The following is a 223,681-nucleotide window of genomic DNA, read 5'->3' as shown; positions in this document are numbered from 1 at the left end:
AATCTGCAATTCACATTGCGACAAATCCGGTGTTTCATGAGCGGACGAAGCACATAGAGAATGATTGTCATTTTGTACGTGATGAGGTGGTCACAAGGAATATTGTGTTACAACATGTTCAAACGACTTATCAATTGGCTGACATTTTTACAAAACCAATCGGTCGTGAGGGTTTTTGGCGGTTTCGTCACAAGCTAGGCATCCATAACTTGTATGCTCCAGCTTGAGGGGGGGTATTGGAGTTAAGTGTAGATTCTGGTTGGTAAAGTATATTCGTATCTTATTCGTATCTTCCTTATACGTATCTTTGTTGTTATACTAGATAGATTTTCCTAGATTTCAGAGTTCAGTTTGGCTCTCTCGCTATATATATGTACTTGCTCATTTGTTGGATCAATAGACGAATTTCTTGGCTTCTGTATCTTCTTTAGATATGGATCATAACATCAATATACACTTCTCTTCATGTTCTTGTACACACAAATGTACCTTTTTCAAGCGGTTTTAGATCCATACCTCTTGACCCTTTCGTCGATCCACTCTCTCATATCCTTCAACACAATCTCAACGTTCTCGTCAGGCTCTCCTTGAATCAGCGAATGGTACATCCCTTCATAGATCTTCAACGTTTTATCAGTGCTCGATGCCCTCTCATATAGTAGCTTCGACGATGTAGGACATGATACTCCATCCGCTGTCCCGTGCGCCGTAAATACCGGAATAGTAACTCGCCCGAAGTTCTCCTGAACGTACTCGGTCTTCCTCAGCAACTCTCTCATTGTTCCCACTCTAGGCTTCCCTGTGTATCTGCAAAGCAAAATCCATACTTTTCAAACTTCTTATTGATCAAAACTTTGTCAAAACATTGATAAAATGTAAAAGTCTCAAAGTTTTGAGTACTTGATGACACCTTGATTATATCACAAAACTACTAATAAAGTCACTGCTTGCTACCAAGAAACAGTACCTTTGCGGGTTAGATGCGATGATCTTAAGCTTTACCGGATCCTTAATAGCCTTCCCCACAATCTTATTATCCGGCATTGCCGCCCACGTATCAGCCAAACCAAAGAGAAGACCGTAAGCAAAAAGGTGAGGCTTGCTTGGTTTCATATCCTCAGGGATAACAAAGAGAGGAGCCGTAAAGATCAATCCAGTCCAAGTATCAGGTTCGGATTGAAAATACATTAGAAGCGTCACAAGACCTCCCATAGACTCACCAAAGAGAAAAGCAGGAAGATTCTTATACGGATCACTAAAACGCACATGCTTGAAGAAAGCTAATGATGTTGCTGCAACTTTCTCCATATCACCTAAAGAACCACAAACCCAAAACCAAAAAAAAAAAAATCCAATCTTTAATCACCAAGATTCATAAAAATGTCTTGAGTAACCCTAAAGATAGTAAATTTAACTTATCAATTACAAAAAAAAAAACCCTAATTTTTCTTCAAAATTTCAAGTAATCTCTCTGTTTTTGCCTAAACATTAACACATTCAACTCTTCTTCCTAATTCTCTAACTTTTACATGCAATCTCAATTTCAGATTTCAAGTAACACATCAGTGCTTCCTCCTTAAGTCTCTAACTTGTCTATTGCACTTTGAGTTCCCAAAGAAATAAGAAAAAAAGATTTCAAAACAGAGTAGATGCAAATCCCTAACTCTCTGTTTTTGCCTAAACGTTAACAAATTCAAGTCTTGCTCCTAAATCCCAACTTCTACATGCAATTTCATCAATGCTTCCTCCTAAAGTCTCTAACTTGTATATCACAATTTGAGTTCCCAAAGATTCCAAAACAGAGTAAATATATAGAGAGCGAACCCATGTAGCAGCGGATCCCATCGGAACGGCCGTGACCAAGAAGATCGGCGGCGAAAACAGCGTAACCCCAAGTAGAGAAACTGATACAGATCTTCTGAAACATCCAGCTAGAATCAGATCCGTAGCCGTGAGACATGTACACAGTCCCTTTGATCTCACCGTCTAACGGTAAAAAGCTCTGAGTGAAGAGCTTGCCGTTGGGCGTTTCGAAGTATGATTTGGTGTTACGCAATCCTTGTGAAGTGTAGTATTCTTCCTCCGGCATGTCTCCCCAAAAGTTCGGTGGTGGTGGCGGAGGAGACGCCGGAGCTGAAGTCGCTTCTGACGGCATTGTTTTGACTGAAGACAGCTACTGCAAATAATACAATTTTCCAGTCCCTTCTTGGACACTCAATAAAAAAATACAATTTACTTGAAACAAATATGGCAAGCTCCCTGCTTCAGATGACATCGTTTTGATTTATTTTGAATTTAACATTTATTAATTACTAGGAATCCTTGGGAAATTTTTGGTATTTTAATCAACCCAATCAGAATCAGTAATGGTGGCTGTAAATTGATTTTTAATAAAACATATTTACAAATATATAGATGGAGTTATTGTCTTGGATCACAATCTATAATTATATTGCGGTAAAGTGTTTATGAGTGTTGGAAAGTATAGTTCGTGGTGTATGTATTGAGAAAATCAAGTAAAAAAACGAACTCAAGTTAAGAATCTCAAAAAAAAAAAAAAAAAAACAATTGAATACAAAAAGAAAGAAGTATTATATAAGTATGTGAACATCTTTACAAAAACAAGTCAAAAACTCATGACAATTTCGAGTAACAACGCATGCAATGTTGCTTTTTAAGGACTGTAAAATATTTTAAAAGTTGGTCATAATCAGGAAGCTTAGGATGAACGTGTTGAGTAGCTAATCTTGGTTGTTCTTCATCTTTTGCCTTCACGGCCTTAATCTGATTTACCATCTGTTCTTCATCAGGAAGCCCTGGTTGAACTAGTAGTTCTTCCTCTTCTTTTGCCTTTACGGCCTTAATCTGATTTTTCATCTGGTCGTAATCAGGATGATGAACGTCTTGATTAGTTACTGCCTTTTGTCTATCCTCTTGTCCTTCCTTCTTTGATGACCTTCTTCTTTTTTGATGAGTCCTTTTTTGCGTCTTGTAATACGTTATACTCTCCATGTCACAAAGCTCTTTCATTGATAGTAAAGACGATGATGATGATGATGATCTTCTTCTTTCTTCACTTCTTTCTTTGAATCTGTATACTCTTTGATCTTTTCCCACTTGAGCCTCTTCTATATAATCATCCTCCATTGATCTCTCTTCCTTTTTTATCTCTTCCTTTCTTATCTCTTCTTCAAAATCCGTGAGGCTGAATTTATAAACTCCGTCAGGTGATTGCTTATCCAAGCAAGCATTCAAAGCCATTAATCTCTTCTCTTCCTCTTCTTCTTTATCCACCTAAACACACACACAAGTCAAAAAAAAAAATTATGAAAAAAAAAAAAAAAAAAATCTAGTGATCAATAAAGAAGAAATATAACATTACCTGTTTGTCAGGTGTATATTCAAACCTGAATGCTTCTAAACGGTGACTAAACTCCATAGCTATTTCATCCAATCGTGATGATGATGGTGCTCTTCTGTCTTCTTCATTACTCTCTCTGAGTATTCTCTGAGCTTTTCCCACTTGAGCCTCTTCTATATAATCATCCTCCAATAATTTCTCTTCGTGTGGTGATTGCTTATCCGAACAACAATTCAAGTCCGAATCCATTGCTTTCTTCTCTTCCTTTTTATTCACCTAAAATACACATGCACACACAAGTCCAACAAAATTGAGATTCCAAGAAAAAACAATATCTAGTGATTTTTGATTATTACACCAATAACAAGTTAAATTATATTACCTGTTTATCAATCTCAGGTGTATATTGATGCTTCAATGCTTTTAAACTGTGAACTATTTCATCCAATAGAGTCTTTGCACCTTCCGATACCGAAGGTATCGAAAATATTTCTTTCATCTGTATTTTAAGGTTTGTGAATTGTTATCATTAATGCGGACAAAAAAAAAAGAAAAATAATAAAAAGAAAAAAAGAATGTAAAAAAGTTTGAGAAGGTTGAAACCTGGAGGTTAACAAGATTCCCAGGGCGGAGCTGAAGAGCAGTTGTTACATAGCTTTGACCGTAACGTTGAGAAAACAGCTCTTTAATGCTAACCAGTTCACGTAGTTCTTGTCCACAACTCGCGGAGGCAAAGACAAGACTCGAAACTGCTTCGTTAATCTTGTCATTAGACAATTTTCTACACGTTTATTATCGAATAATATATTAGTGTTTTTGTATTTCAAGAAAAGTAGAACCAAGAGAGAAATCAATTAAAATACGTATATTATAGAATTATATTATATGTAACCTGTGTTTTTTCATGTAGGGGATGTGATGGATGATGAATTTAGTGAACCGAAGCAACAATTCGTATACGATAACCGAGTTTTTGACGAGGACGAGTTGTTCGGTTCGACGGAGAGCATGTTTGAAGTCATTGAATCGGATGAAGATAACGATGTCTGAACGTAGATCTCTTGATAATGCCTGCTTCTTGCTTATGAGTAGCTTAAGACGACATTGAAGCTGTTGCAACAACTGTTCGCATGTGGAAGCTGCTCGCCATCGACGAGAGAACATTGAATCAAACATGATGAATCTAAGTTTGTGTTGTACGTGGCAGCTACTGAAGGATGACGGGGATTTATAGAAACGATAAGAAAGTGGCCATGGCTGTTTTATTTCCCACTCCTTATTTAGTTAGGCTTTCATCACCGATTAGGACTAGAATTGATAATGTAATTAAAATTACAACTATATTTTTATTGTTTTTTTTAACAATAATTGATTCGATTTACAATAGAGAAAATCTGTAGATTTGTTTTAGCCAAATTATACATCTTTCTTTTGTATGTTACTAGATAAATTATACATCTTTCTTTTAATTTCAGGAAATATATGACTTGAAAAGAAAGGTAAATATAATTTGCTTGTTTTAGCCTGATTAAATTTCTGTTACCTAAATTGTAGGTTTGTAGATTTGTTTTAACCAAATTATACATCTTCCAGGAAATATATAATTTGATGTACTATAGCCTTATTATGGGCGGCGTTGACAATATCCATTCTATTATAGAAAAATGTATATAATTATAAAATAATTGTGATTATATTTTTTCTAAATAAATCTTTTATTTGGATAATTCAACCTGATCCTAAATCTAATATTATCTCTATGAAAGTAAAAAAAAAAAAAAAAAAATGGTTTCCTGTCCGTATCATCATTCCAAGAAAAATCTGGCTGACCACTTTAAATTTTAAAAACACATAAATAAATTAAACAAAAACAAAGCAAATAAAAGGCACAAGATTTAGATTTAGGATCAGGTTCAATTATCCAAATAAAATATTTAATTTAAAAAAATATAATCACAAGATTAAACAAAAACAAAAGCACAAGATTGAGCAAGAAAAATATAAGATTGAACAAAAACAAAGCAACCGCTTCCTATATTATCTGAAAACAATTCTTTTGTGCCTTGTGGAGTACTGTCATATCGATTTAATTTCTTGTTACCTAAGAAACCGCTTCCTTGATTCATAAAGAATTTGTTTTCAGTTCCAGATAACTAAACACTTCAATGGATTCTTTAAACATTAATCATTGAGTTCATAAGACTTCAAATTCAATAAGACATCATTGGGTTCATTGGATTACTCTCAATTTACCTCGGTCCAAGTGATACTCTAGAAGTAGGAAAGAAGCTTAATTCAATAGAATCTTTTGAATACATCTCTTGATTCCCTTGTTTCCTGCTGGCAATTTCAGAGTCCAAACACTCTTTTAGGTCCATCACAACATGTGTCATTATTGGTCGACGGTTTGAGGTAGGGTTTACACAAGCCAAAGCCAACTCCACAATCTTCCACACGCCGTTTGTATCGAATTCTCCCATCAGTTTCGAATCACTAATATTCCTTAATTATGTCCCCTTCCATGAGCATGAATCCAACCCATTCTGTAATATGCGCTTTCACCCGGTTTAAACCAATCACAGGCTGGTTTGTGATGATTTCTAATAAAACTACCCCAAAGCTATACACATCAGTCTTCTCACTTAGTAATTTTGCTCTATAGTACCTGAAAAAAAGATTAACTATAGATATTACATTTTATATTTTATTATAAGTAAGATAATTGATTGCCATGTATTCGTAAATCGAAGCCAAGTTATCTCCATCATCACAGTAACCCACAAGTCCCACCAAATTTCTGATTCACATGTTACCTCAGCTCTGAAATGTTTATAATCTTGATCAGCTGATGAATGAAAGAGAATTTTTACAGCTACTTAGTGTAACAAAAACACTCTTGGATTTTTACAACTATGCAACAAAAACACTCTTGGATATTCATATCAAAAAAAAAACAAAACCACTCTCTTGGATTTGGTTTTGAATTGTAATTAGCAATGACATTGAAACTCACTTCATATTGTCGACATATCAAACTTATGAGATGAAGAGCCTTCGACCTTATTTATTTCGTGACGAATCCATTCGACTTAGATAGTAACGATTTAGGTTATATGAGATTTGAGAACTCATAAGGTAGTAGTTTAGTTGGGCCTGTATTTGTTGATGTGAATGCATTGAGATTCTTTTTATTAGAAGTAGATATTCACATTTTCATTTAGGCTTTTTTATTTTATTTTTTATTTAATCTTCCATTTACGTTTTCTTTTTTGACATTATTGGGTGGCACACGTGTAAGTGATGATGAAATTCTTTTAACATTATTTTATTATACATTTTTCCAACATTATTATTTTCTTATACATTAACCACAACCAATAATTTAACAAAAGAAGTGTACCTCATATGTAGGTTAAATCCAGGATATAGGAAAAGAATGAATGATATAGATAAGATTTCTATAATCCATGATATAGATAAATTATCACATCACAAAAGTCATGCTTCTTGAACTTGGATTACAACACAAGACAACAAAACCAGTCGGATCGACGATATGGGATCATAACATCAATATACATATTTATCTTTCATGTTCTTGTAACACAATAATGAAACGGTTTGTTCAAGCGGTTTTTAATCCATACCTCTTAACCCTTTCATCAATCCATTCTCTCATATCTTTCAGCACAATCTCAGCGTTCTCGTCCGTCTCTCCTTGAATCAGCGAATGGTACATCCCTTCATAGATCTTCAATGTTTTATCAGCGCTCGATGCCTTTTCGTATAGTAGCTTCGACGATGTAGGACATGTTACTCCATCCGAGGTTCCGTGCGCCGTAAACACCGGAATAGTTACACGCCCGAAATTATCCTGAACGTACTCGGTCTTCCTCAGTAACTCTCTCATTGTTCCCACTCTAGGCGGCCCTGTGTATCTGCAAAAGCAAAACATTATATTATTGTAAAGCTAATGATAATCGTAAACGGTTGCTTCCAAGAAGTAGTTTTATAGTACCTTCGCGGGTTAGCTGCGATGATCTTAAGCTTTTCGGGGTCCTTGACAGACATCCCAACCATTTTCTTATCGGGCATTGCGGCCCACGTATCAGCTAACCCAAAGAGGAGACCGTAAGCGAAAAGGTGAGGCTTGCTTGGTTTCATATCCTCAGGGATAACAAAGAGAGGAGCCGAGAAGATCAAACCGGTCCAAGTACCAGGCTCCGACTGAAAATACATGAGAATTGTCACAAGACCTCCCATAGACTCACCAAAGAAGAAAGCCGGAAGATCCTTATACGGATCACTACAACGAACATGCTTAAAGAAAGCCAACGATGCTCCTGCAACTTTATCCATATCACCTAAAGAACCACAAAACAAACACAATACTTAAATCTACCAAAACAGATTGATCAAAATGATTTCAAAACAGAGTTGTATATAGCTAGAGCGAACCCATGTAGCAGCGGATGCCATCAGAACGGCCATGACCGAGAATATCTGCGGCGAAAGCAGCGTAACCCCAACTACAAAAACGCATGCATATCTTCTGGAACATCCAGCCCGTATCGGATCCGTAGCCGTGGGACATATACACAGTCCCTTTGATCTTACCATCCAACGGTAAAAAGCTCTGAGTGAAGAGCTTGCCGTTGGGTGTTTCGAAGTATGATTTGGTGTTACGTACCCCTTGTGATGTGTAGTACTCTTCCTCCGGCATGTCTCCCCAAAAGTTCGGTGGCGGTGGCGGAGGAGTTGCCGGAGCTGAATTCATCGTTTTTATCGTTTTTTTTTTTGGTTTTTGTTTTGTTTTTATTTTGAGTTTGGTTTGTGGAGATGAGCTACTCATGAGTTTTGTACTTTGTATATATACAGCCTATTGAACAAAATTAACTAAAAGAAAAATATAATTTATTTATTTAGATCTTTTTTTTCTTCTTTTGGGGATAAAGTGTATTTTAAATAATGCTTTAATAGTATAATATCAGTGATCAAGTTTATGTAAGTAGTGTATAGAACAATGTTCTAAACATTAGCCGTTCAGAGTTAAGACAACCAAAACCACTTATATTTAACATTATACTTTAATCTACATTAACTAAATATTAAAGAAACACAATTGCAATAAACAAATATACAATTGGCGAATATAATATATCTATATTTTTTTTTTTGTTAAAGGATCTATATATATTTTATATGGAAGAAAATCTTCACTCTCTATATTTACTTCTATATAAATAGTCATATTCAAACTTTCAATCTATTTTATAGGAATCCTTTTTCAGTATATCTAAGAATTCAACAACAAAATTTCATGCATGAATTTGAATTCGTTATCATAAAGAATTATTTATTTATTTTTTAGACAAACTTTTTTTTTTGTTATTTATTTCGCAGTGTTGTTGATTTTTTTTTAACATAATAATAATTGAATGACTATATTTGTTATTACAAAAGAAAATTGTTCATCGTTGCGTAGGTGTTATCATCTTGTCATTATGAACTAAAAATAGGATGTGATTTAGATAACCAAGATATAGAATTGATAAGGACGTAATCGTTTTTCTCGCTTTCATTCTTCACCAACCGCGATTTTTTGGGGTTGGTGGTGGGGTCGTTCAGAGTTGGTGCAAGAGTTGGTGGAATCATCCTATTCGGTTCATGACAGATTAAGTCACTTTTTCACCAACCCCGGTTCGGTTCGTTCGTTTTCTTACCTACCCCGTCGGTCCGGTATAATTTAGCTATCTTCCGTATCCAGTCTTATTGAAAGAAGTGATGAATGGGCATTGCTTAAAAAACTAGACGGCCTCATTGTTGATATCGGCCCATTCATATAACAAGTCTCTTCTTAGTCAAAAACGAATATATTCATAATCTTATGACCAAAAAAAATCCAAAATGCATATTGTACTAACTTACAATTATATTTGCAATAATTGAGAATTTAAAAGTGTTTTTAGTAAAATGCAGCGGAAGCTGCAGAACAATCAAAGAGGAGGAACACAAAATCATGATGATTGATAGAAAGATAAATTAATTTGATACGCGTAAGGATATGTATAATGTAATTTATAAGAAGGGATGACTCAAATATTATACATTATTATGTAGTATCCTCGTATTGTATTGTATTGTATTGACATGCGACATTTGAAAACGTACATGAATCGGTGTGTACCATTTTATTCCCATTGTTGCCGCAGTAACATGCATGGGAACACCATTATTATAATTATTGACTTATTATTCTATTAGTAATAGTATATATATATTTTTTGTTATAATAAGAATTTTCGTTTACTTTTTGATATATAAAGATTCTTGTAATTATCTAGTCATAAACAATATCTTGAATTTGCTCTGCCAGATCATTGTTTCATACTTATTGCATCTCAATTATCTGTACACAGGACACATCCATAGTTTCTAGCTTAAAAAAAAAAAAAGCTTTTTCGTGTCTTACACTTAAAAAATTACAATAAATTTTTTTTTTGATGTTTCTTGTTTCTAAAAAACAAAAAATAGAAAAAATAACATTCAAGATTTAATAAATTACGACATCCCTATTTGTTTTTTTTTTTTTTTGAAATAGTATAAGCGAATTAAATTGACCTAAGGGGGAAACAAAGACAGAAGAAAATGGCTGGAAGAATATGCGAGTAAACCTAACGTTCACATGCTTCTATGTGTCACTCTTCCTCCAACACACTTTATCATTTCTTTGTCTTTGCTGTCTTTTGGTCCATTAATCATTTAATATTTCCCCACTCATTTAATTACTTTATCTTATACAACTCATTACTATATTTTATGTTCCAATTTTTTTTGTTAATAATACATCAAACCGTTACAAGTTAAAAATCTATCTATACATATTTTCCTAAAAAGCTATAACGTTTTGTTTGAATTTGAAAAGAGAGAGAGAATGGTGGTCAAGTTGCATTGATTTAGCCACCGCCGGATTTGGTTTGAGAAAAGGTCGGCCGGGATCATATAAATGGCGGCGTGGAAGTCGTGGATTGTGGCGGAGAAAGCACGGAGATGTGTACGGACAGTGTTCTTTGTGGCAGCAATGATGGCGTCTCTGTTAGCTTCGTCTTTGCCGGTTCTGATCACGGTGGCTGATGTGGTTGTTCCTTGTCTCATCGTCTCTAGCATCACGTGCCTCACTTGCCACTCCACTGCAGAACAACTTCGTCTATATAGTTTCAAGAGCTCTCTCATTGATGTACCACTCATCTCCTTCCTTAGATCTCTCGTCATTATCTGTACGTATTACTCCAAACACAAATGTTTTGATATATATATATATATATATATATATATATATGTGGTTTCTTGATTTAATATTAAGCTTCCATATTGATGATGAAACAGGTCTGTATTGGGTTTGTGAAGACACAAGATTAGCTTATGGTATTTATCTTGAAACTGTGATGTTATCTTCCTTTGGAGGGATACTTCTTGTTTTGGTTAAAACTTGTGTTTTCACTGTAAATTCTCATCTTGAGGCTAAGGTCTACAACCTCAAGATCTCATGGGGAATGCCACTTTTGCTACTATCCTCTGCTGTTTTTGGTCTAGCTCATGTCGTGGTAGCTTATCGAACGAGCTGTGGAGCGAGAAGGAAGCTAATGTACCACAAAATTGACCAAGAAGCTGTAAAAATACTACTACTCTCTTGTTTTTTTCACTTGTTAGTTTGAGTTTTTTGTGGTTGGAGCTCAACTCTTTTCTCTATGGTGTATTTGCAGGTTCTCTCATGTAAATCTGGTTTCTCAGGTTACAAGAAGGCTCATCGTCAATCTTTCACTCGATCAAACTGCAAACTCTTAAACTATGCCGGTGAATTCAGACAAAACTCTTTCAGGGGAACATCTTTGGACAAAGAGGAGCTGCAACCAAGACTGCTTGCAAATGCAGACAGTTTATTCATCAAGATCCAAGGCTTAACTGTCCATTACAAGCAGTGTACTTCACAGTATATTCCTCCTCATACTCCCTCCGTTACCGTAAATGGTTCTGCAGTGGACATGAATGCGAGTAGGCTGAGAGTACTAGACAAGCAGATGTCAAACTTAACCTCCCATACTCAGAGCAGTCATTTGCATCGAAGCTACACTATTCAGCCTGATAGATCATCGTTATATGATCCTCTGTTAGCCAGTTACCAAACCACACCCATTAGCGTGTTTAATAAGGATGATATAAATCAAATGGATTCTATAGGTTTGGAGGGAAATGAAGATGTTGGTATAGTTCTAGTCCATGGATTTGGAGGTGGAGTCTTCTCATGGAGACATGTAATGGGAAATTTGTCTCATCAGCTTGGCTGCAGAGTTGTTGCATATGACCGGCCTGGTTGGGGATTGACCTCTAGGCTTATCCGGAAAGATTGGGAGAAGAGAAACCTAGCAAACCCTTATAACCTCGAAAGCCAGGTTGGTTTCTTTAAATATGTATAACAGTTGAATATGTTCTGTATACGTTGTGAAAGCTTCTTCATCTCCCATCTCTTTTGACATATTTGATTCACAGGTTGATCTACTACTTTCTTTTTGCTCCGAGATGGGATTTTCTTCGGTGGTACTCGTTGGCCACGACGATGGTGGGTTGCTTGCTCTCAAGGCCGCAGAAAAGATACAAGCATCTACCTTAAAATGCAATGTAAGAAACAGATCATTTAGAAGCTTATGACTTTGGTACGTTATTGCCCCTGACTATACCCTTGTTTGCTTACAGATCATAATCAAAGGGGTGGTTTTGATAAACGTTAGCTTATCAAGAGAAGTAGTTCCTGCTTTTGCAAGGATACTTCTTCATACTTCACTAAGGAAGAAGCACTTGGTCCGTCCTTTATTGCGAACCGAGATAACCCAATTGGTGAACCGACGTGCATGGTGTAACACCACCAAGCTAACCACTGATGTCACAATGCTCTACAAGGTAATAACTAAGTCTCACACTTTATAGCCATCCGTAAAGCTACCTTTACCTAATGCCTTTCTTGTGGGGTTAAACATTTCAGGCTCCTCTATGTTTAGAAGCTTGGGATGAAGCACTCAATGAGATAAGCAAGTTATCATATGAGATGATACTTTCACCTCAAAATGCATCAGCTCTGTTGAAATCCATGGGAGATCTTCCAATTCTAGTTGTTGCTGGGGCTGAAGATGCTCTTGTTCCTCTAAAATCCTCAAAAGCTTTGGCTTCGAAGCTCACCAATTCTGTAAGTTTAATATTCTCTCAACAAAGAATTTCATAACTTGGTTTTGCTATCCTGAATCTAAAGTCTTATCTATTTGTGTTTGTATGTGCGCACAGAGACTAGTAGAGATCTCTAGTTGCGGCCATCTGCCACATGAGGAGTGTCCTACAACACTTGTTTCCGCTCTCGGTTCCTTCATTTGCAGACTGATACCCAAACTACCAAACTCCTAAAACAACATAAAATAAAACCATACCAAGCCACAAAAAACCATCCCAAAGAAAAGAGTTTGATGAAACAACGTCTGCAAGATATCATCAATATCTCTCTACAGAAGAATATGACTTTTTCGTGGTTCATTCTTAAAGGATCAAAACTCCAACCAGAATTGCTACAAAGAACCTTACTTCGGATCCTTTTATCTGCACAAAAGTTGGAGCTATGGCATTCAACTAGGCCAAGTGTATATTATTATCAGCCCAACTTTCTCAAACACAACCTGTCTTTCTCTCATGAATAATGTATATATGATTCCTGTTCAGAGAAAATACAAATCCTTACCAATTAATCTGTCATGCCTTCTCTGGTGATGAACTGTTACTTTGATACAAACAAACCAGTCAGAAATGGTTTTTTAGAGAATCATTCGAATACATGTTTAAAGATAGATAAATCGACTCAAGAAGTCTCTAACACAAAAGGTACGCCGATTGAACAATAAAGCAAACCATCCTAAAAAGAGCTCTCTAGCGTCTTTATCAAACACGACTCTCGGAATTACTTAAGAAACAGAAAGGGGGAAAGCATGACAAATGCGGTAACTAAAAAAACATCATCTCTATTCCTTGGCGGATTTGTTGATGAGAGACTTGTGGATGTGAGGGATAACTCCACCACCAGCAATAGTTCCTTTGATGAGGGTATCAAGCTCTTCATCTCCACGAATCGCAAGCTGCAAGTGCCTTGGCGAGATACGTTTCACCTTGAGATCCTTGCTCGCGTTACCAGCCAACTCCAAAACCTCTGCAGTCAGATACTCCAGTATTGCTGCTGTGTAAACAGCTGCAGTTGCTCCAACCCTTCCATGAGCTGTTGACCTAGTCTTCAACAGACGATGCACCCTTCCCACCGGGAACTACACAAAGTAAACCAAAATTAGCCACAAAATGAGATTAAACTAAAATACTAACTGTAATGTCTATGAGAGCCACAAACATCAAACAGTATAATGAATTTACGAATGAGAAACCTCAAGAGCTTCAACAACAATACTGGTACAAGGAAACCACACATTGATGAACCAAATTAAGCTATTTGTTGCAGCTACGAGCTCAAAATGACCAAATCAGGGAGAATCAAAAGATCGGGGTCGATATCAACCACAAAAGCTCAACGAAGCAAATCTCCAACAGATTAGACAATAGAATACCAAATCTCGCATCTCAATGTCACTATTTCATAACTAAGGTATATCTAGCTCAGAGATTAATAGATTAATCGATCCAACACTTTCAAAACGCGATCTACTCATCGTTACCAGTTCGAATTCAAAGGAAACACACACTAATTACGGAGAAGAGAGAGTGATGGAATACCTGTAGACCAGCTCGAGAAGAACGAGTGATAGGTTTCTTCTTATCCTTATCCTTGTCGCTGCCGCTGGGTTTCCCCATAATCAAACCCTTAGCACCTTTCCCCGACATTTTCCCGCCAAAAGTCTCACAGTAAAAACGCTTCGCAGATAAGGAGATTTAGATCGCACCAGGATGAAGAAGAAGATGAAAGAGAGAGAGAGAGAGCTCGCGAAACAAAGTCGATTGATATTTCCCAAGAGAGAGAGAGAAAAAGAAGTCGGTTTATGTTGACCATTCTACCCTTCTCCCCCAAACCTAATTACACTCCACCACCGCGAAAACAAAAAGCCCAAGCCCAATGTAAAGTCAAGATGTATCGCAAATCACAGATTCGTCCCCATATTTTGCTTTATTTTTAAAAATAACCCCTGCAAAAAAACTAGATTCGATTCGATAGAGATAAGATTTTGTTTTTTTTCTCTGTATATTTTTTTCAAGTCTGATAAACAAAAACACAGCAAATCAAGAGACAAAGAGCTAAAGAAGACATATTATAAAGGCTTGTTTTTTATACGCTCTTAAGTATCAGATGGTTTCTCTGCGGTTTTCCCTTCTTTGTTGATGTGAAAGCCTTCAATCTTCTTTGAAACTTCATCCACGCTATGCTTCACTCTCCTCGAGCTTGTTTCGTTCTCTTCCGGGTTCGCAGGTGTTGTTTGCCAGATTCTGATGGTTCCGTCTTCAGATCCCGAAGCATAGGACACACCAGTGGGAGTAAACCTCACGCAATGTACTGGACCATGATGTCCCTTGTTGCATCCTATGTTTCAGAAAAAAGATGACAAAATCAGAAAAATGCCAAAACCAAGACCTCAAAGATCTATCAAGCTAACAGGATCAGAAACTCTAATCAAACTGAAGCTATCTGGAACTTAAACTTGGATGACGATTAACAAAGAAGCTACGACAAGATTATGGCCTACTTCTTAAACGCTAACTTTTTGAATATGATGGCATTAATGTTTTGAGAGTCACTCACCAATCTCCTCGCCAGTGTAGAAATCGAACACTCGGACCCACATATCCTCTCCACCAGCAACAAACTTTTCACCAGACTTTGGCTCCAGCGACGCAGATTCAATATTGCAGGGCATGTCATAGCTCTTCACCAGTCCAAAACTTGTGAAAATAAAAGAAGACAAAGATAAGAGTATGAGCAAAATGAAAAGGGTAATAAGCAAATATCTGATTCTTGTCTTCCTGGAATGATAACTTACTGATTTGCGTCCCAGAATTTAACTGTTGATCCATCAGCAGTAGTTATATACCGTCCATCTTGGCTCACTTCAGCACTGGTGACAGGAGACTTAGTTTCTAATGTCTGGACAATTTTCCCACTCCTCACATCCCATAACCTATATAAGATTACAATGAGAAGATAAGAGAAAGGAAACAAAAGATCTATCAAATTATGCCTTGTTTTATGCAGCAATGTGTTTGTGGCCATGTCTTGTTTGGTTCATACCTTACACCACCAATGTCAGTGCATGAACTTAGTATTGTTTGATCACTGTGAAGCCATGTGAGAGTTCTGATAGAACCAGGAGATTTGTCAACTTCTGTAGGAGGTGCATCCAACCGATTCATGTCAAAAACACGAAGAATTTTCTCAAATCCTCCTGTGAGCAACGATTTTGTATCCTAGTGAAAGAAAAATGTCGATCGATTAGTGACTAATGCATAAAAGCGGAACGATGAGGTGCCATCCACAAACAACAAATGTTTAATCTGGAATCAATTCCACTATCACATAATTAACCAAATCCTCAACGACTTCGACTTATATTCACTGCAGTAAATGCTAGACTAAGAGCTGTTACATAACAAGCCTGCCTAGAACCAATAATCGAAACCACAGAGATGTTATTAAGATGACTTGAAGTCGCATAATAGCAAGAAGGATTATAGTCAGTACATACATTCACCTAACTCCAATTCTTTATACCGTTAACATTTTACAAAACCTCAGTTAAGAAACTGAGAATAGCTACAGAGAGAGAGAGAGAGAGAGTAAATAAGTCAAACGAACCTCTGAAAAAGCGCATGCTCGAACAATATGCTTGTGCTCAAAAGAATGCAGCACATCCCCTGTTAAGGCATCCCAAAGTTTGCTGAAACAAAACAATATAACAAAAAAATTAGATGATTGGCCAACATATATATGTATGCTGTATATAGGAAAACAAATTAAGAAACGAAACACATACGCTGAAAAATCGGCTGAAGCAGATGCAGCACGTAATGCATTGTTATCCAGACAAGAACTCCAAACCGCACCTTTATGCCCTTCAAACGTACCAATCCAGTCTCCAGTTTCCCCATTCCTCAACATTGGATGTGAATCTAAACCATCAAACACACAAATATTATCACATACTCAAAACCCCATAAACCATCCTAGTAAGTTACTCAATTGGAATGAGTTTTTTTTCAACAATTCTCGTAAACTAAACTGACCCAAAATTAAAAAAAAAAATCCAATTTTTCAATTAAAAAAGGAGTATTACCTTTGCTGGCACTGATGAGGAAGAAACCATCAGGCGTAATAGGACTGTAGAACAAATCCACCACAGGTCTTGAATGGCCATGACAAACTTGTGGAATCGTCACCTTCTTCTTATCCATTTAATCCTAAACCCTAAATTGAGCGAACCCTTTTGAAATCAAAGTAAAGGTTTTTTTTCAATTCCGAGTAGCTGAAAACCTAAATTTTGTTTTTTGGGTAATTTCTACAAATATATTGGGAGAAAACAACAATCAGATCGATCTACACTTAATAGAAAATTTCTGAAGCTACAGTGTAGTAATGTTAATTCTGAAGATTCTACAGAACAAAAAAGAGAAAAAAAAGGAGGAAATTTGCAGAAGAAAGCGTAAGGATTGGGTGCTTTTTTTTTTTGATTTTGTACAAAGTAATGCAGAAAAAAAACAGTAGCCCAGTTTTAGGGATTTCTACATCGGGAAGGAGAAGACCAAAATAATAGTATATATAGATTTTTCTTTTAATTTAGGGTACTTTCCTGTATTTTTTTATGTTTTGCATAACCGCCCATGTATTTCTCTGCTTTACATATATGTCCTCTTTTTTTTTTTTCTTTTACAACATTTACATTTGTTCTCTTCATAGAAAAATTGCATTTTTTTTTTGTTTATTGTTAGAATCATTGGAGTTTAAAGTTACAAAAATATTAGAGTCAATCTGGTATTATGTATATATATATGGTAAGGGGCTGCTAACTGGAGAATAAAAGTTAGGTAATATTTTCGTAAATGTAAAATATGATGTCGTTGGATGAAATTATAAACTTTAAAATTACGCGGGAATAATTATACTACTTATTAAAAAATATTCTTTATTTATTTTGTTAATAAGAAACAAAGTATAATTATTTTGTGCTTTTTTATTTATTTATTGTAGAAACTTTTTTTTTGGTGATTTACATATGGACAAGATTACTAGCATTAAAGATTAAGACAAACAAAGAACATGCTAAAGAAATTACTACAATTAATTGAAAGTTGAAACATCAAGGCATTAGGACAAGATTACTAGCATTAAAGATTACAATTAGTGATTTATATATGGACAAGATTACTAGCATTAAACATTAAGACAAACAAAGAACATGCTAAAGAAATTACAATTAGTTGAAAGTTGAAACATCAAGGCATTAGGCATGTGGCTATATAATACTGCAAGTGAAGGGCTTGTTTGACAAACGATTGAAAGCTTAAAGGAGGAGTCTTTTATGTTGAAGAAGAGGGTACTAGCCTACTAGACCAACGTGAATAGTTTATATACAGTTTGGTACATGTAGAGTAGAGTGATAGACACCATGGGGGCATTTTAAGATCGATTTCTCTTGTATTCTCTAACTGATCTAGTGGATTCCAAGCAGAAGGTCCTTGACAAGACATATGTGGTGTCATATAGTAACAATAAACTTGATAAAATCATGTATGAGTGTGCATATCTTTCTCTCTTCTAACTTCATTTTCTCCGCTCTTTGTTTAAACACAAGTGTGTGGTAGCTTATACAAATTTAAATCTAAGTAACGGAAGTGGAAAATGTTCAAACTTTCGACAATCTGAAATTTAATACGTTGTTATGTGTAGAGTCATCCGTTGTAATCTTGTGTTCAATATAAAACTAAGATACAACCGGCTTAGCATGAAACCTTATGTTGTGGATATGATATGTTGTGGAGTATGAAATCACAAAATGTTGGCTTCTCCCACTTATTATACAAAATCATTTATTTTAATCTTCAACCCACACGAACTCACAAGTGGTTACAAACTTACAAAACATCATTTATTATACAAAATCAAAAGTTCATGCAAGTGGTTATGTCCCTAAAATAAAACAAGGCCAAATATTCAGTTTCTGAAGTACAATCAAAGATTCAAAGAGCTGATTAGTGACAATAAATGATGTCTAAACGAACAAGTGGGAGATCCAACGGTTGGCTACTAATAATCCAACGGTCAATGAGGAACCAGAATTTACAACAAACAACACATACTAACAAAGACCAAACACAATCCAACGGTTCTAATAAAAAAGGAGCACCGATAGAATATGGTCTGCATCCTATACGAAACACTGAGAATAAAATAAAACAAATAAAAGATTCCCATCTCCAGATCTGACCCGGATCCGTTTTTCAATCAATCTTCAACCCGGCCGGAGAGATCAGAAGCGAGACGAGATGCAATGGCGGAATGATACATAACATCGTGGAACGTGGAAGCTTCTGCTATTTTCCTCCTCAGCTGCTTAGCTTTCTCCTCCGTGAGACAACCGCGACGGAGCTTCTGAGTCTGACCCGACCCGGAGATATCTTTTTTATCCGGATTCGAATCCGAACTCACCGAAGAGCCTGAGCCGTCGATGTTGAGATATTCTGGATCGGGGGATAAACCGAAGAGAGGTGCCCACCAAGAAGCGGATTTCTTACGGTTCGAATCCGGGTTTTTTAAAGATCCGGATCCGGAACATGCTCGGATCGTGGTTAGAGCGGAGCAGGAGATAATCAAAGCCATGGAAAAGTGAAAAATGTAGTTTAGGGTTTCGAAATTTGTTTTCAAATTATACAAATTGGATTTGTTGCTACAATGAAGATGGAGGTGGTGGTACGTTTGAATTATAACGGAAAGACCAAGGGTATTATAGGAATTACAGAATTGTGCTTGTGCATGGAAGTTTACGGTGGACGTGTGAAGGACTAGATTGCGACCGTAATGAGATGGGATAAGTCTACACGCTTTGGAAATTGCAATATGTATTTTCTACGAAAGTAGAATTTTTATACTTCTTATTTTAAACGTGAAATTTCTACGACCGTTGATTATAGTTTATACAATTTTTGGATCTAAAAAAAATCTTTGGGTTTGAATGGTATTCAATATATATATCTACGGATGGATTTGTCCGCCCCAACCGCTACAACCATTCACAGTTTTATTTATATATACTGAGTTTCTGACAGTGATCGGTCGAGACAGACTACTGACAAAATCGTTTTGGGTTATTTTTTGTATATGATCTGCTAGAATGAGGTTTACACATGGCTATGGTACATTTGGCTATGTAGTATGTACAATACAAGTGTATAAACGGTCTAGCGAGAGATGTAATTGTGCACGGTGATAATATTATGGTGGACACGCGCGGATGCATTGGAATGTGACGAACCTTGGGGAATAGATAAGTCTAAACGCGTCGAGCGATTAATCTATCGGCCAACTTGCACAATGTCTTGTTCTGCACTTTTCTCAAGACAAATGTATTTATTTGTTTAAATGTCATAGAACCGTTTGTTTTATTAGTATTTCACAATACAATTTGGGTATTTTGAAATGGTGATAATGATAGCGGTCGGTCGCGGTTGGACGGATTAGTGTTCAACGGACAAAATAGTATTCCGCTAATAACATTTTCATTTAGGAGTTGCTCATAATATTTTGGTTTTTTACAAACATTCAAACAAGAAATTTAGGCCACGAGAAACTGTTATCCTGTCTCGAAAATAAGGTCTGGTGACGTTGGTCCATAAAATGTAAATGTTATTTACCATGTGAATCCTCACTAGTCGCAGAAAGAGAAGTTCCTCGTTATACGTAATACCGTAGGCACAAAGATTTGCTTTTGTATAACCACGTACTTGATCTTAAAAAATTAAGATTAGTCAGGAACATTTGGGATAATTTTTAATTACGATAAAGAGACGTACATACAGTCTCACAAATTATACAACGACTGGAACTAATTCAAACCCCTCTTTGATAATGCTAAGACTCTTAGCATGCCAAGAGGCCAAGCAAGCCAAACATTGGCTTGCAGCCGTGCATAATAAAATGGAAATTTCGGCCGTTTTCCACAAAAGTTTTACTTAGTCCAGTGGTTTAGTTGTATTAATATTGGCACTATTATTCAGGTTCAACTCCCATGAGTTGCAGTTAGGTTTTATTTTTTTCTTGGCTTTGGCTAAGAGCTCCGCCTTATGCGTAATACCGTAAGTACAACGATTAATTTGCCTTTGTAACCACATACTTGATCTAGGAAAACTTAAGACTAATCCGAAAATTTGGGAGATTTTGTTTTTACTACAAAGAGACGTATACAGTCTCACAAATTCACAATGCTCTCAATTTTGGTTACTTATTTACATCTTTAATGACATGCTACTGATATCAAACTATATCGCACTACTCAATAATATTTTTCTGAGATGTTATACTTGGCAAGAGTATTGAACAAGCACAATAAAAAGCTGCGTATACATTTTCATGACCTTATACATGGACCTATAGTTTTTTTTTTTTTTTTTCTTTTGGGCAACCATACATGGACCTATAGTTAAGGTCGATTATTACAACACATAACTTTAACCAGTAAGAAAGCATACACAATAAATATAGTACAATATTTTATTACATTCGAGGTTTGGAATATGGAATATATTTGTATCTATGGCTTCAATTATTTTGCAATGAACTTAGAGAACCATTTTCCCGAAGCTTTTTCTTTGCGATCAGCAGGATTAGTGAAGTTGACCCAATTCATACCAAACAGGAGAGTGTAACCATTTCCGAATTCGTAGTTATCCATCAATGACCATGCAAAATACCCTGCTACGTTGCATCCATCCCTATAATATATTTAAAAGAATAGTTTTGATGTATTAACATTTATAATTCTCTAAAGAAAGTATATATCATATTAAAGATGAATTATAACTTACTCCATGGCACATTTGAGACAAGAAAGATGGCTGCAATGGTTTTGAATTCGTCCATTATCGGCAAGCGCAGTTGCAAGCGTTACGTTTCCAAGATCAAGATCAGCAACTCCTGAAATTTAACATAAGATTAATCATAAATACATTATATAGATTTTTCACTAAAACCTATTTGAATGTATGAAGCATGAAATGGTATAAATGGTATGCTCATACCGTTTTCGGTGATGTAGGTAAGTGGATTTTTGTAGTTGTCTTTGATGTAGTTTAGAATCTGGCGGAACCCTGGAGGATAATAGACGAAGCTAGGAGCCTATAGAGAAAATATTCAAATCAACGTTGTAATCTTTTGAATATGAAAACGATTTTAATGTCAGATACTTACCACAACACCAATAGGGACTCCATTGCGATAAACTGAAACCAGTTAAACGAATAATGTGTTTAGATAATTAATCTAAAAAACAAAAAATAGGAAAAATTGTTTTACATACATCCAAGAGTAACTCGTGGATCGGTTATGGCGCTAGGTTCTGTCGAAGGAGGTGCGTCGGTTGCATATTGTGTAACGTAATAGTTCAACCCTAGAAAATCAAGTGATCCTTTAACTAAAGCTGATTCTTGAGGTGTGAATTCTGGCAATCTATCTCCTACCATCTCTCTCATTATCTTTGGATATTCACCGTACACCAATGGATCCATGAACCTTCATATATGTAAGAAAAAATTGATACAAAAACAAATTATAACCAAATTAACCTTTCAATATGTGCGTGTGAGAGAGTTTTAATTGGGAATCATTTAATTGAAAATATATTTACCATCCAACGAAAAAATGGAATGCTCGTTTTGCAGCAGCCTTGTCGAGATTGCTATTTTCGTTTAGTGGGGCAAACCATCTCCCGATCAAGGTTGTTCCTATCTTACCACCTTGAAATTTCTGCATAAATATGTTATAATTACGGACCACAAATACACCACATATAATTATAAAACCTACGCCTAAAATAAATTATATATAAGATGTTTACAATGTATATAAAAAACTGTACCTGATATCTTTTGCGGTATAAAGATACAGCTTCCGCATGAGCTAGAAGTTGGTTATGTGCAACTATATAAGGTTCAGTTCCTGAATCTCCTCCAAATTCACAGCCAGTGCACCGTCCCGGTGGATACGATCCATCTCCATAACCTTTGGTTGCCAGAGAGAAAGGCTGATTTAAAGTGATCCAAAATTTGACTCTGTCTCCGAATCTTTGGAATAGAAGCTCCGCGTAGTTTTTGTAGTCCTCCCTATTCATGTATCAAACATAATAAATATTAGTCATATATAGATCGAAGCGATGTTTAGAAATAACAAGTTTAGAATAAAAATCCGTTCATGCACTTACACTATACGTGGGCTTAAGAAGCCTCCATATTCGTCTTCCAAAGTCTGGGGAACATCCCAGTGAAATATAGTCACATATGGTTCTACGCCTGTATTCATATAAGTTATTTTTTTTTTAATATCCAAAAAATAATAAATTGATTAAAAATGTATAATTTAGTTACTTCACTAGTAAAAACAGAGCCTATAGCCATGGAATATTCCGTGAATAAGGTCATATTTTCGTGGCTATATGATCCAACAGACACGGCATGACATGAAAAAATATCGTGTCTATACGATCGTGGACTAAAATATTTCGTGGCTGTTCGTGACGTTATAGCCACGATTTTGGCACGCGTGTTTCGTGACAATATTTGCCACGGAATAGCCAGACAGATTTTCGTGGTTTATTAGCCACGATTTTGGCACGCTTATTTCGTGAGAGTAATTGCCACGAAATGGTCAGGCATATTTTCGTGGTCAGTTAGCCACGATTATGGTCATGTCTTTTCAATGACTAAAGTGGACACGAACCACTTGTGTCTAAACAGTGCCATTTCCTAACCACGAACCATCGTGACATTGCCATTGTGACAAAATTACTATGTCACAAATATTTATGTGACTAATCGTGAATTGCAGATTCAATAAAATATTGAAACATTTACCCTAAAATTTCTAAATCTGAAACGTGAAATAGAAATTATAAAAACTGAAAACGTGAAATATAAAATCTAAAATACAATATCATATATTTCCAAAGTTTTACAAAAAGATCCAAGAGATTCCAAAAAACTTACAAAAGCCGATTAAGTCTTACAAAAGTTGCAAATATTTTGCAAAGCTAAAAGATAAACAATCAAGCAAAGTTAGCTTGTTGAGCTTGAGTCAAAGGTGGAGTCGAGGTCGAGGCAGTATTAGGCATTGTGGCATTCAGGGCAGTGGGATTACTAGGTGTTACAGCAGGAACAGAAGGTTGAGTATGATTAACCTGTTGGACAGTAGCAGAATTCACCCCAAGAGCATGTAGAATCACATTTAGTGAAGCTCGTGTTGCAGCCATCTCGTCCTTGAACTCACTCTTCAAGGCAACCATATCATCTTTGAGTGTTGTCATGTCAGCCTTGAGCGTTTCAACATTAGTGTTGACAGTTTCAGAGTTCTTTTCCAAGCCAGAGATACGCAAGTCTATGTCGAGATTGCGTTGAAGAGAAGCTGGGACAGTCTCAGAAGGATCGAAATCCCGGTATTGAACACTGCCTATTCCATAAATGCGTCCTTTGCTTGACTTACCCTGCTGTGAATTGGCATATAAAACATCCTCTGTTTTGGTCGACTTTTTCCTTTTCCATTGTTTGGATGGTATCTATCTTTACCACAAAACCGACAGCATAGAAGTGATCGATCCTCCTTCCAGAAGAGCATGCAGTTATCCTCACAAACATCAATTTTTTCAACAGGCAGCCCAAGTGATCTTGTCAACTTTTTTGCCTCGTAATATGATGCAGGAGCTGTATTTGGTTTGGGCAAAACATCTTTGATAGTCTGTGATATCTCATCAACACATGCCTCTACCATATTGTAATCGCTTTTTGCCTTCATCATACGTGAAGCAAGATATAGTTGAGAAATTCCTTCAGCACACCCATCGTAAAGAGGTTGATTGGCTGCTTCAAAAGCTTGGAAAACGCTATCATGGTATGGTCCTTCGTTGGTTGTTTCCATCAGATTCTCTTGTACATGGGCTGATGACACGTCTTGCCCCTCATTAATATTTGCATATGGATAATTCTCATCATTACCAGTCGTGAAATTTGTGTGTTGTTCATCCCACATTGCTTCTTCACCGGAAAAATGATTTGCTCTCGAGGATTCACCAGCATCATAGTAACATTCTCCATGGCTTGACCAAACATAGTAGTTTCCCTTAAATCCAACTCGAAAAAGATGGCTAGATACAGTTTTTGCATCTCTCTGTTTTCGATTTTTACACCGTGCACAAGGACACAATATAGTGCCTGACTCTTTGTAAGATGCTTGACTACAAGCAAACGCAAGAAAAACATCAATTCCCTCTAAAAACTCTTCTGATACACGATTTCTTGTTGGATCAATATGTCGATCCATCCATTCTCTACTTTGAAAATAACGAGACATTTGATATAGTGAGGACGAAAGAGAAAATGAGACATAAAAAGAAAAAAGAAATAAGAGAAGAGAAGATGAACTGAAACAATTGTCTGAAACCAAAAAAAAAACAATTTAGTCTCTGAAGAAATCGACTTTTTATTTTAAAGGGACACTAATGTATCCATGAAAGAGCAACGATTTCTTCAGTGGCTAAATCACAGACATGAATATAGTCACACTCTTCTGCCCGTGGAAAAAAATCGAATATATTCTCTGCTCCACTACGGAAATCAGACTTCGACTACGACGGAGGCTCTGTTTTTCAATTATTTGATTTGACTACTCCCCTAGCCACGAAAATTGTGTGGATATACTGTGGCTAAGTTCAGGCCCGTCTTTAAAATTTTTTGGCCCTACAATACAAATTTGTAGGCCTTTCTAACACTAAATTTTTTGTTTTTGTGTTTTTTATGGCTTTTTCGTTTAAAAGTTTTAACAAAAAAAACATTTTGGACATTAAGCTTTTGTCCCACTTGCCACCCATAGAAACGGGCCTGCTTATATTGTTACCAATTTATCACATTTTTACTTTATGACTTTGTTGTCACGAATTTAACGTGAATTTGCGTGGCTATATTAGTGATAGTCACTGCCGTGACTATGTCGTGACTCTTCTAGCCACGATTATACCACGTCATAGTCACGTTTTTAATCTTTTTTCATTTTCGTGATTTTATGTGACTGTTTCGTCACTATTTTGAAAAATGCCACGGAGTGACCGTGACGTTGAAGTGGCTATGCGATACATTTTTACTAGTGTTAAATTTCGAAATTACCATTTGCTTTCAACTGGTTAATGAGATTGTTGTAGTATGTTATCCCATTCTCGTCAATTCCCCCAATCAGACGTCCCTCTAAGATTAGTAAATAATCACAAAGTTCATTCATTGAATGTTTTAAATAGATGAAAACATGATGAAAAGAAGATTTGTTATTATATTTTACTTGGTAAAACCCTTGACCACGCTATTGAGAGTCGGTATGCTTGAACATTCATTCTTTTCAGTAGTTTGACATCATCCTGTTCAAGATTATATGAAAGTTGTAAAACTAAATTGAAATTACAAAATTGCACAAATATAATATATGTACATTCGTCATTGATAGCCTCAAACCTTATAGAGATCATATGAATCACAAGCAAGATCTCCTGAACTACGATCTGGAACTTTTTCTGTATATATATATAGCAAACCAAAATATCATGAGCCTGATCGCTCTTTTATATATTTATACGTTTTACTATCATACATCGAGGTGCATGTTGATAAATAATACGGTAAGTGATGTTTGTGATCACCTGGATATCTATGAGTGAAATAGTCCCATCCATTAAGTGCTCTATGTGCAGCACCTTCAATCTGGTAGAGCCAATTATGTTTGATATTGTTAAAAAAAAAGGGTATGACAAATGCCATCATGGCGAAGAGATATATATATGTATACCTGGTATGCAGAAGTAGCGGCACCAAAAGTGAAATTTTTGGGAAATCCAGTACGGTTGAATGCAACAGTTTTGTCGCAGTTGAAGGGTTCTTTGGCCTTGCATTCTGGATTGCAGAGTTTTTGGCTACTCGAAACAACCAAGAGAACGGCAAGAATGGCTAAAGAGTAGTAAGCTTTTGGAATTGCCATTTCTATTTTCTTTCTTTGCTTTGTTGATGGACCTGGTTATGTTTGTTTTTGATGATGATTAAACGATTAACTTGGAGGGGTTTAAATAGAAGGGTTTGAGTGCATGGGAACTTGCATGGAGATTCAAGTAAACTGGTTACGTACATTTTTGCATTGAATTTGATCCTCCATGCATGTTCTCCACCTCGCTGTCTTGTTTTCTTAATAAATAAAATTAGTCACTTTGAGTTTTACGACACCCATATATTACATGTCTGCGTGAGAATATATGTTCCTTAACCATAATTTATATTCAATATATTAATTCAATCAGTGTTATAACATTCATTCAAAAAGAGTTTTTAGTTGTTGTGAGGTTTAAGTTCCGTATCCCTTCTCATTTAGCGTACATTATGGTTGTTTATATTACTTGTGAAAGGAACAACCTTCGTTCCATAAGCAAAACATGACCTGTCTCATTAATAAGTATCGAATATTAATTTACGTATTTCTAAAAACCACATCAACCTACAATAATAGAAAACCACCTGACACCTGGAAACAAATATACAATCAACCTCGAGTTACGTCAACTAAATAATATATATTACTCACGATAAATTGTTATAAAACATGAACTTCTGGTGCAGGGAAGAATAAAGATAATTTTAGATTTTGTGTCATAATAACAAATAATATGAAAAAGATTATGAAAAATTGTCTTAGTTTTCATAGTTGATATTTTGATTAAAAAGAGTAAATCTAGAAATATTTGTAAAATTTTGTGTGAGTAAATCCAAATTTACATAACAATGTTTTTGAAAACCTAAACATAACTCTTCTTAGATCTTGAAACAAATCATTTCTTTAAAATCCTATGGCACAAGAAGCGGCTTAAATATAAGGGCCAGTAGTTCGACCGCCAGGCACATAGAATTAGGAGCAAAAAGGCCAATATAATTTTTTATATAACCAAAATGTAAAGATAGTAAGGGTTTATTTTCTAAAGAATCGACCCTGTAAACAAGATTGTTCATCTTTCAGTAATGTTATATCTCTTCTCTATTGAACTATTTTCACTCCGACTTTATAAGATAGTAGATTTAGTTCGAGCTCTCTGCGTATGTGCATTTTTGGCTGATACTAGGAAGCATGCTTGAGCAAAAGTCCAATTTTTGTAAGTTCTTAAGTTTAGACTTTTAATATATGTTTACTAGTCATTCTCCTAATTAACCTTAAACTGTGAGAACAAATCTTTATATTACCTCTAATTTTACGTTACGTTTGATTTTTTCTTGATTTTACTACTCATTTATTGTGAGTTAGGTTCATTCTATATTTCGATTAAAACAGAAGAATGTTGTGGTTTTTACTTTTTACGATCAATCATGTACAATTGCATATATTGCATGCGTGTCCTTGTGTTTGATCAAAGAGCCTATATAGCCAACTCACTCTACTCTTCATTTTACTTAGCGCCGAGTGTTTAGTCCAATCACACAAAGTCACAAATTACGTAATAATGTTTTTACTTTGCATCTTAATATTTTAGGTTAAGTGAAGAGTCGTATTAGAGCATCTTGGTAAACGTAGCTTACCCACGTCTCAAAGGCAAACTTTCGCGATTTGGTCAGTGAACGGGGTACGTCCTGTTTTTACGATCACGCGATCGATATTCGAGGTTGCGCGCGTGGCCAGATGGACCTTGGAACGGATTTGATCCATTTTGGCGCTAGCCTTGTTCATATAATCGGTGAGGAATTGGGCGCTTATTGCGTCGTTCCTTGGCGGGCCTGAAAGACCGAAACTGCCAGTCATCGCGAAACGTGGCACCCAGCTTGCAAGTTTTTCAGTTGACGTCGGGTTTATCTCAACAAAGGTATTCTCGAGGGCATTGGGAGTTCCGACTCCAGGTACCGCCGAGCCGACGTACCCTGCCGACGGCGGGTCGGTAGGTCGCATACTCGTATTGTCGTTTAAACCCGATGAGCTTGGAGCTCGGGGATTTTCCGAGGGTGCGAACACGGATAATGTTCTGACCCCGGGTGGGGTAACGTGGACTGCTTCGAAGTCGAGGCGTGTCCGAAGCAGCGCTCTCTCCACCGAATCGATGAAGATCGTTTCTGGTGGGCACGTGGCGCCCCGATGGAGGTCGGGATTTGCGAGGGATGCGAGCTCCTGCTCGTGTTGCTCGATCCTGCTCTTGAGAGCTTGATTTGTTGCGTCCTGACTCTGAGTCTTATCGATTAGAATGGCAAGCATTCCTCGAATTTCGGAGAGATCAGCTCCGCCGGAAGTTCCTGAGGAGGAAAACAGCGTTGGCAGTTGCTTTGATAGGTTCGCTCTGTTGTTTTTGGAATGGATCCATACCCGGGATTGGTTCCTGTTTCCCGTAGGAATTATGGGGACCGAGGGCGTGATCCCGATGGGGACTCCTTGGCTTGAGTTGCCGGGATCCCGAACCGAGACGGGTCTCTGGCGGGTGAGATCTGAGCCACCCGAGGAACTCTTGTCCGATGTCTAGGTGTCGCCAAGCAGTGAGTCTGTCCTAGGTCTGGTCGTACTCGGGACCTCACGATCGGACTGGACTTGAATCTGCTCACTCTGAGAAGGGGCATCGTTAGGGACAAATCCCTGGTGTGTTACTGGCGATGCGGTGTTGCTGGTTTGGTCGCGACCGACGTGCAACGTCATGCTAACGTGTTTGTTAGTGGTTTCTGGCAGGGTTGTGTTGGTTGTGGATGGATCTATTTCGCCTAGATTTCTTCAGAGTAATCAAGTTTTGAGAATAGAAAGACCTAAGTCCCCACAGACGGCGCCAAATTGTTGATATTAGAAACAACAACTAAAAGAATTCGAACAAGAAATAAGATTTGGGCAGACTTTCGGTTGAAATCAATAAGAACAATGAAGAACGACGACTATTTAAACTAAACGAACTCGAACTTCTCATGAATCTCCTCCTACGATCTCACCTACGATCTCTCGACCTCATCTCCGGTTTGACTCAGCATCTTAATCGAATTCTCTTCCTGGGCCCGCGTTTGGCCCATTAACTGGTTTGGCATCCATTCTTTAACGGGCTTTTTTTTGGGCCTTTAACTCGTCGAAATCCAACACCAACAATATCAAAGATTTTTTGCTTTCTAAAATAAAACACTTTCTCGTACCTAACGTGAAGGCATTTTATCAGTAACATTAATATTCAAATCTGGATGAAATGATAAGGGTTATGAAGTGTTCGTGAAGCCCAACAACACACAAACCGGGTTATAATTCAAAGGACGTGGATCCTTGTCATAAACGGGTCGGGTAATATTGATGATTGATTTCTAACAAAATTACCTCTTTCAATTTCAATTCTCTTTCAATAAACACTCTCATTCATAACTAATTAAGTGGCAATTAAAGTTTTTGGTAATTTTTGATTTTGTATTTCTCTTTTAATTATATAGAGATATGATTTTAATTAGATGTGTGACGACACAAACTCATTCGAATCTCGTTAAGTCGATTGGCTTAATTTATTTTGTTTTCACGTATGGTAATAGTAATATCCCAAATCGTCTTAAGATATTGGAAAAAATCTCGAGATTTGATATAATAAAAAATAAACGTCCAAACAAAGTGTCCGTAGCATGGAGGGTACGGCTGGCCAGTTGGGACAGCCGGCAGCCCATGCTTTCGCATTTATCTCACCGAGTCATTTCTATCTACTTTCTCTTGCCACACTTTCAAAGCCATTAAATTAAGAGAGAAAAGTCGCATTGATATGAATATGACACGTAATAGAAGAATGATATAAAGTCAGTGGGGGATATGGTGGGTGGGTCATTCTGTACGAATGGACCCGTACGGCTTATTATCTCCTCCTCAAAAATTCGTTTCACGTGATTTACTAACTCCTACTCTTTAAAATACACATATCCGTATAATTCATTCGAATTATAACCCCATGCACAATAATATGTACTTATGTAGATGAGATGAATTACAGCTAGCAATTCCGAGGGAAAACGTCCTATTTCTCCCTCGGAACTATCATATCGTATTAGATCCACACCGAACTTTGACCTCGTTCTATAGCTCCTTCGAACTTAAGTCGTCCACCTATTTCTACCCGAATCCATAGTTCTATTGCTATTTTCTCTTCGGATTAAAACTTCTCATCTAATTCTCCATAAATTTGGTTAGAGGTAGTCCTGCTTATACTAGGCGTTTTAACTTCCCCATCATCTTTCTCCTTGCTTAGAACCAAAGTTCATCCATTTGCTCGTATCAAAGACTATATATAGCAAGTAAGTTTTCTGTACTAGATTACCGAACACATAGTTCCAGATATAACTTTCAACTCATGGTTTAAAAAAAAAAAAAAATCTTCAAAAAATAAATGAAAAGAAGCAGTGACAAATTGACAATGAGACACATCTGGAGTCACGGAATTACATTTGTACTACTGTCCCTACTTATAAATTTAACTCCAAATACGTTCCCCGCAGTTTACGCCTCTTTTTTTCCTAGTTTTTATATTTATTTGTATAACTATATTTTAGAAAAACTTTCAAACTGTAGTTTTGGATTTATCCTTATTTCTAATTTATCGATTTAACTATATTTTATATAACTTTCATACTATAGTTTTGGATTTATATACTTAAAAAAAACTATCCTATTGTCCACGGCAACTGCAGAGAGCTACGTCCGACCTCTTTCCCACGAAACCACGAAATATATTTATGATAGGACTTAATTATTTTCGTTTTGAATCGGACTTGTCTACTTCTTTAATTCACGTTAATAGAAAGATTTTTTAATAAGTGTACCTAGCAAGTACTACTCCTTTACCCTCGTCTCCCTATATAAGGAGGACCTTCTCACTCTCTTGGCTCTTGTAATTACATTACTGTCTACTCTGTCTTTGGGCGATGAAACAGCTAATCCGCCGTTTATCGCGGGTCGCTGACTCAACACAGTATAGCCTCCTCCGGTCTGATCAATCCCAGCGTGGCCGCACCAAGAAGGAGAAAAACAAATCTTGGGTTCCCGAGGGACACGTGCCAGTCTACGTAGGCCAAGATATGGAGCGGTTCGTGGTGAATGCGGAGCTGCTCAACCACCCCGTGTTCGTAGCGTTGCTGAAGCGGTCGGCTCAGGAGTATGGATACGAGCAGCAAGGAGTGCTTCGAATCCCTTGCCACGTGCTTGTGTTTGAACGTATATTGGAGTCTCTCCGTCTCGGACTCGCCGAGTCACATGAGCTTCACGATCTCTTTTGAGGAATATGATCGTTTCTACTGTCGTGTGTCTTGTGTTACGTACGTACTTAGGTTTAGGCGTAGATCTGAAGTTTTGGCTGTTCAGAAACAGAGTTATGTAAATACCTATCCTATATATATATATATAATGTTTATTTTGATGATGGGGTTCTATTCTATATGTGACAAAATCGAGATTTAAGGTTCTTTAATCGAGATATAAGGAATCACCGTAGTTAAGATGTCTCCCATAAGTAGTGGCAAGTCAACAGGTTCTTTAGCTGCTTCCCAAACTTGGAGGAATAGATCAACCTCACAAATTACAATATCAATTAGCCAATCTTTTTTTTTTTAATCGGATAATTATGTGGCAAGGAGTTATGTATGTTATGTATCTACTACCATGTTACTTCACCTACACAGCCACTTTCGTAAGTCACCCAATCGGATAATAATGTGGCAATTGATTAGCTTTCACAAACCTAGATATTACTATCATGATACATACTGTACATACTATAATAAATCATGATTAAAACCGTACGTAATAGAAAGATTCGAACATGGTTCTTCAACCATATGATGAATATTCGGAACACTAATTAGTTACCAAGAAGTAATATATTCAAACATAATTGATTAGTAGATTCTGCATTCTGGTGATACGTGTGCCTTCTTTGTTTATAAAAATCAAAAGTCGTATAGTCAATGTCACCACTCACCATGGTCAACACGGCAGCTCAAATCTACAATATAGAATTAGGGATACTTTTTTTTTTTTTTTTGTCAAACCACTTGCAATTTCATTACTCAAACGAGATAAAGATTCTACAAGCAATGTTTAAAGTACAATAAAGAAGGGCATTCCCCAATGCCAAAACAACAATAAGATAAAGCAAATATAGAATTAGTCGACAAGAGATTCTTGAGAGCTTTGAGCCAAATTCTTGAGGGAGCTTGGTATATGTGAGGTCAAGATTGCCAACAGGCTCTTCCTTGAACAAATCCGTGGAAGAGTAGATAGCCATAGTCATCAGACAATTAGGCGTTTTAAAAAGTGTCAAAGCTTGGCTTCGTACCGGTTGGACTATACGGAGAAGAAGCTTGACGATAGGTGGAGATTGGTTGGGAATTCTCTGGAGCTTGCAGGTAGATGCAAAAGTTGTCACCGGATGAATATTAGCCTTGAATGAAACAAAGCCGTAACCAAAGAGGCCACTAATCAGGATCCAAATGTCAGCCAGCAACCAGCAAGAGGGTTCAAACGACAATGCCAAACGATAAACAATTGCCATGATTCTTAGAGAATTAAGGCAAGGCCAAAGCAACAATGATGAATTACACCTCAAATGGGTTCCATAGAGTGTGTAATCTTGATCACACCATTGGCTACAATATGACTTCACCACATGGATCAAAGGATCGGATATGGACTTACAAGGATTTAAGTATGAGGCAGCAGTTGAGAGGAGGGTATTCCCGAGTCTAGTAGATTGGACATGATAGTGCTCGGTGATCACGGGACATGTGGGAAGGGAGTTGTGGAAGTGTCGGTAACCACCGTTTTCTTTGGTGTGGTTAGAGACTAGAGCCGGAGGTCCCGAAAGCTTTGAGCTTTGATGGACAGAATTCGTCTAGGACTTAATCCGGACCAGGGTTTGCAGTTGACAAAAGATGACCCAAGACATTGGTATCGATAGAAGATGTAATTTATGTCGAACATTCTTACATCCATATCTAAAGAACCTTGAAGTCGGGTTTAGTCGAAGTTCAGATTTTTCGTACCTGGGTTTATGGGTTATGGGCTTTGCGTTTGAAAAGTTTACCGGGCCGAAAGATGAAATAAGGCCCATCCGAGTAAACCCTAGTTTCACAAGCGGAGACCAGGGAGGAAGGTGATTGTGGCGGCTGACTGTACAGTGCAGGGAGCTTTGCGAAGCAAGGGACTCCTCCGTTGAGTGACAGATCGAAGGGGACAGCCGGTGGTCATGGTTTGATTCAAGGTTTGAATCTAGGTCCACTGGGGAAAATCCTAGATTCATAACCGTTTGCCAACAAGAAGATTGAAGAAGATGTCTACCCGAATCTGTCAGAGAGATTTGCGATGCATGGATCTTCTTCTGTGTTTGAGGGAGCAGCGGAGCTAGACAGTGGCCTTGAAATGAATCAATTTGAGTAACTAGGTCCACTGGGGAAAATCCTAGTTTCTCCATCAAACGCCAAGGTGAGGTAGGATTGAGGTGGAGCTTCTCCGGTGAAAGATAGATCAGCGGGAGCGAACACTGGTTGGGATTTGGGTCAGAGTTGTAGTTGAAAGAATTCAGATAAAGGTTAAGCAAAGATAAAAAATGGGAAAAAAACTTGTACAAGAGAACACTAAGATAGATAGATCGAATACGGTAGAGAGGTGAGCTGGTGGAATCCCGACGCCGGCGAGCAGCAGCTCCATCGGCGTCAGAAAGGTTGGTTAAAAGAAAGTCCTTGAGAATCGTGTCTGAGAGAGTTTTCTTAGTCTTTTTTTCAGATAACATAGAATTAGGGATACTTAAAATTGAAAATACAACACGGCTAGCATAAATTATGATTGTAATTAAAACATAGGGAGATAATAGCACTAATCAAAGTTCAAAAAGTGAATTTGCACTGAACTAAACTAAATACAATTCAACTTGGGAAAATTTCATTGTACCTTCTAGAAAAATTCTCAATCCAAAATCTGTGAGTCGTTGCGACTCAATTTCGCACGTGTCAATTATCCACACGTGTCAAGTCAACCACGATTGAACAATTCTCCCCAAGGGGCTGCGCCATTTCGCCGAAGAGAGAAGCGTTGAACTTGTTGAAGTGGTGACCTGAGATCACACAAACTACGCCCTTTCATCATCATCATCATCATCATTCCATCATGTGGAGAAGAATCGTCTCTTCTCATCTCAAAACCCTAGCAACAGCAGCCGATTCCGCCGCCGCCGCTGCTTCTTCTTCTTCCTCTCGCCGATTAGTCGTCGTCTCCAACCCCGTTGGTCTCCATCTCTCCACCACCCGATCATCCATTTCCGCTTCTTCATCTCTTTTCCCTCGCCATTTCAGCTCCGAATCAGGTACTATTAACTAGCCATTTTCTCTCTTGTAACGTTGTTCGTTCTCAGATCTTTGCGTTGATTGCTTTATATACGTGTCTGGTGGATTGTACAGTACAGTGAGATTAAGATTTTGAAAAATCTGAGATTTTGGTCCCAGAGATAGTTAATGCGAATGTCAACATCGATTCTGAATAACTAATGCTTGTTGTTCTCTGTTAAGTACTGAAGGAAAGACTTGTTATTATTACGTTTGTATTTTATGCAAGCAGAGACATCTGTGAAGAAGAAGAATGTACAGGATGTAATGCCTATCGCTACTGGACATGAGAGAGAGGAGCTTGAAGCTGAACTTGAGGTCATTTACTACTTTATGTTTCTGTATATATATGCAATTAAAGCTTTTGAGCAGACACTTAGTAGTTTTTGACTTTTTTTTTATTTTTATGGTTCTCTGTTTATAGGGAAGGAGGCTGCTTGACATCGACTTCCCTGAAGGTCCTTTTGGTACTAAGGTTAGTCGATTTGTAGATCATCAGGAATAAATGGTGTTACTTTTTTAGATACTCTGCCTATTCTTGATCTTCCAATGATCTCGGAACAACATGATCAGATCTCTTAGAACTTAATGTCTGGTCATTCTCTTTGAATTGGTTCTGGCTGTTTTTTTTTTTTGCACCTACTTGGATCAACTTGTATCTTCTGATCTTTAGAGAGTTTGGTTTTGAGTCTTGTTGTATACCTTTCTCAACTGACCTCCAACTAGTATTTAGTCTTTGCGGGGATTGAGAACTTCTCTAATTCTCTTACATGGTTTTTACCATTTAGCATTTTTCTGATAACCTGGTTCCCATTTTATATACTTTAGATAATTAATATTGTGGAAGAGTTGCTTTAAATTTAGTAACTTGATTTTGAACCATGTGCTGTGGTATTACTTTGATACTTGACTGCTGACCTGATGATATATATTCATTAGAAGTAACGTTGTTTCGAATGGGGTGATTTGGTTACCTAACCTTAGACCTCACTATTCATGACTGCTTTTCTTATATGATGATGACGAAAATTATAAAGTCAGTTATGTGCTTATATTTGGTGCAATCATCTAAATGATTTGTTAAGGTTGCATACTGTATTTTAACATATTCTCGATATATGTAATGTGCTATTATGACAGATTCTTGGTAATTTTTGGATGTTTGTTTAATTAGTACTTCAACAATATGTGACAAAATTCTGTATTCTTAACATAATCGTGATATATATTTTAGCATACTGTAATTTGGAGGTCACTGAGTTTACTATTATGACAAATTCTTGTTAACCTCTTGATTTCAAAATCTATAATTTTCCAGGAATCTCCCGCTGTCGTAAAGTCTTACTATGACAAGAGAATTGTCGGATGCCCTGGTGGTGAAGGCGGTAAGTTATCATTTTGATGGCATATTTCTAAGTAGTTTTGCTTAGTCATTTGGTCGCTGATGGTTGTTTGATCCATTTACCAATCATCTTCTTTTATCTCCTGAAACTGCAGAGGATGAACACGACGTAGTATGGTTCTGGCTAGAGAAAGGAAAGTCATTTGAATGTCCAGTGTGCTCTCAATACTTCGAGGTTGGCTTTCAACACTCTTTAAGACTTACAATGTTTTAATCCAAATTGCAAGAGATGAATTTTGTTGATGTTGTTTCGTTTGGCAGCTCGAAGTGGTTGGTCCAGGCGGACCACCAGATGGTCACGGTGACGATGAAGACCACCACCATTGATTCGAGTCTTTTTACTCAACCGCAAAATATTTTCTTCTATATTAGTGAGTGGAATAAATATATCTCGTTGGTGAAAACACTGGAATATGTTTTTTTGATCCTCGAGAGGACACCACCACTTCTATTTGCCTCTAGGCTCTCTAACCCTTTTTGCGTTAAAAAAAACTCTTGAGACTTTTGTTTTTATGAATGATTCTCCCGAGTCAGAATCATTCCTCTCTTTTTGAATTATAACATATAGTTTTTGGTGTTCACGGTGTGATAGTTTTTTGTGGTGAAAAATGCCTAGAGTATGTTCTTCACCCCCTAAATCCCTAATTGGCTTGTCGGTCCATGCCGACCTACCGATTGTCATATAACAGCCAATTAGCTAATACGGCTGTCGTTGATTCGGTTGACATTGTGGCCTTAAATTATTATCATTCCTTTTAGTGTAGGTCATTCTAATCATATTAACAACCAAGTCTTTTTTTTTTTTTTTTTTTTTTTTTTATTAAAAACCAAGTCTACATCCAAGAACTTTTAAGTGTTCTATATAATATTTGGTTTTTGATATGTATGATAGAAATTTACAAAAAAAAAAAAATGGAGTAAGAAACCGTCTCGAAAAAGGATATTCATACGTTTACAAAATATTATGTATCGTTCAAATTTTTGTGTTGTTTATGCACGTTCGAAAATTCTAACAATAAACACCTCTCTAGTATCGCGATGAAGATTCGGTGTTACAAATTTTTTCTTTTTTGGGAATAAGACAAGCGAACGAAGATGCCCGAACCAAACAAAAATAAAGAATATATAAAGGAAGAAACTCGATTTCCTTAATTGGTGAAGTACTTATTAAACAAACATCAAAAAAAAAAAAAAAAACTCTTACAATAAATAATACCCAAAAAAGGGAATATGAAAACAAGAACATACGACGTTAACATCAAAAAGCCGTTTTTATTCTCCAATACTACAAAGATGTATTCCTAAAGCTTCTTCTCGCCAGGGGCGGACCTACGGCAACCAAGGTGGTGGCAGCTGCCACCAGTAAAAAAAAAATATATATATAAGTTTTTATTGGTTTTTTTATAAATGTAAATAATTGCCACCACCAAAAACAAAAAAACTGCCCCCATCATTGAATTGTAAAATTAACTTTTGTCTCAATGGTCCAACCATCTTTTGTTTAAACCTTTTAGAAGGCCAAAAGCCCACATTATTAATATTTTAAAATAAATAAAAGCCTAATTTGTAAACTAAAACTAATTAGCTTTACAAATTAAAACCCTAAACTAATTTTTTGTCGTCTCTCTTTCACGTCCTAGCGTTTTGCAGAGGAAAAAACAGAAAACTGGTAAATTATTTTTTCTTTGCTCCTTTATAACTGTTTATCAACAGTTCGACACTTTTATTGTTTGGTTTATATTATTTCATCCGAATGAAAGAAACGAGATAAGACGCAGATATCTTGTTAGAGGTCCATGTCAACCTTATGATCATCCTTTTAAAAAAACAAAGATGAGTAATGCAATGAGGCGATTTAATCCAGCTTGGTTTGAGAAGTATGATACTTGGCTAGAGTATAGTGTATCAACAGAGAGAGCTTTTTGTTTGTGTTGCTACTTATTTAAAGATGATGTACGAAAGAAAGGTGGGAATGATGCATTTGTGAAAGAAGGGTTTTGTACTTGGAATAAGCCTGACAGGTTAGACACTCATATGGGTAAATCATCCAACAGTTCTCATTGTTGTGCTGCTGAAAAGTGTGATAACTTGATGAAGCAAGGTCAGTCTATTGTGCATGCCTTGTTTAAGCAAGACGATTTGGTGAATAAGGAGTATCGCATTCGTTTAAATGCTTCAATTGATGTTTCCAGATATTTGTTGCGACAAGGATTGTCTTTTCATGGTCACGATGAGTCAGAAGAATCTGCCAATAGAGGAAATTTCTTGCAACTCGTGAAATACACAGGAGAACAAAATGATGCTATAAGTAAGGTTATTTTGAATAATGCTCCAAAAAATAACCAGATGATTTCTCCAAAGATTCAGAAAGAGATCGTGAATTGTTTTGCAGAAGAAGTAGTGAAGTCAATTATTGAAGAAATTGATTATGGTGTGTTTGGTCTGTTAGTTGATGAGTCTGCAGATATATCTCACAAAGAACAAATGGCTGTTGTATTCCGATTTGTTGATAAGAGCGGAGCAGTGAAAGAAAGGTTTATTGGAGTTGTTCATGTAAAAGAAACGTCATCTGCATCTTTGAAGTCTGCTATTGATAATTTGTTTGCTAAATACGGGTTGAGCCTGAAAAGGCTACGAGGGCAAGGCTATGATGGAGCAAGCAACATGAAGGGGGAATTTAATGGCTTGAGAGCATTGGTTGTTAGAGAAAATAATGCTGCTTATTATGTTCATTGCTTTGCTCATCAACTCCAGTTGGTGGTGATTGCTATCGCTAAAAAACACTTTGAGGTTGGTGATTTTTTTGATATGATTTCTACATTATTGAATGTAGTTGGAGCTTCTTGCAAAAGGCAAGATATGATTCGAGAAAATTATCGAAGAAAAGTGCAGGAAGGAATTAGTAGAGGTGAGATTAACACTGGTACATGATTGAATCAAGAAATTTCGCTTCAAAGACCTGGAAATACTCAATGGGGTTCTCATCATAAAACATTGGAACGATTAGTTGAGTTGTTTTCTACTATCATTGAGGTTCTTGAGTATATCCAAAATGAAGGCGTTGAAGACTCCAAAAAACGTCAAGCCTATGGTCTTCTCAAGTACTTTCACACTTTTGATTGTGTGTTCTACATGCAACTAATGCTACTTATTTTGGGATTAACTGAGAATTTGTCAATGGCTTTGCAAAGGAAAGATCAAGATATTTTGAATGCCATGTCATTGGTGGAATCTACTAAGGGAGAATTGCAAAAGCTTAGGGATAATGGATGGGATTCACTTATGAATAAAGTTTCATCTTTTTGCGAGAAACATAATGCTGAAATGCTTGTCATGGAAGACGTCTTTGTTGATCCAAGGAAACCAAGAAGGAAAACCAATATAACCAACTTGCATCATTATAAGGTTAACTGCTTCTACACTATTCTAGACTTACAGCTTCAGGAGTTCAATGATCATTTTACGGAGGTAAACACTGATCTACTTATATGTATGGCTTCTTTAAGTCCTCTTGATTCATTTTGCGAGTTTGACAAGGAAAAGTTGGTGAAGTTGGTTAAGCTTTATCCAGATGACTTTAGTTATGGGGAGACTTTGTGTTTTGAGCAGCATCTTGATATCTACATTGACAATGTACGTAGAGATGAAAGATTTAAAAACTTGAAAAGTCTTGGAGATCTTTCTTGTTTAATGGTAAAAACCCAAAAGCATCTTGCACATCCTTTGGTTTACAGGCTTTTGAAAATGGTCTTAACTTTACCAGTTGCAACAGCAAGTGTTGAGAGATGTTTTTCGGCAATGAAATTGGTGAAGACGACTACACGCAATAGAATTGGAGACCAGTTTCTAAGTGATTGTCTTGTTTGCTATATTGAAAAAGAGTTACTTGATTCTGTCACAAATGAAAAAGTGATAGAAAGGTTTCAGATGTTGAATGAGCGTAGGGTAGTTTTATAAGATATTTGAGAGTTTTCATATGACAATTTTATATGTTATTTAAGATATTAATATTTAAATTTTTGTTATATATTTACCCCCAGCGAATAAATTTTCTAGGTCCGCCACTGTTCTTCGCTATATGTTGTTTTCTAAGGAAGGCTAGAAACAATTGAATCAAAGACATTTTTTTCGAGTTTCCGACTAATTGTGGGGTGAACAAATGTTTTCACAAAATATCCGGACCGAAACCAACGCAACCAAGTGACTCACGAATGAAATTTAACCCATAACCGTAACGAATTTTTGTCTTTGACCCTAAATCTAATACCAATGTGCCACCACACACACAACACAAGGGTTAATTTGGCCATATACAAAGATTTTGTTTAATTGCATGTATATAAATTTAATGATCATTTTTTCTATCTAACACGACTACACGAGTAACGTTCATTCGATCTTGAGTTATCTCAATAATTTCTCTACGCAAAATATGTTTTCTTCATGTAAGAAACTAAAATATATGTAAGAAAAATAAACAGTTTTGGTAAAAAGATTTTCATTTAAAACTTTTTTTTTGTCACCGTATGAACCCAAAACAAAACCTAACAAGAAATATAAAAATGTCATTGTAGAATTGATTCTACCAAATATTTAAACATGCTTAAAAAAAAAATCTAAAGAAAACGAACGTTGGAGTTTCTATTCCCTTTCTATTTCAGACAAATCCCCATACCTTTTAAAGTTCTGCACAGCTTGCCCTCATTATTAACTATCCTTTTCATACATGAACCTTTATTTATTTTGTTCATATGAATCTTTAGAAAGTTTTTACCCTAACTCGGTAATGTGTTGGTCTAATAGCATTGCTCCAAACACATCATATTTGTTGTTGTGTTTTCTGTGCTGTCTTTTTTTTTCTCTTTTTTTTTTTGTTAATCTACGTAGACAATTTTAAATTTTAGCGGTTGCTAGCGATTGGTACCAATCACACAAACTGTTACTTATCGCTTCTAACCGTTTAAAATCACTGAATTCCAACAGCTGCTTTTCGCAAGCGTTTGCGGTTGGATTTAAAAAAAAAAAAAAAACTTAAAACAAATCAATGATACTGAGATATTTTTTATATATATCTTCTACCTAACCATTTTATCCATTAAGAATGGACAAAAAATGAAGTATGGATACGATTGAGGAGATTAAAAAATAAACAGTTATACAAGAAAATAAGATTCTAGTTAACAATAACCCAAAAAAACCAGATGTAATTTTAATGGCACATATCACATAAGTTCAAAAAAATCTAAAAAAAATATAACATTTCATTAGAAATTTTAAAAAATAAGATTATTTATGAAAAATATTAAAACGAATCACCAATGACTCTTATCAACTCTCGCTTCAATATGAAATTTATTTGTTTTCTGAATAATTATTTTAGTATTTTTAATGAATTTTAATTATAAATCAAGTTTAATAAATTTTTTAGTGTTTTAAAACATTTATATAATTATATATTACATTTATTATGTTTTAACTGCTATTGCACCCGCTGGTCAATCAGTCATAAAACTCTCGCAAACATACACATTTTAAAACGCTAAAGCAGTTATTCAAAATGCTTAATAACGCTTGAAACCGTAACTACTCGCTTCCGCAATCTCTCGCAACCGCAACCGCAAACACTACGTCTGAACCAGTCAGGTCCTAAGTAATAAGACAAATATGCAGAAGAGTTAAATCACTTTAGATTAATATAGTTCTCCCGTGTGTGCTTAAATAATAACATTATTTATTTTGGATAAGTTTTTAAAATTGGTCTAAAAAACTAATTAAGCATAAACAATTGTAGGAACCCCAGCTACCTTATTTTGGTTCACTAAAGTCTACTCAATAAAGGCAATTAAGACATTGTAGCCGTAAGATGTAGATTAGCATAATAAAGGCAATTACTCTTACTTAATGTAAAATCACACAACTGCAGTTCTAAATCTATCATGTGTCTTAATTCGACACGCGCAACACCCATTTCTTAATCTATCATTTCAAATAAAATCTTAGTAATATGAGAAGTTTTGATACATATAGAGATACATAGTGTACGTCTTTAACTATATAAATAAGATAAGAGTTTCATCCTAATCAGCATAATTGAAACGCATAAACTTACGTACAATGGCCTTAATTAGCCCTTTAAACCTGCGAACAAGCAAACACTATACACCTTTAAGATACCATTAACGAGTTTAGAGCATTGTAGTGCGGAACGCATCTCTCATCTGTTATATCAAATTTAAAGCAATTCCAACATTTTTTTTTTAATTTTGTTAGAATATAAACTTAAATAAACGTTTAACTCAACTTTTCTTATTTCGGCTGATTCTACACCCCAACTGAAGTTATTTTTTTTTTCGTAAGATAATGGTGGGGGTATAAATAGAGTTGACTAATTAACGATAATACGAAAATAAAATGTTTTCACTGTACAAATATATTAAATTGCAAATTGTTTGACCTTTGTAAGAAATATTATTAATCTGATATACGACACCGCCATCTTTATGCAAAAAAGTTTAATGTCGTATTCCACTAGTGTTTGACTGTTTGTTCACTATAATTTTAGTCAACCAAGTCCATTTCTATAATTATTTTCAGAGCTGACGACTATCATATTTAGAACCATATGTTCAGATATAGTAATCATTCCGTAAATCTCTAAGAGATTTTTGCGACTAAAGAAATATAATAAAAGACCAAACAAGCACTTCCATTACAATTACAATTTCTGACCCACAAGCTTCAAATTTTTATCAATCTATAAAATTTGGGAAAATTGAAATGATGGGTGATTGGGCCATGAAGAGTGGATACTATAGGTGACACATGCATTGTGGTGCATGTGCTCAGACCCACTCACCTTTCCCATTATTCTCTTTTCAGGTCACCTCTACAAAAACTTCTCCTTTTCATATATTTTAATGATCAGTTATGTAGGAAATAAAAGATTATAAGTGTGTGTGATAGATGAATTCTTGGGAAAGTATAAGAAACTTTTATTAAGCTTTACTACGTATAAAAGAGTTTTTAAGGATTATAAAAAAACTAACTTTTTGATATTATCTCTATTGACAAGATGTAAATTACAGTTGTAATTTTATTGTAAAGTTAGAAATTATTTTTGTGAAAAAGAAAATTTAGAGCTTAAATATATGCTATTGCAAAATGTTTTGGGTTTATCATGTTGGGGTTAAAGTTTGGATTTCATAATTTTTAGAGCTTATAATATAAAATATAAATATTAAGACGAAGAAGATAAATAGAGTGTATACTGGATAGTCACCAGATCTTGTAAAAGCTTCGTAAAATTATAAACTTGTAAAAGAGTTAGTGATAAAATATATATACAAGGGTTTTAAAGAATGAGGGGAATACACGAGCTTCTTAAATCGGTTGATACAAGTGATGTTCAACATTGTTGGTGTTGGGTTTCCCGAGTTAGAGGCCCAATCGGTAAACCCGCTAATCAGCAAACCCCAATCCGGTAAGTGGGCCGCCGAAGGCCCAAGAAGAGGGCTCGAACTGGAGGACAAAGTCAACCAGAGATGAGGTCGGGATTTTGTTGTTAGGATCGGGGGCGAGACTGCAGGAGGAGATTAAGGAGGAACCTCGTTGAGGATTTAGTTTAAATAATCAGCTTTTGTAAAGTGTTCGAGACATGTAACTTTTAACAAAAAATACAGAGATTCAGTAGACAAAATCCAATTCGCTTGTTCTTCATAGTTCTTGTTGATTTGTACCGAAAGTCTGCCCATATCTTATTTCTTTAAATCAAACTTCTAGTTGTTGTTTCTGATATTAACAAACATGTTCAAGATGATTTGGAAAGACTTTTAAAGATCTATAATCTTATGAGATTGCCATTTACGACTGTTTTGCCATAACGGATATGAAATCATCAATATTTTTTTCATGGATAAAAGGTAAAGTAAGTTTTGACTTTTGTTATTCTATGTTTTTTTACTATGTACGAAATGTTCTCTATAACCGTTTTTAATGGTAGATGAATGTCCATGATTTTAAGAAAACAGTAGATTGTAGAAAAATCATGGGAGCTTTGAGACATCAAAAATATCATGGTAAGATTGATTATATAGTTGCTACAGAAATCTGGATGAAATCTAAAAAGAACAAATATCTTGTAGACGATGAGATTGTATATGATTACACATGGCAAAAATTTCAAATCGATAAAATATATATATATATATATATATATATATATATATATATATATATTACCAGCATATTTTTTAGTTATTATATACTAGTAAATACTACCAGCATATTTTTAAAAAATTATCTAAGAAAATATATGTTATAAATCAATTTTCGGAAGTTTTTAAAAGTTGTAAGTGTTCGAAAACTTATAAAGATTGCTACAAACTTTCAAATATTTGTAAACAGTTTCACAAATTAAATACTTGATAATTGCAGTACGCTTATGTTTTGCATTACTACTAATTTCTGTTTTAGAAATTGCTAGGCGCTAGTCAGGCGGTCGAGGTGGGTCTAACGCCTAACGAGAAAATCGAAGATTAAACGGAGATTAATCAGGGACTAGTTTTAGGGTTATTTTATTAATTTAACAATAAAATAAAAATATATTATACTAAATATATATATGTATAATTCTGTTTATATTATGAACTGTGCATACCTACTTTCAAATATTTGGTTGTCTTCAAAATCTGGTTTACATAAAGGATATAATTTATCTTAAAATATATTACATGCAATTAAAATAAATACATGATCCAATTATTCTTATTTTTTTGTTATTTTTTGTTCTCATACCTCTTTATTAATTATCATTAAAAAGTAAATTAAAATTATTGTTATCGATTGTGTATTCGATTCAAGCTTTGTATTAGAAATTCAATTCTCTTAAATGGTTTGTTCTTAAAATTTATTAACATAAATATTAAAAATCATAATACAAACTGATTTTTAAAAATATTTATATTAATAAATTTTTAGAAACGAACCATTTAAGAGAATTAACAAACTAATATTTTTTTGTGAATTATTTTAATACACTTGTGCGAAATGGGGCTCCTCAGTCCTTGACTCACCGGTACAGAGAAACCCAAAAGATTTGAATCTATTGGTGGGCACAGGGCAATAACCATTATCAATGACAAACAGAACATTACAATGAACAAAGCGTTGAAAATGATCAAAAAGATTTGTGTCTTTTTCTTCAATATCTTCTTCACCCCACCTGAAAAATCCAGGTTGGTCTCTTACATTTTTTTCAATACTTGCCATCATTTAGGTAGATCCAAATCTTTATTATATATCCAGTATCCTTAGATAAAACAAAACCCTTAATCAAAACTTAGTTTTTGTTTGCAAGATTTTCTTACAAAGTTTAGAATTTGGAGCTTTCTGGTTAATGGGTATCAATCAATCATCTAATTTTATTTTATTTTCATAAATAAATGATTGAACTATATATGAAGTTTGTCTTCTTTTACAATTCTGGATTATGCCTTAATGTTTCAGGTAAAAATGTGTATTGTTTATATATAGAATTAATATTCTTATAGGCGCGTGTTTTTTTTGTTTTTTTTCCTCCACCACTGCCCACAAGGCATTGATTCTCTCTCTGTTTCTTATTACCGCTAGCTCTCTGATGTGGTTTTAATTTTAATTTTTTTTCCCTATATTCCAAAAAGATTTATTTATTTTCTTGTTTATAAAGAATGCCTAATTTTAATTTCTTTAAACTTATATAAGCACTCCTTTCCCACGGATGCATCCTCTATACGTCTATGGTTTTCTTCTTTCATTCCTTTTCTAGTAGTTTTGGTTAGCTGTTGTACACATTGAAGCATCCTATTGTGAATGATTCAGATTCACTTCTTTTCTTTTATTCCACATTTCCACATCAACCCTTTAACTTGGTGTATAAATACCCGTTGCCTTCTCATATATTTAGCATCATCACTTGTTTGTATTTTGAAACTTGAAAGCTCTCTCAGAAGACAAACTACAAAACCTTTAGAGGAGTCGGTACACTTGAACAGCAAATGAGTTATTCTCATCAAAGCATGGGTTCTGGTTTGTTTATTTTTTTCTCTTCTTGATTGTTCATGTTAATATTAATATATTATCTTGAAATGTTAGTGATTCTTGTGAACAATTTTAACCATAAGATAGATTCCAGAGATTAATCTGGGATTTGGCTTGAAGTTTTCTCTTGTTATCTCTTTTAGAAAAACAAAGATATTCTTTTGCTTGAAACTTGTTTGTGACTCTGTATTTGGTAAAATCTTTGAAGGTAGTAGAAATGCAAGGGGGTACGAATTTGGAAGGACTTATGTTGTGAGGCCCAAAGGAAAGCATCAAGCCACTCTGGTCTGGCTTCACGGTCTTGGTGACAATGGGTCTAGGTAACACTCTTCACATGGCTTCTTTGTATATATTATGGTTCATTTTTTTTGTGTGTGTGTGTGTGTGTCATAGAAGAATTAATCTATCAAAGTAACCTCTTGAAGCTTTTTTTTTTTTTTTGAACAAACAGTAACCTCTTGAAGCTTAGACTCTTGCATGGTGCTTCAACTTTTTTTTTTTTTTTTTTCTCATAAGCTTCAACTTTTGGGTGTTTAAATGGAAGAAAAGAAAAAAGGTTTTCGAAAGTTATTTTTTGGCATGTTCTCTAATACCAATTTCCACCTACAAATTTTATATATGCTCATATTTTTTTTGCACTCTTTAAAGTTTGTATATAAATGTTGTGGCGCCTCAAATAAATAATTAACTAGGATATATCCCGTGCTTAAAGCACGGATCAACATTTTAAAAAAAATTTATAATATAATGAAAAAAAATTATTATTTTATTTATTTAAAAAAGTTATTTTGTTTGAGATAATATTTATTTTAAATTTTTGTGTAAATCTATATCTATTAGTCTATTTGAATACTAATTATTTTAGAATATTATAGTATTTTATTTTTGACGTATTACTACAGTTTTATATTGTTTGTTTGTTGTATTTGCATCATTATTTTATGAAATATAAAATAGTAATTTTAATATTATAATTGTGAGCAAATAAAAATTATTAATTTATTATTTATATAAATTTAGTTTTACCAAGCTGCCAATGTGGAAATTAAAACACATATTTTTTCATACAATGAGTAATATATTTTCGTTTTAAAAAATTCAAATCACAATATATGCAGAAAAATATGCATTTTAAATTATAAGTATTATATAAAAATTCCAAACAATTTGTAAATAAAATAAAATAAAGATGATAGGAGAATAATAATTTGAAAACTTAACAAAATCTTCGAATTTAGTTATTAAAAATAATTGTATTGTATATTTGGATATAGAATCTTAGTTTTTTAAATTTTGATTGGTTTATATATTTAAAAAAAAAATAATTAGTAATTTCGTCCATAATTTATTAGAGAAAGAAAATATTTTTTTAGATTTTTTTAGATTTTTTAATATTTGATCTGTGAGTGATTTTTATTTTTAATTAATTATATTTATTGAAATTAGTTAATTTTTTCTAATGGCAATTGAATGTAATTTTTTACACATTTTAAGGTTAGTTTCATATTTGTACTTCTCAATTAATATAGTAGGATATTTTCCTTATACCTTTCCTCTCAAATGTCTTCAGTTAAGTTACATTAAAGTTTGTAATCTGAAAAAAAAAAGTTGTATATACCTTATTCATGGCTTTGAGGGACCAGTAGCCTCACTTAGTTTCTAATGCTGGTTGAGAATTTTCTCGTCTCATCTCTCATACTGAAAAGGATATTCCACGTTTTGTGTATTAATCAGAACAAACTCTATTTGAAACATAAATATATGCGTTTCTCACCAATGTCTCTGTTTTTTGATACAGCTCATCTCAGCTAATGGAAAGCTTGCGTCTTCCAAATGTAAGAATCTGCTAAACATGTTCTGTTATAAATCTTTTTCGGTCACATTACATTATGTTGAAGTTTCTAATAAAAACATAATGCTGTTGCACAGGTAAAATGGATTTGTCCAACGGCTCCTTTGCGTCCTGTTTCAAGTCTTGGTGGATTTACCTGCACTGCTTGTAAGATCAGTTCATTCGCTTGAAAACTTCAACAATCATTCTTTGTTGTCTAGAAACTGGAAAAATTGAATTAACGGTAGTTACATAATCAGGGTTTGACGTTGGGGAAATTTCTGAAGACGGTCATGATGATTTGGAAGGTTTAGATGCCTCAGCTTCACATATTGCTAATCTTTTGTCCGCTGAACCAGCAGATGGTAAATAATCCAAATTCATCTAAACCTGATTTTTCAAAATGCATTAATTAAAGCTAAGCATTGACTTTCTCTTGTGATTTTTGACAGTTCAAGTGGGCATAGGCGGGTTTAGCATGGGAGCAGCGATATCTCTCTACTCCGCGACTTGTTATGCTCTTGGACGTTATGGAACTGGCCATGCTTATCCTATTAACCTACGAGCTGTTGTAGGGCTCAGCGGCTGGCTTCCTGGTTGGAAGTAATTACTCTTCAAGCCCTTTTGTTATACAAACTTTTTGTTCTTTAAATTTTACCTTAAATGCTGCATAGTCTTTATTTATTTTTGTTTTACTGATAGAAGCCTAACTTATTTTGTAGGAGCTTAAGGGGAAAAATTGAATGTTCATATGAGGCTGCAAGGCGTGCTGCATCGTTACCAATCATACTTACACATGGGACTTGTATGTGAAAAACAAGTCGCTTTGTAAAATATATATTTTTAGCTTTCCCGTTTAGTAATAATGTACGCGCTAACCTGACCTTTACCGATTTTTGTGTGTGTCACAGCCGATGATGTGGTTCCTTATAGGTTTGGAGAGAAATCTGCGCAGTCTCTTGGCATGGCTGGATTTCGACAAGCCATGTTTAAACCATACGAAGGGTAATTAAACATCAATGAACACATAAATATGATTTGATTTAATCATTTTTTTAGACATATTATAAGAAGTTTTGGGATTATATTTGCTAATGTACAGACTTGGTCACTATACTGTTCCCAAAGAAATGGATGAGGTTGTTCACTGGCTTACAACGAGGCTCGGGCTTGAGGGCTCACGCTAATATTTTACAAACTACGATGCATCTAGCTATATAGGTGATACGGTCGACCATAAGAACAAATAAAAACAGGGAGCACAAATGAATTGGTGGAGAGCATGAAAGAAATTAGTGTAGACTTGAGATACTAGTATGTATAATGGCTTGGTTTCTTGGGGATATATATATATATATATATATATGTTGTTCAGGGTTCGTTTTTTTTCCTTTGTGATTTCTTTTGTCCATGTTAGATTCTTGATCTTGAATAAAAGGGGGTTTTATGCTTTCCAAGTTATCTCAATGACTTCTTAATTGCTGTATTAAGATGCACCCACATTAGTCACATTGGTTGATTCCATTAAATAACTAATACAATATTTAGTTGATACCAAAAAAAGGAAAATTTGTTAGAATTTAGAAATACATCTTTTGAATGCCTCTTTGCAAAAATACCCATTTTTTGAATATTTTCATTTTTACCCTCTTATACACAATTATGTTAAATTAATTTTTAGATTTGAGTTCTCTATTTTACATTTAGGATATAGTTTTGAGGGTGTAGAGTTTAATATTTGGAGTTTAGTGCTTAGAATTTAGTTATTTTATACATAGAAATAGTATTTTTGAAAATAGACAACATAAAATGGTATTTTTGAAAATGACATAATAAAATGAATATTTTTAAAAATCCCCCCCCCCCCCCCCCCCAAAATAAAAAAGACAACTAATATAGTATTTACAATATTTTTTTCATGGCTGTTTTTCAGTTTTGAGATTAGATTTTTTCTAATTTTTTTATTCTAAATTTTTTCTTCTCTTATTCCCAGTTCTTGAATCATGTTCGTCTTAATACAATAAAAAAACAAATTGTTTCACATAGTTTACAATAATTTTGATTCACGTAGTTTCTTTTAATATTTTCCAATTGTGTGACTTTCTTTGTTTCTTTGTTTAAACCACTATTATAATATAAGGATGTTACAGTTTTGCGGAGATTAAGTGTAACCAGTCCCGCTTTGTCATTCTACAAGTGATGGGCTTTAATGGGTCACTGATGAGCTGCAACTTATTGGTAAACACGCCTAATTACCAATTATAAAATTAGAGATGTTATAATTCTTCCCCACTTAAAATAATCATCTTTTATACAAAGCTTTCCAAACTTCTTAATCATACAACATACAATCTCGCTTCCTTTAATTACTCGAATGACTATTTAGCAGGACTTCCAACTTAACCACCTTTGAACTTTAGTACAAACTATATTTTAATTTTCACTCACAGCGAATAGAACTCTAAAAGCAATCAATACAATCATCAAATTCAAACATGATCAATCAACTCACTTAACATAAGCACACAACATCAAATAATAATTATTTTTTTTACGAAAACGATATTTTTTAAATTCTGACCCAAAATGACTTTAATCTAGGTTTTAATACCAAAATTGTAACGAATCAATGTCCAAAATGCAATATATTGGCAAAAAAAAAAGCTAGAATGCCATATCACATTTATTTATTTATTTTTTTAATTTATTTAAATCAAAATATTTGGAAAATACCAAAAACCTTTTAACCTAATATTCATTTAATTTTTTTCCTTTCAGTTTTCTCTCTCTCGCCGAAATCTAAAAAAACAGAGAGATTTTTTTTTTTGAATATTCTTAGATTTCTCTTCTAATCGTTGGTGATGAAGAGAAAGTGAAATTGAAGAAGAGGATGATGATTTGCGGTGGATACAAGGATTTGCGGTGAAGGAGGAAGTGTAGAGGAACAACAAACATGGTGTAAAACGAGTTGGTGATGAAGAGGGAAGATCTGGGTGAGTAAATGGACGGTGGAGGAAGCCATGGAGAGGTTAAAATCGGGGGTTGATGGCGGAGGAAGTAATGAGGAAGGGTTTAGAATAATTAGTTGGTTTCATGACAGTTGTACCCACTGTATAGATCATTTTCACTAGTTGTACTTTTTATATATTAGTTGTACCAATTGTTCTATTCTCTATCAGTTGTACTCACTCTAATATTATATCTTAGTTGTACCAATTGTATTAATTGTCCTATTGTACCAGTTGTCCAATTTTCTCTCAGTTGTTCTAGTTGTATTTCGTCTCTGATTTCATTAAGGGTAATTTAGGAATATCACATTTTTGATGGCACTCAGATTAAACACTGGCATGCCAGATTTTTTTTTGTTTTATGGCATTTTGGCCTCTGTCCCAATTGTAACACCCGTCCCGTCTTGTCATAATGCTTTAATGGGTCACTAATGGGCTGCAACTTATCGGTAAACATGCCCAATAAGTTACCAATTAATAAAAAGCAGCGGGCGTGAGTCCATATTGGTTTTTATTGTTAAACATGCCCAATCTTAAAAACCCTTATTGTTGCCTAGTCTTTCTTTATTTTTGTTTTTACTGATAGAAGCCTAACTTATATTTGTAGGATCTTAGGGGAAAAAAATAGACTGTTCATATGAGGCTGCAAGGCACACTGCATCGTTACCAATCTTACTTACACATGGGAGTTGTATGTGAAAAACAAGTCTCTTTGTAAAATATATATTTTCAGTTTCTCGTTTAGTAAATGTCCGCGCTAAGCTGACCGTACCTTTACCGATTCTTGTGTGTGTCACAGCTGATGATGTGGTTTCTTATAGGTTTGGAGGGAAATATGCGCAGTCTCTTGGCATGGCTCGATTTCGAGAAGCCATGTTAAACCATACGAATGGTACTTAAACATCAATGAACACAAAAATGTGATTTGATTTAATCATTTTTTTAGACATATACTTATAAGGAGTTTTGGGATTATATGTGCTAATGTGCAGACTTGGTCAAAGAAATGGATGAGGGCCCGCGCTAAATTTTTACAAACTACGATGCATCTAGCTATATAGGAGGTTTGTTCGACCATAATAAGAACAAATAAAAACTGGGAATATATATATATTCAGGGATTGGATGATCAGCAACAAATAAAGAAATGGATGATCATCCACAAATTGTATCCTCTTAGGAGGCTCCATCTCAAAAGCACAACCTTCTATATCAGCAGTTGCAGCCGCAGCTCTAGCTCCTTCTTCATCGATCTCGACACAATAAGAAGTTGCAGCTGCTCCTTCTTCTATATCAGCAGTTGCAGCTTTATGGTACATTTTCATTGAAACCATTGTAAGCCACAATATATTGTCTTTCATAGCTTTTCATGAAAGGCACATCTACTTGTTTGCTACTGACAAGGTGGAAAGATTTGTGTATCGTCATTGACTTATCGAATTAATTTTCCCAGGCTCCCTTGAAGTACAATGCATTTTCATAAATCTTGATGGTCTGACTTCCAACAGATCAAGGAGGAAGAAGATCTTTGATGAGACCATTGGTGTGACGTAAATCCCACGAATTCACCTCTGTACGCACTTCTTCAGCCTTCAAAATAACAAAAAAAAAACTAGCTTTTTTGGCTACGGCTTCAGAATAAAGCTACATATATTTTTAATTTATTACTAATATAAAGATATGTTACTACCAAAGTTATAATTTTGGTAGCATGGCGTTTCATTAAGTAGTAAAAATATAATTACTACCAAAGTTATTATATTTTCAATTAAATTATGTATATCTCCCAAACTATTGATTCTAGATCCGCTATCATAATAAGATGATCTTAGGGGGTGGTATTGGTTTGAGATTTATGAAGATTTTTGAAGAGTTCAACAAAATCATAAAAAATGAATAAGTGAAAGATTGTTAAAGATTGCTAGAGAGTTTTGTTGATTAGTTTTCTAAAATCTTGTAAAGTCCTCCAAACAATCCCTGTATTTTTATGATACTTTCCATGACTTTATTTTGTAAAGAAATGGTCTAAAATTATGAACCAATAACATAATAATTGAACTCATTAACAATCCTAGATTTTTTTGTTTTAATTGAATAACACAAAACTTTTAATGACTTTATAAAAGTCTGAATCCAATAACCCATATTTGTTAAGATTTTAAATGACTTTTTATAAATCACAAACTAATAACACTAAACTTTAACAGAGTTTAACAAAATCTTGATCTAATAACAACAGATTTTACATAACATTTAAAATCTTTAAAACTCTATTCAAATCTTAAACCAATAACCCCCACTTAATCTTTAATAAACAATATTTTTTTTTTTTTTTTTTTTTTGACAACAAACAATATTTTTTTCATGCATCCAACTTTTAATGATAAGATTTTATATCTTAACACTCCTTGATAAAAATATACAATACCTTCCTCTTAAAATCTTCATCTCTAGCTAGTGCAATATAAAAGCTTTTGAAAGAAAGTGATTATTTGATCAACAACATGGCTTTTCGTATGTTTTTCCTTTTTCATTAATTGTTCAAATTTTTTTTTTTCTGTAGTTACTTCTCTGTTTGGAATTGATATATTAGAGTTTTACAATATGTACAGGTAGTACTGATTATGGAGACTGTGAAATTGTATGGCCAACAGAAGTTCACAAGGCCACTATACTCTGGCTTCACGACATCGCGCAGAATTGCAACGAGTAACACAATCACATGCTTTACTTTTTATTTTATATATATATATATATATATATGTTTCGTTTTTTTTCAAGTATCTAAATAACCTATTTTGTTCTAGCAAATTTTTAAAACCAGTGCCATCTTCTACTAATAGAGCAATTTATAAACATTTTTGGACAATTTTCAATTAAAAAGTATTTTTTAAAGTTGACTTTGACATGTTTTACAAATATTATGATTTGATTTGAAGTTTTATTTGTATATAACTTTTTTTTTCCTTTTAGTATTAAACTGTTAGTGACCTGACAAAAATAATTAATAACTTTTCTCTGACGTACTATTTCACATAAATTTCAGTTTTTATGTTCTCACTTCACTAAAGTTATATATACGTAAAATTGTGTTCTTTTCTGTACTTGAAGTGTATCTCTGATCACTCTATATATGTCTTTTCTTTCTGCATGCAGCTCAGCTAATTTTGTACGTCAATTGAATCTTCCAAATGTACGGATCCATGCAGATGTTAAATTTTTTCATATATCTGTTTTTTTTTTTACTTTTTGTCAAACAGAAACTTAATTGTTACTAATTAGAATTTATGATTTTTATGCATAGGTAAAATGGATTTGTCCGACTGCTCCAATACGTCCCATTACTTCCTTGGGTGGAGTAGAAACTACTGCTTGTAAGATATACTAGTTGGCTTCAAACTTCAGAAAGACACTAGTATTACTATTAATTAATGTCTTCTAAAATTTTAATTAAAAACTAATAACATTGTGTATAAAATTTTAGGGGCCGATGTTAACGAAATTTCTGAGAACATGGAAGAAGATATTGATTCTTTCAATTTAGTTTCTTTGTTTGTTATTAGTCTTCTACAACATGAACCAAACAATGGTAACCCATAATCATCAACATTCAACACATAGCATGCTTAGTTTTATAGTATGCATCAAATTTTTATATTAAATCTATTAATCCAATTAGTTTTGATAGTCATGATAGGACTAGGAGGTATCGGCTTGGGTGCAGCGGTAGCTCTCTATTATGCATCTCCTTATATCACAGGAATGCCAAATATAAACCTACGAATTATTGTTGGAATCAACGGCTGGCTTCCCGGTTGGAGGTAGGCTCGTTTTAAACCGTAATGTCAGCATTTGTAAGAAAACTTAAGCTACAAAATTTTTAGACCTAAATCTAAATCAATCTTGCAGAAACTTACTTCACAACATGCAAGTTGATTATGGGCGCCCAAGTCTTGCTCCATCGTTACCAATCTTACTTACACAAGGAAGTATGTGTATAGTGTCATCTACAAATCTACATTACAATTTAGATATCAATCGCGAGAGGATGCTGATTTTTTTTTTCTGTGTGTCACAGATGATAGTATAGTTCCCTTCCAATTTGCATACACATGTTCTGAGACTCTTCGCATGGCTGGATTTTCAGTTATGTTTATACCAAACGACGGGTCTCTACACATGAAATTAACTTCACTTTTTAATTTGATTTAACTTACTACTTGACATTATTTTCTGAATCTAATTTTGGGATTATGCCTTGTGCAGGGATCATTATTCAATCATTCCCCAAGTTCGTGTGTGGCTCACAATAAATCTCCAACTCTAAGGTCAATAAACTCACCACTCCATAGAGAAAGGAATTGGAGAACAAAACTATCATACAATATACTACATTCATTTTTAAGTTTCTCCTTTTTTGTTCATAATCAATAATATATATGAATATTATATTATATTAACCACATTCAAACAAAACTAATTACTATATAAGATCTAAGTTATATAATTACCTTGACATGCAACTTTGATGAAATGTCAATTTACCTAAAAAAGGTGTTCTTATCTTTTATTCATATGATGTTCTATAGATTATTGGATTGTGTTCCATCCAAATATGCTATTTTGATTTTTGACGCTTTATTTTGATATTGTAGACCAATCAAACAAATACTTTTTTTTTGGTCAACGTCAAAAAAATACTAACTAAACAAAATATTATTAACTACTTTAAATAGATTATGCCTCTAGTGAAACTTTGTTATGATATAAATTGTGTTCCACCTGGTTTAGTATAGGATTTTTGCCATCCATCCAACTTTTCTAAAAGGTGTGATTGGGTCAACTTTTTTTTTTAAGGTTTGATTTTGTCAACTTTTAATATCAAGATTTTTCTTTCATAAGGCTCCTTTCTTGATTAAAAAAAAAAAAACACTCATTTCTTTTATAAATACACAATATTCTTCCCTTTCCTTCTGTTCGCCCCTCAGGCGTTCATAAAGCCACTATTGTCTGGCTACACGACGTTGGTTTCACAAGCTACTAGTAACACTCTCGCATACTATAAATATCGTTTTATTTATAAACATGATTTAAAAGTACTTCAGCTTTGAACTCTTTTCTTGGGTCCTTAAGACCATATCCATTGCATAATTTGTCTTGGATATCTTAATATAAATTTAATTATAAAATAGCAATATTTTATTTATTAGTGTCTTAAAAACAATAACATGCTCAATAAAAATACTTTAGATATAGTGTCTCACATTCTCCCAAAAGATTATCTTACAATATTAATATATATTTTTAAAATTATATATTAAGACATTCTCCTCAGTATATCTAATGGAAATGGTCTAAGGTCCTTCTTTAGTCAAAAGTAGAATTTTGTCATGATTTGCAAAACCTAATTTTAACAGCTATTTTATTTTTGGAAAACTTTTTTATACATTCAAAATGTTTGTGGTGCGACAAAAATGATATAAAGTTTGTTTCATTAAATTTTTTTATTACATTGTTATTATTTTTTGTAAAACAAATGTACTTTATTTTCACTATATATATGTCTATTATATATGCAGATCACTTCAGGCTCTCCAAAATTTGAGGCATCTCAATGTATGGATCCATTAACATACATGTTTCGCCATGCAATGAACTTGATTTCCTTATAGGCAAAATAAAATTTAAATTTCATTTGAAGTTTCTAATCAAAATTAATGATTTTTCATAGATAAAATAGATTTCTCTTTAAACGACCGACCTTTTTTTTTAATAATAAATAATAATATAATAAAATAAACTACAACTAGTGGTCCCATACCCACTAGTCACCTAACGACAAACACATTCAACAGCGGAATTAACCAACCAATATTCAAAATAATAAAATATAACCATATTCCAACATAATCAATATCCAAAACAACAGGAATCATAGAACCATCAACCTAGCAATGTTCTAATGACCCAACTCTAGCAACCTAACAAAGCCAGACAACATAAAACCGAGTCCCTAGAACATCCTCCTCTTCATTGCCTGGATTCCACGATCACACTTTGCCTTTACCTGCACCACAAACACATATTGCAATGCATGAGTATTTTATAAACACTCAGTAAGGCAATCCTCCCATCTACTGGGCTATACACACAAGCAATAGAGTATCAATAACCAACACACAACAATCAACAAACGACAATAACAAACCAGGACTTAGCATCGACCGACACCACACATGCATCGACCGATGCCAAATGGGGAAGCATCGATCGACACAGAAGCTGCATCGACCGATGCAAGTGTAACTTGCATCGACTGATACCCAGTCTGCATCGACCGACGCATGCTCGACGTAACACGAAAACCCTAGAGTTTACGCACCGTCCTCGCACTTGCATCGACTGATGCAAGATATGCATCGATCGACGCAACGTCGAGCACCGTGATTTCCCCGAAGCTTCTCGCTGGATCTTCGTTCCTACAACCACAAAACTCGATCCCAAGCCACAAGAAAGCTTCCTAACGTCCATAGCAACATCCTAATACGTCTAACAACACAGAACATGAAGATTAATGAGTTTTCTAGGTTAGATAAGCCATGGTCATGCACTTACCTTTGCCATAGGAGAAACTAAACCTTAAACAATCAAGAACACGCTCCCAGGAAGCTCCTAAAACGATCCCAGCTACAGATCTCTACAGGAACGCCCCAAATCTCTAAGAATTCACCAAGAACTCTCAAGAACTTTCTCTCTCTTTTTCTTCTCTCCAAAAACGGCCACACCACGAAAATGAGACCAAAAGCATCGACCCTAAGGGTTTTCTTTTCTCTTTTGACCAAAACGCAGCGTTTGACTTAAGTCAAAACGTAGAGAATTACCCTTGCATCGACGGATGCACCTCTTGCATCGACCGATGCAATCCTCTAAACCGGGTTTTTGGTTCACGGATGTTACATCTCTGACTGCTGCCATACGTCATGTTACCTATTGAGTTATTATAGTTATATGTTTATCATAGTGTATTAGTATAACTAAGTCTCCTTTAGCTTAGTTTTCCTACTACACTTGTACAAACTATAAATATTCTTTGTATAGTTTTTGGTTCATTAATGAGAAAATATCTTTTCACCAAAGTTAACATGGTATCAGAGCAAAATTAATTTCTCATTCTTTTTCCGCATAACAAACTTTTTTCACACACCATTGATGACGATTCTGAGCTTCGTCTTCGTTCTCATCTTCAATTCGAGCTGTTTCTTTCTCGATTGAGTATTGTTTTTCGTCTCTTTTTCTCTCGAATCAATCTTCTATAACTCCGATTTGGTTCCCTTTGTTTTCCGATGAGTGCTTTGAATCTTCAGATCCTTTCATCGTTTGTTGCGAATCTTGTTGCGATTGTGTTGATTATGTGCTCTTCTTTGATTACCCAAGTCTTTTTGGGGTTAATCGCTTTTATCTTGGTTGATTGAGCTTGGGTTGTTGCCTCTTATCGCACAATCTTGTTTCAGATCTGAATCATGACTCCTCCGGTTACAAATTCAGTACCGACGAATCTGACGGATCAGTATGAAAGTCCGTTCTTTTTGCACAGATCAGATCATGCGGGGATGAGTATCATATCCGATCGTCTCACGTCTGGAGCTGATTTCTACTCTTGGCGAAGGTCAGTTTGTGTAACTCTCAATGTTAGGAATAAACTTGGTTTTATAGATGGAACAATCAAGAAACCGCCTGATGATCATCGTGACTTTGGTTCTTTGTCTCGTTGCAATGATATTGTATCCACATGGATTATTAACTCGGTTGATAAGAAAATTGGAGTAAGCTTCTTGTTCATCTCGACCAATCACGTGAAGCCACGACGAAAGAGAACTGGGCTTAAATCAGTTCTCATTCAAGATCAAAAAAATTGATCTAAGCCCACTATTCCTTATTTTTATTATTTTTTTGGCCTTAGAACACGAAGGGTGTTGTGCCGTTAATGATGGCCTTAGGAAAAATGATCTGATGTCGATAAACATTTTATTAACATTGTATTTATGATTAATTAGGGTGCGACATCACAAAAAAATTTGAGAACATGCGAGTTGATTTTGAATCTTTATATGAAGTAAACTCATATATTACCGAAAGTTTCTCTTCTGTACCCCGATAATGGTAATTTGGAATTAGCTGGACTTAATTAGCATGCAAAGTTAAGAGTATATATGTTACATATTTATATTAGTATTTTTGCAGCAGTTTTTCTCAAAAATACTTTTTGGAAAGTTTTTACATTTAATGCATTGATTTTAATATTAGTTACCAAAAATTCAAAATTAATTATAGGTAAGATTTTTAAAAATAAGGAAATATTTCTACCTTATTCAAACATAAATATATGATTCCCTTTCATTTTTATTTGAAGTTATATTTAAATTATCTTGAAATATTTTATGATACATTTAGTTAATAAAAATTGTGATTTTTCCTGTATATGATGTAATTCAAAATTTCAAAAACGGACATATATTACACAATAGATGAATAAAAAATACGGGTACAATATCCCACATCGTCAAAAAAATTGTGCAATAGTTTAGAGTCATACTTTAAAAGAGACCAAAACGATTCTGAATACAAATGAGTAGAAAACTTGATTTATCAGGCATTCAAACTTTAAAAACTTTTATTTGGTCTATTCCGATTCTTTTTTTTAAAGATTTTTAAAAGGTTTAATATGAAAAATATTTAAAACTTTTTAAAAGTTAAATATGATAAATATTATACTGTAGATACACAATAAATATTAAAAATTAAGATGATATAATGTGAGTTAAAATATCTCGAGACGGGGTTATATAGCGGGACGGGGTTAAATAGCCGGACGGGGTTTATCGATATTTATATAAATTAAAAAATATCATTAATTCGGTATTACACGGGTAAAACATCATTTCATTATTTTGTTAACACTGTCGATATCAGAAAATAGACATATCTAATTAAATTGATTAAATAAATATTATGTAAAAAAAATTATATTGCGGTATTATATGATTTATTTAACAATTATTATATAATTATAGCATATTTAACCAACAAATACAACTTATAATTTAAGTATTTTAGTTAAAATAATTTTGTCCCGCGGTGTACCGCGGGTCCTAATCTAGTATGTATATATAATTGATTAATTAATATGTTAATATTGGTTTTGGTAGTTATGAAAGGAGTAGGAGGAAAGATAGATTTGATGAGAGTAAAACATAATGAGAGTAAAACATATAATGTGTTAAAGGAAGAATTGTACCAGACTCTCATAATTGTAATTGTACAAGATACATTCTATTAAATAGATATGAGTTTTCTAAACTAAGATAAGGATAAATGTAAATTAAATATTATTTATACATTCTTGATAATACTAAACTTCCTAAATTAATATTAACATTTATCTAATATCTTCTAGAATAATATCTTCATGACTTCCATTTTCGGGTTTATCATCTCGACCGTAAATCTCGGTCAATCTCCGGTTCACCATCTCCAAATACCCTTCCCTCCCCCGGCAAGCTCATACGTGGTAACACAGGTGAGAATTGGACAAGTCTTCAAAATAACGGTTTTATACCCGGCCATCGGGTTATCATCGACGTTTATACCCGGTCGTAGGGTCAAAGAAGCTACAAAACCCAGCCGTTAGGTCATCGACGTTTAAACCCGGTCGTAAGGTCATCAACGGCATTTATACTCGACTGTAGAATCATCTTCGTGGCATTTATACTCAGCCATAGAGTCAATTCCTTAGGTTGTGCTCGATAAAACAATAAACTCTTAATTAGGATAAACTTGGTGAAACATCATCACCATCAATCTTCAACACCATGGATACACAGAACAAATCTTATAGATTCATGTTCAATATCCGATGTTTTGTTCTTCATAAAACTAGCACTTGTGCTAGCTAAACTCACATCAACTTGGCCAATCAATGGCCGAACCGATAAAACAAGCATCCAACATGCTTAAAAATTATTATCACCGAACGAACCGTCATGGTTTATATTCATATCCACCATCCACCAAAAGATAAAAAACGGCCTAACACCATCGTACGTAAACCAAATCATGGCCACGCATAAAAAAAACAACACACTCACGTGTGTGTCAAGACCAAATTCCAGAAGTTTTTTTTAAATAAAAATCAGAAGAAGCTTGCATAAGAAGCAAGCCACGAAAGATCAAAGAAATTAGAGAGAAACGACGGAAAACAGATAGAACATCATAAAAGCGGAAGCAAACAAAATCCTAATTCATAAGAATACAAATCTACAAGATCAACTGCTCTGATACCGTGATAGATTTGATGAGAGTAAAACACATAATGTATTAAAGGAAGAATTGTATCAGACTTTCATAATTGTAATTGTACAAGATACATTCTCTTATATAGAGATGAGTTTCCTAAACTAAGATAAGGATAAATGTAATCTAAATATTATTTATACATTCTTGATAATGCTAAACTTCCTAAATCAATATTAACATTTATCTAATATCTTCTAGAATAATATTTTAATGACTTCCATTTTTGGGTTTATCATCTCGACCGTAGATCTCGGTCGATCTCTGGTTCACCATCTCCCAATAAAGAATCAGCATGGGTGCATCACAAGCTCTCTATTATATGAGTTGTTATGCCTTTGGATGGGTTCCCATAGGCCCACAAATTGTTATTGGGATCAATGGGTATTAGAGAGCTTGTGATGGGTTCAAATTTTATTTAAAGTATTTCAAAATTTAATAAGGGCGAAACCCAATCTTGCGGGAAGTTAGAATACAATATGAGTAATACTAATTTTGGGACTGCGAATCTCTCTCGGGCACAAACATCGAGACAAACTTTTCAACAAAACTTTCCGACGTCAGCGAAATTTATGCTCGACAGTGTCGGGAGTCCAACCTCTCGATCTCTCTTCGTCATTGTTTTCTCTTCTTGTTTTTATCTCTTTGAAGTTTGAACCTTTTCCTCATTTTATTACTCTTTATACAAACTTCTCAAACCTTCTCGAACATTAATCGCCCTACAGATCTACCATCTTACTAGTGCAACATTAATCGTTTACCAAAAACAATCACATCCAAACTTACTAGTGAAATGACAAATTTTTGGTGGACTACTAATGGTCATTCAGGAAGTATGTACTGGTTAACTTGGGAGAAGCTCCACTGTAGTAAGCAGACGGGCGGCTTGGTTTTTAGGAATATCGATGGTTTTAATTTGGCTTTGTTGGCTAAATAATTATGGCGGCTGATTGAGGTTCCAGACTCATTGTTTGCCAAGGTTTTCAAAAGTAGGTATTACCGGAATTTAAATCCTGTGCAACCGATATGGTCATACATCCCCTCATATGGGTGGACAAGTATCGCTTCCGCTAGATCTTTGGTAAATAAAGGAGTTATTAAACGAGTTGGTTTTGGGGACTCTATTTTGATATGGACTAATCTCTGGTTATCGGCTCAATCTCCAAGACCAGCATTAGGTAAAGGTTTTTTTAAGGACCATCTCTTCTACTGACTCATTTAATTGATCTTCAGACAAATATGTGACATATGGATTTGCTCAATGAGCATTCTGATGTGGTTGTTGTCGCATTGATAGGGACGATGCCTTTATTTTCTAGATTGGTATTTTACAAAATCTGGCAAGGATACAATCAAGTGAGGGTATGATACGAAATTTATGGAAGTCCCACGAACTTTCGAGGTCCTTGGGTCTGGTCCAAAGATTACTCATCTCCTTGCCAGTGTCTAGCAGGTTCAATGGCCACCAAAAATTAAGCATTTTTATGTGGCAGGTTTTGACAAGGTGCATTTCGGTATCGGCTAATTTGCGGAGGCGGTGAATTGATTGTGATTGTGATTGCGGGGCCGAACTCTTTCCCGACGGAGTCTGTGTATGCTAATGTGGATCACTTCCTGATCATTAAAAATCTGGATTCCCAGGTAGCGGCTTTTCCTTGGCTCATGGGTATATTTGGAAAGCAAGAAATACTCGAATTTTTGAGAATCTGGATAAATGCCCCAGTGAGGATGTCCGGGTAGCAGAAAGGGAGGCGATGAACTGGCAGCACGCTCAGGTGGAAGCTGAGGATGAGGATATTCCATCACCCCTTTCTGTTTCATCTCTATGGTTTCAGAGAGCACACCTCCCCTCCCAACGATTTATTCAGGTTATTGGTGTTTTGTAGATAGATCTTAGAAAGCATTTGATCCTTTTGCTGGTACAAGATGGTATTTCACTTCCTTTCAAGGATCTTCACCAACTAAGGGAGCCTCTAATTTCTAGCGTAGTCTTCTCCATTACATGCAGATGCAGAAGTATAAGCTTTCATTTGGGTTATGCGATGCATGATTGACAATGATTTTTGAGATGTTATTTTTTTACAGATTGTTCAGATTTAGTGAGGATGATGTCTTCTTCTCTCGATTGGTCGACTTTTTCGATATACATAAACGACATCAAAATTAATAGAAAAAAGTTTTCTTATTTTTCTTTATCTCTAGTTTCTCTAATACAAATATAAGTACAAATTTGTTGTAAGTACAAATTTGTTGCATGTCAAACGCATATCTCTTTAAATCATGTTTTGTTTGTAAACTTTTTTCCACTTAATTAGTTCATATCAATATCAATTAGTTCATATCAACTGAGCTTTTGTTATAAAAAAATAATATTTAATAGACTATAAAGTATTTCTTAGCTTTCATTATTGTTTCTTTGATAATTTATCATAGAAACATTAATATTATATTTTCTATATTTTCAATAACTTTATTTCCGTTTTATAATGTGACTATATTTGCTACACTATATATATAAATATATATATTAGAATTTTTGTAATGTTATTTACATAGTAAAAAAACGAAAATAATTAATTTATTCACCGGCCTAAAACAGCAAGTCTCCAGTATAAGACCGTTACATAATAACACGTAAAAGTACAACTCAAACTCAATAAACAACAACAAGGATCAACATAATCTCACAAACACAACAAACAGTAATCAAAGAAAACAAACATGAAAACTCAAACACAAAACAAATCTTGATCATCTTCTTTACTTCCTCTGTGTCTCATGAGTAGTGGTTGCAGTAGTAGTACTTGGAGCTGAAGAAACATGCTCTTTGTTTCCTTCATCAGTGCCAAGCCCTAAAGTGTGCTTAACTGCATCAGTGGCTCCCATAGCCATCTGCTTCACCTGCTCACCAGTCTGGCCCAAGATCCCACTTGTCTTCTCCTTACCAACTTCTGCAGTCTCTTTGGTATATTCCGCTGCATCATGTGCCTTGTTCTTGATTGCTTCTCCGGTTTCGGACATGTGGCTTCCCGTTTTGTCCTTGGACTCTTGAGCTCTCTGTTGAGTTGTTTGTGCAGCTTGAGACGTCTTTTCTTTAGCAGACTGAGCCGTTTCATGAGCCTTTTGTTGGGCTGTTTGGGCTGTCTCTTGACTCTTGTCCTTGGCTGCCTGTGTTTTCTCTCCCATCATTCCCATAGCTTGCCCTGTTTTCTCCTGCAGTTCAAGATTTGATCATTAAAAAAATCAGTCAGATGACTTTAATTTCCTTTTTAATCAAATATCAAGGTACCTTTTTTTTTTTAACAACCAATCAACTAACACGATACATCATACAATTATAAATCCACAATCATTTTGTTTTTCTTTTCAACCTAAAAACAATATTTTTTTACTTTTTGCCAAAAAAATAAAATAATAGTACTGTCACAAATTAAGAAAGAACATATAAATCATTTAGTACCTGAGCCTTGCCTCTAGTTTCTCCAGCTTTGTAACTTTGTTCTTGATGCGACGTCATCTTAACTCCTCGAAAATTCGAAACGAAAACTTTTCTTGATATTTAAGCGCTTTTCTTTAGATTCTGTGGCTTTTGTGTTTGGAAAATGTGAGTTGTCTCCGACTCGTTCGTTAGAAGTATTTATAACAAGACTTGGTCGGCGTGAGAACAATAATGTGTAGCACATTCTCGACATGTGTATAGCTACGTGTCCTGGTTAGGTTGAAGTGACGAAGTTTCGAAACTTGGAGTTATGTGCGAGTGTTAGAGTTAGGTTTCTCGTTCTGATGACGGCCAGTGCTGGTATGCCACATCATGGTAAAACCTGAGTTACGGAAGATGCTAGACACGTGGTGACGCTCGTCACCAGGATACCGGATATTCATGTACTCAATAAGTAACCGTCATTGCGCACTAGATATGACTTTTTAAAAAAGAAACCAAATATATAAAATAGATATTACATGCACTCGAGTACTCGACGTTATTTTAAAAAGTTTCTTTTAACTGGATACGAAGAATAAAACTCTATAAATTCTTTAAATCGATCGGACCTTTCCAACTATTAAACTATTGGTGTTAGCATGTCTATACAGATTAATCAAATGAGCTGTTAATTTCTTTCAAAATTATGTTAAACGTGTTGGAATACAATCCAAGTCTCACATCTGAAATTTAAAGAGATTATCATTAATATATAAAGAGTTAGGGTCAATCTACTAATTGTCAATTAGTTTTTAGTTAGAAGTCCAAGATAAGCCTAAATTAACATGGTATCAGATCCCAAAGTTAAAATTTTGGTGGACCTAGAAAAGTGATACAGACATGCCTCTTGTTAACCCGAGTAATAGGAGCTCAAGAAGGGATTTATTATCGGTCCAAGTGGGATCGGTTCGAGATGGAGTTATCATCTCGAGGAGGCATGTTAATATCCCACATGTGGTCCTTAGTTTGAAGGGGAGATTGTTGGGACACAATCCAAGTCTCACATCTGAAGTTTAAAGAGATTATCATTAATATATAAAGAGTTAGGGTCAATCTACTAATTGCCAATTAGTTTTTAGTTAAAAGCCCAAGATAAGCCCAAATTAACAAATGTTGGCATAAGCTTGAAGATAGCTTGAGGTGCAAGCTATACTAATCCTACCGAGTTATGGAATTAGGATTAATTCTATTTAGGAGTTATCTAAATATGTTAGTTTACCGATTTAGAATAGGAAAGTTGTCAACTCTAGCGTTGAGCAATTGTTATAAATACCAAGAGAGGGTTTCATGAAGAGGTGCGCGTCTAGGGTATTCTCGAGAGATGCACACAAGGTGTGTGGCGTCACCCCACTATTGCTTGATATGATATACAATGTAATTACAATTGTAATCTTGTTATAGTGGATTTGTTCTGGACTAGGTCCCGGGGATGTAGGTTATCCGAACCCCGTTAACAAAGCTTGTGTCTTGTTTACTATTATGCTCTTCCATACACGCAGAAGAACATCTCGTACTTCAACATATATAGATCTAGCCACATATATGTGCTTTATTTGGTATCAGAGCCTATAGAGAATTGTTCTCGTTTCGTGTGTGATCCTGGATTTGTGGCTAGCGGAGAATGCATATGGGAAGGTAGAGAGTATTCATGAAGGGGCAGAATAAATCACAAACTCTCATAAAGGGTTTGTTCTATCGGAGTTGTATGAAGAGTGCAATTAGTTTGGTTGTTTCTATTACCGTCGTCGGGACACGATTGAGAAGAAAAGATGTTTACTGACATGGGCTTGAAAAGAAAGGTTAAGTGGATGAGAATTACAGTGTTCATGAACGTGTTTAAGAGGAGAATGAAATTGTGAACGTGACAGATAGGAACAGAGACTCATGGATTGTGTAATTTGAAACAGTAGAAATCATTCGTGTTCATGGGGTTTTTTGTTGTTAGTTTGTCTGCTCTAAGACTTAGAAGATACAAGAGATAGGTTTGTTATTACTGAACCAAGAGCTATGTTTATTAAGAGAAGAAGGTAGCATGGTTGTATGGGCTTGGATTTTTGGGTTTCAATGGCTACCAAGATATTAAAGCATCGATGGTGATTCACAATAAGGAAAATTAGAAACTTGTGTTAGAGCTGCTAGAAGAAATAAAGGGTTTAAGAAATTTTGTTTAGGAAGCTGGTGGACACGTGTGAATTTGGGAATTTGTAATAAATCAGCCATACATTAGTCTTCTTCTTTGTAGATCGAGTGTTTAGCTCACACGATTAGCAAAGTTTGTTTTTCCTTCTTTTGGTGTGTGGTTTCAATTGTGCTGAAGATGTTTGGTTGAGAGAAAGTGATGTTGGCATGTTTGATGTTGGGTTCATCGATTTGGACTCGTAAGTTCATGGATATGATAAGGAGAGTCACGACGAGTATAGACATGGTCGATTGGAAGAAGCTGGACACTATAGTTTCGTGCCGAAGATAGATTTAAGGGCGAGTATGGCTCTCTTCTTGGAATCTGAGATTTATCAAAGGGAGTGCTTGAGAATCTACTTCTACGATGAGATTGAGGAAGAAGCGAATACATAATTGGTAAAGTATGTGGTAGCCTTTATGTGAATCAGAGAGTTTTTAAGGTTTGTGTTTTGAGAGGCTGATGGGAAAATTGGTCAGAGAGTTGGAAATCCTTCTTCAAGTAATGTGCTTAAGATGTGAAGATTCAAAGGCTGGTTTTCTCAATCTCCGATAGAAGTGACGCAAGAAAGATTCAAAGGTTGAGAAGCACGCCAGTGAAAATGAGTACGAGTATGGTACTGAACATTCTAGATCAGAATGATCGGTCTCGTGTTGTGACTTCAGAAGTTCTTAGAATATATCGAAATGAAGCCTATGCAAGATTGAGAACCAAAAAGACAACAATGGTGAAACTTTTTGCGTTGATAAGAAGAAGTATTGAGGCCTTGTCTTATTTGATAAGCATTCTTGGATGTGTGTTGATGTATGTTGAAGCCAAGAGCTTTATAGAGGAGTTTCATAGAAAATTCAAAGCGAGAAGATGAAAAGAATTATGTTCGTAATCATGCAGTCACCAATGGTTCTTGTGTGGGGTGAAGTCAGCTACTGTTTTGTCTGACTTGTTATATGTGTGTCGTGGCTTGGATGTTTGCCTTATTGAGACACACAATCAATAAGAGGGAGAAGTGAATTACCTCTGTGTGGACTGTGGAGAGCATAGAGTCTCCATGAAGAAAAATGAGATGGTGAGGGTTTGACTAACCGGAAGAGACTGACGTGAAGCATCAGCTCTATTGAAGAGGGAAACAAGAGTTATTCCACTCTAAGCACCTGCAGAAGAAGAAAGAAGAAAGAAAAAAAAATTTGTGAAGACTGAAGCAATGAGGGAGTAAGGGAACTCACCAATGAGTTCTGCCAATGTCGTGAAAGAGATTCACGAACCAACCGAGAAGAAGTAGGTGTGGGATCAAATTTCTTTGTTTTTGGACTTTGGGAATTCAGCTAATGAATCAAGAGGGAGTGTTGGAAGTTGATTCATTGCTTAATCCTACAAAAGAGAAAAAAAAAAAAACAGAGTGAACAGATGCCAGAAGAAGAGGAGGAGTCGTAAGAATGATGAAAAGAAAAAGTTTTCGGGATTCAAGAACAGTTTTCTTTCTAGGGTTGGTACTTTCTTCATCGGTTACTATTGCTACAGACCTCGGATTTAAGCTACGAAAGGTGTTCTGAAAAATTGAGAGCGAGATCTTTCTAATGATATAAAGATCGTCGTCTGATTCCTTGTGGTCTAATGGGAAATTGCTTTTAAAGTTGGACTGCTTGCAGGCTGCATTATTCCGGATCTGTGCTGGGAAAGTGGCCGTAACTTTCAAACATAAATGAAAATCGTGATCTATTTTTTCATGTGTCTTCATATGACTGTTGTTGATATTCCCACAAAATTTCATAATTTTCTGGGTTGGTTTGCTACTCCATTGTGTTTTGCCTCGAAACTGATGAAAAATACAGAATTTTTTTTGTTGTTGTCTCAAAACAAGAAGTTGTGAAGAAATATATTGAAGATTAGGTTGGAGTGATAGACAAGGGATTCTGTAATATTCCCTTTCCTTGTATGTATTGATATTGCTTGGGCATCACCCTTATACACTTGTATATATTGTGCATAATCTAATGAGAACACCATCAAGGGTTTAACAAGTTACATGGTATCAGAGCCTATTTCTCTAACCTAAAAAAAAAAAAAAAAAAAAAAAAAAAAAACACGCCGCCCTCATTTTTTTTTCTTCTTCTTTCTCCATCGTCTTCTTCCTCTGTTTACCTCTGTTTTCTTTCTCCTCCTTCCATGGCTAACCAACCTCAACACCCCCTCCCTGCTCCTCACAAAGCTTTTGGGGTGACTCATATCAAATCTTACATTCCCATAACCCTCGATATGACAAAGATCAACTATGATGCTTGGCGTGAACTCTTCGAAACACATTGTTTCAGCTTTGGCGTGTCTGGCCATCTCGATGGCACCTCTCTACCTATGAATCCAGAAGACATATCTTGGAAAGAGCGTGATGGTCTCGTCAAGATGTGGATCTATGGAACCATTTCTTCCTCTCTTCTCGACACGGTGCTGAAAACTCGTTGCTCTGCCCGTGAACTCTGGCTCATCATAGAAAACCTCTTCCGTGACAACAAAGAAGCCCGTGCGATACTACTCGACAATGATCTCCACACCCTCACCATCGGAGATCTCACGGTCCACGACTATTGTCAAAAGCTCAAGACCCTTTCTGATCTCCTTGCCAATGTTGACTCTCCGGTCTCCGATCGCCTCGTCGTGACGTATATGTTGAACGGTCTCTCACTAAAGTTTGACAACTTCATCAACATCATCAAACATCGCCAACCGTTCCCCACCTTTGCTGTTGCCCGCTCCATGCTTGTTGAGGAGGAACAACGCTTAAACCGCCAGACCCACACCCGTGCCCCTGTTTCTCTTGACTCGACATCTCAGAGCGTGTTGTACACGACCTCTAGCGGACACAACAACCACACCGGCGGTCATCGCGACAACAACTACAACAAAGGCAACTCATATGGTGGACGAGGTCGCGGTCGTGGACGCAACAACAACAGAGGACGGGGCCGTCAGCAGTGGCAATGGACTCCCAACTAGCAAATGCCTCCACCGTGGTACCAGTCGCCACCGTCGTTTCCGCATTCGCACCAACGTTACTGGCCGCAACAACCGCACATGGCGAACCTCACCACTACACATCCAGCGAGCGGCCTCCTTGGTCCATCTCCTCTGGCATCACAACCAACACAGCTTCCGGCTGCCGCTTTTGGTACAATGACCATGCCGGATCCCAACGATGCAAGCTGGTACATGGACACCGGCGCTACATCTCACCTCACGGCACAACCAGGTACTCTCCATTCCCTCTTTAATCCGAGCTCTTTCCCATCGGTAGTTGTCGGTGACGGATCCTCTATTCCCACTAAAGCAATCGGTTATTTCTCTTTACCTTCTCACACACGTCCTCTCCATCTAAATAAAGTGCTTGTTTGTCCTTCTATTATCAAAAACCTTATCTCTGTTCGTCAATTTACTATAGATAATTGGGTTTCTGTGGAATTTGATCCTTTTGGCTTTTGTGTTAAGGACCTTCATACTCGGAACAAGCTCCTCCGATGTAACAGCTCCGGTCCTCTCTACTCAATCACTTCACCACCATCGGCCACTCAATCCTCTCATTCTCCACAAGCCATGATCTCAGCGGTTCCCAACTCTTTGTTGTGGCATCGTCGTCTCGGACACGTGGGAAACACAACTCTTCAATCTCTTATTTCTTCTGGTTTAATAAATTGTTCTAAAATTGACAGTTCTCTTTGTCATGCTTGTCAATTGGGGAAACACATTAGATTACCTTTTGATTCTATTATTTCTTCAGTTTCTACACCTTTTGAACTTGTTCACTCTGATGTTTGGACCTCCCCGGTTCCAAGCATCACTGGTTTCAAATATTATGTTATTTACCTTGATCACTTCACTCATTTTCTTTGGGTTTTTCCTTTACGACAAAAATCAGAAGTGTTTTCAACTTTCTTAAAATTCATGGCTTACGTCTCTAATCAATTTGGCCGCAGCATTAAAGCTTTACAATGCGACAATGGTGGTGAATATCAAAACAAATCTTTCCTTGATCATCTATCCTCTCATGGCATCCTCCCTCGTTTTTCTTGTCCACATACGTCACAACAAAATGGAAAAGCTGAACGCACTCTTCGCACCCTCAACAACAGTGTTCGGTCATTGCTTTTCCAAGCTTCAATGCCACCTTCTTATTGGGTTGAAGCTCTTATGATGGCAACTCACCTCTTCAATATAATCCCCTCCTCTTCCATCAACAATGACATCCCATTCACAAAACTTCTTCACAAAGCTCCTCAATACACTCATCTTCGGGTCTTCGGTTGTCTCTGTTATCCTAATTTACATCCTACATCCTCTCACAAACTTGCACCACGCTCCACTGCTTGTGTCTTCCTTGGATATCCAACAAATCATAAAGGATATCGTTGTCTTGACCTCTCCACCCGTAAGGTAATCATCTCTCGTCATGTCATCTTTGACGAAGCCGTCTTTCCTTTTTATTCTCCTGTTCAGGGTTCTCCCTCGTCTAGCCCTGAAAACGTCCTCCCCTTACCAGTCTCTCCCATTCTCCGACATGCAAATCCACCACAAGTGGATCCTGTCGCACCTCCCCAGCCACCAACACCTGCAGATCCTATTCCACCGCCGGCTCCCCAAGTGGCTGCTCCACCTCCACCTGCGGCTAGTCACTCAATGGTGACAAGAAGCAAACGAGGTATCATCAAACCAAAACAACATCTTTCCCTTCATACAGACACATTATCTCCTCTTCCTACTTCTCACATAAAAGCTTTAGAGGATCCTAACTGGAATCCCGCCATGCATGAGGAATATGACGCTCAAATTAAAAAGGGAACGTGGGATCTTGTACCGCCCCCCCCCCCCCCCCCAAAGAATACTAACATTGTGCGTTCCATGTGGCTCTTTAGACACAAGTTTGGTGCAGATGGGAAGCTCTCTCGGTACAAAGCCCGTCTAGTTGCTAATGGCAAATCTCAAGAGATAGGAGTTGATTGCGACGAGACATTCAGCCCTGTCGTGAAACCCGCTACCATTCGCCTCGTCCTCGACATCTCTCTATCTCGCAAATGGCCGATACGTCAACTGGACGTAAAAAATGCTTTCCTCCACGGCACACTTGACGAAAGCGTTTACATGCACCAGCCGCCCGGCTTCCGCGATCCTGACAAACCTGATCATGTGTGTTTACTAAGACGCTCTCTCTATGGTCTCAAACAAGTCCTGCGTGCTTGGAACCAACGTTTTGCTCAATATGCTCGTCGCATCGGCTTCACTCAAAGCAAAGGTGACTCCTCTCTCTTCCTCTATCATCACGCTCGCGGCACCGCCTATCTTCTCCTATACGTCGATGACATCGGTCTCACAGCCTCATCACCGTCGCTTCTCAACGATATCATTGCGTCTCTAAGCAAGGAATTTGAAATGTCGGATCTTGGCGAACTCCATTACTTTCTTGGCGTCTCCATCAAACGCAACTCCTCCGGCATGTTTTTAAATCAACGCAATTACGCGGCTGACATATTGCACCGAGCCAATATGACGAATTGCAACCCATGCTCAACGCCGGCTGATTCCCGCGCCAAACTTGCTGCCGATGACGGCCCCTCCGTCGTGAATCCTACCCTTTACCGCAGTCTCGCCGGTGCTCTCCAATACTTGACCTTCACGCGACCAGATATTTCGTTTGCCGTACAACAGGTTTGTTTGTTCATGCACGACCCACGGGAAGCTCACTTCAAGGCCCTCAAACGCATTCTCCGTTACGTCAAAGGTACTCTTGACTATGGCTTGCAACTATATCCCACAACTTCCTCCGGTTTAGTGGCCTACACCGATGCAGATTGGGCTGGCTGCCCCACCACAAGGCGATCTACCTCTGGCTATTGCATCTTCCATGGTGATAACTTGATCTCCTGGTCTGCCAACCGACAACACACCGTCTCCCGTTCGAGTGCTGAGGCGGAATATCGGGGCGTTGCCAACGTCGTCGCCGAAACTACATGGCTCCGCAACATTCTCTTGGAACTACATTGTCCATTATCCAAAGCTACACTAGTCTAATTGCGACAATGTAAGTGCTGTTTACCTCTCCACGAACCCCGTTCAACACCAACGAACGAAACACGTCGAGATTGATCTACATTTTGTTCGTGAATGCATTGCGCTTGGCACCGTACGTGTTCTCCATATACCTTCTTCTCATCAGTACGCAGACATTTTCACAAAGGGACTTCCTACACCATTGTTTACTGATTTTCGGAACAGTCTCAGCATCATCCCATACAATGCTACGACTGAGGGGGAGTGATAGACAAGGGATTCTGTAATATTCCCTTTCCTTGTATGTATTGATATTGCTTGGGCATCACCCTTATACACTTGTATATATTGTGCATAATCTAATGAGAACACCATCAAGGGTTTATCAAGTTACATGGAGAACATAATTTCAGAAGAGTGGATCATCTTATCAGCTTGTAAACAGGTATGTGTGATTAATAAAGTTCATAAAGAAGATTGTGTGGTTGAAGAGATTAAAAGAGATCACAAAAGAAAAGTAGAGTTGTTTGGGAAAAAAAAAAAGAAAGGGACAAGGAGATATGATCTGCATCATTAAGGTTGAAGTATTTGAAGATTTCTTTGGATGAAAAAAAGGAGAAGAGGTTCTTCTCAGTGATTATCATAAGTTCAGTCATAAGTTTTCAAAGGAAATTTGCAAGGAGATATCAAGCTCATTTGAAAAGAAAATCCTATGAGAAGCTGATTGGGATCAATCTAAGATGTGTTTGCTGCAGTCACAAAGACTAGAAATACTAAGGTGAAGTCTCTATCATTTATGTCTCTGTAAATTGAACATGATAGTTGTGGGTATTAAAGATGGTTCAGAAGTTGAACCTTGTTTGATATAAGCATGAGAGAATGAAGGTGATGAAGATAGTGGTTGACGACATCAAAAGGGGGATCAATCAAACATGAAATAAAATGAGATTTTGCAGAGATATAAGAAACTGTGTGGAGAATGGGTAAGTGGAAGTCGAGCATGTTCCCGGAAGTGAGGAAAAGGTAGATATCTTGACTAAAGCGCTTGGATGAAACGAGTTTAAAAAAATGAGGGATCTCATTGGTATGAGAGATTTGGAAGAAAAGGAGTTCAAGCTTAAGAGGGAGAATGTTGGTATAAGCTTGAAGATACCTTGAGGTGCAAGCTATACTAATCCTACCGGGTTATGGAATTAGGATTAATTCTATTTAGGAGTTATCTAAATATGTTAGTTTACCGATTTAGAATAGGAAAGCTGTCAACTCTAGGGTTGAGCAATTGTTATAAATACCAAGAGAGGGTTTCATGAAGAGGTGCGCGTCTAGGTATTCTCGAGAGATGCACACAAGGTGTGTGGCGTCGCCCCACTATTGCTTGATATGATATACAATGTAATTGCAATTGTAATCTTGTTATAGTGGATTTGTTCTGGACTAGGTCCTGGGGATGTAGGTTATCCGAATCCCGTTAACAAAGCTTGTGTCTTGTTTACTATTATGCTCTTCCATACACGCCGAAGAACATCTCGTACTTCAACATATATAGATCTAGCCACATATATGTGCTTTAAAACGAATACGTGTATAAATGTTATTCGTGTAGAAAATACAAGCGCAGACAGGAAAATGAAATAAACTGAGTGCTAAAAATAATACAGAAGAATATAATTTACTCTTTGAATTTCATATGTTTATCCGTGTTAATTATAACTGCAAGATTAATTAGTGAATATAATAATATTTTTATTCATTAAAAAAAGTGCTTTGTAGCTTTGTTTCTTTGTTTAGTTACGATGGATACATGAATAAAATGTCTTTTTGACAACAATAGAAGAAAAAAATGTTGCGACCGGAAAAAAAGGTTTGAGATCTCCCTTTTGCCGGTCTTCCTCCTTCCAAGCAACGTTAGGGTAATACGTCCTAAAAACTTTCACTTCCACAAAAAAATTAGCCACCTCAATCGTCGATAGTTTTATTTTCCACGTGTTAGTATAATCCTTAGATTTAGGATTTTACTAAAATATACGACTTTCGAGTCGTATAAATACCATCAAGTATTCTACAAACTTACAATCGTAACAGATTAAGAAATTCACCGATCAACCAAGAAAATGTCGTCGAGCCAGCAATTGAGCCACGAAGCCGGAGAAGTCACGGGTCAGGTTCAGGTACAAAATAAACATCATTCATTAGATTACTGTAAATACAGACGCTAATGCTTTAACATACGCTGTTTATTTATGAAATTTTGACTCAATATCTTATTTTTGTGATGAACAATACATCAATAATAATAATATTTTTTTTGTTTATAGCTGAAGAAGGAAGAGTACTTGAACAACGTATCACATGCCATGAACCAAAATGCTGATCACCATACTCACTCACAGCTACACGCATCATCAGAACATGATCAGAACAACCCTTCCCTAATTTCCCAGGCTTCTAGTGTCATCCAACAGGTTTTTTTTCTCTTTCTTTTTTCTCATTTTTAATAATTAAAGAGACATTTATAATACGCATTAACATATTTTTTTATTGATTTTGGTGTGTAGACTGGTGGGCAAGTGAAGAACATGGCACAGGGAGCAGCCGACGCTGTGAAGAACACTCTCGGGATGAGTCCGACCACAAACAGCCCTAGCAGCCCGGCTGGTTCGAACCGCCTGGACAAACCCGGCTCCAAGAATATTTGAAAGGAAAATATATTTACGAATAAATGGACTGATCAAAGATCCTTTTCGACACCAAGAACAAAAGATATTGTTTTATGATTGCTTGTTTTGTTCAAATTTCTAAATTTTGGGTATATTATTGTAAGTTTGAGACATGTTTACATGTCTTATCCCCCCTAGAGTGAGGGTGTTTATGTTATAAATTAGTAACTCTATAATAATATTATTGATTTATTATTTATATATAACCCTGGGCATTTTACCCGGACCTGAATCCCAAACCCGAACCCGACCCGAAGTAGATGGTTCGGTTCGGGTTCGGGTGTATTAAACCCGATCGGGTTCAATGCCTCTGAAGTTCGGATACCCGAACCCGAATGCCCACCCGACCTAACCCGAAATAAATGTAAAAATATGCATCATAGGGGATTTGATCCACAATCTTGCACATTTAAGAGTGCATCTTTAACCATTTTGCCATCTTAATATCTCTGTCTTATGATGAAATATTAAATATTTATATATATACAAGTTTTCAAAAATTTATATAAAAATAAAAATTAGTTTTTTTTTTGTTCATGGTTTGATTGAGTTTGGGTATACCCGAATTACCCGAACCCGAACGGATAATATCCGAACCCGAACCCGAAAATATTAAAAACCCGAACGGGTTCTATATGTCTAAACCCAAAAACCCGAAAACCCGAACCCGAATGCCCAGACCTATTTATATATAAGAAGAAAAATCTCTCATCTCAATGGGTAGTGATCTACTTCTTTAGTCGGAAGTCATCAATTAAGTGTGATAAATTGCCAAGATTTTATTCTTTTTTACGCCTTTCAGTAGATATTTTGTAACAATAGATGAAATACTACAGATTTTATTTTGGAAATTGTATAAATCATTGGAATATTCATATAGTAGATTGACCAATTAATCTATAACATTTTTCTGTAACTAACCTATATTTAATCTATAACCTATTTTGTAACCAACTTATAAAAATTATATAGTGTACAAAAAAAAGTTGTGTACTTCCGTTTTATTATATAGAAGATACCAAACATCGTTTTATATTTTGAACATACAATAATAGTGTCTTTTTTATATAACTAAACTTGATTAATAAAAAATCACATATAACAGTTGATTTTCAATTAATGAAGACTAAGATAATGTTTAAAAAACTTTAATACCATATTAAAAATAGAATATCTTGTAAATGTCATCGGTCTTTGAATTAAGAATATAATAGATTTGTTTAAAAATAATAGATAAAATTTATAGCAACGTAACAATTTCAAATTCAATTTTTTTTCTTTCAGAATAAGAAAAAAAAAACAAATAAATAAATAAAGATACAATTCGATCGAAACACCAAACGAAACTGAAAATATATCAAACCATTCATAATATATACAGTTTTTCAGACATAGTATTTATTGGGACATCAATTTGTTTTAAAAGGTGTAAGAATGGGCTTTTTGGACTAGCATAATGGGCCTAAATACCCAAAAAACCAAATCCAGTTTACCTTCCTTCTTTCTTCGCTTCACTCTGTTTGTATCGAACAAGCGAAACCACCACCACCATTGTCATCTTCCTTCTTCGGATTCCTCAAATTTGATCTTCAAATCCGTCTTCCTCGTTCGTATCGTTTACTCTGCTTTTATTTTTTTCCCCATCTTCTTCACCACATCACATCTGCTGCATTATTATATATCTCCTCTTTCCTCCGATGAATTCCTGTAAGTTTTGATGTTCACATTCGATCCTCAAGTTTCAGTTTTTTATATTCTTTTGTAAAATTGATCCTAAATAATTTCATTGTTTTCCATTTACGTGAAATCGTTATTTTAATTGGGTCAACTTGCAATTCGGAATTACTTTTTGTAGTTTTTAGCAATGTGATTGATTGGTGTATTATTAGAGAGGGGAAAAAAAAAATTGAGTCTTGATTCTATCATCTTGATCTTAGGGGTTGTTGATGCGTCTTCGTTTCAAGATAATAATGCATTTAAAGCTTGTTCCTTTATATAATGCTATTGTTCCTCTACTCGTTTCAAGACTATATGTATATGATAATAATGCATTTAAAGTTTGTGGAGTTTACTTAAGATCAATGCTGTATTGAGGAGTATTGATAAGGTTTTTGATTCTATTTCAGGTAGTTTAGGAGCTCCAAAAGTTAGAATTGCTGCAGCAAATTTCAGTAGATTAAGATGTGGAAACTTGCTGATACCCAACAATCAAAGACTTTTTATTGACCAAAGCCAAAGCCAAAGCCCCATCAAGTATCCGAGTCTGAGGACAACTCTGCGAGCTGTGAAAGCTGTCCAATTGTCTACTGTCCCACCTGCAGATATAGCAGGTATATATTGACAATGCTTAAAGTTTTGGCTTATGGAGTGACATTTAAATCTTGAAATATACTGTAGCTGTTGCAGACGTAGAGGATTCTCAAGAGACCGAATCAACTGTTGTGAATACTCAGCTCATTCCCAAGTCCTCTGAGGTTGGTCTTACCTTCGTTCTAAATCTCTTATATCCACGACTAAGTATGATGCAAAACTTTTATAACCTTTGGAATTACTTTTTATGTAATCACAAAGTTATATTTCTGCCATATACTTAATTTCAATGTATTGTTGTTACTGCTGTGCTTATTATGATATTCCTAGAGAAGGAAGGATGTGTGTCCTCGTTGAGCCAGCGTGGACATCAGTTATATGTGAATTGAGCCATTATTTTTCTCTTTTCCATTTTCTAGGTGGAAGCACTTATCAAAGAAATCACAGATTCCTCATCGATTGCAGAGTTTGAACTGAAAGTAAGTAAGCCCCTCTTCTGATTTCTGAACTCGTAACTATGTTATTTGTTATAGGCTTGTAGCTCAGTTCATTAGATTACTAAGATTTCTAAGTTTTCTATAAGATTGTGTCTAATACTTTTGCTTTCTCCCATTTTGCATATTTCTAATAGCTGGGAGGTTTCCGCCTATATGTAGCAAGGAAATTAGCTGACCAAAGTAGTCCACCGCCTCAGCAAATTCCACCTGTGGTTGCTGCAAGCTCAGCCCCTGAGGGGGTTCATACTAATGGCTCAGCCACTTCCTCGTCATTGGCTATCACAAAATCAGCATCTCCATCAGACAGACCACAAACACTCGCTAACAAAGCTGCTGATCAGGGTTTAGTGATTCTCCAATCTCCAACGGTTAGAATCCAGATTAAACTTTGAGGCTCAACGCTAGCTAATTTTCTTGAAACTGACATTGGCATCACTAAAATTTGGGATCCCTGGATTGGATGGATTTTTGTTGTTGCAGGTTGGTTATTTCAGGAGATCCAAGACCATAAAAGGCAAACGCACTCCTACAATCTGTAAAGAGGTACCTCTTCTCTTATGTTTTAAACAAGTCTTTGAAAATTTTTCATCTTCATGGAGTTTTTGGAATCTCTCAATTGATTATGTATTTGCTTTTGGTTACTCATCAGAAAGACATAGTGAAAGAAGGTCAAGTTCTATGCTACATTGAACAACTCGGTGGCCAGATCCCAGTTGAGGTAATAACAGTAAATCCTATTCGGTTTCTTTGTGTTTTTTTTTCCTCTTCCTTATCTCTTCTTATTTTCATTTTTCTTCTTCCAGTCTGATGTTTCCGGTGAGATTGTCAAAATACTCCGGGAAGATGGCGGTAAGACCTTTTTACTTAATGTTGTTGAATCTTTCCTCATACCAACATGATATTTATCTTCTGACTTTGGTATTTTTCGATCTGCAGAGCCTGTAGGATACAACGATGCTCTCATTACCGTTCTTCCTTCATTTCCTGGCATCAAGAAGCTTTAGTAAGAACTGATTTTGGTTTAATTATGTGTTTCTGTTTTGTGTATCCTTCTTTGTTTTTTTTTCCCCCACATAGACAAATAAGCTCCACTCAAAAACGTACTTGCCCGTTGGAACCTCTTTTTTCTCTTTACTAAATTGAATTGTAACCTCTTTTTTACCGTTTGGTATAAAACATTCATTTTTTTTTTTTTTTGTCATAAACATTCATTTTTATATATGATCAATGAGACAATTACAAAGCAAAGTACATAATAAGAAAAATCAAACAAATTTTTCAAAAGCAACCTATCCAATAAATTCAAAACAATACATCAATGTTTTCCAATTAAAATACCACATCTGGGCTTCACCTAGTTCCTGTCCAGTAACTTGAGAACTGTTACAAAACAAAAAATAAGTTTAAAGGATAATCAGTAAGAAACCAAAGGATATGATGAGACGTATACTGGATAAAATAGTTGATGGGAAGCCTAAGAATTTGACCTGAGAAATTAGGAGGAGAGTTACTCAAGATGTACAAAGCGTCACGCCATTCTTGAGGAGTTTTCTTAGAGGCCATGGCTCGGCCAATGGTGACCAAAGCCAGAGGAAGACCGTCACATCTGGCTGCAACCTCCTGAGCCACCTTGGCTATATCCGGGTGGCTCTTCACTGTATCTTCTCCAACATTCTTCTTAAACAAGTCCCAAGCTCGTTCCCATGCCAATTTCTCCACTTTGATCTTCGTCTGTGCACTCATCTCCTTACAAACTTCTTCGCTACACGTCGTGAACACTATCTTTGACCGGTTCTGCGCATCGGGTGGCGGAACTCCAGCTTTCACTGTACAAGAAAAAAAAAAAACAGATAACTTATACGACAAGTAATAAACACTACTGCTTGCATCATAAGTAATCCATTTTATAAAAAACCCTTACCGAGATCAACCTTTTCCCAAACATCATCAAGAAACAAAGCGAAACGTCTCTTACTCAAGATCTCAAAAATCTTGGCAGCCTTCTCTTCTTCGGTTTTACTCATCCACGTCCTATCCAAAAACCCAATCTTCTCCCTAATCGTGTCTTGAATCTTCTCAAGATTCAGATTCTTGGACACAAACACCCACAAAACGAAGTCAAACCCATTCGCTTTCTGTTGAAGCAACCTGTTATTAACCTGAGTCAAAACCGTCGTCTTACCAACACCTTCCACACCGTATAAGCCAATAATCCCAGTGTTCTCCATCGTTAAACACCTCCAAACCAAACCCGAAACCGCCTCTAACCCAATCGTCTGCTCATCACTATCCTTAACCGTCGATCCAACTCCTCCTCCTCCTCCAATGCCTCCAATACTCTCTGCAACAACCTCAAACATTCCTCTGCTCTTAATCTCTTGAACCTCTTTCAGCTTCTTGCAAACCTTCTTCTCCATCTTGTGGCTCGAAGATATCAAGCCGGAAGTAGAAGACGAAGAAGACATCAAGAAAAACTCCTCAGCTTCTTTAATAACAGTGTCGGCTTGTCTAAGCCATGACTGGACTTTGTCTAGCCGCTTCATCTGTTGCTGCTCCTCACAGATCTTGACTCTTTTCATCACGCTGTTCCCAAGATCTTTGAGTTCTTCGGTTGCTATTTTCAGCTTCTTTGCATTATCGTTGATTTTCCCAACGTATATGCATCTAGTAACCAAACTCTTAAAGTCTTTCCCCATCTTTAATTCCCCCAACGTAGATTATTCAAAGTTGTTTCTGTGAGTGTGTGTTTATATATATGGAAGTGTTTGATAATTAGACTTTTTATATGGACTGACTTGCACGTTGTGAGTTTTTGCCAATGTCTAGTGATGGTTGTTGGAGAATTTAAGGTTTATAAATTAAAGTAAAACCTAGTTTAAACTGATTTATTCGGTGTACGAATGTCACGTTTATGGAAGTGGTTAATACATGTTCTGATGAAACTCTGCACTACTTTGCCATTTAGCAAATAACTAAGCAGAAAACGACTTTTAGTATGTTATCGTATCGTATGATGTTTCAGAATTATATCCTTTCTTATCAAATATTTTCAAATTTCTCATTTGAGATATTTAATATGTTGGTTGGTCACCCTTTGTGGTTATCATGTCTCTCTGAACCTCGAATGTCATATCATCTAACCAATATAACTGAATTTTATCATATGTAACTTTAAGTCCGTCTGATCTGTCTTTTATTATTTTTGTTCATTAGTCAACTCGTGTGTTGTGATTAGATATCCCTGTCGGGGACGATGGATACGAATTTGGGTCTTAAAAAATAAATTGAGAGCCAAATAGAAAAATGCAATCGGTTCATCCTTTCAGCTTACAATATTTTGTAGTTTAATCAAAAATTTATATCTAAATCAACCTTCCTTTGAATGGAAATGGCTTTTAAGTACGTTTGGGTTATTGCTTCTCCCACCGGAATATAACCACTTAAAAGTTTAGCTTTAAAAATTCAAACTAAAGCAACAAACTAATCAAAACAAATTAGTAAGAATAGAAACATACATCAAACGCCGATTTATGTCTACTTTTTATACCAAACTCTTTTAAAATATCATAAAGTATCTAACATCATTTTTGAATTATAGTTTAATATTTTTTTTTTATACGAAGATATGCGAGTTTGAAATATGGTCTGATTTAAGTACATCATTTCGTTTTTTACAATTTTCTAATACTGTTTCATTAAATCCATCCTATATGAACTCAACGAAAATAATTAATTTACGAGGAAAAAAAGTTATGTAAAAAATTGTTAACTGCCATGTTTGGTCATAAATTTGACTTTATTCTCATGGTTGTGAATTGTGATCTTCAAATACAAATTTGAACATAATGTCAATTATTTTGAGATATATTTTTGGTTTTTTTTTCTAATTTAAACCGTCAATTGTAGATTGTTACACTATTTAGACATTAAATTAAATTTCAACACCAAAAGCCTCTTAATATCTCTACAACTAGTTTGGATCAGAGGATACCAATCAATACTTTTTGAAGGAGACCGTGAAGTGTTAATCAAACTAGTGAATGGTCAATAGTCAAATGCTTCATTAAGAAATCTCTTGCAAGATATTACATTGTGGACTTCACGTTTACGCCAAGTTTCATTTACTTTTACAAAGAGGGAATGTAATAGTGTAGCAAATGCATTAGCAAAGTATGGTTGTATTGATAAATTGTATTATGCTAATTCCGTATTAAAGCCAATTTAGCTACTGAAAACTCTGTGTAATGACATTTGCTAAATCAATATATTTTACTTTGGAGAAAAAAAAAAAAAAAATTTCAACACCAAAAGCAATGTCATAGATTTAAGCTGGTGTCATAAATTTATTAAATGAAAAGGTACTTCTTGTGGAAAAAGATCCCACATCTGATAGATGTAAAGGGACTTGAGTAATATATAAATGGCTAGGGTCTCTCCATTCATTGCCAATTGGTTTTGAGTTGGAAGCCCACAATCTAACATGGTATCAGAGCCTACGCTGTCCAGTTAACTAATCCGGCCCAGACAGAGGCCCGATCATCCCATTAATTGATGGCCCAAAGGAAGGCTCAATTCCATCGAGATAGCTAGGCGTGATGGATTGTCAAGATTAATGGCTAGAAGAGCCATTATCTAGCCATTATCTCGAGGGGGCGTGTGGAAAAAAGATCCCACATCTGATAGATATAAAGGGACTTGAGTAATATATAAATGGCTAGGGTCTCTCCATTCATAGCCAATTGGTTTTGAGTTGGAAGCCCACAATCTAACACTTCTCTTTGCTTCCTTCCCGAATCGTCTTCTTTTTGTTTTGCCTGCCGAATCAATGCATCTCTTTGTACAAACCTGTTCAATTGCCTCTTTTCATATCTTTCTATTTGGGATTCGTTCAAAGTTTTTACAGTTTTTTTTGTTCCCTTTTCTTCTTTCTTCCTCTAATTTATCTATATCTTATACTGGCGTCGAGTTACTGAAAGGATAAAAGGATCATGTACCAGGTGCTTTTATTTTCTCTTCTCATCGGAAAACTGACCAAGTTGTTTAGTGGAGATATGAGTCATTCGTTGGTGTATTTTTTATACATGTATTACAGAATAAAGTCGATGTTACTGAAATTCATAAAATTTTAGTATTGTAAACTTTTAGTCTCTTTAAATTTTCTAGGATATCCGGTTTTCCTGTTTTCCGTTGAATATGTAGGCGTGCCATATGTTTTGTGTGGCTAATGTTTTCAATTCTCAATGTGTAGTCTTTATTTTTTATTTTTATTTTTTTTCTTCTGAATGTTCGATTAGATGTTGAAACTAAACCGGTGATGTTGTTTTTCCGCATCGCTTATGTTACGTTCTTAAAAAGTGTTGTATCGATTTTCAGAGAATCTCCGAATTACAATCGTTTCAAAGAAAAGAAAAAAAAACAACGACTTTTATTATTATAAATTTACTAAGCACAATGATACGTCGCATTCAAAAGACGTTCTTCTCCACACCAAGGGTTTCTTGATCTTTCACTACTCAAAAAAAAGAATGTTACTTGATCTTCAATTCAATGATACTGAAAGACCCGTACGTGGCACGTATAGCTACCGACCCATTATTCACCATATTCGTTATGTGATTTGCTGATAATGTATGCACCCACTCTTCAAGATTTATGGGTATCTTTGACACTTATAAATTTTTGTATCTTCTCTTCAGTCTCCAGACAGAGATTTGTCATATACCCGAGTACTTCATTTTCATTTGCTCTGCTTACTTCGGTAAAGGTTGATAGATATTACTTGAGATATGAAATCATTAATTAGTAGAGCAATCAAAATGAACAGCAGTGGCTTACACTTGGAAGATGTTGAACCAAATTGTGAATTTCTGTGGTGGTGGGAATGTTAGTTGGAGACGGGTTGAAAAAAGCAATCATGCTTTAGATTGTTTGGTTTGATTAGAGAAGTTATCGGTCATGCCTCTGTCTGATGAAGGGGAAATTTTTCTGTTTCCAGACTTGTAGATTTTCGCTTGAAGGAGGAGGAGGCTGAGGACTACTCGAAAACATCTTCAGAAAAGTGAGGAAAATTGTTATTAGAGGAAGAGATGCTAGAAGGATTTTAAACTTGGGGGTCGCGACGATAATTGGGAAGTTATCTCGCAACCCGCATCACCAAAACTATCACTAACTTACCACCTCCTGAGTCATAATTTTGATTTCTTTATTATCCGATTGTATTTCTATATGAAATTAGAACATCTCTGATTATTTAATCTACGTGCAACCCGTGGAAGTCCAATCCTATTTCTTAGTAACACATTATTTTGTCGTAGAAGGTATGCAGCGGTGGAACTAAAAATTATATTTACAGTGGTCAAAGATAATAATCATGATTATGTAAACTTTGGTTAATGGGGTCGATATAAGAGTTTTTAGCAATTTTATCTATTTCTGTTGTAACTATAGAAGAATAAATGATTCTTTCTTATCATTCTTATGGGTGTGATTTAACTCTTCTACCCTTCATGTAGAACCGCCACTGGGTGCATGCCGCTGATGATTTTATCATGGATGGAGAGTTAGAACATGCATGTATTTGGATCGGTGTTCAAACGATTGACCGTCTCTGGTCCATTACAAATGACTACTATATGTTTTTTTTTTTTTTTTTTTAAATGTTGAATTTCAATGAATCAGAAGAAGTAACAACAAAGCTGTGAAAGGAACATTTTACAGGCCAACAAAAACTTTGCAAACATCTTTCATGAGGTTCATAATTCACATTAATCAACGAATGCTGCTGTAAATTAAAAAAAAAAAAACATATTTAGTAAATATTTTAACATATATGAACATATATATATATATATATAATTATAAAAATTGATTTTATTATATATTTCAAGAAAATACTACTTTTTGTGTAGCACTAGATAAAACCAAAAATAAAATATGAAAAAAACGTAAGTATTATATATATACTAGATTAGGACCGCCCGATGTGTGGATTTAGTGATGTTCATATATTTTTACCCTGTTTTCCCTTAGTATATTCACATCTTTTGCTATCCATTTTAACCATTATTGCATAACTTTAGGACTATTCATGCATTAGAGTATAGTTGCATTGCATTTGCATCTTTTCATGCATAAATAGGTGATTTTGGAGCTTAAGGAGCATGGAAGCAATGCTGAGGAGAAGTGAAGCAATGCTGAGGAGAAGTGAAGCAAACAAAGAGGAGAAAGCAATGGAGTTAAGGCTGAAGAAACAAGGTCCGGAGCCCCACTCGACTGCCCACTCGACCAGACACTCGACCGTGTGCGGAGAGGGACTCGACCGAGTGAAAGGAGAAGAAGAAAAGCCAACTCGACCGAGCACCGGGTCGAGTTGGTCGAGTCGCCGGGCTATTTTGTCTTTTAACATTTTTAGGGCTTCCACTCCTTTTCTTATTTAAAGACCTTGTACTCTGCAGCCACCAACAGTCCAACTTTTTAGATATTCTCAAACCTAGTATTTACCCTTTTGGGAATTATTACTTTTTGCACTTTATTTTTCTTAGATCTTGTACCTTCTTTTGAAGGAGAAAACATTAGATTCTTCATATTTGTTGGTTCCATAACTTTCAAAATATTGAGAATTCGAGTTTGATTCCTTCTTCAATATTGTAGATCTTTGCTTTATCTTTCTAGTGATGCAAGTTTTGTTATTTTCTGGGTTTATAACTCATCATGTGTGATTGTGAGTAGTTGTTTAGGATCTTGAGGATGAGTTAGGCTGGATTGTGTTTGTGGTTTTTTGATTTGGTCAAGCTTGATTGTTGTAGATCTCTTCTACGGTAGATATTCTTAATGCTGATCCTATAACCGAGAGGGTAGGGTTTGATCTCAAGCCTCTTAGCATCACACCAATGTTTAAGGAGTATATATAAGGCTAGATCTAGAGTTTATCATTAGGCTTGATATGTTAATCTTACGTACTCATATCTTATATATTACTATAACAGTCTTTTTGAATAAATTATTTCATTGGTGAAAAAATATGAGACGATCTATTTTTTTTTACTTCAATAATCTTTTTTTTATGTAAAGGTGAGTATTTACATTTTTTTAGAAACAGTAATTAATTGTATAATCTTCACAGTTGTTTTTTATCTTATATAAAAAGTAATCATTTTTCTTGTAAAGTAAGCAACTTAAAACTAAAATAAGTAAACAATAGTAATTTTGAGTATTTTTATTTTTTAAATTTTAATAAATTTAGAATTGACATGTGTCAACATCTGAATGATACAATTGACATGTGTGACGATCTTGTTAATGAGTAACTTTGACATCAAGCTTTATATAATAAGAAATAAAATTAAATTTAACAAAGAATATATATTTAATTATTTTCGTAAGTAAAAACAATGTATAAAAGTAAAGAGATAAACTTTTAGTTATAGAAAAAATATATATTTTTTTTTGCTATAATACACTAATGTATAATAGTTTTTTTTATGTAAAGGTGAGTATTTACATTTTTTAGAAACAGTAATTAATTGTATAATTTTCACAATTTTTTTATCTTATATAAAAAGTAATCATTTTTCTTGTAAAGTAAAGCAACGTAAAACTAAAATAAGTAAACAATAATAATTTCAAATTTAATGATATATATATATATAATTTCCTTATAATATTTTTATTTTTAAAATTTTAATAAATTTAGAATTGACATGTGTTAACATCTGAATGATACCATTGACATGTGTCATGGTCTTGTTAATGAGTAACTTTGACATAAAGCTTTATATAATAAAATATTAAATAATGTAACTCTAAACTGAAATGAAATAGGGATTTTTTTGTTTACTAATTATTTTGGGAAAAACTCAAAAAATACGTCATCTATTTTTCATTTTTGGACGTTTAATGTATGTAGTTATTAAATTGGAAGAGAAATACTCGGTTTATTTTTTGTTGTCTTAAAAAACTTCGTTTAATTAACAATGGTAAATCCATACTTACGACTTAACAGTCGTTAACACATATGACGGAATCGTTAGCCATGGTTAAAAGATAACCCCACGTGGTTAATTAGTCATAAATAAAGACACTGTTGCCCTTTCTCTTTCGCCTCAACTCGATCTGGGATCTAAGAACCCTGAATCAAATTTTATCATTACACAACTAAAGAGAATGATGGGCCAAAGTTCAGGGTCTGATCCAAATTCGAACTGGAACTGGGGTCCTCTTTGCAAGACTTGTGGTAGAGTTACGATTGTTGCGAAGTCATGGACCAATAAAAATCCGGGTAGAAGATTCTACAAATGTGTTGTTCATGGATTCTTCATTTGGGCAGATGAAAAGAAACCATACAGTTGGCAGAAGGTGAGCTTACTAGAGGCGAGAGATGAAATCAAAAAGCTCAAAAAATCTCTTAGGGCGATAAAAGAACAAATGGTGAGTGGGTCCAACACTGATTTGCTGAAGATACACGATGAAGAGAAGAAGAATTTTGAAAAATTCAGTTATGGCAGCTAATGAGAGGGAAAACATGCTTCGACAGTTCATCTTATTGTCTTGGGGCAGTTCATTGTTGTAATCGGGATTATTCTTGCAATGGGGAAGTAGGTTATGTTGGGAACTTTCATTGTTGTTGTTTTCAGTTGTTTACCTATGTATGTATTTAACTATTATCTTATCAATGAAATCCAAAAAACTTGAAAATAAAAAAATTCAAATCCAAATACCTTATTTTTTATTTGAATATCCGAAATTATATTTAAATCCTCAATTTTTATCTAAAAAGCGGGTTTTTTTACCCAAAATCCAGGTCTTTATCTATAACCCCGTAATTTTTTCCAAAAATTTACGGGTATCCGGATATTTTTGTACACAAAATATAGTTTTTAGCAATTCTAAAAATTTATAGCCGATCCAAACCCGATAGTACCCGAACCTAAACCGAATTAATTTTTAACATTTATTCTATTAGATTCTAAACTCCTCCATCCAAAAGATCCAAACTGGAACGGTTTCTACCCAAACCTAACCCGTATACCCAAAATTCCAGCCCTAATTGGAACAAACGAGGCAACAAAACAAATACACTTGAGGTCTTGGCGATACATCGTAGATACAATATATGAACTTTTATCAAGTTTTCAATCCAGCAAAGTTTAGTTAACGCTCAAATTTTCCTTAAGTTGAAAGATTGGAGATGTGAAAGTTAATTAGAGTTTTTTTTCTTTTCTTTTTTGCCTGTTATAGATATCCACTTCCTTGCATTGGACAATGGTTTTATCGAGCAGCTACAGAGTTAATAAGTCTTTAACCGTGGAGTTCTTTCAGGCTCATGGGTCCACCAATATCCGACGGTTGGTTTTAAAGACTTATTTACCTACAATAAAAATTACCACATGATATTTTTCTGTGTTTTGTTCTCACTTGCACAGTTCTGACAATCATTTTCCAGAAGGTCACCCATCCAAAACTACTCCAGCATAACCACGTGTAACTGTGAAGTTCTCTCAGAACATTTGACCGAAAATAAGTATACTTTGGTGATATAGATAGTTAAAATCAATTTTTTTAAACCTTTCAGCAACCCGAGATGTCACATCACTTGATTTTCATAACATGCATATAAAAAATTATTACATGTTAAATTAAATAGCAGCTTAGGGTTGATTTTACAGTTTCAATTCGAATTATATATTTAGAGAGGTTAAATAGAAGGCAGTGCAACATATTGAGTAATTCTTGATGGTCCTTCTAGAGCTTAATACCTCTAAAAACTTATTAATGGGCTACAAACTTACTAGTTACAAACATTCAAGATTAAATTAAGCTATTATTTGCATCAAATAAAATAAAGTTACCCAAAATTGGTTCAACTTTAACGGATACTATTAGAAAAAGCTAAAGATTATATGCCTTTTCGGTGCGAAGTAACTTTATTATATCAACCTCTACTTACCCCATTCTCAGCATTACAACCTTTACTTTTTAACTCTTCATAAACCAACACAAACTTATAATTTCTCTACGAAACAACATAAACGTTTTAAAAATTAATAATCATACACATTCAATCGAGACTGAGATTTACGATTACTAAACCATATTAAACCAGAAAAATCGCGATTATTGTTTCACGTTTGCCTTCACCATACGACGTTGATTAAATATTCCGTGACGGTAACAGCGTAAATTTATCAAAAAAAAATTGATTTGGGGATTCTGGGTTCTCCAAAACTCGATATCTCCAAAAAAAAAAAATCATGAGCTACTTTTCGGTGTCTCCGTTTAGCTAATCGAGAAGCTCCTCATGGTGTTCCGACGAGTTGTTGGTGTGGAGAACCCTTAGCCGAGATTCTGGAGATGCTTAAATGCAATGAAGGTACATTCATTTTTTCATTTAAATTCTTGATTGAACTGATATATTGAATGGATTGTATGTGTATTAGAAGAAGAAAGAGGAACATTTGTTCATTTTGGTGGATGATGCTTTGTTAAACGAAATAAAGGTGGTTGATGAGAAGTGTAAGAAAGTTGCAGAGGATGTCAGTGAGTGGAAGACAAATTTGGAGCTTCAGAAAGAAATCCTTGAGAAGAATTTTGACAGAAAAGTCATGATTGCAAATGAGGAATTAGGTGATAGTTATGATAGCTTTGAAGACAATAGGTGTTGCCATTGTAATTGTGAGCTCTATTGTATGGCTATGGGGAAGATTGTAGGTGTTACTAGTATGGCTCTCTTGTATGGCTATGTGTAAGAGTCTGTATGTGTTGATCAATTTGGATTGAATGTGGTTTAAGAGACAAGTGGTTTAAAGATAATAGCATAACAAAAGGCAAAACAAAAACCTGCAACATTCTGAAGAAAAATATAGCCTGCAACACATTCGGAAAAAAACAGAGCCTGCAACATATTCTAAAACAAAAAAAACCTGCAACACATTATGAAAAAAAACAGAGCCTGCAACATATTCTAAAAAAAAAAAAAAATCTGCAACACATTCTGAAAAAAAAAAAAGTCTTATAATTCAAGACATTGTGGTGTATTTTACATTCAAGACTTGTCTTATAATTTTTTCTCCGGTAAGATTCCTTCCGATCTACGGAACTTGTCTCAGATCACTGTATTGTACCTTCAAAACAACTCTTTTGATGGTCCCATTGATTCTCTTGACCATCTCCCGAGTGTAAAAGTTGTAAATTTGAGCTATAACAACTTGAGTGGACCAATCCCTGAGCATCTCAAGGGCTCGCCGGAAAATTCTTTCATTGGGAACTCATTACTATGTGGTCCACCTCTGAGCCCATGCTCAGGAGAAGCCATGTCTCCATCTTCAAACATTCCAAGATCATTGTTAGAGAATCTTCATCCTGTCAGGAAGAGGCAGAGTAAAGCTTATATAATCGCCATTATAGTCGGATGCTCTGTAGCCATTCTTCTCCTTGCAACAGTTTTCTTGGTTTGTCTGTTGAAGAAGACGAAGTTAGAAGAAGGCGGCGAAGGAGGGAGAACGCAGATGAGTGGAGTGAATAGCAAAAAATCGCAGGATTTTGGGAGCGAAGTTCAAGATCCAGAGAAGAACACGCTCTTCTTCTTTGAAAGATGCAATCACAATTTCGACCTTGAGGATCTTTTGAAAGCTTCTGCTGAAGTTCTTGGTAAAGGGAGTTTCAGAACGGCCTACAAGGCCGTGCTTGAGGATACAACTGCGGTTGTGGTGAAACGTTTAAGAGAAGTCGTGGCAAGCAAGAAAGAGTTTGAACAGCAGATGGAAGTTGTTTGGGAAGATTAAAAAAAAGAACCTGCAACATATTCTAAAACAAAAAAAAAAAAACCTGCAACACATTCGGAAAAAAACAGAGTCTGCAACATATTTTAAAACAAAAAAAAACCTGCAACACATTATAAAAAAACAGAGCCTGCAACATATTCTAAAAAAAAAAAAAAATCTGCAACACATTCTGAAAAAAAAGAAAGTCTACAACATATTCTGAAACAAAGAAAAACTGCAACACCTTCTGAGAAACAAAAAACCTGCAACAGGTCTGAAAATTAAAAAAACCTGCAACCCATTCTAAAAACAAAACCAAAAACCTGCAACTACTTCCAATAAAACTCCTTTACTCCTTTTCTTCCTTCCTAGACCTTACTTGAGTACCTAGATATTGCTTCCTTGTGTGAGTGTTTCTGGTCCCTGTGAGAGTGTGACTACCTCTGCGGCTTGCAATGTAGAAGAACCAGCCTCATCAAGTTCTTTCTTCTTACACTTCTTACTTATCACACTCTTCTTACATGTTTCAGTTTTTTCAATTTTATTACATGTTTCAGTCTTCTTACTCTTTTTTTCTTTTGGAAATTTAGGACATCCAGCTGAATTGTGTCCAGCTTCACTACACTTACGACAATGCATGATTCTTCCTTGTCTTCCGAGTTTAACTGTCCCATGTTCATCTTCATCGTCCTTTCCTTGATGCTTCTTTGGTGCCTTTTTCTTCTTCTTCTTAGGTGACTCATTCTTCCCTTTGATCCGATCAAAACTATTCTTCTGCCCTTTCTTTCTCCCTGGAAGATTTGGTTCTGGAGGTTTGGTTATCAAAACGTAGTTATTGGTCATCCAATATCTTGGACCTCTAACAGGACTAGGACCTGTGTCATACACTTCTTTCCATATCTCAGTACTAAAGAATGGAGACACAAAATCATTAACATCCTTATCAATATCTAAGATTGCCCCATAAGCATGTTCACATGGAATCCCTGTAATTTGCCACTTGCAGCAAGAACACTCCCTTTTACCGGTTGTCAAGTTCACAAAGTGTGAGTTCCCATCCAAAAATACATCAAATCGCCCATGTGTTCCTTTTGTGATTTCACAGAGCATAGCATGTTCTTTCTCTTCCTCCAGAATCTCTGTTGCATATTCAGACAACCTCTTTTTCCATTTGGTTATTTTCAGATTTCTCTTAGTAATCCTTCTCATTGCCTGCCTTCTTATAGTTTCCAACATTGGAACTAATGCCTTTGCCCTTGCTTTGACAATTGTGGAGTTAAAAGACTCTGTTACATTGTTGTCCACATCCTCACAACTGCTTCCTACCCTGTAGTAGGCTCTTGACCAGCTCTTTGGATCCTCCTTCATCACATCATCATACAAAGATAAATCATATGCTCTAAGCTTGTTCAAATTTGCTTGAAATTGTGCATGGCTGTAACTCCAAGCTAATTGCCACACACGTTCTTTAAGCAAGTCTTTCTTACCATGCTTAGTCTTTAGGTTATCCACCATGTGCTTCACACACATTCTGTGTTCAGCATTTGGTAACTCACTCTTCATAGAACTTATGATTCCCTACATAAGTACAGAAAATAAGCATTAGCAAAGAACAATGATACAAGACAAATTAAAGAATCAGGGGAACTAACATGAAAACTTACTTTAGAACGATCTGATATAATGACATAATCCTTCCCATCCTTTAGATTCAAATCATCTTTTAGTAGTTTCAGAAACCACATCCAGTTGTCAGCATTTTCAGTTTGTACAGCTGCCCACGCAATTGGGTATATCTGATTGTTAGCATCATGAGCAATAGCAGTCAATAGACAACCTTTGACGGCTTGTTTAAGAAAAGTTCCATCAATCCCAATGATAGGCCGACAATAGTAGAAACCTTTTTTCATTGCTCCAAGACACACATAAAACCGGTTAAAAACATCTTTAACCACTTCACCATCAGCAACTGGAATTGTATCAACTATGGCTGTGGATCCTGGATTTGAATCAATGATTTCAGCCGCATAACCTCTAAGGTGAGCAAAATGCTGAGCATATTCATCTTGCAGCCACTTCAAAGCTAGAAGTCTTCCTCTCTGCACTTGTCCAATAGAACTCAGTATGTTCCATTGCTCTTTAATGTGTCTTTGAATATCAAGAGGCATGTATTTAGGTTGCATCCTCAGTTTATCCATGAAAAGCTTCCCAATCACAGGACTCTTCAATAACTTGCATTTCCCATTAGGGGTGCATCTATGATAGCCACATTTAGTTCTCAAAACCCACAGTTGCCGATTCTTGTTGAATGCGCAGTAGACTTTCCAATCACATGCCTTATCCTGAGCACATCTAAAACCGATTTTGTCCTTCCCCCATCTATCTTGTCTAATATTTTCTCTCGACCTCAAAGCATGATGTAACACAACCTCTTTGAACTCAAACCCTGTGAAGAATGTTTTTCCAATGGCTAACTTATCATTAGTTCCCATCCTAATTTTCCTATCTCTAATCACAACAGGGTCTTCCTCTTCATCTGAACTCTCTGGGATGGTATTCCGATTAATCCTAAACTCATCAAACCAGTTTGCTACAGAATCCTCTATTTCAAACTCAAACCTGTCCACTATGTCGTCTTTATCTTCAACCTTCTCTTTCTTCTGCTTCACCTTCCTCTGCCTTTTGTCCTCATTGTCTTTTTCATTTTTAGACTCATCTCTCTTTCGTTTTGCCTTGCTTCGCCTTGCCTCATTCCTGGCTTCACGATCTTCGTCGTCATCACCAGCCTCATTCATGGCTTCAACATCTTTGTCGTCATCACCAGTCTCATTCATGGCTTTAACATCTCCGTCGTCATCACCAGCCTCATCGCTACCACTATCTCTTTTGTCTCCACCATCACCACTTCTATCTCCATCATCTCCATCTTCCCCGCTACTATCCTCATCGACTTCTTCGAGACCATCGGGATCTCCATTGTAATCAGGATCATCTGGATCACTTTGATATAAACCCAATGTTGTGACCGTCATCTCTTCTCTCACTTCCTGCGAGGAACCCTAATTTTTACTCAAAATTGTGATAACTCTGAACTAATGTTGTGACCGTCACGGAATATTTAATCAACGTTGTATGGTGAAGGCAAACGTGAAACAGTAATCGCGATTTTTCTGGTTTAATATGGTTTAGTAATCGTAAATCTTAGTCTCGATTGAATGTGTATGATTATTAATTTTTAAAAAGTTTATGTTGTTTTGTACAGAAATTATAAGTTTGTGTTGTAATGCTGAGAATGGGGTAAGTAGAGGTTGATATATAACGCCACCCCTAATATTATTCTTATTATTGTTATACTTTTAAAGACAACATATCCATAATTCAATATCTTAATAACATTATATTCAATAGCAAGCACATGTTTTTTCAGGATCATCAGCCACCCGATAACATCTTCCGTGATGCAAGTTTACCTTAATGCATTTTTGGATGCACTCTTGAGTTGTCTTGCAAGAACCTATCACATAATCTGTTTGTGGTGTATCGTCCGCCCCCGCAAATTCTATAATATATAATAAAACAAACTTTAAAAACATAGTATACATAATATAAATAAGCAAATCATGTAGGTTTAAACTAAAAATATAGATTTCTTTTGTTGCATACTTGGGATCAAGAGAACAACCAAACACAAGAATAGTAAAAAGAAAGATTTGTATGATAAAGCCATTTTTTTGATTATTTGTTTTGTGAATGAAACATAATCAAAACACTAAGAGTTATATATATAGAGATGTGATCCCTCCATAAAATACATTTCCTAATATCCTTTTTAGAATTATTATATTGAAAACTTTTTTTAACTTCAATTTCTATATATTGTAGGATATGATGGTTGATTAAATAATTTCTACCATATTTAGATACATATTAATAGCATAAGATATGATATTTTTTGTATGGTACTAAGGATTGGAAAAAGATTGGTTTAAAAAATCTCCTAAGTATAATAATAAATTCACCTATATTGAATATTTGGTCAACCTTTTATTTATGTTATAGATCTATCTATACTATTAAAGAGGAGTGTATATTAATAGGTTTTACATTTGTAAGTATCTCTATCAAATGTCATTGGTCATCAGACTATTTTAAAATTTCTTATTAAGGATAAAAATATACATTAAATTTTAAAATATTTAAAACTGTTAAATAATTATTAGTTTCCTAAACAAATTTCACTTTCTCTTTCTCATTTAATATTGAAAAATTTACTAATTATTTAAAAAAAAAAAAAAATATTAACTAGTCAATCAAACTTAAAAAAAAACTAAGATTTGATACTATAAGGGGGTGTATTCAAAACATAATTTGGGAAGATTGTGATTTTTTTAAAAATCCTCTGTTATTCAACTAGTGATTTAAAATCACATCTCAAATCCACTGTTATTGAATATGAAATTTGTTAATAATCATTCAAAATCACTCACAATCCACTGTTATTCAATCACCAATTCACAAAAATCATAACAAATCCACTGTTATTCAAAACCAAATTTTCTTTTTTTTAGAAAAACATAATAGTGACTGTGAGAGACTTTGGGTACATTTTTGTAAGGGAAATCCTATTTAAAAAATCTCACCTTCCAGAGGGTGTTTTTGAAGGATTGATTTAAAAAAAAAAAAAAATTACGAATTGCAAAATTCTGGGCTCTCTCTCTACCTTTCTCTGTTCTCTTCTCCTCTCTCGTTTCTGGACTCTCACTCTTCTCCTTTCTCTGTTTTTCTTGTGTGTTAATTATGGGCTTCACGTCTTGTTTTATTTTATTTTATTAGGGTTAGTTGTTAGGTATATATACTCTTGAGATTAGGGTAAAGGTTTCATGATGCAAATTACGGTGGTGTGGATCAAATTGCCAAAAAACCAAAAACCAACCTCTATACATATGAATATGTTCAACGTATTCTTTGTGTTATGCTATATGAACACCTCTCGTTTGGACTTGAGAATCTCTTAAAAACCAACTTAAGTCTCACCAAATCTCATCAAATCTCATTAAATCACAAACTATTTTTTTTCAGAAATAGAAAATAATAATAAATCCATCAAACTAACTTAAAAACTCACTCTAAATCTCCTAAAATCCAGAATATCATAAATCCTCCAAAATCCTTCCAAATTCTGTTTTGAATACACCCCCCTTAGGTTCACCCCTAGGGGTGAACCTTTCCGTTCACCTCCTCCTTTTCAACCAATCATAATCTTCTATACATTATTTCATTAAAAAAATAAATCAAAATTAAATTAAAAAGCAAAACAAATTCTGTATAATTTTAATTAAGGAAAGTTAAATATTGACTTGGTTTAGATTTTACATTTGACTTGGTTTAGATTTTACAATTAGAACAAAATTATGTGTTGGTTTGGGTTTACAAAGGTGATTAGAGTTTAGATTACAATTAAATCGAAATTATATGTCGGTTTGGGTTTACAAATAAAGTGGCTAGGGTTTAAATTTTACAATTAAAATGAAATTATATATCAGTTTGGGTTTACAAATGAGATGTTAGGGTTTAGATTTTACAATTAGAACGAAATTATATATCGGCTTGGGTTTACAAATGAGATGGTTAGGGTTTAGATTTTACAATTAAAACAAAATTATATGTCGGTTTGGATTTACAAATGAGTTGGTTAGGGTTTACATTTTTTACAATTACAATGAAATTATATATCGGTTTGGGTTTATAAAAGAGCGGTTTAAGTATTTAGTTTTATAATAATGTATACAGATTTTATTTCCTTATTTTATAAGGAGGTGAATGAAAAGGTTCACCCCTAGGGGTGAACCCAAGTATTGTTCTTTTTTAATTCTTATATTGAAAAGATTTTGATTTAAAATTACGATTCTTCTAGCATATTTCTTTGATTTTAGTTACAAATTATTTTGAATTATTATATAATGCATATGATAAATAATTATGTAGATTTTGTTGTTGTATATGTTGTGATTTTTCTTTTTTATAGATGAAGGTGCATTATGTAGTCTATGAATAAAATGTGGGTTGGTAAAACTAATATTTTGCGCGTTGATAAATTTATAAGTTTTATTTGCTCACAATTATAATAATATAATTACTATTTTAGAATAGCTTTACAATAAATTGGTCTTTCGTAATGACTTGAGGATCCAGTTGAAAGTGAGAGGCTATGAGAGCAGAGTTAGTGGAATTTGCAGCTGGTTTGACTTGAGGTAAAAAATTGTAGTGATTAATCTTTCATTACAGACGAGGCCGGCTCAGTTGTAGCCTGATTCTGTTTCTAGCAAAGACGGCAAACATGCAAAGGGGTAGAAGCGAAACTTCGATGTTATGATACTACTAGTCTATACCCGGTGCATTTGCACCGAAAAGGCCTATAATCTTTAGCTTTTTCTAATAGTATCCGTTAAAGTTGAACCAATTTTTATTAATTTACCGTTTGATGTATAAATTTATTCTATTGCGGTAAAACCAAAATTCCCTTTATAAAAAAGAACATAATTGTGCGAAAAAATGTAAAAAATTTTGTTGTGATCGATCATCACTGTTACGACCAATAGAACAACATTCAGAAGTGACCAAAAATTTAAGTAATTATAATAAAAGTAAAATTTGAGTTTTTAGTTGTATTCATACCTGAGGGTTGAGTATTTTAATTTGCAAGAAATAATCTACATAGCATGTCTTATGTTCATAGCTCTCTTAATACATGTTGTTAACAATTTCATTGCTGTATGCTTTAAAGCCTTTTCTTGTTAGATTTATGAAGCAATAAAATGTAATTGTACTTAAGATATTAAGAAATTAGAGCGTGAGAACCTTTTTATTGATGATCACAAAGTACTACAGGTAATACTTCTTAGAATTTAAATAAACTACAATGTAAACTCTAATAATATTTTTTCTTAAGAAAACATTGTTAAACAAACCAAAATCTCTAAATCCTTCTGCACATAAAAAAGATAACTTGCTTTGCACATATATCATTAACCAAACATTTCCTCTTCATCAGGTGACATTCCACCTAAAACCATGAGATTTAGATTTCTGTATTTTTAACTAAACAAATCCTCTCAAATCCTCCAGAATCCCTAAAACTTATTAAAATTCAAATCTACTAACTGTTTTGAATAACAGTGGATTTTAAAGTAGATTTTTAAATTATCAGTTCAATAACAATGGATTTCAGAAGACTTTTTAAAATTCATGATTGAATAACATAGGATTTGTAACTTTTACACAAATCAATTAAAATGTCAAGTTGAATACAACCCCTTTACAATATACAAATAATCCCTTCGGCTATGTTTCAAAAGTTTCAGATTAGCTCTGTCTCTGTTTTAAGTATTGCACACATCAATGGCGATTCGAACATTTTCTTCTCTTATTCGAGCTCTTCACCAAACCCCAAAACCTCAATCCTTTCGTTTCTTCTCTACCCTTCTACACGATCCACCATCACCAGATCTTGTAAACGAGATCTCCCGTGTTCTCAGCGATCACCGGAACCCTAAAGACGACCTCGAACACACTCTCGTCGCTTACTCTCCTCGAGTTTCGTCGAATCTGGTCGAGCAAGTATTGAAACGCTGCAAAAATCTCGGCTTTACTGCTCACAGATTCTTTCTATGGGCAAGAAGAATCCCAGATTTCGAACATAGCTTGGAAAGTTATCACATTTTAGTTGAGATTTTGGGTAGTAGCAAACAGTTCGCTCTGCTTTGGGACTTTTTAATCGAAGCTAGAGAGTATAATTACTTTGAGATAAGTCCCAAAGTGTTTTGGATTGTGTTTAGAGCTTACAGTAGAGCTAATTTACCCAGTGAAGCTAGTAGAGCTTTTAGTAGAATGATCGAGTTTGGGATTAAGCCTTGTGTTGATGATCTTGATCAGCTTCTGCATTCGCTTTGCGATAGAAAACATGTGAATCACGCTCAGGAGTTTCTCGATAAAGCTAAAGTGTTGGGGATTGTACCCACCGCGAAGACGTATAGCATTTTGGTCAGAGGTTGGGCGAGAATCAGAGATGCATCCGGTGCACGCAAGGTGTTCGATGAAATGCTTGAGAACAATTGTGTTGTTGATTTGCTTGCTTACAATGCTCTTTTAGACGCTTTGTGTAAATCCGGTGATGTTGATGGAGCTTATAAGATGCTTCAAGAAATGGGTAGCCTTGGACTTAAACCAGACGCGTATAGTTACGCCATATTCATTCACGCGTACTGTGATGCGGGAGATGTTCACAATGCTTATAAGGTTCTTGATCGGATGAAAAGGTACGAGCTTGTACCCAATGTGTACACGTATAACCATATCATCAAAACACTTTGCAAGATGGAGAAGGTCGATGATGCTTATTTACTCTTAGATGAGATGATTCAAAACGGGGCTGATCCGGATACTTGGACTTACAATTCGATGATGGCTTACCACTGCGATCACTGCGAGGTGAATAGAGCAACAAAGCTGTTATCGAGGATGGATAAAACCAAGTGTTTACCTGACAGACACACTTACAATATGGTTCTCAAGTTGCTGATAAGAATAGGGAGATTTGATCGTGCTACAGAGATATGGGAAGGAATGAGTGAGAGAAAGTTTTATCCGACGGTTGCGACGTATACTGTGATGATTCATGGGTTAGTAAGGAAGAAAGGGAAGTTAGAGGAAGCTTGTAGATACTTTGAGATGATGATCGATGAAGGGATTCCACCGTATTCGACTACGGTTGAGATGTTGAGGAATCGGTTAGTTGGTTGGGGACAGATGGATGTTGTTGATGTTTTGGCAGGGAAGATGGAGAGAAGCAGTTCTTGTTCGGTTAGAGATATGGCTGTTGAGATGAGAGGAAGGAGAAGGAGATCGGAACGTAGAAGTGAAGGAAGTGAAGATGATGATGATTTCGAGATTGCAAGAGTTATACGAGAAGATACATTTTAACATATGAGAACAATTTTGAAATTATATGTGAAATTGAAATTGGAAATCTATAATCGAACCGGTTTGGTTTAATAAAGCTTCTAAACGAACCAGAAGGTTTTAAGGTTTATATTTTTTTCTCCTTTTTCCTCTGTGGTTTCTTCTTCTACGATGAAACAGAGTTAATTTTGCCACCGACGACGGTTGTGAGTGTGGAGCTTTATATAGATAGATCTGAGACGATTCGATCTGAAGTTGCAATTTCAAAAAACCTAATGAAATGATTGGATCTTCGGTGAAACCACTGTTCGTCTTCGTTTTAACTTTTTCGCTTCTCCTCGTCGTTATAGTTCTATCTCCGTCGCCACATGTACTGCAGATTCCGTTTCCTTCCGGTTCATCAGTGTAAGTATTCATCTTTACAATTTCTAATTACTGACTCGATTGTTGGGTTTGTCGTATCACACGGTTACTGTATTGGGAAGTATTTAGATGTTTAATCGAATGGAATCTTACTTGAAGTAAAATTGAATTGTGTCCTCTGCTTCAGGGGTTCTGATATATGGAGTGTCAAGAGGATAATGGAATGGAGACCTTGCAAATGGTGGTTACAAGGACACCTCACTCGTATGCACTCTTCTCCTAACTTTTATTAGTTAAAGGTTTCACCTTTTTGTTGTTCTGTTGAAAGATTCTGTGATGGATTACAATCTGATGTGGGGTTATTATATTGCTTGAGATGAGGTGAAGTTGGTGTAAATCAGTAGTTAGTTCTAAAATGTTTAGCTACTTTGAATCTGATTTAATCAATTCCACTAAGAAAATCTTGGCTTTGATCTGAAAAGAGAAGACATTGTAGTTGGGTGGAAGGCTAGATTGCTTGTAGTGAGTTTTACTTCTCTGAACTTTTTGATCGGTCTTTTCATTGCAGACAACTGCTTTGGTTTTTTGTTCAAATCCTGCAGCTCTACCCGCTAAAACTAATGGATATATTCGCGTTGATTGCTATGGTGGCCTGAATCAGATGAGACGCGATGTAAGTTTTACAGAGGATCGACCATCTTATGAATCAGTGCACATGTTTATCCACAAAGACTTCAACTTGCATTATATCTGCCTTAGGAAATAAATCATCTGATGATGTGATGCTGCTTGCAGTTGTGTGACGGAGTTGGGATTGCCCGTTTGTTGAATGCTACACTTGTTCTGCCAAAGTTTGAAGTAGCTGCATACTGGAATGAGTCAAGGTACTCCCGGTTTTTTTTTTAGATCAAAGCTTATTAGATAGCAATTTCAATGGTTCATTGATCAAGAAAGAGAATTAATATGCTATTGCTATTTACTGGTGCAGTGGATTTGCAGATGTGTTTGATGTAGACTACTTTGTTCAAAAGATGAGTGGTTATATCGAAGTTGTAAAAGAATTGCCAAAAGATATTGCATCAAAAGAACCATTCAAAGTAGACTGTAGCAAGAGGAAGGGTCAATTTGATTACATTGAAAGTGTTCTTCCATCTTTGTTGGAACATCATTACATTTCTTTTACACCAGCAATGAGCCAGCGCAGGGACAGGTACCTTTTTTTTTTATAGTCTATATTGTCTTTGTACTTGCTATTTCTAAACATTTCAAGATTCTTAACTATTCTACTTTGATACAACTGCATTTTCAGGTATCCTGAATATGCAAGAGCCACTCTATGTCAAGCATGTTATTCGGCTATACGCCTCACTAGTTCCTTAGAGAAGAAGGCCATCGAGCTTTTAGATGCTATTCCCAAACCCTTCTTATCGCTTCACCTCAGATTTGAACCGGACATGGTGGCATACAGCCAATGTGAATACCCAAACCTCTCTCCTTCATCTATCGCTGCCATTGAAGCTGCTCGTGTTGATAGGAAGCCATGGACTGGAGAGCTAGCTCAGATATGGAGAAAGCGAGGCAAATGCCCTCTGACTCCTAATGAAACAGTTTTGATGCTTCAGTCACTGAACATCCCAACAAGCACAAACATTTACTTAGCAGCTGGAGACGGTCTAATGGAGATGGAAGGATTCACATCTGTTTATACCAATGTGTTCACAAAATCTGTTTTACTTAACCAAGAGGATTTCACCAGAATGCATGGAAACACAAAAGCTGCACTGGATTATTATGTGTCCATCAACAGTGACGCATACGTGGCAACTTACTTTGGAAACATGGATAAAATAGTAGCAGCTATGCGAACATATAAACGTATGCATAATACTCTGTTCCTGAGTAGAAAAGCATTTGCTGAGCTCACTTCTCAGGGTCTTGAAGGTGTGGCGTTGAAGAAAGCTCTCTGGGAAGTTCATAAAAACGATTTCGCCATTGGCAGAGGTTTTGCTTTGCCGGACTGCTTCTGTGAATTTGAGCTGTAACGATGTTTCTTTTCTTACATTCTTGAGCTGTCCCAACATTTGTAATGACAACAATTTGTTCATGTACTATGCACTTTGAGAGCCGATGAGACCCCCTGTCTCCAAATACAAGAAAGTAGTATACAATCTAAAATCAGTTTCTTGTCTTCTTTCAACAGCTAACCGTCTTTATGTTACCGAGATTCTACAGTTCTGAGGTCTTTGGTGTCATTCTTTACAACCATTGCATGCAAAATTGTTGAAGCCTCAGATGTCACTCTTTGAGGTAAGTGTTTCTCTAAAACTCGCGAGTACCTAACAGCTACTTCAAGACCTTTTTCATCCAGATGACAAAAGTCCATGTTCCACCATTGATTTGAGTTCCCAACCACGCAAAAACCATGCAAAATAGCAGCAAATGAAACAGAATCAGGAGAGAAGCCTTTTTTCACCATCCTATCCTGAAACCAGCAAGCAGTCTTCACCATTCCATGCACACAGAGACAAACAAGGACAGAATTGTAAGCAGCAGCGTGGTCCGACCACCCATCTAATTTCATTCTATGGAAAAACTCAAAAAACAGAGAACTTTGTCCCTGATCATTTGGTTCAGCAAGAACATGTTCAGATGTTTTTTTCACAAATCCCTGAAGTAGACAATTGAAGGTAACTTCATTAGGTACACAGTTTTTTGTCAACATAAGCTCCCAATAGAAAACTGCTTTTCCAAGGGTACTACTCTCTTTAGCAAAACTTCTTATAAGTGTTGTGTAGGTGACAACATTAGGCACCACGCCACAAGATTGCATCTCTTTGAAAGTATCCTCAGCCAATTTGAAATCCCCTTGGCAACAAAAACCGTTGATAAGGGAGGTGTACGTTACCACATTTGGCTTACATTTACTCTTCTCCATGCATCGGAAAATCTTTAAGGCAGTAGCCATATCCTGTTGCTTCACACCTTTTTCAATGGAGAGAGTGAAAACCTTCCTTGCCTCATCAAAATCACCACTCCTGATAAATCCATCTATCAACGTGGCATATACATAAGCATCTGGTATAATATTCCGGTCTAGCATCTCAGAGAAGAGGAGTTTGGCAGGAAAAAATCTACCGGTCTTGCACAATCCACTCATCAACATATTGTAGATGGCAGCATCCGGTGAAACTCCTCTATCTATCAATTTAACCTTCATGTTAATAGCATCATCCATATTCCCTGAAACAACAAGACCATGAATAATGATTCCATATGTAACAATATCTGGTTTGCATCCTCTTTCAGCCATCTGTGGAAGCAACTTAGAAGCAATATCATACTCTTTGCTTTTAAAATAGGCTTGTATTAGAGGGGCATAGCTTAAATTGTTCAGAATCAACCCTTTCTTCCATGCTTCATCCAAAACCCCAACAGCATCCTCCTTTTTCCCTTCTTTACACAAACGATTCACCAAAATGTTATATGTTGTCATATCAGGCTTGCAATCATTAGCTACTATCCATCGTATACTCTCAACTGGATCAACCTTAGAACCGTGCCTACACTTAGCATCAATAATGTTATTAAGAAACCAAACACTAACCCTTAAACCCCTTTCTTTTACTTCCTTTAAAAGTCGATCAGTCGCCACAAAATCCCCTTTCTTGCAAAACCCATTTATCATCGTTCCAAAAGTTTCCAAAGTCGGCATAAACCCTTTCAATTTCAACTCCTTGAAAACTAGATTCGCACTTTCGATATCGCCCAGCTTACAATATCCACCAATGATGGTGTTGTAAAACACAATATTCGGAACACAACCTTTACCCCATCGATCTTCAATCATCTTTCTACCTTCTTCTACCTTCCCTTCACTACACATACCTTTGACCAGTATACAAGTACTGTAATTATCAACACAACCACCTCTCTCACACATTTCGTCATACATCTTCCGTGCATCTCCAAGTCTCCGACTTTTCACAAGTAAACTCAACAACGAGTTGCAAGCAATAACATCAGGCACAGATTCATATACCTCAACTACATAATTATAAATCTCTACTGCTTTACTCAAACAACCCGATTCAGCATACGCGTGAAGAACATGGCTCAATGCTTCATGTGTAAGCTTCACATTTTCTTTCCTGAGATTACGCAACACTTCTTCAATCTCATCGAAGATCCTATGCCTCGCTAAGAGCTTCAGAAACGAAGAACAAGCAAACCCATTTGAAAAGATTTCATCTTTCTTCTCGCTCGATAGCCAATCAAACAGCTTCACGCCGATTACAGGATCCTGGATTCGATCGAATACGAAAGGTGAGATATCGACGAAGCGTACTTCTTCTTCTTCATCAGCGAAGCAATCGTCGAGAATTTGAGACCAGTTTCGCTGGGTTCTGAGGATGGATACAGTGTCGCTTACTAGTTTCTTGATGCGAGGAGTTATCGGAAAATGAGATCGAGGAGGATTGGTAAGAGGTTTGATGCGAGAGAGAAGGGTTTTAGACATTACAGAGAACTGTGAAATGGTTTTAATCGTCAACGGCGTTTTGATTCATAAGCAGAGACAATTTAAGGGTACGGAAGAAGAGAGATAACCAAACCATACCGAGATTGAACCACTCTCAGTTTACATGATTTGGCAATGTTATCTGGTTCTTTAGATTCATTTATGCTAAAGCAAGATTGTTGTATTTACTATTTAATGTGTTTTATGTAATGAGTACTTGTCATACATACACATGACATAGCCACTACATCTTTGTTTCCAATCTTGACATGAGTTTTACTGAGCAAGACTGTTCATAGGATAACAAATCTTGATTTTTGGGGGTAAACTCATTTCTCCACGAGTAAAAATTAGCTTCTGATTTCTACTGTTTAAAATTGTCTAAACCAAAAAAACGAGTCTTTAAAGTCTTTTTTTCTTTCCCACTGAAATAACAAAGACTTTAATGATGATAAAACAAGGGTTTTTGCAAAGTTCACTCTTCCAAAAGACTTAATCCTTGGATGTTATAACGAGCAAACCCAATGCACCTATGAGAATATACTGCAAAAAGAAAGAATGTGGTGGTGAGAAAACAGAGAGAAAAGAAAAAAGAGAGGTACAAATTTGGATTGGATTATAGGAATGAGAATGTACCTTTATGATAGGCTTTTCTGTCATAATGATAGTAACCCATCCAACATAAGGCAAGAACCTATATCATCAGACAAAAGGTAAACCGATTATGAGTCAGGAAAGAGCTTTCAGTTAGAAATAAAACAGGCATCGAGAGCTTTTGTGGTTGAAGTATATTAATTACCCGACAGCACGGCCCATAATATGATGTCTATTTAGCCAAAGCTGACCTTCAGCATAGAGAAGTCTGTCATCTCCATAGTTATTGTCACCTGGAAAACATAGATTGTAATGTAAATGTGTGTCGGAATAAGGAACACTACGTAAACAAATGACAATCGATTTTAAATCTATAAAAAGCCCTACCTTTTGTCAAAACATCAACTTCTCCTGTATTTTCTCTCTCGTGAACCTATGATGGTGATGAACCCCAAGAGTCAGCAAGGTTTTCAATAAAGCTTTTACAATATTTAAGTACTGCGAGATGGTATTGAGAAAGTCTAGAAATGCGTTACCTTAATGACACGATGGACAATGGGAATATCACGACCCTGAGGAGAAACATGAAGCCAAAAAAACCGATAAGGAGAAAGACCCCCGAATTTTATCAATGGGAGCGCAAATGAGACAAAAAGAATAGGGGAACTTACATCAACATTGAAAACAACAATTTCGCCTGCTCGAATCGGGTCCTTACTCATGTGCAAGAACAATATATCCCCCTAAAAAATATCACATTCATTACAATTTTGAGTTGACAAACAGACCTGTGCTGACCCTCATATAGACTATTAGTGACTTATTCATCCACATAGAGAGAACAAAGCTAAGTCAAATTACCCTCTTAAAGCCAGGTTCCATGCTTCCAGAAAGAACAACCACCACAGGGGATTCACTTCCAGTGACACACATCAAAGCTTTCCATATGATCAAAGCAGATGTAACAATCATCCCTACAAGTTTTCAACACGGAGAGAACAATTTATCATTTACTTATGCCACATATTTTTCATATACTGAAAACAACTAATTCAACCATCAGACGTCTAATCATGTTAGCTCAGAGAAACTTTTAACAATAACAGCTACCACATTTCCCCTCAACACAGTACATACTTCATAATTCGCATGTAACACCCTATTAAGAATCATACCTCAATCTCAAAGTAAACGATCTAATGAAACACCATCAACTTCACCAACTCTTAATAAACCAAAAAGGTCTCCAATTTTCTCTAAAGATTTCAACTTTATTCAGATATATATGTTCATACATTGACGAACCCTAAAAGCCATTCACATAAAACCAAATCGAGTTCAATGAGACAAAACACACAAGAAGGAAGAAACGAACCAAGACTGATCGCTTGAGTGAAAAGCTGACGGATCTGAATTGATTTGATAGAATCTACAGTTTCCCCGATCCAACCCATCTTCAAATCTCTGATTTTTTTACCAATTCACGCCGAAGTGTAATTCAGATCGAGGTTACAAACGTTCTTGTCTGAAAACGTTGCAGTGGAGAAGAAGGGTCTCTGTCTCTCAGGGTCAAGCTTTAAGGCACGATTTACTCCAAAGAGCGTTTTCTCAAGATCGGTATACCAAATTAAGAAACCGGTTTACAAATTTAAAACCGGTTTAAAATTCCCTTGAGTGGCTACGTTTTAATGACGTGGTTTAAACCTTTGGTTGGTTACATTTAATGACGTGGCTGGCTACGTTTCGATGACGTGGTAATATTGTACCCCTAAGATTAGTTCTTATTTACCAGAGTGCCATTTACTCAAGGAAATAAATTAAAAAAAAGGTAAGCCGAATTAATTTTAGTGGCTCACCGGAGAAGTTTACCGTTTCTGAGTTATCCGGCGAGAAGTTTTTAAATGGCGATCGTGTTTCCGGCGAGTTTGGGGCGATTCACCGTTCCGTCGCGTGCGCAAGTTAGACTGAGAGTTTCTGCCTCTGCTAACCAGAGCACGTTTCGTCGCGATTCAGTGGATTGGGTTAAGGAAACTTCAAGTTTTTTCGAAGAAGACAAGAGGCCGATCATGTTGTTCGACGGTACTCACGTTTCTCCAATCTTTGAATTCAGATGAAATCGAATTCAATTTATAATGTTTTTTTAGTTTTTGATTTTTTTTATTCCCAAAATTTTCACTTAGGTTATATACAGTTTTATACACATCTCAACGGATATAATTATATAAGTTTTATAACATATTTCACTTTTCTGGAATTCTGGTTCAAAGTAGTAAAGGTGATGTTTATTTGAATCTTAGAACTTTCTTGTGTTCTATTATGATAGGTGTTTGCAATCTTTGTAATGGAGGTGTGAAGTTTGTTAAAGACCATGATCGAAACAGGTTAGTGTTTGATTTTGATTCATTAATGTCGAATTCGAAGTTTCAGTCGTAAATGAAAGGAGAAAACTTATGGTATTGTTTTGCAGGAGCATAAGGTTTGAAGCGTTACAGAGCGAAACGGGGAAGAAACTGTTGATGCGATCAGGAAGAGCTCCTGATGATATATCGAGTGTTGTACTTGTGGAGAAAGATAGGTACATTTTGTGTTTCGATATGAACCGGGAAACCAAAAAAAAAAAGAATTTTATAGGCCATCAAGTGAGTGGTATGTGTTTATATTCTTCTCTTCAGGTCTTACATCAAGTCAGAAGCTGTGTTGAAGATCATGAACTACATTGACTTACCATTTCCACAGCTTGCATTCTTCATTCAGTTTGCTCCTCTGTAAGTTCTCGATTAGCGCAAAAGTGTAGACGCCTATCGAGTGAATTGATCTTAATAAAACAATGTTCTTTTGATATGTTGCAGGTTTGTGAGGGACTTTTTGTATGAAAATGTTGCAAACAACCGTTATGCAATGTTTGGTCGATCTGATTCATGTGAGATCTAAGAATACATTATCGAATTGTGTTCCTACTTTGCCATAATAGTAAAAAAAAAATGTTTCCTACAGTTTAATATATGCTTTTATACAGATGTGTAGTTTACAACAGCCATTGAACAACAGATACATATGTAGTACTTTTCGAACCATGTACTCTTTAAATGTATAACCTTTCTGATGTTGATATTTGTGTTATATATGGAAAAAACCTTGGGATTGTGTGAATTAGCCTTTTTTCTTTGGAGAATATGTCACTGGTCTGCTGGCTACAAGCTGCTAATTGAATTCTCTGATTGGCGTGCTCTGTATGGTATGTTCTCTGAGAAGCTTACTATATGCCCCAATAAATCTGCAGAAATTTCAAAGAAAAATTCAATCATTTACCGGTAAGGGATGACATATTTTAACAAAATTGGGGGTTTTGTTTAAGTGTTGATGGAGAATGCGACTTCTTTGTCATTCACCTGCAGGGATTCATTGAATCTTTTGTGAACTTACCCTGCAAGAAGGATGGCTAGAGATGTAAACCTCAAGATGTGTTGGTAACACTTGTGTTTTGATTTCTTGTGTTTCATGTCATAACCAGCGGGAATGTATTTGGGGTTCACGTATCCGTACTGCGGACGGAGAAGAAGGACGAACCCGAGGAAGAAACCAGCTAGGAATCCTCCAAAATGAGCAGAATTGTCCACACGTGGTAAGAACCCGACGCTTAGATTCAGTACAATGATCAGGATTAATGTCATAAGTGCAGTACACTACAACATAAAAAGATTAAGATTCAATAATACACCATAAAGCTTTCATTTTTACTCAGAAATCTAAGAAAATGAAAACATCTTTATACCTTATTTTCGTAGATTGTCCAGTTTGTGATAAGCTCTGAGAGCATTGCACCAAGTAATCCGAACAAAGCACCAGATGCTCCAACTGATACCCGTTCTCCTTGGGAATCTGTTAAGCAAGACATCAAGCTTCCTCCAAGCCCGCAGATCACATACAAAGCTCCGATTCTCACTGTTTATTTCACCAAACTCTTAAATCAGATGAGATCAAAGCAATCTTGATGATGGACAACAGAAGGGTTTAAAGGGTCTTACAGAATCCAAATTCTTGTTCAAGGCGCATTCCGATACACATTAAGCTGATCATGTTAGCCAACAAGTGAAGGAAACCACCGTGAAGCCATATGCAAGATATGAGACGCCATTTCTCACCTTCCTCCACAAGTCTCCTTTCAAGAGCTCCGAGTTTTCTCAGCCTAAATTTCAACAAGAAAGATTTCAGAAACATGAACAGAAAACGAAAACACATTGTGGAATCAACAAGTCCTTCCTTACGTGGGAATAGAAGGACCGAGAAGCATGTTCTCTTTAATAGGTTGAAACGAAAGCCTTCCAAGGACATCAAACAAGATACACTCATCTGATCTTGCGGGGCAATCGTTCAAATACATGGTGGTAGCGAATGTGATGAAGTTGGCTGCTAAAATGAGAGGCACGAGCCATGCAACCCATGGCACGGGAATAGGCGGGCGAAACTGTGGTCGCGCTGGTGGTGGTGGTGGTCCGCGTTCGATATCTGGTGGAATCGGCGGTCTCTTCCCCATTTCTGGAAAAGAGTATCACGCGCGTTTCCTCGTTGGCTTTTTGGCTGAGGTTTGAGGATTTGATTGAACCCCTAAATTGGTGGAAAATGTGAAGCTGGGAGAGAGATCCGGACAATCTTGTGGCCAAAGTAAGAATATTTACTTTTTAGTCTCTCTCTGTTTTTTATTTATTTAATTACATTAGGCAGTTATGTTCGGTAAATTTGTTTGGTGTTTGGTCCAAACCAAACGGAATCCAATCATAACCAGATTGGAAATTAAAATAAAAAAAACGAACTGATTAAGACTGAATCATTCTTTGAAAAGAACTACCACATAAAATTCATACAATATACATTGACCTGGAAATGTAATTTCTTATGTGTTTGTTGTGTAAATTCTGCAATAATTAAGATTCATGTCTTGGCATTAATCTATTTTTGGCTAACTTGTTTTTAGTAACCGATTTATAATCAGTAGAGCATTTTTGAGAGCGAGTTTAGTATCGTTAATTAATCTGCATTTGGACACGTAGTAGGCGTCAACGTTTTAAACTCACAGCCAGTGTTTTTAGTATTACTAAATTAGTTAATTTGTAAAACTCGTTTCATCTTCTATTAATATCACAGAAACATTCAGCAGGCTCCTCCACACACAAAGCAGCTTCCTTCTCGGATCAAATACTGAATTGTTTTAAACGACCTTCTCCCATCTCTCTCAATCTCTGAGAATTTTGCAGGTAGTTTCTTTTTCTTTTTCCTCCTCTTCTCTGCAAATCTTGTTTCTTACGTTTATCTTGGGGATCACATATCAGTATATCACATATCAGGTTTCTGGTATTCTTGTTTTGAGTCAAGTAGGAGCAGTTATAGAATGTTTAGGAAACTCAGATATGCTTTGATTGCACTCTACCATTGTCGTTCATAATGTGGAATTTTGATTACCCTCTGAAACTGGTTATCTGATATGATTTTTGTTTTGATCGCTGAGATTCAGGATTTCATCTGTTCTGGTTACGGTTAATGACTTTTACTAGAAGATGCCTCTCTGCACACATAAATTTGCTTCTAATGTATGACTTTTAGTAATATGTTATATTGTTATATGATGTTACAGGTGGAAGAAAATGGAAGAGTTTTTGTTACATGGAAGATTGCACGCGACAATCTATGAAGTTGATCGTCTCAATGCTGAAGGAGGTAGATCAGGTTTCTTAGGATCGGTATGTCTTTTTTTGTCTCTCATTTATAAGTTGATTAAGATACTACTAAAAGGTTCCTTCATCTCTTCAGTGTTCTGTTTTTTAATCTTTTCAGATTCTAGCAAATGTAGAAGAAACAATCGGTGTTGGCAAAGGAGAAACTCAGCTTTACGCTACAATCGATCTAGAGAAAGCAAGAGTTGGAAGAACTAGGAAGATATCAAAGGAACCAAAAAACCCAAAGTGGTACGAATCTTTTCATATTTACTGTGGTCACATGGCTAAACATGTTATATTCACAGTTAAAGACGCTAATCCGATTGGTGCGACGTTGATCGGAAGAGGCTATGTTCCTGTGGAAGATATTTTGCATGGTGAAGAAGTTGACAGATGGGTTGAGATCTTAGATAATGAGAAAAAACCCATTGCTGGAGGATCAAAGATCCATGTCAAAATCCAATATTTTGGTGTTGAAAAGGATAAAAATTGGAACCGAGGTATCAAAAGTGCAAAGTTTCCAGGTGTTCCTTACACATTCTTCTCTCAGAGAAGGGGCTGCAAAGTTTCCCTGTATCAAGATGCTCATATTCCTGGAAACTTTGTCCCGAAGATCCCTCTCGCGGGTGGGAAGAACTACGAGGCAAGTCGATGTTGGGAGGATATTTTCGATGCCATAACTAATGCGAAACACTTGATTTACATTACTGGTTGGTCTGTTTACACTGAGATTTCTTTGGTGAGGGACTCGAGGAGACCTAAACAAGGAGGAGATGTGACTGTTGGTGAGCTTCTCAAGAAGAAAGCTAGTGAAGGTGTTAAGGTTATTTTGCTTGTTTGGGATGACAGAACATCTGTTGATGTGCTGAAAAAAGATGGACTTATGGCCACTCATGATGAAGAAACTGAGAATTTTTTCAGAGGAACTGACGTGAACTGTATTTTGTGTCCACGTAACCCTGATGATGGTGGAAGCATTGTCCAAAACTTGCAAATCTCAACTATGTTCACTCATCACCAAAAGATTGTTGTTGTAGACAGTGAAATGCCAAGTGGAGGATCAAGAACTAGAAGAATTGTGAGTTTTGTTGGTGGTCTTGATCTTTGTGATGGAAGATACGACACTCCATTCCACTCCTTGTTTAGAACGTTGGACACTGCACATCACGATGACTTCCATCAACCGAACTTCACTGGCGCTGCGATAACCAAAGGTGGTCCTAGAGAGCCGTGGCATGACATTCACTGTCGCCTTGAAGGACCTATTGCTTGGGATGTCTTGTATAATTTTGAGCAGAGATGGAATAGACAAGGCGGTAAAGATATCTTGGTCAAAATGAGAGAACTTGGCGATGTTATCATTCCGCCTTCTCCTGTTCTGTTCGCAGAGGATCACGATGTGTGGAATGTTCAGTTGTTTAGATCCATTGATGGTGGAGCAGCTGCTGGATTTCCTGACTCCCCTGAAGCTGCAGCTGAAGCAGGTCTTGTGAGTGGAAAAGATAATATCATCGACAGGAGCATCCAAGATGCTTACATTCACGCCATAAGACGAGCTAAAGACTTCATCTATATCGAAAACCAGTACTTCCTTGGAAGCTCTTTTGCTTGGAGCGCTGATGGAATCAAACCTGAAGAAATCAATGCTCTGCATTTGATTCCAAAGGAGCTATCTTTGAAGATTGTTAGCAAGATCAAAGCTGGAGAGAAGTTTAAGGTTTATGTTGTTGTTCCAATGTGGCCTGAAGGCATTCCTGAGAGTGGATCAGTCCAAGCTATACTAGATTGGCAGAAAAGAACAATGGAGATGATGTACAAAGATGTGATCAAGGCACTTAGAGAAAAGGGACTTCAGGGTGAGGATCCGCGAGATTATCTAACATTCTTCTGCCTTGGTAACCGAGAAGTTAAGAAAGATGGAGAGTATGTGCCTACAGAGAAACCTGAACCAGACACTGACTATATCAGAGCACAAGAAGCACGCCGCTTCATGATCTATGTTCACACTAAAATGATGATAGGTAAAAGAGTATTAACACTTTCAGAAATTATGATTTTTTTTTTTATATATCAACCAAATGATTCAACCTCTTAACTTTTGCAGTTGACGATGAGTACATTATAATCGGATCAGCAAATATCAACCAGAGGTCAATGGATGGTGCAAGAGACTCAGAGATAGCAATGGGAGGCTATCAGCCATATCATCTCTCAACAAGACAGCCAGCTCGAGGTCAAATCCATGGATTCCGCATGTCCTTGTGGTATGAACATTTAGGAATGCTCGATGAAACCTTCCTCGAACCATCGAGCCAAGAATGTATCCAGAAAGTTAACCGTGTTGCTGATAAGTATTGGGATCTTTACGCAAGTGAGTCACTTGAACATGATCTTCCTGGTCATCTACTTCGTTACCCGATCGGTATTGCTAGTGAAGGGAACATCACTGAGCTTCCCGGATGTGAGTTCTTTCCCGACACAAAAGCACGTATCCTTGGTGTTAAATCTGATTACATGCCTCCTATTCTTACAACCTAAGCTCAGTGGCAGTATCTATATAGGTAATAAATAACACTTTCTTCTCGTTTCATTTGCTGAATAAGAGCTATAAAACAATAGTAGTTGCTTTGTTGGTCTGTTTTGATACTTGTTTTGTTGCTAATTGCTGTTGAACTTATGAATTTTATCTATTATCACTTTTGATATTATTGAATATAAGTTATATTATTAAACTGTGACGTGATCATCATTATAAGAACAAAGAGAAAAAAACAACACCAACATTGTTTGTTGAGATCAACATCATGTATGAGTGAAACTTGGTAAGAACTAATGAGCTCTAGAGAATTGAATTGGAGAATTATCAAATAATGTGTCCAGAGGCCGCTCTGTCTCCTGTGTCTCGAGATTGAAGATAAAGATATTATCACTAGTATTCTTTCCATGAGTCGTCTTGAAATAGATGGAATCTCTAATGAATCCGTCAGTGTTATTGGCGAGCACAGTGATGCCTTGATCGAAAAGCATTAACTCGTCTCCCAATGAATGAATCCGTTCTGGATTCTTGATGAACCCTGACCCTGATGAATAAACCTTGAAAACACGAAAGGGCCAGGATCTATCCCTAGCTCTCCACCATTTTTCAACCTTGAGAACATCTCCAGTTACGGTGACTACAAGTTCTGTGGCACAAATGCTCCATGAATTACTTGGTGGACGAAGTTGTCTACCTATCTGAAAGAGTTCCACACGAACACAAGATTGATATGTTTGTTCTACAACCTCTCCAGAAAAATCGAAGATTTTAAAACTACCATAAAAGTAGCTTAAGAAGTAAAGCTTGTGGTCCTTGTAAACCATGTGGAAACAATCTGGAGTTTGTGGGATTTGGTTCCACGAGGTATCTCCTTTCTTGAAATAAACTACAAACCAATCTCTAAGTCCCCAAACAACTACATAATCTTTGGTTTTCTCGTCAACACGAAACACAGGGGAACGTAAACTAATACCTCTGTACCTCATTCTTTTCTCACTTGCAATGCTTAATTCATAATCTTTCCACAATAACTCTACAGGAGGTAGATCCATCCTCTCGTGGGTAAAGAGGTTCAAAATGTAGATATAATAAAGAGGATCTCGCCGAGGATCACGCATTAGGAGCCAACTTCCATTGGTTGCCATACAAACACTCTTTGCAAATTCCACACCAAGATCTTCCGTTTTGTAAAGTTTGTGCTTTTCCTCGGGGTTGAATAACGTGCATGACAAGTTATTGTTGTTTTTTTATCGTCGTCTACGGGGAAGAGAATTAGCCACGGTGTCTGATCTTGGGGCGCGGATTGTCTCGAAGCTGAGTACCAAGATGAACACACGGATTTAGCTCCTTGGAAATTAGCAAAGCTTAGGCGTTCGAACACCGAAATTAAAAGATCTCTGGAGGGAGATCGGACCAGGTTTTGTGTCTGAGACGCTCATGATCATCATAAGTAGGGTTATGCTTCTCCTCTATCATAATTAGGGTTAGACTGAAACTAGGAATCATGTCACTATTTTGTCAGGTTTTATGTGACTTAACATTGATACCAAAGAAATTCAGGAAAACAAAAAAAACAAATGTCAGGTTTTATTTTTATGTGAGCTATAGCTAAATCGGCCCGGTCTATATGACCCACCGGTTAACCAGTGTACTCCTGTTTTCTTTACAGTTTTTTTTTGTCTTCGGGAAAAAGGAAAAACAATTCAAGTTAGTTACAACAAATAAAATGTATATATAATGCTCAATGTGTGTTTATTTTGGCCTGTTTAATTATGAGCGTTGAGCTGCTAAAATTATTTGGGGTTGCGGTGGGGTTTTTTTTTCTTTCTTTTCTTTAAAAGCGCCTGGATTCTCTCTTTCTCCTTCATAACTTGTTCAATATATTATCGAGTTATCTCATCTTTAGTAATTATAACATAAATATAAATTAAAAATAAATCGTTTTGAAGATACTATTTTTATTCAAACGAAACTTTAACAACATCACTTAAAAACAAGTAATTAGCTTTAAAACACTAGCCAACACTATAAACCTAGTTCACACTAAAACCTCATAGGCAAAGATGAGAATAGTCACATCAGGAAGTGCAAAAGTGGTTGAGAGGTGTTGGCGGTTTAGAAAATATGTTACTGACGAGCTTTATGCCTTGGTTGCAATAACCTTTACCACAAATGAAGTAATAAGGTTTAAAGAGTTGGATACATCTCATCCTCCTCGTGTCACGTTGAATATGAAATTGGTGGATATGCATTGCTCGTAGCTACACTTGTTTGCTTCAAAGACGTTGTGAATATGATTGGTTGGATCGAACCCAAAATTTGTCGATTTTAGATGATAAATTTTATATATATATATAAATTAGATTTTATATTTAAAAAAAATTAAAAAGTAAGTTTTAAAAAATATTATTTTTGAGTTTAAGAAAATGAAAATATTGTTACTAAAAAAACCATTCTCATAGTAGATGTGTTCATGGATGACCCAATCTAAAATGTTAATATTGGGGCTCCAAGTAAATCTTCGGTCACTACTATGGGAATTGTAGTATTTGATTACATCCCAACTATCATATACTGTTACAAATAACTTTACCAAAACAATTTTGGTCGAAAAGGTTTTCATCTTAACATACCACATTTTTATCTTAAAAATATTGTATAAGGATTTATTCTGAATTTATTAATGGATGGCTTTTAATTCATACAAAAATCAAGAAATATAAGCAAGGCAAAGGGTGTCTAGGCACCAGATTTTAGGTGAACAAAATTTGCTCTATATAGATGTACATACAACCTCTATAAATTAGTAATAATGAGACCATGAAAATCTATTCATTAATGAAATTTTCGATTCGATAAATTAATAATTATTTTTCTAATTTGGTGATTTAAAAAAATAAAAATAAGATTAATCTTTATAAATATTAAATAATATAGAATGTTAGAAAGAAAATAATAATTATTATGTTTTGAAGAGAATACTATATTGTTTTGATATTGTAAAAATATTAGGAATGAAATCTAACAAAAATTAATGTATGTACGTATAGTTTGATAATTCTATATAATTGTTAATTTATATTATTAATGTAACGGTATATATACGAAAAATTTTCAAAAAAAATATTATCTTATTATATTATCGAATTGTATCCAAAATGACACTAAACCAGTTTTGGAGTGGAAAATATATTAATTTATAACTATTATTAATTTATCTATTATTAATTTATAGAGATTTTACTGTATGTTATGAAAATTAGATTAATTTTCGAATTATCTTGATAATGTTGTTATTACCGAGTTGGTCGTGGGTTTAAATACATATATCAACAAGTTCGAATTTCAATAATGTCAATTAATTTGTTTTTTGTTGCAATGGTATTGTGATGTAAATCATGTACATGTGTTTACATTCTTGGTTATTTTTATAAATATACTTTCGGATCAATATTACTAGGATAGACTATAGGGGACTATAGTAATAAGAAAAGAAAAATTCAAAGTTTTTAATATAAATTAATTGAACATAAAAGGTAAACAAATAATATATTATGATTTTTGTTAAAACATTAGAATATTATAACAAAATATAACCGCTAAGGCAAAGATAATGTTGGCTTTCACTTTCATTACAATCATGGCTGTGTATTCCTAGATTGCATGTTGTGACCAGGAGTTTGCCCGGTCTCATTTTGATACAATCGGTTCTACTAGGGCTGCGACTTCGGTTAGTTCGGTCGGTTCGGTTTCGGTTTTTCGGTGTTCGGTTTTTTCTGAAATCTGAAACCTATTCCGAATAGAACCGACTAAGCTACCGGTTCGTAAACGGTTAATTCGGTTCCTGCTATTCGGTTATTTCGGATTTGCAAACATAAATCACCAATCAAAACAACAACATAAAGTTACAAAATAGACTTGCAATGAAGGTTTAACATCATACAAACAACAAACAAAGTTCCAAAATACAGTTGCAATGAAGGTCTAACCTCATACAGACAGAGACATTAAGTTCCAAAATACATTAGTTCATATCCCTTGAGATAGAATTTGTTCAAAAAACATAAGACAAATGACAAGTTACCAATGATCCATTCACTAAAGTTCTTAAGACATGCATTTGGTATGCTGTCATTGTCGAGGCCAAAAAATAGTTAGATATAAACGTTTGTCGTTCAAAAAATATAGAGAGAAAGAGACAAGCCTTCATGCCCTGTTTTCCATTTCCAACTTAAGATTTCACAAATGGTTGTCCATGAACCTGTGAAGCTGCATAACAAAAAATGAAATGCAATTAGAAATAAGTCTAAAGAAAAATGAACAGCTTAGATAAATGAATTACCTAATGACTCGTGGAACTCCATTTCTTCGAACATTTGAATTAAATTTGCTAGTTTCTCCTCATGAATGGTATTCATCAGCCATTGTTGAGTGCAAATTAAGGATTCTACCATGTGTGGTGACAAGCAACTTCGATAAGGGTCCAAAATACGACAACTTGTGCTGAATGCAGACTCAGATGCCACAGATGACACTTGGATGGCAAGCACATCTCTTGCTAACTCTGCCAAGATTGGGAATTTAGAACTGTTCCTCCTCCACCATGATAAAACATCGTAATCCCAATCCCAAATGATATTGGGTTCTCGGCACAGGTTTCTCCAGCAAGTACATGTCAAGCTCACTACTTGATTCTTCATATGCGGTATCAGAAACCATCTCAGAGTATAATGAATCCATCCTTTCATAACCATCATCATCTCACAAATCAAACATGGCACTTACATCTACTGATTCTCCATTATCACTTCTGGCAGCACTACTGCTCTCACCTTGAGAAGGGGTGGGGCTAAGCTTCGAGGCATACTCCTCGTATAGCTTCTTCATCACACTCTTAATTGATGATCTGAGATGAGTAGCTTCGACACTATCTTTTCCATAAAGCTTGTCGAAGCAAATAGTAGCAAATTGCATTTTGTTCCTTGGATCAAACACACTTGCAATGATTACTAGTGGATTCATGTTGATAAGACCATCCCAATACTTCTCAAACTTGGACCTCATCACCATTGCTTCCGTCTTTAAGAGAGAATCACTATGGCAGCTTAGACTGATCAAGTTTCTCTCGATAACGACGATCTCATTGTAGGCAATAGAAGATGTCACTGATTTTGTTGCAGAGAAGGCTAATGTGCAATTGAAAAAGATTTTCAGAAATTTAACAAACCTTTGCACTTCATCCCAATTAGCAAATGTTGGAGGACCAACACGTTTCTCTGCTTCAGCTCCATCCTCTCCACTATCTTCTTTCTCCATGAAATACTCATTGTACAACTTATCCTCAACCAACAGCTTCTCAAACGCAACTCTGAACTTGATTGCGGCAGTGAGCATAAGATAGGTGGAGTTCCACCTAGTGCTAACATCAAGACACAAGCTTCCTCTACTCACATTTCCAGTCTCAACCCTCAACAGAAAAGATTTGAATCTATCACCTGATGACCTCACATACTTGATTGCATTCCGAATTGCCATGATACTCTGATTTGCTTTAGCTAAACCATCTTTGACAATCAAATTTAAAATGTGAGCACAACACCTCATGTGAAGATAATCACCACATCTAACTAATGCATCAGGTCCTTTCATTATCAAAGCATTTGTGAACGCCCCTAGAGCTTTATCATTCGCTTTTGCATTATCAACTGTCACCGTGAATACTTTCTCGATTCCCCATTCTTCGAGACAGCCAATCAAGTGTGATGAAATTGTATCTCCTTTGTGATCAATAACAGGTTTGAAGCTAATGATCCTCTTCTGCAATTTCCAATCTCTATCAATCCAGTGGGCTGTGACCACCATGTAACTACAAGAAGTGGTTGGAGCGACCCAAATGTCGGTTGTCATCGACACTCTCTGTTTTTTCTGACCAAACAACTCTTTCAAAGCAGCTTTCTCACTCAAAAACATCCCATAAATATCAGAAGTGGATGTCTTCCTGCAATGAACTGTGTACATGGGAAGATTGTTGCTGCAGAATCTCCTAAACCCTTCTGATTCCACAAATGCAAAAGGTAGCTCATTAAGCACTATCATCTCATTCACAGATCTCCTAAACAGACCTTTATCATACTTGACTGCTGTCATAACTCCACTGCCCTCACTAGCCAACACTTTCTGACTACCACTCTCCTCATGCTTCTTAAACAACTTACACCTACTAAGGTGACCCTTCATGGCACTTGTTCCATTTCTTACACTATCACACCCTATCTCTTGGCCACATTAGAGACAGTTGCTTAGTGGAACATCCGGATCCTTCTGAACAAAATGTTGCCACACAAATGACCTGTGAGCTGGATTTTTTCTTGCTCTGACAGGCAAAGTGGAACTTGGTCTTGTTCGTTTCCCTCCAACTGACGAGACTGGTGGACCATCGTCTCCTTCAATCTCTTCACCCAAATAATCATTGTTGTCTTCAGTCAATTCTGAACCCATCTACAAATGGCAATACAACTTGAATCAAACACTTATCTACAAGTTTAGTAACCATCAGCAACAAAAACACATGTTTTCTTACAAAACATCAACAAAAACACATAATAAACAAAAGACCAACACTGTTTTAAAAAACCCTAATTCTATGTTTCAAGGACGAAATGTGAATCTATGACTTATACAGAAGTGAACGATACTTAAGTTTTAGTGTTCCTAAAACTAGAATAAATATCCATTTGCCTATTATGGTTTCTAATTTCTATTTCTCTATGCGACAAAGCTTCGAGACAAAAGAACTTACAGTGAAGAACGATGATGAAGACTAGCACTCTAGCAGAGAAGAGAAGATTTGAACACCCAAGAACGAAAAATCCAGGTGAGTTGATGATCGCAACTTCGAACAGAGTAATCGCTCTGCCGCTTCTGAGGGAACAAGAAGATTAGGTTTAGTTGTTAATGGGTATCCATTTAGCTTATATACTTAGGGTTAATAGTCGGTTAACCGTCAGTTTACTCCCTCCGAACCGAACTGAAGGTAAAACCGACCTAAATTTATTTCTATTCTGATCGGTTAACCCTAATCAGCCGAACCAAACCGTTTAACCTGAATATCGGTTCGGTTCGGATCGGAATCGCAGGCCTAGGTTCTACAACTGTTTTACAATATTTAGAGACGGTCAAATCTCGTAAATTTAATTATTACTAGGTGTTGGCCCACGCAACGCGTGGGTTGTGGTGTAGTGTTATTTCGTCTGATTATGTAATATATGGTTTTGAGATTAGGAAATGATGGAGCGAAGTATGGAGGTTAAATTTAAGTAATATAATTTCATATGTATATATATTATATAAATGTGACTATAAGTTTAGCTGACTACACTATTATATAATATTTAAATATAACCTTCTTTTAAAAAAAAAATACATAATTATGTGGGAGGAATTATTGAATAAGACTTATATTTGTGTTAAATGAGGGTTTTATGCTTTTTAAAGTGAGTTAATTATTATTTACTTATTATATTTGTCTTGGCTTTTTAGAAAGGTATTTCAAAAGTTGTCTTCTAAATTTGAACTGACATAGTGTTTTTTTTTGTTATTATTAACTCAACATGTAGCCATAATATTTCAAATACAAAATATTAATTTTGATGTGTCTGGCAAATTTTATTTTCTTATATTATTTTATGTACTTCTGTTGGATGATTTTTCATAGTAATTAGTACACTCACTTTGATTGAATTATAAAATTTGTAAAATATTTTATTTTGATTAATCATCTTTTCTTAAAATATTAAATTAGTATGTTTTTGTTCCTACTAAATTGTAACTGAAATTACATAAATTATAAATTGACTTTTTTCATTCGTTTTCACTCAAACACACTATAAATTATAATTGTAACTCGTCTAATTAAATTATTTTAGAAATGTAACTTCCATCCATGAAATTCTATAAATAACTATTCTCACATCATAATCCACCATATCACAAATTCTAAATATTTTCTTTATTTTTTTTATGTTCTTGCATGAATTCAAAACTCATGGTAAGAGTGTGATTATATATTTTGCTGGATTTGTCTTATATTTTGTTGTCTCCTCTTGGTCAGCTACGAAGGGAAGCTAGGTGTGATCCATTTGAGATGGGGAGAAGGATCCAATATATGGGTTTTGTAGAAGAGTTTTGTAACATTGTGGGTAAGATTGGAAGATGTGAAAATCAAAGCGTTAGAGGATGATATCTCCAATGCACAACCTATATGGTTCCCAAGTAATGACACCATATCAAGGGCAAGGGCGACCAGTGTAAGCTCGGTCTCTACAACATGAGTAACGAAAAATATCGTTTTTTGTATAAGATGCAAAATTTCTACCATTACCTCTCGCCGGCAAATAAATATTTTTTCCCTTTCTACTCAAACTTCGAGAGAGTTTGTTTGAATAAAGATGACGTTGAATAAAAAGGGAGGGCATTACATACTTATAGCTGATCGAAAATACTAATTTCAATCAAAGCGCAATGAGAGAATCAAGCTAAAGAAATCATTTTCATACATGTATATATATTTTATTCAACGCATATGTATATATATGCGCGGGTTGTTATATATACATGTGTGAAAATGATTTCTTTAGCTTGATTCCCTCATTGCGCTTTGATTGAAATTAATATTTTTGATCAGCTATAAGTATGTCATGCCCTCCCTTTTTTATTCAACGTCATCTTTATTCAAACAAACTCTCTCGAAGTTTGAGTAGAAAGGGAAAAAATATTTATTTGCCGGCAAGAGGTAATGGTAGAAATCTTGCATCTTATACAAAAAACGATATTTTCGTTACTCATGTTGTAGAGACCGAGCTTACACTGGTCGCCCTTGCCCTTGATATGGTGTCATTACTTGGGAACCATATAGGTTGTGCATTGGTGATATCATCCTCTAACGCTTTGATTTTCACATCTTCCAATCTTACCCACGATGTTACAAAACTCTTCTACAAAACCCATATATTGGATCCTTCTCCCCATCTCGAATGGATCACACCTAGCTTCCCTTCGTAGCTGACTAAGAGGAGACATCAAAATATAAGATAAATCCAGCAAAATATATAATCACACGCTCTTACCATGAGTTTTGAATTCATGCAAGAACATAAAGAAAACAAAGAAAATATTTAGAATTTGTGATATGATGGATGATGATGTGAGAATAGTTATTTATAGAATTTCATGGATGGAAGTTACATTTCTAAAATAATTTAATTTGAGGAGTTACAATTATAATTTATAGTGTGTTTGAGTGAAAACGAATGGAAAAAGTCAATTCATCTTAAATTAGTAAGATGTTAGAAATAAAATAAAAATTGAAAACAATGTTAAATATATATAATAATTTCTAAAATAAAATACAATCAAACTCTTACAATATTTTTTATTTGATATTTAACCCATATAACAACATTTAGAAAAAGTTGTTTAAAAATTGAGATTTGAGATATGGTGGAAGAGGAGAAAATAATAATTACTTATATGATGATAGCCTAATGGAGATGATTTTTTTTAAAACAAAAATGTTAAATTATTACAATGATATTTCATCTGGTTTTGTAACCCATACAACAACAACAACAATAAAATATAAAAAAAAAAATACAAAAGAAAAGATTTGAGGAATAGTGGAAGTTATGAGAGAATGTGAGAGCGGAATAGTGAGAAAATACCAATATGAGAGAATGATTATTTATATGATAAGAATTGATGGTAATTACATCATATATAGAATTATGGGAGTTACATTTATAATTTATTTTGATTGAATAAAATTGCAATAAAATTCATCTCACATGGCATATTATTCTATATTTATTATTACTTCATACTTAAACTTATAAATAATAAAATTAATTATGTTAATATATTTAATATCCAACAATAACATATATGTATATATATATACATATATTGCTAACAATAACATATATTACATACAAAATAAAAAGTACAAGAAAGAAAAAATTAAATACACTTTTTTTTTGTCAACAAAAGAAATTAGCTCAAACGAGCCAATTTAGGGAAAAATTGTTTACAAATAAAACATGATGCGGGGACACATGCACCTGGCGTGCTAAAGAGTCCGCGCGTACATTAGCTTGGCGTGGAACATAAAGCAAAGAGAAGGAAGAAAACTCCTCCCTGTCCATCTGAATGTCGTCGAGGTATGTTGCAAAGGCTGGCAAATCAGTAGGAGAAGACACCATCTTCACCAAGTCTGAGCAGTCGGTAAGGAAAACCACATCCCGGAAGTCGTGGCCAATCATACAGCGTATCGCCCAGAGGAAAGATTCAACCTCAGCATGCAGCGGGGATAAGCTTTGCCGGAAATTGGTCGCACCAAGCACCGGGGGCGTGTTTTGTGACAAGATACAGCACCATCCTGCACCTGCAAAAACATCTGTTTCCTTCCAGGAGCCATCCACATAACATCGATAGCCCATAAAATCCCGAGGGAGTGATATACCGAGACGAGGTCCCGATGACGGACGTGAAGGGATGGAGATGACCTCGTCGCCCTCAATATCCACCTGAGCCTCCTGCCAAGTAACCGCCTCACTCTCCGCCACCCGGACAACCACATCCGGGCGTTCATCCAAATTCTCGAAAACACGTGCATTTCAAGCTTTCCAAATATACCACATCAGCCAAGGAAAAGCCGTGATGTGTGAACCCGGGCCGTTTGGATCTAGAAAATGATCTAAATTAGTATAGACCGACTCCATCGGGAAATGCTGAGGTCCCACAGGGACATTGGCCAAAGCCCAGACCTGTCGAGCCGGCGGACACAAAAATATAGCATGATTGATATCCTCCGCCTCAAACCCGCACCGCATGCAAACAACATCGCAATTCACCCCTCGATGGCGTAAATTAGTCGATATCGATATGCAGCCCGATAAAACTTGCCACAGAAAATGTTGTAATTTCGGTGGACAAGGCACCTTCCAAACCCTTGCAAGAAGGGGGATAATTTCTGGCCCAGAACCCAAGGCCCGAAAAGGACCCTGGATATCCATACGTGCCGTCTCATATCCAAATTTCACTGTGTATTTCCCTGTTTTGGTAAAATGCCACCCTAAATAATCATCCTTGGTATCACTACCAAGAGGGATAGCCTCAATCAGTGCAACATCCAAAGGATCAAAATGTTGGGTGAGCAGATCCTTCTGCCATGATCTTGTACGACGATCAATCAAATGAGGTAACCGGAGATTTGGGTCCTTAAAAGGACCGTTACTTAAGGCTGGTCTCCGGAATTGGGCTGGGACCCAGGGATCGCTCCATATAGAAATGGAGGACCCCGAGCCAACCCGTGTAATAAGGCCTTTGTTCACCAGAGAGCGAGCAGAAACGATGCTCCTCCACCCGTACGAGGGTGAATAAGATCGTATTGGATCCAAAGGATCTGAGTTCCGATAATATCTACTTTTAAAAACCCGGGCAAATAGGAAGTCTGGGTACTCTAATAGTCTCCACAATTGCTTAGCCAACAGAGCCGTATTAAAATCATCAACGCTCTTAAAACCCAAACCTCCTAACTGTTTGCTACAACAGAGCCGTTCCCATGCAATCCAGTGCATACCCCCGGACTGGCCATTTGTACTCCACCAGAAATTTGCCACGGCACTGGTCAGTTTAGATGTGATTGTCTTTGGGAGGCGATAACAAGACATCACAAAGGTCGGGACCGCCGTTGCGACCGACTTGACCATAACCTCTTTCCCCCCTTTCGAAAGTAACCTCACCGACCACCCCGTCGTTCGGCTTTGCAAACGATCTCTAACATAAGAGAAAACCTTAGTCTTTGACCCTCCCAGACTCTCATGGATATTCAAACAAGAACCCATTCCCCCCAGATTCGTGATCCCTAGCACTCCCTGTATTTCCGCCTGGACTCCCGCATCAACCGTGTGACCAAATTGTATCGAAGACTTTGCCAGATTAATCTGTTGACCCGAGACCCCTTCATACTGCCGTAAAATCCCCAAAATCGCCATGCATTGATCCTTATCAAATTAAATACACATATAAGTAAATATAAAACAGAAATAATTAATTTAAACAATTTTCTTGGTGAAAACATTACTTACTATGATATGGAGGGAGAATAAGACCCTCTTTCATTATTCTATATCTAAATTTATAAATTTAGCAGAAGAAGAATATATATTCAATATGTGGACATTCATATCTTAAAAGAAATTTCAGTATAGAGTTTGGAGATAGAGAATTTGTAAATAATATAGAAATATGAAAGCAAAAGTAACAAATTAGCTCTTCACAAAAAAAAAAAAAAAAATTATCTTTACCAAAAAAAGGCTAGAGTATACTGCATATATTTTCTGTGGATTAGGACAGCTATAGAAGCAACTATTTATAACAAATAAGATTTCTGTGGGTTATGAATTTATTTTTAAAAAATTCATATGTTATTGTAGTAATTGCACAGTATGTAACTGTAAATTGAAAGTTGACAGAATCAATTAGCATCATAATGGTGATAAGTGGGTGATTAATATGATTTCAAAATGAATTATATGGGCATTTAATAGTAGCTAGTAATATTGTAATTATGAATTTACAATTATGATATAAAAAGAAAAATAAAAAATATTAAATGAAAATCATCGATAAGAAGAGAGTAAAATCTTACTAGTCTTGTTAATCACTAAATGCCAAAAAAAAAAATGAAAAACATGTGTAGTGGGTTCGGTCCGACTTGGCCCGTTTACCGTTTCTGGCAAGATTGGTCCAAAAACCTTAAAAGCTCAAATACATCGACAAAACTGGATTACGGAAGTCCTCAAATGTTTCGACTTACCAGTTACCAGAAACATCAGTAATCGGGGATAAGTGTAAAGGAAGAAATTTAGTTAACGTGTGTGGTTGACGTTATTTAGGACATCGAAGTCAAGCAAACCATGTGACAGTCTCTCTCGTCTTTACGTTCTCTCATAACTTTTAAGACCTTAACTTCTTGTGATGTCTCTCTCTTTAGTTAGTATCCTAAACACAACTAGCCGTACCATGATAGGTGCTTGAATCTTATCTCTTGATATATAATTAGTATAGGATTTGTGATACACAAACACATTAATGTGGAAATTACAAACTTTTTTTATTAAACGGAGGAACCAAAACAAAATTAATCCTCTAAACTTGCGAAACATTGGTGTTTTACAAGTTAACCGTCAATAGTTAATCATGATTGAAATTACAGTGGGATTAACACTAACGTCCTCTAATCCTAGTCAAATCCTTCAACCATTCCATTGGTTGGTTTTGAAGCTACAATTGCTCCCTACAGTTACAATGTAACTATTTTGATTCAGTCTAATGAGTTCCAACATTAGGTCCACAAAGTTTCTTATAATAATAATTCATGTTAATATATATACATTAGTTATTATAAACAGATAAAGAAGAATCTTTTTTTTTTTTGGGCAAAGAAAGAGAAAGAGAAGTTGGTCTAGTCTTCTATATCACAATCGGAAAGATACAAGAAGTTTCCAAAGAGTTTACATGTTGGCTTCTATAATTGGCTAGTTCTCGGCTCTTTATCAAAAATCTCATGCAAAACATGTTTGTACCGTATTTTGATTAGGTTTTTAACGTACAAAACGCGGCAAGAATTATGTTTTGAAGCAGGACACTTGGCAAGAGCCTATGTTCACGTAAACACCAGTGTCTGTCTTCTTCATGTTTAAAATGATAGAGATAGGATCAAACTGAGTGGAAGAGATTCATTGAACTCTTTAGAATCTCATCTCTCTCACTCACTCAATGCCTTGTCCTTCTAAGATTTCTCTTCATCACAATTTTTATACATCTCCCTGATTTTTATTGTTTATTTTAAAACACACAAAATAAATATATATTATTTATCATTATTCGCATATATTTTTTTATTCAGCTGCGTTTGCCATATTTCTAATTTTTTATTTGATAAAATATACACACCACGTATAGTTCATTTTTAATGAGAAAAAAAAAAATCAGGAAGAGAAGTTGGCGAGAGATATAATTGAATAAAGTATTACAAGAAATTATTGAATATAGTAAAAATTAAACCACGTGCATAAATTTTTAATTTAATACAATCGTATAAAGTTCTTAATATATAACGTCTAGTTAAAGTTATTCCATAGGCTTAAAATGATATGCACCAAAATGTAGTATATAATCAAGAAAATATAAATATTTAAAACTAATCATAAATATAGTAGACTAAAAAAGAAAATCATAAATATAGTAATAGTAAAGAAATTCGACCACTAACTTATACAATACACACACAAATGTGTATATATATATAAATACAGTGAAGATTTTTTTTAACTTTCCACAAAGTTAAATTATTAAGGTGAGAATATTTGTTGACAAAGTTATAAATTTAGAATTTTATCTTTACATGTATACAAAATAACTCAATGCATTGCATCTAGTTATAAATATGGTGTGAGACTAAAGACAATGAAGAATTAATTATGATAGAAGATTTTTCCCATTTCCAACTTGATTTTTCTTTCTTTTTTTACTTTTTTGGAGTCTCTGAGTCTGTGACTAAACCAAACCCCAATCGTTCACACACTTTCTCTACTTTTTCCAACAGAAGATAATAAAGAGAGAAGACAGCACACACACACAGACACACACAAATAACTTCACCTTTTGATTTATTGTCAGAAGACCTTTTTCACTAATTTCTTTCAAACTCAAAATTCTCAAAGAAAACTTTTATTTAAACCAAAAGAGAGCAGAGAGATCTCTCACCGTTGAACTTCAAACAGTACTTGACTTTGTTGTTGGTGGTACTAACAATCTCTCTGCAACACAACACAACACATGCTCTCTTTACACATTCATTGATCACCAACTCCCTCTACTCTCCTTCTCTCTCTCTCTCTCTTCTCTGTTCTGAATCTTTGGCTAAAGAATCTCCCAAGAAAGCAACACACACACACACACACACCAACCATGACTTGTATACTAAGTTGTTCTCATGGCGTAGTGATCGCAACCGCCATGGTTTTCTCAAGCACTGCTCTGTTTCTTGCTATTTCCCGCCAATTCTCGTCAGGTACTCAGACATCAGATCAACAAATCCTCCTCCGTTCTTGTCTTTCTTCAGGTAACCTTTTTCACCGATCTTTCTTCTCCGATCATCCTCCTCCGGCTACAAATTGTTCTAACTTTTTCTTTGATGCAGAAGAGAAGAAGAAACAGAGGAAACAGAGGAAGAGGAAGAAGAAAGTGAAATTTGCAGAGAATGTGAGAGAGCCGAAAGGTAACGGTGAAGAGTATCGTAAGAAGATGGAACAACATCTTAAGAGAATTGTACCGGAACAGATGATTGAACCGGAGAAGACCGTTTCGGTTTGTAGAAACGACATGCCTGCTAATCGGATGGCTTTGTACAATGGGATTCTTAGGGACAGAGCTCATCGTGTTCAGTGCTCCTATTGAGCCCCCTTTAAAAAAAAACTTTGTTATCCCAAAAAAAAAGAAAAAAAAAATGTGAACTGATTATAATTTTGTAGATAATTATTAGCTTTTCGGATGATTCTTGTATGTAAATTTTCTAGTAGAAAAAATCAGCCATGTAATGATTTAGGTGATTTATATTTTAAATAGAGTTTTTAACGACAAAGGAGAGGGTGAAAAAACATTCGATTATTTACCAATATCAAACAAAAATCCAGATTTAGATATGTTGAAAGAGTCAAAAGTAAATGGATATATCATATATGTTATTGATCAACTGGTTTTAAGGATTAAGAAAAAATATTTTATTAATCAACTGGTTTTAAGAGTTAAGAAAATTTGGAAGAAATTCAAGTATTTTTTTTAGGTAATAGTAATAAAGAACAGTTGACTTTAAGAAATATAATGACATACTATCAATTTCGAATTATAGAAAATTGTTAATCACTAATTTACTTTTATATTCTAATATATTTTCTTAATATGTGTGAAAATACTAAAGTTTAGATTAGTTAGGGAGAAAAAATGGTGTATGTTAGAAAAAAATTTGAATTGTTAGTAGTTCGACCGGTCAAATAAATGTTGGTTTGATGCTGTCAGATTTGAATTATTGTGTTGGAGACAGATGATTTTATGTTTGTGGAACCATCATAAATATTTAAAAATTCTAGTTTAGAATCCAAATATATATATATGTAGAACGTCCAAAACTTCATGATTAAGTGTGTATCTTTTAGTCTTACCAATTTATCTGAAACAGAAATAGCAACAACTGTTTCTTTTTTTGTCGTGAAAATGTTTTAAAACATAGATTAATTCAATAAAGTGTTTACATTATTAGTATGTTAGTTTATCTCTCAAATCTTTTGCATAAAGTGAAGAACAGTGTAACTGTAAGCATGATTGTGTATATTCCGAATATTCGACCGACGACTCATAAGTAATATATATGATATAACTTTAGTCTTCAAAAGATAACACACATGAGACATGTGAATGATCGATGGTTAGTATTCTTTTCAAAATATGACGGTTTCTTAAAAATATCAGGAAGAAACAAGTACAAGACTACATATCATCAGTTGTTAACTTTATACACACTTGTAAAATTAATTTACCCATGATCAAGTAGCCAAATTTTGACCAAAATCGATTTCTAACAACAGTCTCCACATGTCAGTGTTTGGTGAACCGGAACAAAACCATAATGGGACACTGTATTCTGTAAACGAAAACAAACCGGCGGTCCAAATTGCTAACCGCCAAAACCTCGTGACGTTTCACCAAAACTGATATGACGACCGCCTTTATTCATGGTTTAGTGTGGTTCTGATTCAAGAAACAAAATTACTATAAACTCTCTATGTATAAAAAATTGGATCTCTGTTTTTTTTTCTTTCTAAAGTTTATAAGACTGACAATAAAAATCATTCACAAGGACAATCTTGTTTAAAACTAATTTAACGTTAACGGGAGAAAAAGAAAAAATACTACTAATAGTCCATTTCTTTTTTTTTCTCACCAGAAGCTTACCCACTAACTGTAACCTAACTTACCATTAGTATTTGATATGTTTAATGAATTGTAAAGGAGAAGAAACAAAGAAACACTGAGGCCACTATAATAAGCCAACAACGGTCCAAAGATGGATAAGGTCGGTCCAAAAGCTAAATAATTCGACAATGCTCTGGACACATGGCTTTTTATGTCGTAAACGGTCCCATTTTTGATTTTTAGAAAATATTATAAACGGTTTTTTTTTTTTTAAGTAGAAAAACAAAGTAGATTCTAGTTGCAAAACCTTAAGCATGGTTCATGCCTTTGCACTATTATTTTTCATTTCATCATGTTGTTATATAATAGCTTTTTTTATCAATATGACAGCAAGCTTTTACCATTATCAAACGGGTTATTTTATTTCTCGTTTCTGAGGGTATTAAAAATTTCGAGGATCAAAACCAGTTATATCTACGTATGACTTATGAGTGTAATAATAGGTAAATAGGTTAGACAACTTGTAAAACGAGAGATTTGACGTCAAAGTTGCCTTAGAAAGAACATTTTTTTGATAAATCAAACTGAAAAACAATTGAATTTTGATAATCTAATATTTGTTCCAGTGCACCGTTTACAACTATGAACTATGTATTGAATGTCTGACAATAAAGTGGCCACAGTTGTTTGGACATTCAAATTTTATACACGGTGACAAAAGTCTCTAGCTAGTTTATACGTTGTAATTCGATTAAAAAGATGAAAAATTAAAGAAGAATTTCAAGAATAAAACGAAAATGATTTTTTATCTTAATTTCTAAGAATTTGCTAGCTCAAGGTGGTTTGATCTTGTGTCACGATTATTCATCATCTTTATTTATAAATTCAATTTAAAAAAAAAAACAAAATATTGAAAAGAAAAGCATCTTGTGATTATCCAGAAAAATGTTGTAGAACTAGAAGAAACAAGAACCTACGCGGGTTTAGGTTCCATAGTGAAATAATAAACCCAGAAACTCTTCGAAACTTCTAGCACCTCTCAGAAACTATTACTATAAACCCTAATCCCATTCTTATAAATCCAACAATTATTGGCTTTTTCTTTCAAACTCAAACATAACAAGAAAACAAAAAAATCAAGAAATTTATCGACTTGCAAATTAACAATGGCTCTAGCTCGTCTAGCTTTGAGAAACCTTCAGCAAAAATTGTCTCCTAGTCTGATTGGTCAATCTTGTGAAAGGGGTATGGTCAGTAATCGACATAATCCAATGAAGCTAAACAGATACATGGCTACTTCGACTACTGGTGAACAACAAGAGGAAAAGAAGAACACACAAGTGAGTGTGTCCGAGAAGAAATCTCCTCAACGCAATTCCCCACGGAGACGTGGCCGCAAAAGTCTCTGGCGTAACACTGACGATCATGGCTACTTCGCTCCTGCCCTAAATGGTACGTTTGTATTTCTATGCTCAATATAAGGATCAGAAACATGAATATTTTCATTTTTGTTTATTACATTTTTAGCAAAATTATCACTACTTTTACTTTTGCTCTGTTTTGGGATTTAATATCAAAATTATAAAATTATAAAAGTACTCATTAAATTGCAAATAAATTCTGAAAAAGAGGTACCGTAGCAAATCTAAAGTGTCTGAATTTTTAAATTTTAGGACATTTTAGATATTCGTTAAAACGATCTATGAGTTTTTTTTTTTAATAAATTAAATTAACAGAAAATTTTGGTTTATTTTACATTTTCGTTTCGTAAATCACATCGACTTAATTAACTTCTCTCTTTTTGCTTGAAAACAGAGTTTTTTACTCCCAGTCTAGGAAACGCCCTGATGCAAGCAACAGAGAACATAAACAGAATTTTCGACAACTTCAACATTAGACCATCTCAACTAATGGGTCAAGTGAAAGAGCAAAACGACTGTTACAAACTCAGATACGATGTTCCAGGGTTAACCAAAGATGACGTGAAGATCACGGTAGATGATGGAGTCTTGGTGATTAAAGGAGAACACAAGGCGGAAGAAGAAAAAGGCTCACCTGAAGAAGACGAGTACTGGTCTTCAAAGAGTTATGGTTACTACAACACGAGCTTGTCTTTGCCTGATGATGCTAAGGTTGAGGAGATCAAAGCAGAGCTCAAGAATGGTGTGCTTAATGTTGTGATTCCTAGGACGGAGAAGCCAAAGAAGAATGTTCAGGAGATATCTGTTGAGTAAGAGGTCCGAGTGTTGTTTTTGATCCTTTTGGTGGAATAAGTCAAGATTGTTGTACTCGTTTTATGTTTGTAATGCGAATGGAATAAATTGCTATTTACAGTAATTGACTTGCGCAAAAGAAAGAAGCCAAAAGTGATGATACAATATGATAGACCAAATGAACAAGCAAAGAATGTTGTATTGTTTGGGTGTTTGCTTTGCTATTTGTATGCTAATTTCGTAATTACTGTACGCAAAATATAGCCTAAAATATAAACACAAGAAGTCCATATCTGTAATGCACAGTATGTTAGTGATTTGTTTTTTTTGCTCATTTTGTATGCTATACATGTAGTCATGTTGTACATATTCCATATTCCATTTTGTTACGCATTAAATTATTTGTTATTAATAAATACAGTATTTTAGTGTATTGTTCAGTTTATTTTTTAAAAAATATAATATTATTTGAAATAAACGATATAATATTTGAATATTTAAAGGAAAATAGTAGAAAATATTGCTTTGTGTCAAATAACATATTTTACAAAATTTTGTAATGTTAATGATTTTGTTTTTGGTGTTTTATGCATGTATCCATTTTTATCAAATTATTAATGTGTAAATTCAAAAAAAAAAACATTATTGACAAGAAAGAAGGAAAAAAAAAACATTTGATTATCAATTATTATTAATTTTTAAAAATAATAAAAATGAATAAAATAAAATAAAGAGAAAACGAACATCAAGGTCCAAAAATATCTTGTGAAAAAAAATGGCGACTGCGTTTTCCAACACAAGTCCAAGCTCCAACCTTTACCTTCATCGCTTCCGTCAAAGCCTCTCTCTTCCATCTCAGTCGTGCTTCTCACCGTCTCCGTTGTCTCGGCTTCATCCTCAGACCCAGACCCTTTTCTTCGTCGCTACTCCCGTCCGCGTAAGACGCATCGCCGTCGCTCCTCTCGGCCCTCCAACGCCGCCTAGTCCCGACCCACCTCCGCCTAAAAACACGACCGAGCCCACAAGTTTGTGTTTCCCTTCTTACCCATAAGACCTAGTTACTATGTTTCAGCTCTGAGTTCTTGATTTTGTTTACTGCTAATTCTTGTTTTCACTCATTCGAATTCGATGAAATTGCATTACGGAATTCGAATTGGGAATAATTTGTTGCTGGTACTGATTCTTAGTTACAGAGATAATCGAATTACTCAAGATCGATTAGGGTTTATGGCTTTATGCCTAAAGTTTTAATCTTTGTGACCGTTTATGTTAAAGCATTACAACTTGTGAATGTTTGGTCTTTGATAAAGTCATAACAATTGAGTTTGGTTTCACATCTTGTTTTATTGACTTTAAAAAGTCTTTTTCTTTTATTGCTTTGTGTAGGTCTTATGGGAGTAGCGTCGATGATACAAGATCGTGTAAAGATCTTTACTGCAGTACTAATTTGGATCTCACTCTTCTTCTGGGCTTCAGCATTACAAGGAAGAGATAGAGGAAATGGTAAAGGGAAGAAGGGTTCGAGATTCAAGTAGTATTAGATAGTTTGGTGTGGTGATGATTGATGATTAATGAAGACTCACTACACTACACATGTGTGTGTGTATATATATATACTACCAAGTATGATTCTTTCTTGTAACAAACATTACAGTTTATACTAGAAACTAGATTTTGCTCTTCTTCCTTCACATGCAAAGGAAACAAATTCTTTTGGGATATCTCTAGGTCGGAGGAGCTATAGAGATTGCTTTACATTTGTTATCATGCTGGTGATGAAACTAAAGTACTTTGTATTGAGATCAAATTGCTCTTGGATCATTGTTTTCTTCAGTGTAGATGGCTAGATGCCTAGATGCCTAGATGACTAGATGTATTGGGTTTGTGCTTGATTCAGCCAAATGGTAAAACGGCACCGGTTCTTATGTTTGAATTATGTTGCATTAAATGGGCCAGTAAACTTGGTTGGGCTTAAGCATACCCTTTTTGATTGGCTTCTCTATCCAAAATTTCCCAAAATTATTCAATTCTTGTAGATAGATATATATTTAAAATAGTGGTTGTAATTATTCATGATATGAAAATGAAATAACTGGATTTAGGTAAAATCTTATTCAAAACTGGGTTAATGAATCAACCAGCACATGATTAGTTGGACCTCTTTTGGTTAAAGGCTGGTAGAAAGTTAGAAATGGCATTTTATGATATAAAGCTAACATTTTATTTCTGACCACACTGAATATTTAACAATCTAACCAAATAAAGATTTTTGGTGAACAAAACATTAAATATAAAAACATATGAGATTTTTTTCTATATTTGATTAATTTTTATCTGTTTATTTTTTTTTAATTTATTTCCCCATAGAGATCTTCACACACCATGAAAAAACTAATATTTTTTTTTTGTCAAAATGAAAAAACTAATATTTATGAAAATTTTCTATAAGAAGTTGCAAGAGTTTTGTAATTTTGATTTGTAATTTTGTATTATTCATCAAGATTCAAAATTAAGAAATTTTGATTAGTTGTCATGAGTCATCAACAGGACATGAAAAGGAAAGATTAAAAAATTCAAAAAAAAAACAATACATAGAATAATACCTTTTAAATTAATTTATTACTATATAAATACTATATGTGTGGATATGCACAATCATTCCCACTAATATTATAATGTGATTCTTTATAAAGTGTATAAATTTTCAAATTAAAACAGCTAAACAAACACACAACTCACATTCAAAAAGTGGCTAAGCAAAGAAGAAGAATATTCTAAGCAAAATTTGTTTCTCTTCTTCAAGAAGTAAAATCGAATTCTCTCTCTCTCTCATTAAGCACCAAAGAGGTTTCTGTTTTTTTTTTTTGCTTTGCTGTTACATTCTCCAGGATTGAAAAAAAGGCGTTACCTTTACTCTTCTCTTCTCTGTCCCTCTTTGCAGTTAACGAAGAAGAGTGTAGAAACGAAAAAGATCACTTTTTTTTTTTGCTTGTGGGTTGTTCAAAGATGCAATTGTTTAGTTGCTTTTGCTGTGGAAAGGGATTTGATCGGTACGTATTAGTTTTTCTCTTGATTTCAACTTTGATTTGGTTTTATGGGTTTTATCTAATTGTTGTGTTCTTCGAAAAAACTGTTCTTGGTTTTATCCGTTTTGGCTGTTCTTCTTAATTAGGGTTTTGTGATTTTTATCTATTCATGTTCAAAATTTGGTCTTTGGTGTAAAGTTTGGATTTTTCGAACTATAATCTACTGTTGGATAAGCTAAAGATTCGGATTTGATAGACCTGAGAAGAAACTAAGGTGTGTTTTGTTTCGATGTCACAAATTACACAGGAAGAAGAAGGTGAAAACAGAGCCATCATGGAGGATTTTTTCGCTCAAGGAGCTTCACGCAGCCACAAACAGTTTTAATTACGATAACAAGCTTGGTGAAGGTCGATTTGGCAGTGTATATTGGGGTCAGCTATGGGATGGATCTCAAGTAATGATACATCGATGATTACTTGATATATTGAAATCTGTTATGTTCCGGGTCAGCATTGTATCGAATTAGTTTGTGTTACTGTTTTGAGTTAGTAGAATCACAATGTGTTTTGGTCTCTTTGATATTCATATTGTAATGAGTTTTTGTTGTTGTTGTTTGTAGATTGCAGTCAAGAGATTGAAGGCATGGAGTAGTAGAGAAGAGATAACTTTTGCTGTAGAAGTCGAGATTCTTGCCCGTATCCGCCACAAGAATCTATTGAGTGTAAGAGGTTACTGTGCTGAAGGACAAGAGCGACTCATTGTGTATGACTACATGCCAAATTTGAGCCTGGTCTCTCATCTTCATGGTCAGCATTCATCTGATTCGCTTCTTGATTGGACCAGGCGGATGAATATTGCTGTAACCTCTGCTCAGGCAATTGCGTAAGTCTTCACTCTTCAGGATCAAAATAGTTCATATAGATTGGAAGTATCTACTGTTGACTGATCTTTTGCTTTTTGTATTTGTACAGCTACTTGCACCATTTTGCTACACCTCGAATAGTCCATGGAGATGTGAGAGCAAGTAATGTGCTGCTAGATTCTGAGTTTGAAGCTCGGGTTACAGATTTTGGATATGGCAAGATGATGCCAGATGATGCAGGAGATGGAGGTAACAAAATCACCAAGGGTAATAACATTGGGTATCTCTCACCAGAATGTATCGAATCAGGAAAAGAATCAGACATGGAAGATGTGTATAGTTTTGGTGTTGTTTTGCTGGAGCTTGTGACTGGTAAGAGACCTATTGAAAGGGCAAGCTTAACAACAAAACAGGGTATCACCGAATGGGTTTTACCTTTGGTTTACGAAAGAAAGTTTGGTGAAATTGTGGATCATAGGCTGAATGGGAAGTATGTAGAAGACGAGCTGAAAAGGGTAGTTTTGATTGGGCTTATTTGTGCTCAGAAGGAGCCAGAGAAGAGACCAACAATGTCTGAAGTTGTGGAGATGCTGATGAATGAATCAAAGGAGAAAATGTCTCAGCTTGAAGCTAATCCACTCTTCAATGGAAACAATGTAGGGGAAGTTATAGATGAAAGCTCAGAGATCATTGCAGAAGAGAGAGATCATCAGTAACAAGAACAAGAATAGATTTGATTTTACATATTCTTTTTTTTTATATATCTTGTGAGAATTTGTTTTTGGTTGTGTTTGCTTTTTAGAGTGGGTTGTGCTTGTTTTTAGAAGAGCTAAGTTGTTTTTTTAAATGTGTTTTTCAGTTTAAGATTTTGAGTTTGATCATTGATGCTTGAGAGCTTGTAAGAGAGTGTAGTGGTACATATATGGTCTTAATGAGAAAAAGTATTTCTGATAAAAACATATGATCATATTATGAGCCCTGAGTTAACCTTGATGAAGAAGATTCAGTTGGACCCTGGATCCAGCACAGGTAGACGGCAATGCAAACTGATTGATTTATCGGTTTGACGGGTTCCAGGAACCAAGAACTGGAAGATCACTGTCAAGCAAGCACCTTGAGGAGCAATCCCATAGAAAGCAGAATCTGGTTTGGTTAAGTGACACTGAAGACTCTTTGAGAAGTGCTTAACACTCACTTGCACAGACTGAGCATCTCCTCTAGCAATAGCTCTCTCTGAACGAGCCTGAGCACTTAAGTTCCTATCCTCAACAGGAGCTTGAGATTTCTCGCCAATAACCGAAAGCCTCTGGAACTCAGTACCAAGCCTAATCAAAGTCGTCGAGATTTGCACTTGCAGATCACCGTGCTTGCTTATCGTGACGTTAAGAACATCCCCAACATGTCTCATATGATCAACAAAGTTCTGCAGCTGATTCGAGTCTTGTACTTGAACAAGAGTAGGAGGCAAGTCTTGAGCCGAGTCAAGCGCAGTCTGAAGCTCGATAACTTGAGACCGAGACAACGGTTTCGAAATCGGAACATCTTGAATAACAGCAGACTTGTACCCTTTAGTCTCAAACGTCAGAAACGGCATCGGCTGTGTACAGTTAGGAGGAAGCTTCTTCACCAATTTGATCTGCAATCTATTAGAAGCTAACCCACCACTGAACTCAGTACAGATACTAACACTGCTCTTCACAGCTCGGTACAGAAGAGCAACATCCAAGGAGAAAGCAATACGGTCCTCGTTCTGACTCGAGATACGGTAATCATCAAAGAGAACATCTTTGCGAAACTGAGCAATGCATTGGACTCCATCACCATTGAGAAGGTTATGAAGGAAGAACAAGTGTTCTTTAGTGAGAAGAAGATGACAGGTCTTCCCCATTTTGTCAAATGCTGGAAGAAACCTCTTCTCTAAGAGACTCACACCATTCTCAGTCATAAACGCCTTAAACTTCATTTCACTGTCACAGAGCAACAATACGATTTAGCGAATCTTATAAGAAATTACTCTGTGAACTCACAAACGCAATAGAATCAGGAACCTAAAGCGATTCTTCAAAACTAAAAGCCCAGATTCAATCAAACACATACGAGATTATCCAAATTTAGGTTAAACTAAATTGTAATCGGAGTTTCCCCAAACCTGGAGAGTTGTATTGTATCGATGCGGTCGCCTGGATGAAGGAAACTATAAGCTGCAGTGAAGAATTAAACAATCTGTATCACTAATTCATGAACATTAGTTGTGAAATATGACAGATTCAGAGAAATTTAGGAACTACGAACTCACCGGCGACGGTAAAATTTCTGATTTTTGCGCCAAAACAAACTCTGAAAGATCAAGGAGAAAGAGGGAATCGTCAGATTTTTTTTTTGTGTGGATATTTTTGGGTATGCAAAGCCCATTATGGTCATATTAAGCATACAATACTCAAAGGCCCCATAGGGATAAAATGGGAATTCACAATTTGTTTGTACATACAGGGTGGTATTGGAGGCGAGAATGTGAAAGAATTTATTAGAAAAGAATTAGTGACACAATTCATAGATTTTCTTGTAATGTAAAAGATTTTCAAATCTTTCTTTGTGATTCTAACTACTATAATTTGTATCATTTTATTAGATTTGAACAGAATTTTAATAGAATTGAAAATGGATAAATTCTTCTAGTTTCCATCTAACGTAGAAAATAGTAGACAAGATTCAAACAACAGAAACAAATTGAAAATAGATAAATTCGCTCCTTCATCCTCTATCCACGAAGGCTAGGATTTAAAAATTCAACAGAAACAAACACTACAATAGTTTATTAGATGTAGCAATTTTATTAAATGCAAAACTTGAAAATTAAAATCTATCTATCAATAAACTTTTACATAGTAGCATCTTTCCACATGTCTTCGGCAGTCTTCGACAGACATGCTCACAAATACGTCTTTCATTTTCAACGTATGGATCCTGGTTACTGCATCATAGCGGACATGATCTTCCAAATCAGGGATCTCTTTGACAGCATCCCAAACATTATTCTTTTTTTTCTGAGTTTCTCTAAGCTCAACTTCTCTTTGTTGTCTTTCTTCCCTTTGTTGAATCAGACTTACCATCTGAGTGCTAACTCCAACCATTTCAGTTAATACCTTCTCTGAAGACTCACCATGATTAGTTGAATCTGATGGATCTCCATTACGAGCTCTTTTCCTAGTAGGTAACTTTGGTTTAACAGAGACTTCATCCACCTCGTCGTCATCCCCCAAATCATCTCTTGCTTGAAGATCATCATCTTCGTCTTCAAAAGTTTCAGCATTTGAATCACTACCAAGTCCAAACGTGTTGATTCCCTTTGCTATAACAGTTTCAAAAATCAATTGTAAATCCTCAAAATCTTCAAAAGTGCTGGTCCTCAGTTTTTCATGCCTTGGATGCCCCTGAAAAAACATCATACATTAATTATTATTTATCAATTGTGATTAAAATATATTTAAATTTGGGAAAGTTAACCAAAGAGAATTACCAACAAGTAGGCTGCCCACACATCATCTGGAGCTGTAAATTGTTTTCTGATGGGATCCCATCCAAAACCAGAGCTAAAGCGTAAGAGTTCAGAATACACATTATATTCCCTTCTTAAAGTCTTCATTCGACTTAAGTAATTCGTGTAAGTCTTATTGCATTTAAGCTTTTTATTTAGCATTGGTAGTATCTTTGTCTCTACCTTAGCTTTACTTATCGAACCGTTTTTGTCACGCCACCCCCGTTTGATAGCTTCAACTAATGTAGCCTGCAACTCTTGACACTCTTCATATGTCCAAGCATTATATGAATTTTTCTTGGTTTTTGTTTCTGTGTGCGACCCTTCTCCGGTATCCATTCTAAAGAGAAAAAAACAAAAAAAAAACATAAAGAAATGAATAAACATGGGAGTATAAGTAACTATATAAAATTAAAACAGAGAACTTACGAAGGATGACTTCAAATTGTTTTCGTGAGATGGTTTGTTTTGCTTTTGAGAAGTGAAAGGATCTCCAATATTATATAGGAGAAGTAAGTGTAACAAATACTACTTTTTAGGGATTTTATGATATATGATTGATAAGAGTGTATGGTAATTTAAAATTTGAAAATGTAGAATATCCATAAAGAATATTTAGTCAATAACACTTTTACCAAATCACAATCTGAATTAAAACAAACACTAATAACGTCTCTCATTTAACAATAATAGTCTTATTTTCAATATCTCGATGTTTAAAAGATGTATATGTCCAAGGATGGAGGATGGAGGTAAAGTGGTAAGTTGGACGGTGAAGTTTTCGGGACCATCCGAAGGATGAAGGTAAAGTGGTGAGAGAGATGCTTCTTCCGTCGTACGAGCACTTGGTGTTGTCGTCATCATCTCTTAGTTGTCTTGTCTTTCTTCTTCTTTTCCTTCTTCCTCTGTTTTTTTTTAATGTTTCTACTCTGATACCATGTCAAAGGTTCTGCAGAGAATTGTATATCTTCCTCATTCATCACCAAACAATATATATACTACAAAAGATAGAGAGAGAGCCTTCAAACCAGAGCGAGCATGTGTTTTCTGTTCAATAAAGAAGCTTTGGTTCATGCTCTATTGTCTTGTCTAAGAGGGTGCCTAAGCTTACTTATGCCTGTTGTTGGTTCTGATGGATCCAGTTTCAGTGTCCGGTCTCAGGTCTTGAATTCAATGGAGAAAGTACAAGTTTTTCGCTTTGGGGACATGTGATGAGTTCCAAGGCGTTGATGGAAGTGAAGTCTACTTCTTCGTGTTTGGTGTGTCACGCGGATGTCAAAGAGTCTGATAAGATTGTGATCAACGGTACAGAAGAGGAAGTGAGCTCGTTGAGGGAGAAGTTGGAGAAGGAGAAAGCAAAGCTGAGAGAGATGAAAGGTGTCTCAAATAAGAGCGGTACTGCTGTGGTGGCTGATACAGGAGCAAAGGTCGCAAAGATGGCTGATACAGGAGAGCAAAGGTTGCAAAGAGACAGATGGTTGATGGGAATGTCAATGGCAATTATGGTATTACTGTGAAGAAATTCAAAGCGGCCGGTTAATGCTACCAAGGAAGTCTACGCTTCTCTCTTTACTCTTGAAGAAGTCTGTTTTCTGGCCATTTTTTATTTTACTTGCAGAGTACTATCCAAATCCTACGTTAAAATGTCAGACATTTTTCTTCACAATTTGCACTAACAATTCTTTAACATTCTAGTTAAATCAAGTTGCTATTATAAAATACATAACATCCAATAACACCAGAATTTAATAGTAATGAAAAGTTAAGGACTTGAATAACAGTGGAATTCAAATGAATTTAAAAGACTGCTTAAAAGTACTTAATCCAATAACAGATGAATTTAAAAGACTTGATAAAATGTTTAATCCAATAACACTGGAATTCAAATGTCTAATAAATTCTTTCTCATTCTCCTGTCCAATACCCCCTCCTTAGAATTTTACTTTTTTTCACTAGTGTATTTGCGGTTGAACAACATAGTGAAAAAGTAAAAAAATATATAAATAAGATTTTTGTTTTTGTTTTATATACAGATATTTAGTTTTACAAATCCTTGTATAAACACTAAAAGGCTACTATTGTTTGTACTCTACACTATGAACTTTGTCCAAAGACTGTTGAAGAGCTTGCATTGCTACTTTATAATGATCCAAAGAAACTGATCCTTCTTCAACTACCTGAAGAGCGTTTTTATACAACTGATCAAACCATTGAACACGGTCTGTGCCTTCGACAAAACCGGTCAAGGCATTACCGGCGAAGTGGATTCTTTTGTAGTCTTTTCTCCACCGTGGTAGAATATAACGCAAAGGTATTTCTTCAACGCCATTGAAGTTGAGAACACAGAGAGCATGTCTGCATAAGTATCCGTAGAAGTTGAAGCAGCTACATATGCACCGCACTTCACCAACAGATCTGTTGTACAGAACCTCGAAATCTCTGATTTCTCTTCTGTTGGATTCGCCTACGACACGTTCTTTCACAAGGAAGATAAGCAAAGGCCCATCCACGTGAAGCGGTGTTGTGCTGAAACATGAGTACATTTCTTCTACCTCTACTTGGAATTTCTTGAACATGTTTCTCGTGTAGATTCTTGAGAGCTGACTCTCGAAGGAACACTTTGTTTTAAGCTCGGCTGTGTTTGAGTTGAGAGACTCCATGTCGCTGAGAGTTTCTTCCTTGTGCTTCTTCTGCAGAGCTAGCTCGTACTTATCAAGAAACTCTTTCAACGGTGTTTGCTTGTGAACATACCTCTCGAAAAATGGATTCAGGGTTTCTCCAGGATGAGCAGCGGCGATTCCTGCGAAAAACGTGTCTTTGAGATAAACCGGAGCCCATTTAACTCGCTCTTCATACAAGGAACGGAGCCATTCGTTGTCGACAATCCCAAAATTGTGAACCAAGAACCCCCAAGCTGCTTCAAACTCAACAACTTTTAAGGTTTCGTAAACTGCTTTCGTTAATGCCTTCCTCACGCCATCATAGTTATGTAACCCTCCTAGTTTCTCGGGGATTTTCCTCATTATATGTGTCAGACTGAATCGGTGATGAGATCCTGGAAACACTTGAGAGATCGCAGCCTCTAAAGGCTTGCATCTGTCTGTGACAATGGTTTGAGGAGAACACTTCATGACACTGAGCCATACTTTGAGCAACCAATGGTAAGATTCCATTTTCTCTCCAGCAAGAAGACCACAACTAAGCAATGTAGTTTTCCCATGGTGATTCACTCCTGTAAATGTCACCAGTGGAACCTCGAACTTTCCGGATATATAAGAATTGTCTATGAAGATGACATCACCAAAGTAACTGCAAGAAACTTTAGAGAAAGCATCTGCCCAAAACACATTCCTTAGTTGACCTTCATCATTTACATCCATCAAGTAAAAAAAAGTAGGATTTGTCAACTGCATACGGCAAAAGTAGTTGTAGATTGCTGCAGAGTCTCCTTTCTTAAGGTTCAGCACATCGGGTGAACCAGCTGAGTTCTGAAACTGTTTCTTAAGAGTCAAACTTGGGTTCACGTTGTCCACAGTATCCATCACACGTGTCCGGTAAAGCTTAACCGTCTTAGCATCTGAGACAGGGCTAGATACACACTTCCTCTTGGTCCCATTCCTTTTAACAGATTTACACAACTTGGAACCGAGCAAATGGTTATGATCAAGTGTTACTTCAATTACCCGCCACCTCTTAGAATCCACCTGCCTCATTCTAATCATTGCAGGGCAACCAGTTCGAGTTTCTTTTCTAACACGATTCACATCGTTAATCCTCTTGAAACCTTGACTACTACAACAAAGCACAGCACCATACTTCTCTTTACTACGCCGCTTAAACCACGAGTTCTTCACTCTTACTCTAAATCCAACTTCAGTAGCGTAACAGTTATAGTAGTTATAAGCATCATCATAAGAGTCAAACTCCATCCCAACCGCAGGGGCTTCGAATTCTTTTCCCTCAACAAGTAAACCGCTCTGTTCATCAAACTCTCCCGTAGCCGCATCATCCTCGCTCCTCCGATCTTGGTTTTGACAAAATCCAACATCAATCTCATGATCACTACTACAAACTAAAGCTTCATCATCATCACCTATCCGTAAAGTACATCCACCATCTGACATTGGATCATCTCTTTCAAGAATCTCGTCGTTCTGTAAATACTCAGATGCCTGCACCTGTAACAATACATCATCTAATGAATGACTAAACACAAACTCTTCAACCCCAAAATGTGAATAAAGCTATCAACTTTATCATCACCACTGCAACACAAATATACTCAACCCTAGTGAAATCAAATGCAAGATCATCACAAACCCCAAAAATTCTAAAAACTTGAGCTTGAGAGCGAAATCACATACATCTTCATCGACGGATTCACTTCTCTCCATTGGTGATTTGGTTCCTCTTTCTACCTCAATTTCTTTTGGAAAAGCACTTGGCTTTATTCAACTGCCGGAGCAGAGCCGTGAAATTGATCGGTACGGGACGGATCCGGATCGGGTTGTGAACGGAAGATCCGACCCGGGATGGTGATTTTTTTGCGCGGGTATTGACCTTTTTATAATCGGTTTAGCTTCTTCTTGTGACGGTGAAGGTCTTTTGAGGGCTCGACTGGTGACTCTAGCATTTTCACCAACATTGGTACACCTTAGGGTTTTCACAGATTCAAAGCACGTGCTACTAAACGCTGTCGTTTCTTAGTACTTACACATCAAACCCTCTATTTTTGTTAAATATCAAAAAAGATCCAAACTTTGAAAATTGTCAGTCTACCCTAAGCACGAATCAAACATTGTCGTTTTATCACCTGAGTTTATATTTGCCGTTCGTGGGATGCTGCTATGTACCTTTTCACCTTTTCACCACAGTCAAGAACTATGGCAGTGAGTGGTGACATGAAAAAGCGGAATTGGGAAGGCATAAATATTAAATATGCACTTTGTTACCAATCACCAAAAAATAGAAGCAAAATGTGGTTTTAGGAAAAAAGAGAAACGTAAGTTTTGCGGTTTTTTTATGCTCTATAATACAAGTGGACCGCAGTTCAGATAACAACCCTCCATTATCCAACGGTTTTGTGCAAATACGCCTATGTCCAATGTATAATTTTATTTTATTTTATTTTGACTTTTTTTTTTAACTTACCAGCATTTATTAAATATATAATATGTAAGTATTGTTTGGTTTTAGAATGAAACTTTTACAACAACTTAACACTAGATTTCATCATATATTTTAATATTATTTTATTTTATTTCATTTTTTTATGATTGTATTTTCTAATTCATTTAGTAATATGTATTTTTTATAATAATTTAGGTATCTAAAGTTCATAATTGTATGAAAGTGTTTCTTCATTAAAACAAAACAAAAAATAAGTTATATCTATACTAATTATTAATATATTTTCTAACATTTTTATTAATAGTAATCTGCATGGTTTATGTAATTTAAATTCAGTATTAATAAAAATGAAAATATATAATTATATTAGTTATTAATAAATAATATTAAGTCCGTACCGCAAATTTTTTTTCACCAATCAAACATTATTTTGTACCGCTTATTTTGAAGTAACCGCACTTGTCCCGCATGTGCCGCAGTTAAACCGTACCGTACTATCAATTTTTTTGTCCCGCACTATAAAATACGAAGTTACCATTCGGACCCTATATAAGTATATATCACTTTAAACCGGATTGATTATTACTACGGCTAATATTTGTTCAAAACCAAATTATAACTCTCCCCATAATGAGTTTTTTCCTACACATACACACATGCCTTTCTCTACCCGGTGTAGAGCGTTTCTTGAGGTTCTTGGTCTCATCCTTAAACAATATAAAGCATGGACTTCTCCACAAGCTAAATTAAACCATATTGCCATATCTCTTAGGAACCTGCGAAAATCATCAACATAAAACATGGACTTCCTTAGCTTGGGCTCTTTCTTTGTGAACCTCTTGAAAGTTGAAACAGTTGAATTCAACTCTACTCCCTAACAACCTTCGTTCACTGACAGTAATCTAGAGAAAATCATGCTCTAACTGGTCTAATGCTTCATATTGTACTTCGCTCCATATATACCCTCTCACTAGATGTGTGATTTTCACGTAGTTACTAAACTGCAAGATCCTTTCTAACTTCCACTAAACTGGTTGACCTTATACATTTTTCCAGGATCAATCCACCATAGAAGTATTTTGTGCCAGTCCCTAATTAATGATCCTCTTAAAAACTAAAAAATTATCACACATATCATTATCTTGTAACTTTATCATACCTATCATCAAACATCATCAGTCATCACTCATCCCGTCATCAAGTATCGTTATTAAGCATAAACTCAACAATCTTCAGACCATGTATATCATCACATTATCATGTCTTAAATAATCAAACCTAAGAATGGCAATGAGCGGTGACTCTGGTGGTGGCTCCGGTGGTTAAGACCTTCTTAGGTTCATTCTTCCCTCGGTGATCTCTTTCTCCTAATTAATTAGCTCACGGATCCGAGAACAACAACGTACCGGCAACGGCGGCTCACGAACTCAACAACAGTGGAGACTGGAGAGTGACAACGACACATAATAATGTACCCTTTTTATAAAATAATTAATTAAAGGGCTCATTTGGGCTTTAACGTACGAAGTCCATCATGAGTTCGGCCTATCGAACCGAGATGTTATAAATAGACGCGTTGACGAAAGAGCGAAAGCATAAAAGAATAATAACCCTAAACCCTATTTATTTCTCAGTTCCCAAAAGCTCTCTCTCTTCAATTTTTCTCCATTGCGTTGTAGTATTTGCTAAATATGAGTCATGAGAAGGTATGTTGTTTGTTTTGTCTGTCTTGAGAGTTACTGCGTATGTTGTTGGCTTCTTTCTTTTGCTACCTTAAGGTTTGATTCTCAATGTCTCGAACAATATTGTTGATTGCATTGAGCTAACCAAAGAATATATATACATATATTATAGGTGATTTACTGATTTAATTAGTTTTATGGTGTTATTTGTCTTTTTGTGTTTGATCGAGTTTTTCAATATTGTCGTAACTCGTAAGTCATGTTTATTTATATAGGCCAAGATGTACTATGTACATATCCGAGACACTTGATGATATCCTTTTTTTTTTTGTTTGTTTCATGCATGGCAGATATTTTTGTTTGGATCCTTTACAGAAGATCAAACAAGGAATGTTCTTGAGAGGTATCATGAAGAAAAGTGTGTGCGAAGTATAATAAGATTCGGTACACTGACTCTTGCTGAGTCTGCCGAGTTGATGGATCCTGCGAGAGATAGGATATCGGATGCTTGCTGCTTCTGTCGACCCCCTAGGTCTGATACTTTTAGACCTTGTAGCTCTGATAAGGTCAGTGGCAACCCTAAACTAAACCCTATTTATTTCTCAGTTCCCAAAAGCTCTCTCTCTTCAATTTTTTCTCCGTTGCGTTGTAGTATTTGCTAAATATGAGTCATGAGAAGGTATGTTATTTGTTTTGTCTGTCTTGAGAGCAGTACCGTGCCTAGGGATCTAGAGACCTAAGGCAAATATTGAAGATTGTGGACATTTTTTTTTCGTATAAGAAAAAAACAGAAAAAAATGCATCTAAGCTTAAAATTTGAAAAAACAAACTTTAAAAAGCATTGTAAATAGAAAAAACGTCTAATAAATGTATAAGTAATAGTATATTTGTAGAATGTAGCTTTGGAATATTGACCACTCACAAGGTAAAACAGTGTGAAATATTAAGATAGTTTCTATAAATTTGTTATATTTTAGTGTGGCCTGAGGCACTTGCCTTTTTTCTATAAGGGTAGGCACGGCCCTGCTTGAGAGTTACTGCGTATGTTGTTGGCTTCTTTCTTTTGCTACCTTAAGGTTTGATTCTCAATGTCTCGAACAATATTGTTGTTGCATTGAGCTAACCAAAGAATATATATATATATATATATATATATATATTATAGGTGATTTACCGATTTAATTAGTTTTATGGTGTTATTTGTCTTTTATTAAGTGTTTGATCGAGTTTTTCGATATTGTCGTAGTCATGTTTATTTATATAGGCAATACGTACTATGTACATATCCGAGACACTTGATGATATCCTTCTTTTTTTTTTTTTTCATGCAGATAATTTTGTTTGGATCCTTTACAGAAGATCAAACAAGGAATGTTCTTGAGAGGTATCATGAAGAAAAGTGTGTGCGAAGTATGATAAGATTCGGTACACTGACTCTTGCTGAGTCTGCCGAGTTGATGGATCCTGCGAGAGATAGGATATCGGATGCTTGCTGCTTCTGTCGACCCCCTAGGTCTGATGCTTTTAGACCTTGTAGCTCTGATAAGGTCAGTGGCAACCCTAAACCCACACCGAACCCGGAAGACCAAGTCCCCAAAAAGCCGTAAACCGTCTTTTACTCATCATTTAACCTGTAGTGTTTTTTTTTTTTCTTTTTTTCTTTTGCTAATTGGATTTTGGTGTTCAATATAATTTGCTAAAACTAAGTTTCTATATGCTGCATCATTATTATGTACAATTTGAGACCGATTTTGTAAAGTAAGCTAAAAATTCAAATTATTTAGACAATCTACTGCACTCAACTAATTAGAACCCGAAATCAAATGTTTTCTATTTAATAATTTGCAATTTTTTCCAACCAATTCACTAACATAAATCATCGGAAACTAAACACCTGTATTATATCACAAAGTAAATGGCCAAAAGACTCAATCTGTCAACAGTATATGCAAACATTACCTATGTTGCATGGAAGTTCTTTTTGAGGTGCGTTTCCCGTTTTCGAAACGTTTCGAAAACAGAAACTCATGGAAAATCGGAAACAAGCCACAGAAACACGTTTCCTAAAAATTCCAGTTTGGAAACACGATAGAAACTCCATTTCTGTTTTGGAAACACGATGGAAACGCGGCGGAAACTCTTTTTTTATAATTTTGAAATTTAATAAATAAATAATTTAATTTATAAGAATTCATAAGTCATAATTAGTCGAACCCTAAAAAGCAAAAGCTATAACAGTTTTATTTTTAATTAAACTATTTAATATTTATGTTTTGAATTTGTGTTGTTTCAGAATTTTTTTTTATTACGGTTTTCATGTTTAGGGATTTATTAATATATATATATATATACACGTTTTCTATACATTTCCATTACATATTTTTCAAAAAAACCCGTTTCCCGTTTCCAAAACGTTTCATTTCCGCGTTTCCGTTTCTGTTTCCATGCAACATAAAACATTATAGTAGTATGTTTTTTTTTACGTATAATTCGTCTTTGAATATTATAATCGATCTAACTTGATTATATGATTTTACCCTCAATTGTGATTACATCACAAGTAAAAATTACGTTTATTCCTTTTTTTGGGCGGATATATAAATAGAGGAAACTTAACGCTTTTTTTACTTTGGACCAATCGAAAAAGCAAAAAAAAAAAATGTCTCTGCTCTCTCCTCTTCCTCTGCTCCACACATTCTCCTTCTCCTCCTCCACCGTCGCCACAAAACCCACCGCTTCTAGAATCACTGCTACTACTACGCCTTCGAAACTCCGCTTCTCCGTCGTTAACGCGACGCCGGATAATGGAAACAGCGGTGGTCGTGATGACGAGGATCCGTCTTTCAACCCGTTTGGTTTCGTTACTGACAACCCGTCTAGCCGGAGCGCAATTCAGTTACCGGAGTCTCCGGCAGAAGACGGTAACGTCGGTCAAATGCTCTACGTGAGTTTCACAGAATCTTGAACTGTAATATTGAGTTCTTGAAATTCAAATTATGATTCTTGTTTTTTGATACATTTAAGTTGTTTTGATGTGGGTTTTAAGAGGACTGAAGATAAAGGAAAGGAGTATGGTTCAACTATCAGATCTGGGAAGCTTAGATGGTTTGTGAGAGAGACTGGTAAAATAAAAACATTAGTTACTGTGTTTTCCCATCTTTGCTTCATCAAGTATGTTGAATGATCACTGATTAGTCATTCTTCTTTTTTTTTGTTTACGGTAGGATCAAAGGAGAGTCGTCGAGGAACCGTTGTCTTTCTTCATGGAGCTCCAACTCAGTCTTTTAGTTACCGGACTGTCATGTCTGAGGTGCTACACTTGAACATGTGTCTATATATGGTTTTAAGTTTGTTTTTGAATCTTTTATGGATCTTTCTCTGTGTGTAATAGATGTCAGATGCTGGATTTCATTGCTATGCACCTGACTGGATAGGATTCGGATTCAGTGACAAGCCGCAGCCAGGATATGGTTTTAATTACACAGGTTTGTTGATTTGTGAATTACGGAATCAGTCAGTATATAATGTAGTGGTTCTTTTTGTTTCTAATAAGCTTTCAATCTTATCAGAGAAAGAGTACCATGAGGCGTTTGATAAACTGCTGGAAGTGCTTGAGGTCAAGTCTCCTTTCTTTCTTGTTGTTCAGGTTCGGATGTTTGTACTGATGATCCCATTATTTCTGAATAATATGTTAACAGTTTTCATCAAGACTGAACATATATCTTATGTCTGAATTTGTTGTGGCCTCCCAAGGGGTTTCTTGTAGGTTCATATGGTTTAACATGGGCATTGAAAAACTTTAGCAAGGTTGACAAAATTGCGATTCTTAATAGTCCACTGACTGTTTCATCCCCAGTTCCTGGATTATTTAAGCAGCTGAGGTGCAAACTCTTTTGCCATATTTGACCACTCTAATTGCTTGTAAACCTTTTGTGGAAGCATCAGCCTCGTGCCTTGCTTACCTGTTCATATCTCTTGGCTTATCTCATGGTTCATACAAGGCATCCACAACTCACAACATACTTGTGTGTCATTTTTTTTTCTTTCTGATGCAGGATTCCCCTCTTTGGTGAATTCACTTGCCAAAATGCTATCTTGGCTGAGCGGTTCATTGAAGGAGGTAGCCCGTATGTATCAAATTAACTTATACTCATGTGGAATTTATATATTTATATAATTCTTCCGAGTCTAGAGAAAAAGATATGGATACTGGCTATTGTCTTATCTCAGCTTCAAAATGATATTGATAGAGGCTTTGACCGGACAATTTTCTTATTACCCTATATATCTGTTTTGATAGGTACGTCCTGAAGAATGAGAAAGCTGATGTCTATCGTCTACCATATTTGTCAAGCGGAGGACCTGGGTTTGGTACGTCTCTAAACTAAGTTTAATGAATGGAGCATGATACACGTTACTCTAGTTTCTTATTATGATGGTTCCTTTGCAGCCTTGCTCGAGACGGCGAAAAAGATCAACTTTGGAGACACCTTGAGTCAAATTGCAAATGGGTTTTCATCAGGCAGGTATGTGCATTTTAACCTTTTTCCAAATTCCCACGGCTACAGATAGGCTTGGTACTTTTGCTGAGATTTGGTTCCTTTGCAGCTGGAATAAACCCATTCTTGTGGCTTGGGGGATAGCTGATAAATACCTGCCTCAGTCTATAGCAGAGGAATTTGAGAAACAGAATCCCGAAAATGTCAAGCTTCGGCTCATTGAAGGTGCTGGACATTTACCTCAAGAAGACTGGTATGAGAATACACAATACTGTTCTGCTCTGCTCTGCTTTGGTTTATCTGAATCTTTCTGAATTTTTAACTTTGTATACAGGCCAGAGAAAGTAGTTGCTGCCCTCCGAGCATTTTTCTGACTTTTAAATCCAGCAAACAAGGAAAAAGGTTATCACAAAGCCTTGTAACAGCCAAATACAACTAGCAATAGGAGCATCACAAAGCCTTATAGGCATCCCACATTACCAACATACTTTCTTACAAAAAGATCGGGAAAAGTGTTAGCTGCCCACACCAAAAAACATCTTGGAGCCGGTCGGTTCTCTCAACTTTTTCTTCCCTTTGGCTTCTTACCAACTTGGCTAGTAGGTTTCTCTTCAGGTTTCCTCTTCACCGCAGGCTTTCTACCACGACCTCTCGTTTTCACAACTTTCTCTTCAGCCTCGCTATCATCTCCACCATCAGCATCAGCATCATCGTCCTCCTCGTCACTCTCTTCTGTTTTCGTCTTTGGTGCAGGCTTCTTACCACGACCATCCCTTGGTTTCTGTCCTTTCTTCGGTTTAGCACTTTCATCTTCTTTTTCAGATTCTTGTTCATCTACTTCTCCACCTCCATCGTCTTCTTTGGATTTCACACCTCGTTTACCCGGTCTAACCTTGGCTGCTTTCTCTGCGTCTTTCCCAGAAAGTTTCTGCAGCTCTGGAACATAAGCTGTTGTCTACAAAAGAAAAGAACCAAACACAAAAAAAGTTCTTCAGTTCACTACACAAATCAATCACACACAAAGAACAACACCTAACAACGCATAGATATACTTACCCTTCCACCAGCAGTGATGAAATCAATCTTCTTCCCTGCATAACATAACCAAAAAAGACTTTATTACCAACTATATAAACCAAACAAATGACAATTCACTCTCATAACATTTAAGCCATTATCATTGGGATTATCAACTGCAGTTGGAGGTTGAAGATCAACATATCAGAAATCTTTATGAACTGTTGCAGGTGGACAAAAGAGTTTTGAGTGTGAAATCGGGGATTCAAACCATCAACAAAGGCCTTTCCTGGCTTCTTTTCCCTATCATGAAAAATCCAGTTACTAGGAAACTGACTACTGTCTGCATCAACTTCCACAGCTTTTTCTATCACCTGCAAAAACCCATTTTTTTCCTTCATTAAATTAATAGAAAGATGGGTCGGAAAAGCTTACCATTAACTTTCCCTGGTTTTTTCCCCCACCGAAAATGAAATAACCATTCAACAGGAAACTCTTTGCTATCAGCACTGACTTGAACCGCATGTTGAATGACCTACAAATGCGGATTTTTTTCTTTCTTTCTAAATCCCCCAATACGCAATGCCTCATGCATAATAACAGAGCCTTTGTCAACCCCATGTTTTGTAGGTAATGTTTTAAGAGTTACCTCTTTGATGGATGTGTGCAAAGCTTCACATTGCTCTTTGGAGAGGCTAGAAGCAGTCTGCAAGGGGTGGATTCTGGCCTGCGAAAAACCAAGACTAGTAGAATTAATCGCACAGCATGTAAACCGGTTTCTTCAGTCATCAAATGTACAGAGTTGAGATCAAAAGTGGATACTTTGTAAATCAAATGTGTGGTTACATAGATGCTTTACTTCATTTCAAGTGTAAGAGTGTAAAGCTTACTTACTTGGTACAGCACTTCATCAGCGATCCAATTCCCAATACCTGAAATAAAACTCTGCAAAAGGGAAGCGATACATAATCATCTAAATGCGACTTTTGTATAAAAGAGAGGAAACTTTGCAATATAAGAGAAGATCATTTCAAGTTACTGCAGGCTTTAAAATGTCATAATAGCCCATTTCTAATCGTTGTGTTAAGTGTGACAATAAAGAGCTGACAGATGCATAAAAGTGAAAACTGAATTTAAACTCCGAACCTGATCAAGTAGAAGAGGCTTTATGGTTATTTTCTTTTTAGCTAAGTTCTCAGCAAATTCCTCAACTGTCATAGGCTCCAACAATGCATCAGGACCAAGTTCTGATATCGGACGCACAGAAGTTGGCTGCAATAGCATACATCAATTAAACAATCACTAAGTATCTGCAGTGAAGCTTATACTAAAGCAAAATAACTCAAGATCTAAGCATTTATACATTTGCTAGAAGTCGAACTTTGGCAAATCTCCTCTTATCAGTAAATGAAACCTCCAGACCATCATCAAGCTGTACACAAAATCATAATCAATTGTGATTAAAACACATTTTTCAGGTTCTTGATCAGTTGAAAGAAGACTATAAATCATTCAACCTCGACGAAGAACTTTGAGTACTTAGATGGCCACTCCTCTGAGTCCTTTACAGCAGACCTAAACAAACATTGTAATACATATCAATCTCATCCAATGAATCTTTTACTTAACAAAGCAAATGTAATAAAGACTCCATAAACCTCACCTCTTATACTTAGTAACTGCAACGCCTTTGATATAAATAGCACCAGCCATACCTGGAAGAACACACAAATAAACAAAATCAAAACCAAATGTACGTTTTAAGAAACAATAAAGCCAAACACTTTCACTTCTTTTTAAAGAATCAAAGCCAAAAGGTTTAGCATTGAAACTCTAAACAATCCTGAATTTTAACAAATGTCCGATTTTGATACCTAAAGAACACTCACAGAACCAAAACCAATCTAAGTTCTAAATTTCCCTTTTTTATATGAATCAAAGCAAAAAGGGTAAAACCCTAAATTGGTAATTACCAAATTGGAAAGAAGGGAATGGCGGGGAATCTAACTCGAGCCAGAGGTTTTTGCCCTTTCGGCGAGCAGAGACGATGGTTTTGCCGAGGACTGAGTTTTGGAAATCGGACGGCGAGATTCCATCGATCACTTTGGTGTCGTCGGCGATGATGACTCGCTTTATCTTCTTTCCAAGACAATTTTCCTCTATTGCTCTCCTCGCCGCCTCTACCTCCGGTAGCTCCGGCATGGTATCTTCTCGTCGGCGAAATTAGGGTTTTTGTTCTCTTTTTCTCCCCTTGGCGCGCTTTTATTTCTAAGACCTTTTTTTTTTTTTTTTTTCTCTTAGTTATTATTACTTGGTCCAGTTGGTGAGTAAATTATCTAAATTATTTCGGTTTTAAAAATCCTCAAAGCTCGAATAAGGACGGCATGAATTTGATATTCTTTTGATATTCCTAACAAAATCTGAATCGTATGAATTATGATTCAGTTCAGGAATTCTCAGAGCAATTTTTGTTAGGAATTGAGAATTGTTTCTCTTAACCCTTTTTATTACAAAAAATGTGATAAATATTATCCAGCTGTATTACCTATCGTGATGTATTGTATAATCTTTTCATGAATTATCCTTCTTCTAAACACGGCATAATCTTATTAAGTGGGGGTTATTAGTTTAAAATTTGAATAGAGTTTTAAAGATTTTAAATATTATGTAGAATATGTTGTTATTAGATTAAGATTTTGTTAAATTCTGTTAAAGTTTAGTGTTATTAGTTTATGATTTATAAAAAGTCATTTAAAATCTTAATAAATCTGGGTTATTGGATTCGGGCTTTTATAAATTCATTAAAAGTTTTGTGTTATTCAATTAAAACAAAATAATCTAGGATTGTTAATGAGTTCAATTATTATGTTATTGGTTCATGATTTTAGACACTTTCTTTACAAAATAAAGTCATGGAAAATATCATAAAAATACAGGGATTGCTTGGAGGACTTTACAAGATTTTAGAAAACTAATCAACAAAATTCTCTAGCAATCTTTAACAATCTTTCACTTATTCATTTTAAAATAATTTTGTTGAACTCTTCAAAAATCTTCATAAATCTCAAACCAATACCACCCCCTAAATTTTCTATTTTTTCCTTTACTTGAAAGTTAAATCCCTAATAAAGTCTTTTTGTGTAGATAGGCTCATGGATTTAAAGTGTGCAAAAGGCTTGGTGGGTGGGCTCTATTGCCTTAAAATTGCGATAGATAATAGTCATAAATGTATATTTTTATGCAAATGTGAAAAAATGAAATGGTAAATAACATGTTGTTGATGTACAGTAAAAAGAAGCTTGATATATAATATTGTGTTATGCTTTAATGATCAACAGGTCAACTAAAACCTAATGTGCACTCAACCACGATCTAGTGGTGTCGTCGTAACACTTCAGGATCGAATCCACAGACCAAACAATGCACTATGAAATTATATAGATCAAATATAGCTAAGGCAAAGAGAAAGATTGTGTTTCAAGTAACCAATTTAAAACGAAAATAAAACAAGGGTTTTGAAATCAAAGAGAAAGCATTGGGCGTAGGGAATCAATTATAGGTTACAACCACAAATTTAAATCATGGATTGGGAAAGCATTAGACACTGTTCTTGAACTCAAATCACAATTATAAAACTAACCTACTTCCGCAGCGCTAGCTTACTATGCAAGGTAAAAACTAGACCCTAAACTCCCGTTTGAATCCAGTAAAACAAGCAAGCATTAGGGTTCAAATTTGATTTGTTCACAAGGTGCCTCAACTACAACTTCCGTTGGCTAAGGTCCACCTTGCTCACCTAAGTTCTTTCAAGTAACTCAACAACACTTTTGGTGCCTCGATGAATTGAACCTAGGGTCTTAATCTAGGTGATCATTCTAGCTTAAGCATTAAGAGCAACAATAGATGAAGAATAATAAGATCAATCCCAAATCTAACAACCTAAATTTAGAGAATCATAAACCCCCTTTGAAACCCGAAACCCAATAGTAAAACTACTCAGACATAGAAATAAAACAACAGCAAATCAAAGATGAAGAAAACATAATTGAATTGCAAAGAGAAATAAAAGGGATTCAGAATTCTTCTCCAAGTGTTAAAAAGATTAGAGATCTTCTCCCAAAGCTTACAAGTACTCAAAAGCTGCGTAGAATAAAACTTGTCTTTTTAGAGGTCGAGCCTCTTGCTTAAATAGTAAAATAAAACCCTAAAAGTCGGTTTAAAACATAAAAGGAAAAGTTGCTTTGGGTACGGGACTGGTCGATCTCAAATGAGGATCAGCCGATCTCGGATGCTTTTCTGCATTTGCTCCATCTGCTTGCCGGCAGATCAGTCTTCAACCAATTTAGCTCCAAAAGCATGCTTTCATCCCAAAAACACTCAGTTTCCTTACAAGGTAGCCTAGAACCTGTACAGACTCTCAAAAGACTAAAAAGACTCTAAAAGCACACTTGGACCTAACAAAAGACTCAAAACAAGTGTAAAAACTATGGTTAAAATCCTATAAAATGCAGACACATCAATTCTCCAGGACTTGAATCTTTGCTTGTCCTCAAGCAAGAACAGACAAAAACTCAGGAACAGAGAAAATGTTTGAAAGTGGAAACTCACATATTCTTGGGAACTTCTTCTTTGCACTCTTCATCAAATCAATTCAAGAATTACTTTTTGTACTCTGCCCATGATCAGGATCAACACTTACTACTCTGAACTCCACAACCTTAAAGAACCTTCAACATCCCCATTGTTGTCTCTCTACATCAAATTAGTAAAAATGTGGGGTCTCACTGAGGGAATATCGATCACCGAACGTTTTTACTACTTCAACCTTTTATTGCCCAAGACTTCCTTCATATGTTCCCTTTCCTCTCTCTTTTCTCACTTCCAAATGATTAATTTCTCCCTAATTTTCTAGGGTATCATTGTATTTTTTTTTTATCAATCCTTCACTCTTTTCTTGCGGACAGGTTTCAGTGAGTTCACTTCTTTATTACCTATATCTTCTTCTTCTTCTTTCTTTCTTTTTTACTTTTCCTTCTTTTTTTTATTATTGAGTAATAAAGGGAAGAGAGAGGGGAAGCATAGTTTGTGAGGAGATGTATGTCTTGTAAGGCTTAAGGGAGGAGTCTTGTTCGATGTATACCAAGTCCCAAGGCAAGAAGTTAAATCCGGTTAAGTCCTTTCAAAGCTAGAGACAACATCATATCAGCTTAATGTTATCTTCGGTGAGGGTCTTTTGGGGCATGTTGAGACTGCTCATGTTCATTCCAAGCTTCATTCAAAAATCAAAAGTACTAAAGCAATCATAAGAGTGTTAGTTCAAAGCAAAAGATTCCTAGAAATGATCATAGTTTCCCAACATTTTTGACTCAATAAAATAAGAAAATGGTTCAAATAAAAGAAAAATTCAAAGAAAACAACCAAAGAAAACGACACCAGTAACTTGGAGACATCCCTTCCCCGGACTTACTTCACACCGTCCCGGTGTGAAAGTAAATCAAGAAAAAGGTATCTCCGACATCAAAACATAATTGAATTGCAAAGAGAAATAAAAGGGATTCAGAATTCTTTTCCAAGTGTTAAAAAGATTAGAAATCTTCTCCCAAAGCTTACAAGTACTCAAAAGCTGCGTAGAATAAAACTTGTTTTTTTTAGAGGTCGAGCCTCGTGCTTAAATAGTAAAATAAAACTCTAAAAGTCGGTTTAAAACATAAAAGGAAAAGTTGCTTCGGGTACGAGACTGGTCGATCTCAAATGAGGATCAGCCGATCTCGGATGCTTTTCTGCATTTGCTCCATTTGCTTGCCGGTCAGATCAGTCTTCAACCAATTTAGCTCCAAACGCATGCTTTCATCCCAAAAACACTCAGTTTCCTTCCAAGGTAGCCTATAACCTGTTCAGACTCTCAAAAGACTAAAATGACTCTAAAAGCATATTTGGACCTAAAAAAAACTCAAAACAAGTGTAAAAACTATGGTTAAAATCCTATAAAATGCAGACACATTATCTAACTTGGTCGTATGTATTGTGTTCTCTCTTTTACTTTTTACCCGTTTTGATAAATTAATGGGATCAAAACAATTAATCGTGTTAAACAATTAAAAAACGAAATTGAAGCTAATAGTGTTATAATTAAGGATATGTTTGAATTTTGATTCCGACTATCAACTAGAAAGCCTCTGTTTCCCCAACTTTGAATGTAGAGCGTTTCTACTTGTCTAATTTACAAGATCAAATAACTCTTTTTCCCTCATAGAAAACGATTTCAAAATTATTGTGTGTTTTAATGAAGGATAATTAGGAGTTTTTCTTTCAACATTCAACCAGAGGTCTCTTGTGCCCCAACTTTCAGTATATCGAAAATCTAGTTCTCAAATACTTTATGGCCCAACATATTTATTTCTAAATATTTCATATTGCATATTCTATTTTAACTTCAATTACCAAACACAATTAAATATTCTAAAAACTTTCCATAAGCAATTATTTCAAAAGTTCTAAGCCTAACCGATCGGAATATTTGGTGTACAGTAGTATAATGAAAATTGTAAATTCGGTATTTCATATGTAGATTATGATTATTGTGTATATTTGATTTAGTCTATACTAGTAGAGTTTAATGTGTAAATATAAATTTTAATTATAATGTGAATATTATTGTGAAGTTACAAATGTGTTTAGAAAAAATAGTATAAGAATCTATATAAGATTTTGAGTTTTTCTTTATATCTATATACTAGATTAGGATCCGTGCTAGAACACGGGTTGAAATTCTTTTTATTTATATTATAATTTTAAAATAAAATATAATTTATATGACGTTTTTGCATTGTAAACTGAGAAGCAATTGTCATTTTTTTGTATGAATATGAGAGATGTATTTCGGTGAATGGAGATCTGAATGATTTATATTAAAAATTTGGAAGGGTGTTAGGTAAGATTTTATTTTCAACTTCATAATAAAATCTAGGAAATCACGATTAAGTGTGTGATTAATTGCCAAGATTTTATTCCTTTTTACGTTTAACCGTATATTTCTATGTCTAACAATATATATGGTGTAACAATATATGGAATCAAAAAGATTTTTGACGAAAAAAAAAAATAATCAAATTTTTTTTTTTTGGAATTTGTATAAATCATTGGAATCTTTTCTTTAAGAGATTCTTTGTGCTATTCTTAAGTGTATTCATAATTTCATATAGCCCACGGATTGACTAATTAATCTATAACCTTTTTTTTGTAACCAACCTATATTTAATCTATAACCTATTTTGTAACCAAGTTATAAAAATTATATAGTCTACAAAAAAAAGTTGTGTACTTCTATTTTATTATATGGGAGATTTTAATAATCTGTTTTGAAAGTCAAAAACTAATTTATTTTTAATGTCATAAGCTAAAAATAAATAATAACATGTTACATAGACAGATACTAATAACAATTAAATAATGAGTTACACCTAATTATAACGTGATAAAACTAAATATATTATATTTATATAAGAAATACCCTAGGATAACACTATTTTAGGTTTTTCTTTCAAAGTTAGCACACAATCTCAAATTTCCAAAACTAGCATTTTTATATATTCAAATTATTATTTATTTTTATATAACAAAATAAATTATTGATTTTGTGTGATATCAAATCCATTAACTGCGTCAACATGCTCCGACATCTTTTCTGGCGAGATGAGGTGGCTCCATCTAGTTGTGATGTCGTATCTGTCTTCTTATAGCATCGTCTTCCTCCAACAATCGTCATCTCCAGGATCGTCTTCCTCCAGCAATCGTCATCCCAATTTTGAAAGGTATTGAATGAAATGAAACACAGCTCAACACTTTCTTAACCAGACCCAGCGGCGGAGGCCGGCGTGTAATCGAAATCAGATCGAGACTAAGGTAAGGGAAGAGAACGAGATAGAAGAATCCCAAAGGCATGAAAAAGAGCAGACCGATAAACTAGTTCTGCTGCCAAAATGGATATTCATGACTCGGTTTCCTCGCCGGAGGAGCTCTAACAGCCGAAGCTGGTGGTGAAGGAGGAGATGATGATAGTGGCTTTCTTATGGAGAGAGCGTGTTGTTTCCTGTACGTTGACGCCACCGTGAAGGATCAGACTGAGATCTCGTCGACAAAATCTGTCACTCTAATTATCGAAATTAAGAGCACAACAAATCTGATTTAATTAGGTGATTATTCATGATTTGATGGGTATTAAATTCACAGAGGTCGATGTATTGATCCAGGTGAGGTGAATCAAACTGTTCGGTCTGATTCTAGATTATCTCTTAATCATTTTTGTTTTGATTTTGTTTCTGTGACGTCTGCAATACAAGCACTTGCATTTGATTTTTCTATAGAGACTAATGTTCATCCTTAATTTTAAGCATGCTAATTTACGTTGATCATGGGTCTCCTAAGGTTATTGTTTCTGTGATTTTTCATGTATTTAATCCCATCTCTCTTATGAGAAGATAAAATAAGAGAGATGGGATCCCAAAGTCATGCGTGAATGGTTTTTGTGTGTCCATCCGACGAAGCTATGGAGCCAAATTTACTCAGAAGAAACAATAGAAGCTTCTCTTCTCTTCTCTTCTTGCCAAAGTTATTGTATACCAAGTGTTTGATATAATGTCATTGTGAACAAAACAATTGGTAAGAGTAAATAAGTTTGTGTGTGTAAAGATCTATACAAAAATAAGTTATAGAAACAGTTGGTGAGAGTAAACGGTTCGTCACCATTTCTGAGATTTCTGAACATTCAGGAAATCCTTCCTAAAATTCAAGTATGATTTCCTAGATATTATGAAATCCTTCCTAATTTAAAGAAATGAATTTTTAATCTTCTGTTCTTTTGTGGTGCCTTAATGTATCACATATTACTCCAATATGATTAATTTTTATGCATTATAATTATCATCATACATTATGAGGTTTATACAGGAACCATCTTTAAATATGTAATCTCATACTCCCTCCGTTTTTTATTACTTGTCATTCTAGAGATAAATTTTTGTTTCACAATACTTGTCGTTTTAGATTTCCAATGCAAATATTTGGTAAAAATTTCAATTCTATCCAACTTTATTAATGTTTTGACCAATAAAAAAATTAGAAAATATATTAAAAATGGATAAAACAGAAAATTTAATGGTTTTCTAAATCTATGTGAAACAACCTTAAACGACAAGTAATAAAAAACGGAGGAAGTATGATATTTCAACTATTTTTTTATGAAAACGATCCTGAATTGCAATGAGTCATTCCTGAATATTATTGTATCCTTCCTAAATTTTAAATAAATGTGTTTCTTAATTATTATTTTTTGTTTTGCCTCAATGTGTCAAATATTAGTAGATTACTCAATTAGTAAGTGGTAATGATTTTTATTTTTATGCACATCTTGATGTTAGAAAATCCAAAAAAAATTATGAAGATCATCTTGAAAGTTCAAGTAAGCCTTCTTGAATTTCATAGATTCCTTCCCGAATTTCATAGAATTAGTCATGAATTTCATAGAATCATTTATGTAGTTCAATCACCGTCAAAACTAAGTGCTAACACAGAAACATATGACACTGTCATGGCGCAAAAACATCACACAAGTACAAAAACAATCCAAAAATGTTTCACAAGCATCATACATGTCAAAAAACAGATAAAGTAAAACTGGATAAAGGAATATAGACCTATGAAATGTCAACACACTCTTTAACTATATCCAAATAATACTTGCATCTTGTGTCGTATGTAGATACATCACATAGCTTGGAGAAATCTTCAATCCCATTTTTTGGGATAAAAATTGAAATCTGGAAATATGTTTGAGGAAAGTCTTCCTGAATTCTCAACAATGCTTCATGAATTTTCAAAATACAACTACAAAATAACAAGATTCGGAGGAAGAAGAAGAATTTCAGAGAAATAGTGGACAATGATCAAATTTGAGAGAGAGAGAGAGTAGATTCCATGGGAACTACTTGAACGAGTTGAACAACTACTTAGCAAAGCTTCCATGAAGTTTAGGAAGGTTTTCCTGAGACATCAGACCGGGTATACTATCAATTTCCTGAGACATCAAATGCAAAAGAATATGAAACCACACAGTAGTTAGAGCTCAGCATATATAGCAAGACCAAGAACTAAATTGAAATTGCTTTCATCCATTAATATCTCCTTGGCTTTCTCACATAATGCTCTAACGTAAAGAAAATAAGACAATATTTCATATAACATTCGTTACTTCAACTTACTAAGTAGATTCCCAGTAATTCACTATAAAAAAACATGATTTGAAAACCAACTTCACACATGCAACAACCATGACTTTTTATATCTCTCACACCATCCTTTGACATTTTCCTACTGATCAAAAAGCAAGTAATGAAAAAAGAAAAAGATCAATCTTTACCATCTACATCATATCACATTATCAGGCACATAAAAACATGAGCTTACATGTGGTTAATCACTCTATGTTAAGAATCTGATGCAACTAATATTCATCATCAAAGCATATAAGCAATCAAAGCCAATAGTAAAGGGGTAACCCTTTTAATTCTTCTTCTTTTATCAAAACGTGGTCGTTTTAAATTTAGGGTTTTCAAAACAAGTTTTTCTAAGAGGGTCGCCGCACCTGCCTCTGAACCTCAACGCCTTCTCCTTTGAACTCACCTAAGCTGCATGGAACCGGGAGCGGGTACGCGGAAGTGGAAGCGTTTGGAAGCGTGGAATCGAGTTTTTTGAAAAAATTAAGAAGTGGGTGCGTGTAAGAAGCGTATATACAAATATACATATATATATATATATATATTAATACATTACCAAATATTAAATCATATTATAAATAGTTATATTTTGAGTCAAATATTACAATCCTCATAAATAATACTAAAATACATGATTTAAAACGGAAAAAAGCTTAAAAATACCTCATCTATTTTTTATTTGGAAGTTTAATACCTTGTCTTTTTTGGTTATTAGTTTGAGTATTAAATCACACGTTTTAATTAAATGAGGTATTTTTCTTCTAACCAAAAAAGACGAGGTATTAAACTTCCAAATAAAAAATAGATGAGATATTTTTAAGCTTTTTTCCCGATTTAAAACTAAACATAAAACCTAAATTTAGACATTATATAAGGTTATAAACTTATAGTTGAGTACATTGCCAAAGTTAGTCGTAGTCTAGTGGCGATAAGGTTGCAAAGGTATAGAGAATTAGAGGTTGCAGGTTCGAATCCAGCATCTTACAAAATAAAATTTTACTGAAAACAGGGGCAAATTAGTAATTTCCGCAAAATGTCTTCTTCTTCTTCCTTTAACCTAATCGCCGCTCTGCATTTTTTTTTTCCCAGATTTTTTTTTTCGAACATTGACGCTTCCAATATACTCTTCCACGCTTCCCACTCGGAATCTAAGCTTCCAACACGCTTCTAAAAGACTCAGTTTAGGAATCGCGATTCCAAGTCGATTCCAAACGATTCCCGGCGATTCCGCTCCCGTTTCCGATTCCGGAGCGAGAATCGACACCTCGCCAGCGATTCTGCGTCTGCCTCCGAGCCTCTTTGCCTCTTACACCTTCACCTTCCCCTCTATGCGTTGCCGTTTTGATTCTTTTGAAAAGAAGGAGAAAAACAGAGGTCATGCAAAAAAGAAACGAAGAAAGATTGGCAGGTAGCCAACTATCTCTGGATCTGATTGTTGAGATCCTCAAGAAACTCCCATCAAAGTCACTTGTAAGGTTTCGGTGCGTCTCGAAGGAATGGTCAACCATTATCAGCAGCCGTAGAGACTTTATCGAGGCGATCGTGGCTCGATCTTTATTAGCTCAGCAGCAGCAGCAGCAGCAGCCTCCCCTGTTCGTCTTCCACCATTGTGTGCCTGAACCTTTCTTCACACTCTCGTCTACTTTCTCTGAGAGCATCAAAGAGGCGGTATCAGTCTTTGCATCACCCGGACCCGGCTGCACTTTGTTCGAGTATCAGTACGTCAGAGGCTTGATCTGTTGTTATTCGACTTCTTATCAGTTGTTTACGATATACAACCCTACCACGAGACAATCCCTTCGTCTACCCCTGATCGAAGACTCGGTGACAGAGTTCCGGCGATATATCTGTCACTTTGGATACGACGCTGTCATGGATCAATACAAAGTTATGTCCATAGTTTTTGATGTCCGAGAGTTTTCGCAGACATTTCATGTTTTCACATTGGGACGGAGTCAACAATCTTGGAGGAGAATCAAAGGCATTGATGATGAGAAACTCCTTCCAAGCGTTGACGCGGTTTGCATCCACGGGACTATCTATTACGGAGCAACTAGGATTACGAAAAAGGCCAACTGTGCTGAAACTGATGACAGTCGGAGGACTTTCGACCGTGGTGAAACTGTATTGCTCAGTTTCGACATCAGGTCCGAAAGATTCTATCATGTCTCGACTCCAGAGCCAATGTTAAAAGCATCGTCGTGTACCATTGCAAGTAGTCGAACTCTTTTAAACCACAAAGGGAAGTTAGGATGCATTTATTCCGGCAGATACGAGACATGTATGTGGGTTATGGAGAGTGCTCGGAAACAAGAATGGTCCAAGATTACTTTCGACTTGCCAGAACACCCATTGGGTTGTTTAAAAGGTGCTTTCTCTGGATTCTCAGGTGTCACCCCTGCTGGTGAGATCTTCGCGACTCAAAATACGTACTTCTTTCGTGAGCCCTTGTATGTTTACTACTATGACATGAATCGAAACTCCTTTAGAAGAGTTGAAATCCAAGGTACTAGGCCGGAGAAAGTAACCAGGAAAAATCGTTATGCTGTTACCGTACTTGCGATTCATGATCATGTCGAGAACACAATGTTGTTGTTGTTGTAGGATTCATGTGTATTAATATTAAAAAGTCTTTTTAATATCCTTATTTCTTTACTATATGGACAATGGTTTAATTGCAAGGTTAATTCACAAAGCTTTTTTAGGTTGTATATTTTTTTCCAATTTTTCTTTGTGTGACTCTGTGAGTGTGCTTATAGCCATATAAATCTAGCTGCAACCACCGTGAGTCTCTCTTTCTTTTAAGAGTAATTATGTTTGCGAGTGAAGTTTTTGATCCAAAGGGTTAAACTGCCAGTATCATTTATACAATTTTGACAATTTAATTCTCTTTTTATACAAGACTTCAAAACGTGTCTCATATAACTAAGATGACAATCCGCACTGTATTAAAAATAAACTCAAACAGCAAAAGCATATAGACTGTCATACAACGTGTGGACGTTTCTCTTTTAACCAACTTGTGACCAGAAATTCATACAACCTGTGGAAGTTTCTTTCTTAACAATCTTGTGACCGGAGATTCAGTATCCTCATTTACATAGCAGTCCCTGCAAAGACAAAATCAGGAAAACACAATCTCACACCACGAAAATACAAGCTACTGTACTATTCTATTTATATGAAAAGTCAAACACATTCTATTTATACCATGCCAAGTCTTCTAAAACTGTATCTAAATATCCTGCATTGACAAGGGAGGCCCGATATTCAACAGTTCTCTGTTTTGAGTAATCTGTGACACAAAAATGAAATTAGAGATGGATTCTTGAAGCATTTTAGAAAAGAAATACAGAAAAGAAACAGTTATAAATTACTAAGCAAAGGCTTTGCAAGTAAGATGGACGGTGTTGCAGCACGAGCTGCTCCATCAGTAGTACTGATGATGTCAAACAACTCCTCCTTAGAAGTAAGGTTTTAGTACAACTATAACTTTGAGTACAACTACAATTAATAGTTAATACTATTTTCATTTCAAAATAGATGACTACCGTACCTCTGACTCTCAGAAGAAGGTATATGATAGATCCCTATTGCCATCGCCAGCTTAATGTCGTAAAATCGGAGCACACTTCTCGTGGCAAAGTAGAGAGCCAATTTTGAACCGACGCTTACCCCACCTACTTCTTTTATAACTGTACGAAAACCCATGAATATTATTATATTAATTAATACTACAGTAAAACCTCTATAACTTAATAAGATTTGGATAATGAATTTTTATTAATTTATAAAGGTTTTAAGTTATTGATATGTCTATACTTTGCATTTCCTTAGCCTGTATTTGTCATGCATTTAGTTAGGACAACTAGTCGTTTTACATCATTTTAGAACCTCTTTCGTACACTTTGCATGTTTAGGAAGTTTCTGCATCATCCTTGCATACATTGTGTATTGCAGAGTTTTTCAGGTGTCTAGGAGACGTTGGAAGCGCAGAGGATCGAGCCATGCTCAACCTCCGCAATCGAGCCACGCTCAACTTCTGCAACCGAGTCATGCTCAACCTCCGCAATCGAGCCACTCTCAACCTCCGCAATCGAGCCACTCCCAGCTGCATCAATCGAGCCATCCTCAATCTCATCAATCGAGCCATCCTCACTTCCACAATCGAGCCATCCTCACTTCCACAATCGAGCCATCCTCAACCGCCTCAATCGAGCCATCACTCGAGCCATCGGTCTAGGGATTCAGCTTTTGACGTCTTCATCAAAGTTGTAGAAAATTGAGTCATCGTTTCAATGCCGTTTATTTCAAGCCAATCGGAGATGTGGTTCAAGAGTTATCATCGTTTTAGTGGATGCGTATATACCAAGATCTAGCCACTTTCACCGACCATGCTCAAGCCATTTTCACTCACACCACTCGAGCCACTCCTACTCACACCACTCGAGCCACTGGACGCACACGGACAAACTCGCGTATGCCAGGAAGACGCTCCGTCTGGCATGCTTCAGGAGATTCCCAAACCGACGCTCTATCTTGTCGTTTTAAGTTTTAGGGATTCACGCGTTTTTACTATATATACATTTTGTTAAGTCTTGTTTTGGGACATCTTAGCTTTTATCTCGTTTATTTTGTAAGGTTTACCTAGCCACCAAAAACGTACTCTGATCTTGCAATCCAGATACCTTTGATTTTATTGAGTTTTTGCATTGAATTTCTTCTACAAAGTTGTTCTTCTCATTTCTATCTATCTACTATGCTTTGTTCAATATTTTCTATGTTTGTATCTTTGGTGATGATTTCCGGATCTGAGTAGTGTGGTAGTTCTTGAGGATGGGATAGATTAGGTGGAGGATCTTAGGATGTAGGGTGTTTAAGCTTGATTTGTATGATCCCCTTCTGGACTAGAGTTAGAATTACTAGTTTCGCTCTGATCAATTGGAACTAGGTTTGAGACATTTCCACACCCAAAAGGTGTTTGATGAAATGTCTGACCAACTAGTGCTAGAGACTTACGTTCCTAGCCTAAGAGATTAGTTGTCTAGGATGTTTGTTGACGTGAATAAACTTGTTTGTCATGCCTACTCGACCACGTTTCTCTAGCGAGAGCTCGGTATGGAAGTGGTTGAGTCTGAGTAGCTTTTGCCAAGAGATTGGATTAGCTAAGTTGTGATGTTCATTGTTTAGGGATAGTTTGGTTGTGGTATGTTAAACACTCTGTAGACGAGGATACTCCACCGACATCAATTACCCCATCCTTAGGACTTCTTTCTTTCTGATTTTTATTACATTCCTGGAACTGTTTCGTTTCTTGCTTTTTTAGTTCATGCTTAGACTCGTTTATGTTATTATTCATTTTCGCTTCTTGTCATGCATTCTCGTTTCTAGTTCTGTGACTCATTTCAGTTTTGCATTTTGATCATTCTAGGATTGTTAGAAAAACACTATTTGAATTGGCTTAACTTGTGACTTCTCGATTGCATCTTGAGTGATAGTGAACTTTCCCAACTGGATTGACACCTTAAGTATTACAACGCATAAGGTTAATTGAGACCTGCTAGGACATACAAAAATCCTAGTATCAATTTGGCACCGTTGCCATTTGGGATTCATTTGCTACATTTAAGATTTCAAGTTTTGCAAGATTAAGTTCTGTTACACTTATCATTCTGGGTACTGAATTGTTTTGGTTGTCTGCTTGTTTGTCTTGCACCTCAGGTACTTGTTGATTGCAACCTTGCATGCACACCAGATCAAGAGGGCATCAGAATCTCCTTCCTGTCATCAACGAAATCAATCGGTTGCAACGACCACGACAAGCTCGTCAACTCACTGATCATTCCGCACTAGTTACTATGGAACAACAGAATGCACCACATCTGGGACCTCGGAACATTGGTGCTGGGGATGCACCGAACACTCATACTCAGCGTGCTGGAATCGTCCCTCCCGCCGTGCAGAACAACAACTTCGAAATCAAAAGTGGTCTGATCTCCATGATCCAAGGCAACAAGTTCCACGGGTTGCCTATGGAGGATCCACTTGACCACTTGGACGAGTTCGACCGTCTGTGCAGTCTTACCAAGATCAACGGCGTGAGTGAGGATGGTTACAAGTTGCGCCTTTTCCCATTCTCCCTAGGAGACAAAGCTCATCAATGGGAGAAAAACCTTCCCAAGGGATCAATCACCACTTGGGATGGTTGCAAGAAAGCATTCTTGGCCAAGTTCTTCTCCAACTCCAGAAGAGCACGTCTAAGGAATGATATTTCTAGCTTTACACAGAAGAGCTCATAATCATTCTGTGAAGCATGGGAGCGTTTCAAGGGTTACCATAGCCAGTGTCCACATCATGGTTTCAGCAACGAGTCACTGCTGAGCACTCTCTACCGTGGTGTACTACCAAAGATACGTATGCTGCTTGACACTGCTTCTAAATGGTAATTTCCTGAACAAAGACGTTGAGGAAGGATGGCAACTGGTAGAGAATCTCGCTCAGTCTGACGGAAACTACAATGAGGACTATGACCGCACAGTTTGCAGCGATGCTGGGTCTGAGGAGAAGTACAAGAAAGACCTCAAGAATGTCAATGAGAAGCTTGACCGAATCTTGCTAAGCCAGCAGAGGAGCGTCCACTTTGTATCTGAGGATGACCCTTTCCAAGTTCCAGATGGGGAGGGTGAGCAGTCTGAAGCAATCAACTACGTCCAAAATCAAGGTGGATACAACAAGGGTTATATCCCCTACAAGACGAACCCCAATTTGTCTTACCGGAGCACAAATGTTGCAAATCCACAAGATCAGGTGTACCCTCCTCAGCAGCAACACCAAGGTCCGCAAAAACCTTTTGTTCATTATAATCAAGGATTCGTGCCTAAGCAACAGTTCCAGCAAAGTTCTCACACTCCTTCCGGACCACCACCAGGATTTTCACCTCAACAAGTTCAACCTACTCAAGCTCCAGATCAAGAAATGAAGCACATGCTGCAACAACTTCTTCAATGTCAAGCTAGTGGTTCTCTGGATACTGCTAAGAAGTTTGCTGAACTCAGTCAGCGGATGGAATGTTCTTACAATGATTTGAATGTAAAGTTTGAAGCTCTTAACTTCAAGATGAAGTATATGGAAGGCAAGAATGTTTCTACTTCTACCCCAACAACTGGTCAACTACCTGGAAAAGCAGTTCAAAACCCCAAGGACTATGCTACTATGCATGCCATCACCACCCAAGCTGTAGATGTACGGCTCACTGAGGACACTGAGAGTTTAGATGGGGAGGAATTTCTTCAATATGAAGTTCAGATACATGATCCTCTCGAGGTGCTCAAGGATCCAATTAAGTCAGCCAAGCAATCTGATCCTGAAGCTACTAAAGAACCCACTGCTCCCAAGGATAAACCTGTGAGATTCATTCCTCCACCATACAAGCCACTTCTACTATTTCCAGTGAGGTTTAAGAAGCAGCTTACTGAGAAGTATAAAGCTCTGTTCGAAAACCAAGTCAAGGAGATTGAACTTAGGATGCCTTTGCTTGATGCATTTACACTTGTGCCTCAATATCAAAAGTTTTTAACTGATTTGGTAACAGAAAAGACCAAAGAGAATGAGGAGATAGCTAAAGGAGCTCAAGCTAAGGTTTTGGAAGATGAGAGGGTAGTGCATGACATAGGTGGGGTTATTCATGAATGCAAAGCTGTTATTCAGAAGATGATTATCCTAAAGAAGCTAGAGGACCCTGGTTCTTTCACTTTGCCTTGTTCTCTAGGTCCATTGACCTTTAAAAAGTGTCTATGTGACCTTAGTGCTTTAGTAAGCCTCATGCCACTTTCTATAGCTCAGAGGCTAGGATTCAACGAATACAAGTCATGTAACCTCCGCTTAATGTTGGCTGATAGGACTACTAGATTGCCTCATGGTCTACTAGAGAACTTGCCCATCAAAATTGGACAAGCTGAGATTCCTACTGATTTTGTGGTGCTTGGAATGGATGAAGAGCCTAAAGATCCACTAATCTTGGGAAGACCTTTCTTAGCTACAACTGGAGCAGTCATTGATGTCAAGAAAGGGATGATTAATCTCAATCTGGGTAAAAAACTTCAAGATGAAGTTTGACATCAAGGATTCTAAGAAAAAACCAACTATTGATGGGCATACCTTCGTGATTGAAGAGAAAGATCATAAAGCTGGGTTTGACATCTTTGAGAGTGTGAATGAGGCAGAAACTAAGGTTTTGGTAACCAAAGAGAAAACACAAAGTGTCATTCGACCATTCTCCAACTCGAGTGCAGTCGTTACCCTCCCTAACCGTCAAGACCTGCTTCCTAAACCTCACCAACCGCAAGAGTCAAGTCCTCCCGCGCTTGACAGTTTGTATGAACTCCAAAATACTCAGATTCTAAGGGATTCAGTGAAAGAGTTAACAGCTAAGGTGAAGAAGATGAGTGGGGAAATCAAGAAGCTCCAAGGTACAATGAGAAGTTCTCCTCCAAGGAAATTAAGGAAGAGGTTTGGGATAATGAAGAAGAGGTGTTGCAGAGTTCAACCACCACCGTGCGTTCTCTCAACCATCGTTGACTCGAGCAAGGTTCAACCGACGGTGTGGAATCAGACTCGACCCATCCTGAGAGGTTCATCACTCTGCACTCGTTCGAGCCCCGCCTCTGTTGTCACGCTCGAGCCAATCTCACTCCGCACACGCTCCAACTACCATGATCGAGCCACTCAAGCCAACACCCGATTGAGCCCCTCTCTCGAGCCACACACGAAGTCTCCATCGAGCCAACTCGTCAAAGAACACTCTCTCCGGTTCCTTCCCCAGCACATCAATCTTCATATGTGTCACGGGAGCGTCCGCCTTCACCCACTCCTTCACGCCACTCATCACATGAGTCCAGGGAGAGAAGGAGACGTGGTTTGCGAGGTTCCAGAGCCTCTTCTAGTCATAGATCTACGCGTCGTTCTGCAGCTCGAGATGAGCATGAGGTTGAGGTTGAGCAGCAAGTTGAACATCAGGGTGATTATCAGCCTACCAAGATTGTTGTGTTGGTCTCGGACCATGGCGAATCCAGAGTCGATGACACGCAGTGTGACGAGCAGCCGAACATGTATCATAACACGCAAGCGGTTGAGCAGCAAGTCGACTAACCAGCTGAGGTCACTCCTGCGAATCCCGAACAAGGTAAAAGACAAAGTCAATATAACGCTCCTCCCTGGGCGAGCTCCGACTCCTTCTTTTACTATTGAGGTACTCCTACCTTCCCTTTGTATATACCATTTCATTCATCCATTGTTTGTGTTGTGATTCTTCAATCCTCCTGCAAATTTTTCTTACACAAGAGACTGTGTAATTTAAGTTTGGGGGAGGGTTCGAGATGATGTATCTGATGTCATGTTTTGTGATTCTTATTTCAAATTTTTGCATCATATCATGTTTGAGTTTGCATCGAAAAAAAAATCTAAAATTTCCACAAAAACAGAGTCTTCATGTAATTTGCACTTGCATATTAGGATTGAGTCTAGGTTTATTCATATTGGGTTGTTGCATTTAGCATAGGGGTTGATGATGATTGTAACCTTGTTAGCATGCTGGATTCAATAAGATAGGATCAAGGCCCTTGTTATTAGTTCTTTGATGCTTGTTGATTGAACTTGAAAATGTAATATTGAAGCATGTTTTGAATTGATATCACTCCCTATCTACCTGAACCTAATCCTGACTTGCAATTATCATGTGATGTATTGAAGTTGAACTCATGGATACCATACACATACTTGGATTGTCTTTCACATTTTTACCACCCTTGTCAATCCAAGTAGCTGATTCCCATCTTTGGAACAGTTCCCGCACCCTTAACCAACCGTTCTTTCAAGCCAATTGTATTATTGAGTGTCAGGCCTTTTCCGAGTTGAGCTTGTTAAAAAGTGTTAGCTTCTAACCGACAAGAGTAGGATCCTGTGTAGTTCTAGTTTGCGTTATCCGGACTAGTAGGACTAGGTGAGAACTCGATTTTGGGTATTGGGTATGGATTTGTGCAGAAAAGTAAAGAGGTAGAAAGTCTTTAGGTGGGAGATGTGTTTACATAGTTTACAAGTCTAGTAAAGGATTTGGGTTGAGCAAAGTGAAAAGAGTTATTGGTTCTCAGCATAAAATAAAAAGGTTAGACAAAGAAAAAAAAATGCTTAAGTTGTCTAGAGTCCCTAGAAGAAAAGAAAACAAACCATAGTGATAATAAAGATTTTCCAATCCGCTAGAATGAAAAGAAGTGAACTCCTCCTAAGACTAAGTGTAAAAAGTTTGAGATGAAGTTTCTGATGAAGGGTAGAGATAGGACCAACTTCAGTTTGGAGTGTTCTTTGGGTAGACAGGGCGCTGCTCTTGTATGTATCAGTTGGTTTCAACCTTTAGCCTTCTCTTAAGCTCAACTCCTTTTCGTGAGAGAACCTTGTTTTGTATTGATAAAACCATTTGATGATGAGACCATATATGTCTCTAACCTTTACCCTAGCAAAATGAGTTCAATGACATTGCTTAGCTTGATTCACGGTTCTCTGTTAATGAATGTTAAAGGGGATGATTGATAGAATTGCATGTGTAGATTTAAAATAAGGTTCCTTCACCATGCATCATAGAACTAATAACAAGGACCTTGATTCTAACAACTCTATTCAGCATGTTTTAGGTTCTGAGACCTCATCTTCACACCTCTCTTCCATACTTTGTTCTTGATAGTTTGCTTGAGGGCAAACGAAGAATAAGTTTGGAGGAGTTGATATGTCTATATTTTGCATCTCCTTAGCCTGTATTTGTCATGCATTTAGCTAGGACAACTAGTCGTTTTGCATCATTTTAGAACCTCTTTCGTACACTTTGCATGTTTAGGAAGTTTCTGCATCATCCTTGCATACATTGTGCATTTCGGAGTTTTTCAGGTGTCTAGGATACGTTGGAAGCGCAGAGGATCGAGCCATGCTCAACCTCCGCAATCGAGCCACGCTCAACCTCCGCAATTGAGTCATGCTCAACCTCCGCAATCGAGCCACTCTCAACCTCCGCAATCGAGCCACTCCCAGCTGCATCAATTGAGCAATCCTCAATCTCATCAATTGAGCCATCCTCACTTCCACAATCGAGCCATCCTCACTTCCATAATCGAGCCATCCTCAACCGCCTCAATCGAGCCATCACTCGAGCCATCGTTCTAGGGATTCATCTTTTGATGTCTTCATCAAAGTTGTAGAAATTGAGTCGTCGTTCCAATGCCGTTTATTTCAAGCCAATCGGAGATGTGGTTCAAGAGTTATCATTGTTTTAGTGGATGCGTATACACCCAGATCGAGCCACTTTCACCGACCATGCTCGAGCCATTTTCACTCACACCACTCGAGCCACTCCTACTCACACCACTCGAGCCACTCCTACTCACACCACTCGAGCCACTGGATGCACACGGACAAACTCGCGTATGCCAGGAAGACGCTCCGTCTGACATGCTTCAGGAGATTCCCAAACCGACGCTCTATCTTGTCGTTTTAAGTTTTAGGGATTCACGCGTTTTTACTATATATACATTTTGTTAAGTCTTGCTTTGGGACATCTTAGTTTTTATTTTGTTTATTTTGTAAGGTTTACCTAGCCACCAAAAACATACTCTGATCTTGTAATCTAGATACCTTTGATTTTATTAAGTTTTTGCATTGGATTTCTTCTACAAAGTTGTTCTTCTCATTTCTATCTATCTACTATGCTTTGTTCAATATTTTCTATGTTTGTATCTTTGGTGATGATTTCCGGATCTGAGTAGTGTGGTAGTTCTTGAGGATGGGATAGATTAGGTGGAGGATCTTAGGATGTAGGGTGTTTAAGCTTGATTTGTATGATCCCCTTCTGGACTAGAGTTAGAATTACTAGTTTCGCTCTGATCAATTGGAACTAGGTTCGAGACATTTCCACACCCAAAAGGTGTTTGATGAAATGTCTGACCAACTAGTGCCAGAGACTTACGTTCCTAGCCTAAGAGATTAGTTGTCTAGGATGTTTGTTGACGTGAATGAATATGTTTGTCATGCCTGCTCGACCACGTTTCTCTAGCGAGAGCTAGGTATGGAAGTGGTTGAGTCTGAGTAGCTTCTGCCAAGAGATTGGATTAGCTAAGTTGTGATGTTCATTGTTTAGGGATAGTTTGTTTGTGGTATGTTAAACACTCTGTAGACTAGGATACTCCACCGACATCAATTACCCCATCCTTAGGACTTCTTTCTTTCTGATTTTTATTACATTCCTGGAACTGTTTCGTTTCTTGCTTTTTTAGTTCATGCTTAGACTCGTTTATGTTTTTATTCATTTTCGCTTCTTGTCATGCATTCTCGTTTCTAGTTCTGTGACTTATTTCAGTTTTGCATTTTGATCATTCTAGGATTGTTAGAAAAACACTCTTTGAATTGGCTTAACTTGTGACTTCTTGATTGCATCTTGAGTGATAGTGAACTTTCCCAACTGGATTGACACCTTAAGTATTACAACGCATAAGATTAATTGAGACCTGCTAGGACATACAAAAATCCTAGTATCAGTTATCGACAAATAGATAAAATATTAATTTATAAAGAGATTTTTTTCATGGTTTTGAGAAATTTCTTTTTAAAAATGATAAAAATATTAGAGATGAGTTCCAACAATAACATTTCTTTTTATTAATATAATTTCTCTACAATTTTTGTATGCGATTTGAGAAGACAACATCATAAGTTTTTGATGAAATAAAAATAATTAGAGTTGAACTCGAACAAAAATGCAAATCAAGAATAGTCAAACAACAATAGTATTCTATTTCACTAAATTTTCTTAGATATAATATATATATATATATATATATATATATATATTAGTTTATATCATTATTAATTTATGGTATTAATGGAACCATATGTTTATATAGGATTTGCAATAAAATTATTATTTTATTATTTTATCAAATTATATATATTTTTTACATTGACCAAACTTGGAATTAAAAATATTTATTTATTTATAAAAAATAATTTAAAATGTATTAATTTATGGAGGTTATACCGTACTTAGGTTGCACAATAAAAGTAAAATAATTAATTAATAGACTACTATTTTACCGTGTTCTGGTTCAGCTTTTAGAAGCTCTGCCACATGTGCTTCTGAGTCCTCTAAACCTGTGTGTTACTGGTCATATTTCTCGAACCTGTTTCAAAAACGAATTATATTAACCATTGGCAGAAATAATTTAAAGGAGTAAAATAAAATCTCAACCAATCTTACATTGGTTAAGAGCACCACGGCTGCGGCGGTTGGACAGATCCATTTCACATGTGGAAACTTCAATGATTCTATAAACATGCATGACGTAGCACCGTTGGAGTTACTATCATGCAGCCAAACCAGCGTGGCCTGATGCGAAAGTCGAGGGTGTACAACAAACGTCTGTCTCCTGTGACACACTCCTTAGTCTGCTGAATCTCCATCTTCATACGCTCTTCCTCGAGACAGATATTCTGACGATGCCTCTCATCATCACGACGCTTCTCTTTTTCAGGCTGTCACCACAAGTTAGATCAGATTACGCCAATGCACCCTTATTCCTTAATCTATGTTTTATTTTTACTCAAATAGAAACAGAGAAAGTACCGACGCTCGATTCCGAAATCTATTATTTTAGCAAAGGTTGGATTTTGAGCCGGCTCTTCTCTCCAGCAGCTGTCAATAAGCGGTACCAGTTTTTTAACTATGTACATTTCATTTTACTCAACTAGTCTGTTTGAAATCACCAGTCGAAACTAAAGAACAAGTTAATTTAAGTTTGTTGGTGCAGGAATTGGCACCCACGATATATCGACCTAAACCACGGACAAACCATATATTTTAAAGTCCGATTAAACTGGGAATCACGGTTAGAGCTAGTTAGATGGGCTTAAGAGCAAGGGCCCGAAGAGAATTCCGGACTGACCTCCAAAACCGCCTCCGAAGCCGATCACATGGGTCGAAGAAAAAATTTCACAAAGATTTGATCCTAGATTTAAGGAAACTTGATTTATCTTGTAATCTACCTATTGCTACAAGCTCAGAATTCTGTGACGCTTGATCGCCAGCCTCCTCCTCATAAGACTACTGCTAGTAAGAAGGTTGTGCCCCAGCCTGTGCAACCTGCACTCAAGGCTGATTCAGCTGCATATTGTAAAGCCATGCGTCTGACCATTAAGATCTTGCAGAACGCTTTAGTGGTAGGTAAGTCTGTTTCTTCTTGCTGTGTCTTCGGTTTTCTCTGTTGTATGTTTTTGACTCATTTGTGCCAAACAAGTCGGGGGAGATGCTGACTCGAACTCTGATGAGTGAAGGGGAGCTTTAGATTGTGGTGGGAGCTTATGTTTTTGCACCATTATGTTTTATCTTTTTTTTTTTGTGTTCACAGAACTCTGTTTTTTCTTCTTCTTTTGGCTCTGTAATATGTTTGAACCTGGTACTTTGAAATGACTCAGTTGTGGTTGTTGTGTTAGTTTTTGGTTTTTGTCTTGTGGTTCGTCTTTTGGTCTTGTGGTTTTCAGGATGAGTTGCATGGAGTGTTTGTTTATCAAATTGAGTTAAAAAAGGGGGAGATTGAACATGCATTCGTTGTAGCAGATCATTGTGCGGAGTAAGGAGCTGCGAGGAAACAGGACTATGCATCAGACCATAGACATATGTTGTTCAACAAGGAAGCAGAGCTGACGTGTCACGGTTGGATTGGTTAAGATGATGTGATGTGACCCGGAGACGCGGTTGCGGAACGACGGAGGGTTGCGTCTTCGGCCAAATCGTGACCAGTGAGAGTTTCCTCGGTCAAGCTTTGGAGGTTCGAATCTAGGGAAGATTCAAACGACATAAACGGAAAATAAGGAGATTCCAACGAGTCGTTTGTGAGGACGATCGTGAAGCCTTCTCGGATCGTACGGATGCGGCTGGATGGATAGGATGCGGCTATCGGAGGATGCGGTGGGAAGCGATGGTGGAAACGAATCGAGAGGAAACGATGAAGGACTCGAGGACTTGTGGAAAAGGACTCGAGGTTGCGGTGGTGGAACGATGGAAATGAAGCGAGGGGGAGACGATGGGTGGATCGAGTGACGACACAAGAGGTTTGGCTCTCCTCTTGATACGGTCACTAACAAGGTCGAACCCGGTTTGAGGCTTGTTAGGGTTTTCTCGATGTTTAATCTCAGATTGAAGAAAGAGAAGAGTGAGACAAGTTTCAAGAATCTCTCTTGAGGAAAAGTTTTATTTTCATACAAGTTTAAGGAGCAACAATTGCTAAGAGAGAGTTTAAATACATTAGGTCAAGTGAGGGCTTAGGGACACGCGAATTCTTTATGATCCGCACAATCGTCTTTAGACGTGTTTCCCTTGTAAATGGAACACGTCGCCTCTATTGACTTTCAATGCAAGGCTCCCAACGTTCAAAAGCAAAAGGATCAAAAGAGGAATATTTCCAAAGTTCAAATTTAAACCAAAGATAAGAGGGAAGAGAGATAACTGCCTTGGCCTTGCGCGGGAAGCAACTTAGCTTTAGGCGTTGTGCACCAAGCTCCATGCCTTGTTAATACCTTCTCCGGTAAACCCAATGGGAAAAACCCGGAGTAAGGAAAAAGAGTACACTTCCTTGCTTTGGCGACTTTGATGTGTTCACTCTTGGGTAAGAGTGAAGACCTTTCGGACCGAGCCTTCAGGATCTTCATGGGTCAGTGGTCGTGGGACGAATGATCGGACGAGGAGCTGTTCCGTTGCTTGGATGTTTTTGTTGAGTTCCTTGACCGTGTGGTGGCTCCCGGGGGGGGGGGGGGGGTATAGTGTTTTGGCCGCATCGTTGACTTTCATCCTGGCTTCCTCTAATGCGTCGAGCTTTGGTCAGGGTTGGCGTCTCTAAGTCGTCTTGGCCGTCTTGGTCGGAGCTCCTTGAGCTCGCTATGATTCCGGGGAAAGCTATTGATGCCTTGGCCGCGTTCGAGGTAGGCGATTTGTCCGTGTCCGGTGCTTCCTGGTCCGGCGTCTTTGGGCTGCCTCGTGCGTCTCGATGGTCTTGGCCAGGCTCCGTTCCCGCGATCACATCATTCCCTCCCCCTTGAGAAGGTTTTGTCCTCAAAACCGTTTCGCCAACGCCTGCACCGATCAAGACGAGATCAGTAGTGTTGAAATGAGTAAGTGTGTTATGCTTACCTAGGGGTTCAGATTGGTAAACGTGATCATTGATCTCCTTGATGGCTTGGCGTGGATCGTCTCCACTTGGGTTGGGATGGCCTTCTCTCCTTGGTTTGAACCACTCCGGCCTTAGGTGTAACTCCAACCAGTTGCTTGACTTGGGGAACAAGATCGCCAGTTGCGCGGCGCCATGGTTCTCATCGCATGGTGTAGCGTGCGCCATCATCGAAAGCCAGTCTACCACATCTCTCCAACTGCCCTGGAAACATCTAATAACTTTGCAGGTCAGCTCCGAAATTGCTTCCATGGTGCCTTTAAACCTTTCAACCAAAACATCTTGAAAATCCGTTAGTTAGACTTGGTGAAAGTCCTTAAGGGACGTTCTAGCAATATAGGGTCAAATTAAGAGGTTCGTTTTACAGCCCGAATCCTTAGATAGTGTTGATTGCATCTCATAAACTTGCGTGGGACTCAAGGGTTTCAAACAAATGCGCTTATTATCATGGACAAAGAAATATTGGTTGGTGTGGCCACAGTGAGTGGTCCTCTTATCATACTGCCAAGGACGCCCCAATAGGAGGTGGCCAGCCTGCATAGGAATCACGTCACATAGGACTTGGTCCTTGTATGGTCCGACACTAAATGGGACCGTGACCTGTTCCTTAACATGGATCACGGCCTTATCATTCAACCATTTCAAGCGATAAGGACGAGGGTGGTTTGTTGTCTCTAGAGACAATTTCTTGACAAGACTGGAACTTGTAACATTTGTGCAAAATCCTCCGTCTATGATCAAGCCACACACTTTACCACTTACAGTGCACCTAGTGTGGAAGATGTTATCGCGCTGATTGGTGTCATCAACGGCCGCCATGTTGGTGTTGAGGACGCATCTTATCATCAAGAGTTCCCCAACGTCTGGCTCAGCTATGGCTTCTTCAAGCTCTCCCTCGACTCGGTCCTTAACCGCAGCCTCCTCTCCTTTGGATTCAAGCTCGCCCAACTCGGTAAGGATCATGGTGCGTGCATTCGGGCACTCTCGAGCATAATGGCCTCTCCCGTGTCACTTGAAGCAAGTGATATCGCGGCTTCAGACGTCAGTGATGTCACGTCACGGATCTTGTCGTTCAATGGTGGACGGCTCCCTTGGTTTAAATCTCGAGTCTGCAGTGTGCGCCTTTGGCCTCTCTGGTGGGTGATTCGAAGACGATGCATTAGGAGACCAAGTCGGGGTTCCTTGAGATCAGGCGCGAGTCGCGGAGGCGCTCTTCCTCTTGATTTGGTTCTCAATCTGCAGCGAGAGGTGTAGTAACTCCTCAAAGACCTGGTAGGGCTGTCGTTTGACCTTGCGCGCGATACGTTCTTGTAGACCGTCCAAGAATTGCGCCATGAGTGACTCCTCGGAGTCTTTGATTTGTAAACGGTTGCACAGGTGCTCGAACTCTTCATAATACTCCTCCACCGAGCGTGTGCCTTGCGTGAGCCTCCTAAACTTCTTATGTAGCTCACGGTGATAGAATGGAGGCACGAAGCATCGACGCATCTCAACCTTGAGAACCTCCCAATTGGTTATAGGTCGGTCTCGGTTGCGACGCTGCTCGGATTCAAGGCGATCCTATTAAGTAAGGGCGTGATCGGTGAACTGAGTCACAACATATTGAACCTTGTGTAGGTCCGGGTAGACATGACACGAGTACAAGTACTCCATGCGGCTCTCCCAGTCGAGGTAAGCTTCCGGATTGGATTTACCCACGAACGTTGGTGCAGTCATCTTGTGGGCCGGTTCATGGTGCCTTGGGGCTTCGTCGCCCTGGTCTTCGTGGCGATGCCGTCGCCTAGGCTTTGGTTCGAAGTCTTCGTCAGACTGGTTGCTCGCCGGCTCTTGTCGTGGTTTCCTTGCGGGCATTGGGTCTTCACGGGGAGGGTTTAGCAGTTCGATCCTCGTTAAACGCTCCGCTAGCTGCTCTAGACCGGTGCACAACGCGGCAAGAGTGATGCCTATCTCCGGTGGTGCTGGAGTTGCTTCGTTGGCCATCGTACGGATTGGTCAAACGGTGACGTGTCTTGGCTTCGCGGCTGCGGTTTAAATTTAAACCTTGCAAGACAAAAGCAAATATGCAAACGCGTGAGTATCAATTGTTCGCAAGGACCACAAAGATATTTATCTCGTCACTCACAAGTTGGTGACAGCTAAATCAATTCAATCCTAAGACTAAACAAAAGCAATAAAGTAAAAGTGCAAAAAGACAAAAACTGCTTTATGATCAAGATCAAGAACGCGGAAACAAAAGTGAGTCTCTAGCCTTTTCGATCTAAAAGTAACCAAGCAAGAACAAGGATGAACACAGGTATGAACACGATGAACAAAAACGGAAGCTAACACCCTAGACAAAAGATTTACAACCGTAAACATGCACCAAATGAACAAAACGGAACCTAAGGAACGATATGATGCAAACTAAGCTACCAAATAACCAAGATTGAAACTTTATACAAACGAGATGAGTTTAGGAGCAACACAACCTGACAGGAGCTTTTTAAGATCTGATACCAAGCTGATGTGACTCGGAGACGCGGCTGTGGAACGACGGAGGGTTGCGTCTTCGGCCAAATCGAGACCGGTGAGAGTTTCCTCGGTCAAAATTTGGAGGTTCGAATCTAGGAAAGATTCAAACGATAGAAACGGAAAATGAGGAGATTCCAACGAGTTGTTTGTGAGAACGGTCGTGAAGCCTTCTCGGATCGTACAGATGCGGCTGGATGGATCGGATGCGGCTATCGGAGGATGCGGTGGGAAGCGATGGTTGAAACGAATCGAGAGGAAACGATGAAGGACTCGAGGACTTGTGGAAAAGGACTAGAGGTTGCGGTGGTGGAACAATGGAAATGAAGCGAGGGGGAGACGATGGGTGGATCGAGTGACGACACAAGAGGTTTGGCTCTCCTCTTGATACAGTCACTAACAAGGTCGAACCCGGTTCGAGGCTTGTTAGGGTTTTCTCGATGTTTAATCCCGGATTGAAGAAAGAAAAGAGTGAGACATGTTTCAAGAATGTTTCAAGAATCTCTCTTGAGGAAAAGTTTTATTTTCATACAAGTCTGAAGAGGAACAAATGCTAAGAGAGAGTTTAAATACATTAGGTCAAGTGAGGGCTTAGGGACACGCGGATTCTTTATGATCCCGGGGGGGGGGGGGGTCGATAGTGTTTTGGCCGCATCGTTGACTTTCATCCTGGCTTCCTCTAATGCGTCTTGATCTCGAGCTTTGGTCAGGGTTGGCGTCTCTAAGTCGTCTTGGCCGTCATGGTCAGGGCTCTTTGAGCTCCCTATGATTCCGGGGAAAGCTATTGATGCCTTGGCCGCGTTCGAGGTAGGCGATTTGTCCGTGTCCGGTGCTTCCTGGTCTGGTGTCTTTGGGCTGCCTCGTGCGTCTCGATGGTCTTGGCCAGGCTCCGTTCCCGCGATCACATCATGATGTGTCGTTAAAGTTCTGTGAGTTAAACATGAAGATAAAGCCAAATTGGGAGAAAATATATTTGGAGAATATTCATCTCGACGTTTAAAGAATGATAAGGCTTGGAGCACAAGCGATTACCATAAGAAGAAGATACCAATATATTATTGTTAGGGTTTAGAGAAATAGCTTAGGGGGAGCCGCAGAATGTTTTTAACACTTAGAAACTATTGTGTGAGATTGTAAAACTTCAAGGCTAGCAAAAAGAACTGAGAAGGTGAGTGTTAGGTTTCTTGTCTTAGATCTACATTAGGGTGTGCTTAGATAGAAAAGATGAGAGTGCTTAGATTTAGTCTTATATTCAATAACTTGGTTTAATAAAATTGAGTAGAAAAGCGTGTGTTTGACGTATTTCCAAGCATAACTCAGTGTTGCGATCTCTCTATCCCTTTCACTTGTAATAAAACTATTTTTAGTAAACAGTTAGTTAAAATCATTTGAGTAGGTATAGAAAAGTTTGATAAATATTTTTTTTATTTTATCTTAAACTTTTATAACTTGTTAGCATATTGTAGGATATGATTGTACCAATTCATATCTCTTAGCTTGGGAATGGAGAAGAAATCTTAATCACTAAATATGTGATTTGATCGCATATATTTGGGAAGATTTACATCTATCGTTTAAGGATATATATTTATGTATATATAGAGCCTTATGGCTATTGATAATAAACAAGAAAAAACCTTTTCCAAATTATGTTTTCTTGACATGGTATCAGAGCAGGTCAATCCTTGTGGATCGATTATGATGACCATCAAAGGCAAAGATGGTGATGAAGATGACGACAACGAAGACGATGGCATCGGCGTAGTGCCGCGACAGAGAACTCTTGAGCCACTCTCACTCAATTTCAATCCAATGGTGCCCCAGATCTGATAATGAAAAAAATGACAGTGGAGTCCAAGAAGATGGACATGAAGAAGGTATCGAATGAACCCAACAAACAAGAACACGACTTGAAGGAATCCAACACGACTTGAAGGAATCCTTGTGTCACACACAATTCTTGTGTTGTGACATCGACAAACCAGATTACGACAAGAAAAGTCGAGATGACTCAACAGTGGAATATAACACCGTGATAAATACCGAAACCGGGATGTGAAGATGAGGACATGATCAAGTTCAAGTTGGACATTTGCAAGTGGCATGCTCCAACTTGAGGGAGGGTGTTAGCATATTGTAGAATATGATTGTACCAATTGATATCTCTTAGCTTGGGAATCAAAGATAAATCTTAATCATTTAATATTTGATTTAATTGCACATATTTAAAAAGATTTACATCTATCGTTTAAGGATATATATTTATGTATATATAGAGCCTTATGGTTATTGATAATAAAAAAGAAAACTTTTTTTAAATTATGTTTTCTTGACATAACTTAAGCAAAACTGCAAGTTGTCTGAGTTCTTAGACCACGAGCTCGTGTTCTTACAATTTAAGCATTATCAAGATTGTGTTTTCAAATGTAGAAAACAACAAAATTAAATAGTTCTTTCTCTTTTACAAAAAAAAAAATCATAAAAAAAAAATCCACAAACTATACTATCGGGATTATAATCACATTCATGCTCATTCTAAGTCAATCTTTAGGTGTCAGGTTAATGGTAATGGAAAATAAAAGGGAATGTAACTAATAAGGGAGAGAACTGTGGAATATTTATACACCAAATTAAAAAGGTAACTAGATTAAGACCCGTGCCAGAGCACGGGGTTGAAATTTTTTAATTTATATTGTAATTTCTATATAAATTATAATTTATATTGTAATTTCATTGTGAAACCATAGTCATTTTTTTTAGGTATATGAATATGAGCGAATATGAGCGAGGTATTTTTTTTGAGAGGTGAATTGTATTATTTATATTGGCAGTTTTGAAGATTCTTCCGTGATTACAGTAACTTTCGTAGATTAAGATATTAGGAATCACGATTAATAAGGGAATATTCTGTTTATTGTTTTTGGAAATCAATTCTGTTTGTTGTTTTTGGAAATATATTCCGAAAATGAACAGTTTACATGGATTACACCTAACATACATCTTGTAGCAAATTAATATCAAATTTTTTATAACCCATTTGTAATCTACTATTAAAATTATATAGTCTTCAAATTTGAAGTTGTGTACTTCCCTTTTATTAAATAGGAGATGTGGAATAGACACATTTATATATCTTTTTCTCTAGCTCGATCACAAGGCCAAGATGTTTGGTTGGTCACTACTCACTAATAATTAATGAAGGAACATATGTGTTTTTGAGTGCAAGAACTCGATTATCAATATGTGTTAACCATATATCTAATGTCGTCTTTCTTTTTCTCTTTTATTATAAAATGGTAAGTTGATTGACGCAAACTTTACATAGGACAAGGGAATAATTGAACAATAATTTTTTTTTAAAGTATACATAATTAATTACATTTTCTCGTTATCAAATTGGTGTTTCTAATTTACGTTCCATCTTTTGCTTCCTATATTATTACTCTTATATTTTACGTTAATCTTGGTCTACTTACGAAATGGATGGCTTGTAAAGTAATAATTATTTATTTATATAAAAAAAAGTTACCACAGTTTGGTAGTAGTACCATCAGAAAAGTGAAGAAACGAAACTATGTAGATAACTTATTCATGAGCCACGCTAGTGTACTCATTATTATGAAAGGATCATATCTTCATTCATAAGACAAGGGTACAATATATATAGACTTAGTACATAGGGTTTTGACAAGTACTAATTACAAATATAGTCTTATACTACATTTCTCCTTTACACACCCCCTCAAGATGGAGGCAGAGGTTTGACTCCAATCTTGTTACCCAATATATGAAACCGTAGACGTGAGAGGGGCTTGGTTAGAGCATCAACTAACTGATCATGTGTCGAAATATAAGAAACGCGCAGTGCACCGGACTGAATATATCCACGGACAAAATGATAATCAAGAGCAATGTGCTTCATCCGAGAGTGAAACACAGGATTAGAGCACAAATACGTAGCGCCCATGTTATCACAATATATCACGGGAGCAACAGGTAAGACAATACCCAGTTCAGTAAGGAGCGAGCTAATCCACTGCAGTTCTGATGCCGCATTTGCCACGGCACGGTACTCAGCCTCCGTCGAAGATCGAGCCACACTTTTCTGTTTCTTTGAGGACCAAGAGATAGGACTACCTCCAAAGTACACAATGTATGCATTAGTCGAAATACAGTCACCTTTGTCACCGCCCAGTCTGCATCAGAAAATGCATGAACCGTTAAAGGACAATCAGAACGGAGGAAAATGACATGTGATCTTGTTCCAGCAAGATAGCACAAGACTCTCTTGGCAGCCTGCCAATGGTCATTTGTTGGGCGATGCATATATTGAGACAATCGGTTAACCGCAAACGCAATATCAGGTCTTGTAAAAGACAAGTATTGAAGACTCCCAATGACCATGCGGTATTGTTTGGGATCAGCAAGTGGTGTTCCTGAATCCAGCGTGAGCTTCTTGGTTTCAGACATGGGTGTTGCAACTGGTTTCGCCTCTTGCATATTGGTGCGAGCCAGGAGATCAGTTATATACTTCCGCTGCATCAAATGTAACCCTTGCCGTGTTCGCGTTGCTTCGATACCCAGGAAGTAACTGAGAGGACCTAGATCTTTGAGTGAAAACCGAGAAGCAATAGACTCATGAAATGGCTTGACAAGAGTCGAAGGTCCAGCAATGATTATATCATCGACATATACCAAAACGTAGAGATACTCATTGTTATGCTTGTAAGTGAATAGTGAGGCATCTGAGATTGAATTCTTGAAGCCAGCCTGAAGCAAGAAGGTGCGGAGTTCCTGATACCAGGCGCGAGGCGCTTGTTTCAGGCCATAAAGAGCCTTACGAAGGCGGCAAACATGGTCTGGTCGATCACGGTCAACAAATCCCGGTGGTTGCGAGACATATACTTCTTCAGTAAGAGTTCCCTGAAGAAATGCATTGTTGATGTCAACCTGATGGATACTCCAATTACGTTTGACCGCAACCTCAAGCACAAGCCGAACAGTAGTGGACTTTATCACGGGACTAAATGTTTAAGAATAATCCAATCCATACTGTTGATTGAATCCACGAGCCACCAGCCTTGCCTTATACCTTTCAATTGAGCCATCAGGTCTATATTTAAGAGTAAAGATCCACTTACAGGGGATTACAAGTTTCGGTGTTGTGGGTTTTTCCAAGTCCCATGTTCGATACCGCAGCTGTGCATCAATCTCCACCGCCATGGCATTCCTCCAATTTGGATCCTTAAGCGCCTGAGCCACTGTCGTTGGTATCACCGGCGCCGTCACGGCCATAAGGTTAAGTTTTTGTGTGGGTTTGGTAATTCGATTTTTGGCTCGAGTACGCATAGGGTGAAGGTTTTCTGGTGGTGGTGGTAAAGGATCTGGTACAGGTGACAGATTGGGAGATGGTGTGTGTTGTTGGGACAATGTCGTAGTCGGGGAAGATGGCGGAGAAGAGGAAGAATGCGATAGGGAAGGAGATGATGGATTTGTTATTGTTGGTGGGCTTCGTGGGTTTGGTGGTAATGGGCCTGTATTTTGAGAATTTGTTGGGCTTGATATTTGGGTGTCTGACGACGTACCAGAATCCAATTGTGGAGTAAGTGACGAGGACTGCGGCACAGGAGATGGAGGATTAGGAGGACTAACCTGTGATGGTGGTGACGAAGACAGAGGCGACGGTGGGACATTAGGGGCCACCGGAGGTGACGACGGCGGAGAGGAAGCCGTAGGGTGAGGATTCAAACACGGAGGCGACGAGGAATGAGTGAGTGGCGATGGAAGGAAACTGACGGAGGCTGTGTGTTGATGGTTGTCGTCACACTGGTCATGGGAGGTAGAAGACGGTGAGGGTGATCTGAAGGGGAAACTGTCTTCCATAAACTGAACATGTCTTGATGTATAGACACGACCAGTCGAAACCTCCAAGCACAAATACGCACTCTGCGTGAGTGAATAACCAATAAACACACACATTGTGGATCTTGCTTCAAGCTTTGTCTTGGTGTAGGGACGAAGCCATGGATAACAAACACAGCCGAACACTCTCAACTTCAAGTAGTTCGGTGATTGCTGAAATAGCTTGACATACGGAGACTCACCATGTAACACCGCTGTTGGCCGTTGAAAAAGCGTATGGCCAATATGTGTTGGGAACGGACGCATGATTGAGAAGAGCCAAACCAGTCTCAACAATGTGCCTATGCTTACGCTCAGAGAGGCCATTGTGTTCTGGTGTGTGTGGCGGTGATGTAAGATGCGAGATACCATGTTGTGCTAAGAAAGACCGCAACACAAGGAATTCTCCCCCATTATCCGAGTACAAGGTACGGATACGGCACTGAAAGCGGTTCTCCACCAATGCCTTGTAGGCGATAAAAACGTCTTTGACTTGAGACTTTTGTTTCAATGGATACAACCAGGTATATCGCGTAAAATGATCAACGATAACCAGATAGTATTTGAAGTGATCGGTAGACAAAAGGGGGGATGTCCACACATCGGTATAAAGATACTCAAGTGGTTGAGAAGAGACTATTGTGTTTGAATAAAATGGCAATTTATGGCTCTTATTGATAAAACAATCCGAACACGACAATTTTGTGTGGGAAGAATTTGAAAGTGGTAAAGAAAAATGAGAAACAATAGTCTTTAAGGTGGATAAGTTTGGATGACCAAGTCTGTAGTGCCAAGATGAGAGGTCGGTTTTTGGTGATGGAGAAGCAGCGAATGTGGAGATGGTGTTTCCAGAAACCGGCCACTCATATAACTCATTCCTAGTCCTGCCTTGGAGTAACCGGACCCCCGTGCTGAGATCCTTCACCTGAAAAGAGGCAGGAGAGAAAGCCACAGTGACTTTGTTATCATTGCATAAACGATACACCGAGATAATATTTTTGCGAACATCAGGAACATATAAAATATCTTGTAACTTAAGAGAGCGAGTTGGTGTAGGAAGTAAACCAGAACCCGTGTTGGCTATTTGGAGACCAGACCCATCCGCAAGCTTAACCTCTTCGCCGCCATTGTATGGCTGGTGAAGAGCCAAATTGTTAAGATCAGAGGTCAAGTGGTGTGTCGCACCGGTATCAAAGATCCAAGGGTCCCCATTGTTCGATGGCATTGCCGCAAAATTAGCTTGTGGCTGCCATGGTGGCATTGAGGACGTCGAGTAGCCTCCACCCGATGGTTGATAGCCGCGACCAGAGGACTATAACTGAGAACACCACCTTGCACTGTGACCATGAACACCACAGATTTGACAACGGCCCTGATAACCACGGCCATGAGAACCACGCGAGACAGACCGAGGAGTGAATTGACGTTGTTGTTGGCTGTTATGATTTGACCGAGACTGAGATTGGTTGCGGTTGTTGTTGCCTTTGTGCGAAACAAAGTTAGCCGAGGCCGGAAGAGATGATGACGAAGCAGTAAGCAGCGTCTGAATCTTCAGTTCTTGATTGATGAGCTTCTCATGAAGAACCATCAGCGACGGTGGTGTGTCACGGCCAGCAATCTGATCAACGACCTGTTTGTAATCCTCAGGAAGGCCATTAAGGATATAGTCAAGCTGATCCTCATGTGGGATGGGGCTATCGAGCAAAGCCAATTTATCAAATCGTGTCATGAAACCAAGATAGTATTCTTCAATAGATTTTGTACCTTTCTTCCATTGTTTCAGTTGTTCCCGAAGTTGAAGTATGTGACCACGACTCGGCTGAGCATATGTGGTTGTGAGAGTGGTCCAGATCTCGGCACAAGTGTTAGCCTTGGAGAGTAAAGGCTGGACCGAGAGAGAGATAGCACCAAGAAGACTGGAGAGAAGGAGTTGATCCTGTCGCTGCCAGTGCTTGTAAGCTGGATTGGCGGAAGAGACGCCATCAGTGGTGAGAGTTGCCTCCGGCGCAGCGGTGGAACCATCAAGATATCCGGCCAGATCATAGCCATTGCATAAGGCATGAACCTGGCGTTTCCACATCAGGAAATTAGTGGATGTGAGTTTGGTAACGTTAGACATATTAACGTTAACAAGGGATGTTGCATCAGCAGGAGCAACGATCTCGGAAGTAGCAGACATGGTCGGTGAAAGAGAGAATAAGAAAAAGAAAAGGAGGCGGCGACCAAAAAAAAAAAAAATTTAGGTTTTTAAACTCTTTGCTGCTCTGATACCATATTATGAAAGGATCATATCTTCATTCAGAAGACAAGGGTACAATATATATAGACTTAGTACATAGGGTTTTGACAAGTACTAATTACAAATATAGCCTTATACTACATCTCTCCTTTACACTCATCATAATTAACAACGATAACAAATCACTATAGATAATCCACAGTTTTTATTTATGGTAGATATTTAGTTTTGATGATTGCGATAGCTTCAGTTCCAGCCAGAATTTGACCTCGTCGGTTACGTTACGGTAGGAGCGACTTCATGAATATTTCTCCAAGGCTACACATTGGCATAACCTAAGAAAAAAACTAAAACCACAACTTGATAACACCAACAGAAAAGGTGAAATAGCAGGAAGGAAGTCAGTAAAAAAAAATCCAAGAAAAATAGATCAATCTGCAACCAGTTATAAAACTAGAGAGAGTTTATGGAAATCTCTTGTTCTTATTAATGATCAAACTCGAGGTTACAACATATATATAGAGTCCCGTAGGAACAAAGTACAAAACCGACTAAGACAAGGACATGGCCGAATGGGCCTTAACATATATAGCCGATGGGCCTAACTCTAATGGACCGTAACAAGAACTGATAGGTGGTCGGTCAGGTCGAGTCCACCAAGTGTTTTACAACACTCCCCCTTGGACGAGATGACCGTACCTATGCAAGGATGGGATCGCTGCAATGTGCTGAGGGGATGCTGCCTCATTAAAACCTTACATGGAAAACCCATTGGGACAAAACCTTAGTGAAGGAAAAATAGTACAGCACACATTGCTCCCCCTGTTCCAAGCATCACTCTAAGTCCTTGAGCCTCCGCATTCCAATCTGGTGCGTGAGCTTCCGGAACGTCGTTGTCGGTAATGCCTTGGTAAAGAGATCGGCTGAGTTGTCGCATGACTGAACTTGCACCACTTGAACTTCTCCGGCCTTTTGTAGTTCATGTGTGTGAAAGAACTTTGGCAGTATGTGCTTCGTCCGATCTCCCTTGATGTAACCATCCTTGAGTTGTGCGATGCAGGCTGTATTGTCTTCATAGATGACTGTCGCCTCCATGTTGTCTTCTAGACCGCTATCCGTCCGTATGTGTTGAGTCATAGACCGCAACCAAACACACTCACGGCCGGCTTCGTGTATGGCTAGGATCTCCGCGTGATTTGAGGATGTGGCTACCAAAGTCTGCTTCATGGAACGCCAATAGATCGCCGTACCGCCGTGCGTAAACACATAACCTGTTTGTGACTTACCATTGTGTGGATCGGATAGATAACCTGCATCGGCAAAACCAACTAAACCATCTTTGTTATAGTTAGTATAGTAAAGACCAAGGTTTGTCGTTCCTTGAAGGTAACGCAGAACATGTTTGATACCATTCCAGTGCCTCTTGATCAGACAAGAACTATATCTTGCTAGGAGGTTCACGGCAAAGCTGATATCTGGTCTAGTGTGACTAGCCAAGAACATTAACGCTCCTATAGCACTGAGGTAAGGCACTTCAGGTCCGAGAATTTCTTCATCGGCCTTCTTAGGAGCAAATGGATCTTTATCTACTTCCTTACTTCTCACAACCATTGGGCTAGTCAATGAGTGAGCCTGCTCCATATTAAATCTCTTGAGTACCTTTTCTGTATATGCCTTTTGGTGCACAAGGATCCCATTGTTTATGTACTCAAGCTGTAATCCCAAACAAAATCTTGTCTTGCCTAGGTCTTTCATCTCGAATTCTCTCTTACGATATTCGACTGTTTGGGCGATTTCCCCAGAGGTTCCAAGGATGTTTAAATCATCCACATAAACTGCTATTATAACAAATCCTTTGTTTGCAAACTTTCTTATGAATATACATGGACTGATTGGGTCATTCTTATATCCTTCTTTGGTCAAATAGTCACTAAGTCTATTATACCACATTCGACCACTCTGCTTCAGTCCATAAAGCGATTTGTCTAGCCTTATGCAGTATTGGTCTCGAGAACCACTCTTATTGTGTTCTATACCCTCTGGTAATCTCATATAAATTTCATTATCCAGTGGACCATACAAATATGCAGTTACAACATCCATTAACCGCAAATCTAAATTTTCTCTTACGGCCAGACTTATTAGATACCTAAAAGTCGTTGCGTCCATCACAGGGGAGTATGTCTCCTCATAATCTATGCCTGGTCTTTGAGAGAATCCTTGTGCTACAAGCCGTGCTTTGTATCTTACAATTTCATTCTTCTCATTTCTCTTTCTTACAAAGACCCACTTATGTCCAACTGGTTTAATTTCAGGTGTTGTCCTCAAGATCGGACCAAACACACTTCTCTTCCTTAAAGAGTTTAACTCCACATCAATGGCTTCTTTCCATTTAGGCCAATCTTTGCTTTGTGTACACTCTAGTATAGATGTGGGTTCTAGATCCTCATTTATTTCAAGTGCTACCTTGTATGCAAATATATCATCAATGTCGACATCCTTTCGGTTCCATTGTATTCCAGACATTATATAGTTGATTGATATCTCATTATTATCAATCCCATTTATCCCTTCAGGTTCTTGAGGTTCAGCGTCCTGAACATCACCTGGTACTATAGGGGTTTCCGCGGTAATGTCTGCTTGTTCTATAATTCCCATAGCCTCGGTCTGATTTTTACCTCTTTTACTTTTCCGAGGATTCTTATCTTTGGAACCTAGCGGTCTACCTCGTTTCAAACGTGGTTTAGACTCTGTAGCAACTTGATTATTGTGTTCCTTGTGAACATCAATACGTACTGGTGCATTGCAAGCTGGTATGTACGATTTTGTTACTCTCTTTGGGTCAGCAAAGGAATCTGGCAATTGATTAGCTAGCTGCTGTAAATGAATTATCTTCTGAACCTCAGCATCACATGCTTGAGTTCGAGGATCTTGCCAATTTAAGGATGTTTGATTCCATGTTAATTCCTTGACCAGCTTGTCAGTCTCTCCCCCTAATGTCGGGAACTCGGACTCAATGAACTGACAGTCCGCGTATCTAGCCTTAAATAAATCTCCTGTGAGTGGCTCGAGATACTTTATAATTGTGGGAGAGTCATATCCAACATATATTCCCATCCTCCTCTGAGGTCCCATCTTAGTTCTCTATGGTGGAGCAATAGGTATGTATACGGCACAACCAAATGTTTTGAGATGGGACAAGTCTGGCTCTTGACCCGATAATAGTTGGGATGGTGAATATTTGTGTTCACTAGATGGCCTGATGCGTATGAGCTCTGATGCGTGTAAGACCGCGTGTCCCCAAGCTGACATGGGAAGCTTCGATCGCATTAACAATGGTCGAGCTATCATTTGTATACGTTTAATGAAGGATTCAGCTAATCCGTTTTGTGTATGGACATGTGCCACAGGATGTTCCACACTCACCCCCATGGACATACAGTAATCATTAAACGCTTGGGATGTAAATTCACCAGCATTATCTAGACGTATAGTCTTAAGTGGAAAGTCCGGAAAATGTGCTCTTAATCGAATGATTTGAGCTAAGAGCTTAGCAAATGCTAAGTTTCTCGTGGATAACAAGCATACATGGGACCATCTGGTTGATGCATCTATCATCACCATGAAATATCTGAATGTCCCACTCGGTGGGTGTATTGGCCCACATATGTCACCTTGTATCCTTTCCAGAAAGTGTAAAGTTTCTCTTGTGACTTTTACTGGTGAAGGTCTTACAACAAGTTTCCCTTGAGCACATGCTACACAAGTTGCATTTTTAGGGAAAACTTTCCTTTCTTTAAGGTTGTGCCCTTTCGAACTCATTATTAATTTACGCATCATGTTCGAACCCGGGTGGCCAAGCCGGTCATGCCATAGAGTGAATTGTTCATTGTACATCTTGTGCTTTGCTAAGTTAGCTTCTATCATATTTATTCTAGCATGGTATAAACTAGTGTCTAGTGCAGGTATAGCTTCTAGGATCTTCTTTTGTCCATTTACATTTTCTGTAATGTATAGGAACTCTTTAGATCCTTCACCCTTGGTTTCAACATGAAAACCATTTAGTCTTATATCTTTAAAGCTCAATAAGTTTCTCTTAGAGCTGGGTGAGTATAGGGCATCACTTATCTTAATATGTGTACCCTTAGGTAACAAGATGTGAGCCTGGCCGTAGCCTTCTATCAAATTTGCTATACCAGCAATTGTATTAACATTAGCACTTTTCATTTTAAGATTTATGAAATATCTTTTGTCTCTTAGTATAGTGTGGCTGGAACCACTGTCCACCATTAATTCACTCAAGTCCTCGGCCATTTCTATAAAGAGGACAATAATTTTGGATTTTAACAAGACAATTTTTTTTTTTTTATAAAATAAAATCCATTGAAATTAAATCAAAGCAATTATCCATTACATAGGAATTAAATCATAAAAGCATAGAGATTAAACCAAAATAAAAATGAAATTCAATCAATGTCTCTTGAGGCAGTCGGAAGTCTCATGCTTGGCTCTGAATTCTACCTTGAGACTCTTCGATATGTCCCAAGGAGATGAGTAGGTGTTCGGCAATACTTAGCCCAATGGTTAGGCATACCACATCTCTCGCAAGCCGACCTTGCTTTGGACCATGGCTTAAAAGGCCTGCGGCCCTTATTCCCATGGTCACGGCCTCCCCGGCCGTAAGCATCGGTGCGGATCCATTGGTAATGTCCGCGACCACTATATCCTCTGCCACCATGGCCATGACGACCATAGTGTCTTCCTCTGTGGATTTAGTTGGCCTCATTGGGTTCTTTAGGTAAATCAACCTTGGGTGCCTCTGGGGCTGTTTTCATTTTCAGCCTTTTACCTTCTTCAGCTATTAGTAGACACGGGATGAGAGCTCCATAGGTCCTAAACCCTCTCGCACGATACACTTGCTGAAGTACCATATTGTCAGCGTGGAAAGTGGAGAAGGTCTTCTCTAGGAGTTCATTCTCGGTCACCACAGTACCACACAACCTCAGGATAGAGACAATCCTAAAAAGCTCTGAGTTATACTCATCCACGGTTTTGAAATCCTGGAACCTGAGGTTTTCCCATTCCACTCGAACCTTTGGTAGGAGCACTAAACTCTGGTGTCCGTATCTGCTTCTCAGCTCTGTCCAAAGGTCGAGTGGGTTTTCTATCGTGAGGTACTGGTTTTTAAGGCTCTCCTCAAGGTGGTGTCGTATATGGCCAAAAGCCCTATACCTTGCCGTGATTGAACACTCGTTATCCGGCTGGATGCACTCGTGCAAGCCCTTCGCTTTTAGGAGGATCTCGGTGTCCAGCTTCCATCGTAGGTAATTATCACCTGAGGCCTTTAAAGCAGGATGGACCAACTCTTTAACTTGTGCCATCTGCGTAATTGTGGACAACCGACAGTTAGCATGCGATATTTAAGATCGAACCATGCAACAAATATTCAGGTCATGCGGTATTTAAGACCGTACCATGCCTTAGGTCATGCGGTATTTGAGACCGACCATGCCATGCCTTATGTGTATTTTCGTTGGTTTAATTCCTTATGCATGCAAGACAACAAAATCAAGTGCATGCAACAATCCTAGATAGTATTTCCTTTTATCTTAAGTTTCCTTTTTAGTTTCTAGGATTTAGTAAATATTTTCGGTTTTTAAGGTTTTGGATAATTACTATAACTAATTAGGAGCTTATCCTAATCAAGTTTTAATTCCCGAAATCTTATGTTTTAATTTATGGAAATTTAACAAAAGTTTTAATTCAAGGAATTTTCAATCCTAGAACACAAGATTAATTTTCGGGTTTTAAGATTTCATGGTCGAGATTTTAGGGTTCTAGCTAGCCGAATTTATCAAGAACAATCTATGGTTCAATTTGATTTCTAACACCCTACTCGATTCCTTATGATGCATGAATGATCAGTTTTAACATCCTAGAATAGTTTAACAATTTGCATCTAGGTTCTTATGCATCACAACAAGCAATCAACCAAATTTTAATCTTATACAATTGGTTTTAATTCTCAAGGAATCTAACAACCTAAACATGATCTGTTTTTAAAGTTTTAGGTTGTAGAGATCTTAATCTATGTTGGTTGTTTACTTGTTTTTCTTTTTAAGGTTCAATAGCTTTTAAGTTCAAATTCGGATCCATAAGGTTTTAAGAAGGTTTCGGATTTTGTTACCTTCACCGTTTGGGATTCTGACTGGTATGGACCGGGAGCTAAAGACCTCGGTAATTCCTCTCTCTCTCGATCACGAACTGCTTCCGCGAACAGCTCCTTCCCGCGAACAGCTTCTTCCCGCGAACAGCTTCTCTCGATCAGCTCCTTGCGTACTCACCCCCGAAACCGCGAACCAACGAACCTCGATAGGTTTTGGTATAGAACTTGATCACGAGCTAAGGATGCTCGTGAATCAGTAAGGGATCTCTGAGACAAGAGGGTAAGTCTCGAAGAAGAAAAGATCAAAGGCGGTTTAGGGTTTTAGGGAAGAAGAGAATAGGCGGCTGCTTTAGGGTTTTAGGGTTAGGGTTTTCTCAGTTGGTCTTAGAGACTATCGTGCTGATAACGTGTTATAAAACTAGAGAGAGTTTAGGGAAATCTCTTGTTCTTATTAATGATCAAACTCGAGGTTACAACATATATATAGAGTCCCGTAAGAACAAAGTACAAAACCAACTAAGACAAGAACATGGCCGAATGGGCCTTAACATATATGGCCGATGGGCCTAACTCTAATGGACCGTAACAAGGACTGATAGGTGGTCGGTCAGGTCGAGTCCACCAAGTGTTTTACAACACAACCATATTAGTTAATTAGTTCGAGTTATATTATTTCTCTATACAAATATATTATTTCTTCATAATTCTACTTTTCTTTTGATTCTAAGCTAACTAGTTCGAGTTATATATATTAATTAACATGGTAAATGGTTGAGTTAATATGTGTAGTGAAATCAAATTAATTAAACAATAATAAATAAATAAACTGTATAGACGTAATTCCAATATTGGTAATGTTTTGTTTTTGTGTGGTTTTTGATGTTAATATTAGTCATGTTTACTAGTAAGAAGAACGTAATGATAATTAGTTCTCATCCCTAGCTATATGAAAAAAGGTTGCAACAACTTGATAGCACTATCTGTTAAAAAGTGAAGAGTCAAGAAGAAAAAAAAAAAAAGGGAATGTAATATTATAAGTACACACATTTATATATATATTTCTCTCTTTCTCTTTCGATGTTGGTTCGTCACTTTTTTTTTATCGGATGTCCCCGAAGGGACTAATGTTGGTGTCTCACTAATTAATGAAGGAGACCAATAAAATATGTTAATTCGCAAAATAATTAATAGATTACATCTTGATCCTACTTTTCTTTCTGATTCTTAATCTAGTTCTATTAACTTAATATGGGGAATTTTTGAATCAAAAAAACAAGTAGAGAAAGTAAATTAAACAATTACTAAAGCTAAATTAAGAAGATTATGCATATATTAATCACATTATCAATAGCATATATATATATATATATATATATATATATATATATATATATTTTTGGCTCACTAGCATGGGCTATAGTACCATGTTTGAAATGAAGGTCTTATATAGTAAGAATAATTTATTTATAAATAAAAAGTTACCACAACTTAAAAAAAAACGAGAAAGAAACACAAACTACCGTAAAGTCTTAAAAATTAGATAAATTATTCATTAGTACTCACACGCTAGTTTACTCATAACTAACAACGATAACAAATTAATCACGATAATAAATTATTATAGATTATACTCCCGGGTCTTTAATTATGGTGGAGATTTAGTTTTGATTATTAGGTGGGTTTTTTCGTTTTTTTTTTTTTAACTCCAAGATTGGTCGTTCAAACTGGAGGAAAAGTGTTTACAAAAGAAAAAACTGAAAATAACGATCTCGAAGACCGAGCAAGACAGTCAGCCCGGACGTTAGAACTGCGTGGAATCCTCGAAAGCGTGAAAGCAGGAAAGGAGGAACGGAGTATACTGAACTCATCGAGCAAAGTGGAAAAAGCGGGCCAATCATCGGGGGACTGCACCATCGCCAGTAATTCAGCATAATCCGTCTCAAAAACCTGGCAGTCGACGCCTGACGCTAACAAGGAAGACATCGCCCAAATCAAAGCTTGAAGCTCCGAATGAAGAGGTGAAGGACCGCGGCGCTGACTCCGTGCTCCCAAAAACAGCGTTACATCCTCACTATTACAGAACCACCAGCCTAAACCTTCCAAAGGATCTGATGTCTTCCAAGATCCATCAATCTGACATCGGGGAACAGGGGTCTGATCCTCCAAGGTAAATGGATCAGGAAAGGTCGGAACAGAGACTCTTGCTTCCTCCCAAAACAACTTATCAGTAACCGCCTGGGTCAGAACCTCACCCGGTTCTGCCTCAAAACCCTGATAAACTTTTTTATTCATATCTTTCCAGATAGACCAGACAATCCATGGTAGGTGAAAACCAATATCCGGAACAGCCGACTGGGACGACGCCCTCCAGAAAAGGAAGTCAAGATTTGAATAAATAGAAGCAAAAGGGAACCCATTAGTGCATAAATCTACCAGAGACAAATCCCAAATCTGACGCGAACGGGAACATTCAAAAAAAGCATGATTAATAGTCTCCATCGCCAAGCCACAACGCATACATAGAGGATCACACCGGACACCCCGATAAGCCAAGCGTTCCAACACAGGAAGGGTGTCGGAGGCAATCTGCCAGAAAAAGTGCTGAATCTTTGGGGGAACCTGAAGTTTCCAAACCTGAGCCATAAGAGCTGTAAACGTCGGCCCAATCTCTACCTCTTTTATTAACTCGCGGGCTAGCCGATAACCAGATTTAACCGAATATTTCCCAGATTTAGTATAATGCCAGATGAGTTTATCTGGTTTGAAAGATTTACTAATCTCCATAGATAAAACGATTGGAATATCTACTGGATCCATAAACTCCTCGAGGATTGGCATATGCCATTCCTTCGTGTATGGATTAATCAAATGATTGACCATTAGACTAGGAAGTAACTGCCGACCACGACCATTTGCGGGTCTCGGCTGAATATCTGGAATCAACGGATCCCGCCACACCGAGACGTTGCATTCCGAACCAATCGCCCACCGAGAACCATGTTCCACCAAACCTTTAGTTGAGAAGATACTCCGCCAAGCAAAACGAGGGAGAATAAGGCTTCTTTGCCTGTAGAGGATGTTTATTCCGGAAATATCTACCTAGCAAAACTCGAGCCATCAGAGACGATGGATAATGAATTAACCGCCAATATTGTTTGGCCAACATAGCATCATTGAATTGTTCCAAAGCGCGGAAGCCCAAACCACCTTCACATTTGTCCTTACATAACCTATCCCACGCGACCCAGTGCAAACCTCGTGCCTTATCATTAGACTTCCACCAAAATTTTGAGATAGCACTCGTTAAACGAGACGTTAACTCCGTTGGTAACTTGTAACAAGACATGACATGGGTTGGAAGAGCAAGAGCTACCGACTTAATCATAACCTCTTTCCCCCCTTTGATAAAGTCTTAGCAGACCAACCATTCACACGATCATCCAACCGATCACTAACGTAACGGAAAGCCTTTGTTTTTGAGCCCTAGAGGTCCTCTGGAATACCCAAATACGAACCCATACCACCCTCACTAGATATACCCATTACAGCTTTTAAATTAGTCCTTACTACAGGGGGAACTTTTTTGCCAAACATGATGGAAGATTTCTCCAAATTAACCTCCTGCCCCGATGCTCGCCCATAATCTCCTATAATATCCATCACCGTGCTACATTCAGCAGGGTCAGCCTTACAGAAGAACAAGCTATCATCAGCAAACAACAAGTGTGAAATGGTAGGACTATCCCGAGCTATCTTGATACCAGAAATCCTATGCTCTCTTTCAGCCTTTTTAATATTGGCAATTAAGACCTCCGTACACAAAATAAACAGATAAGGAGATAAAGGATCTCCCTGACGTAGACCCCTCTGGGGTTTGATATAACCTCTGGGATGACCATTTAGGAGGACTTGATACGAGACGGAAGAGACACACCACATAATCCAAGAAATCCATTTTCTATCGAAACCTAGCTTAACCATTACCGCTTCCAAAAAATCCCACTCAACACGGTCATATGCCTTACTCATATCCGTCTTAAAAGTCAAAAACTCTGATTTACATCGTGGGTTAGTATTTAAGCCATGAAACATTTCCTGAGCCACCAGAATATTATCGGTAATTAAACGTCCAGAAACGAAGGCCGATTGGGTTTCAGAAACAAGGGCTGGAAGAAACCGCTTGAGTCGGAAACAGAGGACCTTAGAGATAATCTTATAACACACATTACAGAGACTAATTGGCCTAAACTCCGTCATCCGTTGAACCCGCTCCTTCTTAGGTATGAGACAAATATTTGTTTCGTTTAACCGAGGATCAAACCGGGCAGTACGGAAAAATTCCTTCACCAAGGCTACCAAATCTCCTTTAATAGTGGGCCAGAATCGTTGGAAAAACAATGCCGTCATCCCATCAGGACCTGGTGTCTTCTCGGGATGCATAGCAAACAAAGCCTTGCGAACCTCTGATTCTGTGATCTCCCTGATTAAACTCTTGTTCATTGAATCTGTGATCAAAGAAGGTACCTCCTCAAGCATCTGTGGAACACCCTGCACCTCCGACCGTTTAAAGAGATCCACAAAATACTGCGATGCAATATCCTCCATACCCGAATCTGATTCGGTCCAGATATCATCAGGTCCATATAATCCAGTAATTCTATTCCTCACCCTCCGCTGTTTCGTGTAAGCATGAAAATATTTTGTATTTTTGTCGCCAACTCGTAACCAGAATTTCCTGCTTTTTCCCTGTTTCGTTTTTTTTTTTTTGTTTGAAATGATGAATCGAATTATGTGGACCTACTCACTCTCTTTACTCTTTACTCGGTCTAATCTAAACTAAAACGTTTCGGTAAATCTATCAGTGTTTTTTAGAAAGTTTGGCAACTTTTCTTGTAGTTAGTTTTTTTGTGCAATTATATATTAAGTTAAATTTCTATTGAACCATCAATCAACAATGAATATATTTACTTGTAACAAAACTGTTTACTAACAAAACTGTTTTTAGTAAACAGCTAGTTAAAATCATATGAAAAGGTATAAGAAAGTTTATTAAACATTTTTTTATTTTATCTTAAATTTTTATAACTTAAGCAAAACTGCAAGTTCTCTGAGTTCTTAGACCACGAGCTCGTGTTCTGACAATTCAAGCGTGACCAAGATTGTGGGTTTTCAAATATCGAAAACAACAAAATTAAATAGTTCTTTACTTCTTTCTCTTTTACAAAAAATCCAAAAAAAAAAATCCACAAACTATACTTTCGGGATTATAATCATATTCATGTTCATCTAAGTTGATCTTTAGGTACGGTGTCAGGTTAATGGTAATGGAAAATAAAAGGGAATGTAATAAGGGAGATGTGGAATATTTATACACCAAATTTAAAAGGTAATGTGGAATACACACATTTATATATCTTTCTCTCTAGCTCGATCACAAGGCCAAGATGTTTGGTTGGTCACAACTCACTAATAATTAATGAAGGAACATATGTGTTTTTCTCTTTTATTATAAAATGGTAAGTTGATTGACGCAAACTTTACATAGGACATGGGAATAATTGAACAATATTTTTTTATAAATAGTATACATAATTAATCACATTTTCTCGTTATCAAATTGGTGTTTCTAATTTACGTTACATCTTTTGCTTCTTACTATGCATATATTTATCATTATATATACGTTAATCTTTGGTTTACTAACTCAATGGATGGCTTGTAAAGTAATAATTATTTATTTATATAAAAAAAGTTACCACAGTGTGGTAGTAGTACCATCAGAAAAAGTGAAGAAACGAAACTATGTAGATAACTTATTCATGAGTCACGCTAGTGTACTCATCATAATTAACAACGATAACAAACGACGATAACAAATCACTATAGATAATGCACGGTCTTTATTTATGGTAGATATATAGTTTTGATGATTGCGATAGCTTCAGTTCCAACCAGAATTTGACCTCATTGGTTACGTTACGGTAGGAGCGACTTCATGACCATTTCTCCAAGGCTACACATTGGCATAACCCAAGAAACTTAGAGAAAATATGTTCAAAAAAAAAATGGTATATATATATATGTAAAGCTATATGATATTTATATTTTATACCTTGAGTATGGTACGAGTAAGACTTCTCCAAAGCCAGCTTCTTTAAGGGACACAACAACTTCTTCATCACTGGTGTAAGGAAGTCTACGCTCGACTGCGACACCTACAATCACAAAGAGTTAGCATTGTCTCGTGCTCATTATGAAAAGCGGAAAATAAAAACTTAGATTGACCTGTTGCATGCGCAGTGGCGGATCTAGAAAATAATTTTATCCGGGGCAATAATATTAAATTATTTTTTTATTATTTTTTAAATAAAATTATATCAGTTAAAACATTTGATTAGTTTTGTTAAGTTAAGATAAGTAATAATATTTTGTTTTATTTATAGAATATGGGCTTGTTAATATAGAGAATATAAACAAAATTAAGTTTTTGTATTGTATTTGTATGATATTTTAGTATTATACACAACACAAAACGTGTATCTAAGAAGAAAATAGGGTAATGGGGGCAACAAAAAATATTTTAGCAGGGGCATACTTAAAAATTCATGTAAAATAACATTAACCTTAAAATTTTTACCCGTGGCAAGTGCCCCGGTTCACCGTAACGTACGTCCGCCCTTGTGCATGCGTAAGTAAGATTGACTGCGATGCAACACGAGCTGAAGCCCCAACTGTAGATTCTATACTGCTTTTTATGCTCCTGCAAGGTTGTGTAATTAGTCTTTCAATGTTCAATGGGATATTACAACGTAACCTTAATTAATTTTAAGAAATCATCAATAATAGAGATAAGTGATTATATAATAGTAAAAGGTTATACCCCACAATAGAAAGCCACCCATCGATTCCAACAACAACTCGGGGGGGATTTATAGGATATTGTCCAAGAGCACAATTTTTTGCAAAGTGGAGAGCTACTACTGCACCCATGCCACAACCTCCTACTCCTTTTATGACTAAAACAGAAAATTTTGTGATGCATATTACATAGCATGTTAGATGTGTAAGAAAAAGTAGCCTAATATATTCATATTTTTTTCAATCTAGAAAATAAATGTATAGTATATATTTTATGTCGATAATATTAAAATATATATATATATATATATATATATATATATACGTGCAGAGAAACCATTCCCTTTATTTTTTGAAGAAAAATATTAAATAAGACCAAAAGATTAATAAGGCCAGATTACCATTTGGTGGTTCACCCGATAAAAGAGAAGCAACAAGGAAGGCTGCGTTATCTAATGTCTCTTGATCGTCTTTTTTGATATTAGATCCAAAGTCGTACGCTGATTCAACATAGAGCATTAGACGCATTAATTTCTAGTAATATATAATTTAAAGACATCATATTAGCCAAGTTAATGTATCTCACATGTGTTTTTGTAAACGATCGGTGGACATTTCCAGTTGACCTGTATCTCAAAATAGTTATTCATGCTGTTAACAAAATCAATAGAGCTATTATAAGTGGGTTTCACCATGGTTACTTACATTTTTAAGACCCAAAGTTCTCGCAAACTTAACTGAGCTGCAAACAGAATATAAACAAAATACGATAAGCGATAATGAAGTTTCTATGAATTATTTATACAAAACACATAATACTATATATGTTCATGTAAGACGAAAATTTATTTTCTTCAAAACACGGATTAGAAGTACTGAAACATATGTAACAATGCAGAACACCATGTGATATAAAGATTACTCAGAAAAATGATCATCCTTATCATGCAGCCAGACTATAGTGGCCTTATGCTCTCCTTGAGGTGAAATAGAAGAACTAAAGTTTGCTACGTCTGCTTCATCTCTCCAACCTCCTGCTGCCAAGATTTTACCATTAAAGTAATATTATTATCCAAACTGTTGTGAAACACTTAGTGGACTCACTAGACCGGCCCGTATCTTATCCATGGAGTCTCGGTCCATTGGCTATACTCCGTCCATACAGCTTCGGCCCATTAGCCGAAGCCTTACTCGGCCATACTCTCTTATGTCGGTTTAGGCTTTAGCCTTTGTACTCTACTATATATACTTGTAACCTCGAGCATAATCAATAAGAATCACAAGAGCTTTATCCCTAAACTCTCTATTCATAACACGTTATCAGCACGATAGCCTCTAACCCTAAACCCTAAGGCAGCTGCCGATTTCTCCTTCTTCCCTAAAACCCTAAACCGCCTCTTGTTCTTCATCTTCTTCGAGATTCTCTCTTGATCTCGAAGTTCTTTCTGTTGATACACGAGCATCCTTAGCTCGTGATCGAGTTTTCTCAAAACCCTATCGAGGTTTGTGGTTACTTGGTTCGGGGGTGAGTTCGCGCGCAAGGAGTTGTTCGCGGGAAGCAGTTCGAGTTCGCGGGAAGCTGTTCGAGGTTCGAGGTTCGTGAGATATCTGAGGTCTTTAGCTCCCAGATCATATCCGGTCAGAATCCTAAGGTGTTAAGGTAAACAATATCGAACCCTCTCAAAACCCTATGACCGAATTTGAACCTTAAAACTATCGGACCATTAAGACATCCAAGTATACAATCTAACAAACTTTAAATTCCTAAATCCTAAAACTTAAAATCGGATTGTTAGGATTGTTAGATTGATTGATAATTGCACCAAACTTTGTCAAGCTTAAAATCGGATTGATTGTTTAATGTTGCTTGAATTGCTTTGTTGCATAAGAACCTAGAATTAAAATTGTTAGGATCATAAGATAGGATTTGATCTAACTGTTCTAGGAGATTTAAAACTTGGATTGTTCATGCATATAGAATTCGAAATTCGCATAAGATGTTTAATCGGCTGCATGAATTAGTTGTGATCTAGGATTGAATCCGATCAAGAGAAAATTTTGTTAAATTTCCATAATGATTAAAAGCATATATTTTCGGAATTAAAACATTAGGATAAGTTCCTAAATAATTTAGCAATTATCCAAAGTATTAAGATACTAAATCCTAGACTAAATAGGAAACTTAAGAAAAAGGAAATCCTATCTAAAATTGTTGCATGCCTAGACTATTTGCTTTTGTTGTCTTGCATGCATGAATTTAAACCAAAAACCAAATATGGCAAGGCATGGTTCGATCTTAAATATCGCATGGCCTAAGGCATGGTTCGATCTCAAATATCGCATGTCGTATTGCCTAAGGCATGGTTCGATCTCAAATATCGCATGTCCTATTGATTGAGTGCATGGTTCGATCTCAAATATCGCATGCTAATATTCGGACGTCTGTTTCTGTGATATGCAGATGGCAAGGCTTAAGTGCTTAGAATATGCTAGCCTCAAAGACTCTGGTGATAACTACTTGCAATGGGCATTGGACACCGAGATTAACCTGAAAGCAAAAGATCTTTTCAGATGCATTGAGAGTGAGAATGAGTGTTTCGAAAGGAGCAAGGCTACGGCGTGTTTTTACATGAGTCGCCATATGGATGAAAGCCTCAAAGTGCAGTACCTCCATGTTGAAGATCCTCTTGAACTTTGGACAGAGTTGAAAGACAGATTTGGGTACAAAGAGATTGTACTACCAAAGGCTCAATTCGATTGGAAAAACCTAAGGAACCAGGATTTCAAATCCCTGGATGAGTATAACTCAGAGCTTTTAAAGATTGTCTCAATCCTAAGGTTGTGTGGTACTAAGGTCATTGAGAAGGAATTGTTAGAGAAGACATTCTCGACATTTTACACAAATAACATTGTGCTCCAGCAGCAATATTGCGAGAAAGGTTTTAAAACCTACGCAGACCTAAAACTCTTGTTTAATGCTAGATGAGCAAAACAATGAGATACTATTGATGAAAAGTGCAATGAAGCCCACAAGGTTTATATGACTAAGAAAAATCCTCAAGAGCCTATAGAGCCAAAAGAGACCAATGAGTCTAACTATGTCCGTAGGGACAAGAGTGGCCGTGGCCGAGGAAGAAGTGGACATGGTGGTCCTGGTCGTGGGACTCACCAAAAACACAAGTATGATGGTCAAGGCCGTGTAAACCGACTAGGCTTCGGCCATGGTCGGGGGAAAAAAGGCCGCGGGTCATTTAAAACCGCAACATATGACCAAGTCCACTTGTCATAGATATGGTATGGAGAACCATTTGATAAAGACATGCATAACTCCTAAACATCTAATTAATCTCTATCAAGAGAATTTGAAAAGAATCCAGAAACTAATTTTGGTGCATCTCGATGGTGAAGGAAATTTGGCCATGAGAATGATGACCAATTAGATTATGAGATTTCTGGTTGCCTAAATATAGCTTTGGTTTAATTTCTATGTGGTTTAACTTCTTGTCCATTATTGGAAATGGCTAAGGACAAGAAAATAAGTGTCGTGGATAGTGGATTAAGCCACACAATTTTGAAAATGCCAATATTAGCAAAGATAAGCGGGTATAGCAAGCCTAAGTGAAGGCTACGGCCAGGCATACATTTTATGGCACACATTTTGAGATAAGTGTTTGATGTAAGAACGGAAGCTGAATTACCGGCTGTAGCAGTGGCTGAAGTACTACGTGACAGACTTCTTGATGTACAACTTGAAGAACTTCCCGATAAACTGCCTGAAGTACTTTTTGGAGAGAACCAGCTTGTACCAGTTGAGGAGAACTACGATATCCTTCCGATATGTGCAAGAATCAGAAACAAACATACTTTGGAGCTGACCACTGGAACTAGAAGTGATGCGAACCTTCAACGGGCTGAAAGATCATATCGTTGGAATGGAACCGTTGCACTCTTTTTCCCTTATCTAGGGTTTTTCCCAATGGGTTTACCTAGAAAGGTTTTTAATGAGGCAACCTACTTCCACATATCTTCCTACACATATTCCAATGTGGAAGATCAAAGAAAGTCACCCTTGTTTCGAGCTAGTTCAAGGCATGGTTCAGGGAGCCCTTCCGCAAGTCAATCATCACTCAAAATGGACCTTTCCATAAATGGCTCAAACCAAAGCATCCCTTGGCGTCCTGGAGAGCTTCTATATCACTTGGAGACTTCACCACACATCTTAGGATGCACCCCACCTCACTTGATTAGGCGGATCAAGTTAAAGTTCAACTTCCCTTATTTGGATCTGTTTGTCTTTATGACACAATGGTCCTTTCCTTATTCAATGTTGCGCCTTTGTGAGACTCTCAAGACCATCCAGAAGCTTCCTAGAATGTATCTAGACGTCCCAAGAAACCACAACTTTGGCCCCAAGTTATCAAGACTCAAGGTGCATCACAACTTTCCCAATGTGGCCGATATTCTCATTCAATTCCCAAAGATCATGATTTTCATTAATTATTGTGATTTCTTTCTTTATTTTAGCATTTAGAAGTTGTACTCGAGCCCCTTATAAGCTCTATTACTTTGTACTTTGAGACACGTTTTTGAATAATAAGAAATTTCAGTTTGCTTCAACACTTTGTGTTTTGAATCAAATCCTTGTTCATGCGAGTTCTAGGTAGTTTGTGGAATCAAACAACTTAGGTTTCGTGTAGAGTCTCTGATCCTTGCGAGGAATAGCCCTTGGATCATATTCTCTAGCCCTCGGTGTTGTGGAATCAGCATCAAACCGGTTACTTTCCACCATATCGCTTCCGCCAAGCTTCTAAGTCTTTGAGTCCGTGAGTCTTGTCTTGGTGGATTCTGAGGCTTGTATCATTGGTATCAGAGCTTAAACGCTCCTATCTTACCAGGTTATTTCGTTCCTTGTTTTGTTTTTGTTTTTTATTTTAATTCAGTTTTAAAATTTCATACAAAAACCAAAAAAAAAAAAGTCTGTTTTCGTTTGTTTTATTGCTTGAATTTTATAAAATTAAAAAAATAATCATAAAAATTATTTTCCTTCTGTTTTAGCTTATATAAAGTCTTAAAAAACCCATAAAAAAATTTTTTTTTTGTTAATTTTAAAATTCGTTTGCTATTTCTGATTTGAATTCTGTTCCGATCTGTCTCAGTTTTTGCTGTTTGGCTTAGTTCAGATATCTATTGATCTCTCTTGTTTATCTTTGAATTTTGCAAGGAACTATGGGAGACGAAAATCCTATCACACTAGAGACCATCATGACTGCGCTCACTACTATGAACGTCAACATGACAACCATGTCAACACGGCTCATCCAACTAGAGCAAATGAATCAGAATGCACCACCACTTGGCCAAGGAAGGAACCTGCAGCCTGAAGTTCAAGGAGGCAACTATGATCCTCATCAAGAAGAGGAACCACCAGACTTACAACCTCAACAGCAGCACGTGGCCTTTGATCAACCCAATCGAAGAGCTCAAGGAGACCGAAACCATGTTCATGAAGATGAGAGAAACCTACCACCTGAAGTGAAGCTCACTGCACCTACCTTTGCGGGGAAAATTGATCCTTCAGCTTACTTGGAATGGGAAAAGAGGATGGAGCACCTCTTTGAGTATTATCACTACACAGAGCCAAAGAAGATAGCCCTAGCTATTGCAAGTCTCACGGATCATGCACTAGCTTGGTGGGACAGAGAAGTAGCTGAGAAGAGGAGGCTTAGATACCAACAAATCACACGCTGGCCTGACATGAAGTTTGAGCTTCGCAAAAGGTATGTACCACCTCATTATTACCGCGATTTACTAAAACAATTTCGTGCTTTGTTTCAGGGATCTAGGAGTGTAGAAGAGTATTATGAGGAATTTGAACTCATAAGAAGTCGTCTCGAGCTTGAGGAGACCGAGGAGTCTCTCATGTCCCAGTTTGTAGATGGCCTCCAAGATCGTATACAACGCAAAGTGGAGACGCAGCCCTACCACTCCCTACAAGAAGTTCTACACCTCGCCATGCAACGTGAGCAACAAATAAAAAAAAAAAGACAAATCCCCGGACTAAAGCCAAAGACCCCTCGTGGAGCCAGCCACAACCCACAACGGTTCAAGCACCACCACCGCAAACTATAGACAAAGGAAAATCCATTGTTGTTGATTCTCGTTTCAAATCAAATGTTCACCGTGCCGAGCAAGGTAAGTCCTCTAACCCTCAAAGATCACATGAAATAATTTGTTATAAATGCCAAGGCAGGGGACATGTGGCGAAAGAGTGCCCCAACAAGCGAGTCATGGTGATCACCACCGACGGTTATGACTCACAAGATGAAGTCGATCCAGTGCAAGCCGATGCAACCACCATCTATGCCGATGAAGGCGAGCTGCTAGTCATACAAAGAGTACTCTCAGCCCAACAAACAACGAATGAGCCTGAACAAAGAGAAAACTTGTTTCATTCTCGTTGCACCATCAAGGATAAGGTATGTCACTTAATTGTGGATAGTGGTTCCTGCACTAATATTGCTAGTGTTACTCTTATTGAGAAGCTAGGACTCAACACCACTAATCACCCGAGGCCGTATAAGCTCAAATGGCTTAATGACAAAGAGGAGATAAAGGTGTCAAAACAAGTCGAAGTGCCATTCTCTATCGGAAAATACCAAGATCAAGTCTTGTGTGATGTTGCACCCATGCAGGCTGGGCATGTTCTACTTGGTAGACTTTGGCAATATGATCGTGATGTCCAACATAACGGGCGTACCAATCACTATTCGTTTAGCCTCAACAACAGCAAGTTTACTCTTGCTCCATTAGACCAAAAAGAAGTTCGTGCAATGCAAGCAAAATCAAAAGTATGTGCTAATACACGGTTTAGTTGCTATGTTGATAAGTCCTATTTTCCTCCAATCACGGATATGACGCACTTGTCTTTGCCAAAAGACCCACTTTCAGATTTTGGAGCTAAAAAGGAGCAAATTATAACACCCCATGGTGTATCTATCACGGTGAACCACACGCCTACACTAGAGCTGAATGCTGCAAAAGGAGTCTACCACTCAATGCTGCTCCAAGATGAACCACCTGATGCACCAATCCGCCATCAAACAAAGCAATACCAATGTAAGACTTTAGATTCCCAAAACCGCATGAAAGCTAACTTGCTTTCTCTTGGTGCAGATAAAATAGTTTCAAGGTCGAAACTCATTCAAGGGGGAGGGGATGATGTAAGAACGGAAGCTGAATTACCGGCTGTAGCAGTGGCTGAAGTACTACGTGACAGACTTCTTGATGTACAACTTGAAGAACTTCCCGATAAACTGCCTGAAGTACTTTTTGGAGAGAACCAGCTTGTACCAGTTGAGGAGAACTACGATATCCTTCTGATATGTGCAAGAATCAGAAACAAACATACTTTGGAGCTGACCACTGGAACTAGAAGTGATGCGAACCTTCAACGGGCTGAAAGATCATATCGTTGGAATGGAACCGTTGCACTCTTTTTCCCTTATCTAGGGTTTTCCCAATGGGTTTACCTAGAAAGGTTTTTAATGAGGCAACCTACTTCCACATATCTTCCTACACATATTCCAATGTGGAAGATCAAAGAAAGTCACCCTTGTTTCGAGCTAGTTCAAGGCATGGTTCAGGGAGCCCTTCCGCAAGTCAATCATCACTCAAAATGGACCTTTCCATAAATGGCTCAAACCAAAGCATCCCTTGGCGTCCTGGAGAGCTTTTATATCACTTGGAGACTTCACCACACATCTTAGGATGCACCCCACCTCACTTGATTAGGCGGATCAAGTTAAAGTGCAACTTCCCTTATTTGGATCTGTTTGTCTTTATGACACAATGGTCCTTTCCTTATTCAATGTTGCGCCTTTGTGAGACTCTCAAGACCATCCAGAAGCTTCCTAGAATGTATCTAGACGTCCCAAGAAACCACAACTTTGGCCCCAAGTTATCAAGACTCAAGGTGCATCACAACTTTCCCAATGTGGCCGATATTCTCATTCAATTCCCAAAGATCATGATTTTCATTAATTATTGTGATTTCTTTCTTTATTTTAGCATTTAGAAGTTGTACTCGAGCCCCTTATAAGATCTATTACTTTGTACTTTGAGACACGTTTTTGAATAATAAGAAATTTCAGTTTGCTTCAACACTTTGTGTTTTGAATCAAATCCTTGTTCATGCGAGTTCTAGGTAGTTTGTGGAATCAAACAACTTAGGTTTCGTGTAGAGTCTCTGATCCTTACGAGGAATAGCCCTTGGATCATATTCTCTAGCCCTCGGTGTTGTGGAATCAGCATCAAACCGGTTACTTTCCACCATATCGCTTCCGCCAAGCTTCTAAGTCTTTGAGTCCGTGAGTCTTGTCTTGGTGGATTGCATTATATTCACCCAGCTCCAAGAGAAACTTGTTGAGCTTTAAAGATATAAGATTAAATGGTTATCATGTGGAAACCAAGGGTGAAGGAACTAGAGAGTTCCTATATATTACAGAAAATGTAAAAGGACGAAAGAGAGTCCTAGAGACTATACCTGCACTAGCCACTAGTTTATACCATGCTAAGATTAACATGATAGAGGCTAACTTGGCAAAGCACAGAATGTTAAATGAACAAGATGCTCAATAATTCACTTTATGGCATGACTGGATTGGCCATCCGGGTCCTAACATGATGCGTAAGCCGATATTAAAATAGGCACACTCCTAAGAGAGAAGAGTTATACCTAAGAATCTCACGTGTGTAGCATGTACACAAGGGAAACTCATTATAAGGCCATCACCAGTAAATAAAGAGATTATCCACTTAAGACTATAAGTCTAGACAGTGCTGGTGAGCATATAACCCAAGCGTTTAATAATAATGGTATGTCCATGGGGGGAAGTGTGGTCCACCCTGTGGCACATGAACATACAGAGAGTGGATTAGATGAACCCCTCATTAAACTTATTGCTCGACCATTACTCATGAGGTCGAAGCTTCTTGTGTCGGCTTGGGGACACACAATATTACATGCAGTAAAGCTTATACGCATCAGGCCATCTAGTGAGAATAATATTCCCAATTATTAACGGGTAAGGAGCCAGACATATCCCATCTAAAGATATTCGGGTGTGCCGTTTATGTATGAAATGCATCATCACAAGAGAATAAAGATGGGACCTCAAAAGAGGATGGGAATATATGATGGATATGATTCTCCCACCAATTCTAAGTATCTTGAGCCAACTATGGGTGATTTATATGTGGCCAGATACACGGATTGTCACTTTGTTGAATCCGAGTTTTCTATGTTGGGTGGAGAGATAGACAAGCTGGTCAAGGAGATATTATGGAATCAAACATCCTTAAATTGGCAAGATCCTCGGACTCTAGCATGAGATGCAGAGGTCCAAAGAATTATATATGCAAAAGCTAGCTAATAAATTGCCAGATTCCTTTTGACCCAAAGAAAATCGTACATACCAGCTTGTAATGCACCAGTACGTATTGATGTTCAAAAGGAACACAATAATCAAGTTACTACAGAGTCTAAATAGACCAATATGTTCCATAGAAAGAACCTTCGGAAATTCTAAGAAAGGTGCAAAAGAAACCGAGGTTAAGGAAAGAGTATAGACATGGCCGCGGCAAATCCTAAGGTACCAATAAATGAGGTTTGGGACGCTGAACCTCAAGGTCCTTAAGGTATTGATAAGAGCTCGATAAACTATATCATGTCTAGAATAAAATGGAACTGCAAAGATGTCGACATTAATGAAATAATTGCATGCAAGGTAGCACTTGAGATAAATGAGGATCTAGAGCCCATGTCTATATTAGAGTGCACTCAAAGCAAAGATTGGAAAAGGCTATTGACGTGGAGCTTAACTCTTAGAAAAAGAGAAATGTGTTTTGGTCCGACCTTAAGGACAACACTTGATATAAAGCCAGTTGGACATAAGTTGGTCTTTGTAAGAAAGAGAAATGGGAGTAATGAAAGCGTGAGATAAGGCACGGCTTGAAGCACAAGGATTCTCTCAAAGACCTGGCAAAGATTATGAGGAGACATACTCCATTATGATGGATGCAATGACTTTTAGATATCTAATAAGTCTGGCTGTAATTTGTGGTTAATGGATGTTGTAACTGGATAATGAAATCTATATGAGATTACCAGAGGGAATAGAACTCAAAGATAAGAGTGGTTCTCGAGAACAGTACTGCATAAGGCTAGACAAATCGCTTTATGGACTGAAACAGAGTGGTCGAATGTGGTATAACCGATTAAGCGACTATTTGGCAAAGAAAGGCTATCGGAACGACCCAATCAGTCCATGTATATTTATAAAGAAGTTTGCAAACAAAGGATTTGTGATAATAGCAGTTTATGTGGATGATTTAAACATCCTTGGAACCTCTGGGGAAATCACCCAAACTGTAGAATATCTCAAGAAAGAATTTGAGATGAAAGACCTAGGCAAGACAAAATTCTGTTTGAGATTGCAGCTTGAGTACAGAAACAATGGTATCCTTGTGCACTAGATGGCATATATAGAAAGGTACTCAAGAGTTTTAATAAGGACTAAGCTCACCCATTGACTAGCCCAATGGTTGTTAGGAGCATTGATTTGGATAAAGATCCATTTGTCCAAAGAAGGACAATGAGGAAGTTCTCAGTCCTAAAATGCCATAGCTCAGTGCTATAGGAGAGTTAATGTCTTGGCTAGCCACACTAGACCAAACATAAGTTTTGCCGTGAACCTCCTTGCAAGAATTAGTTTTTGACTAACCCAAAGGCACTAGAGTGAAATTAAGTATGTTACCTACGGAGGAACATTTAATTTTTGGGTTTATATATTACTAACTATAACAAAGAAGGTTTTAGTTGGTTTTAGCTGATGCAGGTTATAGCAAAGAAAGTTTAAGTATGTATGGTTGAGATTGAAGGCTCAACATATCAGGACGGATTGCAGTATCGTCGAAGACAGCAAAGAAGCAACCGTAATCTATGAGGACAATACAGCCTGCATCGCACAGATCAAAGAAGGTTACATCAAGGGAGATCGGACGAAGCACATATTACCAAAGTCTTCTCTACACATGAACAACAAAAGGCCGAAGAAGTTCAGATAGTGCAAGTACAGTCAAGTGACAACTCAGCCGATCTCTTTACCAAATCGTTACCGACAACAACTTTGAAGAAGCTCGCGCACCAGATTGGAATGCGGAAACTTAGGGACTTGGAGTGATGTTTGGAACAGGGGGAGCAATGTGTGCTGTACTCTTTTTTCTTCACCAAGGTTTTGTCCCAATGGGTTTTCCTGGTAAGATTTTAATGAGGCAGCATCCCCTAAGCACATTGCAGCGATCCCATCCAACATAGGCACGGTCGTTCGTCCAAGGGGGAGTGTTGTGAAACACTTAGTGGACTCCCTAGACCGGCCCGTATACTATCCATGGAGTCTCGGTCCATTGGTTATACTCAGTCCATACAGCTTCGGCCCATTAGCCGAAGCCTTACTCGGCCATTAATCCTTATATCGGTTTAGACCTAGACTTTGTACTCTACTATATATATGCATGTAACCTTGGGAATAATCAATAAGAATCACAAGAGCTTTATCCCTAAACTCTCTATTCATAACACAAACAAAATTGTTTAAAAAGTAATAATAGCCCACAACTTAATAAAAACTACAAACAGAGAAGAAAAAACAAGGAACATGCTCTAGGACATTTCAAAATAACATAACATGAAAAATTACTAAAATCATGATGTTTTCCAAAAAAATAACTTGTTGGAGATTTCTTTTGAGAGAATGTAAAGGATAGAACTGTGTAAAATTTACTTAAGATGAAGAAAAGAAGACGAAGCAATTAATAAACTAGCATAACATGAAAAATCAAGAAGGAAAGAAGACATACTAATAAAAGCGGCCTTCATGTTTTTCATGTACTCAGCAAATTTGTGTTCTATATTTTGAGAGAGGAGCTTCCAAAAACCAGAGATGGTGAAAATATGTGAGGAACAATGTGTATTTATAACCCCAAAAAAGCAAAAACATGATGTAAGAGAGAATATTCCATTCCTCTTTTTTTTCACTAAATCAAAATGCCACTAATTTTATACGTATCATCCAAATTCAACTTATGAAGTGAACTACATCTAGATCTTAAAGACCAATAATATTAATGCTTTGTTTAAGTTTAGTTAAATTGGTAAATAATTATACTAATTAAAATACATATAAATCTCATAATTAGTAGAGATTTTACAAGTAGACTAATGTTGGATCTTAAAAATCGGTAATATACTTGGTGTGCTACATACTGTATTATAGGGCATGCACCTACGTACACATGTATATATGAAATATTTTACCATATATTTTTAGTTTAGTTGGGATACACATTTTGGAAAAAATTGTAATATATAGTTAATATACCACAAAGAAAGAAGAAAAAAATTACGAGTATGTCCAGAAGATATTTATATGAGATGAGTCGTTTCAAATGACTAAGTGAGTCATTATAATGAAGGTATTTAGAAAAACTTAGTCGCTTCAAATTTCTAATTGAGGCATGAGTGTGGTCCAAACTCAAAGAATACATTACACATAGGCAAATTACTAACGACTTTGAATCCCATAAATCCCCTTTTTAATAAAAGGGAAGTACACAACATTGTTTTGGTAGACTTTATAATTTTAATAAATGGTTATAAAAGGTTACAAATAGGTTATACATAGGTTATAAATTAATTTATATATTAATTGGTTACAAGTTGATAGTTCATATATTAATAGTAACAAATAAAACCTTAATTGTAATCGAAAATCCTAAACGGGATATTCCAAATCTGACCTAACACATTTCCAAGCTTTTAATATAAATCAATGTCTTTAAAACCGGACCGGAAGGTGAACCGGAAGTCTTTCGGTCACTGGGTCAACAAGTCAGACCGATTGAATTACGGTTCAATTAGTTTATTAGTTTGATTACATTTTATGAATATAACATCTATTTTTCTATAAATATATAAACAAAACATACATAACTAAATACTAAACAACTAAAATTAAACTTTTAAATGATTAGATAAGATAACTAACTTATTCTTTTATAAATAACAACATTTATTTATAATTTGGTTTAAGTTTAAAGTGTGACCAAATAAAATATTTTAATTTGAGACTGACAACCCAGTCCGACCCGCCGGTTCAACCACCGGTTCACGGGTTTTTAGCAGGTTTTTCTGACTTTTTGTGGGTTTTATTTGTTAGGTTTTTAGAGGGTACTCAGACCGGAATAGCTATCTGGTTGTGGTTGGATCGAACCGACCGGCCGGTCCGGTCCTGGGTAAAAATCATTGATATAAATCATTCAGATCTTCATTCACCAAAATACATCTCTCATATTCATACAAAAAAAAGAATAACATTCATTTCTCAGTTTACAATACTAAACCGTTTTATAAGTTATATTTTATTTTAAAATTATAATACAGATAAAAGAAATTTTAGTCCGTGCTCTAGCACGGGTCCAAATCTAGTAGTATATGTATAGAGTTATAATTTAGGGAAACCACAATGAAAATAAAAGAGACTTTTGACTATGAAATGAAAATTGAAATCAATACAATAAAAACACAATACGTTTCTCTCCAATGCTTACACATCAGCATTTTGGTGGAATATGAAGCTGACGCATCAGCTTATTTGTTTACCAATGAAAACATTTCATTAATACAGCTAATATCTCTCACGCAATAATAATTATATTTTGTTCCAAATCAGCTTTTCCAGATTTTAGAAACTAACACATCATTTAAATTGTGTAACCAATTAAATTATATAAAATAATAAACATCATCAATAATTTTCAATAACAAATATTTAAATTTATAGCCTAAATTTAAACTAAATTAATTAATTATTTACAACTTTCAAAAATATAATAATATCAAACAAGTATATTAATTATTGTATGTCTATCAATATTTTTCAAAAATAAAGGTTTAAAATTATAGCTTAAAATTAAAATAAATTAATAAATCATTTACAACTTTTAAAAATATACGAATGTTAACCAAGTATAATAATAAAAGCAATCAATTCATATTAGTAAAATATAAATATAATACAAAGAAAATAATAATATAATACAAATAGAATATAAATTAATAATAACCACGAATAACACAAAACCAAACTAAAGTAAAACTAAGTACAGTAGAACCTCTATAAATTAATACTCTTTAAAATAATAATCGCTATAAATTAATATATTTTTGCGGTCCCAAGTTGGGTCAGTTTAATTTTGGACACAATTCGATAAAATAATTTGATAATATTTTTTTTGAAAATCCTTTACAAAGATATAGCCCCATCAATAATATAAATTAATAATTATATAAAATTATCAAACTATATGTATATATACACATTAACTTTTGTTAGAATTCATTTTTAATATTTTTACTATATAAAAAACTATAAGTATTCTCTTTAAAATATGATAATTATTATTTTCATTCTAAAAAAGAATTACTTATATTAATTCAATCTTATTTTTAAATTTTTCTTTTGAAAAAATTACCAAATTAGGAAAGTCTCTCTATGAATTAATAATTATTAATTTATTGATAAATTAAAACCTCTTTAAATTAATAAATTTTCATGATCCTAACTTTATTAATTTATAGAGGTTTTACTGTATGTGTATATTGACTTACATGGAATTATTATCAAACAAAACATAACAAAACAATTAGATTCTTAAAAAAGAACAAAAAGAAGGAAATAAATAACTTCTTTAAGAACCAAAAAAAAAAATTATGTGATTTTATTGATAAATTAAAACCTCTTTAAATTAATAATTTTTCATGGTCCTAACTTTATTAATTTATAGAGGTTTTACTGTATGTGTATATTGACTTACATGGAATTATTATCAAACAAAACATAACAAAACAATTAGATTCTTAAAAAAGAACAAAAAGAAGGAAATAAATAACTTCTCTAAGAACCAAAAAAAATATATAAATTATGTGATTAAATTTGTATAAACTACAAAAACAATACACCATAAAATCAAGCTACACTAATATATCTCCTATAACAAGTAAATAAAATAAAGTTTGAGATTAGTGTTGATAGTGATTTTATATATACGAACACCAACTAATGATAAATTGAACAATATATAAGTTCCAAAATTGAAGGTTTTATATTATAGTTTAAAATCAGTGACTTAAAAATTACTTTGACAATTAACCTAATCGCTCTGCTAATAATATGAGAGATTGTTAGTAATACAGATACCATTTTTCAAAAATACCATTTTTTCGTCAATTTCATTTTTGTCCTTTTATGCATAATTACAATGTGTTAAATTAATTTGTATAATTTTTTTTTTAGGTTTGGATTCTCTGTTTAACCTTAGGATATAGTTTGTAGGATTTAATATTTGGAGTTTAGAGTTTAGAATTTAGTTATTTTGTATACTGAAAGAATGTATTATTAAAAATGGACAACAAGAGTTATTTCTGCAAAAAGGTAATGAAAAAATAGTATTTTTGTAAATGTCCCTAATAATATTAAATAATACAGAAAATGAGACTAAAGTAAAAATATGTCTATGTACTTTTACAAATAATAACTTTTATAACAATAAAAATACTATATAACAATTATGTTGTTAAATTTGTATAAAATACAAAAACAAACACCACAAATTCAAACTACACTAATATATCTCTCACTAAAGGTAAAGAAAAGAAAAAAAGAACATACATTAGGATTAGTTAGGCTATTTATATAATTAAGTCTACTCGATTTAAAACTAAACATTTATAAATTATGTTAAATTTGAGATTTCTTTATTTTTTATTTTATTAGTGCATTTTTATATTTTACTATTGGATAAAACATAGTTTTACAATTAATCCAATTTCAAAAAAAATATGTTTTTTAATAATTCGATATATCTGAAAGTAGTTACAAAAAGTATCCCGCGGCGCGGGTTTAATCTAGTATTTATAAGAAGGTGGGAGATACATGTATCTAAATTAAAGGTCAAAATGTTCTTTCTTTTTTTTTTTTTTTTTTTTTTTGACAACAGGTCAAAATGTTCGTTGGTCTCATTATCATATTAGTGTACCGTCTACTAATTAATGGTCCATCTCTTTGGCTTCCTAAATTATTCTTATGTTTGAAAAAAACTGGCTTGACAAAAACTAAATATTTTTTGCTTTTTTTGCAGTCTTGAAAAAGTGGCTTGAGAAAAAACTAAAACTACAACTTCATAACACCAACAGAAAATGTGAAATAGCAAGAACGAAGACAGTAAAAAAAAAACCCCAATAAAAATAGATCAATCTGCAACCATATTAGTTAGTTCGAGTTATATTATTTCTCTATACAAATATATTATTTCTTCATAATTCTACTTTTCTTTTTATTCTAATTTAGCTAGTTCGAGTTATATATATTAATTAACATGGTAATTGGTTGAGTTAATTTGTGTAGTGAAAGCAAATTAATTAAACAATAATAAATAAATAAACTGTATAGACGTAATTCCCATATTGGTAATGTTTTGTTTTTGTGTGGTTTTTGATGTTAATATTAGTCATGTTTACTAGTAAGAAGAACGTAATGATAGTTAGTTCCCATCCCTAGCTATATTAAAAAAGGTTGCAACAACTTCATAGCACCATCTGTTAAAAAGTGAAGAGTCAAGAAGAAAAAACAAAAAGGGAATGCATTAAGGGACAGAACTGTGGAATGTTTATACACCAAAAAGGTAAGGTAATATTAAGTACACAATGTGAACATGTGATATAAACGTTAATCAAAATAGCAATCATCCTTATCATGCAGCCAGACTATAGTGGCCTTATGCTCTCCTTGGGGTGGAACAAAAGGATCGCATCTGAAGGTGGAACAAAAGGATCGCATTTGAAGTCACCTGCAATGATAGTTTGACAGTAATAATAGCCCACAACTTAATAAAATTTACAAAAAGAAAAGAAAAAAAAGGAACATGCACTAGAACATTGCAAAATAACATAACATGAAAAGAAAAAAAAAATCATGCTTTTTAAATAAATAAAACTTGTTGGAGATTTCTTTTGATGGGAAATGGAAGAGAATAAAAAGGAGAGAAATGTGCTAAATATACCTAAGATCGCGAGTGATGTGAATATATAAGAAAAATAAACCCTCTCAAAATAAGAAGAAGAAAGGAGACAAAGCAATAATTAGCATAATCAAGAAGGAAACAAGACGTACTAGAAGTCTCCCACGATCGATGAAGTACAAAATCAACCCAAAAGCATGATGTAACAGAGAATAATCCATTTTTTTTTTGTTCTTCCTATTTAACTATATCAAAATATCACTAATTTTATACGTATCATCCAAATTGAACTAATGAAGTGTACTACAGCTGGATCTTATAATTTATATGTTTTGTTTAAGTTTTGGTTAAATTGGTAAATACTTATACAATTTAAAAAATAAATTACAATATCTATAGAAATCTCATAAGAATTAGTAGATATTTTTACACGTAGACTATTGATGGGTCTTAAAAGCTAATAACGTAATTTATCTTCTAAATTTAAATTGAGGAACCACAAAAGAAAGAAAAAATAGTTATGAGTCGTTTCAAATGACTAAGTGCATCATTAGTGGGCCAAATAAATTAAGGTCAAGATGATAAATTGGTGTACCGTGTACTAGGAGGAGAGTAATCATGTATATCAAAATTAAGGTCAAGATGTTCATTGGTCTCATCATCAAATTGGTGTACCGTGTACTACTTAACGTTCCATCTTTGGCTTTCTTAACGACTCTTGATTATGTTTGAAAAAACTGGCTTGACGAAAACTAATTAAATACTTTTTTTTTCCTTTCTATCTCGAAAAAGAGGTTACCACAAATTTCATAACACTAACAGACAAAGTGAAGAATCATCAAGAAGAAGAAAAAAAAAACAATTACAATAAAATAGATTAATCTGCAACTAATTATACTTTTTTCTTTTAATAATGTATATCTTTCTGATTCCAATCCAGCTAGTTCCAGTTATATTAATTTACATAATTGGTCATGTCATTTTAAAAATGTTAAATTGTAAATATTAGTCATGTACATCTATGAAGAACGTAATGTGATTAAATTAATCCTACAATTTACTTCAAATGTTGATAGGAAATGAGTAATTCAGATGATTAATTAAGTGAGTATATGAGTCATGGCTCAACAAAATTTCAAATTTCCATCCACATTTTTTATCCAAAGGAACACGTAAACTTTAATATGTCCATGCATCTTTTTTTCGTATTTCCAAAACATTATTATATTTTCCAAAAAAAATCATTACTACTATATAATTAATTAGAAACAATTCAATCAATTCTGTATAAATGTTGTGCGTACAGTGTTGTCAATGTTCTTATTGATTCTTTTCACATTTCTTTGCCAATGCTAGTACACATATTTTTATGCGTACAAGTTGTAACTTGTAATGGTCAGTGGTTGTAATAATAATAATGATAACTAGATTTGGGCTCGTGCTAGAGCACGAGTTAAAGTTCATTTTATTTCTATTGCACTTTTTATATAAAATATAATTTATATGATTGTTTAAAAATGTTTTTTTTGACAATATGTGGTTATTTATATCGTACTTGTGTGCTCGTACACGGTTTTGAATCTAGTGATTAAATTTTACCCGTGCTCTAGCACTTTGGTGACTAAAAATTTCTCAATGATTTTTCAATCTTATTTTGTGAGAACTTTCTTAAATTTCGTAACATCTTCTTTCTTCATCCCTGCTTGGATTTTGTTACCCTGTAAAAAAGGTATAATCAGAAATCACTTTTAATCCATGGAAAGAGTGATTAAATTTTGAGATTTTGTTATCTATATATGGTTAATTAAATATTCTTTGGAAATTTGATGATATTCTTTTGAATATTCTTTTTAAGAAAATCTTAAATCGAGATTTAATTAATGGTTACAACTCATATAATCTATAACCTATCAAATATCAAATAATTAATTTTATAATTCATATTATATAGTCTACAAAAAAAAAAAGTTGTGTACTTCCGGATAATAATACCTGTCTGAATGAGGCCACCAAGTTTCTCGCTGCTGATTCTGTTTTGTCCCAGTTTTGTTGATTTCATCAATTCGTAGATCCGATGACATCAAGCTAGAACTTGTTCTCATATCTTATGCTATGTTGATACATCCATTTTGGATATACGATAAATAAGAAATTACATAACCGATCATCCATAAAACTTATAAATGGCCAAATTAGCTTACAAGCTTTCTTGGTGTTACTCGGTAAAATCATAAAAAAAATATATATATATGGAATTGGTAAAATTAACTTATCCAAACAAATTCAGAAGAACTCAAGTTTTTTTTTCTTTTCTTCCTATCTCCTTCAGTTACTTCCCTTCATTCCTATCTGACAAGACACCAACTCGACTGCAGTGTTCTGATGAGGCTGCAATTGTATGGAACACTCGACAAATGGTTAAAACACAACAGCTTAAGGTCTTTCGATCATTGTCTTTTTCGCTTATTTGAAGTGTTCAATCTTGTTGATTTGCAAATTGGGCAAAGATTCTTCAGCTTCAGCTATTCTTTGATGCATTGGCTATGGAAGAGTGAGATGCTCAGTCTTCAAACCAAATTTTTTTTTATCTAACAACCTCTTTATTTGGCAACAATTGTGCAAGATTGTTGAGAATTTGACATCTGCAATCTTGAGGAAAAATCGATCACCGACACACAATTTGGTCTGATGTGAAGATGCAATCGCTGTAGCAGGTTATTGTTGAAACAAGGAGCTGCGAGGGATAATGACTGTGCATCGGTGATCAGGCGTATGATGCATGACAAGGAAGCGGAGCTGACGTGTTATGGTGGTTGCGAGCTGGATATGGGAAATAAAACAGAATCGAGAGAAAACTTATTTGGGGAAAATTCTTCTCGACAATTAAGGAAGGATAGACGCCTTGACGAACAAGCAATTGCCATAAGCGAGGATTCGAAGATCTTCTAGGTAGGGTTTGAGGTGGCCGAGTATAAAGAGCCAAGGGATTTGTCATACGTGTTTTTTTAACACTTGGGGAAAACTTATGTG

At 36.3% G+C, this 223,681-nt stretch overlaps 36 protein-coding genes, 1 long non-coding RNA gene, 1 other non-coding gene and 5 pseudogenes across 56 annotated transcripts; 19 read left to right on the top strand and 24 right to left on the bottom strand.

The window, feature by feature from the left end:
* Positions 1–384: 384 nt before the first annotated feature.
* Positions 385–2,371, bottom strand: LOC104758602 (caffeoylshikimate esterase). The gene is made up of 3 exons (XM_010481495.3): positions 1,825–2,371; positions 968–1,313; positions 385–807 (listed from the first exon to the last, which is right to left on the bottom strand). The coding sequence occupies exons 1-3, from the start codon at positions 2,153–2,155 to the stop codon at positions 495–497; spliced, it is 990 nt and encodes a 329-aa protein (XP_010479797.1). The 5' UTR covers positions 2,156–2,371; the 3' UTR covers positions 385–494.
* A 4,416-nt stretch (positions 2,372–6,787) lies between these two features.
* Positions 6,788–8,406, bottom strand: LOC104758599 (caffeoylshikimate esterase). Its single transcript, XM_010481494.2, has 3 exons — positions 7,820–8,406; positions 7,380–7,725; positions 6,788–7,299 (listed from the first exon to the last, which is right to left on the bottom strand). The coding sequence occupies exons 1-3, from the start codon at positions 8,211–8,213 to the stop codon at positions 6,987–6,989; spliced, it is 1,053 nt and encodes a 350-aa protein (XP_010479796.2). The 5' UTR covers positions 8,214–8,406; the 3' UTR covers positions 6,788–6,986.
* Positions 8,407–10,077: 1,671 nt separating this feature from the next.
* Positions 10,078–13,146, top strand: LOC104758597 (uncharacterized). 2 transcript variants are annotated; one of them, XM_087496031.1, is made up of 8 exons: positions 10,159–10,638; positions 10,748–10,786; positions 10,882–11,031; positions 11,125–11,811; positions 11,909–12,037; positions 12,113–12,316; positions 12,399–12,599; positions 12,695–13,146. In XM_087496031.1, the coding sequence occupies exons 2-8, from the start codon at positions 10,784–10,786 to the stop codon at positions 12,809–12,811; spliced, it is 1,491 nt and encodes a 496-aa protein (XP_087352157.1). In that variant the 5' UTR covers positions 10,159–10,638; positions 10,748–10,783; the 3' UTR covers positions 12,812–13,146. The 2 variants fall into 2 exon arrangements, with proteins under 2 accessions (XP_010479793.1, XP_087352157.1); XM_010481491.3 differs by having other exon boundaries at positions 10,078–10,638; positions 10,748–11,031.
* A 33-nt stretch (positions 13,147–13,179) lies between these two features.
* Positions 13,180–14,430, bottom strand: LOC104758598 (putative histone H2A variant 3). The gene is made up of 2 exons (XM_010481493.2): positions 14,174–14,430; positions 13,180–13,713 (listed from the first exon to the last, which is right to left on the bottom strand). Exons 1-2 carry the CDS (start codon positions 14,279–14,281, stop codon positions 13,417–13,419), a joined length of 405 nt encoding a protein of 134 aa, XP_010479795.1. The 5' UTR covers positions 14,282–14,430; the 3' UTR covers positions 13,180–13,416.
* A 151-nt stretch (positions 14,431–14,581) lies between these two features.
* On the bottom strand, positions 14,582–17,393 carry LOC104758596 (uncharacterized). The gene is made up of 7 exons (XM_010481490.3): positions 16,720–17,393; positions 16,420–16,555; positions 16,242–16,323; positions 15,678–15,853; positions 15,430–15,567; positions 15,192–15,331; positions 14,582–14,972 (listed from the first exon to the last, which is right to left on the bottom strand). The coding sequence occupies exons 1-7, from the start codon at positions 16,835–16,837 to the stop codon at positions 14,731–14,733; spliced, it is 1,032 nt and encodes a 343-aa protein (XP_010479792.1). The 5' UTR covers positions 16,838–17,393; the 3' UTR covers positions 14,582–14,730.
* A 1,062-nt stretch (positions 17,394–18,455) lies between these two features.
* Positions 18,456–19,463, bottom strand: LOC104758595 (uncharacterized). The gene has a single exon (XM_010481489.3). The coding sequence runs from the start codon at positions 19,257–19,259 to the stop codon at positions 18,885–18,887; it is 375 nt and encodes a 124-aa protein (XP_010479791.1). The 5' UTR covers positions 19,260–19,463; the 3' UTR covers positions 18,456–18,884.
* Positions 19,464–21,029: 1,566 nt separating this feature from the next.
* LOC104758594 (myrosinase 4-like) lies at positions 21,030–26,713 on the bottom strand. Of its 2 annotated transcripts, XM_010481486.2 has the most exons (13): positions 26,469–26,713; positions 26,323–26,383; positions 26,138–26,196; positions 25,968–26,043; positions 25,799–25,876; positions 22,852–22,939; positions 22,510–22,753; positions 22,279–22,397; positions 21,952–22,163; positions 21,843–21,874; positions 21,674–21,770; positions 21,461–21,569; positions 21,030–21,367 (listed from the first exon to the last, which is right to left on the bottom strand). In XM_010481486.2, the coding sequence occupies exons 1-13, from the start codon at positions 26,655–26,657 to the stop codon at positions 21,199–21,201; spliced, it is 1,533 nt and encodes a 510-aa protein (XP_010479788.1). In that variant the 5' UTR covers positions 26,658–26,713; the 3' UTR covers positions 21,030–21,198. The 2 variants fall into 2 exon arrangements, with proteins under 2 accessions (XP_010479788.1, XP_087352156.1); XM_087496030.1 differs by lacking the exons at positions 21,030–21,367; positions 21,461–21,569; positions 21,674–21,770; ... (3 more) ...; positions 22,510–22,753; positions 22,852–22,939 and adding an exon at positions 23,559–24,873.
* Positions 26,714–31,470: 4,757 nt separating this feature from the next.
* Positions 31,471–32,055, top strand: LOC104758593 (auxin-responsive protein SAUR71). Its single transcript, XM_010481485.3, has one exon. It carries the CDS (start codon positions 31,562–31,564, stop codon positions 31,910–31,912), a length of 351 nt encoding a protein of 116 aa, XP_010479787.1. The 5' UTR covers positions 31,471–31,561; the 3' UTR covers positions 31,913–32,055.
* Positions 32,056–34,466: 2,411 nt separating this feature from the next.
* LOC104758592 (cytochrome c oxidase subunit 5b-1, mitochondrial-like) lies at positions 34,467–37,022 on the top strand. Its single transcript, XM_010481484.3, has 6 exons — positions 34,467–34,992; positions 35,244–35,329; positions 35,436–35,486; positions 36,330–36,396; positions 36,509–36,588; positions 36,675–37,022. The coding sequence occupies exons 1-6, from the start codon at positions 34,797–34,799 to the stop codon at positions 36,738–36,740; spliced, it is 546 nt and encodes a 181-aa protein (XP_010479786.1). The 5' UTR covers positions 34,467–34,796; the 3' UTR covers positions 36,741–37,022.
* Positions 37,023–38,160: 1,138 nt separating this feature from the next.
* Positions 38,161–39,537, top strand: LOC104759991 (uncharacterized; annotated as a pseudogene).
* LOC109124959 (uncharacterized) lies at positions 39,329–40,370 on the top strand. Its single transcript, XM_019239044.2, has one exon. It carries the CDS (start codon positions 39,546–39,548, stop codon positions 40,368–40,370), a length of 825 nt encoding a protein of 274 aa, XP_019094589.2. The 5' UTR covers positions 39,329–39,545.
* A 5,367-nt stretch (positions 40,371–45,737) lies between these two features.
* On the top strand, positions 45,738–49,785 carry LOC104758590 (uncharacterized). The gene is made up of 10 exons (XM_010481482.3): positions 45,738–45,917; positions 46,388–46,475; positions 46,696–46,807; positions 48,286–48,322; positions 48,417–48,486; positions 48,579–48,683; positions 48,771–48,921; positions 49,041–49,123; positions 49,230–49,323; positions 49,421–49,785. Exons 1-10 carry the CDS (start codon positions 45,909–45,911, stop codon positions 49,503–49,505), a joined length of 834 nt encoding a protein of 277 aa, XP_010479784.1. The 5' UTR covers positions 45,738–45,908; the 3' UTR covers positions 49,506–49,785.
* A 3,861-nt stretch (positions 49,786–53,646) lies between these two features.
* Positions 53,647–55,896, top strand: LOC147924853 (uncharacterized). Of its 2 annotated transcripts, none has more exons than XM_087493919.1 (9): positions 53,647–53,840; positions 53,939–54,035; positions 54,483–54,519; positions 54,631–54,700; positions 54,811–54,915; positions 55,015–55,147; positions 55,236–55,315; positions 55,405–55,495; positions 55,593–55,896. In XM_087493919.1, the coding sequence occupies exons 1-9, from the start codon at positions 53,831–53,833 to the stop codon at positions 55,651–55,653; spliced, it is 684 nt and encodes a 227-aa protein (XP_087350045.1). In that variant the 5' UTR covers positions 53,647–53,830; the 3' UTR covers positions 55,654–55,896. The 2 variants fall into 2 exon arrangements, with proteins under 2 accessions (XP_087350045.1, XP_087350044.1); XM_087493918.1 differs by having other exon boundaries at positions 53,715–53,840; positions 55,405–55,472; positions 55,593–55,809.
* An 8,340-nt stretch (positions 55,897–64,236) lies between these two features.
* Positions 64,237–65,287, bottom strand: LOC104758589 (late embryogenesis abundant protein 7). The gene is made up of 2 exons (XM_010481481.3): positions 65,137–65,287; positions 64,237–64,889 (listed from the first exon to the last, which is right to left on the bottom strand). Exons 1-2 carry the CDS (start codon positions 65,191–65,193, stop codon positions 64,437–64,439), a joined length of 510 nt encoding a protein of 169 aa, XP_010479783.2. The 5' UTR covers positions 65,194–65,287; the 3' UTR covers positions 64,237–64,436.
* Positions 65,288–75,372: 10,085 nt separating this feature from the next.
* Positions 75,373–76,282, top strand: LOC104758588 (uncharacterized). The gene is made up of 3 exons (XM_010481480.2): positions 75,373–75,534; positions 75,682–75,828; positions 75,922–76,282. Exons 1-3 carry the CDS (start codon positions 75,478–75,480, stop codon positions 76,060–76,062), a joined length of 345 nt encoding a protein of 114 aa, XP_010479782.1. The 5' UTR covers positions 75,373–75,477; the 3' UTR covers positions 76,063–76,282.
* Positions 76,283–77,474: 1,192 nt separating this feature from the next.
* Positions 77,475–80,095, top strand: LOC104758587 (uncharacterized). Of its 3 annotated transcripts, none has more exons than XM_087495769.1 (9): positions 77,475–77,790; positions 78,210–78,413; positions 78,490–78,557; positions 78,813–78,872; positions 79,025–79,258; positions 79,371–79,433; positions 79,540–79,608; positions 79,694–79,739; positions 79,827–80,095. In XM_087495769.1, the coding sequence occupies exons 1-9, from the start codon at positions 77,781–77,783 to the stop codon at positions 79,892–79,894; spliced, it is 822 nt and encodes a 273-aa protein (XP_087351895.1). In that variant the 5' UTR covers positions 77,475–77,780; the 3' UTR covers positions 79,895–80,095. The 3 variants fall into 3 exon arrangements, with proteins under 3 accessions (XP_087351895.1, XP_087351893.1, XP_087351894.1); XM_087495767.1 differs by having other exon boundaries at positions 77,575–77,790; positions 78,481–78,557; XM_087495768.1 differs by having other exon boundaries at positions 77,611–77,794; positions 78,214–78,413; positions 78,481–78,557.
* LOC147924852 (putative disease resistance protein At1g52660) lies at positions 80,069–81,628 on the bottom strand. Its single transcript, XM_087495766.1, has 3 exons — positions 80,812–81,628; positions 80,378–80,716; positions 80,069–80,270 (listed from the first exon to the last, which is right to left on the bottom strand). The coding sequence occupies exons 1-3, from the start codon at positions 81,584–81,586 to the stop codon at positions 80,245–80,247; spliced, it is 1,140 nt and encodes a 379-aa protein (XP_087351892.1). The 5' UTR covers positions 81,587–81,628; the 3' UTR covers positions 80,069–80,244.
* A 10,073-nt stretch (positions 81,629–91,701) lies between these two features.
* On the bottom strand, positions 91,702–94,737 carry LOC147924851 (uncharacterized). The gene is made up of 2 exons (XM_087497362.1): positions 93,313–94,737; positions 91,702–93,226 (listed from the first exon to the last, which is right to left on the bottom strand). The coding sequence occupies exons 1-2, from the start codon at positions 94,678–94,680 to the stop codon at positions 92,036–92,038; spliced, it is 2,559 nt and encodes an 852-aa protein (XP_087353488.1). The 5' UTR covers positions 94,681–94,737; the 3' UTR covers positions 91,702–92,035.
* Positions 94,738–94,941: 204 nt separating this feature from the next.
* Positions 94,942–95,517, bottom strand: LOC104758585 (uncharacterized). Its single transcript, XR_762746.3, has 2 exons — positions 95,312–95,517; positions 94,942–95,207 (listed from the first exon to the last, which is right to left on the bottom strand). It is a non-coding gene; the product is annotated as an uncharacterized LOC104758585 (long non-coding RNA).
* Positions 95,518–99,007: 3,490 nt separating this feature from the next.
* On the top strand, positions 99,008–103,144 carry LOC104758584 (O-fucosyltransferase 13). Of its 4 annotated transcripts, none has more exons than XM_019239353.2 (6): positions 99,008–101,011; positions 101,157–101,233; positions 101,538–101,642; positions 101,765–101,853; positions 101,958–102,179; positions 102,279–103,144. In XM_019239353.2, exons 3-6 carry the CDS (start codon positions 101,631–101,633, stop codon positions 103,009–103,011), a joined length of 1,056 nt encoding a protein of 351 aa, XP_019094898.2. In that variant the 5' UTR covers positions 99,008–101,011; positions 101,157–101,233; positions 101,538–101,630; the 3' UTR covers positions 103,012–103,144. The 4 variants fall into 4 exon arrangements, with proteins under 4 accessions (XP_019094898.2, XP_010479777.2, XP_087353490.1 ...); XM_010481475.3 differs by having other exon boundaries at positions 99,046–101,011; positions 101,572–101,642; XM_087497364.1 differs by having other exon boundaries at positions 100,760–101,011; positions 101,572–101,642; positions 101,729–101,853.
* LOC104758583 (pentatricopeptide repeat-containing protein At1g52640, mitochondrial) lies at positions 99,047–100,736 on the top strand. The gene has a single exon (XM_010481474.3). It carries the CDS (start codon positions 99,047–99,049, stop codon positions 100,625–100,627), a length of 1,581 nt encoding a protein of 526 aa, XP_010479776.1. The 3' UTR covers positions 100,628–100,736.
* LOC104758582 (pentatricopeptide repeat-containing protein At1g52620 pseudogene) lies at positions 103,057–105,587 on the bottom strand (annotated as a pseudogene). Its single transcript, XR_015587796.1, has one exon. The product of XR_015587796.1 is annotated as a pentatricopeptide repeat-containing protein At1g52620 pseudogene (transcript).
* A 212-nt stretch (positions 105,588–105,799) lies between these two features.
* LOC104758580 (uncharacterized) lies at positions 105,800–107,735 on the bottom strand. Its single transcript, XM_010481472.3, has 8 exons — positions 107,455–107,735; positions 106,941–107,053; positions 106,751–106,822; positions 106,616–106,651; positions 106,467–106,512; positions 106,285–106,372; positions 106,122–106,179; positions 105,800–106,028 (listed from the first exon to the last, which is right to left on the bottom strand). The coding sequence occupies exons 1-8, from the start codon at positions 107,531–107,533 to the stop codon at positions 105,978–105,980; spliced, it is 543 nt and encodes a 180-aa protein (XP_010479774.1). The 5' UTR covers positions 107,534–107,735; the 3' UTR covers positions 105,800–105,977.
* Positions 107,512–109,229, top strand: LOC104758579 (DCC family protein At1g52590, chloroplastic). Its single transcript, XM_010481471.3, has 5 exons — positions 107,512–108,158; positions 108,403–108,460; positions 108,547–108,654; positions 108,752–108,844; positions 108,929–109,229. Exons 1-5 carry the CDS (start codon positions 107,981–107,983, stop codon positions 109,008–109,010), a joined length of 519 nt encoding a protein of 172 aa, XP_010479773.1. The 5' UTR covers positions 107,512–107,980; the 3' UTR covers positions 109,011–109,229.
* LOC104759987 (RHOMBOID-like protein 5) lies at positions 109,051–110,709 on the bottom strand. The gene is made up of 5 exons (XM_010482846.3): positions 110,345–110,709; positions 110,105–110,265; positions 109,852–110,021; positions 109,503–109,762; positions 109,051–109,353 (listed from the first exon to the last, which is right to left on the bottom strand). Exons 1-5 carry the CDS (start codon positions 110,611–110,613, stop codon positions 109,281–109,283), a joined length of 933 nt encoding a protein of 310 aa, XP_010481148.2. The 5' UTR covers positions 110,614–110,709; the 3' UTR covers positions 109,051–109,280.
* On the top strand, positions 110,603–114,522 carry LOC104758578 (phospholipase D alpha 2). Of its 3 annotated transcripts, none has more exons than XM_087497363.1 (5): positions 110,603–110,741; positions 111,235–111,331; positions 111,709–111,814; positions 111,909–113,811; positions 113,895–114,522. In XM_087497363.1, the coding sequence occupies exons 3-5, from the start codon at positions 111,719–111,721 to the stop codon at positions 114,326–114,328; spliced, it is 2,433 nt and encodes an 810-aa protein (XP_087353489.1). In that variant the 5' UTR covers positions 110,603–110,741; positions 111,235–111,331; positions 111,709–111,718; the 3' UTR covers positions 114,329–114,522. The 3 variants fall into 3 exon arrangements, with proteins under 3 accessions (XP_087353489.1, XP_010479770.1, XP_010479771.1); XM_010481468.3 differs by having other exon boundaries at positions 111,222–111,331; XM_010481469.3 differs by having other exon boundaries at positions 110,605–110,741; positions 111,232–111,331.
* Positions 114,523–114,592: 70 nt separating this feature from the next.
* On the bottom strand, positions 114,593–115,832 carry LOC104759986 (putative F-box protein At4g22170 pseudogene; annotated as a pseudogene).
* Positions 115,833–118,557: 2,725 nt separating this feature from the next.
* LOC147924850 (zinc finger BED domain-containing protein RICESLEEPER 2-like) lies at positions 118,558–119,975 on the bottom strand (annotated as a pseudogene).
* A 636-nt stretch (positions 119,976–120,611) lies between these two features.
* On the bottom strand, positions 120,612–126,376 carry LOC104759984 (uncharacterized). The gene is made up of 3 exons (XM_010482844.1): positions 125,093–126,376; positions 124,442–124,978; positions 120,612–120,824 (listed from the first exon to the last, which is right to left on the bottom strand). The coding sequence occupies exons 1-3, from the start codon at positions 126,374–126,376 to the stop codon at positions 120,612–120,614; spliced, it is 2,034 nt and encodes a 677-aa protein (XP_010481146.1).
* Positions 126,377–128,117: 1,741 nt separating this feature from the next.
* LOC104758576 (uncharacterized) lies at positions 128,118–130,029 on the top strand. 2 transcript variants are annotated; one of them, XM_010481466.3, is made up of 2 exons: positions 128,118–129,510; positions 129,589–130,029. In XM_010481466.3, exons 1-2 carry the CDS (start codon positions 129,357–129,359, stop codon positions 129,843–129,845), a joined length of 411 nt encoding a protein of 136 aa, XP_010479768.1. In that variant the 5' UTR covers positions 128,118–129,356; the 3' UTR covers positions 129,846–130,029. The 2 variants fall into 2 exon arrangements, with proteins under 2 accessions (XP_010479768.1, XP_087353242.1); XM_087497116.1 differs by having other exon boundaries at positions 128,978–129,510; positions 129,592–130,029.
* A 2,246-nt stretch (positions 130,030–132,275) lies between these two features.
* Positions 132,276–133,694, top strand: LOC104758575 (26.5 kDa heat shock protein, mitochondrial). Its single transcript, XM_010481465.2, has 2 exons — positions 132,276–132,809; positions 133,173–133,694. Exons 1-2 carry the CDS (start codon positions 132,524–132,526, stop codon positions 133,589–133,591), a joined length of 705 nt encoding a protein of 234 aa, XP_010479767.2. The 5' UTR covers positions 132,276–132,523; the 3' UTR covers positions 133,592–133,694.
* Positions 133,695–134,308: 614 nt separating this feature from the next.
* On the top strand, positions 134,309–135,252 carry LOC104758574 (uncharacterized). The gene is made up of 2 exons (XM_010481463.2): positions 134,309–134,595; positions 134,957–135,252. Exons 1-2 carry the CDS (start codon positions 134,346–134,348, stop codon positions 135,103–135,105), a joined length of 399 nt encoding a protein of 132 aa, XP_010479765.1. The 5' UTR covers positions 134,309–134,345; the 3' UTR covers positions 135,106–135,252.
* A 975-nt stretch (positions 135,253–136,227) lies between these two features.
* LOC104758573 (PTI1-like tyrosine-protein kinase At3g15890) lies at positions 136,228–138,416 on the top strand. 3 transcript variants are annotated; one of them, XM_010481461.3, is made up of 5 exons: positions 136,228–136,417; positions 136,512–136,620; positions 136,904–137,051; positions 137,217–137,479; positions 137,569–138,416. In XM_010481461.3, the coding sequence occupies exons 2-5, from the start codon at positions 136,577–136,579 to the stop codon at positions 138,173–138,175; spliced, it is 1,062 nt and encodes a 353-aa protein (XP_010479763.1). In that variant the 5' UTR covers positions 136,228–136,417; positions 136,512–136,576; the 3' UTR covers positions 138,176–138,416. The 3 variants fall into 3 exon arrangements, with proteins under 3 accessions (XP_010479763.1, XP_087353492.1, XP_010479764.1); XM_087497366.1 differs by having other exon boundaries at positions 136,904–137,102; positions 137,224–137,479; XM_010481462.2 differs by having other exon boundaries at positions 136,904–137,102.
* Positions 138,311–139,952, bottom strand: LOC104758571 (uncharacterized). Its single transcript, XM_010481459.3, has 3 exons — positions 139,756–139,952; positions 139,609–139,660; positions 138,311–139,426 (listed from the first exon to the last, which is right to left on the bottom strand). The coding sequence occupies exon 3, from the start codon at positions 139,420–139,422 to the stop codon at positions 138,463–138,465; it is 960 nt and encodes a 319-aa protein (XP_010479761.1). The 5' UTR covers positions 139,423–139,426; positions 139,609–139,660; positions 139,756–139,952; the 3' UTR covers positions 138,311–138,462.
* A 374-nt stretch (positions 139,953–140,326) lies between these two features.
* LOC147924849 (uncharacterized protein At2g29880 pseudogene) lies at positions 140,327–141,333 on the bottom strand (annotated as a pseudogene).
* Positions 141,334–142,974: 1,641 nt separating this feature from the next.
* Positions 142,975–145,645, bottom strand: LOC104758570 (protein FAR1-RELATED SEQUENCE 6-like). The gene is made up of 2 exons (XM_010481458.3): positions 145,359–145,645; positions 142,975–145,172 (listed from the first exon to the last, which is right to left on the bottom strand). Exons 1-2 carry the CDS (start codon positions 145,386–145,388, stop codon positions 143,070–143,072), a joined length of 2,133 nt encoding a protein of 710 aa, XP_010479760.1. The 5' UTR covers positions 145,389–145,645; the 3' UTR covers positions 142,975–143,069.
* Positions 145,646–150,289: 4,644 nt separating this feature from the next.
* On the top strand, positions 150,290–154,265 carry LOC104758569 (uncharacterized). 2 transcript variants are annotated; one of them, XR_015587795.1, is made up of 12 exons: positions 150,290–150,750; positions 150,853–150,928; positions 151,031–151,116; positions 151,198–151,291; positions 151,376–151,452; positions 151,560–151,687; positions 151,862–151,933; positions 152,107–152,177; positions 152,257–152,332; positions 152,415–152,558; positions 152,640–152,854; positions 152,939–154,265. XR_015587795.1 is itself a non-coding variant. In XM_010481457.2 (12 exons), exons 1-11 carry the CDS (start codon positions 150,466–150,468, stop codon positions 152,677–152,679), a joined length of 1,149 nt encoding a protein of 382 aa, XP_010479759.1. In that variant the 5' UTR covers positions 150,290–150,465; the 3' UTR covers positions 152,680–152,707; positions 153,953–154,265. The 2 variants fall into 2 exon arrangements, 1 of the variants encoding a protein (XP_010479759.1); XM_010481457.2 differs by having other exon boundaries at positions 152,640–152,707; positions 153,953–154,265.
* LOC104759983 (formamidopyrimidine-DNA glycosylase-like) lies at positions 152,651–155,686 on the bottom strand. Of its 4 annotated transcripts, none has more exons than XR_015587793.1 (10): positions 155,296–155,647; positions 154,986–155,037; positions 154,840–154,897; positions 154,686–154,754; positions 154,469–154,594; positions 154,217–154,267; positions 153,972–154,049; positions 153,594–153,857; positions 153,362–153,396; positions 152,651–153,260 (listed from the first exon to the last, which is right to left on the bottom strand). XR_015587793.1 is itself a non-coding variant. In XM_010482843.3 (10 exons), exons 1-10 carry the CDS (start codon positions 155,522–155,524, stop codon positions 152,865–152,867), a joined length of 1,197 nt encoding a protein of 398 aa, XP_010481145.2. In that variant the 5' UTR covers positions 155,525–155,686; the 3' UTR covers positions 152,651–152,864. The 4 variants fall into 4 exon arrangements, 3 of the variants coding, with proteins under 3 accessions (XP_010481145.2, XP_087353486.1, XP_087353487.1); XM_010482843.3 differs by having other exon boundaries at positions 153,594–153,696; positions 155,296–155,686; XM_087497360.1 differs by having other exon boundaries at positions 153,758–153,857; positions 155,296–155,665.
* Positions 155,687–164,482: 8,796 nt separating this feature from the next.
* LOC104758568 (F-box protein At1g52495) lies at positions 164,483–166,304 on the top strand. The gene is made up of 2 exons (XM_087493908.1): positions 164,483–164,551; positions 164,603–166,304. The coding sequence occupies exon 2, from the start codon at positions 164,971–164,973 to the stop codon at positions 166,195–166,197; it is 1,227 nt and encodes a 408-aa protein (XP_087350034.1). The 5' UTR covers positions 164,483–164,551; positions 164,603–164,970; the 3' UTR covers positions 166,198–166,304.
* A 3,543-nt stretch (positions 166,305–169,847) lies between these two features.
* On the bottom strand, positions 169,848–169,954 carry LOC147924848 (small nucleolar RNA R71). The gene has a single exon (XR_015587871.1). It is a non-coding gene; the product is annotated as a small nucleolar RNA R71 (small nucleolar RNA).
* A 25,312-nt stretch (positions 169,955–195,266) lies between these two features.
* On the bottom strand, positions 195,267–195,875 carry LOC147924847 (uncharacterized). The gene has a single exon (XM_087496989.1). The coding sequence runs from the start codon at positions 195,873–195,875 to the stop codon at positions 195,267–195,269; it is 609 nt and encodes a 202-aa protein (XP_087353115.1).
* Positions 195,876–198,379: 2,504 nt separating this feature from the next.
* On the bottom strand, positions 198,380–201,265 carry LOC104759979 (uncharacterized). Its single transcript, XM_010482840.2, has 3 exons — positions 200,176–201,265; positions 199,760–200,059; positions 198,380–199,671 (listed from the first exon to the last, which is right to left on the bottom strand). The coding sequence occupies exons 1-3, from the start codon at positions 201,263–201,265 to the stop codon at positions 198,380–198,382; spliced, it is 2,682 nt and encodes an 893-aa protein (XP_010481142.2).
* A 1,295-nt stretch (positions 201,266–202,560) lies between these two features.
* On the bottom strand, positions 202,561–204,981 carry LOC104759978 (uncharacterized). Its single transcript, XM_087496987.1, has 9 exons — positions 204,852–204,981; positions 204,441–204,555; positions 204,224–204,260; positions 204,105–204,144; positions 203,920–204,018; positions 203,541–203,676; positions 203,331–203,420; positions 202,773–202,856; positions 202,561–202,651 (listed from the first exon to the last, which is right to left on the bottom strand). The coding sequence occupies exons 1-9, from the start codon at positions 204,979–204,981 to the stop codon at positions 202,561–202,563; spliced, it is 822 nt and encodes a 273-aa protein (XP_087353113.1).
* Positions 204,982–223,681: the final 18,700 nt, after the last annotated feature.

The sequence above is a fragment of the Camelina sativa genome, chromosome 17 (assembly GCF_030686135.1).
Source record: "Camelina sativa cultivar CO46 ecotype springtype chromosome 17, ASM3068613v1".
NCBI classification, from domain to species: domain Eukaryota; kingdom Viridiplantae; phylum Streptophyta; class Magnoliopsida; order Brassicales; family Brassicaceae; genus Camelina; species Camelina sativa.
This window is presented reverse-complemented; position numbering and strand designations above follow the sequence as displayed.

Bases quoted from the DNA above. Each gene is read 5' to 3' on its own strand.
- LOC104758579 (XM_010481471.3), top strand. From the start codon at position 107,981: ATGGCGATCGTGTTTCCGGCGAGTTTGGGGCGATTCACCGTTCCGTCG. The intron at 108,461-108,546 runs GTTAGTGTTTGA...ATTGTTTTGCAG, and splicing joins AAAGACCATGATCGAAACAG to GAGCATAAGGTTTGAAGCGT. The intron at 108,845-108,928 runs GTAAGTTCTCGA...GATATGTTGCAG, and splicing joins TTCATTCAGTTTGCTCCTCT to GTTTGTGAGGGACTTTTTGT.
- LOC104758597 (XM_010481491.3), top strand. From the start codon at position 10,368: ATGGCGGCGTGGAAGTCGTGGATTGTGGCGGAGAAAGCACGGAGATGT. The intron at 10,639-10,747 runs GTACGTATTACT...ATGATGAAACAG, and splicing joins TAGATCTCTCGTCATTATCT to GTCTGTATTGGGTTTGTGAA. The intron at 11,812-11,908 runs GTTGGTTTCTTT...TTTGATTCACAG, and splicing joins CTTATAACCTCGAAAGCCAG to GTTGATCTACTACTTTCTTT.
- LOC104758578 (XM_087497363.1), top strand. From the start codon at position 111,719: ATGGAAGAGTTTTTGTTACATGGAAGATTGCACGCGACAATCTATGAA. The intron at 111,815-111,908 runs GTATGTCTTTTT...TAATCTTTTCAG, and splicing joins GATCAGGTTTCTTAGGATCG to ATTCTAGCAAATGTAGAAGA. The intron at 113,812-113,894 runs GTAAAAGAGTAT...TAACTTTTGCAG, and splicing joins TCACACTAAAATGATGATAG to TTGACGATGAGTACATTATA.
- LOC104758573 (XM_010481461.3), top strand. From the start codon at position 136,577: ATGCAATTGTTTAGTTGCTTTTGCTGTGGAAAGGGATTTGATCG. The intron at 136,621-136,903 runs GTACGTATTAGT...CAAATTACACAG, and splicing joins TGTGGAAAGGGATTTGATCG to GAAGAAGAAGGTGAAAACAG. The intron at 137,480-137,568 runs GTAAGTCTTCAC...GTATTTGTACAG, and splicing joins ACCTCTGCTCAGGCAATTGC to CTACTTGCACCATTTTGCTA.
- LOC104758584 (XM_010481475.3), top strand. From the start codon at position 100,887: ATGATTGGATCTTCGGTGAAACCACTGTTCGTCTTCGTTTTAACTTTT. The intron at 101,854-101,957 runs GTACTCCCGGTT...TTACTGGTGCAG, and splicing joins GCATACTGGAATGAGTCAAG to TGGATTTGCAGATGTGTTTG. The intron at 102,180-102,278 runs GTACCTTTTTTT...CTGCATTTTCAG, and splicing joins ATGAGCCAGCGCAGGGACAG to GTATCCTGAATATGCAAGAG.
- LOC104758589 (XM_010481481.3), bottom strand. From the start codon at position 65,193: ATGACGTCGCATCAAGAACAAAGTTACAAAGCTGGAGAAACTAGAGGC. The intron at 64,890-65,136 runs GTACTAAATGAT...CTTGAACTGCAG, and splicing joins AAACTAGAGGCAAGGCTCAG to GAGAAAACAGGGCAAGCTAT.
- LOC147924853 (XM_087493918.1), top strand. The intron at 54,520-54,630 runs GTACGGATCCAT...TTTTATGCATAG, and splicing joins GTCAATTGAATCTTCCAAAT to GTAAAATGGATTTGTCCGAC. The intron at 55,316-55,404 runs GTATGTGTATAG...TGTGTGTCACAG, and splicing joins AATCTTACTTACACAAGGAA to ATGATAGTATAGTTCCCTTC.
- LOC104758602 (XM_010481495.3), bottom strand. From the start codon at position 2,155: ATGCCGTCAGAAGCGACTTCAGCTCCGGCGTCTCCTCCGCCACCACCA. The intron at 1,314-1,824 runs GTTCGCTCTCTA...GTGGTTCTTTAG, and splicing joins TGGGATCCGCTGCTACATGG to GTGATATGGAGAAAGTTGCA. The intron at 808-967 runs GTACTGTTTCTT...TTTGCTTTGCAG, and splicing joins ATCGCATCTAACCCGCAAAG to ATACACAGGGAAGCCTAGAG.
- LOC104758570 (XM_010481458.3), bottom strand. From the start codon at position 145,388: ATGGAGAGAAGTGAATCCGTCGATGAAGAT. The intron at 145,173-145,358 runs GTATGTGATTTC...GTATTGTTACAG, and splicing joins GTGAATCCGTCGATGAAGAT to GTGCAGGCATCTGAGTATTT.
- LOC104758599 (XM_010481494.2), bottom strand. From the start codon at position 8,213: ATGAGTAGCTCATCTCCACAAACCAAACTCAAAATAAAAACAAAACAA. The intron at 7,726-7,819 runs GTTCGCTCTAGC...GTGGTTCTTTAG, and splicing joins TGGCATCCGCTGCTACATGG to GTGATATGGATAAAGTTGCA. The intron at 7,300-7,379 runs GTACTATAAAAC...TTGCTTTTGCAG, and splicing joins ATCGCAGCTAACCCGCGAAG to ATACACAGGGCCGCCTAGAG.
- LOC104758583 (XM_010481474.3), top strand. From the start codon at position 99,047: ATGGCGATTCGAACATTTTCTTCTCTTATTCGAGCTCTTCACCAAACC.
- LOC104759979 (XM_010482840.2), bottom strand. From the start codon at position 201,265: ATGGAGGATATTGCATCGCAGTATTTTGTGGATCTCTTTAAACGGTCG. The intron at 200,060-200,175 runs GTTCGTATTTGG...ACTTTATCAAAG, and splicing joins ATCTAGTGAGGGTGGTATGG to GGGGGAAAGAGGTTATGATT. The intron at 199,672-199,759 runs GTAGATATTTCC...TCTCAACTAAAG, and splicing joins GATGGCTCGAGTTTTGCTAG to GTTTGGTGGAACATGGTTCT.
- LOC104758587 (XM_087495767.1), top strand. The intron at 78,414-78,480 runs GTATATATTGAC...AATATACTGTAG, and splicing joins CCCACCTGCAGATATAGCAG to CTGTTGCAGACGTAGAGGAT. The intron at 78,873-79,024 runs GTAAGTAAGCCC...TATTTCTAATAG, and splicing joins TTGCAGAGTTTGAACTGAAA to CTGGGAGGTTTCCGCCTATA.
- LOC109124959 (XM_019239044.2), top strand. From the start codon at position 39,546: ATGCAACTAATGCTACTTATTTTGGGATTAACTGAGAATTTGTCAATG.
- LOC104758575 (XM_010481465.2), top strand. From the start codon at position 132,524: ATGGCTCTAGCTCGTCTAGCTTTGAGAAACCTTCAGCAAAAATTGTCT. The intron at 132,810-133,172 runs GTACGTTTGTAT...GCTTGAAAACAG, and splicing joins CTTCGCTCCTGCCCTAAATG to AGTTTTTTACTCCCAGTCTA.
- LOC104758571 (XM_010481459.3), bottom strand. From the start codon at position 139,422: ATGAAGTTTAAGGCGTTTATGACTGAGAATGGTGTGAGTCTCTTAGAG.
- LOC147924852 (XM_087495766.1), bottom strand. From the start codon at position 81,586: ATGGGGAAAGACTTTAAGAGTTTGGTTACTAGATGCATATACGTTGGG. The intron at 80,717-80,811 runs GTAAGGGTTTTT...TTTCTTGTACAG, and splicing joins TTGGGAAAAGGTTGATCTCG to TGAAAGCTGGAGTTCCGCCA. The intron at 80,271-80,377 runs GTCAAATTCTTA...GTTTTGTAACAG, and splicing joins CTCTCCTCCTAATTTCTCAG to TTCTCAAGTTACTGGACAGG.
- LOC147924851 (XM_087497362.1), bottom strand. From the start codon at position 94,680: ATGACGGTCACAACATTGGGTTTATATCAAAGTGATCCAGATGATCCT. The intron at 93,227-93,312 runs GTAAGTTTTCAT...GTACTTATGTAG, and splicing joins TTATATCAGATCGTTCTAAA to GGAATCATAAGTTCTATGAA.
- LOC104758594 (XM_010481486.2), bottom strand. From the start codon at position 26,657: ATGGCAATTCCAAAAGCTTACTACTCTTTAGCCATTCTTGCCGTTCTC. The intron at 22,398-22,509 runs GTACAGTTTTTT...ATATTTATGCAG, and splicing joins TATACCGCAAAAGATATCAG to AAATTTCAAGGTGGTAAGAT. The intron at 21,368-21,460 runs GTAAGTTATAAT...AATATATTATAG, and splicing joins TGTCTCAAATGTGCCATGGA to GGATGGATGCAACGTAGCAG.
- LOC104758576 (XM_010481466.3), top strand. From the start codon at position 129,357: ATGACTTGTATACTAAGTTGTTCTCATGGCGTAGTGATCGCAACCGCC. The intron at 129,511-129,588 runs GTAACCTTTTTC...TCTTTGATGCAG, and splicing joins CCGTTCTTGTCTTTCTTCAG to AAGAGAAGAAGAAACAGAGG.
- LOC104758595 (XM_010481489.3), bottom strand. From the start codon at position 19,259: ATGGCTTTGATTATCTCCTGCTCCGCTCTAACCACGATCCGAGCATGT.
- LOC104758590 (XM_010481482.3), top strand. The intron at 48,323-48,416 runs GTAAGAATCTGC...GCTGTTGCACAG, and splicing joins AAAGCTTGCGTCTTCCAAAT to GTAAAATGGATTTGTCCAAC. The intron at 48,684-48,770 runs GTAAATAATCCA...GATTTTTGACAG, and splicing joins GTCCGCTGAACCAGCAGATG to TTCAAGTGGGCATAGGCGGG.
- LOC104759987 (XM_010482846.3), bottom strand. From the start codon at position 110,613: ATGGGGAAGAGACCGCCGATTCCACCAGATATCGAACGCGGACCACCA. The intron at 110,266-110,344 runs GTAAGGAAGGAC...GTTGAAATTTAG, and splicing joins CTCGGTCCTTCTATTCCCAC to GCTGAGAAAACTCGGAGCTC. The intron at 109,354-109,502 runs GTAAGTTCACAA...AAATTTCTGCAG, and splicing joins CTAGCCATCCTTCTTGCAGG to ATTTATTGGGGCATATAGTA.
- LOC104759978 (XM_087496987.1), bottom strand. From the start codon at position 204,981: ATGCTCGTGTATCAACAGAAAGAACTTCGAGATCAAGAGAGAATCTCG. The intron at 204,019-204,104 runs GTGAGATACATT...ATGTTGAATCAG, and splicing joins GATCGTTTACAAAAACACAT to CGTACGACTTTGGATCTAAT. The intron at 203,677-203,919 runs GTAATCTGGCCT...TTTCTGTTTTAG, and splicing joins ATCGGGTGAACCACCAAATG to TCATAAAAGGAGTAGGAGGT.
- LOC104758569 (XM_010481457.2), top strand. From the start codon at position 150,466: ATGTCTCTGCTCTCTCCTCTTCCTCTGCTCCACACATTCTCCTTCTCC. The intron at 151,292-151,375 runs GTTTGTTGATTT...CAATCTTATCAG, and splicing joins ATATGGTTTTAATTACACAG to AGAAAGAGTACCATGAGGCG. The intron at 151,934-152,106 runs GTATGTATCAAA...CTGTTTTGATAG, and splicing joins TTCATTGAAGGAGGTAGCCC to GTACGTCCTGAAGAATGAGA.
- LOC104758574 (XM_010481463.2), top strand. From the start codon at position 134,346: ATGGCGACTGCGTTTTCCAACACAAGTCCAAGCTCCAACCTTTACCTT. The intron at 134,596-134,956 runs GTTTGTGTTTCC...TGCTTTGTGTAG, and splicing joins AAACACGACCGAGCCCACAA to GTCTTATGGGAGTAGCGTCG.
- LOC104758580 (XM_010481472.3), bottom strand. From the start codon at position 107,533: ATGGGTTGGATCGGGGAAACTGTAGATTCTATCAAATCAATTCAGATC. The intron at 106,823-106,940 runs GTAATTTGACTT...GATATTTTTTAG, and splicing joins TGGAACCTGGCTTTAAGAGG to GGGGATATATTGTTCTTGCA. The intron at 106,652-106,750 runs GTAAGTTCCCCT...GTTTCTCCTCAG, and splicing joins TTGTTGTTTTCAATGTTGAT to GGTCGTGATATTCCCATTGT.
- LOC104759983 (XM_010482843.3), bottom strand. From the start codon at position 155,524: ATGCCGGAGCTACCGGAGGTAGAGGCGGCGAGGAGAGCAATAGAGGAA. The intron at 154,595-154,685 runs GTATAAATGCTT...ATGCTATTGCAG, and splicing joins AAGTTCGACTTCTAGCAAAT to CCAACTTCTGTGCGTCCGAT. The intron at 153,397-153,593 runs GTTTGAATCCCC...TATGTTATGCAG, and splicing joins AGGAAAGGCCTTTGTTGATG to GGAAGAAGATTGATTTCATC.
- LOC104758596 (XM_010481490.3), bottom strand. From the start codon at position 16,837: ATGGATAAGAAGAAGGTGACGATTCCACAAGTTTGTCATGGCCATTCA. The intron at 16,556-16,719 runs GTAATACTCCTT...TTGATGGTTTAG, and splicing joins CCTCATCAGTGCCAGCAAAG to ATTCACATCCAATGTTGAGG. The intron at 14,973-15,191 runs GTGAGTGACTCT...TCTGAAACATAG, and splicing joins CTACACTGGCGAGGAGATTG to GATGCAACAAGGGACATCAT.
- LOC104758593 (XM_010481485.3), top strand. From the start codon at position 31,562: ATGAAACAGCTAATCCGCCGTTTATCGCGGGTCGCTGACTCAACACAG.
- LOC104758588 (XM_010481480.2), top strand. From the start codon at position 75,478: ATGTCGTCGAGCCAGCAATTGAGCCACGAAGCCGGAGAAGTCACGGGT. The intron at 75,535-75,681 runs GTACAAAATAAA...TTTTGTTTATAG, and splicing joins AAGTCACGGGTCAGGTTCAG to CTGAAGAAGGAAGAGTACTT. The intron at 75,829-75,921 runs GTTTTTTTTCTC...TTTGGTGTGTAG, and splicing joins CTTCTAGTGTCATCCAACAG to ACTGGTGGGCAAGTGAAGAA.
- LOC104758592 (XM_010481484.3), top strand. From the start codon at position 34,797: ATGTGGAGAAGAATCGTCTCTTCTCATCTCAAAACCCTAGCAACAGCA. The intron at 35,487-36,329 runs GTTAGTCGATTT...ATAATTTTCCAG, and splicing joins AAGGTCCTTTTGGTACTAAG to GAATCTCCCGCTGTCGTAAA. The intron at 36,589-36,674 runs GTTGGCTTTCAA...TTCGTTTGGCAG, and splicing joins TGTGCTCTCAATACTTCGAG to CTCGAAGTGGTTGGTCCAGG.
- LOC104759984 (XM_010482844.1), bottom strand. From the start codon at position 126,376: ATGGCGATTTTGGGGATTTTACGGCAGTATGAAGGGGTCTCGGGTCAA. The intron at 124,979-125,092 runs GTCTATACTAAT...CGTGTTTTCGAG, and splicing joins AGCATTTCCCGATGGAGTCG to AATTTGGATGAACGCCCGGA. The intron at 120,825-124,441 runs GTGCATGTGTCC...TGCCATTTGTAG, and splicing joins CGGACTCTTTAGCACGCCAG to ATGGGTTCAGAATTGACTGA.
- LOC147924847 (XM_087496989.1), bottom strand. From the start codon at position 195,875: ATGGCACAAGTTAAAGAGTTGGTCCATCCTGCTTTAAAGGCCTCAGGT.
- LOC104758568 (XM_087493908.1), top strand. From the start codon at position 164,971: ATGCAAAAAAGAAACGAAGAAAGATTGGCAGGTAGCCAACTATCTCTG.
- LOC104758598 (XM_010481493.2), bottom strand. From the start codon at position 14,281: ATGTCGGGGAAAGGTGCTAAGGGTTTGATTATGGGGAAACCCAGCGGC. The intron at 13,714-14,173 runs GTATTCCATCAC...TACTTTGTGTAG, and splicing joins CTTCTCGAGCTGGTCTACAG to TTCCCGGTGGGAAGGGTGCA.